General features: G+C 43.5%; 2 protein-coding genes across 2 annotated transcripts; one reads left to right on the top strand and one right to left on the bottom strand.

Moving 5' to 3' along the window:
* The first annotated feature begins 101,740 nt into the window (after positions 1-101,740).
* On the top strand, positions 101,741-222,195 carry fam13c (family with sequence similarity 13 member C). Its single transcript, XM_072557877.1, has 14 exons — positions 101,741-101,759; positions 129,935-130,044; positions 147,420-147,486; positions 181,335-181,482; positions 181,761-181,814; positions 187,916-188,126; positions 199,513-199,651; positions 204,006-204,087; positions 206,715-206,923; positions 207,045-207,128; positions 210,874-210,969; positions 212,313-212,518; positions 217,186-217,287; positions 218,505-222,195. Exons 2-14 carry the CDS (start codon positions 129,935-129,937, stop codon positions 218,635-218,637), a joined length of 1,641 nt encoding a protein of 546 aa, XP_072413978.1. The 5' UTR covers positions 101,741-101,759; the 3' UTR covers positions 218,638-222,195.
* On the bottom strand, positions 221,917-286,038 carry phyhiplb (phytanoyl-CoA 2-hydroxylase interacting protein-like b). The gene is made up of 6 exons (XM_072557878.1): positions 285,955-286,038; positions 285,377-285,618; positions 241,724-241,920; positions 230,544-230,718; positions 225,762-225,879; positions 221,917-223,056 (listed from the first exon to the last, which is right to left on the bottom strand). The coding sequence occupies exons 2-6, from the start codon at positions 285,480-285,482 to the stop codon at positions 222,522-222,524; spliced, it is 1,131 nt and encodes a 376-aa protein (XP_072413979.1). The 5' UTR covers positions 285,483-285,618; positions 285,955-286,038; the 3' UTR covers positions 221,917-222,521.
* Between the last annotated feature and the right edge of the window lie 2,320 nt (positions 286,039-288,358).

Raw genomic sequence — 288,358 nt, 5'->3', positions numbered from 1 at the left:
TGGGTGCTGACAATACTCCATGGATAGAGGTTTAAAATGTATGAACTCATGACCATCAGATTGCAAGCACTAATTTGCAACTTGTCAAGTCAGATGAGTAACTGATGAAAGCAAGCTTCTTCAGAGCCGAATCTATTCCTGAATCCTATTTCACAAACACATTACATAACTCAGATGAGAGGACAGTACTCACAGTCACAGACCTCAGAGGTCCTTATAGGGACAACACATTGACCTCCTTGGGAAGCCTCCATCCACATTGTGTGAGAGCATACCAAGAGGCTTCATTGTAATGGAAATGAGGGCTCAGTTCCTTCAGTAAAAATTGTATTATCTCTCATATTCCAGGTAGATTATACTCTCATCAATCTCACATTGTGGCCTTGGTGTAACTCCAAATGCAACGTAGGAAGTGATAGGGATTACAAACTTATGAGCAAGTCCAGCAAGAACAGTAAGAGTCAGCAGCTGCTGCACCTTCTCCAGAGGGAGAAACAAGGTGGGGAGATCCAGCAAGGAAGGGGAGAAGGGATCTACAGGTCCCACTATCATTCATTTCAACTCTGAGGGACAGTGCCAGGACTGATTGAACATATCCTGGCCCGTCAACTCTGAACTGCATAATCTTCTGGAGTAGGATTTGTACTGAGAAGGCTGGGTGAGAGTCTTATCCTGGTGATGGTCAAAGTCCTCGTTGCCCTGACTGTTTATGTCAACAGCTGGAGAAACCGGTAACCTGCTGGGACGGACAAGTGCATCCAGTGTGCAACTGGTGCCATTTTCCTCGGAAAATATTGTGTTTCCATCCTTTCTCCACGACAAGGAGGGTCAGGCAGACTGGGCAATGTGTTTCTTCACCATTTCTTACCCCAAGTGCTATAGACTGCCCTCATGGAGCTTTGAGAGCACCTTTATCACCAAATCCACAGAAACAACTTCAACACCATCAATGTCCAATTTATATGTGAGGAGCCAAGGAAAAGTCATTGGACTCGAAGGGTTAACTCTGTTTCTCCACAGATGCTAAGGGGAGAAAGTGAGGACTGCAGATGCTGGAGATCAGAGCTGAAAATGTGTTGCTGGAAAAGCACAGCAGGTCAGGCAACATCCAAGGAGCAGGAGAATCGACGTTTCAGGCATGAGCCCTTCTTCCTGAAGAAGGGCTCATGCCCGAAACGTCGATTCTCCTGCTCCTTGGATGCTGCCTGACCTGCTGTGCTTTTCCAGCAACACATTTTCAGTTCTCCACAGATGCTGCCAGACTTCCTGAATCTCACCCAACGGGCTTTCCACATTTATATCAGATCTCCAACATCTGCGGTACTGTTCTTTAATTTTCATTCCTGGGGGTTGTGAAGTGAAGTCTTTCACGCTAGCCAGAAGAGGGGAATCTTGAGGCATTTTATATTGACACTTCTATAATCAACAATCCTTGAACGTTTCAGAGTGCAGGTCAAATTGCCCAGAAATGCTTGAGCATCCATCGGACAGTGTTGAATCAGTGAGAGGCTGCTCCTAGTGCAGGGGTCTGCTGAGAAAAGCTGTATGGTGAAGGAGCGCGGACACACAAATTGTCTTTAGCACTTATCCCAGATTTGAATAGCAACCCACTCTGATGGAAAACAGATATCTAAAATAAACCGTTCTCAGCAGAGGTGTGTGAGACCAACACTAATTCCATACTCTGACTCACAAGGTGAGTGTATGTGTACAATGATGTGGCAAGCCAGGCTTTAGCAAAATCTCAACACATTTTGTTCAGGCTCAGTCTTATCCACTTGAAGGTTCGATGCCCGGGGCTGTGGTCCTCAATGTCATGGTTAATGGAGAGCTGACTGGGCTAAGATCATTCCTCAATGGGAGACTGACTCCAGCAGTAGGAATTTCTGAGGGATCTTCAGCAAGGGATATATGTACAGAGAGAACACGTTTCCTGATAATGTATCGAGGTGGATCAGAACGGAGCTGAATGCTGAGATGCTGAGCGCTTCATAGATCCCAGTGAGGTGGTCACATCTAAGGTGCAGGCAAAGAGTAGCTGGATAGCCATCTGGAAAGGCAAAGGGAGTAGGCAGAGAGGGCAGGAATCTCCTGTGACCATTCCCCTCGAAAACAAGTATACCATTTTGGAAACTGTTGAGGGGTGGGGGGTGGGGGGTGGAGGGGGGGGGGTGTTGACCATTCAGGGGAAAGCAGCAGTAGCCAGGTTGGTGGTGCTACGACTAGCACTGGGGCACAGTGGGAAAAGGGTAAAGGTAAACAGGACCTGAGTGATAGGAGACTCAATAGTTAGAGGGACAGATAGGATATTCTGTGGCCGCAAATGAGAATCTAGAATGATGTTTGCCTCCCAGGTGTCAGGATCCAAGCTGTCTCAGAGCGGCTGCAGAATGTTCTCAAGGGAGAGGGTGAGCAGCAGAAGTCATTGTGCACGTTGGCGCAAATGACATCGATAGTAATACGGTCCTGCAGAGTGATTATACACAGCTAGGAAAAAAGTTAAAAACCAGGACCTTGTTGGTGATAATCTCTCGATTCCTTCCAGTGCCATGTGCTAGTGAGGGTAAGAACAGGAAGATATAGTAGATAATGCGTGGCTAAAGAATTGCTGTGGGGGGTAGGGATTCAGACTTTTAGATCATTGGGATCTTTTCTGGTGCAGAGGTGACCTGTACAAGAGGGATGGGTTGCACCTGAACTGGAGGGGGTCCAAAATCTTGGCAGCCAGGTTTGCTAGTGCTGCAAGGGAGGGTTTAAACTAGATTGGCAGGGGCGGCGGTGGGGTGACTCAACAGCAGGGAATCAAGTGTGAGGCTCGAAGGAGATATAGTAATCAGAAATAGTAGGTTGAAGAGACAGGTCAGGCGGGAACATGACAGGGAGCAAGAATGCCTGTTGGATTAAATTGCACTTATTTCAATGCAGACGGCTGACAGGTAAGGTTGATAAACTCAGGGCAAGGATAGGTACATGGGACTGGGATATTATAGCCATTACAGAAACACGGCTAAGGGAGGGTCAGGACTGGCAGTTTAATGTGCAAGGGTACAGGTGCTTTAGGTGGGACGGAGGTGGTGGAAGGAGAGGAGAGGGAGTTGCATTTTTGATAAAGGCGAGTATCACAGCAGTCATCAGAAAAAAATAACTGAAGGATCATCCAGTGAGGCATTGTGGGTAGAGGTAAGAAATAAGAAGGGGATGGTGACGTTATTAGGGTTGTCCTATTGGCCCCCAAATAGTTAGCAGGAAGTAGAGGAACAAATATGCATGGAGATTGGAGAGACTTGCAAGAGCAATAGGGTTGTCATAGTAGCGGATTTTAATTTTCGTAACATAGACTGGGACTGCCAGAGTGTTAAAGCATGGATGGAGTGGAATTTGTTAAGTGCGCTCAGGCAAGCTTCCTCAAACAGCATATGGGAAGGGGCAAAACTCGATCTGCTCTTGGGCAATAGGGCAGATGACAGAGGAGCACTTTGGGACCAGTGACCATAATATATTAATTTTAAAATAGTTATAGAGAGGGAAAAACTGCTCCACAGGTTCAGGTTCTAAATTGGAGCAAGGTGAATTTTGATGGAATTAGACAGGAGCTTACAGGGGTTGATTGGAGTAGTTTGTTTGCAGCAAAGAGACCTCTGGCAAGTGGGAGGCCTTTAAAAGTGAGATAGTGAGAGTTCAAATTCTATATATTCCTGTGAGGGTGAAGGGCAAGGTTGGCACAAATATGGAAACCTGGGTGATGAGAGATATTGAGGCTTTGACCAGAAAAACGGAGATGTGGCTGAGGTACAGGCAGCTGGGATCAAGGGAATCCCTGGAGATATACCAGGAAAACAGGAGTTAACTGAAGAAGGAAATTAGGAAGGTCGAAAAGGGGACATGAGATAGCCTTGGCTGAGAAGGTTAGGGTGAATCCAAACAAGCACTTTAAGTATATTAAAGGAAAAAAAATAACTAGAGAGAGAATACAACCCCTCAAGGACCAAAGTGGACATGTATATGCAGAACTGCAGGAGATGGGTGAGGTTTTCAATGAATATTTCTCCTCTGCACTTACCATGGAGAAAGACAGGAAGACTTGGGAACTTGGACAAGTTAGTGGTGATATCTTGGGGACAGTCCATATCACATTAGAAGAGGTATTGGATGTATTAGCATGTATGAAGGTGGATAAATCTCCTGGTCCTGACCTGATATATCCAAGAACACTGCAAGAGGCTCGAGAAGAAATTGCGGGGGCCCTGGCTAATATTTTAGCATCATCATTAGCCACAGGTGAGTTCCGGAAGACCGGAGAGTAGCCAATGTTGTGCGTTATTCAAGAAGGGTTACAAAGAAAAACCTGGGAACAATAGACCATTAATCTTAACATCTGTGGTGGGTGAGTTACTTGAGAAGATTCTGAGAGATAAGTAGGCTAGACTATTTTCCTTGGAGCACTGGAGGCTGAGGGGTGACCTTATAGAGTTTATAAAATTATGAGGGGCATGGATAGGTTAAGTAGACAAAGTCTTTTCCCTGGGGTGAGGGAGTCCAGAACTAAAGGGCATAGGCTTAGGGTGAGAGGGGAAAGATATAAAAGAAACCTAAGGGGCAACCTCTTCACTCAGAGGGTGGTAGAGCTGCCAGAGGAAGTGGTGGAGGCTGGTACAATTTCAACATTTAAAAGGCATCTGGACGGGTATATGAATAGAAAGGGTTTAGAGGGATATGAGCCAGGTGCTGGCAGGTGGGACTAGACTGGGTTGGGATATCTGGTCAGCATGGAAGAATTGGACTGAAGAGTCTGTCTCCATGCTGTACATCTCTATGACTCTATGATTCTATTTGGAAAGGCATGGTTTGATTAGGAGTAGTCAGCATGGCTTTGTGAGTGGGAGAACATATCTCACAAATTTGTTCAAGCTCTTTGATGAAGTGACCAGGAAGATTGATGAGGGCAAGGTGGTAGATGTAGTCTATATGGATTTCAGTAAGGCCTTTGATAAGGCTCCACATGGTCGGCTGCTCTGGAAGGTTACATTGCATGGAATCCGGGATGAGTTGGCAAATGAGATACACAATTGGCTTGATGGTAGGAAGCAGAGGGTAATAGTGGAAGGTGCTCATCAGACTGGAGGCCTGTGACTAGTGGAGTGCCTCAGGCGTCAGTGCTGGGTCCATTACAGTTTGTTATCTACATCAATGATTTGAATGAAAATGTACAAGGCATGATTAGTAAGTTTGCAGATGACACTAAAATCGGCTCACATTTCATATGCCCAGTTCTCTGAAAGTGGAGTCATAGGTAGACAGGGCAATGAAGAAGGCTTTGGCACACTGGCCTTTATCAGTTAGGCCACTGAGTATAAACGTTGGGAAGTTATGTTGCAGTTATACAGGATGTTGGTGAGGTCACACATGGAGTATTGTGTTCATAGAACATAGAACATAGAATAATATAGCGCAGTACAGGCCCTTTGGCCCTTGATGTTGCGCCGATCTAAGCCCACCTAACCTACACTAGCCCACTATCCTCCATATGCCTATCCAATGCCCATTTAAATGCCCATAAAGAGGGAGAGCCCTCCACTGCTACTGGCAGGGCATTCCATGAACTCACGACTCACTGAGTAAAGAATCTACCCCTAACATCTGTCCTATACCTACCACCCCTTAATTTAAAGCTATGCCCCCTCGTAATAGCTGACTCCATACGTGGAAAAAGGTTCTCATGGTCAACCCTATCTAAACCCCCTAATCATCTTGTACACCTCTATCAAGTCACCCCTAAACCTTCTTTTCTCCAATGAAAACAGCCCCAAGTGCCTCAGCCTTTCCTCATACGATCTTCCTACCATACCAGGCAACATCCTGGTAAACCTCCTCTGCACCCATTCCAGTGCCTCCACAGTCCAAATATGTGCAGGTCAGATGAATTGGTCATCCTAAATTGTCCGCAGTGTTAGGTAAGGGGTAAATGTAGGGGTATGGGTGGGTTGCGCTTCGGCGGGGCAGTGTGGACTTGTTGGGCCGAAGGGCCTGTTTCCACACTGTAAGTAATCTAATCTAATCTAATCCTTCCTATAGTATGGTGACCAAAACTGCACACAATACTCCAGATAAGGCCGCACCAGAGTCTTATACAACTGCAACATGACCTCAGGACTCCGGAACTCAATTCCTCGACCAATAAAAGCCAGTACACCATATGCCTTCTTCACCGCACTATTTACCTGGGTGGCAACTTTCAGAGATCTGTGTACATGGACACCAAGATCCCTCTGCTCATCCACACTACCAAGTAGCCTACCATTAGCCCAGTACCCCATCTTTTTGTTACTCATACCAAAGTGAATCACCTCACACTTACCCGCATTGAACTCCATTTGCCACCTTTCTGCCCAGCTCTGCAGCTTATCTATATCCCACTGTAACCTGACACATCCTTCCTCACTGTCAACAACTCCACCGACTTTCGTATCATCCACAAACTTGCTCACCTAACCTTCTAGCCCCTCCTCCAGGTCATTTATAAAAATGACAAACAGCAATGGTCCCAAAACAGATCCTTGCGGAACACCGCTAGTAACTGCACTCCAAGATGAACCTTTACCATCAACTACTACCCTCTGTCTTCTTCCAGCCAGCCAATTCTTAATCCAAACCTCCAACTCACCCTCAATGCCATACCTCCGTATTTTTTGCAGTAGCCTACCATGGGGAACCTTATCAAACGCCTTACTAAAATCCATATACACCACATCTACCGCTTTACCCTCATCCACCTCCTTAGTCACCTTCTCAAATAATTCAATAAGGTTTGTGAGGCACGATCTGCCCTTCACGAAACCATGCTGACTATCCTTGATCACATTATTCCTATCTAGATGTTCATAAATCCTATCCCTTACAATTCTCTCTAAGACTTTGCCCACAACAGAAGTGAGCCTCACCGGCCTATAGTTACTAGGGTTATCCCTACTCCCCTTCTTGAACAAGGGAAACACATTTGCTATCCTCCTGTCTTCTGGCACTATTCCTGTAGACAACGAGGACATAAAAATCAAGGCCAATGGCTCTGCTATCTCCTCCCTTGCTTCCCAGAGAATCCTAGGATAAATGCCATCAGGCCCAGGGGACTTATCTATTTTCACCCTTTCCAGAATTTCCAACACCTCTTCCCTACATACCTCAAAGCCATCCATTCTAATTAATTGTGACTCACATCGGCAACAATGTCCTGTTCCTGAGTGAATACTGACAAAAAGTATTCATTCAGTGTCTCCCCAATCTCTTCAGCCTCCACACGCAACTTCCCATTACTATCCTTGACTGGACCTATTCCTACCCTAGTCATTCTTTTATTCCTGACATACCTATAGAAAGCCTTTGGGTTTTCCCTAATCCTCCCAACTAAGGACTTTTCATGTCCCCTCCTTGCTGCTCTTATCTCTCTCTTCAGATCCTTCCGGGCTACCTTATAACACTCAATCGCCCCAATTGAACCTTCATGCCTCATCTTTACATAGGCCGCCCTCTTCCCTTTAACAAGGGATTCCAATTCCTTATTAAACCACGGCTCCCTCACATGACCCTTTCCTCCCTGCCTGACAGGTACATACTTATCAAGGACACTCAATAGTTGCTCCTTGAACAAGCTCCACATATCAATTGCACCCTTGCCTTGAAGCCTACTTTTCCAAGCCACGCATCCTAAGTCGTGCCTCACCGCATCATAATTTCCCTGCCCCCAGCGATAACTGTTGCCCTGCAGTGCACACTTACCCCTCTCCATCACGAGAGTAAAAGTCACCGAATTGTGGTCACTGTCCCCAAAGTGCTCACCTACCTCCAATTCTAACACCTGGCCTGGTTCGTTACCCAGAACCAAATCCAGTATGGCCTCACCTCTTGTTGGCCTGTCTACATATTGTGTCAGGAAACCCTCCTGCACACATTGGACAAACACTGACCCATCTAATGAACTCGAGCTATAGCTTTCCCAGTCAATATCAGGAAAGTTAAAGTCCCCCATAACAACCACCCTATTAATTTCACTCTTCTCCTGAATCATCCTCGCAATCCTTTCTTCTACGTCTCTCGGACTATTAGGAGGCCTGTAGAAAACTCCTAACAGGGTGACCTCACCTTTCCTATTCCTAACCTCAGCCCAAACTACCTCAGACAGCGAGTCTTCATCCATTCTCCTTTCCACCACTGTAATACACTCTTTGACAAGCAATGCCACATCTCCCCCTCTTTTACCCCCACCTCTGATCCTACTAAAACATTTAAACCCTGGAACCTGCAACAGCCAATCCTCTCCCTGTTCTACCCATGTCTCCGTAATAGCCACAACATCAAAATCCCAGGTACCAACCCACGCTGCAAGTCCACCTACCTTATTTCGTATACTTCTTGCATTGAAGTATACACACTTCAAGCCACTTTCCTGTTTACACGCAGCCCCCTTTGAGATTGATGCCAAGTTCCTAACCTCCCTACACTCCAGGTCCTGCACCCTAAAGCTACAGTCTAGGTTCCCATGCCCCTGCAGAGTTAGTTTAAACCACCCCCCAAGAGCACTAGCAAACCTCCCCCCAAGGATACTGGTGCCCCTCAGGTTCAGGTGTAGACCATCAGTTTTGGTCACCTTGTTAAAGGAAGGATGTTATTAAATTAGAAAGCGTGCAGAAGAAATTTACAAGGATGTTGCCAGGACTCAGTAGACTGACTTATAGAGAGAGGTTGGACAAGCTAGGACATTTTTCTTTAGAGCGTAGGAGAGTGAGGGGGGATCTTATCGAAATGTATAAGATCACGAGAGGAGACTGTCGGGGAGACCTTACAGAGATGTATAAGATCATGAGAAGCATGGATAGTGTGAATGCACTCAGTCTTTATCCCAGGGTTGAGGAATAGAGGGCATCAGTTTAATGTCAGAAGGGAAAGAATAAAAGGGAACCTGAGAGGCAGGTTTTTAACCAAAGGGTGGTCCACATGGAATGAGCTGCCAGCGGAAGTGGTTGAGGTGGGTACATTAACAACATTTTAAAAGGCATTTGGACAAATACATGGATAGGAAAAGTTTAGAAGGATATGGGCCAAGTGTAGGGAAATGGGGTTAACATGGATGGATATTTTGGTCGGCATGGATCACTTTGGGCCAAAAGGCCTGTTGGACTCTACGACTCTATTAGGATAGTCATGATAATTCTTCTTTGAATATTGTCAAGGAGAATCTGACCAGTGGAAGTTTGGAGTATTTTATCTCAAAAAAGGTCAATGTTTCATTATGTTTGAAATCTAAGAGTTAAACCAATGAAGATACTTAGAGACACTGGTGTAGAGCACTGATGCTTGCTGATGATGCTGTCTGTTTTCTGGAGGAATTAATGATTGAGGAAATATTACATAGAGGATACAAACCTGTCTCATTATGTAGAATTTGGCTTTCAATGGTAAGTTGTAGTGGGAGTGTGAAACAAATTGTGGTGGAGGAATTAATTATTATTAGGGTAATGTCCTGGCACGTTCAAGAATATTGGCATCACTAAGGGTGATAGAAGAACCAATGGGGGTCGGGGGGAATAAAACAAATTGAAATTTTATGGAAGAGCATCCTGGAATAATTCATGACTGTGGTGTGACTAGATCTCAGGGCCATAGAATGACAGGGCAAGAAGAAGAAGAGACAGCTTGGCAGAGTGGATGTTGAGACAATGTTTCCACTAGCGCAGCAAACTTAATTAGAGGACGTAGCTACAGAGTAATGGAACATTCATTTTAAACTGAGATGTCTCTTGTCTCTTATTGAGTCATGAAAGCCTGGAGTTCTGGGGCTAGATCACCGAAAGCATTTAAAGACAGGGTCAATATATTTTTGACATATAGAAAAGTTGAAGTTTTATTTTTTTAAATTGTTCACTCATGGGATGTGGGTTTCACTGGCTGGGCCAGCATTTATTGCCCATGAGAAGGTGATGTTGAGCTGTGTTCTTGAACTGCTGCAGTCCATTTGGTGCAACTGTGTACACAATGTCATGAAGAAGGGAGTTCCATTTTTTAACCCAGAGGCAGTGAAGGAATAGTGATATATTTCCAAGCCAGGATGGTGAGTAGATGGGTGGTACTTCCTTGCATATACCACCCTTGTCCTTCCAGATGGTAGTGGTTGTGTGTTTGGAAGGTGCTGTCTAAAGATCTTTAATAAATTGCTACAGAACATCTTGTAGATAGTGCTGCTATTGAGTGTTGGTGTTATGCCAATGTGGTACCAATCAAGCGAGCTGCTTTGTCCTGGATGGTGTCAAGTTTCTTGAGTGTTGTTGGAGATGCACCCATCCAGGTCAGGTCATTAAATGATGGACTGATTTTATTTATTGTCATGTCTACCCAAGTACAGTTGAAAGCTTTGTTCACAAGCATTACAGACAGATCATAGTGTTGATATAGATTTTGTTCCACAAATCCGGACGACACAAGTTTCTGTACAATGGTAGATGCTTTATTATCGGACAGCCGGCGAGAGATTCCAAAATGTCCCCAAAGTAGCCGTGTGTCTACGTGTGGTGACACTTCTCCATGAATCTCTGCCCTACACACAGAGACAGTATCTTTTATAGAAATTAAACAAAACGTTTATCAGTCACATGGGCGATTGTCACTGCATAATTTAAATGATGAATTTACGAAGCCCGATGAATGCCGATGTCCTGTGATAACGTGTGAATGGATTACAGAGACTGATTATCGTATTCTTCATGATGATGTGTTGATGGGAAGAGATTAAGGCAGGAGGTTCTGCCTTCAGTAAATGGGGGGGGGGGGAGGGGGGTTCACATATCTATGCGAATATGGAGGGGAGGTAAGACAATAGGAGTGGGAGGCAGTTTAACAGGGTTGTGGCCAAAGCTATCGGTTTTGTCTGGAAAGGGCAAATACCTCTGTCTGGGGTTCCAGGGGATTCCACATGTGTGGTTCCAGTAGGTTCCAGTTCTAAGATACAGTCAGCCTCCCCCCCCCCCTCCTGAGATGTTCTGTCTGTATTGTAAGAGTATAGGCCTTTAGTTGAAACTGCAGTAAGTCCTTTGGTAGTGGAATGTTTAACCCTTGAGTCCCCAATGTGTCCAGAAAGAAAACCAAAACATGGAACTGATCTCACTGTAGGTTTTTAAACTTCCTCAATAGGAAGCAAGGACATACAGATCATAGGGTGAAAACAAATTTGGACAAAGTAAGGCATACAGGTTAACACCGCACAGGATGTGCTTGAGGCAAGAACAACATTAACAAGATCAACATTATTTGAAGTTAGTGAGTCCACTGTTCAGTCTAATAAAGACAGGGAAGAAACTGTTCTTGAACCTGCTGGTGCATTTGTTCAAGCTTCTGTATCTTCTGCCTAATGGAAGAGGTTGGAGGAGATTATACAATGAATGGATTCTAGAGCGAATTATACAATACGCAATATACAATGAAAGGAAGGGCCTTGGGAAAAGTTGATGGGCAGAGAGATCTGAGAGTGCAGGTCCATTGTACCCTGAAGGTTGCTGCACAGTTGGATAGAGTGGTTAAGAAGGCATATGGTAGCTTGCTTTCATTGGACGGGGTATTGAGTATAAGAGCTGGTAAGTCATGTTAAAATTGTACAAGACATTGGTTCGGCCACATTTTGAATACCGTGTACAGTTCTGGTCACCACATTACCAAAAGGGTGTGGATGCTTTGAGAGGGTGCAGAGAAGGTTTACAAGGATGTTGCCTGGTATGGAAGGTGCTCGCTATGAAGAGAGGTTGAGTAGGTTAGGTTTATTTTCATTAGAAAAAAGGAGATTGAGGGGCGACCTGATTGAGGTTTACAAAATCACGAGGAGTACAGACAGGGTGGATAGATACAAGCTTTTTCCCAGGGTGAAGGATTCAATAATGAGAGGTCAAGCTTTCAAGGTAAGAGGTGGAAAGTTTAAGGGGGATACACGCGGCAAATACTTCGCACAGAGGGTGGTGGGTGTCTGGAACGCATTGCCAGCAGAGGTGTTAGAAGCAGGCATGATAGATTCATTTAAGATGCGTCTGGACAGATGCATGAGTCGGTGGGGAGCAGAGAGATACAGATGCTTAGGAATTGGACAGCAGGTTTAGACAGTAGATTTGGATCAGCTCAGGCTTGGAGGGTAGAAGGGCCTGTACCTGGGCTGTAAATTTTCTTTGTTCTTTATTATTACCGGGGTGTGATGGGTCTTTATGATGTTGGCAGCATTTCCCCGGCTGTGAGCAGTGTAAATGGAGTCCATGGATGGGAGGTTGGCTCCGTGATGGTCTGGGCTGTGCACACCACCTTCTGTAGTTTCATATGGTCCTTGACAGAGCAGTAGCTGTACCAGGCCGATATGCACCCGAACAATATGCTTTCAATGGTGCATCTGTAAAGATTGTTGAGGGTCCTTATGGACATGTTGAATTTCTAAGCCTCCTGTTGTGCCTTCTTGACCGTTGCATCTACCAGAACATATTGTCGGTTGATTCCCAGGGAGACCGATTTGTCGCCTGCAGCGGTGACGGAGGGAACAGGTACATCCGGGGCTGTCGGGGCAGGTGACACCATGCCGCTGGCATTCTGCTCGAACCGAACACAGAAAACATTGATCGCATCAGAGAGGGATGTGTCTTTGTCCGCTATCTTGCTCTGCTTCATTTTGTATGCCATTATGTTGTTTAGGCCTTCTCCCAGGCAGCGGTGTCCATATGGTTGGTTTGGCCCTCTAACTTGGTCCAGTACTGCCTCTTAGCATCTCTGATGGATTTGTGAAGATCACATCTGGATTTTCTGTGTAGGTCTGGATCGTCCAACTTGAATGGTGCCTGCTTGGTCTTCAGTTGGGAGTGGTTTTCCCGGTTCATCTAAGGTCTCTGCTTGGCCAGCACTCAGATTGACTTCTCCAGCATGCAGTGGGGATTGTTCTTTCACCTGAATGTGAAGAAGGACTCTATGTTGCAAATGTTTGAGCTAATGGGAGTGTAATAGGGCAGTAATGCAAAATGGGTGTCAATGAATCGGGCTAATTAGTGGCACAACGGTCCTGTCAGTGAGCTAGTGACTCAAACATCGAGGCTGATGTTCTGAGGGACCTGGGTTCAAAGCCAACTATGGCAGTGTGTGTAGTTTGAACTCAATTAATAAATCTGGAATTATAAAACCAGTCTCAGCCATGGCAACCATGGAACCATTGTCAGTCATCTGTCTGATTCACTAATGTGCTAAAACATGCGTTTCTTCAACACAAATTGGCTTAAACGTGATTGTAGAATTTAGATTTATTTGTAGAATATGAACCTTCCTTATCTGTATTGGCTTAAACACAATTCTGACTCCATTAGTTTAAATGGGGTGACTTTTGTGTGATTTTCTTATAATGCGAGATCGCACGAGAATGGAACGATCGCGTTACAGTAGTCCCCTTCGTACCCGTGGGAGATACGTTGGCAGACCTACCATGGAAGCCCAAATCCGCGGATAGGAGAGAACCCTTTCATTTAATGGGAAATTTACCTCACCGGCAGCCCGCTGGTCCCTGGTTCCAGAAGGTTCCCGATAATATGTTCAGGTCGTGGTAAACCGAGGGTAACTGAAACCGCGGAAAACGATTCCGCGGATACGGGGGTCGCCCTGTAGATCAGAACAGACTATATTCTTCAGAGTAGGAAATCTGTGAACCTTACCTGGGCTGGCCTACAATAGACTCCAGATTCGACAGCAATCTGATTGACTCTTAACTGCCCTCTGTGAAGCCTGGAAAGCCATTCAGTTCATGGATGATAAGGGAGGGGTAGAGAGGGCAGACCTTGCCAGCACTTTTCCCCCCCACAGCCTATGAAGAATTAAAGAAACTACCCTCCCCTAGAATTGACCTTTCAACAGAAAAGGAAATATCGTGTGTTCAGAATGAGCTTCTGCGCCAGGTGTATTGATGTTTGAGACCAATCTCATCACTGTGGTCCCGTGACTTTTCGCCAACATGAGACAAAAAAACTCGCTCTATCATATGATCACCTTCTCGAGTTCCTCTAGACATTTGCTTTCACATTCTGCAAGCTCTCTGTCACGTAAAATGTGCCTGCTTGGTTGGTGTTTTTTTTAATCAGATTAAACCCTCACTCAACAGATAAAATGCTTCACAGGGATGTAATGAGATGAATTTTAAAACCACGAGTCTCAGACTTGGGGGGTTCAACTCCCTGAAAATCTTGGAGATAATAATTTGCATTTTTACAAATTAAAGTTTTAAAGCCCTTAGTAATAAAATATAAACAAGTGGATCTTGAGCTTTCAGAGAGGGATCATGCCTCTTTTCACCCTTCCTGTAATTTACAGATCAACGAATTCTTAAATGGAAGTTTGTTTGACCACACAGTGGCGAAAGGACGAGTGTATTCCTGAGGTATCTCATGTTAAAAAATATACAGAAAGACTCAAAATCAGTGGAGAATTGAAGGCCTTCTTTTAATCTCTCCCCCTCCACTCAGTGGGAATGGGGGAGGGTTTATAATGATGGGTGGGGGCTCTGGTTCTGAAGTGCCTCAATCCACCCCATCTTACCTTGTTGGAACTCAGACGTGGCAAGCTCACCTGCTCCCCCTGCCTTCATCCTCTGAGAGCTGCAGTGTCGCAACCCAGTTGGAAGCAGGTGGCTTATTTGCTGGTTAACTGTTACTCCTGGCTCCACAAGAATGCCTTGCAACTCCTCTCTAGTGATTGTCAACTTTTCCCCCAACCCCCAACCCACCCCCTACATATTCTTGACCTGCCTTGCTAGGAGGAGGTGAATCATAGAATCCCGACAGTGTGAAAACAGGTCATTTGTTCCAAGTCCACACTGACACTCTGAACAGTAACCCACCCAGACCCATTCTCCTACGTTAATACTCTACATTTACCCCTGACTGATGGACCTAACCTACACATCCCTGAACACTATGGGTAATTTAGCACTGCCAGTTCATCTAACCTGCACATCTTTGGACTGTGGGAGGAAGCCCATACAGACACGGGGAGAATGTGCAAGCTCCACGCAGACAGTTGCCTGAGGCTGGAATCAAACCTGGATCCCTGGTGCTGTGAGGCAGCAGTGCTAACCGCTGAGCCACCATGCCGCAAATTGAAAGGGTGTCTTGTTTTCCCCGACTCTCAAAATCAGACTTAAATTTACCAGCCAAACTGCAGAGGAATTAAAATCCTCCATTCTTCACAATTTTACTCAATGGAACACTGCCTACTTCACCATCTCCCCTCAGCTCAAACATCAATCTTGAGTTTGTTTCATTTGGATATCCAAGTGACATGGAGTCAACAATCCTGTACTCCTCTTTATTTATCTCATGATCTTTTATTTTTGCTTTCCTATGATTTGAGTTCATCTTTTCTTGCCAGAGATTATAAAGATATTGCCTTGGATAAATATGACCACTATTAGTACACAAACTTCATGCTAATGATGTGAACTATGCAGAAATGCAGTTCTCACAGTGAAGATTCAGCTGTGGGAAAGTGACACATTGCAAGTATCAACAAGTGGCCATCATGATCGGTATTGATCACTTTGACAGAACAGTCTCCTCACTGTGAACCAGAATGCTATAAAAGTGTTTGTGTCTTTCACGTTTTTTCTCTCTTCACTTTGCTAAAGTTGTTTCCCACAAGCTGGCATTAACTGTTCCCTCAATAATGTATGACTGATTTACGGGGGACTGCTTCAGTCTGTTCAATTTGTCATTAATGTGACTTAAGCAGCTCCAATTGACTGATTCATAGAACAGCTCAACATGGAGAAGGCCATTTGGCCCATTGTACAGAGGTTAGCTCTATCCAAGGACAATCCAGTCAGTCCCACTCCTCTGTTCTCCCTCCAAAGACCTACATTTTGATCTTTCCTTGATCCCTTCTGAATGCTAATATTAAAATTGTAGGCCTTATCAAAGGGTACATAGCAAATCCTAACACCTTGTGTCCAAATGAAAACATTTCCTCATGTTGTTCCTGAATCTATATCTCCCTGCTATTAAATATTCAGTCATTAGAAAGAATTTCTTTCCATGTACTTTATCAAAACCCTTTATGATTTTAAACACTTCTCCCAAATTTCCTCTACATTTTCCCTGATCTCAAGGAGCACAGTCTTAATTTCCTGTAATTATGATTCCTCATTCCTGAAATCATTTGAGGAAATCTCTTCAAACTCTTCTTGTCTGTCTGAAAGTGAGGTGCCCAATACTGCACACAGTACTGAAGATGTCAAAGCAACGATAAGAACTAGGCCAGAGCTGGTGGCTGACTCTCCCTTCCAAGTCTTAAGTAAAACAAACTGATTACAAATATAGAATCAGAAAATATAAGAGGTTAATCTCACATTTTCTGAAGGTTTAGTGCAATGATTATTTATTTATAAATCTTTTTAGAGAGCCCAGGCTCCAGAATAGATAAAAAGCTGCCCTGTTAACTTGTCATCCTAAATTGACTTGCTGGTTGATGGGAACTCTTTCAGGCAATGTAAATGGAGGAGTTCAGGTAGATAACTAAAGAATTGTTTTTTTAAAAAATCACTCAGAAAATGTTATTGTCGTTAGTAAGGATATCATTGATTCCTTGTCTCCATGTAACAGAATGGCCTGCTTGGCTGAATCAGGGAGGGTTAAGAGTCATTACTGTGAATAGACAACATAGATTGTCTTTCCCTGAAGGGCATTAGTGATCCAGATGAGTTTCAGTAATTTCATAGTCACCATCACTGATAGCAACTGCTGCTTTTTAAATTTCTAGATTGATTTAATCAAATGAATTTAGATTCCCTAACTGCGGGCGTGAGATTTGAGCATGTTTCTTTTGATGATTGACAGAGGGATCTGCATTAGTCATCCAGTAACATAATCATACAGCTGCTGCAAGGAAAGAGCAAGAATCTGGCTGAATGTCCTCTCTCCTGTACTCTGACATTTTCTGATGCTGTATTTATAATCCGCTTGTTTCATTTAAGACGTGGAAGCAAGAGTCAGCCCGTAGCTCTGGCCTAGCTCTTATCATCTCCTTTTTGATATCTTCAAGTTGAATGAACTCTATGAAGACTGTTATCCTGTCACCAAGTCACCCTTTGTGTACACATGCACAGTACATGACACTGGCCCAGCTAGCTCAGAGCCAGCTCCTAGAGTGAGCAGAACACCTGATGCTACTGTTTATATCTGTCAGCCAGGGCTCCCTGAGTGGACCAGATTAAAAGCCCCAACTGGGGAACTCATATTCTATGTCACAATCACGACACAAGTAAAGCTGAATCCATGGTCAGGCAGCAAGCTAATGTTTCGAGTTGAGATGACTCTTAATCAGAGCTCTGATGAAACATTAGCTTCCCCTCTCTCCATGAATGCTGCCTGACCCATTGCGATTACCAGCATTTTTTGATTTTTATACAGATTCCAGCATCTGTAGTGATTTGCTCCTGCAAGTAAAGCTACATTTGTTCCTGTTTTGACCAAATCAGGCGATCCCTGGCTTTCTACAATTGCCAGTGCAGACTTTTAGCACAAGATTTGCCTTTGAGACTGGAGGCCTGTGACCAGCAGTATGCCACAAGGATCGGTGCTGGTCCACTACCTTTCATCATTTCTATAAATAATTTGGATGTGAACATAAGAGGTATATAGTTAGTAAATTTGCAGATGATACCAGAATTGGAGGTGTGGTGGACAGCGAAGAAGGTTACCTCAGATTACAGCAGGATCTTAATCAAATCGGCCAATGGGCTGAATTGTGGCAGATGGAGTTTAATTTAGATAAATGTGTTGTGTTGCAATTTGAAAAGGCAAATCAGGGCAGGACTTATACACTTAATGGCAAGGTCCTGGGGATGTTACTGAGCAAAGAGACCTTGGAGTGCAGGTTCAGAGTTCCTTGAAAGTGGAGTTGCAGGTAGATAGGATAGTGAAGAAGGCGTTTGTTATGCTTTCCTTTATTGGTCAGAGTATTGAGTACAGGAGTTGGGAGGTCATGTTGTGGCTGTACAGGGCATTGGTTAGGCCACTTTTGCAATATTGTGTGCAGTTCTGGTCTCCTTCCTATCGGATGTTGTGAAACTTGAAAGGGTTCAGAAAAGATTTACAAGGATGTTGCCAGGTTTGGAGAGTTTGAGCTACAGGGAGAGGCTGAACAGGCTGGGGCTGTTTTCCTTGGAGCGTTGGAGGCTGAGGGGTGATCTTATGGAGGTTTATAAAATCATGAGGGGCATGGATAGGGTAAATAGACAAGGTATTTTCCCATAGTGTGGGGGAGTCCAGACAACCAGGCATAGGTTTAGGGTGAGAGGGGAAAAATATAAAAGAGACCTCAGGGGCAACTTTTTCATGCATGTACGGAATGAGTGTGAATGGAATGAGCTGCAAGAGGAAGTGGTGGAGACTGGTACAATTACAACATTTAAAACACCTGGATGTGTACATGAATAGGAAGGGTTTAGAGGGATATGGGCCAAGTGCTGACAAATGGGACTAGATTAATTTAGGATATCTGGTTGGCATGGGCGAGTTGTACTGAAGGATCTGTTTCCGTTCTGTACATCTTTATGACTCTCTGACTCTATGAGCTGTTGAAGCAAATGGTGCCTCTGTGATGTTGATCGTGGCAGGGAGTGTTTTTGGGAATAGGGTTCTGGGTTCAAACAACTTAAGAGGCCCCCCAGAAAGTAGCATTTGTAGAGAGATGGCACAAAATTTGGTGATAGCAGCAAACAATTTGGAAAAGTATATCATGAGGGTTTGGGGACAGAGGGCCTGGTACAATGGTCATGATGAGTCCAGAAGGTTGTGAAGACTGGGGCCTGAATATTTTGTGGAGAGTGCAGGGTTGTTGAATGATGAGTCCTTGGGCTAAAAGCATAGGGTGCTTTGGGAGAAGAGTTGAAGTAAGTGAATAGACAGTGAATCTCATGGAAGTCATTAATATTTGGGGCCTGGAGGAAGTGAATATCTTGCTAGTAGCATTGGGAGATTGTATATCAAAGAATAGTGAGTCCTATAGTGTTATTACAGCATGACATTTTCACCAATATACTGGATTAGATATACAGGTAGTGCATCCACAATCAATTAAAACATCTATATAGCAATTATCAATGAGAACTCAAAAGTCTTGGCCCAGTTTTGCTCGTGTTTCAGAAGGTCAGGCTTCACATCCCCACTTCAAGACCATAATGTTACTTCAGTCCAGTACTGACAGAGTGCTGTACTGTTGGCTGGGCAGTCTTTCAGGTAGAGACTGGGACCTTATTGGGTGAATGTGGGTGATACATATTGAATGAGGTAAGGGTCTTCTGTTCAACGCAGCAAGCTCTGAATCAGAGAGTGAGGCACCACAAACCATTCAGTCTGTTGTGTCAGAGCTATTTCTTTCTGAGAGCAACTCAGTCATTCCTTTTGGACCTGCCCTTTCCCATAACCTCACAGATCTTCCCCTTCACCCCAAGTCCCTATTGAAAGCTATTCTTGGAATCTACTTCCATCATCCTTTCAGGTAATGTATCATCATAATTCACTACATTACAAAAAAAAAATTCTCCACTCACTTTTGATTTCATAGAGTCATGGACTCATACAGAATGGAAACAGACCCTTTCATTCAATCAGTCCATGCTGAACATAATCCCAAACTAAACTAGTCCCACCTGCCTGCACGAGGCCCATATTCCTCCAAACCTTTCTTGTTCATGGACTTGTCTAAATGTCTTTTCAATAATGTAACTGAACCCACATCCACCACTTCCTCTGGAAGTTCATTTCACACATGAACCACTGTCTGCTTGAAAAGAATGGCCCCTGCTGTCTTTTTAAAATGTTTATCCTCTCACCTTAAAAAATATGCCTCCTAGTCTTGAAATCCCCTATCCTTGGAAAAAGATACCTGCCACTCACCTTATCCCATGATTTTATAAACCTCAATAAGGTCACCCCTCAACCTCTTCCGGTCCAGTGAAAAATGTCATGGCCTATCCAGTCTCTGCTTATAACTCAAAATCTCCATTCCCAGCAACATCCTGGCAAATCTCTTCTGAACCTTCTCCAGCTTAATAATATCCTTCCAAAGCCAGAGACCATAGTACTCCAGAGGAGGCCTCAATAATGACCTGTACAACTTCAACATATTGTCATTCCTTTCCAAATGAGATTGATGCAATGTGAACTACATGCTATCAATTTTTAGGGGGGGCTGACATTTATTCAACTTGGAAGTCAGATTGACTTAAGATACTTTGTGTGGGGCGATGGTTGGATCATGGAAATGTCACTGGATTAGTAATCCAGAGTCCCAAATTCATGTTCTTGGTGCTCTTGTGGTACAGTGATCGTGTACCTACCTCTGGGATAGGGGGTTATGGGTTCAAATCCCACCTACTCCCAAAATGTCTACAATGCTTTGTGTCAAAATACGTTCTGGCCTGATAACCTGTTCCAGCTCAATTGTATTTAGTAATATCATAAACGACCAATCATTTTTGTGTTTGTAGAAAGTGTTCGATTTATTGGATTAATAAACAATGATATTTTGAGTCCAACTAATCATGAGACAAAAAGTGTTTTTGCCAACAGTACAAAGAGTAACTTAGTAACTATAAATTAGCAGGCCAGTAACCGAGAAAGTCCAGGAATAGGTTGATTTACGAAGCTAGAATAAATCTCCAATCTCAATTCCGTCTTCACTATTCTTCCACTTCTGGTCAGGCTGACTCATAGTTCAATATGTAAATTTTAAACAAGAGTTTAATAAGAAATATTCATGTGCAATGTGCACACGGTATAACATTGGGAGAAAGTGAGGCCTGCAGATGCTGGAGAGTCAGAATCAAAACATGTAGTGCTGGAAAAGCACAGCAGGTCAGGCAGCATCCGAGGAGCAGGAGAGTCAACGTTTCAGGTGACATTCCCAATGAAGGGCTTACGCCTGAAGCATCAATTCTCCTGCTCCTCAGATGCTGCCTGACCTGTTATGTTTTTCCAGCACCACAGTTTTTGACATGGTATAACACTGCCATTTTGTATGTTTTCCAAAACAGAGGAGGGATTTTAAAACATGACACTGATGTTAAGGTGCAGCTTTCTTTTTCAAGATTATTTGTGTGAAAAGGCAACGCTATGTGCAATTTATTTAAAAAATCCGACATTGGTGCAGGAGTGCCCAACTCACTAAAACTTCTGATTTAAAACAGTTAATCGGTCGTATATGTTAGTGCTAATGACTGTAGCATGGTCAGTCATAGAATCCCTACAGTGCGGAAACAGGCCATTTGGCCCATTAAGTCCACACTAACCCTCTCAAGGGCATCCCACACAGACCCAGCCCTCTACCTTGTCTATGTAAAACCCTGCACTTCCCATGGCTAATTCAACTAGCCTACACACCACTGGACACATTGGGCAATTTAACATGGCCAATTTCACCTGACCTACACATCTTTGGACTGTGAGAGGAAACCAGAGCACCCAGAGCAAACCCACGCAGACACGGGGAGAATGTTTAACCTCCACACAGACAATTGCCTGAGGCTGGAATTGAACCTGGATCCCTGTCGCTGTGAGGCAGCTGTGTTAACGACTGCCCAAATCCCCATTCCCCACATATTGCAAAGTTAAGAATTGGGAAATGCCACCTTCTCATGTTTTGACAAGAGCAATACAAGTCACTGGACAAAGCTTTAAAACAGTGAAGGATAATATTGTTCTGTGGTCCATCGGCCCTCGGTTCAAACAGCAATTTAGGTAAAAACAATGACTGCAGATGCTGGAAACCAGATTCTGGATTAGTGGTGCTGGAAGAGCACAGCAGTTCAGGCAGCATCCAAGGAGCTTCAAAATCGACGTTTCGGGCAAAAGCCCTTCATCAGGAATAAAGGCAGTGAGCCTGAAACATGGAGAGATAAGCTAGAGGAGGGTGGGGGTGGGGAGAGAGTAGCATAGAGGACAATGGGTGAGTGGGGGAGGGGATGAAGGTGATAGGTCAGGGTGGAGAGGGTGGAGTGGATAGGTGGAAAAGGAGATAGGCAGGTTGGACAAGTCCGGACAAGTTATGGGGACAGTTACTGAGCTGGAAGTTTAGAACTAGGGTGAGGTGGGGGAAGGGGAAATGGGGAAACTGTTGAAGTCCACATTGATGCCCTGGGGTTGAAGTGTTCCGAGGCGGAAGATGAGGCGTTCTTCCTCCAGGTGTCTGGTGGTGAGGGAGCGGCGGTGAAGGAGGCCCAGGACCTCCATGTCCTCGGCAGAGTGGGAGGGGGAATTGAAATGTTGGGCCACGGGGCGGTGTGGTTGATTGGTGCGGGTGTCCCGGAGATGTTCCCTAAAGCGCTCTGCTAGGAGATGTCCAGTCTCCCCAATGTAGAGGAGACCGCATCGGGAGCAACGGATACAATAATTGATATTAGTGGATGGGCAAGTAAAACTTTGATGGATGTGGAAGGCTCCTTTAGGGCCTTGGATAGAGGTGAGGGAGGAGGTGTGGGCGCAGGTTTTACAGTTCCTGCGGTGGCAGGGGAAAGTGCCAGAATGGGAGGGTGGGTTGTTTGGGGGCGTGGACCTGATCAGGTAGTCGCGGAGGGAACGGTCTTTGAGGAAGGCAGAAAGGGGTGGGGAGGGAAATATATCCCTGGTGGTGGGGTCTGTTTGGAGGTGGCAGAAATGTCGGCGGATGATTTGGTTTATGTGAAGGTTGGTAGGGTGGAAGGTGAGCACCAGGGGCGTTCTGTCCTTGTTACGGTTGGAGGGGTGGGGTCTGGGGGCAGAGGTGCGGGATGTAGACGAGATGCATTGGAGGGCATCTTTAACCACGTGGGAAGGGAAATTGCGGTCTCTAAAGAAGGAGGCCATCTGGTGTGTTCTGTGGTGGAACTGGTCCTCCTGGGAGCAGATCCGGCGGAGGCGGAGGAATTGGGAATACGGGATGGCATTTTTGCAAGAGGTAGGGTGGGAAGAGATGTAATCCAGGTAGCTGTGGGAGTCGGTGGGTTTGTAAAAAATGTCAGTGTCAAGTCGGTCGTCACTAATGGAGATGGAGAGGTCCAGGAAGGGGAGCGAGGTGTCAGAGATGGTCCAGGTAAATTTAAGGTCAGGGTGGAATGTGTTGGTGAAGTTGATGAATTGCTCAACCTCCTCGCGGGAGCAGGAGGTGGCGCCAATGCAGTCATTAATGTAGCGGAGGAAGAGGTGGGGAGTGGTGCCGGTGTAATTACGGAAGATCAACTGCTCTACGTAGCCAACAAAGAGACAGGCTTGGCTGGGGCCCATACATGTGCCCATGGCTACCCCTTTGGTCTGGAGGAATTGGGAGGATTCAAAGGAGACATTGTTAAGGGTGAGGACCAGTTCGGCCAAACAAATGAGAGTGCCGGTGGAAGGATACTGTTGGAGACGTCTGGAGAGGAAAAAACGGAGGGCTTGGAGCCCCTGGTCATGGCGGATGGAGGTGTAGAGGGATTGGATATCCATGGTGAAGATGAGGCGTTGGGGCCAGGGAAACGGAAGTCTTGGAGGAGGTGGAGGGCGTGGGTGGTGTCTCGAACGTATGTGGGGAGTTCCTGGACTAGGGGGGATAGGACAGTGTCGAGGTAGGTAGAGATGAGTTCAGTGGGGCAGGAGCATGCTGAGACAATGGGTCGGCCAGGATGATCAGGCTTGTGGTTCTTGGGAAGGAGGTAGAACCGGGCAGTGCGGGGTTCCCGGACTATGAGGTTGGAAGCTGTCGGTGGGAGATCTCCTGAGGTGATGAGGTTCTGTATGATCTGGGAGACAATGGTTTGGTGATGGGGGGTGGGGTCATGGTCGAGGGGGCAGTAGGAAGAGGTGTCCTCGAGTTGGCGTTTGGCTTCAGCAGTGTAGAGGTCAGTGCGCCAGACTACCACTGCGCCCCCTTTATCCACTGGCTTGATGGTGAGGTTGGGATTGGAGCAGAGGTATTGGAGGGCTGCGCGTTGTGAGGGTGAGAGGTTGGAGTGGGGGAGGGAGGTTGACAGGTTGAGGCGGTTAATGTCCCGGCGGCAGTTGGAAATGAGGAGGTCGAGGGCAGGTAATAGGCCAGCGCGGGGTGTCCAGGTGGATGCAGTGTGTTGGAGGTGGGCGAAGGGGTCCTCGGAAGGTGGGCGGAAGTCCTGATTGTGAAAGTAAGCTCGGAGGCGGAGGCGATGGAAGAAATGTTCGACATCACGGCGTGTATTAAATTCATTGATGCGTGGACGGAGGGGGATGAAGGTGAGTCCCTTGCTGAGGACTGATCGTTCGTCCTCAGTGAAGGAGAGGTCTGGGGGGGTGGTGAAAACTGTGGATGCTGCCTGAACTGCTGTGCTCTTCCAGCACCACTAATCCAGAAACAATCAGCAATTTGTCCTGCTGGGGACAATCATTATCTGAAACCCACTTAGTGAGCCCCTTTGTCATATGTATGCCTATTTGCTGCAAGTACATAGAAACGTGCAGTTCGCTCCAATGATAGCCTGGACCCCTTCCCATCCCAACCTCTACATGCTTGAGTTCAAGTAACTGGTAATATGATACAAGGAGATGGAAATCATCAGGTTTTTTCTTAGATTACATTACATTACAGTGTAGAAACAGGCCCTTCGGCCCAACAAGTCCACACCGACCCGCCGAAGCGCACCCACCCATACCCATTCCCCTACATTTACCCCTGCTTCTAACACTACGCAATTTAGCGTGGCCAATTCACCTGACCTGCACATTTTTGGACTGTGGGAGGAAACCGGAGCACCCAGAGGAAACCCACGCAGACAATGTGCAAACTCCACACAGTCAGTCGCCTGAGGCGGGTATTGAACCCGGGTCTCTAGCACTGTGAGGCAGCAGTGCTAACCACTGTGCCACCATGCCGCCCACTGGTGTTTCAGTTCCAGGAACACTTTACCACTGGCCCAAAATACAGTGGACACTCTTGGGCATTCCCAAATGGATCAGTATGTTCATTGAATGAGAAAATATCAATCTTATTCCTGAGCTCCCAGGTTTGGTTTAGCAGGATTTGAGTTATGGTGACAAGGGGGACAATACTAGGCAAGACTTCCTGTTGATGGTTACTATCTCCAGACACCAGTATTTATGAATGGGTGGTGAGCAAGACTAGACTTGCTCGTTCTCACTGGTTAAATGGTTTAATCCTTACTCTCAAGGTTCGTTTGCAGAATGACCATTTGGGTTTGAAAATGGGTCTGTTGAAAATAGCACCACTGCCTTTCAGAGTCAGGACCTGGGTTCGATTCCAGCCTTGCTGTCTGTGTGAGTTTCTTCCCATAGTGTGAAGGTTTGGAGATGCTGGTATTGGACTGGGGTGTACAAAGTTATAGACCACGCACCATCAGGTTATAGTCCAATAGGTTTAATTTGGAGCACTGCTCCTTCATCCCCTTCCAAAAGCTAGTGCTTCTAACTAAACCTGGTGTTGTGTGATTTTTAACTTAGTCCGAAGATGTGCAGGTTCGGTGGATTGGCCATGCTATTGCCTTTGGTGAATCTTTGGAGGATTGGTGCAGACTTGCTGGGCCAAATTGCCTCTTTCCTCACTGTAGGGATTCTATTATTTCACAGCAAGGAGTCACTGTGTTTCGAGAAGGAGAAAACATTGATAACAAAACTGAAACTAAGGGTTTGAATATCCCAGTGCAAGGGGGGAACATGACTTTCCAATTATGGCTATCAAATTAGTTTCTGTTCCTGCTGAGTGAAAGCATTGATAAAAAGAAACTTGAAGCATTTTGCATCTAAAAATTTTATGTGAATTAATCTTTAAAAATAAAACGCAGAGTAATTTTTTTTCTTCAGGTTAAGGATAAAGATTCTTCAAGGTGATCTATTGACATTCATTGCAGTATGAATGTGACAGGCCTTTTCTGGAACCTTCCGTTGGAAATGATTGATGTTGATTTAGCTGCTTCAGGGGCCACAGCATTTTAACACTTGAGGCATTTGTGTCATTTACCAGACAATTTGAGAGCAAGAAAGACATTCTTTCCGGCCTTCAGCCTTCTCCTGGGTAATTATATTGTTACAAAGTTGCATTTTTAACACAGGAAAACATCCCTATTGAACAAAAATAAACTGGAGATATTGTATGAATGCTGGCAGATCCTGCAGCATTAGTCAACCACCTTCACTGTCCAACTAATGGCTCAATCTGAATTTTGAAGTATTGCCTGTGGGAGACTGTGTGTAGGTGATGGACAAGGAGGGATAAATTACTAAACTGCTAAATTGATGCCAATCTTTTTCTCAGGAGTGGAAAGTGGGAGACACGGTGGCTCAGTTGTTAGCATGGCTGCTCCCCCCCCCCCCCCCCCCCCCCTCACTTCAGTTCCAGGGACTTGGGTTCAATTCCACTCACAGGTGACTGTCTGTGTAGAGTTTGCACATTCTCTGCATAGGTTTCCTCCAGGTGCTCTGGATGTGCAGTCCAAGGATGTGCAGGCTAGGTGGATTTACCATGCTAAATTGCTCATAATGCGCAGGCTCAGTAGATTAGTCATGGGAAATGCAGGGTTATTGAATTGGATGCTCTTCAGAGCGCTGGTGTGGACCTGATGGGCCAAAGGGCCTCCTTTCATGCTGTAGGATTAGCTGTAGCAACACATGTACCTGAGGGGGCCTGACCAGATGAATGCTGAGAAAAATGTTTCCCTTATCGAAACCTGAGGACACGGGCTAACAATGAGAAGTCATGTTTTTGAGGCAATGTTGAGAATTTTTAAACATTTCTCATTACACTGTGGGACTCTCTTCTTGAGCAAACAGCAGAGACTGGTTCCTTGAATTTCTTCAAGGCTCAGTTAGAGAGAGTTTTAACAGACGCAAGAGTTGAGGGTTATGGGAGTGCAGATGGAGACATACAGCTGAGATCTCAATGAGATCAGCGATGGTCTTAATGTATGATCGAGAAGGCTTGAAGGGCTGAATGGCCACCACTTCCAAGTCTTATGCTCCAATGCACCTTGTAAAAGAGGATCCTATGGGATTTGAATGTTCAGGGAAATAAAATGTCCTTTAGACCAACAGAGCATGAGATTGGATGGTTTATGTAGCACAAGCTGTCAAAAGAAAATTAGTCTGTAAAAAGTTGCAAATGTTTATAGGGTATGTTGCTCAGAAGCATTAAACAGACATAGGTAGCAGATAGTAGAACAGTTATAGACCCTTACAAATTCTCTTTTGGTCAAAATTGACGAAATAGGGACTCAGTGGATGGGTTGGAAGGTGTGTGTGCTGTCCCTCAACAAGGACCTAATCTTCAGTTATTAGGCTGAGCTGGAAATGTGCCTGAGATGGTGATGGAAACAGAGTGAGCAGAGGAAAGCTTGGAGTGAAAGTCATTCAGGCAATCCATTACACATGCTTGACTTCACTAAGAAAATACCTCACATTTAAATAGAAGGAAAAATCCTGGGATCAGCAAGTTGCAAAACATGTTGCTCAGCTTGTTGGATGTTTATCTTGAGATAGAATGTACTGGTTAAACAGACATCAGCAACAATGTGACTATCATGCTTTCTAAGGGCAGAGTGCGTTGGGGAAGAAAAATTGTGTGTCATTTTCTGCCTAAGCCCCTTTCTGCTTGTAGCTGTTGTTCTGCAACAGAAACAGAACTAGCCTAGCCATGGCTCAGACAATGCAACCGAGGCACTTAACCTTGAGAATGGCAGAACAGAAGCAAACGCTTCCAGTAACGGCCTTTTTTGCAGAGCTGTGGTCATGCGTTGTGTAGAAAGATACTTGTGAGACGAGAGTTCAGTGTAGCGAGTTGAAGAATGCAGGATTCAGCAGCCTTGAGAACTTGGTAGATAAGAGTTGGAGCCCCTACATTCACAGCGTTGTGTCAAAACCAATCATGTAACATCTGAGCCAGGATCGGGTGAGTGTGGCAGACAAAGAACGTGGATGTGTTTCGAGACTGTTGTAAAGGCCAGCGTTAGGAAATGTTGCTTTAGGAATGACATGGATTGACAATCCTCCTGATCCCTCATGGGTTCCCTGCTGGTGAGTGTATCAATGTATTGCTTGCTTGTGTGCCAGGGAAGTTCTGATGGGGCTGCTGGGCCTGCCACATTCGTCCAGAGTGTAATCAAGCACAAGTATTCTTACTGACTCCCTAACGCCTCAGACAACTGCTGCTGATGAGGCAAGAAGGTCTCACTTGCTTTACTGAGGTAGGTTAAGAGCCTGTGGAAGTTGAGCCAATGCTGGCTTAATCCAGGTCTCTTGTTTGGGGTGTTTTGGGTTACGCACTCCTCCTGCTGTCTGAGAGTTATCCCAATAAAGCAGCAAAATAGAACATCACGTTTTCAACGATTTGTTCACATGCTGTGGGGTTGCTGGCCAGAGCAGCCTTGAATTGGAGACGCTGGCTATGAGCTGCTGCCTCGCAGTCCCTGTGCTGTAGGGACAGCCCCAGTGATGTTAGGGAGAGATTTCCCAGAGTTTGATGCAGTCACAGTGAAGAAACGGCAATATATTTCCAAGTCAGGTTTGCAGGAGAACATGCAGTATTTCAGTGTGTACTCTGCCTTTGTCCTTCTAGAGGGTAATGGTTGTGGGTTTGGAAGGTGCTATCTATGGTACAGTTATATGTTTATGGAAGAGTAGGAATTATTAGTTTGTTTTGACAAGTGGTGGTTGAAAACACAGAAACTAGTGCGAGCTCATATTGTCAGATGGGGTTAGTCAGGTACTGTGGTACATGCCTCCACAGAGACGACCACACAGTCAGAGTGATATAAGAAAGAGGCCATTTGGCCCATTGCATCCATGTTAGAGAGAATTCTGTGACACTGACTAGAGTGGGAGGTGCTATCTGTATAACTGCTGTTACACAAATATAATGATGCAGATTGTTAAAAACCACACTGAGCCCACACCCCCTCAACCGTTTGCAACATCATTCTTGTTGTGTTGGCAGGGAGTCTGGCTCCCAGAGTCATGAATCAGAAATTCAACCTTGAGCTGTGTTCACATTCCCAGCCCATTACAGCAGGAACTATGCTTCAAACATTGGTTCGAAAGTACATGGGGCATGTCCTGAGGTCACAAGAGGATCATGGTGCTAATGTCACTCGACCCACAATCCACTGGCCTGAGCTAACTCTCTGAGGTCATGGGTTCTGACCATGGCAACTAGTGAAATTTCAATTCAATTAATAACATCTCAAACAATAGGCTGTTGACATGATATTTATAATCAATTGGCTTAAACTCACATTTTTTGACTAATTCCCTTCAGAATCATAGACTCCTTACAGCCATCCACCCCTGAGTCCACAGTGACCTTTTGAAGAGCATCCCAGACCAGACTCACCCCATCCCTGTGACCCTATATTTCCTATGGCTAACCCATCTAGCCTGCATATTCCTAGACACTATGGGGCAATTTAGCTTGGCCATTCCACCTGACCCGCACATCTTTGCACTGTGTGAGGAAACCAGAGCAAACCCACGCAGACATGGGGAGAATGTGCAAACTCCGCACAGACAGTCGCCTGAGGGTGGAATCGAACCTGGGTCCCTGGTGCTGTGAGGCAGCAGTGCTAACCACTGAGCCACCGTGTAACGGAAATCTTACCTGATCTGGCCTACAGACCTACAGTCATGTGGTTGACTCTTAACGGCCCTATGAAATAGTCCAGCAAACCTGACAGAGGGCAATTAGGGATAGGCAGCAAGAGTGGGCCTTGCCTGTGCTACCTATGTCCCATGAACTAATGAAAACAGCTGCAAGTCTTTGAAACAATGGTTGCCCTGTTTGTCTTTCAGGTACCGAGTGAGATTCCACCATGAACTGCAAAGATCCTTCCAGCTGCATCCCAGAATGAATGTGATGTGGTTTCAGTGTTTCCATGAGTTTGGGAGTGCTGCAAGAACAGTCTGTATAATGTCTCTCTCCTGGATTTCTATAGCTGTCACGGTGTAAATGTGTGCTCAATGTGAGACGTGACTATCCTAAGTGCCTCCAGGCAACACAGCAGGCCTGATTCATTGTGCTGAAGGACATAAAAAGATTACGTGACAGTGGACAGGTATTATTCATAGTTGCCAATCTGAAACTCAGACCCAAAGTGAATGGAGGAGGTGCAGTGAAATAAGACAAAAGGGCACAAAAAAAACCAGGTTCCAGTCAATGCACCAGGTTAAAGAATAGGATCAGGAAAATAATGAAACAAAAAGAAACCAAAGGGAAAACAAAAAGCTAATTTTTTTGCCATGTACAGTAATTTCTAATGATGCCAAACGTTTACACTTTAAGAATGTTTGGTTGCAGAGCACTAATCAGGGGCTTACTGCAGAACTATGTGGGCCCAGTAGAATTAACTGCATGTGAATCGCAATATACGCTAGTGGGCTGAGCTCTTGTGGCAAAGTGGTTGTGTCCTTATCTCTGAATGAGGAGGCCTGGATTCAAGTCCCAGATTTGTGTTCTAACATTTCTGAACAGAGTGATTTGAGAGTATCTATGTTAGTGAGGTTGAGGTTCTTGCCAGGAATAAAGTTAGCCGATCTATCCTTCACTGTGATGAGGAACCAATGCAGCATCTAATACAGTCACCACACTTAACTCCATTCAAAATTTTCCAGCTATTAAGGACGTTGCGGAATTACAGAATCGCCCATACCTTTTAAATGATGCGGTTTCCTCTGATGAAGCCTGTGGAAGTTGCCCTGTGATTTATTGAATTCCAGCTAACCACACATTGCCACCTCAGAGGGGAGATAAGTAATCTCTTGGTAATGTCACTGGTCTAATAATCTACATGCACACTTCCACTGCACTGGGGGCATGGATTCAAAACCCAGAACAAGTGCTGGTGAAATTTAATCTATATTTACCTCGTGAATAAAATTCTGGAATTACAGGTTTGTCCCTGTAATGGTGAACACAAAACTTTCCTGGTTTTTCTTTTATTCACTTGTGGGAGGTGGCCGTTGCTGCCTGGCCATAGCAGTTATTGCCCGTCCCTAGTTGCCCCTTGAGAAGGTTGGGGGTGAGCTGCCTTCTTGAACCGCTGTAGTCGATTTGCTGTAGGGTGACCCACAATGCCCTTCGGGAGGGAATTCCAGGACTTTGACTCCGCGGAAATGAAGGAACGGCAATTTATTTTAAAATCAGAATGACGGGCAGTTTGGAACTTGCAGGTGGCAATGTTCCCATGTATATGCTACTCTTGTCCTTTGAGACGACTGTGGTTGTGGGTTTAGAAGGTGGAGTCTAAGGAATTTGGTGAATTTGTGCAGTGCATCTTGCAGATAGTACACACTGCTGCTACTGAGTGTTGGTGGTAGAGAGAGTTGATGTTTGTGGATGTGGTACCAATCAAGCGGGTGCTGCTTTGTCCTGGATGGTGTCCAGCGTCTCGAGTGTTGTTGGAGCTGCACCCATCCAGGCAAGTGGGGAGTATTTTATCATATCTCTGACTTGTACATTGGTGGTCAGGCTTTGGAGAGTCAGGAAGTGAGTTACTTGCAGTGATGTTCCTGGCCTCTGACCTGCTCTTGACTATTGTCTCTTATTGGAGATGCTCATTTCCTGGTATTTGTGTAGCACAAATGCTATTTGCCACTTGTGAGCCATGCTGGATATCGTTGCATTTGAACACGGATTGCTTCGGTATCGGAGTTGTGAGTGGTGCTGAACACTGTGCAATCAATGGTGAACAACTTCACTTCTGACTTTATGATGGAGGGCAAGTCAGTGATGAAGCAGCTGAAATGGTTGGGGCTAGTATACCTCCTTGAGGAGCTTCTTGCAGAGATGTCCTGGAGCTGAGATGACTGACCTCCACCATGACCATCTTGCAATGTGCCAAGATGTGACTAACCAGCGGAGAGTGTGCCCTCATGATGCCCATTGATTCCAGTTTTACTAGGGTTCCTTGCTGCCACACTTGGTCAAATGTGACCTTAATGTCACTCTCACCTCATCTCGATTGTTGTAATAACATGTCTGCTTAGGTAATATTTTGTAAGGTTGCAAATCTGTTGTTCTTAGCCAGTCTATTATGTATGTGACTCCAGACCCACAGCAAAGTGGCTGATTCTTATCCTTAGCAATTGATGAAATGGCTGAAGTTGGAGATGGGCTTGAAGCACCCCTGCAGTCATGTCCTGGGGCCGATTTGATTCATCTCCAGCGACCATAACCATCTTCCTTGATGCTAGGTTTGTCTCCAACTGTTGGAAAGTTTACCCTCTGATTTTCGCTGACTTGGTGTAGAGGGCAATCACTCTCACTTCCCCTCTGCGATTCAGCTCTTTTGTCTATGCTTGGACTAAGCTCGTATCAGGCTGGAGTTCATAGGTTCCAGTGTAAGCCAAACTGAGTATGGCTGAGCATGTGTAAGTCACATTTGATAGCACTTTTGACCATTGATCTGCTGATGATTGAGAGTAGATGGTGGACAGCAGTTGACCAGATTAGATGTAACTGGACGATTGTCAGGTAGATGACAGTGTTGGAGCTGTACTGAAGCTGTACTGTCTTCAATTTGACAGCCTGGACTTGTCAGTGTCTACACAATATTTTTAGCATCAATACTACATGGAGTGAAGAGTGTCACCTGTGATGCTGCAGAGCTCAGGAGGAGGCCAAGATACACCATCCACTCAGTACATATGGCTGAAGACCGTAGCAAATGATTCAACCTTGTTTAAAGTGCTTGTCCCTTCACCCATCACTGATGATGTTTGTAAAGTCTTCCCATTTTATTGCTTAACTGCCATTCATGACAGGATTTGAAAAGTCGGCGAGCTTTGATCCTATCTAGTGTATCCCTAAGCTGTCTATCGAATCTGCCTTTGGTCTTTAGCATGAATGTGCTGTAGCTACACTATGTTAGAAGTTCTTGTACCTCTCATTCCTGCTACTACTCCTGACATACTTCCTGCACCTCTCATTAACAAGGACTGGCTCTCGGTTTTGTTGGTGATGGTAGAGTGAGGGATACACAGGGTAAGGGATTACAGTTTAGCAGCTGATACTCGGTTTTGTTGGTGATGGTAGAGTGAGGGATACACAGGGTAAGGGATTACAGTTTAGCAGCTGATAATTCACCATGCCCTATGGATATCCAGTTTTAGTGTTGCTAGATCTGTTCTGAATCTAGGAGAAAGTGGGGACTGCAGATGCTGGAGATCAGAGTCAAAACGTGTGGTGCTGGAAAAGCACAGCAGGTCAGGCAGCATCTGAGGAGCAGGAAAGTCAACATTTCAGGAATGGTGAAGGGCTTATGCCGGAAACATTGACTGTCCTGCTCTTCGGATGCTGCCTGAACTGCTGGGCTTTTCCAGCACCACACTTTTTGACTCTGCTGAATCTAACCCATTTAGGTCAGGGGTCACACATCACCAGGTTATAGATCACCTCTGATATCCATCTCAAACCTACAGACTCCCAGAACTACCTCGACCACACCCCCTCTCACTCACCTTCCTGCAAAAGTACTATCCCATATTCCCATTCCTCTGCCTCCGCTGCATCTTCTCCTGGGATGAGGCGTACCACTCCAAGACATCGCAGATATCCTCTTACTTTAGGAATCATAATTTATCTTCCTCAGTGATGAAGGATGTCCTCAACCATATCTCCTCCATCCCCCACACTTCTGCCCTCAAACCCTCTCCCAACAACAATAAGCATAGAGTCCTCTTAATCCTCATGTACCACCTCACCAACCTCCAAATCCAACATACCATCCTCCGACATTTCCGCCACCTACAATCAGACCCCACCACCAAACAAGTATTTCCTTCCCCAGCCCGTCCGCTTTCCAAAGGGACCACTCACTCTGTGACTCCCTCGTCAACTCCACGTTCCCCAGTAACTTCTCCACCACAGCTTGTACCTTTCCCTGTAACCAAAAGGGATGCAACACCTGGTCCCACAAACCGCCCCCCCACCCCCGCCCATCTCCATCCAGGGCCCAAAACAATCCTTTCAGGTGTGACGGGGATTCACCTGCACGTCATCCAATCTCATCTACTGCATCCATTGCTCCCGATGTGGTCTCCTCTGTATCGGGATGACCAAATGCAGACTTGGGGACCATCTGCGCTCTAAACACACTAACCAACCTGACCTTCCGGTTCCCATCCACTTTAATTCCCCTTCCCACTCCCCCAGGGACATGTCCATCCTTGGCCTCCTCCACTGTTAGAGTGAGGCCAAATGGAACATATTTTGCCTGGGAAGCCTCCAGTCCAATGGCCTCAACATCGACTTCACCAGCTTCAAAGTCCCTTCTCCCCCATCCTTACCCCATGTCAAGCACTCCCCCTCCTCCTTGCCTCTCTGACCTATTCTAACCTTCCTACTCCCCAATTCACTCCACCCTTCACACTGACCAATCACAATAACCCTACCTACATTCACCTATCACCATCCCATCTGCCTTCCCCCCAGCCCCAACCCCCTCCCTAGATTTACTTCTGGGGTCCCTCCTCCTCCTCAGTCCTGACAAAGGGTTTCGGCCCAAAATGTTGGCTTTCCTGCTCCTTGGATGCTGACTGACCTGCTGTGCTCCTCCAGCTTCACATCTATCGAGTCTGACTTGCAGCATCTGCAGTCCTTACTGTCTCCCACCAGGTTATAGTCCAACAGGTTTCTTTGAAATGACAAGCATTTGGAGCGCTGCTCCTTTGTCAGGTGAAGCGGTAGCATCGTGTTTGCCTTGGTGCTTTTTATTACAGTCTATCTATAAGGCAAAAAGGTCTGGGTTCAAATCCCCTTTTAGGGCCTGAGTTGACACTCCACATAGTGCTGAGGAAGTGTTGCACTGTCAGAGCAGCCGTCCTTTGGATGAAATGTTAGATTGATACCCATTTTGTTGTTCAGGTAGATGTACTGTAGTGAACACTACAACAATTAGTCATTTAATAATAATTAACTTGAGTGTTGCTGGAAAAGGGCAACCTTTGTCAAGTCTTTTCATCTTGCAGTCATCAGGATTATTTGCAAGAATACCAATTCATGGGGAAGCCAACATTATGCTATATGGAAGGAGGGCTTCAACAAAATGTATCTTTTTCAGCAACATGATGTTAATTATTAAATCTGGATCTGAAATGTATTAGATAAGGTTGAAGTGTAGAAGCTTGAGAAGCGATGTTATAGAAGTTTATAAAATAGTGAGGGGTATAGATAGAGTTAATGGTTGTTGTCTATTCCCTAGGAGGCACATCTTTAAGGTGAGAGCAGAGAGATTTAAAAAAGACTTGAGGGCAACGCTTTTACATGGAGGGTGGTTCGCGTGTGGAATGAACTTCCTGAGGAAATGGTGGATGCCGGTACATTTATGTTTAAAAGATATTTGGCCATGTGCATGACTAGGAAAAGTTTGGAGGCATATGGTCCAGGAGCAGGCAGGTGGGATTAGTTTAGTTTGGGATTATAGTTGGCATGCACTGGTTGGACTGAAGGTCTGTGCTGTATGTCTCAATAACTCTATAACTGATTGATTAAAATGTTCCAGCATGGGAACCATATTAGCAGTGACATCACCTGTGTCTGTTGAAGTTGTGGTTAGGCTGATGGCGTTTAATGTGGAAAAGTGTGTGTCAGTTACTTTGAAAAGAGAATGAGTGCTGTTTTGTACCAATTGAAATATTGAGCCATCTCAAAAACTATTGCTTTCCTTGTGTGTGGTGGCTTTAGGTGGAATGGAAGATTAGTCATTATTGAAGATATTTATAAATGATTGTAATCCTGTTTGTGTTTGAATTCTCTCTACATATTTTAACAGAAATACAGACGATATTGTTACAACATGACCACACCCCTAATAATTAAGATAGTGAAAATAAGGAAGTAACTTCCCAAGTCAAAAAGTAAATCTCAAGCAGACCTGACAAAACAAAATTATTTTGCACCATCGTTGTTAGTGTGTGCCGCTGTGCCCCCAGCTGTGGTGGGTAGGTCCTGCTGGTGTGTGTGTAAATGCCCAGTGTGATAACCTGTGCATTTACTAACAAACCAGGGTTCCAATAACTGCCCTTCCCATCCTATGACTCCCTTCCCAGCCCTGTCCCCTCCCTTCTGCCTCTTCCTACCACCAACCGAATTCATCCCTCCCATTGACCAACCAGGTCGTACCCTCTACCTGTCTTCACCTATTCCCACTTCACACCCGGCCCCCGCCTCCCCCTTTATCTGCAGCTCCCCCTACACCCACCCCCTGGTCTTGAAGAAAGGTTATACCCGAAACGTTGACTTCTCCCCCTCCTGGTGCTGCCTGGCTTGCTGTGTTCTCCCAGCCTCCTGCCTGTCTACTCTGGATTCCAGCATCTGCTGTTTTTTTGTCCCCAGCATGATAGCAGTGCCCGGGACGTTCCTGTAAAGTGTGGTTGTGTGAGAATCAGGCTGTTGCTTGACTAGTCTGTGGGTCAGCTCTCCCAATTCTGGCACCCAACCCCATGCTCATGAGGAGGTCGTTTCAGAGTGAATCGATCATCGTTTCATTGTTATTTCCAATGTCTTGGTCATCAAGTGGTCCACCCTTTTCATCATTTCTTTAGGAATATATCCAACTTCCTAATCCTTTTTGGTTAAAATTGTCATTAGATGGAGCCATTAGAAAGAGATGGAGCCTCACTCATATCATTGTTACCTGTAGATTCAACTATTTCCACGCAGTCCTGGTCAGTCTTCTATCCCCTGGAAACCAGATGTTATCCAAAGCCCTACTGCTTAGAACTTAACTCACAGACAGATCCACCTCTCACCGAGTTCCATTTCCATATCACCTCTGTGCTTGTCGATCTTAAAAGGATGGACCACTTGACACTTCAAGAGGCTGGTCATGATCTACACCAACTCCAGTTTCCCAGCCTGCCTCGATCCCCTACAATTTGCCTACCCATGTAGCAGGTCCATGGTGGATGCCATATCCCCAGCTCTGCACTCATTCCTGGAATATCTGGACAATGAGGACAGACTCTGCTCACCTTCAACACCATAATGCCCTCTCGGCTTATCTCAAAACTCCAAGACCTAGGTCTCAGTTCCACCCTCTGCAACTGTATCCTCAGCTTCCTGACTCACAAACTGCAATCAGTGAAGATAGCTAATTGCACCTTCTCCATGATAATACTTAACACTGGAGCTCCCCTAGGAGCATTCTAAGTTCTCTACTGTACTCCCTGTGCACCCACAACTGTGTTGCCAAATTGTGAACGAATACCATCTATAAGTTTGCTGACGACACCACCATGTAGGATGCATATGTGACAATGACGAGTCAAACTTCAGAAGGGATATAGAAGGCTTGGTGATGTGGTGCAATGGTAACAACCTCTCTATCGATGTTGGCAAAACTAAAGAACCGATCATTGACTTCAGAAAGAAAGGAGGAGAACACACCTCCATCTACATCAACAGAGCTGAAGTCGAGAGGGTTGAGAGCGTCAAGTTCCTAGCAGTGACAATAACTGACAACCTGTCTATAGATGTGACAGTCAAGGAGGCACAAGAATGCCATAAGGACCTTCACCAACCTCTACAGGTGCACAATTGAAAGTATGCTGTCTGGGTGTATAACGGTCTAGGATGGCAATTGCTCTGCCCAGGACCGTAGAAAATTACAGAGGATGGTAAGCACAGCCCTGGCCATCACAGAAGCCAACCTTCCATCCATGGACTCCATTTACACGGAAAGGCTGCCAACTTCATCAATGGCCCATCGTGCCCAGTAATGATCTTCTCCTACAACCTCTTCCGTCAGGCAGCAGATACAGAAGCCTCAACACACACACCAGCAGGTTCAGGAACAGCTTCTTCCTGACTATTATTAGACTGATGAATGGATTCTCTAGCCTCAAATACTGCTTATCTTGCTAACGCTAATCTTGCCTAGAGCATGCCCTGTGCAATGTAACCTGTATGCCTCTGTCTAAATCTTTTCAATCTGTACATCCTTGCTTACTATGATTTTCTTGTATTGTTCATAAACAAAGCTTAACATTGTATTATAGTATACATGACAATAAATCAAGAAATCAATAATTGGATCCTGGTCAAGCAGCTGTTCAAATATTCCTCCATGTCTTTGCAGCCATTCCTTGGGTCTGCCTCTTGCTATAAATCTCTCCAGCTGCACTACACTCTGACACAGCTGCGTTCCCAAATCTGGCTTCTTCCCTGCCCCTCCACCGTTGGTGGCCTTGGCTTCAGATGCTTGAACTCTAAGTTTCTGAATGCCTTTCCTACATCTCTCTGCCGCTCTGTCTTATTTCATTCTTTTATTTACAGCTTTAGGAATTTCATGGAGCCCCTTTCTCTCTCAAAGCCCATCTGCATGGCAACATGAATCCCATGGACATTGCCACCAGGTAGAAATAATGATTAGCGCCCTTGAGATCTGAGCTCTCTCTTATCTTGCAAGTAAATGTCCAGATCAAAGGTAACCATTCGCAATCTGATATCTCTCCACCACCATCTTGGGACTTCAGAGACTAGTTGTCGAAATACTGTGAACACAGATGTTATTGCTATTGAATTCAACTGTGAACATGTTACTTTTTCCAGGGAAAAGAAACAACTTGGACCTCCCTTTAATGCCTCCATCACCCAGGCATGTTGTAATGCAACCTTCAGAGCAGGTCATATGACCCTCTTCATTTCATCCTAAATTAAAGAGACTATCCCAAAACACAATGATCATATAAAAACCTCATACGCATGACATTAAACAATTTTCTTGTGAGGTTCCTAGGGATATTTTGTTATATTAAAGTGAGGGTTATAGTACTGATGGAGGTCACAGAAAGAGCAAAGAAAAAGCCAAAACTGGGAGCTCAACATTAAGTCTACCATCTTAAATTTGAGGTCTAATGCAGGTTATGGAGGACAGGAATAATGACGTGAAAACTTGATTGTAGGATTCAAACAGGACGTTGCATTGCACACGGACAAGAAAGGTGAGAAGATGTGCAAAGAACATTGGAAAAGAAGTTTTAGGATAGTCTTTCATTCCTACTTTTCTCAATCACATGTACTTCAATACTTGATTAACACTAATGGTCCAAGTGGATACAAAATTGACTGAGTGATAGGAAACATGGTCAAAGGATAATTATTGGGTTGGAGAAAGATTTGTAGTGGAGTTCCCTGAGGGGTAGGTATGGGGACCTATGCTTTTCCTGATATATATTCATGATCTAGGTCTTGATGGGCAGGGAGCAACTTCAACATTTGAAGTTGACATTAAACCTGAAAGAATTGTAAATTACGAGCAGGGTAATGTAGTACTCCAAAAGGATATTGACATGTTGGTGGAGTGTGGCAGATGATGTTCAATGCAGAGAAGTGTGAGGTGATGCGCTTTGGTCAGAAAAAACATTGAAAGATGGCATGAGCTAGTGGTTGTGAGCAGAGGGAGCTGGGTATATGCGTGTACAGATCACTGAAGGTGTCAGGGCAGGTGGAGACCTGAGCAGTAAATAAAGCAGTATTGTCAGCTTTATTAATAAGAGCATAGAGTAAAAATACAAGGAGGCAACTTGTACAAGACACTTGTTTGACTTCAGCTGGAATATTGTGTGCAGTTCTCAGCACCACAGTATCGGAAAGAGCACAGTGGTGATTTACATGAATTTGAGAAAAGATATTTTCACGCAGTGAGTAGATAGGTTCCTGACTACTCTGTTTGGAAATGTGATGGAGGCAGGTTCAGTTGAGGCATTCAAGGTGGTTATTTGGATAGAAATGGTTTGCGAGGATATAGAGAAAAGGCAGGAGACTGGCTTTAGGTTAAAGAGCTAGTGTAGGCTTGATGGGCCAAATAGCCTCTTTCTACACCATTTCTGTGATTATAGACTTTAGAGAAATTTATAAAATAAAGAGGGGTATAGACAGAGTTAATGACAGTTATCTTTTCCATAGGATGGGGGATCTCAAGACGAGGGGGCACATGTTTAAGGTGAGAGGAGAGAGATTTAAAAAAGACATGAGGGGTAAATGTTTACAGAGAGGGTGGTTCGCGTGGGGGATGAACTTCCTGAGCAAGTGATGGATACAGGCACAATTACAATGATGAAAAGACATTTGGATAAGTACATGAATAGGAAGGGTTTGGAGCGATATGTGCCAGGAGCAGGCAGGTGGGACTAGTTTAGTTTGGCATAATGGCTGGCATGGACTGGTTGGACCGAAGGGTCTGTTTCTGTGCTGTCTGACTCTATGACTCTAAGTTACAATGTCTACCTCAGTATTGAAAAAATTGCCTAAAGCTCTCATGTTTAATCATTGATTTATGTCGGCTTACTCATGTTTTATACATTAGAATATATCACTATTGCCTCAACGTCTCGGTTCGATAAGTTCTGCTGAGTTTTTCTGGCAATTTCTGTTTTTGTCTTCTTTTTCTGGTGTCCTCCATATTGATCGATGCTTTCCATGTCTTATGAATCTGAACTCCAAATCCCTCATGTCATTGCCCATCACCCAGTATTTTCCTTTAAAATTATAGTAATTATTATTTTTACATGATTGTGCAAGACTCAGTTACTGACATTGAATTCCATCTCCCACTTATTAATGGCTCTTCCTTCTAGCTATCTCTCGCACTCTAATGATCCCCTGCTTGTTAGCCTATTTCCTTTGTAGTTTTTTAAATATTCTGACTTTATTTTTTGACCTACCACCCATATTTGAACAATGTTATGCTTGTTCTGTTGGCTTTCATATCATTTTTAACTTTCTGAATTTGCCACAGTCCTCGCCTGAGAATTTTCCTTTCTCACTCTGTGTATTCTTAAGTAGCCCCCTTCAATGTCTGTGTCAACATCACTGCATCTGTACTGACCTCCCCCATTTTGCGCTTTTGCATCGGATAGCTGCCCTGGGATCTACATCTCTTTGATCTCCAGCCTCTGGTCTTCTCTTGATGCTCCTGCAGTTTCTGTACTGTATAACAAGGCTGATCTCACAACTGTTCCTCACCTGAACAAAATCAGAAATTGCTGGAGAAACTCAGCAAGTCTGGCAGCGTCTGTGCCGAGAAAGCAGAGTTAACGTTCCGAGTACAGTGACCCTTCCTCAGGACTGAAGAATTTTTTCCAGCAATTTCTGATTTCCAGCATCTGCAGTTCTCTGTTGTTTTTGTTTCTCTCTCCCTATTCTGGTAAACGTGTTAAATTGAATATTTGATCCCCCTCATTAATGTTACTAAATCCTTCCTTTCAGCCCATGTCTGAAGTCATCGAGAAACAGCATTTGCAATACAAATATGAATGATAGAATCCTTATGGTGCAGAAAGATCCATTCGGCTCATTGAATCTGCACTGACACTCTAAAGGGCACCTATCGAGACCTCTACCTTAGCCCCATAACTCTGATTTCCCATGGCCAATCCACCTAACCTGCACATGTTTGGATTGTGGGAGGAAACTGGAGCACTAGGCAGACACAGGGCGAATGTGCAAACTCCACACAGTTGCCTGAGGGTTGAATTGAACCCAGATCCCTGGTGCTGTGAGGTAGCAGTGCTAACCACTGAGCCACATATGAGGGCACATATTTTCTGCATTTTGCAGCTTGCAGATTCCTTCCCAATACAACAGCTGAAAGGGGTGGATGTTTGAATCACAGAAGCTAAAAATCCCCAATTTTTTTTTTGATTTGAATCAGGGGAATATGGTATTTGTTCCTGGCCTAACACCATCAGTTGGCTGATGGACTGGGAATGCTCCCTGCATTACCTCAGTTCCAAGCAAAGAGGGCACCCTTCCATGTTGCATTAGGCGAAAAACCTGCAGATGCTAGAATCCAAAGTAGGCAACAGGCAGGAGGCTGGAAGAACACAGCAAGCCAGGCAGCATCAGGAGGTGGAGAAGTCAGTGTTTCAGGTGTCACCCTTCTTCAAGACAGGGGGTGAGGGGTAAAGGAAGCTGCAGATAAAGGAGGGGGTCAGGTAGGGTTTTGGACAGGAAGAGGTGGGGGGGGTTGAGGTAGGGATAGGTGAACACAGGTAGAGGGTATGACCTGGTTGGTCGATGGGAGGAATGAATCTGCTTGGTAGCTGGAAGGAAGGGTCGATCGGAGGAATGGAAGGGAGGAGGAGGGGCTGGAAAGGGAGTCAGGGGATGGGAAGGGAGGTTATTTGAAATTGGAGAACTCAATGTTGTGTCCTCTGTGCTGTAGGTTTCCCAGGCAGAAGATGAGTGTTGTCTCAGCTCCATCCAGAGCCCCAAACAGTTCTTTCAGGTGTGCCTCTCCTCCAACCTAGATTACTGTAATCGGTGTCTCCGGTATGTGGTCTTCTCTATATTAGGGAGACCGAAGGTAAATTAAGAAAACAGTTCACCAAACAAATCAGCCGGGCCTGTAGGGGCTGACGGGACCTCCCAGTCACCACCCATTTTAATTCCCTTTCCTACTCCCTCTCCAACATGACCACCCTTGGCCTCCTCCATTGCCTCAACGAACCAAACCGCATATTGGAGGAACAATACCTCATCTTCCACCTGGGCAGCCTACAGGCCAGAGGACACAACATTGAGTTGTCCAATTTTAAATAACCTTCCTTCCCATTCCCCGACTCCCTTTCCAGCCCCTTCTCCTCCCTCCATTTCTCTGATCAACCCTGATGAAGGGCCTATGCCCGAAATGTCGACTCTCCTGGTCCTCGGATGCTGCCTGACCTGCTGTGCTTTCCCAGAACCACACTCTTGACCCCCTTCCTTCCAGCTACCAATCAGATTCATCCTTCCCATTGACCAACCAGGCTGTACCCTCTATCTGTGTTCACTTATCATGACCTCTCCACACTGCCCCTCTCCCCACCCAAAACCCACCCTCATTCTCCCCTTTACCTGTAGCTCCCCTTACCCCAACCCCCTAGTCCTGAAGAAAGGTTACACCCGAACTCCGCCTCTTATACTGCCTGGCCTGCTGTGTTCTTCCAGCCTCCTGCTTCTCCACCTTCCATATCTAGCAAGTCATGCCATTCAGCAGAAACTGAGAGTTGACTCACATACAAGGCTGATGTTGAGAGTGCCCCTGGAGGCCCTGGTTAACGTTAAGTTAACACAGGTTCAAATCCCACCAGCACTGCTGTTTATTCGAAATGAAAAAGAAATTTAATAAAACCTGGAAATGCCCTCTGAAGTGGCCACTGTCATACCAACAGTTCAAGAAGGTGATTCACCAGCATCTTCACAAGGGTAGTTAGGGCTGAACGACAAATGTAGATCTCATCACTGATGCCAACATCCCATGAAAAGATAAAGAAAAGAATAACAACTCTACATAACAATCTTTGCCTGATACCTGAAAATGACGGTTCAAATGACTGCCTATCCTGCTCCTTCACAATCGGCACTTGTTGTCCAGATATCCTTCACTTACCATCATTTGAGGCACACATAATCGAAAACAAAAACAAATCTATGTGCAAATGCAAGAAACCATGAGAAAAACAACAACATTTTACAGTCCACCAAGTGCAGCATGCTGGTATTGAATTTGTCAACAAGAAACAGAATTGGCTATTTCTAACTTTGTACACTGCAGAGGTGTTACCTGCAATTTGTCACATCTCTTATGAGAGCAAGTGAGTGGGCAATGTTTATTATCAGACAACAACAAATAGTTCCTGTGGAGCTCTGAGGTCAAGAGCAAAATAACCTTCTAATAGCAAAGAAAACATTTAACTCCTCAACAGCCAAAATATAAACTGTAGCTCTATCTCCCTGTTACCCCCAAAAGAATTAATTAGGATGGCACAGTGAAAAAGATGCTGAAAATAACTTGGAGAAATTTGATCTGTTGGAACACTATGTAATAATTGTCCTAAAACCAAGCAATGCTGGGAGCATTCGTTGGTCTTTGTGGAGAGAGAAAGAGTTAATGTTTCCCATAGTGTGCTGAAGCATTAACCCTGCTTTTCTCCCCGGGACTGCTGCCTGATCTGCTCGACATTTCCAAGGTTTTTGCTCTAAGTATTTTGCTTTGGCTGCAGCGTGTATAGTTTTCTGCCTGTGTGTAATTTTACAAGTGAAAGACAAATCTTTGGTGGGTTAAAATGTGATACTCTGCTTGCTGCCTTCTCTGAGTATCGTCCAGGAGATCAAGCAGTTCTTCACTGTGTGATCTTGGAGTTGACGGTTGTTGGACAATCTTGCGAAATTTTATCCCACTCTCAACCCATCTAAGACAGCAAGGTTCAAATCAGAACCTTCAATCTGGAGGGGCTTTGCTTTTGGGAACTGTATTTTTGTTTTGTGTACAACGTGATAGAAAATAGTCCAGCAGGTTAATAAACAGAATTAGTTAGAAGGCATACTAAAGAAACAAATTACAAATTGATTGACATGACCTTTGTTGAATAGTAATCAAAATGCAAACTGAAGATCCACACTCCATGGTTAACTTAAGGAGTTAAAAGTAATAGCAAACCTAAACAAAAAACATATAATTGTACAACGATGGGTAGCAGGTCAGAAGATCGTGACAACGTTATGAGTTGGAGAGTGCCATATCTTTCTCCTAGTCCAATCACCCCGCCTCTCATAGAACCATAGAAGATAGAGGCAGGAGTAGGCCATTTCAGCCATCAAGCCCGTGCTGCCATTCAATACGATCATGGCTGGTGGTTGAGTTCAATAGCCCTAATCACACCCGACCCTCATATTCTTTAATCACTTTCTTTACCTCCTTGTTGAAAACACTTAATGTTTTGGTGTCAACCACTTTTTGTGGGAACAAATGTCATTGGCTCACTGCTGTTTGAGTGAAGAAAATTCTCCTGATCTCTGTCCTAAAAGATTTGTCCTTTATCCTTAAACTTTGACCCCTGATTCTGGACTCTCCCACCATTGGATACATCCTTCCTGCATCGAACCTGTTAGAATTTTCTAGATTTCTCTGAGATTTCCCCCCTCATGCTTCTAAACTCCAGTGGGTACTATCCTAACTAACTCAATTTGTCCTCATACAACAGTCCCACCATCCCAGGAATCAATTTGGGAAGCCTTTGCTGCACTCCCGCAATAGCTAGATCACCCTTGTCACTCCAATTTAAATGCTTTACCCAGTTACTGATATGGCCAGTTATACACTTTATCTATGGTAAGTTTCAGAATGAAAAGATCCATCAACCAGGTTTCAATAATATGTAATAAAAGGAATGATTTAATAAAACAACCAGACTTGTTCAATAAAGATGCAATGCAGATTAATGCCCTGTTTGAAATATGGAAATATAAGTATTTACCCTTTTAAAGAACACCATATGCATAAAAGTTAAAGAAACTCTACAAAAGTTAACTTTGGAAAATGAATGTTGGCCAAAATAGCTTATCCTTGGTAGGTAAGAGTTAAAATATGAAATGTTCTGGAATGCTTTCAGTTAAGGTTTGCTGGTACAAATGTAGAAAGGTCACGAGAGACAGATAAATGTTACTAGACACATCAATCTCTTCAAATGTAATCTGTTCAGAATTTCAAAATGAAACTTCGTAAAAACCTTTCAGGAAGAATAGTCGTTTCATTTTTTGTTTCACACACAAGCTGTGGTAACTTTTCAACTCTGACACAGATCCTTAAAAGAGTCTCTGAGAAAGACAGCAGAGGCTGAACTGGAGATTGTGTTTCTTCACAGGTAATACCCCAACGTAGCTCCAAACAATCTCAAATAGATGCTCTCCTGACTGCAGAAACACATATATGATTACAGTAAATATCCCACCAAGGAACTTTAAATAAAAGGATCAGATACCTCCTATGTACTCTAAATGTACCAATTTTCAACAGCCTTTAAACATGAGCAGTCACAAAAACACCTCTGAAAGAAAACCAAAACAACTGTGAAAGCTGTAGATCAGAAACAAAAGCAGAACTTGGTCGGGCATCTGTGGAGAGAAATCAGAGTTAACGTTTTGGGTCGAGTGACCTTTTCTCAGATCATATAAAAGAAGCCTCTTCAAAACAACAGAATATTTTTAAACATCACTGTAAGATTAGAGTATGAGAGAAAGCTAGCTAGAAATATAAAGACAGATGGTAAGAAATGCAATATGTATTTAGAAAATCAGAGAGTTAACAAAGTGGGTCATTTGTCCTAAAGAAATTAAATAGAGAATTAAGAAGGGAAAATAAGGAGCTGGCAGGTGAATTGAGCAGGTATTCTTCATTGGTTGTCATTACCGATGATGCAAGTAACAATGTAGAAATAACTATAAATCAGGAAATGGAAGGAGGAAGGAAATCAAGGAAGTGGTACTCAGTATGTTGTAGGTGAGGTCCATCATGAACAAGTCCCAGTTCATGATGGACCTCATCATCAGGTCTTCAAAGAAATGGCTAGTGAAATATTGATACAGAGCTTTTATTTTTCCAAAATTGACTATAGTCAGGATGGGTCCATTTAATTGGAGAATAGCAATTCAAACTCCTTTATTCAAATAGAAAGGGGAAGAAAAAGCAAGAAACTACAGGGTAATTAGCTTCACATCTGTCAAAAGAAAATTGTTAGAAGGTATGGTTCGAGATGGTATAGCAGGGCAGTTGAAGAGGTTAAAGGTGATCATGCAGGATTGACATGGTTTTCTGAAAGGGAAATCATACTTAACCAGTTTATTAGAGTGCTTTGAAGAAATCACAAAGATAAAGCAGTGGATGGTCTGTACTTAGATTTCTAGAAGATTTCTGTCTCAACACAGATGATCGCAAAAAATGAAGCTAATGATGTCGGGTGCACCATAACAGCATGGATAGAAGATTGGCCATGCCAACTGGAAATAGAATAAACAGAACATTTTCAGTAGGGCAAAATGTAACAGATGATTGGCCACAGGATGCAGTGCTGAGACCTCAACTGTATAAGACTAATATAAGTGACTTGGATGAAGAGACAGAAGGTATGTTTGTTAAATTTGCTGGTGATATAAAGATGGATAGGAAAGTAAGCTGTGAAAATATTTAAGGTGGGTACAAGGGGATATAGATAGATTAAATGAGTAAGCAAAGATCTGAATTTAATGTCAGCAAATGTGAAATTGTCCATTCTGGCAGGAAGAATGAAAAAAAGAAGCATTTCAACGCTGAGATATTGCAGATCTCTGATATGCAGAATGATTATCGGTATCCTAGTGTATTCATCACAAAATGTTAGCATACAGGCATAGCAGGAAAGGTAATAGAACGCTATCGTTTATTGTGAGAAGAATTGAATATAAAAGTAGTTATACTTCAAACATAACTGAAGGTTTGATTACATAAGGAAGAATGCACTGTAATGGCAACAGTACAGAGAAGGTTTATTAGATTGATACCTGGAATGAGTAGTCTTTTTTAATGAGAAATGTTTGAACAGGTTAGGCTTGTATTTTCTGGAGTTTAGAAGTCTAAAAGGGAGCTTGATTGAAACATATAAGATCCTAACGAATCTTGACAGGGCAGGTATGGAAATGATGTTTGAATTTAGGATTAGGGTTCATTGTTTAAAAAGAAAGGACTGCCCATTTAAAATAAGGGTTATCCATTTTTTGATAGAGATAAGGAGGGTCTTGAGTGTTTGGAATTCTTTCCCTCAAAAGGTAGTGGAAGCAGGGTGCTTGAATATTTTTAAAGCAGAGAGATGGACTTTTGATACGCAAATGTTTTGAGAGGCAAGTGCCAATGTAAAAGAAGCAGTTCAATCATGATCAGACTGAACAGTGCAGCAGGCTCTTAAAGCTGAGTGGCTTATAGTTTGTACCTTTATAGGGCATGTGGCAGATTAACACCAGACCTTTCAGTTCTGTCTGTTCCTAGAGAATGAGGTGAGATGGTGTTGTCATCTCAATGAGCCAAACCTTGGTGATTCCTCCTTAAAGATTGGTTGACCTTTTGGATAGCCTGGGAAACTAGGCCAAGTGCAAGTCATACCTTCACTGTCTGTTTTATATTAAAAACATAGATAGCCCATCTCAGAATATTATGGGTGCTCGTTGGATGCTGCTTGAACTGCTATGCTCTTCCAGCACCACTAATTCAGAATATTATGGTCCTGTCACAAAGCAGACATGGTACAACCCTGTAATGGTTGGATGTGAAGTTGTGGTACTGTGCTAACCTGAGGTCAATGTGTATTTTCAGAATCAGGCTGTCCAATGGATGGAGTTTGCATTGAAATCGAACCAAGTTTGGATTGGGTCACTAATTAGTTCAGATTTGCCCTGATGCCAATTCCTGCCAGACCTGTGGTTTACATAAAACTAAAGAAGATTGAAATACTTCTGTACTAATTTATTAAGTTGCGAACGCCGTTTATGAAAAACTGACTTTGAACTGTCTCCGTTGGCTTGCCAATCAAGCCAACTCATGCGAAGTCTTCACATCACTTCATCTCCTGCATTGCATCAGGAATTGAGGAGTTAAGCCCAGTTGAAACAGACTTGTTGAACCACTAACAACAGCCACAGGCGATGTCCCTTTTGAGCTTGAAGGTAACTATGATCAAACAGATAAGCAGAACTACCTGTCGCAGATGGAATGTGTTGTGTTAGCTAGATACTGGTATTGGTTGTTTTCAGATTGTCAGTGGTTTGAGAGATTCTGGCAGCTGTAAGGTAAGATCTTTTGAGCTATCTTTCCCCTGAACAGCGTTATCGCTTTAAGTGAGGCGTGGTGACTGATTCTATTACAATAATTAATTATTAATACATCGGATGTGACTTGTCATTTTATTGATATTTTCAGAGTCATAAAATTACAAGTTCAACTGATTATAAATTGTTTGTACATGTACCTTTTGCTTTTCCTGATGATAAGTACTGAAGATTATTTACAAATGCTTATGTCTCAGTTACTCTGCACCAAGTTTTGAAAATAGAATGCAAAGTATTTCCATTTATGAAGTGCCTTTTCAGTCAACAAAGTACCTTTGAAATATTATTGTGATGAAGTAAGCACAGCAATAGGTTGTACAGAGCAAGATCCCACAAACAGCAGCCACATGACTTGTTTGATTGATGTAAGTCGAAGGAGAAATATGAGTCAGTCCACATGGGAGGATTGTTCTGCTCCTTGGATGTTGCAATGGGAACATTTATGTTCAATGCATAGGGTGGTTGCAGCTTCAGTTTAATGTCTCATCTGACAGACTGTAATTCCAGTTGTGCAGCACACCCCCTCTACACAGCATGGGTCAACCGAGCGCTTGAGTCTCTGGAGTGAGACTTAAACCCCTGCTGTCCAGACTCAGGTGAGAGTGTTACCCATCTGAGTATTGTTGTCAGCAGCGGTCTGAGCAGTCAGCTGTAGCCATACTGCTCACTTGTACAACATTGAATGGAGGAGATGGAGAGCGAGAAGCACTCATCCTCCATCGTATGTGCACAAATCCCCCCTGCACCTTCAGTGCTTAGTAATATGCCTGGTTGTAGAGTCATAGAGTCATCCAGATGGAAACAGATCCTTCAGTCCAACTAATCCATGTAGACCATGTTCCCAAACTAAACTAGCCCCACCTGTCTGCTCCTGGCCCGTATCCCTCCAAACCCTTCCTATTCATGTGCTTATCCAAATGTCTTTCAAATGTTGCACACATCCACCACTTCCTCTGGTAGTTCATTCCACAAATGAATCGCTTTCTGTGTAAAAAGGTTGCTCCTCATGTCCTTTGCAAAACTTTCTCCTCTTACCTTAATAACATAGCCCCTCATTTTGAACTCCCCCACCCACCCTAAGGAAAAGACCCTTGCTATTCACCTTATCTATGCCCCCTCATGATTTTGTAAAGCTCTATAAGATCACCCCTCAACATTTACGCTCCAGTGCAAAGAAGTTCCAGTCTATCCAGCCAATTTTTATAACTCAAGCGCACTATTCCCACCAACATCCTAATAAATCTTTACTTGAGCCCACTGCAATTTAATAATATTCTTACAATAGCAGGGCAGCCGGAACTGAACACAGGACACCAGAGAAGGCCTATTTTGGGGGTTGGTGGGGTGGTGATGATTATTGCAGAAAAAGTGACAACTTTGGGAGTGTACAAGGTACATCAAGGAACTGATTGCTCTGTGGAGTGGTGACCAGTTTTCAATGACAAAGGCCTTCAGCCAATAGCTATGTGATTGGCTCCCAGGTAGCTCAACAGCTTATGGGTGTAAATGATTCTAGCCAGAAGCCAACGGATCTCAGGAAAGTGAGGTGGAGTCCTCTTCTCTGGACTAAAAGCTAAGGTCTGAAGAAAGCCGGTTTATTTTCCCTCACTACTTGCTGCAAGCAGTTGCTTTTAACCAGTAAATGAGAGACTTTAGAATTTGTGAACCAGTCATTATATGATTGAGGAGCACTAACTACACACAGATCTGCGATTTCAAGGCTGCACATTGACTATCTGGATTACACCTCTTCCCACCCTACCTCCTGCAAAAATGCCATCTCATATTCCCAATTCCTCCACCTCACTGTATCTGCTCCCAGGAGAAGCAGTACCACCACAGAACACACCAGATGGCCTCCTTCTTTAGAGACCGCAATTTCTCTTCCCACATGGTTGAAGATGCCCTCCAACGCATCTCGTCCACATCCTGCACCTCCGCCCTCAGACCCCACCCCTCCAACCGTAACAAGGACAGAACGCCCCTGGTGCTCACCTTCCACCCTACCAACCTTTGCATTAACTGCAACATCCACCGACATTTCCGCCACCTACAAACAGACCCCACCACCACGGATATATTTCCCTCCCCACCCCTTTCCACCTTCCGCAAAGACCGTTCCCTCCGTGACTACCTGGTCAGGTCCACGCCCCCGTACAACCCACCCTCCCGTCCTGGCACCTTCCCCTGCCACCACAGAGATTGCAAAGTCTGTGCCCACACCTCCTCCCTCACCTCAATCCAAGGCCCCAAAGGAGCGTTCCACATCCATCAAAGTTTCACCTGCACATCCACCAATGTCATTTATTGTATCCGTTGCTCCCAATGCGGTCTCCTCTACATTGGGGAGATTGGACGCCTCCTAGCAGAGCGCTTTAGGGAACATCTCCGGGACACCCGCACCAATCAACCACACTGCCTCGTGGCCCAACATTTCAACTCCCCCTCCCACTCTGCCGAGGGCATGGAGGTCCTGGGCTGCTCAACTGCCACTCCCTCACCACCCGATGCCCGGAGGAAGAACGCCTCATCTTCTGCCTCGGAACACTTCAACCCCAGGTCATCAATGTGGACTTCACCAGTTTCCTCATTTCCCCTTCCCCCATCTCACCCCAGTTCCAACCTTCCAGCTCAGCACCACCCTCATGACCTGTCCTACCGGCCTATCTTCCTTTCCACCTATCTGCTCCACCCTCCCCTCTGACCTATCACATGCATCCCCACCCCTATTCACCCATTGTACTCTTTACTACCTTCCCCCAACTTCCCTTCTGACCTATCACCTCCATCCCCACCCCCATTCACCTATTGTACTCTTTGCTACCTTCCCCCACTCTCCTCTCTGACCTATCACCTCCATCCCCACCCCCATTCACCTATTGTACTCTTTGCTACCTTCCCCCACCCTCCTCCCTGACCTATCACCTCCATCCCCACCCCCATTCGCCTATTGTACTCTTTGCTACCTTCCCCCACCCGCCTCTCTGACCTATCACCTCCGTCCCGACTCCCATTCACCTATTGTACTCTTTGCTACCTTCCCCCACCCTCCCCTCTGACCTATCACCTCCATCCCCACCCCCATTCACCTATTGTACTCTTTGCTACCTTCCCCCACCCTCCTCCCTGACCTATCACCTCCATCCCCACCCCCATTCACCTATTGTACTCTTTGCTTCCCTGCCCCACCCTCCCCTCTGACCTATCACCTCCATCCCCACCCCCATTCACCTATTGTACTCTTTGCTACCTTCCTCCACCCTTCCCTCTGACCTATCATCTCCATCCCCACCCCCATTCACCTATTGTACTCTTTGCTACCTTCCTCCACCCTTCCCTCTGACCTATCATCTCCATCCCCACCCCCATTCACCTATTGTACTCTTTGCTACCTTCTCCCACCCTCCCCTCTGACCTATCACCTCCATCCCCACCCCCATTCACCTATTGTACTCTTTGCTACCTTCTCCCACCCTCCCCTCTGACCTATCACCTCCATCCCCACCCCCATTCACCTATTGTACTCTTTGCTACCTTCCCCCACCCTCCCCTCTGACCTATCACCTCCATCCCCACCCCCATTCACCTATTGTACTCTTTGCTACCTTCCTCCACCCTCCCCTCTGACCTATCACCTCCATCCCCACCCCCATTCACCTATTGTACTCTTTGCTACCTTCCCCCACCCTCCCCTCTGACCTATCACCTCCATCCCCACCCCCATTCACCTATTGTACTCTTTGCTACCTTCCCCCACCCTCCCCTCTGACCTATCACCTCCATCCCCACCCCCATTCACCTATTGTACTCTTTGCTACCTTCCCCCACCCTCCCCTGTGACCTATCACCTCCATCCCCACCCCCATTCACCTTTTGTACTCTTTGCTACCTTCCCCCACCCTCCCCTCTGACCTATCATCTCCATCCCCACCCCCATTCACCTATTGTACTCTTTGCTACCTTCTCCCACTCTCCTCTCTGACCTATCACCTCCGCCCCACCCCCATTCACCTATTGTACTCTTTGCTACCTTCCCCCACCCTCCCCTCTGACCTATCACCTCCATTCCCATCCCCATTCAGCTATTGTACTCTTTGCTAACCTCTCCCCAGCACCCCCCCACCCCCTCCCATTTATCTCTCCACCCTGGAGGCTCCCTGCCTCCATTCCTGATGAAGGTCCTTTGCCCGAAACGTCGGTTTTCTGCTCCTCGGATGCCAGCCTGACCTGCTGTGCTTTTCTAGCATCACTCTAACCTAGACATTGACTGCCACAGTTTTTGTAAAATGGACAGGCAGGAGGCTGGAGGAATACAGCAAGCCAGGCACCACTTTCAGGACTGAGGAAGGGTTACGCCTGAAACATCGACTTCTCCACCTCCTGAAGCTGCCTGGCTTGCTGTGTTCTTCCAGCCTCCTGCTTGTCTACTTTGGATTCCAGTAACTGCAGTTTTTTTGTCTCTAACAGTTCTTGTAAATGCAACAATATCTGCAGGTATGTAAATGAAGGCCTTATAATTTCTGACTGTTTTTTTCTAATTTATTCTTGCATGGAATGTCGGTGACCTAGCACTTGTTTACCTTTCCCCAGATGACCATGAGCTGAAGAGCTTGGTATGGCCACTTCTGAGCAACTAAGAGTCTAACCACCTTGCTGTGGGTCTGGAGTCACATGTAGACTAGGCCAGGGACGGTCAGTAGATTTCCTACCATAAAGAGTGTTAGTGAACCAGATGGGTTTAAATACAATCAGTCATAGTTGCCAGAGTCCTCATCAATGAGAGCACCTTGAAATTCCAAATTTATTAACTGAGAGCACAACAGTGTTCTTACTCCATCAGGCATGTCCACAGGGGCTCTTATCAATTTTTATAGATGCACCATAGAAAGCATCCTACCCACACACATCACAGCTTGGTATGGTACCTGGTTTTCCCAAGACCGCAAGAAACTACGGAGAGAGGTGAGCACAGCCCAGTCCATTACCCAAACCAACTTTCCATTCATTGACTCCACCAATTCTTCCCACTGCCTCAGGAAAGCAAGCAAGATATTCAAAGACCCCTCCCATCCCAGTCATACCCTCTCCCACAATCTTCCATCTGGCAGAAGATATAAAAGTTTGAATACATATACGAATAGGTTCAAGAACAGCTTCTTCCCCACTGTTATCAGACTTTTGAAAGGATCTATCAAATGTTGATTCTGATATCTCTCTCTCTCTCTCTCTCTGCACCTTCTCTGTGGCTGTAACACTGTATTCTGCACTCTGTTCTGCTACCCTCATGCACTTTGTATGGTTTGATCTGCCTGTATAGCACATAAAACAACACTTTTCACTGTATCTCAATACGCCAATAAATCAATCAATGAACTACAATTTCACCAATGGCATTAACCCAAGTCTTTGGATTGCTATCAATGTGCCACATCCCTTACTTTGGTTTCAAGGTGAAAATGAGGTTTCAACCTGGTAAAGATACAAGCCACAATTGCGTGCTGAGCAGTGGAAGCAGTGTGCAGCCCACAAAAGGAGATAATGTCACAAGCAGCAGATCAGATTGAAGCTCAGATTGAATATTTGTGGAGAGTTAAGCAACTCACTGAATGTGGAGTCTCCATAAATATCCCCATCCTCAATATTGGGGGAATCCGAACACATCAGTGCAAAAGATAAAACTGAAACATTTGCATCCATCTTCAATTCTGCCTCCTGCTGAAGCCTCCCCCCACTTCCTCGATGCTAGTCTCTCACCAGTATTACTCACTCCAAATGGTATCAGGAAACCACTGACAACGTTGGATTCTGTGAAGGCTATGGGTCCTGACAATGTTCTGGGCTCCAGTACTTGCCTCTCCCCTCGCCAAGCTTTTCCAGTACAATTTCAACTCTATCATTTACCTGACAATGGGGGAAAGTTGCCCAGCTATGTCCAGTACACAAACAGCAGGAGAAGTTCAAATCAGCCAATTACAGCCTTTATCAATTCACATTTGATCATTTGCAAAGTGATGGAGGTGATTGGTGACAGTGTCGTCAAGCAGCATTTGCAAATAAATAACCAGCTCACTGATGCTCAGTTTGAGTTCTTCATGGTCACTAGGCTCCTGAGCTCATTACTGCAGCCTTGAATCAAATTTGGATAAAAGAGGTGAGGTGAGAGTGACTGCCCTTTACACCAAGATCACATTTGACCAAGTGTGGTGTCAAGGGCCTTAGCAAAGCTAGAGTCAATGGTAATCAGGGGGCAAACTCTCCACTGGTTGGAGTCCAGGTATAACATATGACGATGGTTGTGGTTGTTGGAGGTCAGTCATCTCAGCTCCAAAACATCTCTGCAGGGGTTCCTCATGGGAGTGTCCTAGGTCCAACCATTTTCATCAAGCTGCTTCATCAATGATATTCCTTGCGTTAGATGGTCAGAAATGGGGACGTTTGCTGACTTTGTTGGCATTTGCTGCTGTCTTTCTAGCCACCTTCACGATGTGGAAAGGAGCTGGGTGATAAGCCGTAGCAACATTGAGTGAACACGGCAGTGGGATATCTCGGGTAAGTGATTGGGTGGTGAGTATTTCTTTTTTCTACATTTTCTACTATTCATTACTGTTTTATAATATTCTGTTGTGATCCATGGTTCTTATATGATTTTAAACTACTGTTTTCATCAAGAGTTTTAGCTTTTTGCATTCAGGCTCAGAGGATAAGAGTTTAGCTCTTTCTTCCCAGTAGTCTTAAATATAGGGTTCTTTAAGATGAACTGAACATGGCAGGGGAAGCCCAGGCCAGCATTGTGTGGGAATTCCTTGTTGTTTCTGGCCATCTGGATGACCACACCCCCAGGATGTGCTGCCTGTTTAAACAGATTGTGCGCTGAGTCTTGGAACATGAGTGTCAACTCAAGACATGGACAGTACGTCTCTGAGGTGGTCACCCTCCAGACTATGAAGCTGAGGAAATGGATGAGGGAGGCAGGCAGGAAAGCCCCAGAGGGCATCTTGCTTGATGACTGTTCTTCTGTGTTGGAGAATGATGACAATGACGGTTCCTCTGGGCCTCACCGTACTATGCATTCTCCAACTAGGTAGGTAACTCCATCGTGAGGGGTGCAGACAGGTATATCAGCAGCTGAAGACGTGACTCCAGGATGGTCTGTTGTCTCCCTTGGGCCAGGGTCATAGATGTCACTGAATGGCTACAGGGCACCCAAAAGGGGAAGGTGATAAGTCAGAGGTTGTGGTTGACATTGGTACCATTGGTATACGTGGGATGAGGGATGAGGTCTTGCATTGAGAATTTAGGGTGATGAAAATCTGAAATACTCTGTCTGGGAGGATAGTTCATAGATTTCCTACAGTGTGGAAACAGGCCCTTTGGCCCAACAAGTCCACACCAACCATCCAAAGAGTAACCCACCCAGACCCATTTCCCTACCATTCTACATTTATCCCAGACTAATGCGCCTAACCTGCACATCCCTGAACATTATGGGCAATTTAGCCAGGCCGATTCACCCTAACCTGCACATCTTTGGACTGTGGGAGGAAACCGGAGCACTTGGAAAAATCCACGCAGACACGGGGAGAATGTGCAAACTCCACACAGACAGTCATCCAAGGCGGGAATTGAACCCAGCTTCCTGGCGTTGTGAGGCAACAGTGCTAACCATGAGCTAGTTGAGGTAGGAAACCTCACAAAGTTTAACAAGTATGTGGATGGCCACTTGAAGAAAACATTCAAGAGCTGGGAAGTGTGGTTAGGGCAGATAGGTAAGTGCAGACTCAGTAGGCTGAAGAGCTTGTTCTATGCTTTGTGACTCTATGACTCTGTTACTGTACAATGCTGGGCATCATTTGTGATTCCTCAGAATCCATGTTCCAATGCAGCAAGACCTAGACAATATCCATGTTTGGGCTGATAAGTAACTTCTGTGCCACCCAAGTGCCAGGCAATGACCATATCCAAAAAGAGAAAATCTAACCATTGCCCCTTGATGTTCAATGGCATTACCATCATTGAATCCCACACCATGAACATGCTGGGGATTACCATTAGCCAGAAATTGAACTCGACCAGCCCATATGTATTGTGACTACAGCAGCAAGTCTTGTAGCTTAGAGTGGTGTTGGAAAAGCACAGCAGGTCGGGCAGCATCCGAGGAGCAGGAAAATTAATGTTTCAGGCAAAAGCCCTTCATTAGGAATGAAGACAGGGAGCCTTCGGAGTGGAGAGATAAATGGGAGGGGGGGTGGGACAAAGGTGATAGGACAAAGGGGAGGGTGGAGCAGATAGGTGGGAAGGGAGATTGGCAGGTAGGACAGGTCATGAGGACGGTGCTGAGCTGGCAGGTTGGAAATGGGGTAAGGTGGGGGGAAGGGAAATGAGGAAACTGGTGAAGTCCACATTGATGCCCTGGGGTTGAAGTGTTCTGAGGCAGAAGATGAGGCGTTCTTCCTCTAGGTGTCGGGTGGTGAGGGAGCGGCGGTGAAGAAGGCCCAGGACCGGCATGTCCTTGGCAGAGTGGGAGGGAGAGTTGAACTGTTCACCCATGGGGCAGTGGGGTTGGTGCGGGTGTCCCAGAGATGTTCCCTAAAGCGCTCTACTAGGAAGCATCCAGTCTCCCCAATATAGAGGAGATCGCATCAGGAACAATGGATATAATAAATGACATTGGTGGATGTGCAGGTGAAACTTTGATGGATGTGGAAGGCTCCTTTGGGGCCTTGGATGGAGGTGAGGGAGGAGGTGTGGGCACAGGTTTTGCAATCCCTGCGGTGGCAGGGGAAGGTGCCAGGAAGGGAGGGTGGGTTGTTGGGGGCGTGGACCTGACCAGGTAGTCATGGAGGGAACAATCTTTGTGGGAAGCGGAAAGTGGTGGGGAGGGAAATATATCCCTGGGTGGTGGGGTCCGTTTGTAGGTGGTGGAAATGTCAGCGGATGATACAGTTTATGCGAAGGTTGGTAGGGTGGAAGTTGAGGACCCGGGGGGTACTGTCCTTGTTTCGGTTGGAGGGGTGGGGTTTGAGGGCGGAGGTGTGGGATATGGATGAGGTGTGTTGGAGGGCATCTTCAACCACGTGGGAAGGGAAATTGCTGTCTTTAAAGAAGGAGGCCATCTGGTGTGTTCTGTGGTAGACCTGGTCCTCCTGGGAGCAGATACGGCAGAGGCAGAGGAATTGGGAATACGGGATAACATTTTTGCAGGAGGTAGGGTGGAAGAGGTCAAGTCGGTCATCATTGATGGAGATCGAGAGGTCCAGGAAGGGGAGGCAGGTGTCAGAGATGGTCCAGGTAAATTTAAGGTCAGGGTGAAATGTGTTGGTGAAGTTGATGAACTGCTCAACCTCCTCGCGGGAGCACGAGGTGGCACCAATGCAGTCATCAATGTAGTGGAGGAAGAGGTGGGGAGTAACTATGGAAGATGGACTGTTCTACGTAGCCGACAAAGAGACAGACATAGCTGGGACCCATACGGGTGCCCATGGCCACCCCTTTGGTCTGGAGGAAGTGTGAGGATTCGAAGGAGAAATTGTTAAGGGTGAGGACCAGTTCAGCCAAACCAATGAGAGTGTCAGTGGAATGGTACTGTTAGGGATGTCAGGAGAGGAAGAAATGAAGGGCTTAGAGGCCCTGGTCATGACGAATGGAGGTGTAGAGTGATTGGATGTCCAAGTCTTGTAGTCAGGCTTGGAAACCATTAGTAAGCAACTCAACAAACAATACCCCAGAGCCTGTCCACCACCTCCAGGTTACACATCAGGTGTGTAATGGAATACTCCCCACATGTCTGGATGACTGTAGCTCCTGTAATACTCAAGAAGCTTGATACCATCTAGAACAAAGCAGCCCACTTGCTTGGCACCACATCTACCAATCTCTTTTATCCACGTGTGGATGGCATGGTGGCTCAATGATGAGCACTGCTGCCTCACAGCACCAGGGTCCCAGGTTCAAGTCCCACCTTGGCCAACTGTCTGTGTGGAGTTTGCACATTCTCCCCGTGTCTGTGTGGGTTTCCTCCAGGTGCTCCGGTTTCCTCCCACAGTCCAAAGATGTGCAGGTTAGGTGAATTGGCCATGCTAAAATTGCTCATTGTGTGTATATAATAGGTGGCTTAGTCAGGGGAAATGTAGAGCAATAGGGTAGGGGAATGGGTCTGGGTGGGTTACTCTTCAGAGGGTTGGTGTGAACTTAATGGGCCGAAGGGCCTGTTTCCACACTGTATGGGTTCTATGTTGGGCCAAATGGCCTGTTTCCACACTGTAGGGATTCTATGATTTACTTTGTTCACCACTGGTGTACTGCGGCAGAAAGGTAAAAACAATGACTGTAGATGCTGGAAACCAGATTTTGGATTCGTGGTGCTGGAAGAGCACAGCAGTTCAGGCAGCGTCCAAGAAGCAGTAAAATCGACGTTTTGGGCAAAAGCCCTTCATCAGGAATTATTCAGGAAATATGTACTGAGTATACAAAATGCCCTGAAGTAACTCAGCAGTCTGTTCCAGCAAACCCTTGACCTATCCCATTCAGAAAGATAATGACAGCAGATACATGGGAATACCCCTGCCTACAAGTTCCCCTCCAAGCCACTCACCATCCTGACTTGGAAACATATCACACTTCCTTCAAGGGTTGCAGGGTCAAAATCCTGGAATTCCCTCTCAGGGCATTGTGGGTATCCCCATCCGGGAAGGATTGCACTGGTTGAAGAAAGCAACTCACTGCCACTTTCACCATGGCAATCGGAGTCACTAATAAATGCTGGCCCAGCCAACGACACCCACATCCCATAAATGAATAGTTTCTTAAAATGGTTACTTAGTACTGCTGGGACAATCTGGAGGGTGGGCAGAGCTTAACATGATTTTATCTCTCACAACCCCATCTGCAGTTTCGGTAAAACCCAGTCAGGGGGTACTTTAGTTCACTGTTCAGTCTGCAGCCTTCTACGCTGTTGCCTCACAACACTTTTCATAAGGTTTCCACCTGGTGACACCTCTGCTCAAGGTCAGTATCTAACTCCACAGCAATTCTTTCACGTTTAGAGAGGACCTCCAACTTCTCAAGGTAAGGGAGGGGAATCATAGAATCCCTACAGTGTGGAAACAGGCCCTTCAGCCCAACAAGTCCACACCGACCGTCTGAAGGGTATCCCACCAGATCCATTCCCCTACCCTATATTTACCCCTGACTAACACACCGAACCTACACATCCCTGAACAGCGTGGCCAATCCATCCTAACCTGCACATCTTTGGACTGTGCGAGGGAACCGGAGCACCTGGAGGAAACCCACGCAAACATAGGGAGAATGTGCACACTCTATACAAACAGTGTAGAACTCAGATCCTTGGCACCGTGAGGCAGCATTGCTAACCACTGAGCCATCGTGCAGCCCCAAAGGGGAGGTGCTGCTGCAATATTTTCTTGTGAAAGTTCCTGCTTGTAGGGAAGGAGGATGGGCTCCCACACATCTGGAGGAATTCTTCCTGGAAAACCTGTTCATGGACTCAGTGCAATCCATCACCGAGGTGATTTGGCAGGAGTGTTTTCATATCCTTCTGTACACCCTAAAGGCTTCAGATGTTCTGATTTAAGAGGGTACCAATTAGTTTCTGCTAATTAAGAGAGAGCTGAAGACCTTTACTTATCGATAAAAGCTAGAGCATAGAAAATGTTAAGGTAGAGAGAGAGAGAAGTGGAGACACTATTTGGCCTTCATTGAAAGCAGATTGAGTCAGACCAGGGAGGAGGCCTGATGCCCCTCATATTAGAGATGAGTTCCAACAAAGAGTCACTGAACTCAAAACATTGACTCTGCTCTTTATTATCCTCATGGATGCTGCCTGACCTGCTGTGTTTTGCCAGCAATTTTTGTTTTTGTTTTAGATAGAGATAAAGAGTCATAGAGTACAGCACGGAAGCAGACTCTTCAGTCCAAATACGTCCATGCCAACCAGATATCCTAACCTAATCTAGTCCCACCTGCCAGCACTCGGCCCATATCCTTCCAAATCCTTCCTATTCATATACCCATCCAGATGCCTTTTAAATGTTGCAATTGTATCAGCCTCCACCACTTCTTCTGGCAGCTCATTCCATACACGTACCACCCTCTGGATGAAGAAGTTGCCCCTTAGGTTTGTCACCCTAAACCTATGCCCTCTAGTTTTGGACTTCCCCTCCCCAAGGAAAAGACTTTGTCTATTTATCCTGTTCATGCTCTTCATGGTTTTATAAACCTCTATAAGGTCACCTCCCAGCCTCCGACGCTCCAGGGAAAACAGCCCCAGCCTATTCAGCCTCTCCCTATAGCTCAAATCCTCCAACCCTGGCAACATCCTTGTAAATTTTTTCTGAACCCTTTCAAGATTCACAACATCCCACAACATGACCTCCCAACTCCTGTACTCAATACTCTGACCAATAAAGGAAAGCATACCAAACGCCTTCTTCACTATCCTATCTACCTGCAACTCCACTTTCAAGGAGCTATGACCTGTACTCCAAAGTCTCTTTGTTCAACAACACTCCCCAGGACTTCACCATTAAGTGTATAAGTCCTGTTAAGATTTGCTTTCCCAAAATGCAGCACCTCTCATTTATCTGAATTAAACTCCATCTGCCCCTCCTCAGCCCATTGACCCGTCTGGTCCAGATCCTGTTGTAATCTGAGGTAACCTTCTTCACTGTCCACTGCACCTTCAATTTTGGTGTCATCTGTAAACTTACTAACTATACCATTTAAGTGCACATCCAAATCATTTATATAAATGATGAAAAGCAGTGGACCCAGGACTGATCCTTGTGACACTCCACTGGTCACAGGCCTCCAGTCTGAAAAACAACCCTCCACAACCACCCTCTGTCTTCTACCTTTGAGCCAGTTCTGTATCCAAATGGCTAGTTCTCCCTGTATTCCATGAGATCTAACTTTCCTAACCAATCTCCCATGGGGAACCTTGTCGAACAGCTTATTGAAGTTCATATACATCATATCCACTACTCTGCCTTCATCAATCCTCTTTGTTACTTCTTCAAAAGACTCAATCAAGTTCGTGAGACATGATTTCCCACGCACAATTCCATGTTGATTATGCCTATTCAGTCCTTGCCTTTCCAAATACATGTACATCCTGTCCCTCAGGATTCCCTCCAACAACTTGCCCACCATCAACGTCAGGCTCACCGGTCTATAGTCCCCTGGCTTGTCCTTACCACCCTTCTTAAACAGTGGCACCACGTTAGGCAACCTCCAGTCTTCCGGCACCTCACCTATGACTATCGATGATACAAATATCTCAGTAAGAGGCCCAGCAATCACTTCTCTAGCTTCCCACAGAGTTCTAGGATGCACCTAATCAGGCCCTGGGGATTTATCCACTTTTATATGTTTCAAGACATCCAGCACTTCCTCCTCTGTTATATGGGCATTTTTCAAGATGTCACCATCTATTTCCCTACATTCGACATCTTCCATATCCTTTTCCACAGTAAACACTGATGCAAAATACTCGTTTACTATCTCCCCCAACTCCTGTGGCTCCACACAAAGGCTGCCTTGCTGATCTATGAGGGGCCCTATTCTCTCCTGAGTTACCCTTTTGTCCTTAATGTATTTATAAAATCCTTTTGGATCCTTCTTAATTCTATTTGCCGAAGCTATCTCATGTCCCCTTTTTGCCCTCCTGATTTCCCTCTTAAGTATACTCCTACCTCCTTTATACTTTTCTAAGGATTCACTCAATCTATCCTGTCTATAGGTAGAAAGTGAGGACTGCAGATGCTGGGGATCAGAGTTGAGAGTGTGACAGCGGGTCAGGCAACATCCGAGAGCAGGAGAATTGACATTTCGGGCATTAGCCTTTCATCAAGAATGAGGCTTGTGGGTCTGGGGGCTGAGAGATAAATGGGAGGGAGGTGGTGCTGGGAGGAAGGTAGCGGGGAATGCAATAGGCAGGTAAAGGTAAGGGAGAAGGTGATAGGTCGGAGAGGAAGGTGGAGTGGATCAATGGGAAAGGTGATGGACAAGTCAGGAGGACGGTGCCAATTTGATGGCTTAGGACTGGGATAATGTGGGGGGAGGGGAAATGAGGAAACTGTTGAAATCCACATTTATTCCATGTGGTTGCAGGGTCCCAAAGCAGAATATGAGACGTTCCTCCTCCAGGTGTCGGGTGGTAGGGGTTTGGCGATGGAGGAGACCCAGGACCTGCATGTTCTTGACAGAGTGGGACCGGGAGTTGAAGTATTCAGCGACGGGGTGATGGGATTGGTTAGTGCGGGTATCCCGAAGATATTCTGTGAAACAATCCCCAAGTAGGTGTCCTGTCTCCTGATGTAAAGAAGACCACATCAGGTACAATGGATACACTAGATGACATTGGTGGAGGTACAGGGAAATTTCTGTCGGACATGGAAGGATTCTTTGGAGACTTGGACGGAGGTGAGGGGAGTGGTGTGGGTGCAGGTTTTACAGTTCCTGCGTGGCAGGGAAGGTGCCGGGAGTCGGGTGTGGGCTGCTGAAGGTCGTGGACCTGACAAGGGAGTTGCGGAGGGAATGGTCTCTCTGAAATGCTGGTAGGGATGGGAAGGGAAATATATCTCTGGTGATGGGGTCTGTTTGTAGGTGGCAGAGGATGATGCGATATATGCAGAGGGTCCTCATGTTCCATCCCACCAACCTCTGCTATCCTTTATCAAAAATGCCACTCCCCCTCCCCTCTTGCCTCCCTTTCTATCCTTCCTGTAGCATTTGTATCCTGAACATTAAGCTGCCAGTCCTGTCCATCCCTGAGCCACATTTCTGTAATTGCTATGATATCCCAGTCCCATGTTCCTAACCATGCCCTAAGCCTTCCCTGTTAGGCCACTTGCATTGAAATAAATGCAGTTTAATTTATCAGTCCTATCTCGTTCTCTGCTTTGCCCCTGTCTGCCCAGACTGATTCGTTCCTTTTACTGGATTAGTGGTGCTGGAAGGGCACAGCAGTTCAGGCAGCATCCAACGAGATTTCGCTGCTCGTTGGATGCTGCCTGAACTGCTGTACTCTTCCAGCACCACTAATCCAGTATTTGATTTTCAGCATCTGCAGTCATTGTTTTTACCTTGATTCATTCCTTTTCCCTACTGTACCAGTTGAGATCTCCAGCCTTCATAGTTCATTGTTTTATTTTGGGTTCTCCAGAGTGGCCTAGGTGAAGACAGATGAGCCGGACAGCTGGCAGGTACCAATGAGTAAGGCAAAGATTGGGGAGAAGCATATGAGGCTAAAATCAGAGAGTTTTCAAGGATGGGTTAGCTTTCTGCAGAAGAGCTTTAACTGGATCAAGCAACCCGAGAGTCTTGGAACCTATGGGGAGAGAATTTTAAAATATGAGATTTTAGAGGAACTATGATACAACTAATCATACATTGAGAAAATATCTTACTTGTTACGTATGGATAGCAAAACTATGCTATTGTAAATTACTAATGCACACAGTTACAGCAAGCCACCCAGGAAAGAGGGAGGCCATGGCTCAGAAGTATTAGTGCTGGACTGTAGATCCCGATAACATTCTGGGGACTGGGTTTGAATCCCACCACAGCAGATGGTGGGATTTCAATTCAATAAATATCTGGAATTAAGAATGTAATGATGACTATGAATCCATTGCCAATTGTCGGAAAACCCCATCTAGTTCACTCATGCCCTTTAGTGAAGGGAACTTCCATCCTTACCTGGTCTGGCCTACATGTGACTCCAGACCCACAGCAATGTGCTTGGCTCTTAACTACTCTCTGAAATGGCCGAGCAAGCCACCTGTTCAAAAGCAATTAGGAATGGGCAATAAATGCCGGTCTAGCCAGTGACACCCATGCCCCACGATTGAATAATTTTTAAAAATGTTGATGTGAGATACTGGACTGACTTATATCTTTTGACATCTAAAACTTTATACTGCATGTTACTTTTTAAACGTTTAAACAAATGGTCAGAAAATCATAAGTTTCCAATAAATTGCTGCCTACTGAGGATTGCTCAGTTAAGGCAAAGTCCAATTCACCCAGAAGTTATAAATTAATTGATGTGAAGCCAGTTTCCAATGCACTGATTCTGTTAATGACTTGATAGCACTCATTCACCTCAGATATTTCTATTGTAATATGAGTGTCATTGGGCCATCTACAGGAAGGGACAGAATCTTCAATGAAGATGGGTGCAGTTTGAATGGGAATCTTGCTGCAAATTTCTAACTCGACTCAATTGGAGCAATTTAACTTCTTCGTCAGAATGTCATAGGTTTGAAATTCATTCTGGGGCATGCAAAATCTCTGAAACAAATTGAAATAAGAAAATGATAAATACCCTTAAAAGTGAAAAGAAAAATGAAAAAAAGAAATATGGGGGTGAAAATCAAGAAAACTGAAAAAGGGTCTCTGGTCCCAAAACGTTAACTCTGCTTTCTCTCCATAGATGCTGCCAGACCTGTGGAATCTTTCCAGCAGTTTCTGATTTTGTTTCTGATTTCCAGCATCTACAGCTTTTTGGGGTTTTGCTTAAGATTTAAAAACTGTTAATTAAAGCAGAAGTTTTTTGATTGTTAGTTTTGATTTTTTGCAAAAACATATGTGCATGCACATTTTACAATCTTCAAGGTGAGCATGCCTAGTTGGAATTTATCATTGGATTATTAGTGTCAACAGGCACTCTCTTTTGGTTAAAAAAGACAATTACCATAATTCTGTTTATGTGGGTTAAACACAAATGCTATTATGCAGTATTTCACACAAAGTAACTCCTGCCCCCTTAGTCCATACTATCCTTCTGATTGTTCTACGTGACAGAAGAATAACTTCAATTTGACTTCCTTCCTCAATCTCTTCTGGAGGTCAAAACGTAGCTAGTAAACGGCTGTCAGTTGTCGGCTCAGTTGGTTTGTTTAGATTAGATTTGGTTTGATTTATTGTAGTCCTGTATGCCTAAGAACAGTGAAAGCTTTGTTTGCAAGCAGTACAGGCAGATCATGTTAGGCAAGGACATACAGCCATCGAGTGCTTAGACAGAGTGAGGTTTACAGGTTGCATTGTACAGGATGTGTGTGAAGCAAGATCAATATTGGCAAGATCAATATTATTTGAAGTTGGAGAGTCCATTCATCAGTCTAATAATGGTAGGGAAGAAGCTGTTCTTGAACCTGTTGGTGCGTGTGTTCAAGCTTCTTTCCTTGATTCTCAGGAAGACCGATCTGATATCTGCAGCAGTGATGGAAGGAACAGGTATGTCCAGGGCTATTGGGGTAATTGACACCCACCATATTATGGTCACTCTTCCCCAGAGGAGCTTGCATTACAATGTAGTTAATTAATCCTCTCTCATTACACAGTACCCATTCTAAGATGGCTTGCTCTCCAGTTAGTTTCTCGACATATTAGTCAAGGAAACCATACCTCATACATTTTAGGAAACCCTCCTCCATCACATTGCTGTCAGTTTGGTTAGTCCAGTCAATATGTAGATGGAAATCACCCATAATAACTGGCGAACCTTTCCAGTACATATCTCTCATTTCCTGTTTGATACAATCCCCAACATCACAACCACTGTTTAGTGGTCTGTACACAACTCCCACTAGCACCTTTTTTCCCTTTGGTGTTCCGCAGTTCCAAACATACTGATTCCACAATGTCCAGTTAAATGTCCTCCCTTACTATTGCACTAATACACTCCTTAACTAGTAATGCTACCCCACCTCCCCTTCCTTTCTATCTGTCTTTCCTGAAAATTAAATAACCCTGAACTTCGGGTTCCCATCATTGGTCACCCTGGAGCTAGGTCTCTGTGATCCCAATCACATCATATCAATTAATATCTCTGTTCTCGCAGTTAATTCATCCACCTGCTTACAAAAGCTCTTCACATTGAGGCACAGAGTCTTCAGACTCATCTTTTTGATATTTATTGCCCTTTTAGAATCATGGTGTAATGTGGCCCTTTTTGATTTTTGTCTTTGGTTTCTCTGCCTTCCACTTTCATGTTTTCCCCGCCCTGTCCTTTGTTTCTGTCCCCACATTACTCCCCTCTGACTTCCTGCATTGGTTCCCATCCCCCTGCCATATTAGTTTAAACCCTCCTCAGCAATACGAGCAAACACTCCCCTCTAGGACATTGGTTCCAGGTACAGAGTGTCCGATCCCACCTCCTGCAGAACTGGTTCCAGTATCCTAGGAATTTGAATCCCTCTCTCTTGCACCATCCTTCAAGCCATGTATTTATCCTAGCTACCCTGCCATTCCTACTCTGACCAGCATGTGGCTCTGGTAGCAATCCCAAGCTTACTACCTTTGAAGTCCTACTTTTTAGTTCAACTCCTAACTCCCTACTTTCAGCTTGTAGGACTTGATCTCATTTTCTTATCTTTATCGTAGGCACCATGTCAGCTGGCTGTTCACCTCCCCCCTCCAGAATGTCCTGCAGCCGCTCAGGGACATCCTTGATCCTTGCACCAGGGAGGCAACATACCATGTCATTTGCGGCCACAGAAACGCCTATCTATTCCCCTTATGATTGAATCCCCTATCACCCCCATAACTCTGCCACTCTTTTTCCTGCCCTCCTGTACAGCAGAGCCAGCCATAGTACCATGAACCTTGCAGCTGCCTTCCCCTGGTGAGTCATCTCCCCCAACAGTATCCAAAACGGTATATCGGTTTTGGAGGGAGATGACCGCAGGGGACACCAGCTCTGCCTGCCTACTCTTCCCCTGTCTGTTGGTCACCCATTCCCGATCTTCCTCAGTAATCTTTATCTGCGGTGAAACCGACTTACTGAAAGTACTATCCCCGATTCCCTCAACCTAATGGATGCTCCAAAGTGAATCCAGCCGCAGCTCGAGAGCAGTGAAGTGGTCAAACAGGAGCTGGGTATACTTCCTGCACATCAGAAATGTCCCTGAATTCCCACTTCACACAGGAGGAGCGTGGCACAGGTCTGGAACCTCCCACCATGGCTTAACCCTTAATTTAACAACAGTAGCAAAACAAAGACAAAACACAGTGGCTCAGTGGTTAGCACTGCTGCCTCACAGCACCAGGGACCTGGGTTCGATTCCACCCTTGGTCGACTGTCCGTGTGGAATTTGCACATTCTCCTCATGTCTTTGTGGGTTTCCTCTGGATGCTCAGGTTTCCTCCTACAGTCCTAAGATGTACTGGTTCAGGTGGATTGGCCATGCTAAATTACCTGTAGTGCCCAGGGATGTGTAGGTTAGGTGAATTAGCCATGGGAAACATAAGGTTACAGAGATAGTAGAGAGGTGAGTCTGGGTGGGGGTTGAAGAGTGTGGTGCTAGAAAAGCACAGCCAGTCAGGCAGCATCTGAGGAGCAGTAGAATCGATGTTTCAGATAAAGCCCTTCATCAGGAATGAGATGCTCTTTGGAGAGTTGGTATGGACTTGTGGAGCTGAATAGCCTGTTTCCACATTATAGGGATTCTATGAAAGTAAGAGAGAAGGAAAAACTACTCACCAGTCACTCACTTAGCTGCTGCCTGTGACTTCCCCTTTACCCTCGTGTCTTTAGCAGCTGTTGTAGTTTGCTCCTTCTCTGACTGCATTACCTCATTGCTACTTAGCCTCCTCACCAAAAGCCAGTATTCACTTAAACCAACACTTAAACCTTCAGTAGCACTTCAATCACAAAGCTGCCCTTCTCAAAATGGCTGCTTTGCTGTAGTTTACCTTCCTTTTATTCACTCCTGGGCAGTGACTGAAACAACTCCTCCCAGAATCCTTCTCAGCAGGGTAAACAAAATTCGAAAGATGAGAAGTCTAGAACAGAGAGTGTGATGTTATTTTTCTCACAGTCCTTTAGGTTTTTGCAATGCTGATATACTCCTGTCTGTAGGATGATGGCTGTTCTTTGATTTGTCACAAAGCAAGTCCTTTTTTTTCTAAAAACTGTTCCTTTGCTCAAGGATACTCTTTCCTTGATTCTTCTTTCAGAAATGTAATAAACCAGGCTGGGTTCCGATCAGTCTGGTTTGGTATAGAGATGAAAGGGATTTTGAGAGGCCTTTTGTTTATATGTAAACAGATGAGACTTCAGGCCAAAGTGGTCATGTTTCAGAAGTGACCTATATAAAGAAAGGGGAGTGGTCACCTCTCTAGCTGAGCTGAGCAGTTTAGTTCAGTCTGAACTGGTGAGGAGTTCAACAAGTGAGTTGTGTGGAAACTCTCCCTCTCTCTTTCTGCCCTTTAACTTCAACCTGTAAGCATGTGTTCCATTTCTACTGGGTTTTAAAGGGAGTTTGCTTATTGGGACTGATGTGTATATTTGGGAACAGTCTAGTTTGGATAGGGTGAATTCTGTAGGGGTTCTTTATTCTGTTCTTTGTGTTTCATTGTGTAATTTTCTGAACAAATTGCAAAGTTATTGTTTGGGAGTACCTGCTTAAGAATGTTTTGAGTGGTCCAGCCTAGTCCATAACAGATTCGATGGTTGATCAGGTTAATTTGGTCTTTTCATGTAGAAGTTCTTTCTTTTAAAATTTCTTGGTTTTCTAACTTTTTCTTTCACAGAGAGAGATATAGATGCAATCTTTTGGTATGCATGTACTAGATGTTGTTTTCAACTCTCCGGTTCTTGTGACCACGTAACACACTTTAGCTCAATAATCAGAGGGCTGTTGCCAAGCAGAATTTCCGTAACTCGAAAGACCCACTGTGGTGTTCAGTCTCATACTCCCTGTCTTACTGTGACAAAAAGCAACATGGTATTGTACAGCTCAATAATATACACAGCACTTGATTTTCAAATTGAATATAGAATTTCAGTTTATAATCCACAAAAGTGATCCTGTACTGTGCAAATAAAAGTTATGCATCTAACATTTGGTTTTATTTTAATGTGTAAAAGGGGAATGTGACAATACCGATTGCATATTCTCATTGTTCTACCCTTTTTCACAGGAGATTTACTGTGATGAAGGTGGAAGGACTACACGTTGTGGTAAGTGAAATGGTTCCCATGATGGAATACAAAGCACAGCTATTATATAATTTGACGTGAAATGTATACAATTAATCATCATTATGATATGGTGGGCTAGGTTAAAATATGCTGTTTGATATGAATTTCTGGTTCACAGTCTTGCAATCATCAAGGAGATGTACACATTGGTAAAATTGCATAAATTGAATAGAAATATGTGAAATTTTGGGGCAGGCTATTGGAGTGGCACAGTGGGTCAGTGGTGAGCACTGCTACCTCACAGTGCCAGGGACCCCAGTTCAATTTTGGAGTTTGCACATTCTCCCTCTGTCGACATGGGTTTCCTCCCACAGTCCAAAGATGCGCAGGTTAGGTGGATTGGCCATGCTGAATTGCCCATTGTGTTTATCGATGTGCAGGCTAAGTGGATGAGCCATGGGAAATGAGGGGGGCAAGTCTGGGTGAGATGTTCTTCGGACAGGTTGCTGTGCCTTGAAGGGCCAAATGGCCTGCTTCCACATTGTAGGGATTGTCTGAGTCCAGTGTAAATACTTGGCAATCTATATGTATGTTTTAGTCACCTTGCTATAGGAAGGATGTTATTAAACTGTAAAGGGTGCAGAGGAAATTTACAGGAATGTTGCCAGGACTCAAGGGGCTGAGCTGTAGGGAGAGGCTGAACAAGCTATGACTTTAGAATGTAGGAGACTGAGGGGGGATTCTAACAGAAGTGTGTAAGACCATGAGAGGCATGGATAGGGTTAATGCAATCAGTCCTTTTCCTAGGGTTGGGGATTTGAGATCTGGAGCGCATCAGGTTAAGGTTAAGGGGGAATGAATAAAAGGGAACCTGAGGGGCAACTTTTTTACACAGAGTGGTACGCATATAGAATGAGCTGCTAGCGAAAGTTTTTGAGGTGGGTACATTAACAACATTTAAAACGCACTTGGACAAATACATGGATAGGAAAGGTTTAGAAGGCTATGGGCCAGGTGCTGGGACATGGGGTTAGTGTGGATGGATACTTTGATTGGCAAGGACCAGTTTGGATCAAAGGGTCTGTCTCCGTGCTGTAGAACTCTATGATTCTATGACTCTATATCAGTTAATCCAGATGTTTCATTCTCACTGTGATGCCTATTAGTTTATTTATGTCGTTTCAAAAGTAGTTCATTCAGTTCTTTGTGACCCGCCCCCAATTTTTGCCAATCTTGATGACCTTGTGGTTGCAATGCCCTGCTCACTCAGAAGGTCTAATGCTGACAAATGATTCATTACAGGATATGTAATGAGAATGAATATGTTAATAATGATGCTATACATAATTTAACTCTCTCAAATACAGACTCTGAGAGGAGAGGAATGGAAGAGTTGCACTAGAGAACTGTATTACATATTCTGCGCCTTAGTATGTGAATTGAAGGGTTTATTGGAACTCCTTGGGGTCAGACTGTCATCACTCTTAGATAAGGCAGGGACTGTGATACAGCAGACTCAAAGAAGCTTAGCTAAGGAGAACTGCCCTGAAGAGTGCAGTGCACACCATCAATGTAGGGACCTCGGGGTCAGCAGAATGCGTGGGGGTGGAGTGCCGTAGGATTTAAGCCATGAAAACTGCAATGTTTTAAAGGAAGTCGGTATGCTTGTGTGCAAACAAATGGTAACTGCTCTTCCATGAGCTAATTCATTTGTGCCTTACACACCGTGGGCTTAGTTTACTTCTGTAAACAGTAGCCATGTTGTACTGGACCCTCTAAAGTGAGACTAAATTCTCAGCTGTCCTGTGCAGGTTCCAGTCATAAACTTCTGCTGACATTGGGGTTGCAATGTAAATAAAAGCATTACCTCTCCCTCAATAAAGGAGCAGTATCATGCTTTGGAGATGCCGATGTTGGACTGGGGTGTACAAAGTTAAAAAATCACACAACACCAGGTTATAGTCCAACAGGTTTAATTGGAAGCACACTAGCTTTCGGAGCGACGCTCCTTCATCAGGTGATAGTGGAGGGCTCAACCCTAACACAGAATTTATAGCAAAAATTTACAGTGTGATGTAACTGAAATTATACATTGAAAAATTGATTGTCTGTTAAGCCTTTCATCTGTTAGAATACAGTGATAGTTTCACTTCTTTCATGTGTAAATCACAAAACCTTTTTTTTAAAAGTTACATTCTCGGGTTAGCTGTTAACGATGATGATAGCTAGACAATGTGTTGAAGGTGTTAACCCCCTGTGTTCTCTGTCTATGACCTGATGTTTAGATTGATTCTAATCTAAAAAGTGAGATAACGGAGTTTTACATAAATTCATGCAGTTTTTGAGCTCAGAGTTCTACATGAATGCATGCAGTTTTTGAGCAAAGTGCAATGTAACTCTGCAAGTACAAATTCACCACACAAAATATATGTGTGCATGTGGGTCTTTGTCTGTGTGTGTCTGTCTGGGTTGGGGGTTGTCAGTGTGAGAAAGTGCATGTGTGTGTGTGTGTAATGAGTACAGAGTGTCTTAAGTCTGTGAGGGGGTGCGTATGTGGGAGTGTGTTTGTCTATAAGGGTGTCTGTGTGCAGTATCACACGGTTGCTTTAATTCCATTTTAATGTCTTAATTCTTGAGCAGTCAGAGTAGTTTTTTTTGGTTAGACTCTTAATCAGTTCTAGAATATAAAATGAATAACTGGAACGTGGTGATTGCATTGGATTGTAAAACTGTTGTATTGCAACCCAGTTAATGTTTTTACCTTCCATCCACCAAGCTGTTTTCCTGGGTTGTCTGTCAGGCAGATCTTTCACTGGGTTTGCCTGAGGTTTCCAATGCAACATGATGTGACACTGGATACCTTTCTTGTCCAGCAGGGAACTATTGCATTGGAAATGTTTAATATTGTAAGTGTGGATCACTATTGTCTGACGTTTGGACATTGGTTATACTGTATCCAACACTAACCTTCTCCTAACACCTTTCGATTCTCTGCTGATTTTGTCTGCAACAGCACTGGGCATGTGCGTCGTCCTCACATGGGGAACCTTCTATTCGTTTACCTCATTTTTGCATCATTGCCAAAATCCCAAACTCAACGCCAGTACCTCAATGTCTAAAAAATATGCTACATTGACAAACATTTCCATTTTTCAATGAGTTCTAGAGCTGACTTCTCCAAATGACCTCAAAAGCTCTCACAGCATTCAAAACCAACTACAGATTAAAGGTCTTATGAATCTTGTTCCAAACGTACATCCCACTGCCCGTAATGTGGGAAAACAATAAAACCCCCAGTTTTCTTAAAAAGCATGGAAATTAGAATGTCCTGTCTCTCAAATATGGGAGACAGGGATATATCAAAACCTCAAATACCCCTGAGCTGGAATATTCTGGGACCTTGCACAGTCCTAATTTAGAAGATTAAAATGATGTTAATGTCGAATTTACTCAAATCCTCAGTGTTCCCCTCAAACCTGCCCCTGACATTAGATTGTTGAAGCCAGCTGTTCTCGTGAGTTGGTATCACTTAACACCTGGAGTTTAATATCAGGAAAAGCTGAACACACAAAGATTGCTGGGAGAGTCCAATGCAATGGCATTGCAGGATTGTGGAGCCTGGAATTGATTGATTCCTGTCCAATAGTTGCAGGGGCTCTGTGGGGAACGGTGGACCACATAAAGATTTAAATTCCCTGTCAGGATTTTGTCTGTTTGGAATCTGTTCTATTATGTCTGGAGCTAATCCTTCTTCCTCTCTTCTTCTGACTTCACCCACCACGCTGAGCCAAATCCTTGCTGCAGGACTTTGAACATAGAAGGCTTTGTCGAGAGTGTGGAGCAAGAGATCAGTGTCGAGAGTGTGGTGCAGGAAAAGTACATCAGGTCAGGCAGCATCTGAGGAACAGGAGGATCAATGTTTCAGGAATAAGCCCTTCATCAGGAATCTTGTGCCCAAAATGTCAATTCTCTTGATCCTCGGATGCTGCCTAACCTGTTGTGCTTTTCCAGCACCACACTCTCGAATCTGATCACCGGCATCTGCAGTCCTCACTTTCTCCACATAGAGGTCTTAGTCAGTGACTGAGTAGCCATGGCAACTTTTGTCAACTCAATGGTAGTTAAAGCATGTGTGTGGTAAACTAATAGCTGGGCTGAAGCAATTACATCCTGAATAATACAATTTCTGCTGCTGGGAAACACCTAACCAGTTTTAGCTATTTTTAACAATATAAAAATTGATATGAGAGCAACATCTGACATCCACTTTGAAAAATGTCTGTTCAGCAGGACAAACAGAGGCCACTATGTAACAAAAACAGAGCATGCCGAAGAAACTCAATAGATCTGGCAGCATCTGTGACGAGCGAAACATTTCGGGTTAACATTTTGAGTCCAGTATAGCTGTTCTTTAGAACTGACCTGCTCCTTTTCTTGACCACAATATACAGCTTATTGCTGAAGAAAAGTCAGACTGGATTTGAAGTGTTAATTCTCTTTCCCTCGCCACAGATGCTGCCAGGACTGGTGCTTTTCTCCAGCAGTCTCTGTTTCAGATTTCTGGCATCCGCAATACTTGGGGGCAACTGTGTGTTATCCAACAGTGTGGGTCTCAGCAGCTGTCAGTTCTTCAGGTCGTTATCTGGTTTGCTGTTCACAACACCCCTAATTACTAATATCGTGATAAAGTCAAGCCCTGAGTGTTGATTTTCAAGTTGTAAAACTTGTGCAATTTCCAGTCCATTGATCTGATGAATTTGGGAATGGTATGTTTTATGGGAGGGAGCAGTCTGGATATTTATATTAGTCTTTTACGTGTCACTGGCCAGCTTTTGGGGCCCAACACAAACTGACGTTGGCTGGTTGGACATTTCAGAAGCATTTAAAAGACTTTATTCTGGGTCTGGAGTTACTAGTAGACCAGACTGAGTAAGGATATTTCCGATGAAGAGTCACTGCACCCAAAATGTTAACTCTGTTTTCTCCTCTCAGATGCTGCCACACCTACTGAGTTTCTCCAGCCAGTTCTGTTTCTGTTCTGGTAAGGATGGCAGATTTCCATAAGAACATAAAACAGAGGAGCAGATATCGGCCACTTAGCCCATCAAGTCTGCTCTGCCATTCAGTGAAATCACGGCTTATCTGACAACCTTTAATTTCCCTTTCCTGCCTTTTCCCCATTCCCTTACTGATTAAAAATCTGCTCTCTCAGCTTTGATTATATTTAATAGCCCAACCTCAACAGCCTTCTGCAGTAAATCATTCCACAGATTCACTCCCCTCAGAGTGAAGATTTCCTTCCCTAAATGTATTAATGAACCAAATGGATTATTTCAGCAATCGCATCATGTTTAGTAAGATTTGTTTGCAATTCTGTAGGTTTTAATTGAATTTAAATTCCACCAAGCTGCAAAGGGATTTAAATTCAGATCCCTAGAGCATTAGCCTGGCCTTTTGAATTAAAAGTTCACGTTTTCTTTGTGCTTTCCCATTTGCTTTTGTGGCTTGGTCCAGAGTGATGCCACTAAGATGGCATTACTGTGCCAATGTTTGGTGACCTTGGAGTAACAAGCCCTACATATTGCACTGTGCTGAAACAAAGGAGCATCTCTGTTGCTCTGTGACAGGGCTGCTAATGATGCCACTCTAAATTGGTCCATTATATTAACTATTAGTGTAGGTTGGCATCCATCACAAATCTAGAAACAGCTCACTGGCTGGCATAGGAACAGGAGTTGAGACATTGACCGAGATTGAAACGGTGGCTCAGAGGAGGTGAACAATGGCAAGTGGTTGTACTGTGCAGCTGGGAGCTTGACTTTGGTTTAAGAAGACTAAAGAAGACACTAATGAACCAAATGGGTTCATTCGGGAGAAGAGAGGAGAAGGGAAGTCCACTATTGGCAGTAGCAGATTAAAGAAAACAGTCAACCTGAGAGAAGACAAGGAAAACTGGCAAAGCAAAGTTTAAAAAAGAGAAGTTGATTAAAACAAAGAGTTGTCAAAGCAAAGGAAAAAAATGCAAACAAGAGTGGGAATATCTACACATCTAAAAGATTACCATTGTAACTTCAATGCAGTAAAATGAGTTTCCAATGGCCTTCCAGTCGATTTGAAATTTCCAGCATGATTTTGTTCTTTCCCAGCTTCAGCATACGTTCAGAGCAGCAGGAAGTCAAGTTTCTTTTAAAGATAGAAGTCCACTGTCTTACTTTGTGCAACGGTGGAGCTCAGGTATGTTAGGAGATGCTTAAAGTAATGGCCAATTGCTGGAAAACTGCAAAACAGCTGCTTAACTGGATAAATAGTTATTGAGACCTGTATTGCAGGCCAATCCAATGGCAAGTAACCAGGCCAGAGAATTGTAAAATCCATGCCCTTTTTTGAAAAAGGATAAGCCCAATGACCACAGGCCAATAATTTTAACTGTGGTGATGAGTAAAATTTTAGAAACGATAATCTGGAACACAATTAACAGTTACTTGGGCACGAGGATTACTTAAGGAAAGTCAGATGAATTTACGTCTAAGAGCATGTCCAATTTGATTGGGTTTTTTGATGAGGTGGTTAATGAGGGTAATGTGGTTGATGTGTATATGGACTTTTAATGAGGTTTCATTAAGTTCCACAGAGCAGCCTTGTCAGCACATGAACGAATAAGAGCAGTGGCAGCATGGATAAGATGTTAACTGAGGAACAGGAAATGGAGAGCAGTGGGGAACAGTTGGCTTGTGGACTAAAGGAGATGTAGAGTGGGGCTCCTCCTGGATCTGAACCAGAGCCACTGCATATCTTTGTCCAGATAAGTAGCTTTGAGTTGGGTGTAGAGATTTCAAAGTTTGAAGATGATACAAAGCATGGAAGGTTGGTGGTTGGTTGGGTCGTCATGGCTGAAATGTCATGTGGAGAACTGTGTAGTGACACAGACTGCTGGGAGCAATGAAGGCAGGAAATATGAAATAATGGATGTGGGAGCAGAAGGGCCTGAGGATTTTGACGGTGGCAGGACAGATTGAGAAAGTGATTAAAGCAGCATAAGGGCTTTATAAACTGGAGCATTAGATACTAAAGTGCGGACGTTATGATGAATCTTTATAAAATGTTAGTTCAACCTCACTTGGAGCATTGCGTCCAATTATGGGTACTGACCTTTTGTTAAAGAAGGAAAAATCATCATCTGGTTAGAGAAAAATCATTGAGAATGGGAGGAGGGACTTCAGTTATGTGGACGTTTTGGAGAGGCAGTGAATTCCGGAGAGGAGACTTGCTCAAGACATGAGCAATCTGGACAGAGTAGATAGGGGGAAATTGTTCCTGCTGTTGAAAGGATCAAAAACCACAGATTTAGGGAGATTGGCTAAACATGCAATGACAGGATGAGGAAAAACCTTCTCACACGGTGGGTGGCTGGACCTGAGGCTGTGTTGATGGAGGCAGATTAAATTGAGGCATTGAATTGAACTTTTATCTGAAAAGAAGGCACGTGTGAGGTTGTGGGAAGAGGTGGGGAGTGGCACTCTTGCAGTAGACCCAACACAATCATGACTAGCTGCATGTCTTCCTTTTGTGCTGAAACATATCTGCCTTGAAGACATGAAAATCCCAACTCCTTGCTTTTGACTGACTTTGGGAGAGGCAGCTAAAGCCCGGAATTAGCATGTCCACATTTAACCCAGGAGCCCCTATCACGATACTGATGCCTTTGCTGCTCCTTGAGACGAGCGACACCATGATTTGTTTGGACCCCCTTTGAGAGTGTGCAATCACTTCTGACAGCTCAGCAGACTCCCCCGTCCTATCCATCATTGTCCCCTGTGGCTGTCACCTTTCCCTCAGCAACTGAACACAATCCCGGTCAATCCCCTGACCTGAGGTAACTGCAGCTTTGGTGACACCATGTACTGTTTGTTTGATGCCACACTACAGGTGTGGGTTTGAGACAGACTAGTTGAGTACAAGGTAAAGTCAAAAACTGTCTTCAGGTTTAGATGGGTAGGCGATGGCCAAGTGGCATTATCGCCAGACTATTAAACCAGTGGCGAAAAGTGTGGTGCTGGGAAAAGCACAGCAGGTCAGGCAACATTTGAGGAGCAGGAGAGCTGACGTTTTGGGCATAAGCCCTTCACATTCCTGATGACAGGCTTATGCTTGAAATATCGACTCTCCTGCCCCTCGGATACTGCCTGACCTGCTGTGCTTTTCCAGCGCCACACTTTTTAACTCTGACTCTCCAGCATCTACAGTCCTTGCTTTTTATTAACCCAGGGAACCGGGTAATTTTCTAGAGACATGGGCTTGAGTCCTGCCACAGCAGATGGTGGAATTTGAATTCAATACTAACCTGGAAATAAGACTCGAATAATGATGACAAAACCATTGTTGATTGTTGGAAAAACCCATCTGGGTCACTAATGTCGTTTAGTGAAGGAATCTTCTATCCTTACCTGGTCTGGCCTACATGTGACTCCAGATCGACATCAATGTGGGTGACTCTTAAACTGCCCTCTGGGCAATTAGGGGTGGGCAATAAATACTAGCTACTGGATTAGTGGTGCTGGAAGAGCACAGCAGTTCAGGCAGCATCCAACGAGCAGCGAAATCGACGTTTCGGGCAAAAGCCCTTCATCAGGAATAAAGGCAGTGAGCCTGAAGCATGGAGAGATAAGCTAGAGGAGGGTGGGGGTGGGGAGAGAGTAGCATAGAGTACAATGGGTGAGTGGGGGAGGAGATGAAGGTGATAGGTCAAGGAGGAGAGGGTGGAGTGGATAGGTGGAAAAGAAGATAGGCAGGTCGGACAAGTCAAGGAGACAGTAACTGAGCTAGCAGTTTGAAACGAGGATGAGGTGGGGGAAGGGGAAATGAGGAAGCTGTTGAAGTCCACATTGATGCCCTGGGGTTGAAGTGTTCTGAGGCGGAAGATGAGGCGTTCTTCCTCCAGGCGTCTGGTGGTGAGGGAGCGGCGGTGAAGGAGGCCCAGGACCTCCATGTCCTCGGCAGAGTGGGAGGGGGAGTTGAAATGTTGGGCCACGGGGCGGTTTGGTTGATTGGTGCGGGTGTCTCGGAGATGTTTCCTAAAGCGCTCTGCTAGGAGGCGCCCAGTCTCCCCAATGTAGAGGAGACCACATCGGGAGCAATGGATACAATAAATGATATTGGTGGATGTGCAGGTGAAACTTTGATGGATGTGGAAGGCTCCTTTAGAGCCTTGGATAGAGGTGAGGGAGGAGGTGTGGGCGCAGGTTTTACAGTTCCTGTGGTGGCAGGGGAAAGTGCCAGAATGGGAGGGTGGGTCGTAGGGGGGTGTGGACCTGACCAGGTAGTCACGGAGGGAACGGTCTTTGCGGAAGGCGGAAAGGGGTGGGGAGGGAAATATATCCCTGGTGGTGGGGTCTTTTTAGAGGTGGCGGAAATGTCGGTGAATGATTTGGTTGATGCGAAGGTTTGTAGGGTGGAAGGTGAGCACCAGGGGCGTTCTGTCCTTGTTACGGTTGGAGGGGTGGGGTCTGAGGGCGGAGGTGTGGGATGTGGACGAGATGCATTGGAGGGCATCTTTAACCACGAAATACTAGCTGGCTAGTGACATGCATGAATAAACAAAAATTCAAAATAATACTTCATTATACACCAATACAGCAGTAAGTGCTAATCCCAGACTCATCTTCTATTTACAGTTGGTAAAGACTAATCTACCTTTGTTTTGTATTCATCTTCATGTGTTTTTAAGACTCTCGCATGGGTTTATTATACTTTGCGAAGTAGAGGGCCACGACATCATCACTAGGTTGCTCCAGGGTCCTAAAACCCTTGGATTATGTATGACCATCACCCACTGACTGACTACTGCCCATTGCCCACATTGATTTTGCAAAAAAAAAACCCAAATAGCCAAGCAGCAAGGCTCAGGCTTATTTTGTTTGACTGCCAGAACTGACCATGGCCTAACCCCTGAACATGCATTGGACCTAATTCTTGAGTAACTGTAGCCAACGAGAAATGGCTCAGCCTCTGGACTGGTTTCCATTACCCCCCCAATGGCACTAGCATGCACCCTTGCCCCATGAAGTGTGCCTCCTCTTCCCCTTTCACCCATTACCTTGATGTTCAAGCATAATGCAGTGTGTTTGCTGCAAAAGTGGCTGGTACATGCACTAGCTCTGACATTGATGCAGCATTCTGCCACTCAACAACTTGTAATCCCTCCTTTCACATCTCCCTCTTTGCTGGTTCATAAAGCTGCCCGCCTTTCCTTCTGTACTGTAATGTCATGTATGGAGGGAAAAGCTGCCAGCAAACCTTACCTGCCACCGTTGCCCATTGCCAAGCAATGATGGAGCCAGGAGGCATCATGCCCTAGTCAACAAGGAGGCAGCTCCTGTACTTGGAACACTCCCTGCCACAACAATGGCAAGGAGAACTGCAAGAGTCTCAGGCAAGGCACTGTACTCACCCAGGCTGGAGACCTAGGGGCAGAGCACCCAACTTGTCAAGGTCCCAACCAAAACAGAAACTGTTGGAGAAATCTTCAGAAGGCCCACTGGACCCAAAACATTGACACTGCTTTCGGTCCATAGCTGCTGTCAGATCTGTTGAGTTTCTCCAGCACTTCCTGGTTTTGTTTCAGATTTCCAGTATCCACAGTTCCTTGTCTTTGGGTGATGCATTTGGAATTCTGAAGTGTGCGTTATCTCAATTGATCAGAGATGAATTGAGAAAGGGATGTTAATTCTGACTTGTCAGATAATCAACTGGACCCAATGCATGTGTGTCAACTCCTCACCACCTGAGAAAGTGAACTCACTGTCTAAAGGAGGAGAACATCATCAAAGACCCCTCCCACCCCGGTTATAATCTCTTCCAACCTCTTTTGTTGGATGGAAGATATAAGCCTAAACACACATGTGCCAACAGATTCAAGAACAGCTTCTTCCCTGCTGTTATTAGACTTCTGAATGGACTTCCCAAATTTTAAATTTAATGTTGATTTCACTCTTTGTGTGCCTTCTCTGGAGCAGTAACATTTATCTCAAGAATCTAATTCTTGGACCTTACCTGATTAACTTATCATATTCATCCTTATTCTCAGCACCTCAGGGAGTGGAAAATTGTGCAATATGTAACGCATCCTCACAATACTTATTAATACTACAGCTACTGCTGTGAGACAGCATATTGTCCAACTCAAACCAACACCTCAAAGAAGCCGTCCATTTGCAAATTCAAAACTACAAGTGCTTACTTTTGAAATAAGAGTTTAATAATATCGCTTTAAACTAAGAGTGTTCCTTTTGCTATTGAAAGTGAATAATTGATATAAATATAAGGGTTTGTCTATGCTACCGGCTTAATGCCTCCTGCCTTAATAGCAACAGCGGAGGTCACAATGCACAGTATCTGATGTGTTTCTCCAAACAAGTATTAAACTTGAGTGCCTGGTTCTTTTGTTTGGATGTTTTTGTTTTGAAGTCGAAATTCCCAGTGCATAAAATGAGGCTGGCTCCCTTATGTGTGTACGTGCTACCAGCACAACCATGGACTGTGCACCAGCCAAGCAACTGAACACACCCAAGCTCTGGGTCACCTTGTCTAGTTTAACTGCTTTTGGCTTCGACGTGAATGTGGATTGTGCGTGCTCCTACCACATGCTGTTATCTCCCGGTCAGCAGACATTGAAGTGTGACTCCGTGGAAATTCCCAGGTCCGAAGGGTTTACCAACCTTTTCACGTTTCGCTGGGCTTTCCTCATGGGCTTGGGCCTTCCAGAATCTACACAACTGTCGCATCAAAACACCATTGTTCAAGATTATTTCACGACCCGCGTCTTTCAAAGGATTTGGTGCCAAGCAAAACAATTCTTTGAATGTTTTCCCTGCAATGAATGGTGGGTTTTCTCAATAGGTTAGCCCTGATTAACATGAACTTGGTGGATTTGATTGGATAAATCTCTGGAGATTAGATGTACACTCATTAATCCCCATGCAGAATCTGTACTTTTGTGACAAGTGCCTGTTTGCAACACTTGTAGTCATAGCTAATCATGTTTTGTGTCGCCATTCACATGACTTTCCCATGTTTACATAGGGTCTTTTATCAACTGTTCAAACAGCTTGGCCACCCAGTCGGGCAGGTGTGTGCTGTTTCTGGGAACAAAGCTGGATTCGAATTGGATACTTAGTATCTGGTGACTGCAAGAACAGAATGACCCTTGGCTACATTCTAGTAATTGGGTTATCAATCCCACAATTCTTTTTTCTCATTTTGATTTATTACTGTCACGTATACAGTGAGAAGTTTTATTCTGCATGCAGTACAGGCAGATCATACCATACAAAGTGCATAAGGGTAAGAGAACAGAGCGAGGAGTACAATGTTACTGCTCCAGAGAAGGCACACAAAGAGTGAAATCAACATTAAATTTAAAATTTGGGAGGTCCATTCAGAAGTCTAATAACAGCAGGGAAGAAGCTGTTCTTGAATCTTTTGGCACATGTGTGTTTAGGCTTATATCTTCCATCCAACGAAAGAGGTTGGAAGAGATTATAACCTGGGTGGGAGGGGTCTTTGATGATGTTGGCTACCTTCCTGAGGCAACAGCAAGTATAGATGAAGTCAGTGGTTGGAAGGTTGGCTTGCGTGATGGACTGGGCTGTGTTCACAGCTCTCTGTAGTTTCTTATGGTTTCTTGGACAAGGACATTATCATTGTAGCAAAGCTCGAAGCTTGGTCAAACTAGAAGATACACATTTCCAGGAAGCAACAAAACAGAAACATGAGAAAAATGTAAAATGTAAAAATGTAACAGAATCGTCAAGGCCAATGCGAGAGATTAGTCAGTGCCTGAGCCGTCAATGCCGCTTCCTGCAGCATCCATTCCATTTCCACTAGGCTCCTGGTCTCCTGCTGCTGACGCTCCTGCTGCATGTACTGTACTTTATTTAACAGCTCTGGCATGTGGTGTATTGCTACTACTGTCACAGTGACAGCCAGAGCAGATTGGAGAGAGATAGCACAGTTCAAACATCAGAACTGTCGACATGGCATGTGGGCATCCACCTAATTGTGCACTTCTTTCAAATATGCACCCCGCATGCTTCTCAGCAGTGCGGTGGGGATGTAGGCCTGGCTACTCAAGATGGTGGCACTGGGCACAGTAGGCCTGTCTACACCAGGCCGGCCACTTGCTTCTTCTCTCTCTTTCCCATCTTTTTTCTATTTCTTCTTCTTTTCTTCATCTTCCTGATGTCACACGGAGGCATTGGCGGTGACTGGAGTGCGGGCTCCTGGCTTCATAGGCCCGATGCATGGACTCCTGGAATTAGTAGTGAGGTATCGGCTGCAGCAATGGTGGAGCAGAGAGTCCTGGCTGCGGTAGGCCCGGGGCAGGGGCCAAGCAGGAGTCCTGGAGCAGTATTTGGTACCCCAGATGATGAAGATGAACTCTATTTAAGTATTTTATTTTTATTGGTTTGTACCTCAAAATGGCGCCAGATAATTTTTGCTGTATTGCCCAAGATATATGTGACAATGATCATTCATTCAGTCATGAACCATTCATTCATAAATCATTCATTCATTCATTCATTCATTTCTGGGGGAAGAAGAGTGTTTCCAGTCAGATTTGGAACTGGTAACAACAACCCACCCTTTGAGGAATCAACCATCCAACATGTCCTCAGCCTGGAAAAAATGGGGGAGGCATGGCGATGGGTTTTCAGGTGTGTCAGTTACCCAGTTGACTGAGATGAAGACGATATTTCTGTTAGGGCACAAATATCACTTCCAAGAAAGCAAGGATTTGTTTGCGAACATAATTGTTTAGCAATGGCTAAAAATCATTTGGTGAGGCATATTTGTTGACTGTATGGTATAAGAGCAGATTTAGGCCATCCAGCCCATCGAGTCTGCTCCGTCATGAATGCTATCTCAAAGCTTGGGGATACTTTTATCTTTGAATAACTTATCAGCTTCCTTGGCTACATGTTAACATTGATTCTAGTGTATTCACCCCCAAATTTGGCATCTCATGCACAATGGATTTGTTGATAAAAGGACTCTCTGACTGCTCACGTGACAATATCTGGAGGATCACTCAGCCCTTCTTTTTCTCCAGTTCCACTCTTTCTCTTTGAGCGTACTCGACTAAATTAAAACTCCCGCAGGGCCCAGAGTAGGAGTCACTGGATCACTCATAACAATGTCTCATGTTCTGTTCCTTGCAAGATAACTGCCAACACTCCCACCACTCCATATGGCTTTGAAGAACAGCAGAAGGTTCTCCATGTCCTGACCAATGTTGATTATTTGCTGAATCAACTGTTGTTTGTGGGAGTTTGCTGGTTGCAAATTTGCTCACCAGTAATAACAGTAACTGTATTTATGAGAGATAAGTTTCCATATAAATGTAACCTATTGTGTGCATGTTTCTGTGTGACTATGCCCTCTGTACACAGTTAATTATGGACTGGAAGATAAGCCTGTACTTAACAGAACCTTGGTTAACATTTAAGCAGTATTTAGATATTCACTTGCATTGCTGAGCCTCCACAGCTGTTGACCAAAAGCTGGGAGATGGGATTAGTTCAGTCAGATCTTTGTTGGCTGGCATGGACAGGACAGATTGGTGTTGTCAACCTCTGAGTCAATAATGAATCTTAAACAAGCCAAAAACATCAGCATGACCTTTGTGTAAATTTGCTTTAAATTGGTTTTGACCTCAGAAGAAATGTTAGCATGAGGCAAAATTTGCTCCCTGTTAAATTACTACAAACTCACCAAATTATTATTTTTTAACACAAATTATCACATACCTCATGCTCCCACAGGTCATTGATTTTATCTGTTTAAATGGATATTAATGTCACACTTAATTACAAGGTGCTAATTGGCAACACACACTATCAGGGAGTTTCGCTTGTTGGTTCAACACTTTGAAGCATCTTCCTCATTTTAAGCTTGAAGTTGGTTAATTGTATATTTGTTACTTAGATCTATCTTTACTTACCATTCAACCTTTTTTAGCTACATGAATCAGTTCTGGCCAAACATTGATAACTCCATTTCTTATTAAAGTAGTCTTTGTCTTTGCCTCAATCCATAATGGAGCAATGAATTGAGATATACTCCCTTGCAATAGACAAAGTGCCTATGCTCATCCTCCACTGCTTTTCAGGAACTTAAATAAGGTGAATACAACGGTGTGAGTATAAGGGCTTGGATCTACAGAACAACATTGTATGTAAACATGGCAAGGTGATTCTGAATGGTGTAAGAAAGAAAGAAATGTGACGATAAAGTAGGATCCGTCAGGCATAATTGCAAACACGTTCAAAAGATCAATTTACATTTGTGTAGTCCCTTTAATGTCCCATGCTCCATAGGAGCATTCTCAGATTTTAATTCACAATGTGAGTATCATTGGCTGGACCAGCATTTATTGTCCATCGCAGTCAATCACATAGCTGTGGGTCTAGAGTCACATGTTGACCAAACCAGATAAGGACAACAGTTTGCTTCCCTGAAGGACACAGGCCAACCAGATGGGCTTGTCCCCTGACAGTAAGCAATGGTTTCACAGTCCTCATCAGAGTCTTATTTCCAGGTTTTTAATTGAATTCAAATTCCAGTGTGTGCCATGGGCAGGATTCAAATCCAGATCCCCAGACCTGGTCTCTGGATTACTAGTGACAGTACAGCTAGGCCATTGCTCACTATTAAATGGTGACATTTGACCCTGAGCCTGTGTAAGAAGTAGCAGGACAGGTGAAAAGAGCAAAGATGTAAAGGAGGATGAAGAGAATTTTGGAGGCCATTCCAGAGTTAAGAACCTTATTTTCTGAAGACCGTGAAGGCGAAGTCGTGAAAATGGGAGATGTGTGAGAAGCTTGAATTTAAAGAGGATGTTTAAACAAGGGATGTGGAGGGGGCAGTGGAGATTCAGAATACTGGTCCTCAGATATTGCCTTCTGCAATTCATCATCTTCTTCGAACCAAATCAATGCCATAAGAATGCCCTTTGTCAGATGGTGTGAGTCCTCACTGTGAGAGAATTGGTTCTTATAAACCTGAATGGACAGCAAGAATACACCACTGGCCTTGGTGCCTCACAAACTCCTCACAATCACAGCCTAAGTGGTGACACAGCGGCTCAGTGGTTAGCACTATTGCCTCACAGCGCCAGGGAAATGGGTTTGATTCCAGCCTCGGGTGACTGTCTATGTGGAATCTGCATTTCTCCCCGTTTCCGCATGGGTTTCCTCCGAGTGCTCCGGTTTCCTCCTATCGTCCGGGCGACTGTCTGTGTCCAGTTTGCCCATTCTCCCCATCGGCTTCCTCTGGGTGCTCCGGTTTCCTCCCACAGTCCAAAGATGTGCAGGTCAGGTGGATTAAGCCAGGCTAAATTGCCCATAGTGTTCAGAGTGTGCAGGCTGGGTTGATTGGCCATGGGGAATGCAGGGTTGAGGGGATGGGGCTCTGTGGGATGCTCTTCCGAGGTTTGGTGTTGACTTGTCAGTTTGAATGACCTGCTTCCACACCATAGGGATTCTGTGTAAGTGGTGTTTTGATCTTGAAGCTGCTCCTTAAATGACAAGATCAAAAATCAAACAACACTAGGCTATAGGCCAACAGGTTTATTTCGAAGGACTAGCTTTCGGAGCATTGCTCCTTCCTCTAGTATGATAGGCAGGTAGAAGACACAGTATTTATCAGCAAAACGTTGACAACATTGAAACCAGCTGCCCTTGTTGAAATCCTTAATTAACAAGAACATTGCTTGGTCTTTATTGGCTAGTGCCCAGTTCTTGTTCCATTTAGTTGAGTGAGGTTAGCTGTAATGGGTAAGAGGTGTAACTGTGAGACTCATATCATGGCATGATCAACTACAATTTTACCAACTCCATGTTCTAATCAAGTTATGAACGTATCCATAATTTTATCCATGAGGTCAGAGAACAGGAGCCATGAGGCCTGAGTACAGGGGCCGTGAGGCCTGAGTACAGGGGCCGTGAGGCCTGAGTACGGGAGCCATGAGGCCTGAGTACGGGAGCCATGAGGCCTGAGTACGGGAGCCATGAGGCCTGAGTACGAGAGCCATGAGGCCTGAGTACGAGAGCCATGAGGCCTGAGTACGAGAGCCATGAGGCCTGAGTACAGGAGCCATGAGGCCTGAGTATGAGAGCCATGAGGCCTGAGTACAGGAGCCATGAGGCCTGAGTATGAGAGCCATGAGGCCTGAGTACAGGAGTCATGAGGCCTGAGTACAGGGACTGTGAGGCCTGAGTACAGGAGCCATGAGGCCTGAGTACAGGGACCGTGAGGCCTGAGTACAGGGGCCATGAGGCCTGAGTACAGGGGCCATGAGGCCTGAGTACAGGGACCGTGAGGCCTGAGTACAGGGGGCATGAGGCCTGAGTACAGGGGCCGTGAGGCCTGAGTACAGGGACTGTGAGGCCTGAGTACAGGAGCCATGAGGCCTGAGTACAGGGGCCGTGAGGCCTGAGTACAGGGGCCGTGAGGCCTGAGTACAGGGACTGTGAGGCCTGAGTACAGGAGCCATGAGGCCTGAGTACGAGAGCCATGAGGCCTGAGTACAGGGACTGTGAGGCCTGAGTACAGGAGCCATGAGGCCTGAGTACAGGGGCCGTGAGGCCTGAGTACAGGGGCCGTGAGGCCTGAGTACGAGAGCCATGAGGCCTGAGTACAGGGACCGTGAGGCCTGAGTACAGGAGCCGTGAGGCCTGAGTACAGGAGCCGTGAGGCCTGAGTACAGGAGCCATGAGGCCTGTGTACAGGAGCCGTGAGGCCTGAGTACAGGAGCCATGAGGCCTGAGTACAGGGGCCGTGAGGCCTGAGTACGAGAGCCATGAGGCCTGAGTACAGGGACCGTGAGGCCTGAGTACAGGAGCCGTGAGGCCTGAGTACAGGGGCCGTGAGGCCTGAGTACGAGAGCCATGAGGCCTGAGTACAGGGGCCGTGAGGCCTGAGTACAGGAGCCATGAGGCCTGAGTACAGGGGCCGTGAGGCCTGAGTACAGGAGCCGTGAGGCCTGAGTACAGGGGCCGTGAGGCTTGAGTACGAGAGCCATGAGGCCTGAGTACAGGGACCGTGAGGCCTGAGTACAGGAGCTGTGAGGCCTGAGTACAGGAGCCGTGAGGCCTGAGTACAGGGACTGTGAGGCCTGAGTACAGGAGCCATGAGGCCTGAGTACGAGAGCCATGAGGCCTGAGTACAGGGACCGTGAGGCCTGAGTACAGGGGCCGTGAGGCCTGAGTACAGGAGCCATGAGGCCTGGGTACAGGGGCCGTGAGGCCTGAGTACAGGAGCCATGAGGCCTGAGTACAGGGGCCGTGAGGCCTGAGTACAGGAGCCGTGAGGCCTGAGTACAGGAGCCGTGAGGCCTGAGTACAGGAGCCATGAGGCCTGAGTACAGGGACCGTGAGGCCTGAGTACAGGAGCCGTGAGGCCTGAGTACAGGGACTGTGAGGCCTGAGTACAGGAGCCATGAGGCCTGAGTACGAGAGCCATGAGGCCTGAGTACAGGGACCGTGAGGCCTGAGTACAGGAGCCATGAGGCCTGAGTACAGGGACCGTGAGGCCTGAGTACAGGGGCCGTGAGGCCTGAGTACAGGGGGCATGAGGCCTGAGTACAGGGGCCGTGAGGCCTGAGTACAGGAGCCGTGAGGCCTGAGTACAGGAGCCGTGAGGCCTGAGTACAGGGACTGTAAGGCCTGAGTACAGGAGTCATGAGGCCTGAGTACAGGGACTGTGAGGCCTGAGTACAGGAGCCGTGAGGCCTGAGTACAGGAGCCATGAGGCCTGAGTACAGGAGCCGTGAGGCCTGAGTACAGGAGCCATGAGGCCTGAGTACAGGGGCCGTGAGGCCTGAGTACGAGAGCCATGAGGCCTGAGTACAGGGACCGTGAGGCCTGAGTACAGGAGCCGTGAGGCCTGAGTACAGGAGCCGTGAGGCCTGAGTACAGGAGCCATGAGGCCTGAGTACGGGAGCCATGAGGCCTGAGTACGAGAGCCATGAGGCCTGAGTACAGGAGCCATGAGGCCTGAGTATGAGAGCCATGAGGCCTGAGTACAGGAGTCATGAGGCCTGAGTACAGGGACTGTGAGGCCTGAGTACAGGAGCCATGAGGCCTGAGTACAGGGACCGTGAGGCCTGAGTACAGGGGCCATGAGGCCTGAGTACAGGGGCCATGAGGCCTGAGTACAGGGACCGTGAGGCCTGAGTACAGGGGGCATGAGGCCTGAGTACAGGGGCCGTGAGGCCTGAGTACAGGGACTGTGAGGCCTGAGTACAGGAGCCATGAGGCCTGAGTACAGGGGCCGTGAGGCCTGAGTACAGGGGCCGTGAGGCCTGAGTACAGGGACTGTGAGGCCTGAGTACAGGAGCCATGAGGCCTGAGTACGAGAGCCATGAGGCCTGAGTACAGGGACTGTGAGGCCTGAGTACAGGAGCCATGAGGCCTGAGTACAGGGGCCGTGAGGCCTGAGTACAGGGACCGTGAGGCCTGAGTACAGGGGCCGTGAGGCCTGAGTACGAGAGCCATGAGGCCTGAGTACAGGGACCGTGAGGCCTGAGTACATGAGCCGTGAGGCCTGAGTACAGGGGCCGTGAGGCCTGAGTACAGGAGCCATGAGGCCTGAGTACAGGAGCCGTGAGGCCTGAGTACAGGAGCCATGAGGCCTGAGTACAGGAGCCGTGAGGCCTGAGTACAGGGACTGTGAGGCCTGAGTACAGGAGCCATGAGGCCTGAGTACGAGAGCCATGAGGCCTGAGTACAGGGACCGTGAGGCCTGAGTACAGGGGCCGTGAGGCCTGAGTACAGGAGCCATGAGGCCTGAGTACAGGAGCCGTGAGGCCTGAGTACAGGGACTGTGAGGCCTGAGTACAGGAGCCATGAGGCCTGAGTACGAGAGCCATGAGGCCTGAGTACGAGAGCCATGAGGCCTGAGTACAGGGACCGTGAGGCCTGAGTACAGGGGCCGTGAGGCCTGAGTACAGGAGCCATTAGGCCTGAGTACAGGGGCCGTGAGGCCTGAGTACGAGAGCCATGAGGCCTGAGTACAGGGGCCGTGAGGCCTGAGTACAGGAGCCATGAGGCCTGAGTACAGGGGCCGTGAGGCCTGAGTACAGGAGCCGTGAGGCCTGAGTACAGGGGCCGTGAGGCCTGAGTACGAGAGCCATGAGGCCTGAGTACAGGGACCGTGAGGCCTGAGTACAGGAGCTGTGAGGCCTGAGTACAGGAGCCGTGAGGCCTGAGTACAGGGACTGTGAGGCCTGAGTACAGGAGCCATGAGGCCTGAGTACGAGAGCCATGAGGCCTGAGTACAGGGACCGTGAGGCCTGAGTACAGGGGCCGTGAGGCCTGAGTACAGGAGCCATGAGGCCTGGGTACAGGGGCCGTGAGGCCTGAGTACAGGAGCCATGAGGCCTGAGTACAGGGGCCGTGAGGCCTGAGTACAGGAGCCGTGAGGCCTGAGTACAGGAGCCGTGAGGCCTGAGTACAGGAGCCATGAGGCCTGAGTACAGGAGCCATGAGGCCTGAGTACGAGAGCCATGAGGCCTGAGTACAGGGACCGTGAGGCCTGAGTACAGGGGCCGTGAGGCCTGAGTACAGGAGCCATGAGGCCTGAGTACAGGGGCCGTGAGGCCTGAGTACGAGAGCCATGAGGCCTGAGTACAGGGACCGTGAGGCCTGAGTACAGGGGCCATGAGGCCTGAGTACAGGGACCGTGAGGCCTGAGTACAGGGGCCATGAGGCCTGAGTACAGGGGCCGTGAGGCCTGAGTACAGGGGCCGTGAGGCCTGAGTACAGGGACTGTGAGGCCTGAGTACAGGAGCCATGAGGCCTGAGTACAGGGGCCGTGAGGTCTGAGTACAGGGGCCGTGAGGCCTGAGTACAGGGACTGTGAGGCCTGAGTACAGGGGCCGTGAGGCCTGAGTACAGGGGCCGTGAGGCCTGAGTACGAGAGCCATGAGGCCTGAGTACAGGGACCGTGAGGCCTGAGTACAGGGGCCGTGAGGCCTGAGTACAGGAGCCATGAGGCCTGAGTACAGGAGCCATGAGGCCTGAGTACAGGAGCCATGAGGCCTGAGTACAGGAGCCGTGAGGCCTGAGTACAGGGGACGTGAGGCCTGAGTACAGGAGCCATGAGGCCTGAGTACAGGAGCCATGAGGCCTGAGTACAGGAGCCATGAGGCCTGAGTACAGGAGCCATGAGGCCTGAGTACAGGGGCCGTGAGGCCTGAGTACAGGAGCCATGAGGCCTGAGTACAGGGGCCGTGAGGCCTGAGTACAGGAGCCGTGAGGCCTGAGTACAGGGACCGTGAGGCCTGAGTACAGGGACCGTGAGGCCTGAGTACAGGGGCCGTGAGGCCTGAGTACAGGGACCGTGAGGCCTGAGTACAGGGGCCGTGAGGCCTGAGTACAGGGGCCGTGAGGCCTGAGTACAGGGACCGTGAGGCCTGAGTACAGGGGCCGTGAGGCCTGAGTACAGGGGCCATGAGGCCTGAGTACAGGGGCCGTGAGGCCTGAGTACAGGGGCCATGAGGCCTGAGTACGGGAGCCATGAGGCCTGAGTAGGAGAGCCATGAGGCCTTAGTAAGGGAGCCATGATGGTCTCCTTGCATGGCCTGAAAAGAGGTGCTGCTAACAGGAGCCCGGTTGAGACTAGGCCTGGCAAAGTGAGTTGATCTTTGACCTCATACGCCTTCCTCCCCTTTCTGAGGTCCAGCTGAGTGCAGGGGACAATTTTCACTGGTTCCTGAGCAGCATCCTCCTGTTGTCTGAAGTCCTGTTCCTGTTTCAGGCCGGACACTGAGTCCATCTGGGAATCCCATCCTGAATATGGAAATGAGGTTAGAGATGGGTGGTTGGGGGTATAGTTGGAGGGAGGGGATGTAGGAATGTTGCTTGGTGGGAGGGTGTTAGTTGACTAGTCGATGGGGGTGAGTGCGGGGTAGGGGTGGGGTATGGTGCAGTCTAGCGAGGAACCAGTCAGATCTGCTTGCCGTGGGAGGAGGGTGCACAGTTGCATTCTGCTGGTTGACCACTGAGCTGGTTCTGGTACTAAACTGTGTAACGTTTCCATGGTAAGTGTGGGGTTATGTCCCACCTCAATGGCTGAAGTTTCTAGCCTGAGCATGGTATCAGAGACATTCCCAGGGTGTGCGGTGGAGGCTCAGGAAGCAGATATCAGTCCACCCAAAGTTTAAACCTAACCAGAGATTTCCACATCCGTTTGTACATTAGGACTTTTACTTCTGGACTGAGCAGATTACCATCTGTGACGAGGTTAACCAGACTAGGCCTGTACCCTCTGGAGTTTAGAAGAATCAGAGATGACTTAAATGGAACAGATAAGATCCTGAGGAGATTTGACCAAGTGGATGTGGAAAGGATGTTCCCTCCTGCAGGAGAATCCATGACTAGGAGTCATTGTTTAAAAATAAGGAGTTGTTCATACAAGATAAAGGAGAGGAAACACTTTTTTCCTCTTAGAGGGTTGTGAATCTTTGGAATTCCCTTCCTCAAAAGGCAATGGATGCGGAATGTTTAAATATTTTTAAGGCAGAGTTAGATAGATTCTGGATTCGCAAAGGGATGCAAGATTATCGGGCAGATGCAGGAATGTAGAGTCGAGGTAAAATCAGATCAGCCATGACTTTAATGAATGGCTAAGCAGGCCGAGAGGCCTAATCTCGTTCCCGGCCGTACGTTCATGTGTTGGTCTGGATATGCATCTTTCAGCTTGTTTCCCAACTCTGATGATGTGGTAACTGAACGATCTGGGCCAGTGTTTCTTTTCAAAAGGTGTAGTTCAACGGGTTGTTCTTCCGTTGGTTTCACCCCAGCCTGGGAAGGCCACTGTTATCCATATTGAGATATTCTCAGCCAGCAACCTCTCAAGGCAGGGGCCTGAGGAAACCTGATTGCAGATCAAAGCATCTTCTTTTCTCTTTAGCTCAAGCATCTCTCTCAGAAAACCGCATTGTTGATGCTTTCAGAAAGCTGCTTCTGACACTTTATTTGCTTAATTCTCAATTCAGTTTGTTAGAACATTCCAGTTAATCCCAAGTAACAAGATAAAATCCTTTGAAGGTATTCAGCTCTTGTTCCTCAATTGTTTATTTGAGCTTTGAGCTGTTCTCACACACACTGAATTGAAAAGACTATTTGCTGTCCAGTTTATGCCATGCTGTAGTGAAGTATGTGATGATAGCAAAGCTAAACTTTTGCCTTTCAACAAGAAAAATTTTCACGGGTACAGTCTTTCAGCATAAATCATTCCTCCTAACCCCTCTCCACTGTACATCCACAATCCTGGTGCCAGGGGTGAACAATTCCTCGATTTTATGATCTTTGGATTCCCCACTTGCCTGCAGTTCTAACAACACGCAAGAAGCGTGACACCATTTTAGGACAAAGCGGAATGGTACTCCATCAATAATCGCTCCTGGCAGCATTGGTGCCCCACAATGCATTGCAATGACTCACCAACACTCCTCTGGCTTTACTTTTCAAACACATGACCGCCACAATCTGGAAGGACAAGAGGCGGCAGCTGATTGGGAAGACCACCCCCTGCTAGTTCTCATTCAAGGCCCTCGTCATCCTGCCTTGAAATATATATTGTCACTGGATCAAAATCCAGGAGCTCTCTCCCTAGAGGCTATCCTTAGATCACAAAGACCACAGTGGCTATATGAAGGCAGCTCACCACCACCACACTGTCATAGCCACTAATACCCACATCCCACAAACAAACTAAAGCAAAACACAAAGTTGACAAGGCTCAAAACAGATACAACGATATTACAAATGAAAGAAAGCCAATGATTAAGAAATGTAAAGATCTAATGAAGAAGTTCATAGTGTAGAATTATTAACATGACTCATGGTAGGAACTAACTTAGCCAACAGGCAGTTAATGAAAGAAATTATGAGGTAAGGATAAGAAAGAAATAAAATAATACTTTTCAAATGGCAATGGTCCATGAGTTAATGGTAACCTACCATGCATTAAGAAAACAAGACAAACTATGCCAAGATAATAGCAATATATCAGAGGATGGCATACAAGTGACAAATAAGAAACTTAAAACACTTGCCTCAACTCTCACTCTGCCAAATGTGGGTGAAGAAATTTAAATTACAGAATCACAAAGGTGCCATGGTACAGAAGACGGCCATTCAGCCTATCTTGCTTGTACTTGCTCATTCAATGAGAAGCCAGTGCACTCTAACTGTTAAACAAATTGACACAGGGAATCAAACTCTTGTTCCAAGGGTTCTCACTGTCAAGAGCTGGCACTTTGTCTCAGAGTAAAGCACTAACTGTGCACTTGTTAAAAGTAGATCAGGGTGTGAGTTAGCCATTTTGGAAAGGTAGGTAGGCAGGCACAGGCCCTGGTGATTTAGCACCTGTTCTGGGCTCTACCCTCACCAGAGCTCTTTTGACCTTCTCTCTCATGGCTTATTCATGCATTGATCCTGTCCATTCTATGTTCATCTCATTGGCTTCTCCCCTCCCTAGCTCCACACCCTACTCACAGAATCAGGAATAGGCATCAAAATCAATGATGGAATGTGTTGTGATTCTGTCCAAGAACCACTACCACCTCAAAGAACAAGACAGCAGATACACAGAAATACCACCACATGCAAGTTCTCCTTCAAACCATTCACCATTTCTTCATTTCTGCTGCCTCAAAATCTTGCATCACTGCCCCCTAGCTGCTCTGTGGGGGTCCCTACACCATACGGACTGCAGTGGTTTGACAAGCCAGCTCGCCATCACTTTCTCAAGGGCAATTAGGGATGGGCAATAAATGTTGATCTAGCCAATGACACTCACATTCCATGAATTTAAAATAAATTCAAAGTTAACATTGAATTCATCCATTCATCCTCCTCTGCCAACATTTTACTCGGCCAGCTGAAACTTTTTTTATCTCTGCCTCAGGACTGGTCTAATTCATTTTCACATGATCCACCTCCTCTGTGCTTGAACTCCTGCCAGCCCAGCTTCTGAACATCAACAAAATCTGTTCACACCAAGTACTGGATTAGTGGTGCTGGAAGAGCACAGCAGTTCAGGCAGCATCCAACGAGCAGCAAAATCAACGTTTCGGGCAAAAGCCCCTCATCAGGAATAAAGGCAGTGAGCCAAGGGCTTTTGCCCGAAACGTTGATTTCGCTGCTCGTTGGATGCTGCCTGAACTGCTGTGCTCTTCCAGCACCACTAATCCAGTATTTGGTTTGCAGCATCTGCAGTCATTGTTTTTACCCTGTTCACACCAAGGCCAGGTTGAAGAAACTCATCTCAGCTAAGGACAGAGAGATCATTGATCAAGTTGATGATTTTTTTTCATTCTAGAGGGCATACATTTTCATTGTAAATAATCCATAAGCATTGGGACCTCTCCTCAAATCTACTGCCATCTTCCTTCTTCTGAAAATCGTTTGGGTTCCTGGTGGTGCCTATGTCCACTGCAGATTCATGGAACCGGTGGCGGAGGCAAGTTTGGGACCAGTACGAGATTGGGCAGCATCGGTGAGGTGTGCCCAAGGTGGACTCTTGGCGGCAGCAGAGTTGGGTTTGGGCCAGTGTGGTACCCAATGGCATCAGTGGTGCCTGCATTGGTGAGGTCCGGTGAGGACTCGGAGTGGCGAGGGCATTGGTGGAGATGAGATGGCACCAAAGAGCGGTGACTCGTATTCTGGCACTGAGGTTGCGGTGAAGGGGACCCATGCCTGGCCACCAGGTCAATGGGCCAGGACAGAGCACCGAACAAGAAGGATTGTAAAGTTGATCACTTTTTTTTATTTTTCTGCCCTCTTCTGCACCGTTAGCACCTTTGTGATTCTATGATTTAAATTTCTTCACCCACATGTGACAGGGCAAAATTTGGGGCAAGTTCTATGTTTTGATTTACTTTTCTGTGCTTTAAAATGGCGCCACAGAGTGGCTACACTGTAGAACACTTCTCACTGCGTTTTGTAACAAAAGACACAAGACAATAAATGGATAAATAAGTATAAACCCTCCTCCAACCTATTTGTCCTCTTCAATGACCCACAATCTTGACCTTCTCTCTCATGGGTTATTCATGCATTGATCCTGTCCATTCTATGTTCATCTCATTGGCTTCTCCCCTTCCTAGCTCCACACCCTACCCACAGAATCAGGATTAGGCATCAAAATCAATGATGGAATGTGTTGTGATTCTGACCAAACATTCACATTTCTAACATCAAAGCCACCCTTATAATTCCACTCATTAACTCTAAAGTAGACCTTTTCTCCCTTCTCTTCCCCTGACCATTCAGCTAGGTTGAACCCAACGATATATTTAATTTCTGCTATATAATGTCAGTCACCTTTACCCTATGTCACCAGTTTGGGTGCTGAATATTTATCCCCCGTCAGGTTCAACTTTGGCAAATCTGTATTTGCTGTCGCCTATCCTCATCTTCAATTAATTTCAATTTGCCAAAAACTAAATCCAGTTCAGTACTAAGTTCTCATTCACCTCTGAACCCCACTATCTATTCCAGAGGAAGTGGTGGGTGTGGGTACAATTTGAATAAGAGAGGTTTGGAGGGATTTAGACCAAGCGCTGGGAGGTGGGACTAGTATGTCTTGGGATTATGGTCGGCATGGATTAGTTGGACTGAAGGATCTGTTTCCATGCTGTATAACTCTATGGCTGTATGGTGTTTTGGGTGCACTTTGAGGTAAAATAATTACTTCTATTAATAAATTGTCTCAGTGGCATTTCATGCTGTCTGTGTTTCCTCCTCTTGCTCTTGTTACAATTGGTTCCTGGGCGAGTTTGCTGTAGCAAATAGATTGTGGTATTTGGAAGGGAGCAATATGCAAAGTATGGAGAAACTGCAGGGAGTTGGCACTGGGTGATGATGTTCGTTTGAAGTGCTATTACAGGCACCTTTTATGTGGTAACCAATCTGTGATTCTGTGATCATTACAGCAGTTACCATAAGTGAGGCTGGTCATGCTGACATTGACAGTTGGAGATTCTGCAATAAGCTTAAGAGGAGTTTATCCACTTTCCTCCAACAATGGCTTTGCTGACTTGATTTGTTTTCAGCAATCAGTGAGTGAAACTTTATTTCTTTTCTGTTTCTACAATGTCAAGAGGAAGTTCTCAGCTGTGAGACTTAAGAACAGTGTAACCTGAACCTTAGCACAGTCACACGGCACTCTATTGGGTGGCACGGTGGTTAGCACTGCTGCCTCACAGCGCCAGGGACCCGGGTTCAATTCCCGCCTCAGGCGACTGACTGTGTGGAGTTTGCACGTTCTCCCCGTGTCTGCGTGGGTTTCCTCCGGGTGCTCCGGTTTCCTCCCACAGTCCAAAGATGTGCAGGTCAGGTGAATTGGCCATGCTAAATTGCCCGTAGTGTTAGGTAAGGGGTAGATGTAGACGTAGGGGTATGGGTGGGTTACGCTTCGGCGGGGCGGTGTGGACTTGTTGGGCCGAAGGGCCTGTTTCCACACTGTAAGTAATCTAATCTAAAAGCCAGGGTTTGTAGCTGGCATTTAACTCTCTTTTGTATTCTTAGAAGAGCATTCCTTCAATTGCTATCATGTCTGCATTCAGGGGACACAGCCCATAGGAGATGGTTTTCCACTGAGAGGTGAAAATCTGTCATTCAACTGTGAGACTGGAACCAACTGAGTCATACTTGATCCAATGGAGAATATGTTCTCTTTTATGTTCCATCAGGTAAAATTTCAGAAAGGATTTATGCTGTGCAGTATATTAAACTCCACCAAAACTAATGATGCTATACAGTCTTGGATGGAGATGTCAGGAGGACAGTTCTGGATTTTGAAGGGCTCACGTTTGTTAATATGTCTCCCAATGGTCCTGGTAAATCTTTAACAAGCTAATGTAAATTGTACCTATTTGTTACCATGCAATATCGTTAGATCCTGTTCAGATTCTCTTCTTGATAAGACTCACTAGTGGTTGTTCTTCTCCCCCTGTAAGCTAAATTGGCCCTTAGACCACAGTCAAGGGAAGAGGACTGGTGGCAGTATCCTTCCATTTATAAACACCACACCTTCAATCCCGTTCAAATGCACAGATTAAGTTGTTGGCAAAATCGCTTGCTCAATGGAAGCGCTAAATGCTCAATGTGTTTATGAATTTCCCGTACTCTGTACTTTCTTTGCAAGCTGCTGTTCCAAAATCTGATGTAACACTTGTAAGTTTCACACCTTTAATGGAATCGTTCAAATGAACAGGCAATGTTGGTGATAGCTATGTGCTGCAGTGATACAATCATGAAAAATCAGAGCAATTCCTTTCAATCCTCAGCTTCTTCTCAGAACACAAATACATCGGTTGTTCCTTTCTTATAAAACATTCGTGTGGAGGATGTTATAGAAGCCTAGTGATGGTGAAGCTGGAACAGAATTGGATGTAATCTGGCAAAACCCATCTTCATTGATTTGTTGCAGCTTTTATGCCATTGCCAAGTGCTGAGGTGAGTTTCTCACTGGGCAGCGGTGAGCTACCAATTACAGGGAATTATTCCTTGTTGATAACTGGTCTAACAGGACATTCCGCCTATTGACAATCAACTTCCTGTCTTACCAAACAAACTAAGTGTTAAGAATTCTTGGCATGGATGTCACAGCAAGTACCAGTGACATCAGCTCACCATGGGCTCCAAATGTCCTTCATGTTGGACTAGGCCATGGCATCTCAGGGCATGCTCCATTGGCACCAATCACTCACTACATTCATGGATATTGGCATCTAACATATGCCAGCCTCTATGAACCCTCCTGGCACATCTCCAATCCACTTACAGGATGTATCTGCCCTGTAATGCTGTACCTCTGACTGGACCAGTAACTCTCACTGTAATGCTGCAGCAAGGACATTGTGTGTCCAGGGACATATTCACTCTGAGGCCTACCTGGATACCCACAGCATCCTTACCTTGCCTTTTGGCATTTCCCATCCCTCCTCCCAGCCAGAGATATCAGGTTCACAGTACATCCATATTTCCATTCCATTTAGAGAAGGTACAAGTCCAGGAAACTTGTGATGCTTTTCGGCAAGTCTGGATACAATCAAGTCAGCCTTCACTCAACGGCCCCACCGCTGCAAGTCAAGGGCAGCCTCCAATACCAGACCAAGGGTTTGGACATGGTCAGTGAGCCACTTGGGGCAGTCAAAGTCAGGGTCCTCTCCATTTATCAGTGAGGGGTGAGTCAAACCTCGGCACTTTCCATCCTATTGTGGGCTGTCTTCTTCCTGGAATGAGAGAGGGGTGGGTATTGAGGGAGAAGTTCCTGTCCTGAGTGAGTGAGCGGGCGGCAGGCTGGGTTAGTGGTGTCGGAGGTTGGGGTGGGTGACAGCGAGAGAGGGAAGAGGTTGCAGACAATAATGAGAGTGGGGAGGCAGGTGCAGCAGCAGAAAGAGAGTAAGTATGAGGTATCCGACTGAAGATTGAGCACTTGCATCAGTGGAATGGATAACATCATTGGCTTTCTTCCTGCAGGATGGTGAAGTCCTTCAAGATGGCTGTGACTGCTTCAACCTGGGTGACAAACCTGGACCAGGTTGGCATGCTCTGGGGTCATGCCTCTGCTGTTGATTCTGGGGCAAAAGGGCATTTCCCCTCTGCATTGCCCTGTCCAAGTCTCTGCCCACAAGGCAGGTGCCAAATCTCTCCCATCTGCCCCATCCCAGGCAAATGTCAGCATCTGTGTGGGGGCAGCTCTGGGTTGAATGGGGGGGTGCACAACAGGCTTTTAAAGATGGCAACAGACGAGGGATGCCGGTCTATCCCAGCAATGGCGAGTTATTTTTGGGGAGGGTGCTCAGTAACATGAGGCTAGACTTGGATGAGAGGGATGCCCAGGGATGGGTTAGATATTTGTTCAGGTGAGATACAGCGAGAGAACCTGCTAGGCCACCGAGCGAAAATATCGCCAAAAAACTCAACTTAACTTACACTTTACCAAGAAGAAGATTTAGCCCTGTGACATTGTGTTAAATAGGTCAGTACAGAAAGCAGTGTTAACAGGTAATGGCATGATAAAGACATATATAGAATACCATTCCAGAATGGTTACATTGCGGATGGAGGGTATTTAGCTAGTTCTATTTCCCACCTTTACCTCTGCAGCCACAACAATCTTTTCCATTTCTGGGGCTTAATCAGTTTCCCTTTGACAGCCACCAACGAATGTTCCTCCACTACCATTTCAAGGAGTGAATGTCAGACTACAATCACCCACTGTGCAAAAAAGCTTTATCCTTCCACTGCCAAGACTTGAGATCTGTACTTAGTGGTTAGAATTCCTACAGTACGGAAGAAGGCCATTCAGCATCCCACCCAGAAAATCCTCCATTTCCCAGGGCCAATCCAGCTAACCTACACATCTTTGGACTGTGGGAGGAAGCCAGAGCAAACCTACACAGGCACAGAAAGAGCGTGCAAACTCCACACAGACACCCAAGGGTGGAATTGAACCTGGGCCCATCGTACTATGAGGCAGTAGTGCAACCATTGGGCCACCCTGGTTCTCAGCTCCACTTACCTCTACTTAGACACTATTGTGAGTGTTCTGTTGTGTGGGAGTGTCAATATGAATGACTGAGACTCATGTTCGCCTTTTCTATTTGAAATCACACACAATATGTTGACTATTGATTAAGCTGAACAGGAAAAGACAAAGACATCCCTACATTTCTGAAAATTAATAAACGAGAAAGTCTTGGATCTTTTAAGCAGAATTGTTTTATATTTTTAAAGATCATTCAAGAATGATAACTGCACTCTGTAATTGTTATGGATGGGAAGGGGATGTAAATCTAAGCACAAAGTCCTAAGGCTGCTTTTACACAATAGACAGAGTTCTGACTCCAGGTTTTGGGCATTAATGTGAAGCAAATCTGATTTACACAACCCTGTAATGTAGAGGCAAACTTAATAACAGAGAAAATTGGTGAGCACAATGGCAAATTTAGAATTGTGCTGGAGGGTTTATCCATAACAAATATTTATATGCTAAAGTAGGATGTGTTTGGTTTTCAGTTTAAATACAGGGAACTGATGTGAAGTTTACATGAAGCAGGCTCTGTTGTAGTCAGTGGGGATACTATACCATGGGAATATTTTTGATGTTTTCAGGGAATTCAGTATCCAATCGTGCCCAGTGCATGTGACTGCCTGCTCACGTGAAAGATTATTCCAGTGCCCTCATGGAAAAATAGAAACTGGCACATAGAGAAAACAGGAAATGAGCCAACCCGGATTTTATTGTTTCAGAAGGGAGCTGAAGCCAACAGTGAGGTTTGATCTTCTCAAAGGTTACTGCAGTGTGTGGTAAGCACAGTTGCTTGGGTAAGTGCTGTGTTTGAGAGGACTGTGTCAAAGATAAAAAATGGTGCATTAAAGGTGCAGTACCAGTCAACACAAAAGGTGTTTTCAAGTTTCATGCCTATGTTCTATAAAGTTCAGATGATTAACATTGAGAAATAGCGTGGCAGATATTCTATGTTGGAAGCTTGCTTGATTTTGTTGTTGACATCACAGTGCAGTCAGGAATTTATTTGCATGTAAAACTGCCTATAATTTGTGAACAATAGAGTATGTAGAGTTTGATATTTTGCTGGATTTTGTTATAGCTGTGTACATGAGTCCTTGAAGCAACACTGTAGTCATATAAAATGAAAAGCGGTGCAACAGGTTTTGCATGTAATGCAGTATTTCAGCCAGAGGTGGTAGCTATTTCAAGTCCCTTGTAGATCAGCACGAAACGGTACGATTTCTGAGCACCTTGCCTTCATGTGGCTGCAACTTTCAGTACTTAAAGCTTGGACGGTTTTCTCTCATTAAGGCTTACGTCACTGTCTGATGTTGCTCTTTTTAGCCCCCACATTCTTCCCATGTCATAATTGTGGCAGTGCAAGCCATCCTGAAGTGTGGATGTTGTGTTGTCCTCTGAGAGTGCAAGACGAAGATTCTGCAATTGCACTGAGGCAATAGACAATAATGTGTATTTGTTTGCGTGTGTGGGTTCCTTAGACCAGTGCTCTGATTAACTAACAGTAGCCTTCTCACTCCTATGTTTTGGATGCTGCGTTCAATAGCACAACACCGGCGGAGTAAGTAATCTTTTCTGCTGCGTTTGCTTTTTGAGAAACTTTAAGTGACAATGTTTGTGGAAAAGAGTTACTAATCACTTTTGAGGAATGCATAAAGAAAAATTAGATTTACAACCGGGCATAAGGCTTTCAAAATTAAATTATACTTCCAGAATTTGTTAATATTAGGATTGTACTTAATTTAAATCTGAGATTAGCATGTGTTGAGTATGAAATGGCTGTGGCTTTTGTACATGGAATTATTGTTGTGCTACTCTGTGTAGAAATGCTAATAAATATCTTATTATTGTGGCCTAAGCCCATTGAATGTAATTGCTGGAATCTGCTGAATGACTAGTCTCGAGGTCAAGTAAAGTGATAAGATACTATTATAATTTTAAAACATGATTAGAAGTATTTTCACTTCAGACCCCTGAGTGTTAGTTAACCAGACAGAAGTGACATATCTCACTTATTGATAAAGCATTTACTCTGGTATTCAGTAATTAAGGTACAAGTTGTAATTGTAGATGTATTTTGTACTTAATTTGGAAAGCAGTTTTAAAATAATTTTCAGATCACATCGATTTAAGTTGAGCCCAATGACACCAACTTCAGTGAGTCTTATAATATCTTGTACTGTAGTAGCTACTGAACTTAAAGGGACAGAAGTAGGCCGTTCAGTTCATTGTATAGCAATCGGGTCTTCTATCAAATGTTCTCATTTTCCAAGGGGTAGCCACGATTCTTGTTAGTTACCTTTCTTTATCTCCTCCTGTCATTCACCCATCCCTCTTCCAATCAGATTGTACTTAAGCATCCTGGCTTCCCATCTGGTTTCAAGCCTTCCTCTTCTCCTTCATAGCAGTACGACCCCCCCCTGCACCCCCCATCACTTATCTCACCACATTTCCTCTCTCCCCAATAACAATGACCAGACCATTTCAACCTCTACACAGCTACTTTCTTTGATGCTCCTCAATGTCACTGACCTCCTGAGATGGTCATTCCTGACCTTTTCCTTTCTCATTATTCTCCACATCTATCTCAGCATCCAAATCTCAGTAATATCCAATTGTTCCTCTCTTATAGAGTCATAGGCATAGAAATAGACATTTCGGTCCAATTCCTCTCGATGTTTCTGAATTACATAACAACTTCTGTCTCACAACCGCTTTGGATACTTTCCTGTCAAAATAATACTCCATTGAACTTCTTCCAATTACTCCATCCAGCACAAATCCATTTGATAAGGCATCGCATAAAAATTATTGTGGCTAATAAAAGTGCATGGTATAAATAGTAATATATTGGCATGGATAGAAGATTGGTTAGCTGGCAAGAAATGGGATAGAGGTATAAGTGGGTCATTTTCTGGTTGGTGTTATGTAACGAATGGTGCACCACAGGGATCAGTGTGGGTACCTGGCCTTTTTATCATTTTTATAAATGACTCATGATGTGGGGGTGCCAGTAGTGGACTGGGGTGGACAAGGTCAGATGTCAGCTGAAAATGTGTTGCTGGAAAAGCGCAGCAGGTCAGGCAGCATCCAAGGAGCAGGAGAATCAACGTTTCGGGCATGAGCCCTTCTTCAGGAAAGGGCCCATGCCCGAAATGTTGATTCTCCTGTTCCTTGGATGCTGCCTGACCTGCTGTGCTTTCCCAGCAACACATTTTCAGCTCTGATCTCCAGCATCTGCAGTCCTCACTTTCTCCTCGAAGGTCAGATGTCATACAACACCAGGTTATAGTCCATCAGGTTTATTTGAAATCACAAGCTTTCAGAGCACTGCCGCTTTGTCACCTGGTCTGAAAGCTTGTGATTTCAAATAAACCTGATGGACTATAACCTGGTATCATCTGACTTCTGGCCTGGTAAATGACTCAGGTGAATGGGTCAAACTCATGGTTGCTAGATGATACAAAGTTAGGAAGGAAAGTGAGTACGGAAAGAGACATAATGTGGCTCCAAAAGGGTTAAGTGAGTGGGCAAAGATTTAGCAAATGGAGTATTTTGCGAGAAAATGTAAAGTTGTCCATTTTGACATGATACAAAAGTAGACAAGTTGAAAGAGGGATGCAAACAGTTTACAGAGAGATTTTGCTGGGTTAAGTGGACAAGAAGTTAGCAAATGGAGGATAAATTTTGGAAAATGTGAAGTTGTTCATTTTGGATGGGAGAACAAAAGATCAGAGTATTATTTATACAGAGAGAAACTGCAGAAAGCTGCAACACAAAGGGACTTGGGGGTGACTTGTGCACAAAGCACAGAAAGCTAACACCCAGGTACAGCCGGGAATCGGGAAGGGTAATGGAATGTTGGGCGTTATTTTAAGGGGGTTGGAGTATAATAGGGAAGTCTTACTGCAACTGTACAAGGGGCTGGTGAGACCACATCAGGAGGACTGTGAGTAGTGTTGGCCCCCTTATTTAAGGAAAGATATTGTTTCATTGGAGGCAGTTCAGAGGAGGTTCACTTGGATGATCCCTAATGTGGACGGATTGTCTTAATCAGCAAAGGGGTAACAGCTTGGAGGTCTACTCACTGAAGTTTAGAAGAATGAGAGGTGATCCCATTGAAACATACCGGATTCCTTAGGAACTTGACAGGGTAATGCTGAGAGGACATTTCTCCTCATGGGAGAGTCTAGGATCAGAGGGTATAGTCTCAGAATAAAGGGATGCCAATTTAAAACTGAGATGAGGAGGAATTTCTTCTTTCAGTGGATTGTGTATCTTTGGAACTCCTTGTTAGAGAGAGTTGTGGGGGCACAGTCCTTGTATATATTTAAGACTGAGAGAGATAGATTCTTGATCTATCAGGGAATCAAGGGTTATAGAGAAAGGGCAGGAAAGTGGATATGAGAATGCCAAATCACCATGATCCAATTGAATGGCAGAGCAGGCTGGAGGGGTTGACTGGCCGATGCCTGTTCCAATTTCATACGATTTTATGTTCTAAGAATAAAAGGAAGCATATGATCTAAATGATGAATTCTGAGATGCAGAGGAACCTGGGTGCCCCAATGCATGAGTTGCAGACAGTTAGCATGCAGATAGAGCTAGTAATTTAGAAGGCTAGTAAAATATTATTAGAAGTTATCACGACAGGAATTGAATAAAATGGTAGAGATGTTATGCTTCAAGTATAAAAGGCATTGGTGAGGTCACATCTGGTATATTGTATACAGTGTTGGTCTACTTATTTAAGGAAGAATATAAATACATGGGAAGCATCTCAGAGAAGGTCTGCTCGATTAATGTCTGGAATATGTGGGTTGTCTCTTAAAGAAAGGTTGGAAAGTCCAGGTTTGTATCCACTGGAGTGGAGGAGTAAGAGATGAGAGTAAGATTGAAACCATAGAAGATTCCAAAAGGTCTTGAGATGGTGGATGTGGCGAGGATGTTTCCTCTTGTGAGAGAAGCAAGGTGTAAGACAGAGTGAAGTGAATGTTGTTTCTTACAGAAGCCCATTGTCTTTGGAACTTACTTTCTGAAAAGACAGTGGAAGCAACGTCATTGAATATTGTAAAGGTAGCTGGATTGTTGATTAGCAAAGAAAATGTACAGTTATCAGGGGTAGGTAGAAATGTGATATAATCAGATCGGCCATGATCTTACTGCATGGGAGCAGTCCAATCCTGCTCCTAATTTGTATGTTCATATTTCTTCATTCCTATTTCCATAATTTGATCTTCTTGCTGCCCCCACCCAGGTACATTAGGTAACTAACCCTCTCCAAAACTTCTCCCAGAATCTTTACATTGTATCTCGGATCCTGACTTTCCTGCACCAATAGCTAGGTTAGTCATTCAATTGGATCCATCTACTGTAATCCAACTTTCATACCCTGCCCTTGTAGCTCATTACCTACATTTCCAAATACTCATCCAATATATTATGGTGGATCCACTATCTGAATGCAGACAGTAAAGCAGTCCCAACTTCTAATAATCCTGCGTGTATAAAAACAAACTTCTGATTATAATCATGAATCTATAGTCCATATTCTAATTTATTAACCAGTAATAATCCTGTAGCTTTTACTCTTTCTAAAGCTGTTGTATTTTTTAAATTGTCTCCCTTTTCTCAGTTTGGGTGCGTAAGCTCAATTTTTGAAACTTCCTTCTTAATTATTTCTCGTTATTGGTAATACTCTGAAGACTTTGCATTGTATCTTATCCAATGCTCTAATGACCTCCTTATAGAATTGAGGTTCTGCTCTAATGTTACTTCTGTTTATTTTTAAAACCCCAATTTGACTTTTGCTGCCTGCACTGACTATTTTTCCTGATGCAGATGTTTTCCTGAAGAGGGTCAGATTTATAAATAAAATAATTGACTTACTGTGAACTTGGTTTCTGGTAAAGGATTCTTGTGGCTCTTATGTTGGTTTGTTAAACACTGATAATGCTTCATTGTTTACTCAATCTAAATTTTTCATTATGCTGAAATTTTGTAGAGGATTTCCCTTCACCTTTATTCCCTTCACAAAAATCTTTAGTTTTTGGTGTCCTCTGTAACAGTGCTTCAAATCCACAGCTTGAATAACCTTCCTGCAAAATTACACACCATAATTGAACAGTGGTCTAGTTAATGTCTGCACAAATTCCGCACTCTTTTCTTGCTTTAGTATCGAAATATTTTATATATAACATTCCCAAAAGTATATTCGGCTTTTTATGACATTTTCTGTTCGCACTACTGTGTTTAAGTATTTAAGGACGTGTACCCCTGGATCTCCCTGTTATGCTACTTAATGCAAAACTGATCATAGGAAGTAACCTTTAAAGACAGAGTATTGAGCAGGGAGCCTGTAATAATGATCCTGAAGGGAATTAAATGTTGCACTTGATAGAACTGGGTTTATTATTGGGGGTATTGATTTGCAGTGGATTGGATTTGTTGACGTGACCTTTACTGGCGTCGAGCGCTTGTTAATATGAAGAGAATGGAAAACCCCAGCTGTGGATTTAGTTGCTTTGTCGTATGATCTGCAATTTTCTCTGTTGTCTGAGCTGGCCTGAATTAAATGAATTCTGGAGTTCAGCCAGTTGAAATATTTCTTGGTTACTTCAGTTGGAATTTTGGGTGAGGTACAGCGGCAAGTTCTAGTTTCTTAATACAGATGTTACAATTCAGAAGGCAAGCAGCATCTCTGATGAAAGGTTTGCAGTTGAGAGGGATCCAAGGTCAGAATTTGGATTTGGATTCACCTAAAGACATTTGGTCTTTCGACAGAGTAGGTTAAAGCCTGGAGGGGGTACAGAGGAGGTTCACTAGGGTGATTCCAAAATTAAGAGGGTTTGTTTATGAGGAGAGATTGAGTAGACTGGGATTATACTCATGGGAATTTAGAAGAATGAGGGGGGTTCTTATGAAAATATATAAAATTATGAAGGGAATAGACAAGAAAGAAGCAGGGAGGTTTTTTTCCACTGATGGGTGGAGCTAGAACAAAAGGGGCATAGCCTCAAACTAAGGGGGAGCAGATTTAGGACTGAGTTGAGGAGGAACTTCTTCCCCAAAAGGGTTGGGAATCTGTGGAATTCCTGCGGTTCAAGCTCCCTTGTTGAATGTTTTTAAGGCAAAGATAGATTTTTGAACAGTAAAAGAACTAAGGGTTATGGTGAGAGGGCAGGTAAGAAGAGCTGAGTCCACAAAAAAGATCCGCCATGATCTTATTGAATGGTGGAACCGGCTCGACAGGCCAGTTGGCCCACTCCTGCTCCTCTAATGTTCTTATGTAGTGAAACAGAGGGCTGTGGATTCAAGTGACATTCCAGACACTTCAGCACAAAATTGAGGCTGATATTCTAATGTGATACTAAAAGTATGCTGCACGGTTGAAGGTATGCCATCTTTCAAATAGACTCTAGGTCATGTCTGGCCTCTCAGATGGGTGAGAGAAGTTCCTTTGCACCAAATGAAGGAGAGCAAGGGAACTCTCCACAGAGCCATGGTCAACACTTACCTCTCAAACTACGTCCCAAGAACACATTATCTGATCTGCCATCTAAGGTAATGGTCCCAAAGAAGTTACATTTATGTTACTCTGACCTCCATCCAGTTTGACCAAGTCACTGGTTCGCGATTATGCAAAGGGAGCAGGTGAATTCTGTACAAGACCTGAGAGTTGTAATTCTGCCCAACAGGTTACCATAAACAGGACATATTGCTATCGTGTGATAAACTGCTTGTCATCTAAGACAAGTGTCTCTTTGGTTTGGACTCACCAGTGGTGTGTCCTCCTGATAATTAGACAGGCTCTTAGACACAGTACAGATTTAGGATGAGAAGAATCCCTACAGTATGGAAACAGGCCCTTTGGCTCAACAAGTCCACACTGACCCGCTGAAGAGTATCCTACCCAAACCCATTCCCCATTATTCTACATTTACTCCTGAGTAATGCAACTAACCAACACGTCCCTTAACAGTATGGGCAATTTAGCACGGCCAATTCACCTAACCTGCACATCTTTTGAATTGTGGGAGGAAACCCGCACAGACACGGGGAAAAGGTGCAAACTCCACCCAGCAGTTTCCTAAGGCTAGAATCGAACCTGGGACCCTGGTGCTGTGAGGCAGCAGTGCTAACCACTGAGCCACAGTGCCACCCTAGAAGGGATCATTGGTGGCAGTGACTGAACCAAACCAGAATACCGCATGGTGGTATCTAAAAATATGGCAATGATCGCATAGTTTGTGGAGACTTACTGTGTACACATTGTCTGCACTTTTCCAACATAACAGTGACAACTTGCTCTGCAATAGTGCAGGAACACATTCAAAACATGGGTAGACAAAATTACACACTAAACAACATAGAGAGATATTAGGACAGGCAACCAGAAACTTAGTCAAAGACATGGTTTGCAAAGAGTCTCTTAAAGGGGCAAAGTGAAGTTTAGGAAGATGAAAGAAAGCAAGAATTAGAGGAATGCTATTTTCATGAAGCTGTGTGGATGTCATCATGCTCTGTTTTTTCTCTGCAAACTGACTATACTCCTGTCTTTCTAAATCCTGGTCGTAGTTATATGACTGACCTGGTAATTTCAGAAGTAAAAATTCATAGTGAGAGTTCAATTCCCACCTCACTGTCAGTGTTTAAAAAACTGTCAGTTTAATAAAGCTAGTACAATTAAAAATGACCAGGAAGCAGATGGAATATATTGTATGAACCCAACTAGTTCACTCATCCTTTAGGGAAATAAACACATCTCGTTTACATAGTTTGATCAGTGACTCTAATCCCACAAAAACATGATTGATTCTTAGCTGCCTTCTGACGTAAGCTGGCAATCTGTTGTGTCAAACTGCTAAAAGAAGGTCCAGTTAATACCCTTACAGGAAACTAGTGATGGGCAATCAATGCTGGCATTACCAGCGATACTGTACTCCCAGGGTAGCTTATGCCCCTTTTACTGGAGGATCATTCTATGAGCATTCATCAAGCTTAATATCACAAACTCCCCCCTCCTAATACCATTGCCACTTTTAGTTAGCGAGGTGACTGAACATTGCCAAGAAGGTGCTGTGCAATCTCAAGGGAAGAAAGATAGGTTGGCACAGAATGTTTCCTGGGATCGGATGTTTCAAGGAGGCAGGCCATTGCAGAAAGCAGCCTTCCATGGCATTGGGCACAAGTACAATCAACACGTCTTGTTGGTATGTGGGAGATGGCTGTCATGCCCGATAAATCACATGGACACCTTTCCTTTATATCATGCATGCTCAACTTGTAAGCCTTCAAACAGAGCTTTGGATGGGGGGGGGGGGGGAGTGCTATGAGTCCATCAGCTCGTCAAAGAAAGCTCTGTTTCCTGCCCCCATAGTTGGTTCCTTTGACTATTACCTCTCCACCGGGGCAGAATTTGGTTGTTATGGATGTGTTCAAGTCACCTGGGAAAGCCCATTGCTGATGAACAAGCTATCTTTGTCCATGGTGTTCACAGTTTACTTGTATCTACATGTCTCATGATACAGGAAGGGTTGACAATTACAGGGACATATTATTGACTCGTAGCATCCTAACTCCAGGCATGATGAATTGTCTGACCCCACCATGGTGAGAGTTTTTTTGAAAAAAACTTGCATGTTATTTTCTTGCATTAAGTTGGCAATGTGAATCAATCAAATAATGATATGGAATACGATAGCATCCCTACAGTGCAGAAACAGGCCATTCAGCCCATCAAGTCTCCACTGACTCTCTGAAGAGCATCCAAACCCTTACCCTATTCACACCTTTCCCATGGCTAATCCACCGAGCCTCCATATCTCTGGACTCTATGGGTAATTTAGCACAGCCAATCCACCTAACCTGCACATCTTTGGGCTGTGGAAGGAAACCGGAGCACCTGGAGGAAACTCACATAGACATGTGGAGACCCACGCAAACTCTATACATACAGTTGTCTTGAATTGAAGCCAAGTCCTGGTGCTGTGAGACAGCAGTGGTAACACAAAATCTCTCTCTGCTATTTAGGTGTCAGTGTATTGATATAAATGGATGAAGATGAATTTGAGACAAACTAGTGAGGTAATTGCATATTGTACTCCAGGGTGTAATTTCATGACCTTAATTTCGCTACAACATTTGAAGTATTCTGGAGGAAGATGAACAGATAATACAATCTGTCCAGCAGCTAGAATCCTTACTTAAGAAGTGATGTAATGGCACTGGAGAGGGTGCAGAGGAGGGTCACTATGTTTATTCTGGTGTTGAAATGGTTGGCTTCTGAGGAGCTTGAGTAGACTATAATCATTGGAATTTAGAAGAGTGAAGAGGAATCTTATAGAAACATAGAACACTATGATGGGAATAGATAAAATAGAAGCAGGAAGGTGATGGGTGAAACTAGAAAGAGGGGGCATAGTCTCAAACAAAGAGGGAGCAGATTTTAAGACTGAGTTGAGAAGGAACGTCTTTACCCAAAGTTGTGAATCTGTGGAATTTCCTGCCCAGTGAAGTAGCTAAAGCTCCCTCCTTGAATGTTTTAAAGGCAAAAATAGTTAGGTCTTTGAATGATGAAAGATTTAAAGGTTACAGTGAGCGGACGGGTAAGTGGAACTGAGTCCACAAAAAAGATCAGCATCACAATTTGGCACCAACCACCACGGGTGGAGGATTTTTGGTAAACCAGTTATCTGTCTAACTGCATACTACGGCTCATTCACTGGTGGCATGGCTTCCAAAGTGCAGGAATGCATGGTCCCTGCCACAAGAAGTGTTAATTTTTAAAGGTCGGAAGGTGGCAGAAGGGAGGGTTGAATTATCAAATTAATCTCCTGAGATTGAAGAGGGTCACCTTCCACTGTTTGTGATATCAAAGCAAACCTGGGGCTTGCTGCAGTCTGACAGGCCAAGCCCAGTCAGTTCACCATTCAGCATATTCACACTGCCTCAGATTTGACAACTGATCCTCTCAAACTGAGGTAGCTCTATCAAACAGTGGTTAGCACTGCTGCCTCACAGTGCCAGGCACCCAGCTTCAATTCCAGCCTCAGGTGACTGTCTGTGTGGAGTTTACGCATTCTCCCTGTGTCTGCATGGGTTTTCTCCGGGTGCTCTGGTTTCCCTCTACAATTCAAGATGTGCAGGTTTGGTGAATTGACCATGCTGAATTGCCTGCAGTATTCAGGGATATGTAGGTTTGGTGAATTGGCCATGCTGAATTGCCTATAGTTTTCATGTGTGTGTAGGTTGGGTGCATTAGTCAGGGGTTAAATGTAGGGGAATGGATCTGAGTGGGTTACTGTTCAGAGGGTCGGTGTGGACTTGTTGGGCCGAAGGGCCTGTTTCCACACTATAAGGATTCTACGATTCTAATATACCTCTGGCTTGTGACTCATCTCCTTTACAACACTCTGCTACCATCAAGGTTAAACACCTTGTGCTTTAGCTGGTTTTAAGCAGGATTAGATGTGTCTAACTCAGCAGGGCTGAAGGCTAATGTTGAGGCGAACATTCTCCCTTGACCTTAAACAATGAAACACTAATCAAACTTATTGCTTATAGCACCTTTGGGGGAGTTGCAGTAAGTATGTATCTTTGCATGCTGGATTTAGACTCAATATAAAGTTTTCCCCAAAACATATCCATGTAAATGCAAAGAAGCTATTTCATATTCTACAATGTTGAAGTCTATTGTATTCTGGTCACTCCAATATTCTTATTTTGAATGCCATATGCCTTGCCATATTTTCAGTTATATTAGTATCACAGTGAAGAGACCATAGTCCCGCTCTCTTATGACAAAGCTGGTGGTTTACTCTGAGAGTCACCTTGTCGAATGCAAGGGGAGAGATTGAGAAGGAGACTACTTCATGGTAACCGCAGCCAGGGCAGGAGTTGAACCCATACTGGTACTACCATCCAGCTAACTGAGCTAACCAACCCCTGTATTGTTACAATGATTGCCAATCTGAAATTAGTTTAAACAATGATCGGTGAAGCCAATGATGCAGGCATTTTTCTGTATTGCTACTTGTTTATTAGGTTATACAGGAAGAGCAGGAAGCTGGGATTATTTTGATGGACTGCTAATGCTGTGCACAGAGAACTTAATCTATTTTCTACATTTAGAGTCATAGAGTCATAGAGATGTACAGCATGGAAACAGACCCTTAGGTCCAACCCGTCCATACCGACCAGATATCCCAACCCAATCTAGTCCCACCTGCCAGCACCCAGCCCATATCCCTCCAAACCCTTCCTATTCATATACCCATCCAGCTGCCTTTTAAATGTTGCAATTGTACCAGCCTCCACCATTTCCTCTGGCAGCTCATTCCATACACATACCACCCTCTGCATGAAAAGGTTGCCCCTTAGGTCTCTTTTATATCTTTCCCCTCTCACCCTAAACCTATGCCCTCTAGTTCTGGACTCCCCACCCCCAGGGAAAACACTTTGTCTATTTATCCTATCCATGCCCTTCATAATTTTGTAAACCTTCTATAAGGTCACCCCTCAGCCTCCGATGCTCCAGGAAAAACAGCCTCAGCCTATTCAGCCTCTTCCCTGTCGCTCAAATCCTCCAAACCTGGCAACATCCTTGTAAATCTTTTCTGAACCCTTTCAAGTTTCACAACATCTTTCTAATAGGAAGGAGACCAGAATTGCACACAATACTCCAACAGTGGCCTAACCAATGTCCTGTACAGCTGCAACATGACCTCCCAACTCTTGTACTCAATACTCTGACCAATAAAGGAAAGCATACCAAGCACCTTCTTCACTATCCACCTGCGTCTCCACTTTCAAGGAGCTATGAACCTGCACTCCAAGGGGTCTCTTTGTTCAGCAACACTCCCTAGGACCTTACCATTAAGTGTATAAGTCCTGCTAAGATTTGTTTTCCCAACATGCAGCACCTCACATTTATCTGGATTTGATTCAATATGAGAAAAATTGTTGGAGGGAAGGAAGGCAAGTTTATTTTCAGGAATCATACAACAGGTTTTTAGAGCTTAGTGATTTCAAATAAACCTGTTGGACCAATACCTGGAGCCTTGTGACTTCTGACCTTGCCCAGTCACCTCCACATCAAATTTATTTTCAGTCCAGCTTCAATTATCACAAATACAAATGAGGTGCACCATCAAAGTAATCATAGCTAAAGGATTCTTGTAATCAGTTCTGTAATTTTCTAATAAAGGATGGAGCTTTTGTTAATTCAGTAATACCATTAATGGTGTAATTCCCTTTACAGCCAATGGGTCAGTCCAATGTGACATAGCCCAATCTATGGCTTGTCTTGGCCAATAGGCTTACTGTATGCAAATGACCTGTGACAGTGATGTGGAGTTGTGTCTAGAGTTTGTGTGTCAGGTCACTCCTTTCATTTTGGTCTGGTATAGGGACAGTATAGGTTTAGCAGGGTTAGTCCCTCCACTTCCAGTTACAAATTCCTCTTCTCGATCTCTGACAATCTCTTTCTGTAAGGTACATTGCCTATATGTAACAACCAGGATTTTAGAGTGACGTTAATGACATTCCTTTTTGCTGAAGGTTTGAGGGCTAGTTTTTCTGTGTTCCTGAAGAACCTTTTGCATCTCTCTTAAACAGTGGGCCACTGGTGAATATCCAGGTTTGGGACCAAGTCTTTCTCTTACAATCTCTGTCAATGAGTGAATGGTGTCAACTGCAGCACTGACAGGACAATGATCATAGCCTTGAAGACATGTAAGATTCAGTAATGAAATTTCAGCTTGCGAGTTATTCTGTCAGATTCTCTGCTCCTAGCTTCTCCTGCAAGTGGACCCTGCAACTATTATGGTAAAGGACTTGATTTCCTGCCTAAATCCAATCAAGTGACCCAACCTCTTGCTGTATGCACTGGGACCTGACATTCCGAACCAACTCCTTGTGCTTTTCTCCTGCCTCCCAAGAAGGCATCTACTCGAGTAAGACACAGGCAATTGAAAACCACCAGACTAGTAGTTTTAGAGAAAGAAAGAATTTTAATTTTTATAGCATCTTTCACAAGTTACCAAAACAATTCACAACTAACATGGAACTTCCTAACCAAAAAGAGAAAATGCTGGTGAAACTCTGAAGGCCTCTGTTCTGAGGAAGAGTCATATCAGACTCAATATATCAACTCAGTTTCTCTTTCTGCAGATGCTGAGTTTCTTCAGCACTTTTTCCCTTTATATTTCAGATCTCCAGAATCTGCTGTATATTGATTTTATTTGAGGGACTTTTGAAATGTACTAACCGCTGTGAGGTAGGACGCTCAGTAGCCAATCTGTGCACAGCATACTCTCACAAGCAGTGATATAATGATCTGAAAATGTGCCACAAGTTGCAGTTTGTGGGATAAACAGTTTGTGTGTACAATATATAAGTGTGTGGGAAATAAATGAATGAAACACAGACCCTGTAATCTCTAGATGTCCTGGTGAAAACCTGTTACAGCATTAGGAATCCACTGGGTTTGGTTGGGAGCTGAATACACCTTGCTGCTGTCTTTGGAGACCTGCTTGAAGAGAGAATGCATTCTTAGCTCTTAAAACACTATTGACACATGTGGCAGGGACTGTGGAAGAATACTGTAAGCCACTTGGAAGTATAATGCTGTTCCTTCACTATCACTAAAGCAAAATCCTGGAATTCCCTCTCTAACAGCCTGCAGCAGTTTAAGAAGGCAGCTCACCACCACTTTGGTGGCTAGTAATGGATGATAAATGATGGCCCAGCCAGCATTGCACACAAGAGAAGGAAACGCCCCAGTCTCCTCCAAGGCTGAACCTTGGTACTGCAATGATGAACTCCAGAGCCGCTTTGCAAAATGCACCTGAGCCCTGGATAAACAAAAACTTCTGTTTCACTCACCCCAGAATATTCTTCAATTTGTGCATCAAAGGTATAATAGACAAAAGAGAATTTCCTACAATGTGGCAACTGCTCAGACCGTTGCCATCCATCAGTGTGAGGTGGGTTATAAGATGCTGGTAGAGCAGAGAATCATGATGGAGATACTCGAGGCGCAGCTCAGGATCATGAGTGATCCCATATCAGGATGGGAGTGGTTCTGAATAAAACCTTGGCTTTAGTTGAGGACGATTTAGAAACCACACATCATGCCAACGAATTCTTGCCCTTGGGATATAAATGAATGAAACACAGATCCTGTAATCTCGAGGTGTCCTGGTGAAAACCTGTTACAGCATTAGGAATCCACTGGGGATGGTTTGGCCACTTGCCTAGTTTTTACATGAGTTTTGACTGCTCTGCTGTCTCTGGGGAGGTGGTGTCACCAGTATTGAATATTCTTGGTGGTATGACTGTGGTCCTTCCTGTCCCTATAATCCCAAGCCACAAGAACTTTCTTTACTTGATTAGTGTTAACATGCTTTATAAGGGACTGATGACCCTGTCTTTTCAATGACCTGAGGATAAAGGCCGGATAAAAAAGAAATATTATTTAAATGGAGAGAAACTGCAGACCGCTGCAGAACAGAGGGATCGAGATAACCTCATATGTGGATCTAGGCAACCTTGTGCATGAATCACAAAATAGTCAGTGTTCAGGTGCAGCAAGTAACTAGGAAGGCAAAAGGAATGTTGGATTTTATCATGAGGATGCAGGCTAACTGTACAAGGCATTAGGTGGAAGTGGGTACTGCAGATGCTGGAGATCAGAGTCAAGATTAGAGTAGTGCTGGAAAAGCACAGCAGGTCAGGCAGCATCCGAGGAGCAGGAGAATTGACGTTTCAGGCAAAAACCCTTCATCAGGAGTCATTTCTGATAATGGGAAAAGGGGTCAGGAAAGTGCAGCTGAGGCCAAAATCAAATCAGCCATGATCTGATTAAATAGTAGAACAGGGTTCAGTGGGCAAATGGCCAGCTGCTGTTCCTGTTTCTAATACAAGCATATAGGTCCATGCTGAATGCTGGCCAACATTGTTGGCTGCCTTTCTGACGAATATGCTGAACTCTTTATTTTCTGTCACTGAAGATCTAAAGTACCAGAATTTCCTGACTGCTTCCAGTGGTATTGAGTCTGATCGCACTGCACCGTGTCCTGGTTTTCTTCACAGTAATACTGAGCGAGTCCATGACACAGGGTTGGGACAATCTGTCCATGAGATTTTGGAGATGGTGGAGAATTGGTGCAACATCGTGGGTATACAGCAATTCCTGATCCCACGCTGCACTCTGCCTTCAGTTTTGACGGCTTGAGAAATGTCAAGGGATTCACTCCTTCTGTGTTGCCAGGGAAACCCAGGTCAGGAGGACAGAGAAACAGCTAGAAAACAGAACAAGAGCTAAGACGCTACCCTATTTTTAATGCATTGTTGATCTCAAAACTGTCAGAATTGGGGCTATCAAAATGAAGTGTGCATGCAGGTCAGACTGCAAGGTTTGGGAGGACATGTTATTTTCTCTAGCTTCTGCTGGAGGCCCATCCTGTTCATGGGGTTAAATATTGTGAGATCCACCGAAGCAAGTGAAACAATGTTTATCATGCTCGGCACTTCTCCTGAAATTCTTGTGGGGAGATGATCCTGATCCTCACCCTCACCCTCATTCTCTCCCCCACCCTCATACTCTCCCTCACCTTCACTCTCAATCTCATACTCATCCTTACTCTCCCTCACCCTCATTCTCTCCCTCACCCTCATTCTCTCCCCCACCCTCATACTCTCCCTCACCTTCACTCTCAATCTCATACTCATCCTTACTCTCCCTCACCCTCATTCTCTCCCTCATTCTCTCTCACCCTCCTCACCCTCATCTCATCCTGACCCTCATTTTAATCCTCATCCTTATTCTCACTCACCTTCACTCTCATCCTCAGCCTCACCTTCACCCTCGTTCTCACCCTCACTCTCTTCCTCACCCTCACTCTCATACTCACCCTCACCCTCACCTTAACTCTCATTCTCACTCCCATCTTCACCCTCACTCTCACTGTCATGATCACCCTCAACCTAACCTTTACCCTCACCTTCACCATCCCCCTCATCCTCACTCAAACCCACACCCTCAGCTGAACGGTCACCCTCATTCTCACCCTAACTGTAACGCTCACCCTTACCCTAACCATAACTGTAATGTCACCCTCACCCTTACCTTAACCCTCCTCCTCATTCTCACCCAAACCCAAATCCTACCTGCAACCCTCACCCAAACCCACACTCTCACCCTAATCCTAATCCTAACCATAACACTCACCCTTGCCTTAACCCTAACTGTAACTCTCAATGTCACCCTCATCCTAATCCTCAATCCCATCCTCACCCTCACACTTACCATAATCCTCACCCTCACCCTCATTGCCCATTGGATCCACCTGTTCTGATGCCCGTTAGCACCTCCAGATACACTGCTGGCTGGGCGATAAAGCCTTGTTAGAATGGCCTTGCCAATAGCCTTGAGAATGCTGAGGAATGAGATGCTGCAATCCTCTTTGCTCCTTTGTGAAGGCTGTGGTGCCGTGCACCTCCTCGAGGACAGAGCCTCCTCTCCAGCAGAGGAGGGTGAGGTTGTGGAGATATGACAGTGGGGCCGGGCTTTCTATACTTGAGCAGCTCAGCTGGTATTCCAGCTCCTAGATTGCAGGCAGCTGCAGAAGATCATTCAGCACAGGCTGAGAAACAACCAGTTCACATGGTTATAGCCTGGACTCCCCATCTCTGCACTGGGCCATTGCTTGTTCCTGTCAGTCAGTACAGAGTCATAGAGTTGTAGAGCATGGAAACAGAACCTTTGGGTCAACTCATCCATGCCAACTATTTGTCTGCATTTGGCCCATATCCCTCTAAACCTTTCCTCTTTATGTACCTGTCCAACTGTCTTTTAAATGTTGTAACTATACCTGCATCTACCACTCTTTGGTAGTTCATTCCATATATGGATCACCCTCGGAAAGAAAAAGTTGCTCCTCAGGTCCCTTTTAAAACTTTCTCCTCTCACCTTAAAATTATTCCCTCCAGTTTTGAACTGCCCAACCCTACGGAAGCGATTCACCTTATCCGTGCCCCTCATGATTTTATAAACTTCTATAAAGTCACACCTCCTCTGCTGCAGTGAGAAGATTCCCAACTTATCCAGCCTCTCCATATAACTCAAACCCACCAGTCCTGGTAACATCCTTGTAAATCATTTCTGCACCTGCTCCAATTTAGTAATAAATGACTGACCAGAACTATACACAGTACTCCAAAGGTGGCCTCACCGATGTCCTGTACAACCCTACCTGTGGATTTCAAAGTTGCAAGTTTGAATTGCAGGTGTGCTTTTTGCCGGGTGAGACTTGAGCCAATAGCTTCATCCCTTTCTCTTCCTTTACTGACTGATGATTGATCATGGGGGCTTCCACGCTTCATCGGCATTAGCTAGTGAACCCTCGGGAGGAAGAGACTGTTTGAGAGTTTCTGAGAGTTTCTGACATTTATCATCTTCTGTTGTGTGTGGAATGTTAATGCTCAGAACACTGTGTTTGGACCTGTGTATTTTCTATGAGTTGCACCTTCATTCTGCTACTTTGAATTATTTTCCTTTTCAATATTCAAAGTGACACAATCTGAGCAGAGCTACTTGGTCCACATCAGTTGGTTCTTATTATAGAGTATAAGGCCTACCACGTTCTCTCTGGGGTTGGATTAACTCAAGGGTTTAAATTTTTGAGCAAACGCAATACAAACGATGAATCTGGATTCCTCCCTGTCACAAACATTTCATTGGGAACGCTGCTGGTTTTCTGAACTATATTGAGAAATCCAAGTCTGACAATCTGTACCACCCTAAATGTCAATTAAAACAAACATTGTCAAGTCAACAAAATCCCAATAGGCTCAATTCACTTGGTTCAGATGCCGAGTGAAAATTTCAGGCTAAATCCATAGCTGGCCTTTCCCACCTTCCTCATATTAACAAGCACTCAACTCCAGTGAAGGTCAAGGCAACAAATTAAATCCTCTGCAAATCAATACTCTCTACCATGAACCTATTTCTATTGAGTGTGACATTTAATTCTCTTGAGGTTCATTATTTCAAAGTTTTGGCTCCAGGTGCTACATCCCATGACCAATTTTGTATTCAGTGGAGAAACCAGGGGATCTCGGGCTGCACACCCCCCACATTTGTCAACACAGTAATGCAGATGGAGAATGTCATAAGAAGCCAGGTGGAATTCTGAATGTTGTACATTGAAGCTTTGAATGTATAAGCAAAAGAAAGAGATGTTGAGTTTGTACAAGCATTACCTAGACGTCTATTGGATTATTGTTATGATGTGGAGGAGCTGGTGTTGGATTGGGGTGGACAAAGTTAAAACTCACATAACACCAGGTTATAGTCTAACAGTTTTAATTTGAGGCACTAGCTTTGGGAGGGCTGCTCTTTCATCAGGTGGTTGTCAACGGAGCAGTGCTCCGAAAGCTAGTGCTTCCAAATAAACCTGTTGGATTATAACCTGGAGTTGTGTGATTTTTAACTTTGTTGGATTATTGTGTGCATGGTTACTAGAAAGGTCCCAGGAAGGCAGCTTGTGTGTCAGTGGTATCCCAGTTGATAGCACACTAACCTCTGAATCATAGAGTTCCAGGTTCAAGTCTGAGACTTGAAGGCTGACACTCTCTCTGCACTGAGGGAGCACTGCACTGTCAGGGAGTTGTCTTTCTAGTGAGGCATTAAGCTTAGACCCCATCTGCCGATGAGGTGGCATAAAGTAATCGATGACACTATGTTGAAGAAGAGTTATTCCTAGTGTCCGAGCCAATATTTATCTTTCAGTCAAAACAGATTATTTGGTCATTGCCACATTGCTGTTTCTAGGATCTTTCTCTGCACATTTTGGCTGTGTTTGTGGGTCCTAAATTATAGCAGTGACTATTATATGTCAGACAGTCAGACGGTAAAGTAGGAAATCAATCTTTTACTTTATCAGGGATTTATTTGCACTGCGCACACCCAATGCTAAGAACTTTCTTTATATCCATCGAAGGTGCCCTTAACCTGTTTGTCCTTAATCATAATATTACAATTAGCGTGCCATTAACAATGACTCAGTATGTTGTAGACTCTCAAATACTTTGAAATATCTGGTGGTCATGAAAAATGCTATATTAATACAAGACTTTTTCCAGTTGTGAAGCTTTTACTTTTTATCAGCAACGTTCCTTTGGAAAATTATGAATTTCAAGGGTAAGCAGTGAAGGAGTAATATTGATTAACAAATCTACAGCTTGGGCACCTGATTATCCACCAGAGTGAAAAGGCAAGTTAGTTTTCAGGCAGACAGTTTCTAGAACATGACATTGCCTTACCGCACATATTGAGACAGAGTCCATTACCCCATTTGGATTAGAGTTAAGTATCTATTTGAGAAAGTATGCACAGGCAGTCTCTGGGTTTCATTTGTCAGTACATTTGCAAGTCAATTTGTTTGCACAGTACAGGACAATATAAAATAGTTGTTCGTAAGTATGAGGAAACATTCACTTGTTGGATCTTTAAAATTAATGTTAATATACCTCAGAATGGGATTTCATTAGAAAGTACAAGCATTTGTAAGGCAGATGTTCATAAATCCGGGACCACCTGTGAAAGAATTATCGTGGTTAGACTTAATTGAAGATATACCACGGATGGGCTGAGACATTTTCACTGGAGAATAGGAGGTTGAGAGGTGACCTTACTGAGGTTTATAAAATAATGAGGGGGAGAGATAGTTGTCTTTTCTCTCGGATGGAGGATCTCAAGACCTGGGGGCACGTGTTTTAAGGTGAGATGAGAGAGATTTTAAAAAGACATGAGGGGCAAATCTTTTACACAGAGAGAGATAGATGCTTTTGTAGAATGAACTGCCTGAGATTGACGATGTGGGCACAATTACAACACTCAAAAGACATTTGGATAAGTACGTGAATAAGAAAGGCTTGGAGGGATGTGGGCCAAGAGAAGGCAGGTGGGACTAGTTTGGTTTGGAATATGTTTCGCATGGACTGTGATGTGGAGGTGCTGGTGTTGGATTGGCGTGGACAAAGTTAAAAAATAAAATGACACCATGTTATAGTCCAACAAGTTTATTTGGAAGTACAAGCTTTCAGAGTGCTGCTCCCTTGTCAGCTAGCTGGTAGTTGGACTGAAGGGTCTATTTCCATGCTGTATGACTCTGTGACTCTATGATAGAGAAACAATGGGTTCAATGTCCTCTGTGTTCTTAATGATTCTACTGGACAGACCATACATTTTAAGGCTCTCTTTAAGGTGAAGGACTGTGCTTATTGTGTTAACTGTAGTCTGTTTCAGCTGAAGTAACATTGATGAGCAACTTTAAACTGAGGTCAGACTTCCATTTGAGGTGTTAAACCAGTGTCTGATATTTGTACAGGTTATTTGGTTCACAATGCCAAAATCCTTGGTGAGGTCAAGCCCTGCTTCCATTCAAGGAAGCTTTCTTCAGTTTTAACATGCTGCTGGGATTATGTCAATTGTTCCTCAAGTTGCACAGAAGCCATGCTGTGAAGCCACATGCACAGACAACGACTGAGTGACAATACATTAACCCTCTGCAAGGACTGTTTCTCTATTGAAGGCAGTGATATCCACAATGGTTGTCACAGATGGTCTTGTATCAACCTCAGAGGATCTTAGATCAGCTCCAAGAGCTCACAGTCATTATCAGCAATGCTCCCCTGTGTTTCATCCAGATGTTTTGGTACCTTGGAAGTACCCTCCCCAATAACACTAAACTGAATTATTAAATCAACCACAGTCTGGCAAAAGCAAGCTCAGCAGCTGGCAAACTTTGGAGACAGCGTGGAGTTTGCTTCTGAACAATGATCAAACGTTCTTTTTCTTTTGTTAAACACTCATTTGTGGTGGCCAAAAGAGATTCCACTACCTTTTATCACAACATATTCCTTCTCAATGGACGTCAAAGATTCCCTTGCACTATTTGTAAGAAGAGCAGCCAGCATTTATCCATTACCCTGCGTCAACAGACCACTCTAGTTGCTCAATTATCTCATTGCTGTTTCTGGGAACTTGCTCTGCACACACCGGCTGTGCCCTGTGCCCACATTATAGCGATGCCAACCCTTTAGAAGTATATCACAGGTTGTGAAATGCCTTTGTAACATCCAGCAGTCGTGAAAGGTGCCAGTTATTTTGGGCTGAATTGGCTTCTTGGTTTACAATAAATTTCTTTTCACAAATCCTTTGACTGGCAGACTAAATCTGAGATCAGAACCTGTTGTTAAACTATTTGTTGAAAGTTTACTTGGCTAGTTGAGGACCGTTGTTTCATCTTTATTCAATGATAAGATCCATTCTAACCTTCTTATCACCTTGTTTGCCCTCCAAGCTGGTCATGTGGGCATTTCTTGCAAACACAATACTTGAACATAGCCAGAAGAAAAGGACATTCATTAACAGCTCTACCATATAACATTCAAATACATTACATAAAAAGTCACATTCAGCTTGTGTACATATCCTCCAGGATTTTTATTGATGTTTATTTGTTTTTTTCAAATTAACTATTTCTTCCAAGTTTTATGCTTGATGACTGGTTCTCCTTCCATTGTTTGTGGGGATGAGAAGCTTCAGTTATGAGGAAAGATCAGAGAAACTGGGACAACTTCTCTTTGGGGAAGACAAAGCAAAGAGGAGATCTGATCTGAGGTTTTGAATTCATACGGGGTCTGGAAGAAGTAGATAGGGAGAAACAGTTCCCACTCTGAAACCAATCAAGGACCAGAAGCCACAAATTTAAAGTGTTTTGCAAAAGAAACAACTGTGGGATGAGAAGAAACTTTCCTTTTTTCACAGCGAGCAGTTTGAGTCTGAAGTGCGGTGCCTGGAGGATTGGTGGGAGTAAGTTCAACTGGGCCACTTGAGAGGCCATTGGATTATTATTTAAATAGAAACAACATACAAGCTGAAAGGCAAACCAGACTTGGGCACCAAGCCAAAATGCTCAGACAGCTAATGTAGACACAATGGACTAATGGCCTCTTTCAGCATCAGAATTCTGTGATTTATTTTATATATACACAACCTCAGATATATTGATAGGGTGACACAGTTGCTCAGCACTGCTGCCTCACAGTGCCAGGGACTTGGGTTCGATTCCACCCTTGGACAACTGTCTGTGTAGAGTTTGCACATTCTCCCTGTGTCTACGTGGGTTTCCTCTTGGTGCTCTGGTTTCCTCCCACAGTCCAAAGATGTACAAGTTAAGTGTCTTAGCCATGTTGAATTGCCCATAGTGTCCGGGGATATGCAGGCTAGATGGGCTAGTCATAGAAAATACAGAGGGATGGGTCTGGGTGGGACACTCTTCAGAGAATCAGTGTGGACTCAATGAGCTGAATGGCCTCCTTCAGTACTGTGGGGATTCAGAAACTCCTTTCATCGCATTATATACTGGTTCTTATTGAACACTCCTGTCAGAGCACCACATAAAGACATTCTTCGAATAACACCTTCTGTGACCACTCAAAGAGCTTCACAGCCAATGAGGTACTTTTCAAACTCAGTCACTGAATCTGTTCAAGACTGAGATTGATGGAACTAGATATAAATTACATCAAAGGGTATGAGGATAGCATTGGAAAATGGGAAATCAATCATGATCTAGAATGATGTAGCAGGGTTGAGGGCTGAATGGTCTATGCCTGATCCTGTGTTTCCCTGATTCGTGGTTTTGCCCGATGCAAACAAAATCTGGACACATCCTGATGGCGTCTGTTTTAAAGAGCAGTGGCTGCTCTCTGATTCTGTACATCCATTTCATCAGGTTGTGTTTTTGATGCTGTGGGAAATTGGGTTACGCTGTATACAGTTTACAGATATAAAGCAAAGGCTTAAGGATGCAATACAGCAGGAGTCACACAGACAGTGTTCATGACTATGAGGAGTATGATTGTATGTAATTTTATAGGGTACTGAGATGAGGATTATAGATAGCTGGGTCCTCTTAAATATTGGGCACATGGAACAGGAGTCGCCCATTAAACCTCAAAGTCTTTATTCGTGGCTGATAAACCTGAGCTCTATTCGGCCTCCCTGTTACTTTATTGGCAAAAAGTCTGTCAACCTGTGACAGTTAGCATTGGCGGTAAGCTGGAGACTCTGTCATGGCCCATCTGCTTCTCCCTCTCCAGCCTGTGTAAGGTGCTGGAGTGGGGCCACCGTTTTCCTCAATGGCCCTCCTTTGCAGTAAGGTGGAGCAGTGTAGTTGCTTGTTGAAATCCTCTGTCTCTGATCTAAGAGGTGGAAGCTCAGGCTGGGAGATCACCTGAAGGCTTGTCCCCTTCCCTAAAGGGTTTATTTTCTCTTTCTGGTGGCCACCTATATTTCCAAACTCACCCTCTGTGCTCCCTAGCCAAGGTTAGCAGCAACTCAGTTTTTGACAAAATCTCATCCTTGTTTTCAGGTCTCTCTGTTACCTCTTTCCTCCCTCGCTCGAGAACCTCCTACAGCCCTCCAAGATCATGGCGCTTCTCCAATTCTAGCCTCTTATGCATCCTCTTCATCCCATCAATATTTTTCGTATCTTCAGCTGCGTCAGCCTTGAATTCTGGTATTGTCTCCTGAAAACTCGTCATCTTTCTACCCCTTTCTCCTCCTCAAAGACGGTCCTTATGTCCTTCCTTCTGACTAACCTCCGTTCCTGATATCCCTTTGGGCAGTTTATTGTAAATTTTGATTGTTAATCATCCTTTGTGAAGTGTCTTCTGTTGTTTGACCAAAGGTGCTGCATAGATGCAAGTTGTTGTAGCTGCAGCTCACAGTTCAAAATGTTCCTCGAACTTAAAGAGTCCACAGAACTCTCTAAGGAAAACACACAAAGGGAATGCTTTTCAGAGACTATCATTTATATAAAACATAAATGCAAGTTTGGTGCAAAGTTCAGCTAAAAAAAGTAGCAAGACAGAGCAGTTCCCAGATTTGCTGAACAGCCCCAGTCATGGAATGGATTGATCAAAAAACACTGTGTTTGCTTTTTGTAGAGTTCACTAGAGAATTGCCCTGGTTAAGACTTTGGCTGTGTTGAGCAAGGCTGCTAAACCTGGGAGTGTGTGAACTTGTCTTGTCAACAGAGCTTTCCTTTTTTGGTGGCATTGGAAGCTAGTTCTTGGAAATGCACATGGGAAAAATAATTTGTTTACTTGCAAAGGCTTTCCATACCCTCAAACTGATACTCCTTCATGATTCCTTCTGTCTCTGGCTTGAGGTGTCGGATCAGTCTAGGATTTCCACACAAGAGATCACATATTCTCAATATTGTAGTGTGTCTCTATGCCAAACTTCACTTAATGCCAGATGACTACTGGCACTAATAAAGTGAGTTCCAATCACACACTCAGTGTAAACACGAAGCTCTAGTTTTGACAACACCCACTTGCCAAGGATTGAGTGAAGAAGGGGTTAAAATTGAGACAATCCAGTCGCTACACAGTTCCTGTCTTTAACAGAAAGTCCAACTCCATTCCAAAATATACCAGTTAGAATCCAGAGCAATCCCCCTGAATTGATTGAAATGTGACATCCATGTTTGGTACTTGGATACTGATGTCATTTTGATTGTGCTGGATTTCCCAGTGGTCTCCCTGTCCAGTCACACCTCCTGGGACAGTAAGTGCTGTCTAAAGTTGGCCTTCCCCAGTCTCCAAGGTCTCCATGCCAATAGAGATAGAACAGTGGCAAGCCTCCTGCCTCGTAGGCCAAAGGTTTATTTTGCAGGGCCTGTCAAAGATGTTCTGCCCTGAAGCTTTTCTTGCTTTCAGCAGCAGGGACAGTCTGCAGTGCACAACTTGAAAGCAGCCTTTCTAAACCCAATTAACCAAAACCAGTCAGCCCATTACCTTTCCAATGGAAACCAATGAAATCTGCTGGCTTCTTTCTTGCTCAGTATATCATTGCACTAGAAGGGGCTCTCTCTCAGGGTGTGGAAGGATGAACCAGGAGCTGTCCTCACTAGGTAGGATTATCATTCCACCCCTGTCACACTCCGTGTGATCACTATCCAAGGATTCTGCCAGTCACCACATTGCTTCCCTTTCTGATGGCTCAACCATCCTTTCATTACTGCACTTCTGCAGGAATGACGTGGAGTTGTCGGTGTTGGACTGGGGTGGACAAAGTTAAAAATTGTACAACAAGGTTATAATCCAACAGGCTTATTTGGATGTACAAACTTCTGCAGGAAGGTTGCCTTGGGATAATTAGAATTAGAATTAGGTTTATTGCCATATATACTCAAGTACAGGGATACATGAGCACAGCAGAAAGTGTACAAAGTCGCCATTTCCAGTGCCATCTTAGGTACAAAGATATCTAGGTACAAAATCTTAGGTATAAATTTGAAAAAATGTAACAGGGAGGCCGAATAGAGTTCAGGTATTTCAGCCAGGAATAAAGTTAAAAGATCAGCATTACAGTCCGTATAAAGCTAGGTAAAGTTAGAAAAGCAAAGAAATAAAGGTAAAAGTTTCTTATTCTCTGGCCCAAAAGTATTGTTACTCTATTCTTCCCAACATGACAATGTCATCAGGATTGGATTTGGAGGAGACAGGGAGACTGCTGCAGTTTGGCACAGTGAGCTTTCTGGCACTGCATTCACTGAGCTAGAATGAACAAACAAGGGAACAAGGAGGCCTTTTGACATTCTGGAACCTCGCCAGTGACTCATATCAGGGAAAAACAACTTCCTAGACCTTTGATGTGCAAGGGGTAAGAAGGGAAAGTAATCTCGTTCAGAACAATGCACTCCTGCTTTCGGTCAGCTTCTGACTGACTGAGCCACTGAGATGTGCCATCTACAAGAGAGCAGTTTCTAGTCAAGTCAATTCAGTGGAAGTCCACCCAAACTCTTAATGGGCCTGGCTGACTGGTTCACATCTGATACACAATATTGCAAATTCAGAGCCCGGAGTATACAATCTATCAGTGTTTGCTGACAATAAACTACTGCATTTCCTGCATCACAATAGAGACTGCACTTCAAAAACAATTAATTGGCTGTAAAATGTTTTTGGGCCATCCCATTGTTGCGAAAAGTGCCCACTAAATGCTGAAGCATGGAACGGAAGCTATGAGTTGCCCACCCAAAACTGGACTTGAGAAGAAATGGGGCCCGAGTTTTATTTCATGGCAAGAATTATCGATTTGTTTATCTCCCAGCAGCACATTGACACTTTTATATGATTGAAATAAAGGATATTGAATTGCTGTCGATATGCTGTCGATATTTGACTGCAGCTGAATCGATTTTAATCTGAAGTTTGCGACAGAGCAGTTTAAGCTCTTTATTTGGAGTCAAGTAAACCTTGCAATAGTACTTCATGTAACAACCAATTTATATTTACCAAGTTACTGCTCAAAATAAATACAGCAAACGTTTTACTAAGCAGCACCAATGGGACCAGGAGCTGGTTGATTAAATATTCTGGTTGATTAAGAAGTCCACATTAATCAATGTAAAAACACACTCCATTATGGGGGCGCTGTGTAGTGCCTACCCCTGAACCATGAGTCCCAGGTTCAAGTCCCACCTGCTCCAGAGGTGTGTAATAATATCTCTGATCAGGTTGGTTAGAAAAATAGGTATACTCACCACTGTTATACTTTATTCACAGCTTAAATCACTTCAATATAATGCAACTTTGCCTTAAGTAACACTCACCAGCAGAGAGCCTGCTCACTTGTATCCTCAGCTGACTGTGTGGAGATTGTGATAATACAGTGAACTTCTGGTGTTGAGGTTATATAATTTTTGCCAGTTTATCAGCTCAGAAGGTGTTATTTAAAATAAAGTTTTCAGCACATGAAGTAAATGTTAAAATCCATAATCAGGTGCTCCATTATCAAAGTTATATTTGCAGCTTCCAGCCATTGAGCACATTGGGGCAGGGAGTCCCGTAAGGCAGTGGGACCCAGAAAGCAGGATTTTCCTCCTTTTCCTTCTCTTGTTTCTGCTCTGCCTTAAAATTACGGTGTTTGGAATGGAGCCACAAGGTTGCAGTTTGATGGGCATGTTGTTGGCATTTTGGGTGATTGGTCGTGAGCTCCTTCTGGTCGTTCATGCCAATTCTACTGCATTGTCAGGAAAAACATTTTTTTTGTCCTTCCCTGGAACACTTGGCCAATTGAGAGTGGAGGAAATTAGATCTTTACAACACCCATGGTTTTGTCCATCTTGGCTGGTTTTGGGGGTTTTTTTGCTGAATGCTTGGAGACCTGACTTCAAGAAGGACAAATTGAGAAGATACTTCACCTGATGAAGGAGCAGCACTCGAAAACTTGTGATTTCAAATAAACCCTTTGGACTATTACCTGGTGTCACGTGACTTTTGACTTTGTCCACCCCAGTCCAACACCAGCACCTCCATATCAAGAAAGACATTCACGTGTGTACACTGATCCTCCCACTGAGTCTGGAGAATGCACGAGAGGAATTACTGGCAGAATTTATCTCAAGGGATCATTCTAATGCTTAAGCCTTTTCACTACAAGGTGCTGATCCATACACAGTCCCTTTATATTGCATCTATGAAATACTGGTTACAACAATATGTTTCCCTACTAGGATGCCCCTCTCAGATCTGCCTTTCTAAAGAAGCAAGAGTGGTGTGCATGATAGTTAGGTGATCTTTTATCTTGAACCGTTAAGAAATTACAGAGAGTTGTAATCACAGCCCAGTTCATCACACAAACCAACTGTCCAGCCATTGACTCTGTCTATACTTCCCTCTGCCTTGGGAAAGCAGCCAACACAATCAAAGACCCCTCACAATCTGGTTATACACTCTTCCAATCTCTCCCATCGGTTAAAAGATACAAACATTTGCAAACACGTACTAACAGATTTACGAACAGCTTCTTCCCTGCTGTTGTCCGACTGATGAACAAAGCTCTCACATATTGGAGTTGATCTTTCTCTGCACCTTCTCTGTAGCTGTAACACTATATTCAGCATTTTGATATATTACCCTGATGTACTCGTGTCAGGTATGATTTGCCTGGATGCCATGCACTGCAATACTTTTCACTGTATATCGGTACATGTGACAACAAAAAACGAAATCAATTGTTGCAAACCTTAAGTGTGTTTGGGGCTGAGATAATTCCAATAATTTCAGCTGTCAGGACTGTGAGATGGGGAGATTTGCATTGAATTGTAGAATTTGAGGGATGTGTTGGAAAGGAGTCTGCTGTCCTGCTGCTTAGTAATTAGAATTGCAGAACTGTGGACAGTTGATGACTAATTCAGCAACTCCCCCATTGTCTATGGCAGTGCAGACAGCTGCATGACACTGCAGAAAGGCGCTTAATCAATCAATCAGCTAGACAAAGCTATAGTTTTAGTGTATCTTTGCACAGTGCTCTCATCAAAAGCGCAAAACGATCTGAGCTGAAGTAAGTCATTAATTTAAATGTTACATTAAGGTGTTTTTAGTGTCCTGAAGAATTTGAGGTTGAAACAAATGTGGCAGATAGGTTAGTTTAGTCTCTGTTTATTCTGAATGGGGTTGGGGACAGTTTAGCTCAGTTTTAGTTGCTATTCCACGTTAGAAATGTGAAACAAGAAGACCACCATCATTTTTGCAACTGCGCATTTGTGTGCTTGGAAACAGCAATAGGGGGGGTTGCACTGTGCATGAGATGAACCTGTGGAGTTTGGTATGGAAGGTGTTAAAGTTTTGCCCCTTTTCTTTCCGTAGATGATGGAGAGAGGGTCGTCGTCAGGGGCAGACAGTAGACGGAGCACAGAAGCAGCCGCTACCAAACTCACTGAAGGGTCTGCGCTGAAGCGAGGAGAAAGTTACATCAGGTGCGTTCACAGTCCTTGAGGCGAATGAAGATGCCTGTCACGTTTCTTATTAAAAAAAAACTCTTGCTCTTGTTAACATTATGGTATGTGTAGTATGGTGTGTGTAAACACAATATATACTATGTATGTGAGTGTGTTTACCCTCCTGAAATTATGGGCTGTGCAATATATTAAGAGAGAAATGTCAGACTTTGCTTATGTTTTCCATCTGAAGCTAACCAATATTTACATCCACTCTGGATTTTAAATTGATATTTGAAGTTAAGAGCAGATTTTTCTTCGATATAATCCAAACAAATGCTTTGTTTACTAACGTCAAGCAAACATACAGTGGATTCAATGTCTGGACAGTATATAGTAAGGAAAATTCTCTTTTCTGAGGCTGTTTCTTGAAGCTGCTATATTTTCAAACAAATGTGTGCATTTGCACAAATCATAGATTTAATCTTCAAAGGTATATCCAGCAAACGAATTGTCCTAATTAGATTATTCCTTGCATCATTCATACTGGAATCTGCCTTTGTACCATAGCTGACTGGACACACAAGTTGGCCACAGCTTGGTGAGGGCAACCTGACATTTAGAATGCAAGTGAACGAAGGATTGGATAGTCTACATCAATGGATTAAAGGTTAAGAAACAAACAGAGGAAGGGTTGAGAAATGGAATGCATTAGTTTCACTCAGGTAGAGAAAGAGGAAAAGAGAGGGAAAGACAAAAAAAGAAGAAACGTTAGATTAAAGTGCAAAATGTGACCCTTTCAAATTTTCTAACAATAATTCAGCTTCATAACAATTTCCATGTTTGTAATTATTCATTTTTTGAACACTGAGATGGAGTTATTACCATTACCAATTAGTTATTAAAAGGATATTTGTGTCATTAATTCTATGACTTGATTTTTCATGATGAGTTTAATGAGCAAATAATGTGCTTATATGATGTGACTCATGGGGGTGGGCCTACACTGAGACATTCTTTTCAGGAGTTCTGCAAATTGTCCATGAACTCGTGTTGATTTGTGTTTCACTCCCACCACAAACCAGTAAAATGTTTCCTGCCCATGCAAACATTCCCTCTTAACGAGAAAGACAAAACATGGGAAACTAGAATCAAAACCATCGGCACAGGGATAGATATTCCAGGGTTGTATTCGGGAGTGTGTGTTCTGAACAAGATCCTGGAGCTTGCACTCTGTTCAATGGAGTCTACAAAGAAAGTCTCTCCTGTACTTGCTCAAGGGATGGTATTGGGCTTTGAAGATTTGCAGCAAATGGTGCCTTCAAATGGTTCTAGCGTTTCAGAATGCATGATCCCTCCCTGTGTAAAAATTCCCAGGACCTAACCAAGTCTGTCATCTTTGTGGGAGTGTTTACTGTCCCAGGAGCCCGCGACTGGTGCTAGAGGGACTGAAAGAGCAACCGATTGATTAGATTAGATTAGGTGCCCTACAGTGTGGAAACTGGCCCTTCACCCCAACAAATCCACCCTCCGAAGAGCAACCCACCCCCCTCTGACTAATGCACCTAACACTATGGGCAATTCACCTAACCTGCACATCTTTGGACCGTGGGTGGAAACCAGAGCACCCAGAGAATGTGCAAACTCCACACAGACAGTCACCCAAGGCTGGAATTGAACCTGGTGCTGTGAGGCAGCAGTGCTAACCACTGAGCCACCGTGCCGCCCCACAGGATTGGCAGTGCTCCAGGCAGATTTCTCTCCCACTGAGACAGGGAACTCTTTGTGTTTGGTGAGGCCAGTTAGTGTAATAACGCCACGGGGCAGCTTTTTAAAAAGATAGCCAGTTAACAGCTGACTTCTGTGATGGGTTTGAGGGAATCTGATATTCCCAATGGATACTCACTGGACGAGGGACAAAAAATGGTTGGACTTTGATGGAAGCACACTGATGTGGCTCTAATCAGACAGCACTTCTAAAGAATAACCAAGGAAGGGTCACCCGACCTGAAAGGTTAACTCTGATTTCTCTCCACGGATGCTGCCTGACCTGCTGAGCTTTTCCAGCAACTTCTATCTTAGCTCTTCTAAAGAGCTAGCATAGGCCTGGTGACTTGAACGTTCTCCAGTGCTATTGATTCTTGGTGACCTGCCAAGATTCAGATGTTGGCCACACTATTACATAGTATTTTTTAAAAATAAAATGTTAAGTAAAATATTCAAATGCCAGTCATAGTCACGTATTTTCCCATTCAGTTGTTTCCTGTGTGTATTGATTTTCCCATTTATGTGTCACAGACCCTCACTTATAGGCTAGGATCATGACAAACTGTTCAAATGTTCTCTTATGAAGCATTAATTGAGACTTCTGGGAACAATCTGATTCCCAGTGCCCACAGATAAATAAATTATGTACATTAGAGTGTTGAACAAAATTGGCAATATATTTTGCAAGTCTAAGCTTGTATGATGCATCACTGAGTGCAGCTGGCTCACATTTCTTGCCACTATAATTACCCTGTGCCACTACAAAGGAACACTGTCTCTTACAACCCAATGTCTGCCATTAAATCATTCGTCATGACACAAACCAGGATTCGAGAGTTTATTTACAGTAATGGTTCATAACAATTGATCTTTCAGTGTCTGTGTGACCTGATCAATGACAAAAACAGAATCTCACTGTTATGCATTGGGTATGTGTTTGGATTGGGTGAGTGAATGACATATGAATATCAAATAACCCGGCCTACTTTTGGGGCAGAATAAGTGACTGGGGATGACAGTGGGGAGCACTTTGGAACCAGTTCTATTAATTTTAAAATTGTTAAGGTCTAGAAGTTCAAGTTCTAAATTGGGGCGAGGCAAATTTTGTTGGAATTAGACAGGGGCCTGCAAGGGTTGATTGGAGTAATTTGTTTGTAGGCAAAGGGATCTCTGACTCTGGTAAGTGGGAGGTCTTTAAAAGTGAGATAGCTAGAGTTAAAGATCTGAATGTTCATGTGAGGGCTTTGGGCAAGGTTGGCAGGAATAGGGAACTTGAACTTCTAGACCTTAACAATTTTAAAATTAATAGAACTGGTTCCAAAGTGCTCCCCACTGTCATCCCTAGTCACTTATTCTGCTCCAAAAGTAGGTCGGGTTATTTCCCAGGAATAGGGAAGTGAAGATGGCAAGAGATATTGAGGCTTTAGCCAGAAGGAAGAAAGTATGCCTCAGGTACAGGCAGCTGGGATCAAAGGTAACAGAGGATATAGAAGTTTACTGAAGAAGGCAATCAGGAGGGCAAAAAGGGGGCACAAGATAGGTTTGACTGAAAGGAGTAGGGTGAATCCAAAGAGGTTGTGTAAGTACACTAAAGGAAAAAGAATAAATAGGTAGTGAATAGATCCCCTCAGAGACCAAAGTGGACATGTAAGAGTGGAACCAGAGGAGATGGGTGAGGTCCACAATGAATATTTCTCCTCTGTATTTACCATGGAGAAAGACACAAAGACTTGGGAACTTGGGGAAGTTAGTGGTGATATCTCGGGAACAGTCCTTATCACACTATAGGAGGTGTTGGATGTATCAGAATGTATGAAGGTGGATAAATCTCCTGGTCTTGACCATATATATCCAAGAACACTGCAAGAGGCTAGAGAAGAGATTGTGGAGGTCCTGGCTGATATTTTAGCATCACCGTTAGCCACGGGTGAGGTTCCAGAAGACTGGAGGGTAGCGAATATTATGCAGTTATTCAAGAAGGGCTGCAAAGGAAAGCCTGGGAACTATAGACCAGTCAACTTAACATCTGTGGTAGGTGAGTTACTCGAGAAGATTCTAAAATACGATATACATACATTTAGAAAGACAGGGTTTGATTAGGGGTAGTCAGCATGGCTTTGTGTGTGGGATATCATGCTTCACAAATTTGTTAGAGTTCTTTGAATTGACCAGGAAGGTTGAGGAGGGCAGGGTGGTAGATGTAGTCTATATGGATTTCAGTAAAGCCTTTGATAAGTTTCCACATGATAAGCTGCTTGGAGAGGTTATATCACATGGAAACCAGGGGAAGCTGGAAAATTGGATACACAATTGGCTTGATGGTAGGAGGGTAATAGTGGAAGGATGCTTGTCAGACTGGAGGCCTGTGACTAGTGAACTGCCTCAGGGGTCAGTGCTGGGCCCATTACTGTTTGTTATCTACATCAATGATTTGGATGAGAATGTACAAGGTATGATTAATAAGTTTACAGATGACACTAAAATAAGCGGTATCATGGACAGTGAGGAAGGATCTCAGAAATTGCAGCAGGACCTTGATCAGTTTGGGGAAGTGGGCCGAGAAATAGTAAATAGAGTTTAATATAGATAAGTGCATAAGTCTTGCATTTTGGAAAGTCAAATCAAGGTAAGAGTTTTATAGTGAATGGTAGGGCCTTAAGGTGTGTAGTGGAACAGAGAGACCTTGGAGCTGAGGTGCCCACTTCTCTGAAAATGGAGTCACAGGTAGACAGGGCAGTGAAGAAGGCACACTGACCTTCATCAGTCAGGGCAGTGAGTATAGAAGTCGGGAAGTTATGCTGTGATTGTACAAGATGCTGGTGAGGCCACACTTGGAGTATTGTGTTCAGTTTTGATCACCTTGCTATAGAAAGGATATTATTAAACTGAAAAGAGTGCAGAAGAAATTTACAAGGATGTGGCTAGGATTCAAGGGCCTGAGTTAAAGGGAGAGGCTGGACAAGCTAGGACTTTTCTCTTTAGAGTGTAGGAGATTGAAAGTGGGCTCTTATAGAAGTGCATAAGGTCATGAGAGGCATGGATAGAGTGAATGCACTGCCTCTTTTTCCCAGGGTAGGGGAGAGGTTAGTGGGGAAAGAATAAAAGGGAACCTGAGGGGCAACTTTTTTAATGGAGGGTGGTACACATATGGAATGAGCTGCCAGTGGAAGTGGTTGAGGTGGGTACATTAGCAAAATGTAAAAGGCATTTGGGAAAATACATAGATAGGAAAGGTTTCAAAGGATATGGACCAAATGCAGGGAAATGAGGTTAGCGTGGATGGACATTTTGGTCAGCATGGACCAGTTTGGGCTGAAGGGCCGGTCTCCGTGCTGACTCTATAATTGTCAAGAGAGGCATACAGTTATACAACACGTCATGACCTTGGGACACAGCAAATCACTTTACAGTTGAGTAAACATTGTTATAGATGTAGGAAACATGGCAATGATGTGCAACAGTTTAAGTATCAATGAAATGAGTGATGAGATAATCTGCTTGTGATTTTTCTTTATTTATTCATGGGACGGGAATGTTGCTGGCCAACCGTCATTTATTACCCTCCCCAATTGCCCTCAAGAGAAGTTGATGGTGAGTTTTCTGTTTGAACACTGGTGGGTAGACCCACAATGCTGTTCGAAGGAAATTCCTGACGCTGAAAGAATGGCAATATATTTCCCAGTCAGGATAATGAATGATTTGGAAGGGAACTTGCAGGTGGTAGTATTCCTTGTCTCTTGACGTTCTGGTTAGAAGAGGTCATAGGGTTAGAAGGTGCTGTCTAAGGAGCTTTGATGAATTTCTGCAGTCCATCTTGTAGATGGCACACACTGCTTCTGCTGAGCATCAATGGTGGAGGGAGTAAATGTTGCCGGATGTGGTGCCAATCATGTGGGCAGTTTTCTCCTGGATGGTGTCAAGCTATTCAAGATACACTTGTCCAGGACAGTGGGAATTATTCCTGCACAGTTCCAACTTGTGTCACATAGATGGTAGACAGGCCTTTCGAAGTCAAGGGGTGAATTACTCATTGCAGAATTCTTAGTCTATGAGCTACTCTTGTTGTGACAGTATTTATCTGATTAGTCCAGTTCAGTTTCTGGTCAGTGAAAACCCCCATTGTCAGGAATTCAGTAATTCAGACACGAATAAATATCAAAGGGATTGCTAGATATTATCTAAATCTTGCTGCATTTGGACGTCGACTGTTTCAGAATCTGGTGCTGAACCAATCATCAGCAAACATTTCTGACCTTATGATGGAGGGAAGGTCATTGATGAAGCTGTTGAAGATGGTTGGGCCTATGACACTACCCTGAGGAGCTCCTGCAGAGATATCCTGGAGCTGAGACGACTGACCGCCAACAACCACAACCATCTTCCAAAGTGCAAGATATGACTCCAACCAACAGAGATTTTGTTCCTAATACCCTTTGATTTCAGTTTTGCTAGGCCCCCTTGATGCCACACTTGGTCAAATACAGCCTTGATATCAAGGGCTGTCACTCTCACCACATCTCTGGAATTCAGCTCTTTTGTCCATATTTGAACCAAGGCTGGAATCAGGCCAGGAGCTCAGTGGCCCTGGTGGAACCCAACTGGGCATTACCGAGCAGGTTACTGCTGAGTGGGTGCTGCTTGACAGCACTGTTGATGACACTTCTCATCACCTTACAGATGATGAAGAGTAGACTGATGGGGCAGTAATTGTCTGGGTTGGAGTTGTCCTGCTTTTTGTTTATAGTTCGCAGCTTGGCAATTTTCCAAATTGTTTGTTAAAAAAAGAAGCATATTATCTTGTAATTTGCCTCATTGAACCTTGACCATTCCATTATCTACCATGTTTCCTCCATCTACAATAATAGCTATGCTTCAAAAGTACTAAGGGCGGTATGGTGACTCAGTGGTTAGCACTGCAGCCCCACAGCACCAGGGACCCAGGTTCAATTACTGTCTGTGTGGAGTTTCGTATTCTCCCCATGTCTGCATGGGTTTCCTCCAGATGGTCTGGATTCCTCCCTTAGTCCAAGATGTGCAGGTTAGGTGGATTGGCCGTGGGAAATTGCCCATAGTGTCCAGGGATTAGATTAGATTAGATTCCCTACAGTGTGGCCCAACAAGTCCACACCGACCCTCCGAAGAGCAACCCACCCAGACCCAATCCCCTACATTCACACCTAACTAATGCACCTAACACTACGGGCAATTTAGCATGGCCATTTCACCTGACCTGCACATCTTTGGACTGTGAGAGGAAACCGGAACACCCAGAGGAAACCCACACAGACACCGGGAAAATGTGCAAACTCCACACAGACAGTTGCCCAAGGCGGGAATTGAACCCAGGTCCCTGGCGCTGTGAAGCAACAGTGCTAACCACTGAGCCACCATGCCGGGATGTGCAGGCCAGGTTGGTTAGCCATGGGATATATCAGGTTATGGGACTGGCCTGGGTCTGGGTGGGATGATCTTTGGAGGGTCAGTGCAGACATTGTGGGCCATTTGACCTCCATCTCTACTGGAAGGATTTTGTGATTCTAATTAATAGCAACAGACTGGATAATCTCTGCTTGCAATGTTGGTTGGGGAATAACTATTGCCCAGGTCACAGAGGGGGAACTGCTCTGCTGTTCTTCAACATGGTTTCCTGAGTTATTGACACCCACCTCAAAATGATAATGGGGTCCTTTCTGAAAGGCAGCAGCTCTAACACTGCAGTTTTTGCTCAGTACTGCACTGGAGCATTGACCTAGATAATGTGGTCAAATGTCTGGTGGAGGATTGAATGAACTGAGAGGTAAGTGTGCTGTCACTGAACAGGGCACACACCTTTCTGTAAATGTTATCAAACAATTCAACCAGCCTGCCACCAATCAAACCAAGCTACCTAGCCTGATAACTGCCAATCCAGTGAACATGCTCAGAGCTTTTTTGCCAGTTGACCAGTCTAACATCAAACCTTCCTAACTTTATCTCTTTTGTCTTCCCTTAGCCAATGCATTAACCCACACTGCATTTCAAACATTTGTCACACATCTGATAGGCATCCAATGACTGTTTACTTCTGTACTTTTACTTTCCCCTTAATTATGTTTATACCTTCGATGCCTTGTTTAACTGATGTTAAAGGAATTTGATTTAAACTTGCCTATACATCATTTAATCTTCCTGATACACCACTGATGCTACTTTTTAACCACTTCTCCTAGATTGTAGACATCAAACTTCTCTCATCCTCCCACAGTCCATTCCCTTTACATCTGCTGCAATGCATGCAAATCTCTTTAGCACACACCAATCAAATTAGCTTGTAATAAAAGCAAAATACTGTAAAGTTCTGAAGAGGAATCCTATCAAATTTGATACATTGACACTGCATCTCTGTCCACAGATGTTGCTGAATTTCTCCAGCATTTTCTGTTTTTATAGAGTCATAGAGATGTACAGCATTGAAACAGACCCTTCGGTCCGACCAGTCCATGCCGACCAGTTATCCCAACCCAATCTAGTCCCACCTGCCAGCACCCTGCCCATATCTCTCCAAATCCTTCCTATTCATATACCCATCCAAATGCCTTTTAAATGTTGCAATTGTACTAGACTCCACCACTTCCTCTGGCAGCTCATTCAATACATCTACTACCATCTTATATCAAATAAACTTGACCTGCTCATTACTGATAATTTTTTTATTTGTGAAGGTGACCAAACAGGTAGATGAGAGTAAACCGGTTGATGTATTGTATATGGATGTCAGCAAGGCGTTCGATGAGGTTCCCACAGTAGGCTATTGTAAAAAATGTGGAGGAATGGGATTGTGGGAGATGTAGCAGTTTGGATCAGTAATTGGCTTGCTGAAAGAAAACAGAGGGTGGTGGTTGATGGGAAATGTTCATCCTGGAACCCCGTTACTAGTGGTGTACCGCAAGGGTCGGTATTGGGTCCACTGCTGTCCGTCATTTTTATAAACGACCTGGATGAGGGTGTAGAAGCGTGGGTTAGTAAATCTGCAGACGACAGTAAGGTTGGTGGAGTTGTGGATAGTGACGAAGGATGTTGCAGGTTACAGAGAGACATAGATAAGCTGCAGAGCTAGGCTGAGAGGTGGCAAATGGAGTTTAATGCAGACAAGTGTGACGTGATTCACTTTGGTCGGAGTAACCAGAATGCAAAGTACTGGGCTAATGGTAAGATTCTTGGTAGTATCGATGAGCAGCGAGATCTCGGTGTCCAGGTACACAGATCCTTGAAAGTTGCCACCCAGGTTGACAGGGTTGTTAAGAAGGCATACAGTGTTTTAGCTTTTATTAATAGAGGGATCGGGTTCCGGAACCATGAGTTTATGCTGCAGCTGTACAAAACTCTGGTGCGGCCGCACTTGGAGTATTGTGTACTGCTCTGGTCACCGCATTATAAGAAGGATGTGGAAGCTTTGGAAAGGGTGCAGAGGAGACTTACTAGGATGTTGCCTGGTGTGGAGGAAAGGTTTCACGAGGAAAGGCTGAGGGACTTGAGGCTGCTTTCGTTGGAGAGAAGAAGGTTGAGAAGTAACTTAATAGAGACATAAGATAATCAGAGGGTTAGATAGGGTGGACAGGGAGAGCCTTTTTCCAAGTATGGTGACAGTGAGCACAAGGGGGCATAGCTTTAAATTGAGGGGTAATAGATTTGGGACAGATGTCAGAGGTAGTTTCTTTACTCAGAGAGTAGTAAGGGTATGGAATGCTTTGACTGCAATGGTCGTAGATTCACCAACTTTAAGTACCTTTAAGTCATCATTGGACAAGCACATGGACGTACATGGAATAGTGTAGGTTAGATGGGCTCCAGATTGGTATGACAGGTCGGCGCAACATCAAGGGCCGAAGGGCCTGTACTGCGCTGTAATGTTCTATGTTCTATTTCAAAATTCAACAGCTAATTTCCCTGTGGTAAAGCAGAGCTTTGAAAATAACTAGCGTCTGGAAGGTTGATGGCTTTTGCAGCTAATTGGAAGACATGTATAACTTGTGTGGCCTCCTCCATATGACTGCTGAGGTTCTGTCCTGTGGATTTATAGGTATAAAGCAGTCCATCTTCAGATTATTGTGGAAGCTTGCTAGGCAGGATGGGTTAACATTATCAGAAGAAAAAAAAACCCAGAGAAAACAACTGACATTCAATCTCAGATTTGACATTTTTGCTACTTGGAGTGATCAATTCTGGAATGTAACTGGCAAGTGCACATATTAAGTTTTGCCTTCAGACTGTCATATAATGGTAGGTTTTAACAACAAATAATGAATTATTTATATCAACACAGGCAGGTACACTTTGGAATTTGATTTTAAAATTGGAATTTTCCAAACTATTTTGACAAGAAGTTTTATGAACATTTTATTAACCTACAACAGCAATTTATATTTGCCATATGTACAGTATAAAGGTTGAATGTTTTTGGACAAAAAGTTATGGGTTAATGTTTACACAGATAATATTTGTGAGAGACCGAATTTTCAAAGAAAACACATCTGTTCAGCAAATCTGCAGTGACTCTCAAAATAATCTACAAAGCAGTAGGAGAAGTGATGCCCGTATTGTCAGTTGTTGTTCCTTTCTCTCTCTAGGACTATTTACTATTACTACACAATGTGGGTGAGAGGCATTGACTGGGCCTGCAGCTTCATGCCTGCCCAGGGCGGAGGGGAGGAAAGGCAAAGAAACTGTGGGAAACACAATTAGAAAATATATGCTGGTGGCTCCTTAATCTAGGCCTCGATGGAATAAGATTGCACTGAGTCAGTATGCACAAGGACCCAATTTGTAACCGTCAGTCACCCGTCCCCAGAGAGAATGGGGACCATATTTGGTGATGCAAGGCCCCAGGCATTCATTTATTTTAATGCTGGCTCTGGGAGCTGACCTGTGCATCCTGTAGTGTTTATTTCTGTTCTCCCATCTGCTACTTTCTGCCCCCAAAACACAAAATTGATACACATTGTTCCTGCCTTAGTTGACAAGCGGAAATGACAGGGACCAATATATCTCATTCTCACTCTGGGGAAAGGTACATCAGGTTAATGTTCGGCCACTCAGTTTGAGATTTACAGAGCTTGACTTTGTAACGTGGTAGAGGAACGTCACCAGGTAGTCTAATGAGAAGAGGCCTTGTCTTAAACCAGATATAGTTTATTAAACGATAACAACTAGGTACAAGTTACAGTGGGTATGATAGCTATTGTCACTACAAGAGAGGTCTAGATAATTGGTCTGTCTCCATTAAGACCCAGAGCTGTATATCCACACAAGTCTATGTGACATCATCATTTTATGTGATGCTTACTGCACTTCTTTAGATTAATCCTTTCAGATCCTTATAAAAAAGGGACATGAAAAAATATGTTAAGTGTAACTTTTTATCATGAAATCAGAATTTTGAGTGATTGGACAGATTATATTTGGTTCTGAATTTCTTTGAGCTTAACTTAGTCCCTGAAAAGGTGGGAATGACTTTTAAAAGAAACATTAGAATTTTTCGGCCAAAGGTTGTCAGTGGTTAGCACTGTTGCCTCACAGCCCCAGGGACCCAGGTTCAATTCCCACCTCGGGCGACTGTCTGTGTGGAGTTTGCACATTCTCCCTATGTTTGTGTGGGTTTCCTCCCACAGTCCAAAGAGGTGCATGTTAGGAGGATTTGCATGCTAAATTGCCCCATTGTATTCAGGGATGTGTAGGCTAGGTGAGTTAGTCTTGGGAAATGCAGGGTAACAGGATAGTGGCGTGGGTCTGGTGGGGACTCAATGAGCCAAATGGCCTACTTCCACACTGTTGAGATTTTCTGATTTTATATGAGTATTTACAGTATTTGTACAGCACTTTTGACTGAACAAAATCAGCCCGAGGCATTTACCAGGAATGGAATGAAGCAATTACATTGACGCAAATAAAGGGTAGGTTTGAAGGAGCACTGTAAAAACTAAAGGAAGGATAGAGACAGAGAAGTTTAGGGAAGGAATTTAACAGCTCAGCATCTAGGCAGCTGAAAGCAGAGCTGACAGTAATGGAGTGAATAAAATCAGAATGCTTCAGGCTAGAATTACATGAATGCAGATATGACAGAGAGTTGTGGAGATGGGGGAGGTTAAAGACATAGGGAGGGTTGAAGGGATTGGGAAACCAGGAGGAGAATATTACAATTGAGACCTGGCTTACCTAGAAGTTGGGGAAGACAGCAGTGATGGGTAAACAATACTTGATGGGCATTTGCCTGAAATGTTGATTCTCCTGCTCCTCGGATGCCCCTGACCTGCTGTGCCTTTCCAGCACCACACTCTCGACTCTGATCTCCAGTGTCTGCAGTCCTCACTTTCGCCCGATACTTGATGTGGATTAGGGCTCAGGCAGCGGTATTTGAATAAAGTTGAGCCTTGTGTGAGTAGGATGTAAGAGGCCAGGCAGATTTGTGAAGGACTAGTTGAGACACATGGTAATGAATGCTAAATGAAGCTTTCAGCATTAGATAAACTGAGATGGTTGCTGACTCCAAGTTAGTGGTTCCAAACTTGTCAAACAGAGTGGCAATCCTGCTGAAAAGAACGATTATAATGATTTGGACAAATAGTTTCTCCCCTCTGTCAGTTCTCAGGTTGAATCAAATATTAAATGTTTGCTTGCAACTATATGATCATGGAATTGTATATATATTGGAATGATGGATCCTCACCACAGCTCATAGTTGGATAATTTCTACCTGGTAGGTTTGCTCCGACCGTTCTGGATTAGTGGTGCTGGAAGAGCACAGCAGTTCAGGCAGCATCCGAGGAGCAGGAAAATCGACGTTTCGGGCAAAAGCCCTTCATCAGGAATAAAGGCAGAGAGCCTGAAGCATGGAGAGATAAACTAGAGGAGGGTGGGGGTGGGGAAAAAGTAGCATAGAGTACAATAGGTGAGTGGGGGAAGGGATGAAGGTGATAGGTCAGGGAGGAGGGTGGAGTGGATAGGTGGAAAAGAAGATAGGCAGGTAGGACAAGTCCAGACAAGTCATGGGGACAGTGCTGAGCTGGAAGTTTGAAACTAGGGTGAGGTGGGGGAAGGGGAAATGAGGAAACTGTTGAAGTCCACATTGTCTCTCCTGGCTGGGACCTACAGGATCTGCTTTATGTAGTAGTGGAGTAGTAAAGGCTTTCATCTCAAATACATTATTTATTGAATGACAGCAACCAGTTGCAAGTTAGTTCAGTTTGATAGACATTGTTACTGTGACTGTGAGGCAATCCTTGACACTAGGTCATACTCCTTTGAGATCTTTCAAACTGCTCCCTCCATCCAGGTAACACCATCATATTGGACTGTGTTTAATGCACTCCTCACCTTTAACCCTCTTAGACCCACACACCCTCATACATGGATGTCACAAATCATTTGCTAAGCTTCCACTGTAAAATATAAACAAGCCAGACAGTGAATATAAATAAAGGTTTTGCATCTCTTAAAACCCATGCAGATCTGATTATTTCAGTAATGCAGTTCCTGCAATACATAGAATCTCAATGTGGAAACAGGCCTTTTGGCCCAACAAGTCCACACCAACCCTCTGAAGAATATCCCACCCAGAGCCATTCCCCTACTCTATCACTCTACATCTCCCCTGACTAATGCGCCTAACCTACACATCCCTGGACACTATGGGCAATGTAGCATGCCAATCCATCCAACGTGCACATCTTTGGACTGTGGGAGGAAACTGGTGCACCCGGAGGAAACCCACGCAGACACGGGAAGAACGTGCAGACTCCACACAGACAGTCACCTGATGATGGAACCGAATCCGGGTCCCTAGTGCTGTGAGACATCAGTGCTAACCACTGAGCCACTGTAAGGTAGTAAAATCAAGATTAAATGACCAATAGAATGATTCATTAAGCAGGGGCAGAATAACAGCAGGCAGTGGAGAAACATCCATCAACTGGGATTGTGTAGAAAACAATGTGAAGGCCCCAGGGAGAGTTAGCAAGCCCCCCCACCCCCACCCAGTCCCTCCAGGCTGTGTACAGATTGAGGATCTCTACCTTGAATAGCAATCTCTGTTTCCATTCCCTGTGGCTGTGGAGTAGCCATCCTCGATTAGCATCCTCGGTTAAAAATGAGGAGTGCATTAAACACAGTCCATACATAAAGGCTACTGTCCCAGAGAACAAGGAGGCTCAGAAAATTGACCAACATTCCGTCCAAATGAAATTTCCCATGAGGGAGGAACTTGCCTCACTTCGGATCTTGGAATTTGGAGCCATAACCGTTTCAGAGAAATAATACTCTCACTGTTTAAGTCTTTCATTTCAGAGCCTCATTTTAAGTGACCAGTTGATGACACCCAATGTTGACTCCATGATGTAAGATGCTGAGTACAAAACAACTGAAACTTGTCAGGTCTCCCTTCCTTCAAGTCTAGAAACTAGAACTGCTTGATGTGCAGAACTTGGGAGTGCCTTATAGTTTGCTTATCCATGTTCCCAGCTGGCAGCTCCCAAAGTGGAATTACATGTCCAGCAACAAAGCCCTTGACTTCTGCAACATCTGATAGTTTTATGTGATGCTGCTCCTGTATTTGGGGCAGCTGGTGAGAGAGCACATTTTAAGGACTTTCTGGGTTGATCCATTTCTAAAGCTTCGTTAATGTTTGCCTTTAGCTTTGATCTTAACTTCAACCTTAACTTGTACTTTCCTTTGCAGCATTAGTCAATGGTAAACAAGCTGACTGTGAGTCACAGTCGCACTGTTAGTTAATTAGTTAAAGCTAGTAATTACTGCCAGCAGTCTTGACTTTGATCTTTGGAATTATTGCTCGTGTGAATACAGAGGGCATGTACTGAATTCGGGACTTGGTGAGTGAGGGAATTTGGTGCAATGAGAGAATTGAGACTGGACTGGCATTTACAGAAAAAAAAACAAGGGGCTTAGTTTTATCTCGGGGGTGTGGGAGGGGGTGAGGGTCTTGTCTTTATGCTGGACAGGCAAAAGGAGAGTCCCACGGTGATAGAAGTGACACTCAGGCACTCCACTGGCCTGTCCTGGGATTTCGTATCCTGGGTGCAAATTCAGTCCTTGGGACCTGCTGGCTAGTTGGGAGTCTGGAAGCTCTCCATCGACCGTCTGCACCACCAGGAGGCCCAGAGGCTGAGAACTTCAAGGGGCTCAGTGATGAGTGAGGGGAGTCAGTGGCAGCAGAGGAACAAGAGATGGAGGGGATCGAAGGCAAGGGTGATTGGGAGCTATCGAGAGGGGGTCCCAAACATTCACCACACACACACACACACCTTAGGAGGTTCTACCCTCAGGGTTCCATTTGTAAAGCGGGTTGAAGGTGGGACATGTCATCTCCTCACCCATCCATTTCAAACCCAAATCATCTCTGGCATTATTTCATGTTGACCCACCTTTCTGTTGTTCTGCGTACTGAGGTATAGACCATGCTGATTTGTATATCAAAACTTTAAGGATCTAAATGTTATTTTGAACAGTTGATTAGGTCTGCACTGCACAGTATTCTGTCATATACAACAATCTGCAAATGATGGAATTGGAACAGCCAGGAGGCTGGTAGCAGATGGCATTATCAGCTGTTTTGGCGAAGTCATGGCTGGTTTGTTTTGACTGGCAGATAGACCCTCCTGCTCTCTGGCTGCTGAGGCTTCACACTAAATGTTCCAAAAGCTGAGCTGGTTGGGTCTGAGGTTGGACAGGGGCAGATCCCACAGCATTGTTTGTTGAAGAGTGGTGATGGTCCTCAGTAAGCATTGGTGAAGTCACTGTGTGTAAGGTGGTTGCTGTGTTTTCCCACTTTACCGCAGTGACTACACTTTGAAAGTATTTGGCTGTGTGAGGTCATCCAAGGCACTAACAGTTTTGGTTTTGACGAGGGGCTTCCGATGGACATCCAGTTGACCTGTTGTTGGTTTTTTTTTTAAAAAAGTTCTTTGTGTGTAGGCTTTTGCTATGGAGTCCAGTATTTATTAGGAAATCTGTCTTTGCCTGTGAAAAAGTAAGAATAAGCCTCCTTTAACCACCATTGCATGTCTGGTGCACTGTGCTACTGGGTGACATTTTGACTCTGCCACAATGAAGAACTGGTAAATATGTCCACACGATGGAGGCAACAGTGCTACTGCACTTGTCCTTCCAGGCCATGGGTGTTATATATTTGGGAAGTGCCCTCCAAAGATGTGTTGATTAGAATATTGTGGTGGCTGGAGCAGACCGGGAAGGTGCTGTAGGGGCAAGACGTGGAGGTTACATAGAGCATAAAACATTAGAGCACATTACAGGTCCTTCAGCCCTTGATGTTGTGCCAACCTGTGAAACCAATCTGAAGCCCATCTAATCTAACTATTCCATTATCATCCATATGTTTATCCAATGACCATTTAAATACCCTTAAAGTGGCAGGGCATTTCATGCCCTTACTACTCTCTGAGTAAAGAAACTACCTCTGACATCTGACCTATAACTATCACCCCTCAATTTAAAGCTATGTCTGCTCAAGTGAGCTATCACCATTTGAGGAGCAAGGCTCTCACTGTTCACCCTATCTAATCGTTTGATTATCTTTTATGTCTCTATTAAGTCAAGTCTTAATCTTCTTCTCTCTAACAAAAACAGCCTCATGTCCCTCAGCCTTTCCTCATAAGACCTTCTCTCCATACCAGGCAACATCCCAGTAAATCTCCCCTGACCCTTTCCAAAGCTTCCACATCCTTCCTGTAATGCAGTGACCAGAACTGTGTGCAATACTCCAAGTGCGGCCACACCAGAGTTTTGTACAGCTGCAACATGACCTCATGGCTCTGAAACTCAATCCCTCTACCAATAAAAGCTAACATGCCATCTGCCTTCTTAACAAACTTATCAACCTGGGTGGTAACTTTCAGGGATCTATGTACATGGACACCAAGATCTCTCTGCTCATCTACACTACCAAGAGTCTTAGCCCTGTTGCTCCTTCCAAAGTGAATCACCTCACACTTTTCTGCATGAAACTCCATTTGCCACCTCTCAGCCCAGTTCTGCAGCTTATCTATGTTGCTCTGTAGCCTGCAACATCCTTCCACATTATCCAGAACTCCACTGATCTTAGTGTCATCCGCAAATTTACTAACCCATCCTTCTACGCCCTCATCCAGGTCATTTATGGAAAGGACAAACAGCAGTGGTCCCAAAACAGATCCTTACAGTACCCCACTAGTAACTGAACACCAGGATGAACATTTCCCATCAACCACCACCCTCTGTCTTCTTTCAGTTTCCCTAGTAGAGGTGCAGACATTAGCTTTGAGAAGACTGAGCTTTGCCTGTACCTTTACATTCAATGCTTTATCCGTGGTTGCAGCCTTCGCTCCCTGTCCCTTGCCCTTGGCTGTTAAAATCACTGTGAACCTCAATATTTATATTGGAGTCATTCCAGGCTGTAGCACATGACCCTGGCAGTACGTAGGCCTTGAGTATGTAAATAATGCACTTTTCATCAGTGCCGACATCTCCATCTCTGCGCCTGTTAATGTCACACAGCAGGGAACGCAGCACGTTTGAAATGGTGCACTTGCAAGTTCTCTGGCATGTGTGTCTACTTCTCCAATAATGTCCTGTGTAAATATTGCCTTCACTTCACTTTTCAGGGAGAACAGCATGGCCCCTGTAGAGACAGAGCAAGAAACTCCAGACAGAGCACAGGATTCCAGTGAGGTAGGTGGTAAACATGAAATCATTCAATCATCGCCACTTAGGATGATCTTAAGTTCATCTGAGATTCTGGTATCTGGGTCCTAACTCTCACTAATTCCTTTCATCTATCCCGCTCCGGGCTTGCTAATCTACAATGGTGAGAGAACGTCAGGACTGCAGATGCTGGAGAGTCAGAGTCGAAATGTGTGATGCTGGAGAAGCACAGCAGTCAGGCAGCATCCGAGGACCAGGAGAATCGATGTTTCACCAATGGGTTGTAAACTCTCATTTTTATGTTTGATCCCTTCATGGTCCCACCTCTCTCTCTCTCTCTCTCTCTCATATATCTCAACTCTATCCCTACAACCTTCTGAGAACTCTACATTCCTCCAACTCTCTTGCACAACCCCCTCCTCAGTTACCTTCACCCCGTGGCTGATGAGTATATGTAGGCCTTGAGCTCTGGAGTGCCTCTCCAAACAGCCTCACCTCACAACCTCTTTCTCCATTTGGCAGCCATTAAGGCTTAACGCTGTTGGTCACCAGCCATTATCCTTGTGTCAATATCAAATCATTGCGTGAAAATGCTCTTGTGAATTGCCTTGGGTGTTTGATGGTGTGAAAGGGGCTATATAAATGCACATTGTTACTGCCTGCTAACTGTAGACCTCATTTCTGTGAGCTGTTCTTAAATGATGCAAACTTTAATCTGACGCAGTCTTTATAATTTTTCAAATGCAGTCAGGGAACAAAACCTAATGTGCTTCTCAGATTTCAAGTGTTTTCTTCATGAGAGCTCAATCAAAGATCGTCAAGTGAAATGTTGCACATTCCAAAAGTCCATAATTAATGAAACACTTCCCTGGTGAAAACAGATTTAGGAAATTTGCATGAATTGTTTTAGCTTTTTAGATTTAGATTTATTGTCACGCATGTAAAAATACAGTGAAGAGTGTTTTATCGTGTGTTATATGCAAAGTGTTGCCACGCTCCAGCACCATCTTGAAACAGTGAATATGAAGCAAGATTTTACTGCAATTGAATCCATCTTTCTCTCTTCTTCTTCCTCTTCCGTTGTTCCTCTAGTCGCTGCTTGACGTCAGCCAGAGTCTCTGGATCTCTGTAACCAGCTCTGGGGTCTCAGTTATGGCCCTCTGCCATTCCCGTGACTGCTGTGTCCAAGCTCGAACTGTGGGCCTGGGAATGTGGGGATTCCATACCTCCTGTCTGCTATCCAATGCTCCTCTAGATGCTGCTGCCGGTCCACCATCTGTCCCTTGCACCTATGCTTCCGTTCCTTCAGGCACCTGGGTCTAGCGATGGTCCAGAGCCTTGGCTCAACCTGTGAGTCCAGGCCACAAAACATTTGTAGAGAAAGAATAAACTGAAGATTTTTATACTTGGATTTTTTTTGATATGGAATAGGGAAAAATATTTGGAAAAGGATGCTGCTTTGTTGATGCTACTAAAAATACTCTTGCACTAATTCTCAATATTGCTATGGCAACCGACATCAGATGATGGTTTTGGAAATGTGCTCATTGTGTTTCTTGCTGTTTTTGTTGATTGTGGTGATATTGTCTGGTCTGCTTGAAGCAGTTCCCAAGGGCAGTCTTTATCTTTCAGTGGAGCTGAATGCATTGCTCAGGAGCAGCCACAGGACACTCTGTGCAATGCATCTGGGTTATTCAGAGATTGCAGCATTTCTTTGGCTATGAATAATAAAATGAATCTTTATTGTAGCTAGTGAGGGAAGAAAGGAAAATAACTTTGCCCTTACAGGGCTGGATTTAATGGAGGTAACGAAGGTCTTGCTTGGCGTGCCACTCAGGCACTTGCCAGACAACTCCTCAAGGCCGAGGACCCGCCATAAGAGTGGAAACTCATTGAGTGCAGCCGGCCAATCAGAGGCCAGCAGATCAATTGAGCAGCAGCGCCTCTAGGCAGGCAGTGGTTGTTGCCGGTATTACACCCAGCTGAAACCTAGGTTCCTCACTAGATTTCTGCCACAGGTAAGTGACAGCTAAGTGGGTGTGGTGTCAATAGAAAGGCAGGGAAGTGGCTCTTAGTAGGACGGGGCATCCCCCACCCCACTGCCCTTCTCCATATGCCAGGAATCTTGATTGCACAATGTCCCCCACTCCCACAAAAACACACAAACAGCAGCATATAGGTTTTGCTTGTCATTCTCCCAATCATTGTTGTCTGTCCTCACCCTCTGTTGGCTGAACAATACCAGTGACAGGATGAGGCCCTTCATGAGACAATAATTACCCAATGAGGACCTCAATTGTCAACAAAGTGGAAAGGCCATCTACTGGCTTCCCCTTAATCAGGAAAGGCAACAGAGTTTCCATCTACCATCCTGCTGCCTGATCACCACATCTCATACCACTGCCACCAAACCTGGGTTACGCCATTCAATTCTGACCAGTGTTTCCCATCCAGTAAGTGCCCAATCATGTATATATTGTTTGGGTGATGATGCAGAATGGAGGACTTATGTCTTATGTGGTTTGAAAATGCAAACAACTAACCAAACATTACATTGCTGTGGAGAACAAAGAAGGGAATAAGACTAATTGGATAGGTTTTTCAGTGATAGGTGCAATGGCACAAATGGCCTCCTCTTGTGCTGTATACAAATAGGAAGAAAAATATGAAGGCAAAGACTATGCCTGACTTTTATAAATGACTATTTGGCTTCAGCTAAGGAATTGTGGGTATTCTAGTTATCACAACAGTTTGTACAGAGCTGGAAAAGCTAGAACTCTTGGCTTAATCTTTCTTGATTCAAGAGGTGATTGAATAGACATTCAAAGATTCTGATACAACAAATCGAGAAAAAAACTTTCACTTGCGGGTCAATATGCAGAGGTCTTTTGATTTGATTAATTATTGCCATTTGTACCTGGGTACAGTGCAAAGTTTTGTTCTGTGTACAGTACAGACAGATCATACCATACAAAGCGCATCAGGGTAATAGAACAGAGCTAGGAATGCAATGTTGCAGCTGCAGAGAGAAAGTGCATAAAGAGTGAGATTAATATTAAATTTAAAATTTGAGAGGTCCATTCAGAATTCTAATAACAGTGGGGAAAAAGCTGCTCTTTAATCTGTTGGTATGTATGTGTTTAAGCTTTTGTATCTACTGCCCCATCAGAGTGGGGGGAGTCTTTGATGGTTTTGCCTGCCTTTCTGAGACAGAGGCAAGTATAGATAGAGTCAATGGATGGAAGGTTGGCGAGTGTGATGGACTGGGCTGTGTTCCGAACTTTCTGTAGTTTCTCACAGTCCTGGGCAGAGCAGTCTCTGTACCAAGCTGTGTTACATCCGTATAAAATGCTTTCTACGTCGCATCTATAAAAATTGGTAAGAGTCTTTACAGACATGCCAAATTTCCTTAACGTCCAGATGAGTTAAGGGTGTTGTGCTTTCTTGACCGTTGCATCAATGTGGGTGGACCAGGACAGATTGTAGGTGATCATCACTCCTAGGAACCTGACGCTGTTGACCATCTCCACCTCAGCTCCATCGATGTAGACAGGGGCGTGCCCTCCAGCTTGGTTCCTGAAGTCTATGGCCAGCTGCTGCACTTTGCTGACATTGAGGGAGAGATTGTTATTGTTACACTATGGCGTCGAGCACTCTATCTCTTTCCTGTATTCTGTCTCATCACTGTTTGAGATCTGACCTGCAATGGCGGTGTCATTAGTGAACTTGTAGATGGAGATAGGGCAAAATTTGGCCGCACAGACATGACTGTGTAGGGGGTACAGTAAGGGGCTGACTACACAGCCTTCGCGAGAAGCCAGTGTTGAGGATTGTTGTGCCGTTGCCTATTCTCATGGATTGCAGTCTGTGGGTCAGGAAGTCAAAGATCCAGTTACAGAGGACGGAGCAGAGACCTAGATCTAGGAGTTTGGAGATTAGTTTGGTTGAAATTATAGTAATGAAGGTGGAGCTTTAATCAATAGGCTGACATAAATCTCCTTGTTGTCCAGATGTTCCAGTGATGAGTATAGGGCCTCAGGGAGATGGCATCTGCCGTGGACCTGTTGTGTCAGTAGGCAAAGGATCAAGGTAGTTGAGAGTGTGTGGTGCTGGAAAAGCCCAGCAGGGCATGCAGCATCTGAGGAGCAGGAGAATTGACAATTTGGATGGGAGCCTTTCATCAGCTGTTACAATGTGAATGGTTGTGAGCTAACAGATACAGCTCTCTGTGTGTGAAGGTTCAGGCTGTGGACGATAGTCTGATTCAGATGGCCGCAATCCCCTTTTAGACTGTTCCTCATCTTCCACTTGTGGTCGCAAATCTACCCTGACCCACCCTCAAGATTTGTCCATGTTTTGCCTCGAAGGTAGAAACAAAGACTTCACTACTCAGATCAGTAACCAGCTTGTGATGGGTGATGTTCTCAGTCAATCAGAAATGGGTCACCGAGAGGTGAGGTTGTCACTGGGTTTGCGAGTCTGGAGTGTGTTCAAGCACGGATCATCTATCATTGATGGTCACTGTGTATAAAGAGAACATTTGAAAAGAATGAATCGTATTTCTGGTCTTCCACACCATTTTCAAAACCCTCACTTTTTTTCACAATTGGGAATTATCTTTAATGTAAAAGAAAATTTGAGAACAGCATTCACCATTGCTTGGATTTTAGTGCTTGCTCATTTCCCTGAAGTGGCCTTAGGCCGTGAATCATTATTACCTGTTCAGTACATTTATACAGCTGGGATGTGACTCAGTACGCCAGTACATTAAATTCATCAAGTCAGATTATTTTCTCATGAAGCCAGCAGTGAAATTAGGAAATGAGTTTTCCTCATGAAAGGTTGTAGAAATCTGGGTTTTTCTTTCCTCAAATAGTCAAACACAATTGGAGCTTTCACTGCTTGAGATTGATTGTATTTCATTGGGAAAGGGTGTGGAATCTATAGGTCAAAGACAGGAAGGTGGAGGTAATGCAAAGATCCACCACGATCTAACTAAAGGCGCATAGTGACTCAAGGAGCCTATCTTCCTACATTCATTGGGAGGAAAGCAACATCCAATCAGTCACCCTTGGTTATAAGTAAAAATAATCCTTTTTAATTTGAACGAAATGCAAATTTGGAGGCAAATCTCAAAATGCTACGTGGTGCTTGGAAAAGTAAATTCCACAACAATGTTTCTAGACTGTCTACTTTTAATGCCCTGGTATGTAATTATAGCTTATAGAATTCAAAGGTTTAGAACTGTGCTTTTGGCCAAATGTCCTTTTGTGGATGGTCTCAAATTATGCAAGATGCTACATATTGTCTCATAACCTCATCTGGTTTAAAAAAGGATTGTACTTTGTGGTGATGAAATGCAGTGAATGTTTTGATAATTTTGAAGCTTTAATAAGGGCAATAGTAGATGGCATCATTTTTCTGAACCGTATTGTTATGTTAAGTATCTGTTTTCAGTTGTGTGGTTATGCCATACCACAATATGCTGTAAACATGATCAAAAGAAGGCTTCTTTTTAACAGAAGGGGTAGCTGAAAATCTTTAAGCGTTTTTATTAATAACATTGAAATTGATGTGTTTTGCAATTTTGTAAAGTGTGGCTCTGTTCAAAAGGTTTGCTCCAGTACGCAAACTGCATGTGGGATACCCAGGCTGCTTTGAGTTCTTATTCTCAAATAGCATCCCATGCCATGCTGAGGAACACTGATGGCAATAACATTGTAAACTGCTTATTTGAGCTTTGAGGCAGAACTCTAGATTCTCAAGCCAGCTACTTGCAACCTCCAAAACGCAACCTGGTCCTCTGAAGCTGATTAGACTGGAATATAATAGAGAGCCTTGTGCTGTTCCTTTAGATTGGAATATTGTGAAGCTCACTTTAATATTTAAGAAAAGCAAAAGGGAGAAGCCAGGGGATTAAAGAAGTCAGGAAATTACCAGAGCTGAACAGATAGAACCAATACACATTTACAAAGAGTCTATTCCATAGCATAGAATGGATCACCAATTCCTTATATTGGCAGAATCACACTGCAGCAACAATATGCAAGATCATCGTGTCTTCCTCACCGATACCAAATGGTGCAACAGTGACAGGACTGACAGTTTATACAGTTCTCAGTACAGTCACCATGAGATTCAAATTGTACCCACTGTGTTGGAACGGTCCACACATAATGCACCAAATCAGTTAATAATTCCAAAGATCTGGCTTTGATGTAAGATATAAGTCAGTTACCAGGGTGATTACATCTGAGCTGATTACCTGACCCACACAGAGACCAAGATTTTATTGGAGCAATTTTGTATTAGCCCTGGAGCGAGCCCAGAGGAGGGTCACGGGAATGATCCCAGGAATGAAAGACTTCACATATCAGAAGCGTTTGAGGACTTTGGAACTATACACAATGGAAAGCTGAGGGGGGATTTAACTGAAACTTAGAGAATACTGAATGGCCTGGACAGAGTGGATGTTGGGAAGATGTTTCCATTGGCAGGAGATATGAGGACCCAAAGGCGCACAGCCTTAGAGTAAAGGGAAGGCCCTTTTTAAAATGGAGATAAGGAGCAACTCCTTCAGTCAGAGAGTCATGAATCTATGGAATTCATTGCCACAGAAGGCTGTGGGAGGCCAGGTCATGGAGTATATTTAAAATAGAGATAGATAGGTTCTTGATTGCCAAGGGGTTCAAAGGTTATGGGGCGAAAGTGGGAAAATAGGATTGAAAATCCATCAGCCATGATTGAATGGCAGAGCAGACTTGAAGGCCTAATTTCTGCTCCTATCTCTTATGGTCTTATTTTCCTCTTGATGTACTTATTGCTTATTGTTTATGAAGCTGAAGATGTTCTCAAGATTGATCAGTTACATTTTGCCCAGAGCCAGTGTGAACAGCTGCAATTGGCAACTGCCAAAACTGAGCAAAAAAAAATCACCATTCAATGGTGGACAGTCTGAGGGAAGTGATTGAGAGGATTTGTTCATCTTGGTCACATGGAGATGGAATCAGAATAATGGGACAGGTCATTTCGAAGAGCAAAACAAGCCCGAATACCAACAGCATAACACAAAAGATCACATCCATCTTACACCAGTATCATGGACAAATGGGGAATAGGGATGAGTTGAAATTATGATTGCTTTCCCCTCTTAAACCCAAGCTTGCAAGGTGTTGTTTGATTTACTCCTGTCCGTCACTGAGGTCAGCTGAAGGGTGTTCCACAGATCCTGATTTTCATACCCAATTTTTGAAATGGACTCCACAGCAAGAATCTTTAAAATGCAACCACAGATCGTTGCTGCATTACTTCTACCCCACCCAGAGGTCTGTGAACAAAATATTCGGAATGTGGGGAAATTGCTTTGCTACTTAGTTCCCATATACCAGCAGACAAGGTAAAAAGAAAGAGAATGGGATTGAAAGAATCTGTGTCTTATCAATATCTTTAAAGAATCAAAAGTGTTGGCATTAATTTACATGACTCAAGAGTCCTGTGCATCAATGTCCTATTGGGAATCTGTCAGTTTGCCAATCTTGTAGCAGGTCTTTTCCTGCGAGTTGAAATGTAGCTGGATGGCCGTTATAGATGCAGCAGTATTTCTTGAACTTGGAGAATGAGTCCAGCTTTGCAGGCAAAGTCTGAGATTCATTCTGGAGATGAGATCTTAGAGAGAGAGAGAGAGAGAGAGACAGACAGAGAAAGGGAAAGTTGGAGAGCAAGCCTTCTAGCTGCGAAGGCCTTGGGCTACTCTGCTCATGATGTGAGGACAGCAACTGACTTAGAATTCCCCAGAATTGCACATTGAAGCTCAGATTTTAGACTTGTGATAAATATTGGTTGACATTCTCCCACATTCACATCATGGACTATTAGTGGGGCACACCTCAGTGGATTCCTTCAGATTTCTTGAACAGGGTGGTCGAATCCTCCTCCTGCTTTTTGGTCATGGCTGTTCATTGGGCCTTTGTGATAAGATTCTGGTGCAGAGCAAAGAGGTAATGGCCCAGTGGTATTATCAGTGGACTGTTAATCCAGGCACCCAGGTAATCTGGGGTCCAGAGTTCGAATCCTGCCAAGGCAGATGGCAGGATCTGGAATTAAGAGTCTAATGATGACCACAAACTAGTTGTTGATTGTTGGAAAACCCCATTTGGTTCATCAATGTTCTTTAAGAAAGGAAACTGTCATCCTTACCTGATCTGGCCTACATGTGACTCCAGACCCACAGCAATGTGGTTGTCTCTGCAATAAATGCTGGTCTCGTCAGTGGTGCCCTAATCCTATGGATGAATTAAAAAAAATACATGAATATGCAACAAGATTAGGCCATTCAGCCCTTCAAGCCTGCCCTGCCAATCGCTAAAATCACGGCTAATCGGATTTTAACCTCAATTCTGCGTATCCTCAATAATCCTTCATTCGCCTAGTAATCAAGGATCCGCCTCCCCTTCCCTTAAAAATATCGGAAGATTCTATATATGCTGCCATTTGAGGTTCGGAATTCCAAAGATTCACAACCCACTGATAGAGGGAATGTTTCTTCACTTCTGTTCTAAATAGATGACTCCATATTTTTAAACCATGATCCCTAGTTACAGATTGTCCCACAAGAGGAAATGTCCTTTGAACATCTACGGTCAAGTGTCCTCAGGTGTGTATACACTTCAATTAAGTCATCTTTGACACTTCTAAACTCCAGATCATAAAGGCCTAGCCTGTCCAGCCTTTCCTCATAAGGCAACCCACCCATTCCAGAAATTAGTCTAGTAAACCTTCTCTAAACCGCTTCCAATGCAATTAAATCCCTCTATGTACAGTGACCAGCACTGGACATTGTACTGCAGATGCGGTCTCACCAAATGTCCTGTATAATTGAAGGATAGCCTCAAAATCCTCATATTCAATTCCCCTCACAATAAATCATTACATTCCATTTGCTTTCCTGATTACCTGCTGTACCTGCACACTAACTCTGTGATTCATTCTTGGACACCCAGCTCCCTCTGCATTTCAAAGCTCTGCAATCTCTCACCAGTAAGATAATATGCTTCTCTTTTACTTTTTTTGTCAAACTGTACAATTTACACCTTTCCACATTGTACTCTATTTGCCAGATCTTTGCCCCTCACTTAAGCAATCTATATCTCTTTGTCGGTTCCTTATGTCCTCTCCATCTTCCTCTTGATCTTTGTGTCATCAGTAAATTTAGCTATCGTATCTTCAATCTCTTCATGTAAATCATTTATATAAATGGTAAAGTGTTGAGTCCCCAGCACCAGCCCTTGCGGTACACCATTCATGATATCATGTCAGCCTGAAAGAGACCCATTTACTCCTACTCTGTCCGCTTCCCATTAGTTAGCCAATCTTCTATGCAGGCCAAGATGTCACTCCCAGTCCATCCTCAAATTTAGGCACCAACTGAGCCTCAAAAATATGTTTCTCAAGAAGGGAGACTCGCCACAGATGGAAGGGTATCTCTAGACTTTCTATCTGTTTAATTCCTTTCTTGTAATTCCAGGGCCAATTCTCAGAAGTTGTGTTTCTCTCTCTCTCTCTCTCTATCATTCCAGAGTTACATTAAAAAACAGTTTGCTGTGACTTTGATTTACAAGGTATTTTATTTCCAGGTATTTCACTTTTCTGGACCTCACTTTGATCAATTAAATTTCAGGGTCATTTTAAAATTTCAGCCTTCGCTTTTGATGAACTTTCATTTTTCTCGTTTGGATCAAATAAATAGATCAGTATCTGACATGAGCTGTTAATTGTTTCACGGGTAAAAGAAGGAGGGTGATTTTAAATTATGATCGATTTTCTCCTCTTCAGCCCAAGCCAGCATTCCTTACTGAGGTGGGTAGAAGGGTCCTCCCAACTTCTTGTTTTTCAGATTCTAATTTTGATATTAAATCTTCTAAAATAATAATTTTTATGAACAAAGCATTCAAAATGTGGGTGAATTGCCTTGCTACTTTATTCATTATGCATACAAGACAGAAAAAAGGAGAAACGGAAGGAAATAATTTGCAACTTAATAATTTCTGAAAAAAATGAAAGATGTTGGTATTGGTTTGCAAAACTTCGAGTCCAGTGAGTCGGTGTCCAATGGAGATTCTGTCAGTTTGCCGATCTTGTAGCAATTCTTTTCCTGGGAGTTGGTATGGAGCTGGATGGGAGTTGCAGATGCAGCAATATTTCTTGGAGTTGAAGAATGAGCCTGGTTTTGCAGGCAAAGTCTGTGATTCTTTCTGAAGATGAAAACGTTGAGAAAGAGAGAGTTGGAGAGCAGACCTTCCAGCAGCTGAGGCCTTGGACTCATCACATGATATTAAATCAGCAACTGACTTAGAATTCTAGAAATGCAGGTTAAGGAATTTTACAAGCTCAGATATCAGCCTTATGACAACAACAGACATTTTGTGTACTGAGGGCTCAATCTCAGTAGCAATTTCGAAGGTCATTAAGCCAACGGTGTGGCTTCACCTCTGTCATTGGAAGTTATTTTGTAAGGTGATGAGGTAACTGTGAAAACATTAGTGTTCATTCCAGCATAAGGAGTCTTGAGATTTTTCTTTGTCTAGAGAGAGCTAGAAGCAATTGGCTCGTCTCCAGGTCATTTGCATGAGAAATAGTTGCATGGTGTTTATGCAATGCAGGGGATTCAGATGCTTCTGGAAATATGATCATGTGATCACTCAGCCATTTTGAACCTAGTGAGTTTCTCCATTTTTCACAGATACAGAATTTAGGCATGAAAGTAGAGAAGAGAATGCAGGTTTTGTTCGCAATTTCTGCTCATGCTCTCTGGCCATGACCCTAGGGATAGATGGATACTGAAATACACAAGATGGTTAGCATATGTATTAGCCAGAGATGAATCAGGGTATTCAATGACTCATGCATGCATGATCAAATCAATGATCTTTCAGTGCCGAACAACAAAACAAGATTTCCCCATTGCATTACCAATGGAGGCGGGATTACCATCCTGAGCAAAACGTATGCTACGACGGCAAATGGAGACACAGGGCATTCTTCTTCAAAGACAGAGGAGAGTGAAAGCAGTGAGCAGGTAGACAACTAACAAGACTGTGCACCAGACAGAGAGAGTGTCAGAAATTCAAACACTACCAGCAAAAGATATACAGTCAGTGCATATCAGAAAGAGAATTTGCTGGTCGTGGGACAACATTGTGAAGGAACAGAAGACAGATCAGACAAACATATGTGAACAGGTAGTGAGGAAGAACATTCAGACGATACCTCTGTGCACTGATGTTGAGTGACAGGAACTAGCAACAAGACAACCCAGTTGTGAAACCAGTGAAACAGAGAGCAAACATATACCTCCGCAGATAGGTACATGATTACCAAGTCAGGGTGGCTTGCCAGTCCTCTGAAGTATTACATTTTACAAGCTCTGATTCACCAGTCTGTAGCCATTGAATTTGATAGCATTTGCCCCTATATAAAAAAACTATGGACATCTGTTTTGGATCATTCATTATCATTGTAAAAGGAGTATTATGTCTCATGGTCAGAATACCTTTGCTCATGAGATCATCACTGTATAGAAAGCATGTTGCACTTTATAATCAAGTTATAGCGTAATACTAGCTGAGACAACTATGAACGTGATAGCTACGTATAATAGCCAGCTGTCATAAACATCTGTTGGATCTTTCAGTTTGTCTATGCCTAGTTTTCTGATACAAGATATAATGTAAGCATTGCTGTACCTTGTGAAAAAAATGTGAATGTAAAACCAGCATCAAAAAAAAATCAAACGGGTAATGATTATCAGGACGAATAACTCCAACTGGGAATGTAAATCCAGTAGGGGATTCATAAGAAATAACATGATCCAGAGAGTGATTGATTGAAATCTAGAATTTGTTACTGACATGGAGTAATTGGGCTGAATTAGATCGATGCATTTAAGTGGAAGCTGGATAGAAAGGTAGGTTAGAAATAAACAGAAGAACATGCCTTCACAGTTAGAAGAGCAGAGCTATAGACTTGGAGAATGTTGTGGTGAAGTAATTAGTTTCTTTGTTCTTTTTTTCAAAAAAACAATTTTGCAAAGAAACCTGGTGGACAGACATGATATTTTTGGCCAATTCTAAATCACAACGACAGGCTGAATCTTCCAGGAGTAAGATAAACTGGTTGAGGCACAAGCTGTGAAATTGATCTTGGCAAGCTAGCAATGGATTTCTCATTTGTTTCCGTGTTTATACAGAGTCAGAAGAGACCATTCAACCCCTAGAGCATGTCCATTACATCTGCTCTTCAAATCCTGTTATAGAGTCATAGAGCCACACAGCTCAGAAACAGTTGCCTTTGTTGTGCATCCCTTGATACCCTGAAAAATCAACCTCGAAAGCTCCAAATGGTCCCAGATTCCCTAATGTTCAAAGAGAGGGAATTCTAGGCTTCCATTGCGCACCACACTTATCTGTTGCATATTCTTGAAAGACCTATCCGTTATTAATGATTCTGTCCACGTTTTCTGGATTCCCTCTCAGGGGAAATAACTCCCCTGTGTCTGCCCTGTCATACATTTCTAATTTATTGAGCCCTATGATCAGATCATCCCTCGATCTACTTACTGTTTCGGTGAATCTATGTGAATCAGTCTTGATGCCATGTGCTGTCAAACGCGACCTGGATGGAAGGGCAACCACTCTCAACTCACTTCCTGAATTCAGCTCTTTTGTCCATGCCTGAACCAAAGCTGCAATGAGATCAGGAGCTGAACGTTGGCAGAACTAAACTGAGCAGCTCTGAGCAGCTTATTGTTGATCAAGTGCCTCTTGATAACACTGTTAACCTCAGCATCCATCAGTTGGGGTATTGACTGATGGAGCAGTGATTGGCTGTTGCTGAATTGCACACCACCAATCACGATTGGATGTGATGCAGCTGCAGAGATTAGATTTGATATATTCATTGTTGGGTTGCTCCGCCCTGTCTGTCACATGCTATTTGGCATCCATGGTCCTCTTGTGGGTTCCCAGGGCAACTGTATACTACTGTGCCATCTCTGCTCGGCTTGTCCTTTTTTGGGACAAGCCATACCTAAGGGTGATGATGGTGGTAATGTTAGCAACATAGAATTCCGTGAGTATGATAATGTCAGGCTGCTGTTTGACTAAACTGTGGGGTAGCTCTCCCAGTTTTGGCACAAGGCCCCAGCTGTGAGGAAGGAGGACTTGGCAGGATCTCTGGGCATGTGTCTGCATTGTTGTTTCTGGTGTCTAGATCAATGCCAGGTGAGCTGTTTGATTTCAGTCTTTCTACTAGCCTATGTAGCATTTTGATCCAACCTAGTGGCTTGTTAGGCAATTTCAAAGGGCAGTTAAGGACATAAGAACATAGGAACTAGGAGCAGGAGTAGACCATCTGGCCCATCGAGCCTGCTCCACCATTCAATAGGATCATGGCTGATCTTTTTGTGGACTCACCTCCACTTACCCGCCCGCTCACCGTAACCCATAATTCCTTGACTGTTCAAAACTTCATCTATCTTTACCTTTAAAAGCATTCAATGAGGGATCCTCAACTGCTTCACTGGGCAGGGAATTTCACAGAATCACAACCCTTTGGGAGAAGAAGTTCCTCCTCAACCCAGGCCTAAATCTGCTCCCCCTTATTTTGAGGCTGTGCCCCCTCATTCTGGTTTTACCTGGCATAGAACCAGCCGTATTGCCGTGGGTCTGGAGTCACATGTAGGCCAAACCAAGTATAGCTAGCAGATTTCCTTCCCTAAAGCGTATTAATGAACCAGATGGATTGTTGTTTGTCAGTGGGTTCATGATAACCATTAGGCTTGCCTTCAGCTCCAGATTGTACTGATTGAATGCCACCATAGTGGGATTCACACCCATGGCCTGACAGCAATGTCTCTGGATTCCTATTCCAGTGATATTACCACTACACCATTTCCTCCCCGTGAGGCTATTAATATGTTCAATATGGATTGTATATGAGGCATGCTGCTATGCTTCGCTGCTATGACAGAACTCTAGTTAACCTGGCCTTTCTCTTAATAACCAGAAGGTCCTATTGCTGCACATTAACACAGCAAAGATAACTCAGAGTTCAGCTGTTGTTCACTTATACATTCTGTAAATTTGGATTGTAGCAAAGGACCATCTGCATTATAAGGCAGTTTTGCATCTGTAACAGTGTAATGTTCTGTCTGTGTACTTCTGTGCACAACAGAAAGCTGTGGCATTGTTCTGTGGTGAATCAGAGCACATATGTTTAATTTTCTCCAATAAACTATCAAGGCTACTCCTCTGTATTGATTGAATAGGTCAAATTGTACTTACATAATGTGGGAGCGTTATTAATATCTACATGCTGGATAGTTCAAGTATGCACATAAATTTGCAGGAAAGCTCTAATATAGTCGCATTTATTCTGATTCCGGCTGATGGGCAAGTCAGATTCCAGAATGAAATCTCTTCTAATGGATTATTTATTACTTTTTTTTAAAGCTAACATGATTCACTGAATCAAAGGACAGACAATGGCAGTGTTTCTTTAACAACAGAAGTTTATCTCACAAAAATCAAAATGAAGCAAGTTAAATTATCAAGATAAAGAACATAGGAGAAAATACATTGAAACTTTGGATTTTTGTGTTTTAATCTATTTCCCACCACTATCACTGCACAGTGATTCAAATCAAGACAAATTATTTCTCTATGTCAAGTCTTTGATACATAGAACATAGAATATAACAGTACAGTACAGGCCCTTTTGCTCTCGATATTGCGCCGACTTGTGAAACCAATCCGATGCCCATCTAACCTACACTATTCCATTTTCGTCCATCCGTCTATCCAATGACCATTTAAATGCCGTAAAGTTGGGAAGTCTACAAATGTTGCAGGTAGTGCATTCCCTACTACTCGGAATAAAGTATTCAGAGCATTCCACACCCCTACTACTCTCTCTGAGTAAAGAAACTACCTCTGCCATCTGTCCTATGTCTATCACCCCTCAATTTAAAGCTATGTCCCCTTGTCCTAGCCATCACCATCTGAGGAAAAAGGCTCTCACTGTCTGCTCTATCTAATCCTCCCATTATCTTATATGTCTCAATTAAGTCACCTCTCAATCTTCTTCTCTCGAACGGAAACAGCCTCCAGTCCCTCAGCCTTTCCTTTATGTCCTTCCTTCCATACCAGGCAACATCCTAGTAAATCTCCTCCGAACTCTTTCCAAAGTTTCCACATCCTTCCTATAATGTGGTGACCAGAACTGTACGCAATACTCCAAGTGCGGCCATCCCAGAGTTTTGTACAGCTGCAGCATGACCTCATGTTTACGAAACTCAATCCCTCTACCAATAAAAGCTAAAACACTGTATGCCTTCTTAACAACCCTATCAACCTGGGTGGCAACTTTCAGGGATCTATGTACATGGACACCGAGATCTCTCTTCTCATCTATTCCTGTTACTTCTTCCAAAGTGAATCACCCCATATTTTTCCACATGAAACTTTATATGCCACCTCTCAGCCCAGCTCTGAAGCTTATCTATGTCCCTCTGTAACCTACAACATCCTTCAGCTCTATCCACAACTCTACCGACCTTAGTATCATCCACAAATTTACCATACCCTCATCTAGGTCACTTATAAAAATGACAAACAGCAGTGGACCCAAAACAGATCCTTGCAGTATACCACTAGTAACTGAACTCCAGGATGAACACTTCCCATCAACCACCACCCTCTGTCTTCTTTCAGCTAGCCAATTTCTGATTCAAACCACTAAATTACCCTCAATCCCATGCCTGCATATTTTGTGCAATAGGGTTTCCAGCATCTGCAGTCATTGTTTTTACCTATTTTGTGCAATAACCTACTGTGGGGAAACCTTGTCAAACTCCTTACCTAAATCCATATGCACCACATAAATTGCTTTCCTCTCATCCATCTGTTTGGTCACCTTCTCAAAGAACTCAATAAGGTTTATGAGACATGACCTACTCTTCACAAAACTGTGTTGACTATCCCTAATCAACTTATTCGTTTCTAGGTGTTTATAAATCCTATTTCTTCTAACCTTTTCCAACATTGTACCCCACAGCCGAAGTAAGGCTCACAGGTCTATAATTACCAGGGTTGTCTCTACTCCCCTTCTTGAACAAAAATAGCTGATTCACCCAGTTCTTTCCTGTATACTTACTGGAATGCTCATCTTACTTAATGCTCATAAACTGTAGACATTCTCAGCCTTTAAGCTAACTTCAGATTTTGAACCAAACGGAACTAGTCTGGAGTTGCACAATCTCAACTTTTCTACTGAGGTACGTGTGCTTTTCCTGAATTGCTCTATACTCCTTTATTTTAGGAGACATATTGTATTTGCTTCTCAACTCAGTCAAGTCTTCTCTGAGCTGCCCAAAATCTTTCGCACTTTGCATTTCCCAACTATAGTTAATCCTTGATTGTCTGGGTCCTCAATGTTTACCCGAGCTGTTGTGTACCATTACAGTAAAAGCAATCTCCCATTAACACTCCAAGGGACCCCTGCGCTCTGTCACATACACAGAAAGGTCATCATTCAGGAGAGACGGTCTGACCTAGTTATTTAAAAATGTTCAGAAAAGTAATCAACCACTTAAGCCACTATTTTGAAATCCCATCTCAAAAACTTATATTAACGTACATATAAAATAGACATCTTTCATTACACCTTCCCTACCATTAATTGTTGATCTCATTGTGTAGTTAGTTTTATTCTATCTTCTGTTTCAAGCCTGGGACATGAATTGAAACAAATGTGTTCCAGATTCTATCTTTAAGGAATAGTAGCATTGGAGGAGAAAACAGCAGTACAGGTTGTACCTCACAAAGCTGAAAACCTCAGGACCATGAAATTTGTTGGATTATAGGAGGTTACTTGTCAGAGTCACAACCATAATACAGCTACCTCACTTCAGTCTCATGGCCAGTGGCTGAGGTCCTGATGAAACTTCTTAATCCACCAATAAAGATCAAGGGCTGGATTTTGTTTTTGTTTAGCTAATTACAAGTAGCATTGAGTTAATCTTTGGAGGATGTTTCCCCTTGAAGCCGAGTAAGCACTCTGGTAGTATCTTACCAATCCTGCCTCATTAATTACCCAGCCTGTCCCTGTGGTGTCCCTCACACATCTTGCCATGTACTGCTTCTGGAACAATTCACCTCTACTAGGCTCTCCTGTTGCCATGACATGACATGACAGATGAAGGGAAAAACTGCCCTGCTTTGCCAGGTGGTGTGGATCACAGAATGGAAGCAGGCCATTAGGCCTATCGAGTCCATACCAACCCTCCGAAGAGTATCCCACCTAGACACACCTCCCTACCACTAAAACCTGCATTTTCCATGGCTAACCCACCTAGCCTGCACATCACTGGACACTACGGGCAATTTAGCATAACCGATCCACCTAACCTCCACATCTTTGGGCTTTGGGAGGTAACCGGAGCACCCAGAGGAAAATCACGCAGATACAGGCAGAATGTACATAAGACCATCAGACATAGGAGCAGAAATTAGGACATTCGACCCATTGAGTCCGCTCCACTATTTAATTAGGTGTTCAATCCCATTTTCCCATTTTCTCCCTGTAACCTTTGATCCTCTTGGCAATCAAGAATTTATCCATCTCTATTTTAAATGTACTCAATGACCTGGCTTCCACGGCCTTCTGTGGCAATGAATTCAACAGATTCACCACTCTGGCTAAAGAGAGTGCAAACTGCCACACTCTCTCAGCCAAGTCCCTGGTGCTGTGAGATAGCAGTGCTAACTGCTGAGCCACTGTGCCACCCAGAGCTATGAAGGTGGGAGTTCCTCTTCTCCAAGGATCAGCAGTGGAGGAACCAGCCTGTTCCAAGCCTGCTACCTAGGTCTCCGCTACCTGGAGAAATGTTAATGCTGTAAAAAGGCCAATGTCTTCCTCCACTCTGCTATCTTCTCTCCAAAAGTTTGCAATCTCTCTACCGTGCCCACCTCCCACTCTCATGTTCTCCCTCTCTCACTATTGTGCGCAACATCTTTCCCACTCGGTCTCACCCACTCCAATCTCTGACGCCGCTAACCCTACATGTACTCTGTGCTGCCCACTCACTCATTGGTACAGTACCCTGCCTGAATCAACAGTAACAGTGTGCCACCCACTTTCACCTCCCTCAGTACCCGTCCCTCTCTCATTCCAGGAGGACACTAGCCTACAGCAGGGCAGAGAGGTTCCTGACGAGTGGACGAATAACTGCTTGATATTCAGCTCCACATCTTTTGCGTGAAGATTGTTCTGAGCCAGACTGTCCCGAGCAGCTGACTGAGTGTGAACAAGCCCGTGGACTGGTGTTGGAGGCTGCCCTTAACTTATAGCACTTGGACCAATTTGGATGCCTCAAATCCTGCTTTTGGTGTCCCTTGCAAAATCATCCGACCATCAGTTACAAGTTAAGGAGATGTACCCCCCCCCCCCCCACTCAAGCCCCTGAGTGAAGGACTGCAGACAAACGTGACAGCTTCCTGGCTTTGTGTCTGTGCTAAACAGGACAAGAGTACTGTAGGTCAATGAGGCTGGGGTTTCTGGCTGAGGAAGGGGAGAAGTGCAAAATGACAATGTGAGGGAAGGTGTGAGAATCCAGCTCGGCTCAGAATGAGAGAGCACTGAGTTTGAAGCGAAGAGTGTGGAGGTAGAGCCTGGTGCAGTCATGAGCTGGGGGTGTGATCCTGAGCAGATAGTGTTCTTACTGTAGCGTTACAGTGAGACTTCCAATGGACTTGGAGGTAGAGCATTGAAGTGAAGAAGTGTTCTGTGAGAAGAGTGGAGATGTATATCAGATATTGATGTCCATGGATTGTGTGTTTGTGTACCAATACATCATACACTGGGTTTGCGTTATAGTTGCTTAGTAGCTAACGTGGAGCTCCTGCAAAGCAGGCAGGCACTCACTCAGACTTCCAAGTCAAACATTTGTGGCATCTAACTTGTTCACCTTTGCTAATATGGAAAGTGAAATATTTAAGAGGTGAGTTATGCTTAAAGATGTTTAACAAGCTATAATCCTCCAAATCACCAAATCTGCTGCTTAGCTAAAAGCTAGCCTTGCCACTGAGCAGATGCAGAAAAGGTGCAGCAAGTTGCTCGCAACATCAGCCTCAGTCTTGCTGGACTTTTCACATGATTCTGCCATTAATCTCACAGCAGCCCAAGTTGTTCAGGCCCCTGTAAGATTTTGCCCCAAGTATATTCAATGAACCATCAATTGTGGAATAAAGACATCTCCTTGACTTGTAACGGATGGTCGGATGATTTTGCAATGGAAACCAAAAGCAGGATTTGAGGCATCCAAACTGGTCCGAGTGTAACAAAACAGTGAGATGAGGAAAGATCAATTCAGATCCACTGGATGTCATGACAGTGCCTGAACAGAAATTGCCAGATGAGGGAGACACAACCTTCAATTCGTTGGTTGAGTTTGTGGTGATTGCTAGTGGTTCACAGTTTTCCCTACACATTCCAGGGCATATACCTTTGATTGTTTTACTTGATTAGTCAGTGGAATTCTCAAACGTGTCAGCTCAGCTCATTTTAATCAATTTCTGTTGGCATTTTCTTGCCTTCTGGCTGCCTAGCATAACCACTGGGCTGTAATGTGGCTGAGCGGTTATGTTATGGGAATGGTCATTTTGGAGATCTGGAGATGTGAGATCAAATTCAGCACACTAGTTAAATTATTTCACAACACAGAAGGGGAATTAAAATCAGCTCTTAGGAGTAAATGGGGAACTTAGCTGTGCTCTCACACATGAAAGCAGATTGACAGCTAGATTGTTGGTTGGAAGTATGCAGTATGTAATGGGTGTCAATGTAAATGAGTGCTTTTCACTGTATAAATGGAGGTTTTGTTGTGTAGTAGTAGGCTCCCTATCTCTGGACCAGGAGCTCTGGGTTCAAATTCAGTTGCTCCAGAGGTATGTCGTAACACCTTTGAACAGGTTAAAATATCTACCACTGCATAAAATGTCTCTATCCTTCTACCTGGGTCATTACATTGTAACCATAGAATCTAAATTCAGTTAATTAAATCCAGCATTAACAGAAACCAGTCTCAGTAATTGTGGTTGCAATCTCTCTGATTGTTGGAAAGGCCATCTGGTTCATTAACATTAACTTGAAGGAACTCTTGCATCCTTATCATAAAACAAAGAACAGCAGATGCTGAAAATCTTAAGCAAAAACAGAAATTGCTGGAGAAACTCAGCAGGTCTGGCAGCATCTGTGGGAAGAAATCAGAGTTAACATTTCAATTCCAGTGATTCATAAGCTCTGATGGAAAGTCACCGAACTCAATATGTTGACTCTGCTTTCTTCCCATAGATGCTGCCAGACCTGTTGAGTTTCTCCAGTAATTTCTGTTTCTGCCTAACATCCTTATGTTCTGTCCTACATGCAACTGCAGACAATAGGAGCTACTGTCTTAGATGTTTGGTGGCCACTGAGTTCAAAGAGCCAAAAGAGATGTGTAGCATGGAAACAGGCCATTCGATCCAACTTGTCCATGCTAACCTGACATCCTAACCTAATCTAGTCCCATTTGCCAGCACTTGGTCTCTATCCCTTTAAACCCTTCCTATTCATTTACCCATCCAGATGCCTTTTAAATGTTGTAACTGTACCAGCAACTCATTCCATACACACACTACCCTCTGTGTGAAAAAGTTGCCACTGAGGTCCCTTTTAAACCTTTCCCCTCTCACTCTAAACCTATGTCCTCTAGTTCTGGAAAAGACCTTGTCTATTTAGCCTATTCACGCCGTCATGATGTTATAAACCTCTATGAGGTCACCCCTCAGCCTCCGACGCTCCAGGGAAAACAGCCCCAGCCTGTTCAGCCTCTCCCCATAGCTCAAATCCTCCAACCCTGGCAACACCCTTGTAAATCTTTTCTGAACCCTTTCAAGTTTCACAACATCTTTCCGATAGGAAAGAGACCAGAATTATACACAATATTCCAACAGTGGCCTAACCAATGTCCTGTACAGCTGCAACATGACCTCCCAATTCCTGTACTCAATGCTCTGACCAATCAAAGAAAGCCTACTAAACACCTTCACTATCCTATCGACCTGCGACTCCACTTTTAAGCAGCTATGAACCTGCACTCCAAGGTCACTTTGTTCAAATACTGGGGATAGACTGGAAAACAGGTGGGACTGTTTTCTTTGGAGAAGCAAAGGCTAAGAGAGGAGAATTGATAGAAGTTTTTAAAATCATAAGATAGGCAGAAAAAGTTTTCTCTCCTAAAGGGATTGAGGCATGCAGAAAAGGCAATTTCAAATGCAGTGTGAGAGAGATTTTTTTCTCATGAGTGGTTAGGCGAGTGGAATGCACTTTCTCAGAGTATAGGAGACAAGTTCATTTGAGTCATTCAACAGGGCGCTTGACAATTATTTAATTTCAAATTTAAATTGTTAAAATAACCATGTCCAGCAAGAGACAATCTAACCACTACCCATTGACATTCAATGGCACGACCATCGCTGAATCCCCCATTGTTAATATTCTGGAGGTTACCAATGATCAGAAACTGAACTGGATCCACCATACGTATACATAGTGGATATGGGCGCAGGTCAGAGACTGTACGAAGTAACTCACATCCTGACTCCCCAGAATCTATTCACCATAAGGATAGTATTATGGTTGCAGAAAGGACATTTGAGGACTCATCTACTGAGATAGTATGGGCTGAGGTTAGAAACAGGAAAGGAGAGGTCACCCTGTTGGGAGTTTTCTATAGACCTCCAAATTGTTCTGGAGATGTAGAGGAAAGGATAGCAAAGATGATTCTCAATAGGAGCAAGAGTGCAAGGGTAGTTGTTGGGTCTTTAACTTTCCAAATATTGATTGGAAAGGCTATAGTTCAGGTACTTTAGATGGGTCCATTTTTGTCCAATGTGTGCAGGAGGGTTTCCTGACACAGTATGAGACAGGCCAGCAAGGGGCGAGGCCACGTTAGATTTGGTACTGAGTAATGAACCTGGCCAAGTGTTAGATTTGGAGGTAGGTGAGCACTTTGGTGATAGTGACGACAATTTACTTTAGTGATGGAAAAGGATACATATATACCGCAAGGCAAGAGTTATAGCTGGGGAAAAGGCAATTATGATGTGATTAGGCAAGATTAGGATGCATAGGCTGGGGAAGGAAACTGCAGGGGATGGGCACAATTGAAATGTGGAGCTTATTCAAGGAACAGATACCACGGGTCCTTGATAAGTATGTACCGGTCAGGCAGGGAGGAAGTTGTCGAACGCGGGAGCCGTGGTTTATGGAGGAAGTTGAATCTCTTGTCAAAAGGAAGAAGCAGGCTTATGTTAGGATGAGATGTGAAGGCTCAGTTAGGGTGCTTGAGAGTTACAAGCTAGCCAGGAAAGGCCTAAATAGAGAGCTAAGAAGAACCAGGAGGTGACATGAGAAGTCGTTGGCGGATAGGATCAAAGAAAACCCTAAGGCTTTCTATTGGTATATCAGGGATAAAAGAATGACTGGAGAAAGATTAGGACCAATCAAGGATAGTAGTGTGAAGTTGTGCGTGGAGTCTGAGGAGATAGGGGAAGTGCTAAATGAATATTTTTCATCCATATTCACACCAGAAAAAGATAATGTTGTTGAAGAGAATACTGAGATACAGGCTACCAGACTAGATGGGATTGAGGTTCACAAGGAGGAGGCATTAGCAATTCTGGAAAGTGTGAAATAGATAAGTCACCTGGGCCAGATGGGAGTTATCCTAGGATTCTCTTAGAAGCCAGGGAGGAGATTGCAGAGCCTTTAACTTTGATCTTTATGTCATCATTGTCTACAGGGATAGTGCCACAAGACTGGAGGACAGCAAGTATTGTCCCCTTGCTCAAGAAGGGGAGTAGAGACAACCCTGGAAATTATAGACCAGTGAACCTTACTTTGGTTGTAGGTAAAGTGTTGGAAAAGGTTATAAGAAATAGGATTTATATTCATCTAGAAAGGAATAAGTTGATTAAGGATAGCCAACACGGTTTTGTGTAGGTCGTGCCTCACAAATCTTATTGAGTTCTTTGAGAAGATGACCAAACAGGTGGATGAGGTTAAAGCAGTTGATGTGATATACGTGGATTTCAGTAAAGTGTTTGATAAGGTCCCCATGGTGGGTTACTGCATGAAATATGGAGGCATGGGATTGAGGGTAATTTAGCGGTTTGAGTCAGAAATTGGCTAGCTGAAAGAATTCAGAGAGTGGTGGTTCATGAGAAATGTTCATCCTGGAGTTAAGTTACTAGTGGTGTACCGCAAGGATCTGTTTTGGGTCCACTGCTGTTTGTTATTTTTTATAAACGAGCTGGATGAGAGTGTAAAAGGATGGGTTAGTAAATTTGTGGATGATACTGAGGTTGGTAGAGTTGTAGGTTACGGAGGGACATAGATAAGCTTCAGAGCTGGGCTGAGAGGTGGCAAATGGAGTTTAATGCGGAAAAGTGTGAGGTGATTCACTTTGGAAGGAGTAACAGGAATGCAGAATACTGGACTAATGGTAAGATTCTTGGTAGTGAAGATGAGAAGAGAGATCTTGTTGTCCATGTACATAGAAATGTTGCCACACAGGTTGATAGGGTTGTTAAGAAGGCATCTGGTGTGTTAACTTTTACTAGTAGATGGAATCTGCTGCAACTGTACAAAACTCTGGTGCAGCCACACTTGGCGTGTTGTGTACAGTTCTGGTCACCACATTATAGGAAGGATGTGGAAGCTTTGGAATGGGTCAGAGGAGGTTTACTAGGATGTTGCCTGGTATGGAGGGAAGGTCTTCCGAGGAAAGGCTGAGGGACTTGAGGCTGTTTTCATTAGAGAGAAGAAGGTTGAGAGATGACTTAATTGAGTCATATAAGATAATCAGAGGGGTGGATAGGGTGGACAGTGAGAGCCTTTTTCCTCAGTTGGTGAAGTTAACACAAGAGGACATAGCTTTAAATTGAAGGCTGATAAATATAGGACAGATGTCAGAGATAGCTTCTTTACTCAGTGGTAGGGGCGTGGAACGCACTGCCTGCAACAGTAGTAGACTTGCCAACTTTAAGGGCATTTAAATGGTCATTGAATAGACATATGGATGAAAATGGAATAATGTAGGTTGGATGGGCTTCAGATTGATTTCAGAGCGGTGCATCATCGAGGGATGAAGGGTCTGTACTCTGCTGTAATGTTCTAATGTTCCAGTCTACAAGGCACAACTCAGGAATGTAATGGAATACTCCCCACCTGCCTGGATGAGTACAGCTCCAACATAAGATATACACAGTTGGAGGGAAGCATCTTACCTGCATCTATATAGGTCTATCCTTTCAAGTACAATAATATCCCAGATCCCAGGCATCTAGAATTCTCATGCAACTGGCATCCAGAATTCTGTCCTATCATACCCATGTCCAGTCTTATATTAGAGGAGCTAAAATAAGCAGTGCCTCGTCAGGTACAAATACTCTGCACCTAAGACAGATTATGAGGGCAGATCATAGAAACTCTATTTCGAACAGCTTTTCAGACAGCATTGTCTGACTGTCGTGCACTCCTTTTTGGATTGTATGAATTTGCCAGTGTTTGCCCTCAGTTGCCAGTAAAATTTTGACTATAGCTGTCGTATAGTTCATTTCTTTCTTTGACAAGAATAAGAGCGGCATGAGGAACTTTAACAAGAGTGGCATGATGGTTCAGTGGTTAACACTGGTGCCTCACAATGCCCAGGACCCAGGTTCAATCCCCTTCTTGGACGACTGTCTGTGTGGAGTTTGCACGTTCCCTCTGGCTACATGGGTTTTCTCTGGGTGCTGTGGTTTCATCCCACAGTCTAAAGATGTGCAAGTTGGGAGGAACGACCATGCTAAATTGTCCAGGAACATGCAGACGAGGTGGATTAGCCGTGGGAAATGCAGGGATAGGGAAAGGGGCTGTGTCTGGGTGGGATACTCTTCAGAGAATCAGTGGAGACTCGATGGGCTGAATGGCCTGCTTCCACACTGTAGGGATGTGAAGGACAAATGTTAAGCTTTTGTTTGAGGCACTGCTGCACTTGAGTGTATCTGCCATTACCTGTGCCTTGCCTGAAACCTAAACTACAGTCAGTTCTACAAGAATGCGTGTTTTTTCAGCGTGAATGGGCTTTAACGCAATTGAAGAATTTAGACCATTATTTGTTGAATGCGAACATTCCTTGCCTGCATTGGCTAGAATGTGATTCTAGCCCCATTAGTTTAAATGGCTTGGCTACTGTGCGATTTTCTTATCGCACAAGATTGCATGAGAACAGAAATATCGCGGTATATCAGAACCGCCAGTGTCCTTATTGTCTTATCTTGTCAGTCTCAGCCTGAATCTTTGAATGCCTCGATGCATTTTGGAGATTTCTTTTGAACCCACTCATGTCCGATTGTGGTCCACCATGACCTGGAATTTCAATCCCAGTCTGTGAAACTTTCAGATTCCCACATAACTGCTGACGCCTCCCTCTCTGTGGTGATTTAGTGTGCTGAAACTCCGTCGAAGTTCTCAATGCAAAATTGATCGGTTTTCATGCTCTGTCAGTTTGCATTTGAATAAGGGACTGTTCCTAGTCCTGTGGGCAATGGCAGCTGTGGTTACAATAGTGAATAAAGCTGGAATATAATGTGCCAGAACAGCAGTAGAAAGTAACTCCTCTTTAATCTTTTAAAAAGCTACAGTCTATTCCTGACTTCAATAATATTGGCCTTTCTTCAAAAGCTCCCTGTTGAATTGAGTAGGACTGGCTGAGTAGATGATAAAGTTCGCTGGACCCAAGGTATGTTCTGTATCATTTATGCATTTCAGTGCCAGAAATTTACTAATTGTTCTTTCCTTCCTTGGATCTATCATGATGGATTCTTCTTGGATTGTGCTTCAGAGAACTTTCAAGAACTCATTTTATGTTCTGTAGTGCCTTTAACATGCTCCTCTCACTGGTCATGATCCTGCTTTGCTTTACCATACACTTGGATATCATCCATTGAGCAAATGTTTCCTTACCTTCCAAGGAATCTAGACGTTGTCTTTTGGAAAATCTCAAGTGCAGAGGAGATCCCAAATGGAAGTTGGTTGAGGCGATACTGCCTGAATGCTGCAACAAGTTAGCCAACAGCCCTGATTGTTGGCCTGAAGGTATCTGACAGATCCAATGTTGACATCCAGTTTTGTGAGAAAGTTCTGTAGTTATATAGATAAAGGGGAACAGGTGGATGTTAGATTTTCAGCAGGTTATTGATTTACACAAGACGTTGGGAAATAAAAGTAAAGCAAGGAGGATTAGAGGAAATAGACCGGTGTGGATTGAGAACTGGTTAATGGGCAGTAAACAGAGATTAGGAACAAATGGGCCATTTTCCAGTTGACAAGCTGTAACTAGTAGAATACCATAACGATCACTACCTGCCCCCCAGCTATTAACAATCCATTTCATTGATTTGGATGTGGGATTAAATGTAATATTTCCAAGATTGTAGATGGCACAAATCCAGTTCAGCGGTCTGCCTCAAGACCTGGTCGCCTGCTGTTATTTTGTGCCACCTTAAATATCCACTCGAATCTTGCTTCTCTCTTGAACTGGACTGAGTTGCACTTGAGTCTTCCAGTGGATTCAAATAGGTGTTGTATTTTTGTCCCAGCTCTCTGGCTTAACCACATCTTGGATGAGGATTATGTGTGTGCATTTCGTACAATTACTGTGCTGTGAGCGGGAGTTGTGAAGAGGATGCAAAAATGCTTTGAGGCGATCTGAGAAGGCAATGAGAGTGGGCCGATATAATTCAATGTGGAGGAATGTCAGGTTTGGTCATATAAACAACTGCAGGGTATTTTCTTACTGGTGAGAGGCGAGGGAGTGTTGAATTTCATAGAGTATTAGGTGATTTTTTTTGTTCACTAGTCATCGAAAGTTGAGATGCTGGTGCAGCAATAAAGAAGGCAAATTGTATGTTGGTCTTGTTTACAGGATGATTGGAGTGCAGGAGCAAAGATAGCTTTCCGTAGCTATATAGTGCCTTTGTGAGATTACGCCTGGACTATTGTGTGCAGTTTTGGTTTCCTTATCTAAAGAATGATTTACTCACCATAGAGGGAATGCATGAGAGATTCACCAAACTAATTCCTGAAATGAAGGACTTTCCTCCGATAAACCGGTCTAATATTCCCTGGTGTTTAGAAGGGTAACATTTCAAGCAGGATATTCCCCCTGGCTGGTGACATAATTAGATTAGATTAGATTACTTACAGTGGGGAAACAGGCCCTTCGGCCCAACAAGTCCACACCGCCCCGCCGAAGCGTAACCCACCCATACCCCTACATCTACATTTACCCCTTACCTAACACTATGGGCAATTTAGCATGGCCAATTCACCTGGCCTGCACATCTTTGGACTGTGGGAGGAAACCGGAGCACCCGGAGGAAACCCACGCAGACACGGGGAGAACGTGCAAACTCCACACAGTCAGTCGCCTGAGGCGGGAAATGAACCCGGGTCTCAGGCGCTGTGAGGCAGCAGTGCTAACCACTGTGCCACCGTGCCGCCCACAATCTCGGAATACGGGTCATTTTAAAAAATTCATTCATGGAACATGAGTGTGTTTGGCCAGGCCAGCATTTATTGCCGGTCCCTAATTGCCCAAAGAGCAGTTAAGAGTCAAGCACATTGCTCTGGGTCTGGCGTCACGTGTGGGCCAGACCAGGTAAGGACAGTGGTTTCCTTCCCTGAAGGACGTCAAAGAACCAGATGGGTTTTTCCCCTGGCAATTGGCAATAGTTTCATGGTCATCATTAGACTCTCTTCCAGGGTTTTATTGAATTCAAATTCCACCAACTGCCATGATTTGAACTTGTATTCCCAGAACATTAGCTGCATCTCTGGACTAATAGTCTAGTGATAATAGTCTAGTGATAATAGTCTAGTGATAATAGTCTAGTGATAATGCCATCAGGTCTAATTTAGGTCCGACATGAGGAGGAACTTCTTCACTCAAACATTGGTGAGTCTTTAGCATTCTCTGCTCCAATTATTGAGCATGTTCAAGACTGAAGTCGATTGATTGAAAAATATCAGGGGGTATGATATGGTGCTAGAAGGTGGTGTTGAGGTACGTGAGGTGAGGTGAGGTAGAACGGTCAGGTGAACTAGAATGGTTGAATGGCTTATTCCTGATTCTGTTTCTTACGCTCCTTTTGTATTTTAAGCCTTATTAGAGATGAACAGTCAATGGTGACCATGTCAGTGACACACACATCTCAGGAGTCAATACAAAATGGCACTATGCATTTGAGGGAGAGAATTGTAATCATGTTGATGAACCTGCAGGAAGATAACAATTAGCTTACTCACTAATTTTAAGTAATGCAAACCAACACAAATTCAGCGAGTGAATTGGTTTTCACATTTTAATTTTTGCAGACAACTTCATGCAAATGTGCCAAGCCATATTGATACTCCATATGCAAATCAGCTTGTTTATGAATCACTTGCTGTGACTGCGGTGATATTTAGGAGTGAAGTTGGAGAATTAAATGTACACATAACCTTTATAGGTACTTATCTGTAGTTTCAAGAATCAATGTAAATAGTAATTTGAACTCATGGACAGATGATCTACTGCAATATGGAAAGTGTCATAACAAGACTGAATTTAATTTTAAAAGACACTGACCTTCCGACAAGACACTTCATAATTGCCTGTGATCAGCGAAGAGTGTTGATATTTGAACTTGATGTTTTATTCATTGTTAAATGTGTGAGGATTTGCTTTTTAATTTAACATTGGAGTCAATCTTGGCTGTAGCTATCACGTGAGCTGGTTGTGATTCAGCCAACCATTTTATATCCCATTCTTTCTTTCATTCAAGTTAGTGGAAAAAATATTTGGAGGGGTGGTTATGTGACCGCGAGCCATTCCACAACTCTTAACAGTGACAGTTAAGGAATTCGCCACTTGGTGGACTATAAGGGAAATCAATCAACTTAATGAAACATGAGGAAGACTGTAATATTGTAAGTCTAACAGTCTCTCTCCCTGTAAACACCCACCCCCCAAATCCCACAACCTGCCAAATCATAGGAATGAATGTTAATGATTGAACAATGTACCTGTTGGTAGTCCCCTGACACCAACAGTGACATGTTATCAAGACTTTAATGAGAGAGGAATAGAAAAGTAGTACTACAGAGTTGTTACCAATGTTCTGCATGTTAGAACATATATAGAGTATTCAGGAACTTATCAGTAACCACTATGAGATAAGATAGAGGATAGCGATGGAGCAAACTCTGAGAAGGGCCAGTCTAGCGAGGTGGTTCCAAGAATGGTTGCAGGACTGAAGAATGTTGGTGATGAGGATGGATTAAAGAAGTTGGGATTGTCCTCCTTGGAGAGAAGAAGGCTGAGAGTCCATCTGATAGAGGTTTTCAAAATCATGAGTGGACAGGGGGAAGCTGTTTCCACCTGTAAGGGGAATAAAAATGATCTGCAAAGGTGACGTGAGAAAGAACGTTTTCACTCAGAGTAGTTTGGGTCTGGAGTGCATTGCCTGGAGGTTTGGTGGAGGCTGGTTCAGTTGAAGCAGCCAAGAGGGAACTGGATGATTATTGGGATAGAAATGGTGTTCAAGGGTAAGAGGAAAGAGCAGGAGATTAGCACAAGGGAATGTTTGAAGGGCTAGTACAGGCAGGATGGCATCCTAGACCTTCACAATTCTGAGGAATAGCTGCTAGAGTGCAGCGTAGATATGCAATTCCCTGACCTCATTGTAGTCAGAATTCATGAGGGTGGAATAGTGCAGGCTTGAACCCACAAGAACAGCTCAGCCCATAGAGACAGGAGCCAGAATACAAATCCTGATGGTGTTTGCACAAACACAATCTTCTGCTTTTTGACCTTGGATCCCAGCATCTGCAGTTTCTTTTTTGTCTCCAAACACAATCCTGTCAGAATTCTGTGCTCTTCCCAATTCTTGCCTCTTTCATATCTTTGATTTGTTTTGCATGGATTCAGTCATCCATGCTATGAATTCTCACCTCGTCTTAACTGGATAGGGTTCAGAAAGGATTTTGCAAGGGTGTTACTGGGGCTGGAAGGTCTGAGTTATAACGAGAGGCTGTCTAGGCTGGGACTTCTAGGCTTGGAGCAGAGGAGGATAGGGGTGACCATATAGAAGTTTACAAAATCGTGAGGGCGTAGATAAGGTGATTAGCCAATGTCATTTCCCCAGAGTCGGGGAGTCCAAAACTAAAGGTTTATGGTGAGAGGGGAAATATTTAAAAGGGACCTGAGGCCAACTTTTTCACACAGAGGGTGGTGCATATATTGAACATCTATGCTAGAGGAAGTGGCAGAGGCGAGTACAATTACAACATTTAAAAGACATTTGGACAGGTATATGGATAGGAAGGGTGGAGAGAGATATGGGCCAAAAGCAGGCAAGTAGATTTAGGAAACCTGTTTATTTACCAACATACCATACAGAGATGCGATTGACGTTTGCACTATATCAATGTACCATGGCAATCGAGATATTCACCAATGGCATGAAATTAACAACACATTATTGAGTTCAGTTTTAATGACACTACATACTTCCAAATAAAAAGTTAAAAAAATCACACAACACCAGGCTTATTTGGAAGCACTGCTCCTTCATCAGGTGATTTCAAATAGATGACATCACCAGAGGACACCTCTATGATTTAGATTCCCTACAGTGTGGAAACAGGCCCTTCAGCCCAACAAGTCCACACTGACCCTCCGAAGAGTAGCTCACCCAGACCCATCCCCTGCCCTATATTCACCCCAGACTAATGCACCTAACATTATGGGCAGCTTAGTATGGTCAATTCACCCTAACCTGCACATCTTTGGACTGTGGGAGGAAACCCATGCAGACACTGGGAGAATGTGCAAACTCCACATAGTCACGCAAGGCAGGAATCAAACCTGGGTCCCTGGTGCTAACCAGTAAGCCACTGTGCCGCCCTAGATCCAGCCTGAGCTTGCATTGAGTACCGTGACAAACATACCTTTGATGGAAAGAGCACTAATCTCCTACTCCCTTGCATATTTCTGATAGGCAAATGACACATTTGCAATATGTGAATCCGTCGCTGCATCAAAGAATTTCTTTATACGGCATAATAGACTCCACTGTGTATTCAAATTTACCACTGAAATGGAGCACTTTAATGAGCTCCTTTCCCTCGATATATTTATTGAGAAGTCTGACAATGGGTTCTAAAGCACCACTTATCAAGACCTACACTCACTGATCAATATAGATATTGCAATTCTTAATATCCTATATGTTACAAGATCAATCTTATTGACGATTGTGTGAATAGAACCGAGACATCTGATCATTATGTAAGCTTAATAATAAGGTTGAGCATATCTAAATTATGATGATAATTGATGCATGATAACAGATACTCTGATCAAATCATCACTTGTTGTCCATCACAAAACTCATGAAAGGACCTACGTTCTCCACTTTTGTTTCAGAGTGCGGCCCAGTCTCCCTCAGGTTACTCTGGAAGGGGAAGGCTTCCCAGCGATTTGAATAACAGGTGGAGGTAGCTGTCCAACATTGCTATTATGCAGAAAATCTATGATATGAGTTTCAGTGCTAGTATGGTGCTAGGTGTGTAGGCTACGTGTCCGATAATTATATGCTCCAATGGGCAGCACAGTGGTTCAGTGGTTAGCACTGCCCAGGGGACCTAAATTTGATTCCAGCCTCTAGCAACTGTGTGTGGAGTTTGCACATTCTCCCTGTGTCTGCATGGGTTTCCTCCGGGTGCTCTGGTTTCATCTCACAGTCCAAAGATGTGCAGGTTAGGTGAATTGATCATACTAAATTGCCCATAGTGTTAGGTGCATTAGTCAGGGGTAAGTGTAGGGAAATGGGTCTGGGTGGGTTACTCTTCAGAGGGTCAGTCCCTTCAGAGTGACTTGTTGGGCCAAATGGCCTGTTTCCACACTGTAAGGAACCTAATCTAATCAAACTGGTGGGTCATATCAAACAGCACATTGACTATTCGCAGCGTGCAGTATGCCAAATGTGTTTAACCAGCCTGTGCTTGCAACACTCTCAGAAAAGCATATCCAACATCAGAAGTGACATTACTACTGGAAATAACTTTAACTATTAATTTATTAAATAATCTAGATTAAGTGGAAACAAAATTAGAGTCTCAGAGATATACAGCATGGAAACAGACCCTTCAGTCCAATTTGTCCATGCCATCCAAATATCCTAAATAAATCTAGTCCCATTTGACTCATATCACTCTAAACCCTTCCTGTTCATATACCTACCCAGATGCCTTTAAAACGTTGTAATTGTAAGATCATCAGTCTGACTGGTAGTGTGATGCATTCATGAGTCCCAAAAGCTACATATATTAATATACAGGACCTTGTTTGAGGTAGGAAAAAGGAATTTGACCATACATTGCACCTTTTTCAAAACCGGGCTCATGGTAACAAGTGATGTATCCCTATTTGCAACACCCCAACCAATCAGAATCTACCTGACTGGCCTGAGGATAAGATTGACAGTTAACTCTTCTTGATTATTTCCAAGCCAACCAATCAGCGCCCTCTTCTCATTCTTTGTATTAAACTATGCCTCTTAGGTCATGTCTGTTTCTTGTCTTCTAATCCTCGTGAAGGCTAGATCAAAAACTTTGTTTGCCCTTCTCCATCCCGTTTTACCTGAACTGTTGGAATTTGGAAGTCATGATATTGCACAAAGGCAAGTTGTTGAAAAATTGTGGTAACTGCATTAAGAATGAGTGACAGAAACTTTAAATAGACTTTCTCATCCTTGAATTTAATGTTCTTACTGCCGAATATGCTTGCAAATTATTTTTTGGAGAACATTTTTTTTTAAATAGTGCAGGTCAGGTATTGAGTAAGCTGTAAATTGAGCCTTCATACAGATTATTAGTGGCCGGTTTGCTGGGTGTCAGAAGACGTGCAGGATTACACATTTTCCATGCGTGTGACTGTGTAGGTCCCACCTCCATCCGAGGGAGGATAATGGATACAAGCGAGATGCTGGGAAACAGCTCCTTCATTGCAGTCCTCTGCCGAGCTGGGCTCATTGAACGTATTCTTCATTTTTAAAATCACTACAGAGTTCTGCACAAGAATGAGAGAGAAGGCTTCACCCCTGGGCTCTGTCTGAATGGGTTAAAAATAAATTCTGATGAGTCTTATCTTGCAGCTGATTTAAGTCCAAGGTGGTGGAATGCAGAAGCAAAATCAATATTTCTTACGGGAAGAAGACGGCTGATGCAAATGTGTTGCCTGATTCATTCTTTGCAGAGACCCCTCTCTCTCTCTCTCTCTCTGGTCCAGGCTTTTATGAATGGGCTGCACTGGGAGGGGCAGATCATCACCAGAGATGATGTCAGCAGACTGGATGAAACTATTGCACAAAGGCAGGGCATTGACACTATAATCTTCACTGGGTTGTCAGATTGGCTGACAAACCTCCACTGCTGACGGAATGAGTGCTGCCTGCTGCTGCCTTGAGTCACGATTTGAGCTGGTTTAAAGGCGCTGGAGCTGCTGCGGAGCGCCAGGAGCATGTTGGTGCTCCCGAGTTAGATGGCTTCCTGCTGGAGGAGTCCCTTCAGCCCAGCGCTCCAGGGTCGAACCGCAGCCCCTTCTCACCAAAGGCCCGCTGACACAGCCGCGGGCAGGCCTGGCGTCCGTGCGAGCAGCGTTTCATGGCATCATGTTCTGCTTTTGTTTGCAGAACTCCTTGATGAAGCTGCAGAGCTTTGACATTGACCTGTGCTCATCGTTTCTGCCGAGCCCCGAGGAAGGTCCAGGAACACCACGGAGCAAGGAGCAAACTCCTCCGATCAATCGGAGTGGTACTGCTGATGAGGGAAGCACTGGGGGTAAGATATTTCATGTGGACTGTTAAATCTTTAACATCTTATTTTGATGCAGAAAGTGCCCTGTGCTTTGTCCATCTGAACACCTTTAGAAGTCATTTCACTTGCAGAGCTGCTGTCTTACAAATCAATGGCGTCAGTCATCTTTTGTTTTTTTTTAATACAGTGTCTTACTTGTTTTTTTAATCATTAAAGTGGCTATTGAATTTCCTTTTATAATAATAAATGTCTGTCTTTCATTCTGGTTTTGTTTTATTTGATACACTGTTTTGTCTTGTCAGAGCACACTGCCCCAATTATTGATTTCAAATTAATGCATCGACAGGATAGTGATGGTAAGTACCTTCAATCGTTACACACGTTGTTTTGAAACTCTGAAAGCTGCCCTTTAATCTGGTCACATCCCAGGTTTCCCAGTTAATGACTGCAGCATGTGAGGGAATGCTGTGTTTTGTATCTCTCTGCTTTCTCCTGCACCCTACCACCGTCCACCGAGAGGTTGTAGGTTTGTTCAGTGATACTTAATCGTAAGCAGGAGCCTGTCACCATTGTTTCTTTCACCTGCAAGTCTAGATTTTCATTTTCAGTCAAAATTGTCTTTTTTTAACTTTTTAAGTGTGCACCTTTGATTGAAGGGAATGACTCCACTGTCTTTGTTCAGCTTTTGAGTGTTCAAGCCAGACATGTCAATCGTTCCTGTCCACTCCATAGCAACAGAGTAGTTCAATTGCATGAATGACACTTGACCCATTTAGAAACATGCTTGAAGCACTGTTGAATTATTTAGGAGCCTCCACTCGTGGAGTTAGTGGTGGTATTGGTTCTTACAAATTTTAACCACAGAGTTTTTATTTTGGAGGTCTCACGTTCTTTCAAGAGATTAGTTTGGACGATGCAGGCTGTCGTTGATGGTGCAGGTAGATTGGCTCAGAGCAGTACAAAAATAACTGACTTCACTATAAATTCATGAGGACCTGGTTTAGTGCTTAACTGTGACGCATGAGCTTAACTGGGAGCTAGTCTGAAGGGCAATGGATCTATTCAAAAGCTGGACTTTTGAGGGGTATTTATCTTAGTGCAGACTTGCACTTTGGATGTTTATAGATCAGACCCTTAATACACACTGATAATTGTGTTGTCCTGCTTACATGGGAATATAGCTATTAAATGCTTTTGGTAGTGGGCATCTGGTGTGGATGGTAATAATCACCCTTTTTTTATCAAAGAGCATCTTGAGTTTATTCTAAACCTAGAAGCAGCATTTTTGAAACTGAAGCAATTACCTTTTTGGTTAGGGACCTCTGTACGGTACCAGAGGGTTTCAGATGTGCTCAGTTGTAGTGAAAGTGAAATCCACGCCCCCCCCCCCCCCCCCCATTAAAAAACTGAAACGCAGAACAATTGCAAGACAGCAGTGGAATGTATTACTCAACACCCAGACAGGTTACTGAAAGGTTGGAGTAGAGCCAAGCTAAGCAAATAAAAGAAGGGCAATACAATGGGTATGATATTGTAAATGGTCTAGAACGGCCAGGTCGCAAGAGCACATTCCAAAGTGAATTGTATGAAAGCAAGTGTCAGGTGGATGTGAGTTGGCCCAGTGTGAATAGCATTGTGTCAACATGCAGGCAATGGGAAGCTACAGAACAATGATATAGTAGGGGACCTGGAATCTGTGACCTCGGGATGGGGGCACAGTGGAGATTCTCTATACAGTCATGGAGATGTACAGCATGGACACAGACCCTTTGGTCCAACCAGTCCATGCCGACCAGATATCCCAACCCAATCTAGTCCCACCTACCAGCACCTGGCCCATATCCCTCCAAACCCTTCCTATTCATATACCCTCAGAAAAGTTGTGAACAGCTTTAAACAGAGATGTGACTCAGTTGATGTCCCACCACAGGATTTGAACCTTTTTGATTGCAAATATGCACGTAGGATTATAAAACTAAACGAGACCTTTTGAAATGGAATTATCTTAGATTTTTGTACCCAGCATGGCTTAACCAACCTTTCTAACACCTCCGTTGTTTACTGGGAAGATAATTGTGAGGAGTGGGAGGGATCGTCAACAGAGATTGGACCAACAAGATGTGAAGGTGTATGGTGTGGGATTGAACTATCGTTGAGTTGTTTTTGGGAGTAAAAGCAGCTGCAGTAAAAGGAAAAGTGTGACTCCCCTCCAGCAGTCTCTTTCAGTTGCAAGTTAAATCGCGCCATGGCTGCTATCGACTTGAGGGCTGTTGGCTTCAAAATGTAGTTGGGATGTACTGTACATCTTAAGGTGCTAATTAGCATACTCAAGTGGATATTCAAGCCGAAAACGGGTTGCTGTGGGCAATGCGGGAGGACGGATGGGAAGGAACAGTTAGTGAGATTTCTGGGAGGTTTATAGCGTCCAGCTCACCGAGTGGATGAGGGAAGGGACATTGTGTCCAAGATAGTACTTTAATGTCAATAGTTGTCCAAGATACCGGAAAGTGATCAACCAGCAACATGTTCATCCAATTCTATTTAAAGTTGCCGTGAAATGGTGACCAAAACGGACAAATGTCTCTCTCTGATTTTATTGCATCAAAATGTATGTGTTACTGGGGAAGTGAGTGGTCCTTTGGGTTAAGGCCCTGAACCTTCTCAGCCTGGTTTTGAATCTCATGCAGGTTGCTGAGCTGATGGGTTTTCTTTGAACTGTCATGAACAACTTGCCAGATGTATGCCTTGCCAAAGTGCAGAATTTGGCACAAATTGGTATTAAACTGAAGGAGGTGGACTGGATTGAAGCATTTGATAAGGTTCCTCATGGTGGGCTGCTCCAGGGTGTTAAATTGCATGGGATCCATAGTAAGTTTGCAAATTGAATACAAAATGGGCTTGGTCATAGGAGACAGAGGATAGTTGTGGGCAGGTGCTTTTCTGACTTGAGGTCTATGATCCTAATGTTCCACAAGGATCAGTGCCGGAGCGTATTTTTTTTTTTTTTGTTAGTGTTGTGTTATCAAAAGGATACAGCAGAATATAAATCAGCTGGAAAATTGAGGAGAAATGGCAGATGGAGTTTAATTTTGTGAAATGTGAAGTGATGCATTTTGGGAGGTCAGATGCAAGAGGAGGGTATACAGTAGATGACAGGACATTTAGGAGCATTAATATGCAGAGGGATCTTGGGATCCAAGTCTATACCTCCCTGAAAGTGACAATAGAAATGAATAAGGTATTAAAGAATGCATATGGCATTTTTCTATTCATCAGTCAACCCATTCTGCCACCCTGTCTGTGCCAGTTCTTTGAAGTACTTCATTAATTAATTCACTCTCTTGCACCGTCCCCAAATTCTCTGCAATTTTTCACTTTTGGAGTATATGTTCAATATGGTTTTAAAAGTTATTGGTGACGCATGGCACCATCCTGGTAAATCCTTTCTGAACCCTTTCAAGTTTCACAACATCCTTCTGATAGGAAGGAGACCAGAATTGCACGCTATGTTCCAAAACTTTTCCGTGACGTTTAGGCAGGGAACAGAGGGACGCAGGCCATAGTGTCATAGATGTACAGCATGGAAACAGACCCTACGGTCCAACTCGTCCATGCTGACCAGATATCCCAACCCAATCTAGTCCCACCTGCCAGCACCCAGCCCATAGCCCTCCAAACCCTTCCTGCAGGCAAATGGGAGTAGTTTAGAATGGTGTTGTGGTCAGCACAGACCTGATGGGTGGAAGGGCCTGTGCTGTTCTGTTCAATGTTCTGTGAAGTGGCTGTTGTTGTGAGGTTCTACATGTTTTTGGAGGTGGTTTATTTTCCCTCTCTGCCTGTCCAACAGAAAAATATTCCATGTACAGCAAGATTTAAGCCTGTTGAGATGTCCTTTCTTATCAACTTTTGATCTGATGTTTTGCATCACAACCTGTGCCTATACCCATGGTGTAAAGTTAATATCATTAATGGCTGGTGGTGGGCTTTCTTTAAAAACTGCATTTTTCCAACATCTTAATGCAAGGATATCTGGGATTCTAAGTCTGTAACCCATTACTGTTTGATTCTTTGAAGAGATGTGGGTGTCACTAGCGAAGCCTATATTTGTTGTTCTTTCCGAATTTCCAATGAACGGAGTGTCTTGTTCAATCGTTCCAGAAGGCAGTTAAAGTCAAGTACATTGCTGTGGGTCTTGAGTCATGTACGTTAGACCGGGTACAGATGGTGGATTGCTCTGCCTAAAGGGAGGAAACATTATCTGTTGACATCCATCGATATTAAAGATATTATACACTAAAGGGTATTAGTGAATCAGATGGTTTTCTAACAATCGATGATGCCTCCATGGTCACCATTATTGGTACTAATTTCATATAGTTCCATCAGCTGCCATACTGGGATTAGAATCTGTGCTCCCAAAGGATTATCCTCAGGACACCAGTCCAATGATGTTACCACAGTGTTGGCATAGGCATGGCAGGCAGAAGGGCCTGTTTCTGTATGACTTGCCACCATCTCCCTTACTTCTCAGTGCACCTTTTAAATAGGCAATAGAGAAATGGAAATCTGATTAGGTGTTTTTTGCTTCAATTCATTTAAACTGGATGTTTATCCTCTCTCAAACCTGGAGATGTGCATAATGAATTATCCTCGTTACCTCCCCTCCTGAAAACCCAGGCAAATCTGTCTTTCTCTGCCTTAAGTGCAGGATGTCAGTGTTTCCGGGGGGAGTTGGGGTAGGAACTGTCCCCTATTTATTGATCCACACAAGGAATATTTACTCAGGAGCTGGATTTGTTATTGATGAACTGGCAGTGCTCAGGAGTGGATGGAAGAAATGAAAAGCTTATTGTTCCCCCACATTTGTTGAGGACAAGGGTTTTTCTTATGTTGGTGTAACAGTGATTTCACACAGACACCATAGATATTATGAACCTTATGTGGTGCAATAGAGTTTTCTGAACGTTAGTGAATCATTGTCATGAGAAAGGAATAAGTGACTAAAGCTTAGAATCAATGAACCACATGGGATAATCAGGCCATTCTGCCACCCTGTCTGTGCCAGTTCTTTGAAGTATTTCATTAATTAATTCGTTCTCTTGCACCGTCCCCAAATTCTCTGCAATTTTTCACTTTTGGAGTATATGTTCAATATTGTTTTAAAAGTTATTGGTGAATATGTTTCCAGGATTCTTCCTCGTGCACTTCAGGTCATTGTAACTTGCTGATTTAAAAATAATTTTCATCTGCCTGTTTTTTTTTTCTTTCTGACATATTATTTTAAAGCTATATCCTTTGGTGGCTGAATCCTCTACCAGTCAAAATAGCTTCTCCTTTTAACTCTGTCAAAACCCCCTCAATCTCTCCTTACCAGTCTCTGCTCATGATTGATTGCAGGCTTCTCCAGTCTCTCTGTGTAACGAAGATGGGTTTGTCCCTGGTACCCAGGACAGGGACAGAAACCCCAGGCCCTGGTGCTACTCGTGGCACAAGCACAGCAACCTATACCTCACCTAGGCAATGGCCTAGTCATATTATCGCTAGACTGTTAACTCCAGAAACCCAGGTAATGTTCTGGGGACCCGGTTTTAAATCCTGCCACGGCCAAGGATGGGATTTGAGTTCTATTTTTTAAAAAAATTAATCTATTATCACATGTACTGAGGCACAGTGAAAAGATTTGCTTTGTGATTACCATGATGCTGGTTGTTGTAAAAACCTGTCTGGTTTGGGAATGTCCTTTAGGGAACCTGGTCTGGCCTACATGTGACTCCAGACCCACAGCAATGTGGTTGACCCTTAACTGCCCTCTGGTCTATCAGAGTTGGGCAATAAATGCTGGCCTAGCCAATGATGCCCTCATCCTGTGAATGAAAAACAATTTGGGGCCTGGTTTAAGCTTTTGCCCCAACCCTGTCTCAGGCCTGGCCTGTTACCAGCTTGGTTGATCTTGGTCTCCAAGGCCTTTACTTCCTTGGATGCTCACATAAGCTTGAAGTGCTGCACCCATTTTACCTTCATTCTCCAGCGCTGTGAGATGGTGGCGTGGCATTTTGGAGAGGTTAGTCTGGCACAAGACAATTTGCTGGCTGACTTTTCAAACATTTTTCTAAAATAAATAAATAGCTGAAAAGAATTCTGGAAAAATAGGTAGCAGAGTGTTCTACAGGTAACTTTTCACTTTCATTCAGTAAGTAAAATGTCAGTCATTGGAAATGGTACAAGACATGTCCAAAGGGTGGGCAACAAATGTTGGCCAGTCAGCGATGCCACATTCCATAAACTAATAGTAAACGTTTGATTCCTTGTTTTGATTGTCCAAGTGTAGTCGAACTATTCCTGCTTTTACTATTGCATTGCCCTGTTGTGTAAGACAGCTATCGAATGATTGTTTTTGTCCTAACCGTAGCCTTGAGGGAGAGAGCAAACTCCTAACTTTGTTTGGTTGATGTTACAGAGCCGATTCCAGCCTTTGAAGGCTGGCAGAGTGAGCTGGAGAACGGAGTCGAAGCCCATCGATCCATGGGGGCTGGCAGATTACTGCACCACATCACCGAGGGCGATAACCCACTCGTGTCACCACGTTGCTCCAGTTTTAGCAAGAGTCAAAGATTTGTATTGGATACGGAAGCTGCCCCTTCTCCACCGAGTGCTCAGCTCTTCATCATGTAAGGAAAGCATTGTATTGCGCCTTGTACTTTCACATGCAAAGCATGCACTTGCAACTTGATGATCATTTAAGCAAAGTGTCTCTTCCTTTTGTATATCCATTGTATTGTGTTAAATTAGAGGATAGAGATGGTATAGAAGTAAGATGTCACTCTGTTGGTAGAGATTTGAGCACATTGTGTACTGATGAAGTGTCACATTGTCAGAGGCGCTGTCCTTTGGCTGAGACCTTAATCTGAAATTCTAACAGCACTCTTGGAGGGGGGGAGGGGGCGTGGAAATTCCATGATGTTATTCCAAAGGCGAGCAGGAGCAATTTCTAAACCACTGTTTATCCCACAATAAATATGACTGAAATGTGATCTTATTAAGTCATTGCTGGTTGAACAGTCTAGTATACTGTGCACCGTCTAGCTACTGCGTTTCCTACAATACAGCAGTGATTCCCCACTACAGACTGCTGACCTGACCTTGGTCCAGGCTGCCAGTGAAGGACATGATGTGCACTAGGAGAGCTTCCTGAAGAGCTTGTGCCCAATTGTTCAGGAAGTGAGAAAGAAACCAAGTTTACACTAGAGTAGCTGAGTGAGCGAGCATTCAAAATGGAAGACTGTTGGCTGCCACCTCTGTTTCTGCATTTGCTCCCTCTGCCACAATCTGCTGGTCCTGCAGGATATAGCAGCCTGCTACTTGGCTCTGAAGGCCCAGAGCTGCAGGTATTGCAGTGACCAATACAGACGTATCCCACAATGCTTCCAGTCCTCATGATTTGTCTATTGGAGAAGGACGTCCTAAGGACACTTGTGTGCACAAACAAGCAAAACAATTGGGCTTAAGGGACGACAAAATACTGATTCTCAATTGTTCTGGATAAATATTATGGGTAAGTGGAATCTAATCATTAGACTGAAGTTTTGTTTAGTTGGTTTTTTTAAATTTGTTCACAGTTCATGAGGAGTATTACTGGATAGGTCAGCGTGTGTTGCCCATCTGAGTGGCCCTTGACTGGTAGTGAACTTGTGTGTGATTACCATCCATTGGCTGATCTGATAGTCCTGTAGCATACAATCGACCCAATCCTCAACTCCACTATTCTGCCTTTTCCCATACCCATGAATCTCCTCTTGACTAAACATGTCTATTTCAGCCTCAGACAGTTAACAGCCTCCTAACAGATTCACAACCCGCAGAAGAAATTCATCCTCATTTCTGTCTTCAGTGTAAGGTTCCTGATTCTGAGATTATACTTTCTAGTCCTAAACTCTCCCACTAGGGAAAATGTCTTTCCACATTTACCATGTCAAATCCCCAAAGAACCCTATACACGTTTGAATCAGGTCATCTCTTGCATTTTTAAATTCTTTTGAGTACAGACTTGACCTACTCAACCTCTCCTCATAAGAAAATCCCTCCATACCCAGAAATAATCTCACTAACCCTCTCCCAGTGGCCTCCATTGCTTCTCCCTTAAATAAGGAAACCAAAATTGTTCATCGTGTTCTAGCCCATGGTCTAACCACTGTCTTGTATAGTTTTAGCAAGATCTCCATGCAAGGTTCCCTTTGAAATAAAGGCCAGCACTCCTTTTTCCTTCCCAATTACCCACTGAACTTAAATGCTAGCTTTATATGGTTTTCCGCACAAAGACTCCACACCCCTCTGTGCTGCAGCCTTCAGTCTATCTCCATTTAATATTCAGCCCCTCTACTCTTCCTGTCAAAGTGAATCACCTCATTTCCTGACCATCTACCAAGTTTTCTTTTTGTTTTTTGCTGACTCTCCTATACTCTGCTGGAGACTGTTATCCTCATTGAGGTAAAAACAATGACTGCAGATGCTGGAAACCAGATTCTGGATTAGTGGTGCTGGAAGAGCACAGCAGTTCAGGCAGCATCCAAGGAGCAGCGAAATCGATGTTTCGGGCAAAAGCCCTTCGTCAGGAGTAAAGGCAGTGAGCCTGAAGCGTGGAGAGATAAGCTAGAGGAGGGTGGGGGTGGGGAGAAAGTAGCATAGAGTACAGTGGGGGAGGGGATGAAGGTGTTAGGTCGGGGAGGAGAGGGTGGAGTGGATAGGTGGAAAAGGAGATAGGCAGGTAGGACAGGTCCGGACAAGTCATGGGGACAGTGCTGAGCTGGAAGTTTGGAACTAGGGTGAGGTGGGGGAAGGGGAAATGAGGAAACTGTTGAAGTCCACATTGATGCCCTGGGGTTGAAGTGTTCTGAGGCGGAAGATGAGGCGTTCTTCCTCCAGGCGTCTGGTGGTGAGGGAGCGGTGGTGAAGGAGGCTCAGGACCTCCCTCCTTTAGAGACCGCAATTTCCCTTCCCACGTGGTTAAAGATGCCCTCCAATGCATCTTGTCCACATCCCGCACCTCTGCCCTCAGACCCCACCCCTCCAACCATAACAAGGCCGGAAGCCCCTGGTGCTCACCTTCCACCCTACCAACCTTCGCATAAACCAAATCATCCGCTGACATTACTGCCACCTCCAAAAAGACCCCACCACAGGGATATATTTCCCTCCCCACCCCTTTCCGCAAAGACTGTTCCCTCTGTGACTACCTGCTCAGGTCCACGCCCCCCTCCCATCCTGGCACCCTCCCCTGCCACCGCAGGAACTGTAAAACCTGTGCCCACACCTCCTCCCTCACCTCTATCCAAGGCCCTAAAGGAGCCTTCCACATCCACCAAAGTTTTACCTGCACATCCACTAATATCATTTATTGTATCTGTTGCTCCCGATGCGGTCTCCTCTACATTGGGGAGACTGGGCGCCTCCTAGCAGAGAACTTTAGGGAACATCTCTTGGACACCTGCACCAATCAACCAAACCGCCCCGTGGCCCAACATTTCAACTCCCCCTCCCACTCTGCCGAGGACATGGAGGTCCTGGGCCTCCTTCGCCGCTCCCTCACCACCAGACGCCTGGAGGAAGAACACCTCATCTTCTGCCTCGGAACACTTCGACCCCAGGGCATCAATGTGGACTTCAACAGTTTCCTCATTTCCCCTTCCCCCACCTCATCCTAGTTTCAAACTTCCAGCTCAGCACTGTCCCCATGACTTGTCCGGATTTGTCCAACCTGCCTATCTCCTTTTCCACCTATCCACTCCACCCTCTCCTCCCTGACCTATCACCTTCATCCCCTCCCCTACTCACCCATTGTACTCTATGCTACTTTCTCCCCACCCCCACCCTCCTCTAGCTTATCTCTCTACGCTTCAGGCTCACTGCCTTTATTCCTGATGAAGGGCTTTTGCCCGAAGCGTCGATTTCGCTGTTCCTTGGATGCTGCCTGAACTGCTGTGCTCTTCCAGCACCACTAATCCAGAACCTATTATTCTCACCGCTTGTCTATTTTGTGTCACTGCCAAACTTGGTGTTAGTTCATTCACTTTCCAAGTCATAAATGTAAGTTAAATGTGGCCTCAACACTGATCAATGCCGCAGTCCATTAGTTACAGTTTGCTATCCTGAAAATGCACCTTCACCTCCCCTTTTCCCCCCCCCCCCCAACTCCATCCCAACTTCCTGTCTTCTATTAGTTAACTTGTCCTCTACTTGTTGCTAATAATCTATCCCAACACATTGGGCTATTAAGTAGCCTAATGTATGATATGTTATTGAATTCCTGTCTTTTGGATGTCCAAACACATTGCATCTGCTGCTTTCCCCTTCTAGAAGGCCTTTGACAAGTGCCGTACAGGAGGCTGTTAATTATGCTAAAAGCCCATGGTGTTAGGGATAAGATACTCCTATATGGTTAGAGGATTAACTGACTGGCACAAGGCAGAGCGTGAGGGTGAAAGAATCTTTCACTAGTTGGAGTTCCAAGGGAGTCTGTGTTGGGGCTATAACTATTCATGTTACACATTAATGATTTGGACAAAGGAACTGAGGGCAGATGGCACAAAGAGAGCTGGAGGGACAGGTAGTGTTGAGGAAGCAGCAGGGCTGCAGAAGTACTTGGACAGGCTAGGAGGGTGAACAAAGAAGTGGCAGTAACATGCAGATTCAGTTGGCAGTTAAGAAGGCAGCTACAATGTTTGCATTCATTTAGAGAGAGCAAGAATACAAGAGCAGAGATGTACTACTGAGGCTGTATAAGGCTCTGGGCAGACCGCACTTAGAATATTGAGTATAGGTTTGGGCCCTGTAGCTGGGGAAGGATGTGTTGGTATTCGAGGGGATCTAGAGGAGGTTTACAAGAATGATCTCCAGAATGAAGAACTTGTCACATGAGGAACAGTTGACGACTCTGGGTCTGTACTCAATGGAGTTTAGAAGGATTTGGGGGAGCGGTGATCTGATTGAAACTTAGAATACTGAGAGGCCTGGATAGAGTGGACATGGAGAAGATGTTTCCACCTGTAGGAATGACAAGGACCTGAGGGCACAGCCTCTGCCATTTCCTGGTTCCCATTATTATTTCCCATCCCTATTTTCTAAAGGGCCCTGTATTTGTTGTTGCTTCTCTCTCTCTCCCTTTCATTTATTTAAAGAAGCTCTTACTATCCATCTTGATATTACTATCTAGTTTCTCTCTAAAGTTTATTTCCCAAATTTGTTTGTTACCACGTTGTATGTTTTCCTATCATTTTTAATTCCCTAAGTAACTCTGGTTGATTTATCTCCTGCCTGGAATCCTGGGTTCCTCACTGGGCTATATCTTTGAGAGTTGCAGCTTGTTGCAGAGAAGTGAGGGTGCTCAGTCATTTGGAAGCCACGGGCAGTGTCCTGTGAATGTCTCTTCAGTGAAGACCCTGCCTCATTACCCTCCCCTGATGCTCATGTTGAAAGGATCCCTGAAGGCTGATTGTTTCTGAGGTCTTCTAGTTTTTCGGAGAGGTCTTCTGTCTTTTTGTTCTCCAGACCCAAGAACTGCAGCAAAACTGTCCAGACAAAATAAACTAGCGAAACATTATTAGAAGTCACACATCAGTTGTGGAAGAGAGAAGTGATGCTTTTCCACACACCTCCCTCCCCAAATGTAAAGCTCCTTGGTTAATTAGCACCTTAAATGAAGAGGAAAACAACACTGAGACTTAATCTAACAGACAACTCAATACAGTACGGCAGGGTACCTGATCTTCATAACTGAATTTATTCAGTCAGGCACAGGGACTGCTTCCAAAACACGTTAGACCAAAGTATAGGATGCGTGCTTATGTGATAAGTACATTTTTATAGTTGTTCCTGCAGATTGAATGTGTCATTTTGGTCACTTAGGTATTCATTTTAATAACAGTAAAACAGACATGGAGCAATCTGATTTCTAGCCCACATATTGTAATTTAACTGCTGCAAATGGGAACCGTTGACCTTTTCCAGATCCAATGAGTTTCCGTTGCTTTCAGGTAATCTGAAAGGCACCTTGTGTTTGGAGCATTAGAGTGCTTTGAGATTTGACAGCTGAGTGACAATTGCAGTTTTCCATGTCAGCAGTAAAAGCTGCGTTAAAGGCAAATCAATGTGATCGCCCTCAGCTTAACCAGTTTGCTATATGATGCCCTTGCCTTGAGGGGAAGATCATATCCCTCCAAATCTGATGGATCTTCCCTAGCTTCCTTGCCAGGTCTGAGTTTTTCTAGCATTTGGTGTTTTATTTCAGTTACACTGGTGTGTTGAAGATTGTGACGGAGATTATGGGAAGAACCTGGAAGGTGTTGCTGCAAGAAAGTCATTTTAAATTTAGTTGGGCAGCACTGTGGCTCAGTGGTTAGCACTGCTGCCTCACAGCACCAGGGACCTGGGTACAGTTTCAGCCTCTGGCGACTGTCTGTGTGGAGTTTGCACGTTCTCCCCATTTCTGTGTGGGAGGATCCAGAGGAAACCCACAATCCAAAGATGTGCAGGTTCAGGTGAATTGGCCACATCAAATTGCCCATCGTGTTCAGGGGTGTGTAGGTTAGGTGCATTGGTCAGGGGTGAAAATAGGGTCTGGGTGGGTTACTCTTCAGAGGGTCAGTGTGGACTTGTTGGGCCGAAGGGCTTGTTTCCACACTGTAGGGATTCTAATCTAAATTCACACTGAGGACCTGCCTGAGACTTCATAAACTAAAAACCATGCATTGATGAATATGACTTTGGTGTTTAAAATGGGTAGTAGTCAATTACAATACTGAGACTGAAATGTACATCTAATACTCCCATTAAGAGTTTTACATTTTTACTGTTCTGGTTTCCCATTAATTAGCATAAAGTGAGTTTCCAATCTCAACAGAGTTCAGTACACCTCTTTCTTTCTCTCTCCTTCTCTGTATTCTCTGAAGTCCATATATCATGTGTGATGCAAAAAGCTCTCCTCAGCATTAAGCATTTCACATCCTCCTATCTTTATACAACAAACCCTCCCTCAGCTACTCCCAGTGGCAAAGTATTCATTGCCCATCAATTTCTCCCTCTATTGGTTTTCTCTGAACCCTCCCCTGGCCTTTGATTATAATCTTTTAAACTGAAGGGTTCTCACTTGCCAACTGGGGAAGGGTTTCTAACCTTTCTCACCCTCCTCAAACCCTTCATCTGCCACACAATATTTTTGTCATAACAATCTCCAACCTCTTGAGAAATGTGTAGTGGGCGGCACGGTGGTTAGCACTGCTGCCTCACAGCGCCAGGGACCCGGGTTCAATTCCCGCCTCAGGCGACTGACTGTGTGGAGTTTGCACATTCTCCCCGTGTCTTCGTGGGTTTCCTCCGGGTGCTCCGGTTTCCTCCCACAGTCCAAAGATGTGCAGGTTAGGTGAATTGGCCATGCTAAATTGTCCGTAGTGTTAGGTAAGGGGTGGATGTAGGGGTATGGGTGGGTTGCGCTTCGGCGGGTCGGTGTGGACTTGTTGGGCCGAAGGGCCTGTTTCCACACTAAGTAATCTAATCTAATCTTAAAAAAAATCAAGCTGGAGCATTATTCTGATCTGTCTGGGCCAGGGTGCATTGAGATTTGCGAGTTAACTGTCAGAGCTGGGGCCATGTGAAATAATTGATTGTGGGTGAAAACAGAAGGGGTTTGTGCTGTGCCTCTCTCAACTAAGGAATATCCCAGCAGTTTAAAACAAAAAAAATGGAAGCAGGAATTAGCTCGAACCTACTCCAAATTACAACGGGGGAAAGTGCTTCTGAAGTGTAATGCTACTACGGTACAGGATCAAATTTATGAACAATATGTTCATTTATGTTCTCTAATATCGATGATGACTAGATGATCTGTTCTCTTTATCTCATCAGCAGCTGGTTTAAACAAATGTCAGGTTTCAGGACCCTAGGGATATAAACAAAATGATAGATGGTGTTGCATCATAAAACTTTACTGCACTATAATACGAAAAAGGCAGCAATGGTCATAGTCTTTGTTACCTTTTTGTGAGCCCTGTCAATTCCATGCTCCCTCTTTGCCCTTATTTCAAAGTTATCTTTGCTTCCTCTGGCCCTGAAAGCTGCTCCTGGGAGAGATGCATCTGCTTGCATGTTGCTTGCTGTTAATACAGCCTGATTCACCAAGGTAACGGGTGTGGAAGAAGAGGTGGGGGCACGTTAACTTGGTAATAACAGACAGCCACAGTAAAAGGCAATGTAGTACAACAGGATCGCACTTGATGCTGAGGGAAGTGAGGATGGTAGGCACTGGCCGTGTTTGACACTCAGCTGGTGCTAGAAGGTGACTGGAAACCGTGGTGGCTCATTGGTTAGCACTACTGCCTCACAGCATCAGGGACCCAAGTTCAATTTCAGCCTCGGGTGACTGTGTAAAGTTGGCACGTTCTCCCCATGTCTGCTTGGGTTTCCTCCCACAGTCCAAGGATGTAATTGAGTGCGGCTACACAAGGATAAAGTGGAATGGATGCTCTTCAGAGGGGCAATGGGCCAAATGGCCTCTTTCCACACTGTAGGGATTCTATGATAACCCTATTTTGAATACTCCCAATACTGTTGGCTGTTGTTCCCCAGCAATTCCTAATTTTTGTGATAAATTTTTTTTCCTGGGATATGAATGAGAGCCTACCCCTTATTGCCCCTCGGAAGTAGAAGCAGAGTTGCCCTTTGGGACCACTGCAGGCCCATTATTCCCCCCAGTCCTGCCAGTTTAGAAGCTGTAGGTTTTTGACTCAGATGATGAAAGAATGGTAATAAATATCCAGGTCAGAATGCTGTATGACTGCAAGGGATTCTGAGGGGACAGTGTTTCCAAGCACTTGACCCTTTTAGGTGTTGGAAGTCATGTCTTCTGGGAGACTAACTATGTGGATGAGGAGAACGGGTGTACAGCAGAAAATGTAAGTAATTCTGCAGCAATATCAGCACCTACACTCAGGGCCTACACAATTAAATTCTAAACCAGGACTGACTCTGCTCAGCGTCTGAAATTAAGTGAGACAAGGGCATTTTCAGTGTTCATTATGATGTTTTACTTTGTGCAGAATGAATCGTTATTATAAATACCTTGAAGGACTTTATCATTATTTTCAATGTATCATCCTTCTCGCACCTCAGTACATTGAATCCAGACAAGTCACAAGGCCTCTTTTGTTCCCCATTTGAGTCGGGGTTTTTAGATGACTTTTGCAATTCTTGCTGTTTTTCTTCATTAGGTAACCCAATGTTTTAACTTGGCTGCCAGGGGTGGTGGAGGAGACCGATGCGATAGGGGTGTTTAATGGACTTTTAGATAAGTACACGAATATTCAAGGAATGGAGGGATATGGGCCAAGGAGCAGGCAGAATGAGATTAGTTTCATTTGGCGTCATGTTCAGCTCAACATCTTGGGCCAGTGGGCCCCCTTCTGTTCTGTACAATTCTATGTTCCAGGCATTGTTCACTCAGTGCCTCACCTGCTTTTGAGTGCTGTTTAGTGAATTGAAATTTTGTCATAGACCATTCACAGTAACATCAAAGAACCTGAGCCGCCTCAAACTGCATTCATTGCCCTTTCCCCATGTGTAAAACCTGATGAAATATTGCGTGAGGAGTGACTGTAGATCAGTAGATTCCTCTAGAATTAGATTGGAGTGATCACAGATGATATTTTAAAGAGTTTTACCAACATAATGAACAATGCAAATTAATTTCTTCCTTCTCCTTCCTCTTCAGATACAACAAAGGGATAATTAAATAGAATGCAGACAGAGGCAATTCCTTTTTTTAAATAGATATCCTTATTGAAAATTTCACAAACAACAAAGAAAACAAAACCCCACTAATCTAACCTATAACTAACCAGAGCATGTAATAAAATATCTTCCATTACTCAAGAGAAAAAAAAGGACAACATCGTAATTAAATAGTAAAGTACATGCTCTGAGCGAATTAACAGGAAATTCCATTTTAATTTCACTGAAAAACCTGAATAGATTTGTCGAACGAGGAAAATATAATAATTACTTCATTATTGCTTTGTGACTTGTTAAAATTAACCCAAGATATAGATGTCAGGCTCTCATTATAAAAGGAGGAAGTGAGGACTGCAGATGCTGGAGGTTAGAGTCTAGAATTCTTGATGAAGGGCTTATGCCCGAAATATCGACTCTGCTGCTCCTCGGATGCTGCCTGACTTGTGCTTTTCCAGCACCCCACTCTCCACTCTCATTATAGAAGAAAAGGGTGTATTTATGTATACCAATTTGTCAACCTCAGCGTATTCCAGAGTACGTTATAGCCAAAGCAATGTTTGAAGTATACTCACTGATCTAATTATGTAACCCCTACCTGCCAGATGTACCAATTCTCTTAATTGTGCTGAACACAATTCACAGCCTTTCTTCAGATAGGGCAGATCCAAGATTGCACAGTTAGGTGTTAGGGATGGTTGGTTAGACTTACAGATAGTCAACATCATGTTGTAAAGTTGTTCCGCCGTCCATTTTGCAATCTGCTTGAATTCTTCTTTTGCTTGTTGTCACATTGTACAACTGGAAAGTTCTAGCCTTTAAATAGAGTTTAGGGTAAGTTTTCCAACTCCTAGGACATTGCTTACAATTGATTGGATACCTCACGTTACTTGCTTCACTGAGGCAGTAGCTGTGGTGGAAGTTAGCACAGATCTTGACTTCTGCAGAATGTTGAAGTCAGAGTCTGCACAGGAGTGTTTCCTTTGAGGACTGACTTGACAGTGGGCAAAGAAGTGGCAGGTGGAATACAGTGTGGAAATGTATGAGATTCTGCACCTTTAGTAGGAAGAATAGAGGTGTAGACTTTTCTAAAGAGGCACAAGCTGTGGAAATCTGAAGCACAAGAGTCCTAGTTCGGGATTCTCAAGGTTAACATGCAGGTTGAGTTGACAATATTACCATTCATTTTGAGATGGCTAGAATACAAGAGCAGGAATGTACAACTGAGGTTGTACTAGGCTCTGGCCAGATCATATTTGGAATATTGGAGCAGTTTTGTGCCCTGTGTTTAAGGAAGGATGTGGTTGGAATGGTGCAGAGGAGTTTACAAGAATGATCCCAGGAATGAAGGGCTTGTCATATGAGGTTGATGACTCTGGGTCTGTATTTGATGGAATTTAAAAGGATGAAGGAGTGAGCTGATTGAAACACAGAATCCTGAGAGGCTTGGATGTAGTAGATGTGTAGAAGATGTTTCCACCATTAGGAGAGACTAGGACCGGAGAGCATGTCTTCAGAGTGAAGGGATGACCCTTTAGAACTGAGATGAGCAGTTTCTTCAGGGTGATGACTCTGTGGAGCTCATTGCCACAAAAGGCTGTGGAGGCCAAGTAATTAAGAGAATTTAAGAACAAGATAGATAAGTCCTTGATTGGTAAGGACATCTACAGGGAGAAGGCGGGAGAACTGGGTTGAGGAACATCCACGATGGAATGGCAGAGCAGGTTTGATAGGCCAACTGGCCTAAATCTAGACATCAAATGCCAATTTCTACCATTGCTCAATCTCAAATATGTATCGTTGTGCATATATGCTCCTGGTTTGTCCCAGTTCACTTCCAATTTCATGCATGCTGGCAATGAAGGCAGCAAGGTAAATCTGGTCCATGTCATGTGAATGACTCAAAGATTAAACAGAAACAATAAAATGATACTGCAGAACAATAGATTGAAACTAAATGAATTTTTTCATGGAATCCATGTAAAAGGCTCTCGTTTTCTGGAGATGATTGGAAAAGATGCCTCAATGTGGGAAGAATGAGTAATATACTCCTGATAGGTATGGGTCTGAGTCCTTGTAATTCATTTTGTTCAGAACCCAGGTTTACTCCTGTAGGAAGGTTTAACCACTTTGCATAGCAATTAAAATTCTTGAAGACCGCACTTTTGACAGCAGTCATTGCTCAGAGAAACATTTGCGTTTCTGAGAACAGTGTTCCATTGATGGTGTGACTGCTGAGCTGCTGCGTTTTGAGTTGAGTCCCTACTATGCTCTCTTTTCAAGGCCAAGAAACTCTTCACTAGTCAATTCAGAAGCTGAGAACAGTCCAATGCTGATGATGCAGCTGACTAAACAGATCCAGAATTTGAGGAAGAAAATACGCAAGTATGAAGAAAAATTTGAGCAAGAGAAAAAATATCGGGTAGGTGATACGAATGTTAGACTTAAAAACATTGATTAAAACACTTTTGCTTTGTGGTATTCTAGATTAATTTCTGTATGTTTTAAAATCTTCACCTTATTGCTGCATGGCACAAAGAAACTAATGTTGCCTTAATAGTGGAAAACTTGCAGCGTACAATGTATTTGAAGATAAGAAACTGTTAAAGGTCAACTGACCAAGGTAACGTGTATAACCTGGAATGTCTCCGCACTAATCTTCCCACTTATTAAATCTCCTGAGGCAAAATGAAACCCTTTGTGGGGGGGAAAAAGATCTTTCAGTAGCTCATTTGTCTACTTTTTTTTTCTGTCTTCCTCTCCATCTTCACATCTCTCCTGTTCAATTTGGAATGATTGATCTGTGTAACTGCTAAATCCATTCTGAGCCAGATAGTTCACTAGCTTTTTAATGCAGTATTAAGTACCACTGGGAATATTCTCCAGATGCTCAGTAATCCTCTGGAGGGGAGCAGTTCTTTTGACCTCTACTCTTGCTTGATGCTCATTAACTCCTGGTGCAATGAAATTCTTTTTTTCGTCTTTATTGAATAATTCTGTTTGTCTCTCACTTATGCATTACGATACTGAGATAATTAGTTGGTTACTCAGAACTTAAGCAATGCTAAAAGGAGACAGGGCATTAATATTTTCCATCTTGCAACCTTCGGACTGAGATGCAAGAAACCCAACTTTATAAAGGAAAGAATGATTTATGCAGCACGGAAAGTGATTGCTGCTTGATTGAATTCTAGTAGGCTTGAATAAATTGCTGTGGTTTTGTTTCATGACTCCTGATCAATATCTCTCTTTTTAGCAACACTGAAATAAATAAAATTACAGCAACAATGAAGATGCAGTATGAATGATAAACCATCAGATTAAACAACAAAGCATAACATGCCTTTACAGAAAATGGCAATTGAATCCTTGTACTTCACAGCTGAACCATGTCCTTTCAAGTTATCTCCTTCTCTGATTCTTTCTGCTCATTTGTGTTCATGCTAGCTCCAATTTCACTGCTGCCATCTGTTTTGGAGGTGGGAACTACCTCCACTATTTACAAAGCACAAAGGAAGACCAGAGATGTCCAGAGGTCACTGTGTCAGAAAGATAGATTAGATTCGAATCCCTACAGTGTGAAAACAGACCCAACAAGTCCACACCGACCCTCAAAAAAGCAACCCACCCAGACCTATTTCCTTACATTTCCCTCTTACTAATGCACCTAATGCTAGCACCTAGTGTGGCCAATTCACCTGACCTGCACATCTTTGGACTGTGGGAGGAAACTGGAGCACCCGGAGGAAACCCCCACAGACACAGGGAGAATGAGCAAACTCCACACAGACAGTTGCCCAAGGCAGCAACCGAACCTGGGTCCATGGTGCTGTGAGGCAGCAGTGCTAACTCCTGAGCCATGTGCCACCCCAAATAATGATAAGTTTCATTTAACAAGTGAAAATCTGGAACTGAAGGGTCTAGGTTAATTTAGGATATCTGGTCAGCATGAGCAACTTGGGCCGGGTGAACTGTTTCCATGCTGTAAGCTTTATGACTCTGAACAATGCAGTGCAACCCTGAATTTCCACAGATGTTGGAAAGATGGTTTTTGAGTATGAAGATCTCTTTCTGTGTGTGTGTGTGTGTGTATGTATTTCTTCCTAGGGTCACTGATAACATTGTCTGTACAGGCATTTCTCTTCAATTCTTGATCTGTTTTGAAAATCATCATTTGAAAGGCCTGTCCTTCAGTCAGTACTTTCCACATCAATATGTCTTATTGCATAAGTGGCACTTTAAGTCTGTGTTCTCTGTTTACTGACCTTTCTGCCACTGGGCGCAGTTTCTCCTCACCTTATTCTTATCAAAACTTCTTATGGCTTTGAGAACGCCTATTATCTCACCCCTCCTTAGCTGTCTGTGCTTGAAAAAAAGCCATCTCTCTCTCCTCCTCCTCTCTGCAAGCAGTGCTGGGGAAACTCAGCAGGTCTAGCAGTATCTGTGGGAAGAGAAAAGCAGAGTTAACCTTCTGAGTCTGGTCCAACTCCAGTTCCAAAGAATAGTCATGCTGAAATTTAAACGTTAACACTGTTTTAGTCTTCACAGATGTTGCCAGAATTGCTGTGTTTCTACCGCACTTACTAACTTTCTGTCAGATCTCCTCAGACCTTTTGAGTGAAGGAGTTGGGGCATGTTGCAGTTGTCCAGGACATTGAGGCCTTTTCTAGAGTACTGTATCCATTTTTGGGCGCCCTGTTATAGTAAGGATATTAAGCTGGAGACGGTTCAGAAGAGATTTACCAGGATGTTGCTGAGTATGGAAGGATTCAATTATAAAGAAAGGCTTGGGGCTGTTTTTGCTGGAGCGTAGGAGGTTGAGGGGCGACCTTTAGAGGTTTATAAAATAAAGAAGGGTATAGATATGGTTAATGGTAACCATATTTTCCCTAGGGTGGGGGATTTCAAAACTGGGAGGCACATTTTTAAGGTGAGAGGAGGGAGATTAAAAAAGACACACAGAATTTTTTCTACTGAGGGTGGTTCGTGTGTGAAATGAACTTCCTGAGGAAGTGGTGGATGTGGGCACAGTTACAATGTTTAGAAGACCTTTGTATAAATACATGAGTAGGAAAGGTTTGGAGCGATATGGGCCAGGAGCAGGCAGGTGATACTGGTTTAGCTTTGGATTACAGTCAGTATGGACTGGTTGGACAAAAGGATCGGTTTCCGTGCCATCTGACTCTGACTCCAGCATCTGCAATGCTTTGTTTTCGTCTCTCATCTCTGCCCTAGTATCCCTCATCCTTGTTAAGATTATAACATTTTTCCTAATGTGTGTTGCGCAGAATAGGAGACCATATTCCAGGGGACTAAACCAATGTTGGATAGATATTTGGCATCACTTGTTCCTTTCCTGTGTTCTGTGCCTCTATATATAAAGACAAGGATTTTTAACAGCAACCTTTTTAAGATTTCTGAGCGATGATGCTTGTGTTTCTCTATGCTATATTCACTTTAACTTTGTAGTATTTAGTTTATAATGTGTCTCCTCATTCTTCGTAGTAAACTAAATTACTTCACACTTCACTGCATTAAACTTCCCCAATCTTAAGTCTTTTTCACGCCTGTTGCTATCAGTCTCGCTGTTTACTACATTTTTGAAATTTGGTTTCTTCAGTGATTTAGAAATTATATCCCTTTTTAAATTCAAGTCCACATTCCTTGTTAATATCAAAGTAAGTCAGTCCTTTTGGGGCAGCACGGTGGCTCAGTGGTTAGCACCGCTGTCTCCCAGCGCCAGGGACCCGGGTTCAGTTCTTGCCTCGGACAACTGTCTGTGTGGAGTTTACACGTTCTCTGTGTCTGTGTGGGTTTCCTCCGGGTGCTCCAGTTTCCTCAGTCCAACAATGTGCAGGTCAGCTGAATTGGCCATGCTAAATTGCCCATAGTGTTAGGTGCATTAGTCAGGGGTAAATATAGTGTAGGAGAATAGGTCTGGGTGGGTTACTCGGAGAGTCGGTGTGGACCTGTAGGGCCGAAGGGCCTGTTTCCGTGCTGTAGGAGTGTAATCTAATCCTAATACAGATCTCGTGGAAACACTAATCTGTACAGTTGTCCAGTCTGAAAATTAGTTCTCCATTATTTCTTGCTTTCTGTTTCTTAGCCAATTTTTTATTTGTGCAGCTATTTGAGTATTAACTTTCATATTAAATGTGTAAGGTCTATCAGTGCATAGTGATAGACATGTATTCTGATGTTGCTGTTGTCTTGTTTCTAGACCTGGTATAGGCTAGGCAATGAGTTTACACAGCACTTTCCTGAACAGAGAGATTTCCATCTCAGTGAAGATTCCTTATGGTAGAAATAAATTAGTAAATGAAATGTGCAAGCCTACATAAAGGAAATGAATGGGAAAAATAGCACTAAAGGGTTACATCAGTGTATAATTAATTGGACGAGAGAGATTCTCCAGCTGAACACCATCATTTTTACTCATGAATGAAAATCACATCGTCTTCCATTACAATATCGAAAGAAGTCATCTGCGTTTTGAGGATTCGCATTATGATATAAAGAGACTTTTTTATAAGAAGTAAAATTGCACTGGGCCAGTTTGGTCTGTGCAGGGTCTTTGAATGAGTTGCCTAATTAGTTCCACACGTTTTATTTTCCCTCCATAACCCAGCTAATCTTCCTTTCCCAGCGAGCTTCCATTTGACCTCAGGCAGTGTTGTGGTTTTCTGAAGTTTGAAGAAAAACAAATTGTGGTGTTGTATAATGTAAAAAGTGCAGGACTAACCAGGAAGGATAACTGTAATCTCTTGTGGTTATAGCCATCCCACAGTGATAAAGTTGGCAATCCAGAAGTCTTGAAGTGGATGAATGATCTGACAAGGGCCCGTAAGCAGTTAAAAGGTACAGAACAACCTTAATGTGGTTGCATGCAATTTGTGGTGTAATAGGAGCCATAATTTTCAGCGGCAAACTCGTAACAATTAGACTAGCAGCAGGAGATGGGAATTTCAAAGCAGCAGCTGGAATGGTGCCAGATGTCCAGGCAGTGACGCCTGCCCCTCAGTGATTTAAAAAGATACAATAGGTTCCTTGAATATTTCCTTTTGAAAAATCGTCTCAGAAAGCAGATGGCACACCCAATTGTCTGCGCAGTGACTTATGCCTGTCACTTGCATTAATTACAAACCAAAACCAAAACCAAAACCAAGCTAACTCATTTCTTGTACTGGTTTAAATTCTTAAAATTTGCATACAGTGTGATCCTTTAAATGAGGTCTCTCTCTTTATCGAATGTCTCAGTCCATAATGAGACCATTCTGCCCTTTTTATGTTTGTGCTTGCTCTTTGAAAGAGCCATCTTAGTTAGCCCCACAATCCTGCTCCTCCCCAAATAGCCTGCCTATTCAGTCTAGTTACAGCACCTCTTTCAGATTCTACATGATAACTGGCTGCATGAAAACTATTGTCCTCTGCCATGTTAAAACTGGCTGCATAAAGACAACCGCGGCAATGTTATAACTGGCAGCATTAAGACTATTCTTAGGATTTGGAGATGCTGGTGTTGGATTGGGGTGGATAAAGTTTAAAAATCGCACAGCACCAGGTTATAGTCCAACAGGTTTAGAGTCATAGAGATGTACAACATGGAAACAAACCCTTTGGTCCAACCCAATCTAGTCCCACCTGCCAGCACCCAGCCCATATCCCTCCAAACCCTTCCTATTCATATGTTGCAATTGTACCAGCCTCCACCACTTCCTCCGGCAGCTCATTCCATACACGTACCACCCTCTGAAAAAAATTGCCCCATACGTCTCTTTTATATCTTTCCCCTCTCACCCTAAACCTATGCCCTTTAGTTCTGGACTCGTGATGCCAGGGAAAAGACTTTGCCTATTTACACTATCCATGCCCCTCATAATTTTGTAAACCTCTATAAGGTCACCCCTCAGCCTCTGACGCTCTAGGGAAAATAGCCCCAGTCTATTCAGCCTCCCACTGTAGCTCAAATCCTCCAACCCTGGCAACATCCTTGTAAATCTTTTCCGAACCCTTTCAAGCTTCACAACATCTTTCCGATAGGAAGAAGACCAGAATTGCACGCAATATTCCAACAGTGGCCTAACCAATGTGTTGTACAACCGCAACATGACCTCCCAACTCCTGTACTCAATACTTTGACCAATAAAGGAAAGCATACCAAACGCCACCTTCACTGTCCTATCTACCTGTGATTCTACTTTCAAGGAGCTATGAACCTGCACTCCAAGGCCTCTTTGTTCAGCAACACTCCCTCGGACCTTACCATTAAGTGGCAAGTCCTGCTAAGATTTGCTTTCCCAAAATGCAGCACCTCACATTTATCTGAATTAAATTCCATCTGCCACCTCTCAGCCCATGTGGAAGTACTAGCTTTCAAGTGCTGCTCCTTCATCAGGTGGTTGGCAACAGAGCAGTGCTCGGAAAGCTAGTGCCTCCACATAAACGTGTTGGACTATAACCTGGTGTTGTGATTTTTAACTGTGTATTCTCCACAGCTATGTTAAAACTGGCTGCATAAAGAGTATTCTCTTCAGCTCCTCTTTCAAAGGTCCTTATTCCTCAATGAATCAGGAATGTGATGTTTAACCCAATTACACTCCTCTGGCTGTTTTTTTTCTCAGCTCATGCGAGAAACAGTCAACACCCTTGTTGTCCCTGAAGCCACGTGCCTTTGTACTAATTTCAAGATGCCATTGTGATCTGTTCCTCTGCTCCATGTATGCAGGACATGTATTAAATTGGTTCCTCAATGTAGAGCAAGCAACAGACAATATAGAACTGTGACTCACCAGGAAGGGAAAGGGGGAATAAAAGCTGTGATTTGTATTTAAAATTTGTTTCATGACATTGTTATCCTCCACGATTGAAAAACCTGACCCAGTCCAGTGTTATTCTTTGAACCACGGTCATTATTGTGTCATTTTGCACACCACATGATCCTGTAAATAACCCAAGAACTGAGAGGCTGGTTAAAAGATCCCTGATGCTGGCTGTAGTGGGAGGGATGTTGGACTGTATAGACAGGGAAATTGTCCAAACAAAACTGGGGGTGGGGGGAGGGCAGGAGGGCTTCAACCCCTTTTGATGTGCCTCTTGTGTGCTGTAAGACTCTATGACATGAGAAACTGGAGAATCACCAAGCAGCTTCTGTTAGCACCCAGACAGTTCACACACAGCTCAGTCCTGTGTGCATAAATCTATCCCACAAGAACAAGTCACAAGCACATGACCAAGAAATTAAGTTTCCCAATCCCATTGTATTTAAAGGGACTTGGAGGTAATCATCTCATGGCGCTCAGGAATGTTTTGTTTCAGCTCCTAAAACACGAAACATTATTTGTTTTGAAATTTCCAAGAATTCAATGGTTTTAAACTGAAGTATTTGCTGGCTTGAGGTGGTGTTTCAAACATGGTAGGTGCCATGTAAATGAAAGCTGTCGCTGTTCTTACTGTTATTTTGGTTTCGTTGTGACTGGCTTCACCAGAGTTGAAACTCAAGATCTCCGAGGAGGAGAACAGGCGGCATAGACATCGAAGCAGCGTGCTGCCCGGAAACTCCAGGCAGGACAAAGAGAACAAGCACCAGGGATCCGGAGAATCCCAGCAAAAACCGAGTGTTGAGGAAACTGTACAGATTGTGATGAAAAAGTTGAAAGAAAAGCAGGAAATACTTGGCCTTCCGGAGGACGTTAAGGTACCTCACAGTAAATAATGATGAACTTGCAATTATTAAGGCATTTTGAAATAAAATGATTTGAAGAAATGTTGTTATTTTAAATGGTCTGACCAAAACAATTCAACAATATTTTGCACAGGAAATGACACAAAAGCAACTGAGGTTAGATAAGGTCAACATGCAAAATTGCCTATTGCATTTTGAAAGCCTTTATGGACGACCGGTATGTATGCAGATAAATAGGTTGTGAATTAGATCTGGATTAATGGTCTGATGGTAATCTCATCAATGGTTTCTTGATTCCTGAAAGCAGCTTACAATCAGAACCCAGAGATTAGATTCCAATCATTCCATCATAACTACTATTTTTATTTATTTATTCATTATTGCGACCTACATCGGATGTTGCTTTGATTCTTTCTGATTTTTACCAGCTCCCTTTTCATTGCCCAAATGTGAATAGTCTGTCCTTCCTCTGTGTAGAGTGCCTACAGATCTGCAGTTAGAATGTGTGAGCGAGCTGTCATCATCATTATTATTAGTTAATTACAAGGAAATAAGAGATCCCATATTGGAGAATGACTTTTAAGATTGGAGGAGGATTGATTCTCAGGGGCCTAAAGTATGGATTGAAATCGATGGAGCTGCTTTGGAATAAATCGATTCCGCATCAACGGAATATTTTGAGAAGGCACTAATGAAAATATTGGTGTCTCAGGCAGTGAGATTAAGAATATTAAACTGGTGAATAAACACATTTTAAAGGAGTGTGTTTTGAGAGAAAGTGTTCCCAGCTTCTCAACTAAAATTGAGATACTAGATAAAATTGCATGTTATATCCTGTAAACTTCAGTTGGGTTAGCTCCATAACTGATTACAGTTCACCATTTGGGAGTTGGATAGCTCAGTTGGTTGAATGGCTGGTTTGGGATGCAGAGCGAAGCCACCAGTATGGGTTCAGTGCTCTCACTGGCTGAGGTTACCGTGAAGGACTCCATGACTCAACCTCTCCCCTCATATTAAACCACTTCCACTTATCTCTACACCTTTTTTGGTCTGGTTGGGCCATAGTGACTTTACCTCTACTTTTACTATTTACTGGCACTTGACACTGGCAAATACCCACTTACTAGATCCCTTTTGTATCCAGGGCCCTTGTGTCTAGAATAAACAAAGCACAGCGAAATGTTGGAGATCTGAGACAAAAGCAGAATTTGCTGGAGAAACCGAGCAGGTCTAGCAGCATCAGTGGGAAGAAAGCAGAGTTAACATTTCGAGTTCCGTGAGTCATCAGTTCCAATAAAGAGTAACTGGACTCAATGTGAGTGTTAACACAGCTTTATCGACACAGATGATGTCAGACTTGCTGAGTTTCTTCAGCAATTTCTGTTTTTGTTCCCTGTGTCTAGCAAGTTTCATTTTGGGGTTTCCACTAATTATGTAAGACCATTCGAAGGAGCTAACCGTGACCCATGAGAATGGTAACCCAGTGAGCAGCCAGCTGTGTCTAGGAAGCAATCCTAAGACCGACTCTGCATTGTCAGACATGTATTTGGGTGCTGCTGCAACTCCAGCTTCTAGCTTGGCAGCATACAGCACTGTGAAGCTTTTCCTGGTTACCAATTCCTCTGGGGATGACCTGGAACTGAAGTGGAAAATCTGGTGTGCACAGAATACCAGAGTCTAGGGTCTGATCGTTAACATTTTCTCTGGGCCTATATAGTTCAATTTACCACGTTGTCTGCTCCAACCCATACAGTGTGGAAACAGCCCATTTAGTCCACACCAAAATTCCAAAGAGCATACCATCCCGACACAGCCCCCTACCCTATACCTGTAGCCCTATTCCCCATGGCTAATCCACCTCGCCTGCCCATTCCACTTTGGTTTGTGGGAGTAAACCAGTGCAGACAATGGACTGGGAGAATGTGCAAACTACACACAGTCACCTGAGGGTGGAATCAAACCTTAGTCCCTGGCGCTGTGAAGCAGCTGTGCTAACCACTGCGTCGTCATGCCACCCAACCTTCCTGGTCCCTCCATACGAAGAATAACCAGCATAGTGCCATCAAGCCATTGATTCAGCTAGGAAGTTGGCCAATAGAAGCCGCAGGAAGCTCCATGTAAACCGTAAGAATGAGCAAAGTCCACTGCCCCCAGTGAAAGCTGCATTCCCCTGTTACCGGAATGCAACCGAATCCGTATTACTTTGTTTCTTTGCAGGTGTCACATCTCTGAGATTCTTCTCTGAACAAAAGACTTAACCCTGTTCACTAAACAAAAACAATCTAAAGAACAGCAGATGCTGGAAATCGAAACACTAACCGGGATTGCTGGAAAATCTCAGCAGGTCTGCCAGCATCTGTGGAGAGAAAGTGGAGTTAACGTTTCTGGTCCAGTTCTGACCTTGTTTGCAGGACCATGACCGAGAGACCACACTCTGCCTGGGCCTTGTTTGCTGTAGACCGGTCTAAGGTGGTTCCGTTCTAAGTCCTCATGTAACTTGTCCTCACAAAAGTTGTCAATGTGGTAACGTGCTTCAGAAGAACACAAGATAAGTGGGTGTAATGGGTAGATGCATAGGAGATTAGAGTGCAATACAGATAAGCGTGAAGTGATAAAACCTAAATGGTATTGGATTGAAATGGTGCAAGTGGAGAAATCTCTTCAGAAGGTTAAGGTGTTGAACATATGATATGAAGGGTTGATGGAAACAGAATTCCACAGGGATTTTATTTTTTTAAAAAAATGAACATTACTACCACTAGGGAGAAAAATAGGTGGAGTTTTGGTTTAAATTGAACAACTGTTTGAAAGAGCTGCTATAGGAGTAACAAGCTAAACATCAGCTCTCCTGTATGGGGCACTCGGTAAAGCAATATAATTGCTGTGACAATAGCTCCCTCTTCAGGCTGCTCAGTAAGATTCCAGCAGACGCTGCAGCTTCCTTGGAGATTATGTTCCTTTCTTTTTGTCGCAAATTGTGCCCTCAGCTTTGCCCTGGCTATTGGCGCCAGCAAGTACTGTCAATCAGAACTGCATTAGACGTTAGTATGGCCCTGACTTTGAGCCAAAACTGAGCTTTCATAAGAGATTTCTTGTGCTAATAACTGCAGGTAGGGGCTAATTGATACTGAATAATCCGGACTTTTTCTTTTGTTACTTTAAGAGCCATGGGGCTAATTTTACAGAACTTCTCAAAAGTTATGAGAAAAATATATCACTAGAGTTATTTGGCCATATTGATGTGGCAAATTATCAGTTGTTCTGATTGACTGTGCATGAATCAAGATGTCAGGGAGCACCCATCTTGCTTGAGGTACACACAGACACACACACGAACCCCACACCCCCATTCTGATACAGACACTACTATCCTGACCTTACTGAGGCCATTGTCATCGTGTGTGGTGCTGGAAAAGCACAGTAGGTCAGGCAGCATCCGAGGAGCAGGAGAATCAACGCTTTGGGCCAGAGCTCTTTCATCAGGAGTTCCTAATGATGGGCTCTGGTCTGAAACGTGGATTTTTCCTGCTCCTTGGCTGCTGCCTGAACTGCTGTGCTTTTCCAGCACTCCACACTCGATTCTGATCTCCAGCAGCTGCAGTCCTCGCTTTCTCCTCAATGAGGCCATCCCCTAGTCACCTCCATGTTCCCGACTCAAACTGGTTCTCACCCCCCACCACTTCCAACAAAACAACCTGTGCCCGCTTCTCCTCCCCCCCCCCCCCCCCGCAAGACTCTGTGTGCGTCTCTCTGGTGATCTGGTTTTGCTTACAGATGGGGGTCTGTTGTGCGCTCTTTGTCTTGCTCTCTCTATCAGCTACTGTTCACATGTTTGCTTGTTTCCACTTGAAAGGTGTTGCAGTCTAATTGTGATCTCCCTTTTACTGTGAGTCTGAAACTTATTGAAGCAGTGAGCACTCTTCTGTACGAGCCCCACTGATAACTGATCTTTGTTTGACTAGGTGAACAAACAGGAAAGACTGCTAATGAAGCCGCTCTATGACCGATATCGAAGTATTAGGCAGCTTCTCTCTCCTGCAGCAGCCATCCCCACTATTGTAAGTATTGCATGAAGGGGGATCCTTTAATGGTGGTCATCAGTATGAGGAAGCTCGGGAATGCAGAGCTGATTACATTTCCAAACAATGCTCCTGACACAAGTGACTTATTACCCTGCCATTGTATGGAGAGTTAGTCAGGCCCCAGCTGGAGTATTGTGTGCAGTTCTAGTCACCTCACTAAAGGAAGGATGTGATAGACTGGAGCGAGGGACAGAGGAGATTCACCTGGATGTGGCCTGCGATGGAGAGATCAGCTTGGATTGTTTACTTTAGAGCTGAGAAGACTGAGGGGGGGGGATGTGATTGAGGCTTATAAGATTTAAGAGGGGGATAGAACGGTGAATAGAGAGCAGCTGTTCCCCTGGTTGAGGGGCAATCATGAGAGGGCATAGTTTTAGAGTAAGGGGCAGGAGGTTCCGAGGGGATTTCAGAAAAAAAACATTTTTACTCAGTGGGTGGTGGGAATTTGGAATGCATTGCTTGGGAACGTAGTGGAGGCCGGAATCCTTTCACCCAGTTATTTAAAAAAAAAATCGGATGAGCACTTCAAATATAATAACATTCAAGGAAATGGGACAAGTACAGGAAATTGGGATTAACTATCACTAAAAGTACATTATGTAGGTACAGACATGATGGGCCAAAGGGCCTTTTCTGCATGGCATGACTCTACGCGAAATGTTCCTTATTTGCAAGCAACCTCTTCCTCCAAACCGCTTACAGATTACATTTGTGTAGCACCTTTTTAACATAGCTCAATGTTAAGTTACACAGGAACGCGTTCCTGACTGAGACTTCCAAACATAGATGACCAGATGTTTGGTGCAAGGGTTTAGGATGTGGGCGGCAAGGTCCTGGTTGAGCTCAAGTTTCTAGAGGCCAAGAGATGGGAGGCTGGGAGCGATGAGAGCACTGTACTACTGTTGGAACAAACACAAAGGAGACCTGCAGCAGTGGATGAGTTAAGGAAGGGGCAGGCTCGGGAAATATTCTGAAGGTGGAAGGGTACTGCACCAGCTTGAATGTTTCGTTTCACATACCATCGACCCTTTGTGAGATCTGGGATCTCAAACCTGTTTGCTGTGCCCTCTGTTCTCGTTTAAAACTCTGCCTAAATTCATTTCACTTGATCCTATCATTCACTCTATCTGAATTGAGCTGGAAGGCCAGAGTCCAACCCGAATAGGCCCTTGTTAAAGTAACGTTATCACTATTTATTAAGCACATGACACTTTGTTCCAAAAAGCATTCCCGTGAAGCATATATTGCTATTTATCTCATCATATATCTATAATATTTGGTTGAGAAGGGTTGTAAAGTTGTCACTTTGACTTGTGCAGGAAGAAGAAGGTTCAGATGAAGAAACTATTCTGAAGAGTTGTGAAATATCAACCAGACCGATAGAGGAGTTTCCTTTTCAAGAATTTGTAGGCAACGTAGACCATAGAGACGAAGATCATGAGCCTGGATTTCTCCCACCTCTGGATGAGAAGAAAGATATCAGGCATTCAACTACTTCACTGGCCAATCTACATGAAGCTTCTATGTAAGAATGTTTTTAGAATTAGTTTTTATTGTCATGTGTACAAGAATGCAGTGAAAAGTGTACATGTCACCTCACGCAGTGCCATCTTAGATACCTAGTTACAAATCTTGGGTACTAAATTTCAGGTGCAGCCGCACTTGGAGAATTGTATACAGTTCTGGTCACCGCATTATAGGAAGGATGTGGAAGCTTTGGAAAGGATGCAGAGGCAATTTACAAGGATGATGCCTGGTATGGAAGGCTGAGGGACGCGAGCCTGTTTTTGTCAGAAGAAGGCTGAGAGGTGACTTAATTGAGATTGTAAAATAATCAGAAGGGTGGACAGTGAGAGCCTTTTTCCTCTGATAGTGATGGCTAGCACGAGGGGACGTAGCTTTAAATTGAGGGGTGATAGATATAGGGCAGATGTTCGAGGTAATTTCTTTACTCAGTAGTAGGGGCATGGAATGCCCTGCCTGCAACTGTAGTAGACTTGCTAAGTTTAAGTGCATTTGAATGGTCATTGGATAAACATACAGATGATAATGGAATAGTGTAGGATAGATGAGCTTCAGATTGGCTTCACAGGTCGGTGCAACATCAAGGGCCGATGGGCCTGTACTGCGCTGGAACATTCTAAAATAGATTAGGTACAAAAAGCGAAAAACAGGAAAAAGCTAAAAGTTCTACATTATAGTTCATCACAGTATAAATTAGGAAAATAAAGTTAAACAATGGATGTTAGAGTCCTTCTGTGGTCGTTCCACACTGGGCGCTCTCCACACAATTTTTTTTAAAAAAGCAATCTATATAAAAGAAAATTGCCTACAGTCTGGAGTGGGGCCCTCATGGTAATGTGACTGGGCTAGCAATCCAGTGCTTTTGCTGTCCCCAGCACTAGACCGACCCCAACTGGGCTCGTAAGCTGCTGACTGTCATCTGTAACAGGCTGACCGCACTGGGCCAGAGCCATGGTCCAGACCCGCCAACCACTAACTGTCTCACTCCACACTCCCAGACGTCAACCACTGGTTGGCTTGCTTCACTCTGGACTCCCAGTGCTGCAATGCTCTGATGCCGTCATTGCTGCCCTCTCTGCAGGGTAAGGCTTTTTAAAAAAAGTGCTAAAAAAGACCAAAGAAAAGGAAAAAGAAGAGAAGCAGACTGAAAGGGTGAGCCCCAGATGCTGCCAACTCCTATGCCACCGTAAGGCATGGACATCACTGGCTAGGACAGTATTTATTGCCCATCCCAAGTCTCCTAGGGTGCAGTTAAGTGAACTGCATTACTGGAGTCACATATAGGCCAGACCAGGTGAGGATGGCAGATTTCCTTCCCTGAAGGACATTAGTGAACCAGCTAGGTTTTTACAACGTGGTTACATGGCTGCCATTTTTAATTCCATATTTTTATTCCATTCAAATTTCTCCATCTGCTCCTGTGGGATTTGAACCATGTTTCCAGAACATTAGCCTGAGGTTCTGGATTACTACTCCAGTGACATTACCATGACGATACCACTCCTGACTGAAGGCAATTTTTAAATTTTGCTTTCTTACTTTTAATTCTCGATCAGATTAAATTGAATTGATTAATAGACAAATTAATACTTTATTGCGAATTTGGTACTTGGGTTTTGAACATCCACAGGTGAGCTTATAGGTAATCCACTGAATACTGTGTGTTCTCTAATTGTTGTTTTACCTGTGTATGGATTCATATATTTGTATAGGAAGTAAGTGTGACATCAAGAAATATGCCACAAAACAAGACCTCTCACTTAGATCCACACTGTAATAACTTCAGCCCAAAAAAACCGCTATATTGCAGAGGCAGGCCATTTGGCACAACGAGTCTGTACTGGCTCTCTGAAGAGCATCCCACCCTGGTCTATCCCTGTGACCCTGCACTCCCTGGACACTATAGGTAATTTAGCTTTGCCAACCCACCTAACCTGCACATCTTTGGACTGTGGGAGAAAACTGGAGCACACAGAGGAAACCCACACAGACATGGGGACAATATACAATCTCCACACAGACAGTCGACCGAGGACGAAGTCAAACCCGGGTCTCTGACACTGTGAGGCAGTGTGTCTGCCCTGATCCCAAAACATCTGAGCAATTCCAAGCAACTCCTATCATTTTAGAATAACACTTTGGACATGAAAACATGGAAGATATGGTATTTGTATAGGTAAAACTACCTTAATGCTTGATTTTCTAATGTTTTATCACTTAATACTTCAGGTGATTATTTTTATTGGTTCACATACTTGTAGTTAGGTATTCTATTGTCTAGAAAATTGCAAAATTCAGAAGTGACTTTGTCATAGTCATTCTAGTCTGAAGTGGTTATAGTGTGTGTAGTTCTGTTTCTCGCATTGCTAGGTATTACCTCAGTTATGTTTCTATTTAAGATGAAATATTTTCATTTTAGTCTTTTAAACCTGACCAGTATCTGTTGAACTCAATGAGTGTAGTAACAGGTAATTAATCTAGCAAGCACTACAGGGAAGGCCTCTGATATCATACAACTTTCTGCATCTTCAGGTTCAAGGTCTGCAAATGTGAATTGCTGTTGATCTGTTGAGAAAGATAATCTGTTAGACACTGTGTATCAATTTTACTGTGAACGATCAGCTCCCTCACCCTGAATCAATAATTTGACATTGGAAACCACGGTCCTGTTTGAAACTCTGCTCCCCAATGAATTTTTAATTTTTACCGCAATGAATAATTAACAGATCGCAAGATGACAAAATGCAAAATTTGCACACATTGGAATGAAATGAGGCATTGTTTCCACACAAGCCAGATTCCTAATGATAATGGATAACATATTGAGGATCCTTTCGTGGTGAATTTCCCAGTCCTTCCAGAAAGCCTGTTGGTCAGCTTGGAGAAATGGGAGTGTTGCAGTCCATTATGTCTGTACTGCCTCTGAGCACTTCCCCCTGCTGGGAACTTACCCCTCTCTCCCCACACATGCACACTCTTCTTCCCAAGGGAAAACCAGAGGGCAATTGATTTTTTTAACAGCAGCTGTCTTTCTATTACTCAGAAGGCCAGCATACATTGGTCTGTGCATAGGTTTTTATTGATGGTGGCAGATCTGACCCTTTTGTAAACCGCTGCAGTTCTGTTAGGTATGAGCTGCCAGGATTTTAGTGTGGTCACAAGGAAGAAACAGCAAAATATCTCCAAAGGAGCACTTTTGTGTGACTTGGAAGAGAACTTGTAATATTATCTTCCAAGCTTAGTGGCATCAGTAGAAGATTGGGACAATGTGACTTGGTGATCACTCACTCACTCACTCACTCTCACTCCAGGTCTAAACAGAGGAAACACAGCATGAGCTTGGGAAGTCTTGATTTTTTAAGTATTACAAAAATGTCACAGGCAAGTTGTAAGGGAAACATTATTGTCTGTATAAAAACAGAAATTGCTGCAAAAACACTGCAGGTCTGGCAGCATCTGTGGAGAGAAAAGTGTATTTTTGGTCCAGTGGTCAATTCTTGAGAACCTGGTGGTAAGCTGGCTTCTTTAACTGCTGCAGTCCACCTACTGTAGGTAGACCGAAAGTGCCCTTGGGGAGGGAATTCTAGGATTTTGACCCAGTGAATAAAGATTATATTTCCATGTCAAGATGGTTAGTGGTTTGGAGGAGAAATTATAGATGGTGGACAGGCTTTGAGGAGCCAGGAGGTGAGTTACTTGCTGCAGTATTCCTAATGTCTGATCTGCTCCTCTTGCCTCTGTGTATTTGCAACTGAGTCCAGTTGTGTTTCTGGTCAATGGTTACATCCAGGATGTTGTTAGTGGGGGATTCAGTGTTGGTAATGCCATTGATTGTCAAGGGTTCGTAGTTAGATTCCATCTTATTGGAGATGGTCATTGTTGGGCGTTAGTGTGGCACAAATGTTTTATCTCTCTAGCCTCTGTGTTTCAATTAGATCCACTTTCTTCTTAACTCATGAATATATGCCCAGCTGGACCAATTTCTCCTCCTATGACAATCCTGCCAGCTCCAGTTGTCAGCCTAATGTACCTCAGCAACCCACCTTTGGAAAGTATATCTTCACTCTTACAGGGATGCCAAAACTATCCACACCAAGACCCTGTGTGACATCCTTTAATTCTGAATTAAAATCCTCCTATATTGAAGACCAATAGACCATTTCCCTTCCTAAATACTTTCTGCACTGGTCTTTCTACTTTCATTGGCTGGTGCCCAAGGACACTCAAAACCCCTTTGTACGTCCACACTTTCCAATATATCTCCATTTGAATATCATGTCCCAAGTTGTGTTTTGACGATGAGATATTTAACTAATGTCCTGTCTGGAGCCTCAGGACCTATGACACTAGTCTAAGATTAGAGGAATACTGTTTGGCCAATATTTATTCTTCAATCTACCATACTACAAACTGATGATTTGAACATTGTCTCATGGTTTGTCAAATAAATATATATTGTTTTGCTTTTTGATTGCATTAAAAGCCAGATTTACTCATTGGCTATAAAACACTTTGGGATATCCTGAGCTGGTGAATCTCGCAGGACCAAAGCAAGTTCCACTTCAAATTTGTGACTAGTCATTTTTTCTCTCTAATTATAGGATGTTCATAAAATCATATTTGCACAAGGTAACAGTGCCAAATAATATGTATGTTTGCTTTGTACAGGCCCGAGTTGTTGGAACATCTTCACGAAACTAGAGTGGAGAAGAAGAAACTCCGCAAAGCGCTCCGAGAGTTTGAAGAGCAATTTCTCAAACAAACTGGAAGGTAAGTCACGCTTTTAAAGTTTGTCAGAAAACCAGACTTCATTCACAAAGAAATAAAGTGTGATGAAAAGCTTGGGACATATTTTCATTTGTGGTGGGGGGGAAAAAAGGTTAAAGTTACAAACAAGAGGTGAGTACTAATCTTCCCAGCCCAGTCACCGTTTAAAGAATACAAACCAAAGGTTGTAAATTGCTAAAGTTTATTTAAATATTTGCTCCATTTTGCCGTTAGATCATAACCAGCATGCATTATGAATAGGGCCCATTGTGTTCAATTTGGAGGAACCTTTTGTTTAAGAAATGTTAGTTTCATCGTACTACCCAAGGTGATTTGCCAAGATTGAGACAAAGGGATTTATGCGAGATGGTTAAAATAAATTAATCATGAACACCTCTTTGGTCAAGATGAAGTCGCAAAAATGGCTACAGTTTTAAAAACCAAGCTGAAAGGAAATCTAGGAAATGTTGTTAAGAAAGTTTGAGAAAGTGAAGTGTGCTAAAGGCCACAAAATCAAATTGAGCTATTCAGAAGGGAGGCAGATAATTTGCTTTGCTTTGAAAATAAATGCATCTGAGGATATTGAAGAAGGGTAAAAAGATCAGATCAAAAAGATGGTGGCTCACTAGTTAGCGTGGTTAATACTGCTGCCTCGCAGCACCAGGGACCCGGACTCCATTCCAGCCTCCGGTAACTGTGTAAACTCTGCACATTCTCCCAGTGTCTGCACGGGTTTCCTCCGGGTGCTCCGGTTTCCTCCCACAGTCCAAAGATATTCAAGTTGGGGATTGGCTGTGGGAATTGCAGGGTTTTGAGGATAGGGTAGGTAGGGTGGGTCTGGCAGGGTCTTCAGAATGTCGATGCAGACTCAATGGGCTGAATGGCTTGCTCCCACACTGTAGGGATTCTGCAAGCTTGCACAATGTTGCAGTGAGCTCAAGCTGACAAGTGGCTAGATGAGTAACTTGTCTATGGGATGCTGAGGTTACTTAGTCTTTGCTTCTTTCTGTTGCCCTAGAATTAAAGGCAAAAGTATCCGTTCCCCCACTTCCCTGTGGAGATGCACCTTTTTTTTTTTGCCTTACTCTATTGATAGTAGAACTAAGAACAGCTCCTTTAGAAGTGATTTAATTTACATATAGGCCAACAACCCCTTGCAGCACAATTTTTATTAAACTGACCTTCTCTGGAAATGGTAGTAATTGCACTTTTTCTTGTAGGAATGTACAGAAAGAGGATCGCATTCCAATGGCTGAAGAATACATCCAGTACAAGCATACAAAAGCCAAACTTCGATTACTGGAAGTACTCATCGCTAAACTGGATGGTACAAAAACTGTTTTGAGTTCTTAAAGATGAACTTTACTCAGAAGACAATTTTTTTTGGTCTTTAAAACAACCAGAGGAAATTATTCAATCCTTTCTAAAATTCTGGATATTGGATCCTCGCATTTGTGCCATAGAAACACTTTTTGGCTGCACTTTATTAATTACTGAAGTCTGAAAATTCCAACAGTGACACGAGAATGAACATGAGGGTTGTTGAGCAACTAATCAAAGTCACTGTCACTAATGACGACAAACTTTACAAGATGCACTGACGATATTTTTGAGTAGGTAGCTTTGAGAATTTTATGAAATAAATCCTATTCTGGATTATGATAACACTCCAAATAGATAATTATTTCTTGGCAAGGCAAATGTTCAGGAGGGAAAAGTGTTTTGCTTGCCTCTATGTGAAACATCATAGCACTTTATTTATGTCATTGTGGGGTTAAAAAGTGTGTTATGTCTACCAAAAACTGCCTTTTTCACATTTTGATGGTTTCTTCATTTTTTTTTAATCACATTACAGGTTAAATATAATCAATTTCTTGAAGGGAGAAAAAAGGAAATTCAAAATGAATTTACAGTTGTTTGTACACCAATCCCTTTTTTAATGGCCATTTATTTGTATTCATTTTTGTATTCAAGATATGGGTTCGCATATCTTTAGACTGGCCACTAAAGGAATTGTCATTTATCATTTTGATAATTATTTGCTGAAAGATGTTTGCAATTTAGAACATTTGTATAGTGTGTAATTCTGAAATTACCATATTTTTGCATGCATACTGTCCCTGCAGCATCGTTAAACATCTGTGTGTTAAGGTTTGGCTGACTTAAACTAACCTGATCAATCTTCTCAGCAATCCATTGGTTTTTGAAAAACTGTTATTTAATTAGGTAGATTAAGAAAGTCATTTGAGCCTTTGAAGTTCATTATTGAAAAGAACCCAAAATTCCTTGAACCTAGTCTATATTTTTAAATTGAACTTTGCCTTCTCCACAATGATTTGACCACTTAACACCATGTCACTAATACAGATTAGGAGTCGTGGTTTCCAATACAAATTCTTTAAATACTCCACTTACCTAGGAGCTCTTGAGATACAGTGAGTGCTCCTATCTCTGAGCTGGAAGAAACCAAGTTCAAATCTCACCCGCTCCACAAGAATCTCATAACCTTGCTGAATAGGCTGATTAAAAATATCTTTACTCCATTTACCTGCTCTCACGAGTGAATTTGGGTGCTTTTCTTTCAGCCAATTTCTTGTCAATCATCAGGTTTTACCTCTAACTTTGATCAATTTCAAGAGGCAGAATCCAGCATAACGCTATCAGCTTTTTTTTTGGAAATTAGCACAATAAAATCTGGTTTTCTGCAGACTTTTCAGAAAGTCATTTCCTCGATTATAAGTAGGTTAATATTGTGCAAGTACATCTGGTAAGAGATGTAAAACCAGAAGCAAAATATGGCTGGTGCTGCAAGTCTGAAATAAAAAAAACAGAAAACACTTTCAATACTCAACAAGTCAGGCACCCTTTGCAGAAAGAAAAACCTTTTGTCAGAAGGACTTGTTCTGAACTAGTGTTATTTGCAGAGATATAAAACTTGGATTGATGCTTGTTTTCTTCGAAGTTTGTTTTCGCTGTTAGCAAGACATTCCCTCTGCATCTTTCAGATCTTATCCCTTTTGGTTTGAACCCATGTGTCTCAGGACTTTGTCAGTTTGATCATGTTAAGGCCATTTCATGATCTTTAATTAGAGAGGACATGTTACTGAATATTTTTCTGCTGTGATTAACCAGCAGGAATTATTTTCAGCCTGTTTCAGGCCCACGTTTTTCATCCTTTTCAAGTACCTTCTTTAACCTCCTCCTTACTGTGCTAGTACTGCTGGGCCATAATTTGCTAATATTGCTTGCCATTATTTGTGCACTAGATGATTTGTTATTTTTGGGTGGTGAGGAGCAAATACATGGTTAAACTCAAACTATCCAAATGTTGCTATCCCAGTTGTATCATTCCACCACCAGCTTCATAAGATGGCAGCTTGCTGTTTGGCTTACTTAAAATGCATCACCTATTGTGAAATTGCAATCGGTACAAACTAAAGTCATTAGTCAAGGTACATTTTGGTCTCCGTTCGATTTTTCATGATTTTGGTCAGTGTTATGTACTCCAACCTCACTAGTACTGAACTACATGCTGCTTGTCTTGTTCACCGAGGTTCTTGATGACCAATTTCCTTCACCACAATATTGTTAGCTCACATTTGTAGCAATATGCCATGCAAAAACAAAATGTAAAAACTCAAAGTGCAGCGGTAAGTCCAATTACTCTTGGATTCACTGCCAAGCAAATGATAGTTGATGTATTCCTGAAGATTTCAATGCACCCTCATTCTACAATATTGCACGATTTCCTGTACCTTAACTTTGGGTTGTTTGTGGATGCCCAGATACCTTTGAATTAGAATTAATGCATCCCTAATTGAGGAGGAGTACAACTACCTCCATCTACTGTTTCAATCAAATTCCTTAAGCTAATTCTTCAATGACTTGAAGCCTGCTTTGTTTGTTAACCTTTGGTTATTTCAAGTCTGCACATGTTTATTACAAAATTTAATAATTTTATGGGTGCTACTATCCAAAGCTGCCACTGTCTAGTTGAGACTTTTTTTAAAAGAAAAAGTTACATTTGACGACTTAAGTGTTTATAACGTGTGCAAAGCTCTCGAATGTATGCAGACAAAACTGGGTTTGCCAAAAATATTTCCAGCCAACCTGAACTTCTCCATAAAATGGGAAAGAACACAATCTTTGTTTGGTTCAGGCATGCTGTTAGCTACAGTAAGTTAAGCAGTAGAACGCAGATTTAACCTAGGTTGGAAGCAGTTGTTCAAAATCCCATTGACAGTGACAGAATTTAACTCAGGTTTTTAATTTGTACCACCTTTATAAAAAAATCCTGTTTCATATTCTCCCAACTTCAGATATCAAATCTGGAAGCAATGTTTTAAATGCTGTTAATTTCCCATTCTTAGTTGAAATGTGTGTTTTCGAAGTAACTTGAGATATTTCTTTTCCTAGTTGGGGACCATTCAAAAATATTGTTCGTTGTTCCAACCTGTCTATGCATGGGCAAAAAATGAATAAATTATAAGCTACTGTTTGGTTAAGCAAAGTAATGCTGGCACTGTGTATTTCTTTGTCGAAAGCAATGTAGCTATGTAAGAATTATAATGAACTTAAATGATATTAATGTTATGGTTGGTGTTGAAATGTAATAAATAGGATAGTAATATCTGCATTTTACAGCCATTTAATTTTTAGAAGCAGTCTAGTTTCATAACACGCAAATTACTACAAAATGCTCTGTAGTTGATCATCCACCCAACTGTAAATCTTTTGGAACAGTACAAATATTTTTCTATTGTTACATTTATTTTCTTCAAATACAGCAATTTTAAATGTTTCTTATTAACTAGTTATTACAGGTAATGTGAACACTATGAACAAGTTGGAAGTGTCAAATACTGTATTTCTATTTTGCAAGATAAAGTCATGCTGCCAGTGTAACCTTCATGCTTGCTCCAATCAATAGTTCTCCATTCGAGGTTAAATACTTGTTGTAGAATACAACGTATAAGCGATAATTTTTGTTTTGTGAGAGCACGTTAATATCAATTGTATTTTCTCTTAAAGCAGGAACTTTGCAGCAACTTTATGGAGTATCTCACAAAAAGAAACAGACATTTACATATTCCATAAAATGTTTCAGTAAATCAATCAACCAGTGGGTAAGCTTTTGGTGAAAAGCTGCATCATTTGCATGCTTTCACAAGGAAAGAATTGAAATAACACAAAATGAAAACTCTTATTGTCAGTAGTGTGAAAATTATAGTGTTCAATTAACGCCCAGCACTAATGTTACAAGTCTTGCAACTAGGATCTTTTTTTGCATTTGCTGTGGATAAACTCATTAGCTGATGGCCACTGATTTCAGCCACGCTACCAAGAGAGAGATCTACTGGGTCAGTGTAGATTATTTCTAAAATAGCATCCTGCGCATGATGATAAACAAGCCTATCATCCTCCTCCGTGCATGTCAGGAATTTGTTGTCTGCAATATTTAGCTGAGGGAGTCGCTGCTTGCAGAATTCATCTCCCTGTGATCCAATAGGTGCAATAACCAGAATAATGTAGTGGTATGCTGTATACATGCAATAAAAATCTCCAAAATAGAGGTTAGTATTCTGGTTGAAGAGTTTGCTGGCAGGAATCTGAAAGCGGTATCTCCCGTAAGGTGAATCGTGGGGAGGTTTGCCAGTGTTAAACTCAGTGTTGCAGCTAAAGAAGATGCCTTCTAGTTTGCCACTGATGGGAGAACCATGACTGCCACTGTTATCTTTTATGGAAGTTTGCATTATTTGTCCTTGATGTTCTCTGAAAAAGTAATCATCATGTTAGTAATGCAGGGGTATTAAACAATTTTTACAAGTTTAGATTACTCACTGTCCAAATTTACAACAATGCTGGAATACATTTCCTGCTTTCAAAAGATACTCCAAACAAAGAATTCTTAAATCAGATGACACTATTCAATCTTTCAATCCATACATTAATGCAAGAACTTCACATATTAAATATGTCTCCATAATAACAAGTAGTTCAAATAATATAAAAGTTTGAAGTCCTTGCTCCTATCCATCTCTAATTTAGGTTAGGACCAATGTCATTGAGTTGACATGTTAATGTTTTACGATATGCAGTTAATCTAAAGACTTTTTTTTTCAAGCAAGCTTTTTACAGAGCTGAGTCTGTATGTAACTCCTGTAAGTTTTAAATTTAAAAATGTTTTTTTTTGAACATGGTGATTAATACTAGAATTTCAATGAGAGGTGTGCCTACATTTCTGAGTAAGCCATAAATTTCATAACCGTGCAAACATGCTTATAAACATAAAGGAGAGATGTTAAGTAGGTGGAACCTACTGATCCGAGGGAGAACAGTGTTCTGAAATGAAGGACAGGGAGACTGGGTACAGGAAGCAAAGAGGAATAAGCCTGAGAAAAGGATTACAAGTCAAGATACTTGAGAGATGGGACATGATTTTCTATCCAGCCAGGAGCTGCAGCATTTCCATGAAGTAGGGGAGTAATCAGACAAGCAGAAGAATGAACCAACAGGGAAGGGAAGGGAGATTTTTAAACTTGACAATGAATTAAACCTCTGTGAGGGGAGAGGATACTTTCCTCCTCATTCATTTCCAATAAGCTAACCATCATGACCGTCTCCTATTAGTTCATGGTTGAAAATGTAATTGTGTTCTCCCCCCACCCCCTCCACTAAGGCTGCATTCTCAAAAGTAAATAGTTTGGAAGCAGTCCACATAATTTGCAAATCTTAAGATTTTGGTCATCTACCAGAACTCCCAACTCTTTCACTGAACACCAGGATCAAAGCTGGGCCTAGTGTTGGTTGGTAGTCGGGGTGCAATTTTGGGCCCTATTCCTCGGGAACGATGAATTGGCCCTGGATTGAGTCTAGAAGAGTTTCGTGAGAATGATTCCAAGAATGAAAGACTTAACATATGAGAAATGTTTGAGGACTCTGGGAAGGCCAGGTCAATGAATATATAGGTTCTTGATTGCCAAGAGGATGAAAAGTTATGGGGAGAAAATGGGAAAATTGGGTTGAGAAACCTATCGGCCATAATTGAATAGTAGAGCATCTTGATGGGCCAAATGGACTAATTTCTGCTCCTGTTTTACGGCCTTACAGGTGACTTTAGTCTCATTGTCCACTCTACATCTGATCTGTACACGAAGGCTACCGTTGCTACTGAAGGTAACTTTCCTGGGATCCATCGTGCATACTTGAAATAGATTTAATGTGCTTGTATGTCAGCCTAGTGATCCCTTCAGAAACTTCAGCAGGTGTCAGCAACCTATACTGTGGTCTTCAGTGGGACTAAGTGTTTCTGTTTAATTATAAATTATTTTGCTATGGAGCTGGAAGCAAAGGTACTAACAACAGTGCTGATTTAGAATGTGGGTACCAGCCCCAGTAAAACAGTAAAGTAAAAACCAAAAGAACTGTAGATGCTTTAAATCGGAAACACAAACAGAAGTTGCTGGAAAAGCTCAGCAGATCTGGCAGCATCTGTGAAGAGAAATCAGAGTTAACGTTTCCGTTCTGGTGTCCCTCAGAACTGAGTAAGCGTCACCAGACCCGAAACATTAACTTGGATTTCTCTTCAATGTTTCGGGTCTGGTGACGCTTACTCAGTTCTGAGGGACACCAGACCGGAAACGTTAACTCTGATTTCTCTTCACAGACGCTGCCAGACCTGCTGACCTTTTTCCAGCAATTTCTGTTTTTGTTCCCAGTAAAATACTGCTGGCTTTCCACTAAGTGCCATAGATGTGTAGAATATAAATGGGAAAACAGTTATGAAGTAACAAAGTTGCTTTACAAAACAGTATGGTCATTCCACACCAAACTAGTTATGTTAAGGATTTAATGGGGTCATATTGTATGGGAACACATGTAAATAAATTTAGTGCTCCCTAAAGAATATGGATTATAAGGCTTTCAGCAACTGAAATTGTGAAACAAGTAGTTAATAAATCTTTTTAAAATATTCTACAATAACCAGGTTATGTTAATATACTTCGATAATTTTCTGGTTACTTCTGCAAAGCTATTGATCCCCTGAAGATTGTTGGAAACTAATTATTTGCAATTAATCTTGGTTCCTTCTAATATTTTACTGAAGTTGTTTCATTTAGTTTAATATTGTTTTGTTAGTTCACCAATAAGTATTACAAAATAATTTAAATCTAAGTTGTTTATAAATTTTATTCAATTACCAATCGATAGCCAGCTGTAAGTTTGTTTATAAATTAAAATTATGATGTCTTAATTCACAAGACAGCACCAAATGTGTGCACGCACTTACCATCTACTTGTGCGCGCACACAACTTTCTTCTTCTAATTACCATGATCATTAAAAAGGTTGTGATTTACAGCTTTTATTTTTTTAAAAAGCATTCTTCCCCTCAGTAGTCACAGAGTTCAACACAAGTAGAAGTTACATTTAAGTTTTAACAATAGAAATTTAAAGCAGCTTGTGATTTTTTCTTACCGAACATAGTCAAAATATTCTTTGTGCTGGTTACGATAGAAAACTGAAAACCTCAACATGCGTTCTGAAATTGCTTCAGCTTTTTCCATTAATTGTGTTAGGTGAACCTTGGAATAGTCTGTAGCATAAACATGACATTTTATTATTAATACTGCACTAGGTTTCAATTTTATACCAAATTAAATTTCTGGAAACTTATTTAGCACTGTTTGAATTCTAGCGATATGCACATGAAAATGTTTACTTTGGGGAAAAAAAAGCATCAAAATTGACTTTATTTATGATTTGCTTTTGACTAAACATTTCTCATTAATAAAGATGGAATGCCAGACAGACACAAGTTGTTGAGTATGTGGAAACAGAAACTGAGATGGAGTGGCTTGCATCCCCTCTCTTTCCTCACCCCCACCCCCGCCAACTCAGTGGCAAAGCTGTGGCAGAATTTCAAAGCTTGGAATGTCAAGGAGGGACTGCATGATGTGATTAGAGGGTGATCTAGAATTCGCAGATTGAGGAGTGAGCCAGAGGTGCTGTTAGGAGAGTGTCCAGTAATGGTGTGAGCTGGGATTGAGTGAGAGTTGAGATGCATAAGAGTGGCTGGCAACAAAGGTGTGACTAAATTGTGAAGAGCTGTTTTAGAGCTGTCAGACAGTGTTACAGGAGGAAAGGTCCATCACAGTAAGTGGTCCAAGTTAAATGCTGATAGATCCCAGTGACACCATGGGTGGTAGTTCCTACGAAGCCATTTCTGGAACACCAAACTTCTCATTTGCCAATGTAAGCGAGCTCTCTAGTGGCAGACATCTCAGCATTGACTCAGATTTTCCAGTCCCAGTAGTAGCCAAAGTGTGGTACTGGAAATGCACAGCTGATGAAGGGCTTATGCAAGAAACAATAATTGTCCTCCTCGCATGTTGCCTGGTCTGCTGTGCTTTCTGTGGGGTCACCTTTTTTACTCTAACTCGCCTGGAAAATCTGAGTTGTAGCTTCAGGTTAATAACCTTTTCATTTAGAGCTAAGAATGTTATAAATGTAATAGGTTTCAGGCAGATAAAATAAGGATGGTTGTAAAAGAAAGGATCTCCTGAGAGAATGAACGGTAAGAGTGATGAAACAATAAATTATGTAAAAATGGGACAAGTAAAGAAATAAGAGATTCCTCTTGAAGAGGTTATGAACAACAGAATACAATCATACAATAGAATGACAGAAGGTTTATGGCACAGAAAGAGGCCACATAGCCCACTGTGTCTGCAGTGGCCAAAAGCTCAACATTTGATCTGCAGCCCTGAAGGTTACAATACTTGAAATGCCCATCAAGACACCTTTTTAAACCAAATTTCAATGAGTTGAGTACGCTGGGATCAACCCTTTCAGGTAATATTGAGCTCCAGACTCTGGGTGGAAAAATGTTTCCTTACCTTCCCTCTCTTCTTTCTCCCAATTATTAAATCAATGCCCTTAATATCACTGATCTTTATGCTAAGGCCCTTCCCATCAATGTTCTCTGTAATTTTCCCTGAGTAACAGAGGCTTATACAAGGGAAGGCTTTGTATCAGCACGCCAACTGGACCCTGTGAGGAGTTCTCAGCAGACGAGCAGCCATGCAGCTTTGAGAAAACATTGCTTCCCATTTAAAAAGCAAAAACAAAGCATTCAACTTGCAAAGTAAGGGAAACAAAATTGAGATATCAAATAATAGCCTGAAAATGTCAAATTTAGTGTTGAATCTTGAACGCTATGAAGTGTTTAATTGAAAGATAAAGTGCATTGAGTTTGGTGGAACATGAGTAGGTCAAGAACAGAGGTAAAGGAGGCTGAAAATAAGATGGAGTTTTAAAAGACAGGCCACCAAACGTTTGGAGGTCAAAACTCTTTTTCTCAGACTGCTTTTATAAAAGACCAAATGTGTCATTCCTCACAATATAGAGCAGACAGTGTAGTGAGCAGTATAAAAGTACACCATAAACGAACACTTGATCAGGAAAGCGAGTTTGAGGCCTTGTAGTGGTGAGGAAAGAGGAGGCCAAAGAGAGTAACTCTTTAAGAATGGTGTTGGAGATGATTTGAGAAGTGAACTCAGGTGTTCAGAGGGAACAATCCCTTCAGGATGCTTAAAAGGTGTCAGAGTTAAGCAGTTGCTTCATGCATCCCAAACAGGATAGAGTTGTATTGGTAAGGCAGTACTCATCTCTGAGAAGCATCCTGGATAGCAGCTAGAGTGATAGAGTTTTAAAATAATGAGGAGCGAGTAAGGGTTTAGGTAATGGTAAACCTATAGGCCTAAGGAGGAAAGAACTGGCTATAGAGCAGTGAAGTGACTTAGATAAAAAATAAGAAGTGGATCAAGAAGCAGCAAGTTTAAGGAAATGACTAGATTTAGTGACTAAAGTGATGAAAGTTAAAGCTAAGTACATTACATATAATTATGCAAAGCATTTACAACAAAGTACATGATAAATACTATGGACATAAATGGGTTTGATTTAAATTTTAACCTCAATATGTAGTTAGTGACCAAGCCTTTTTTCCCTGATCCAAGATGGCAGCGGAATTGGACTCCTGAGCCTGAGCTCATCTGCTCTGACAGCTTTTCTTTCTTCTTTTCTCTGTTTATTTTTAGGTTTTTTTTTGTCCTCTGCTTATCTTCTGGAGGCAGCCATGGCAGGGGACCCAGAGCGGTGACTTTGCTGATTTGGCAGGACCCTGAAAGTTGGCAGCATTGTGGAAGTGCTGGGGGTCTGGAATGGGACTTGTGGCAGATGGCAGTCAGTGACGGGATGGCAATGTAGGGATCAAGCCCAGCACAGGACAGAGAGGATTGCTGTCGGCGGCAAGATGGCAATACAGAGGTGCGGGGATCCAGAGAGCCAGCCCAGCATGAGGAGAGAGTAAGCTCTTGTGGGGAAAGCTGGAATAACTGCAGGCTCATGGCTAAAGAAGGACTATAACTTAAAACTTTTGACTTATTTTTCTACTTTCCATCTAAGATTTTGTACCTAAGCTGGTACCATGAATGGCAACATTTGTAAATTTTTCACTGTGCTCCTGTACTTGAGAACACGTAAGAATAAAACCCAAGTTTTAAAAGAAAAAGGTGGAAACTAAATATTTTATGATACAAGTAAAAGAGTAGAGTCATAGAGATGTACAGCGTGGAAACAGACCCTTCAGTCTAACCCATCACCTCTCTAGCTTCCCACAGAGTTTTAGGATACACATGATGAGGTCCTGGGGATTTATCCACCTTTTTATGTATTTCAACTCAACCAGCACTTTCTCCTCTGTAATCTGGACATCTTGCAAGGTGTCTACATTCTATATCCTCCATATCCTCTTCCACAGTAACTCCTAATGCAAAATACTCATTTAGTATCTTACCCCCATTTTCTGTGGGTCCACACAAAGGCCGCCTTGCTGATCTTTGAGGGGCCCTAGTTACCTTTTTGTCCTTAAATGTATTTGTAAAATCCCTTTGGATTCTCCTTAATTCTATTTGCCAAAGCTATCTCATGTCCCCTTTTTGCCCTCCTGATTTCCCTCTTAAGTATACTCCTACTGCTTTCATAAGCTAAGGATTGAGTCGATCTATCCTGATGGTTTTTTTTCTGAGAGTTAAGAATCCTTGGAACATTTTCCTCAAAAGGTGATGGAAGCAAAGTCTTTGAATATTTTTAATAGGAAGGTAAATAGATGTTTGAAGATTTCTCTGGTACTATTTCTTTACTCATATTGATTTCTTTAAATTCCTCCTTCTTGCTGGGTTTTCTCCATTTTTTTTTTGTTTGTTTGTGGTGTCATCTACTAGGAAGACAGGCATGTCTTAATTAGGCAACCCCTTTATTTTTACCCATCAATACCTAGTTCTGGTTTCTACCACAAAAGGAAAACATGATTTTCACACGCACACTCTCTCAGAATCTTATGTCTTAATCAAGTTGCCTCTTATTCTTCTAAACTCCAACAAATACAAGCTCAGGCTGTCCAATCTTCCCTCATAAAACACCCTACCCACACCAAGTAACAGTCTAGTAAACCTTCCGTAAGCTTCCAACATGCATACATTCTTCTTTAAATAAGATGATCAGTACTGTACACATTACAACAGACATGGTCTCACCAATACTCCATAGAAATAAGGGATAATAGCCCTACTTCAGTATTCAATTCCCCTTGCATTAAATAATAACATTCTATTAACTTTCCTATTTGCTTGCTACACCTGCAAACCGACCTACAATTAATACACCAGGATGCTCGGATTCCTCTACATTTCAGAGCTCCCCAGCTTTTAGGGAGTCTTTCTGCTTAATTTTTATTCTTTCAGCCAAAATTCACTCAGTTTTCTAGATCTTTGCCCACTCACTTAATCTACCTATCTATTTCCACTTGGAGCTTCCTTACATTCTCTTCACAATTCCAAACCTTTGATCCCTTCATCCAAGTCTTTGATGTAAATTGTAATAAGTTGAAGCCACAGCACCAACCCCGTGCCACACCATTTGTTACCATATACAACTTGACAAAGACAAAAAAAACTTTGTGTTACTGTCCACTGATATTTCCCACACAAATGACAAACTGAACCAGAGAAGTAGGGTTACACCCGAAATGTTGACTTCCCCACCTCCTGATGCTGCCTGGCTTGCTGTGTTCTTCCAGCCTCTTGCTTGTCTACCAAAGAAATATAAAGCCAGAGTGATAAATGGTAGGATTTTTGCAGAGCTTGAATGTTTTCCCGAATAGGTCTTTTTAAGAAATTCATTTAAATATAATTTTACCTGCAGTACAGAATTCCACAACTTCACTCCAGTCAGAGACTGTATAATCTCCATCACCTTGTTTTGATGCAGTCTGAACAGCCACAGTATACTCTGTTCTGGGACTCAAGAACCAGTGACCACGCACTGTCATCGGCAAGGGGACTGCTTTTGCCACTAATTTGGTTGGAACATCCTACAGAAGAAATGGAATTCTGATTTGTCAAATCGATCAAGCATGAATACTGCATATCATCAAAGCCAATGTTTTTCCTGAATCATTCAACTTACAAACACTTTAAGTTCAAAAGAAGCCAAATGCTGTTGGAGTTTTTCTTTGTTCACAAAAGTTGCATTATGAAACAGATTACAAACCTGAAGCCATTATTGAGTGAAACAGACATGGGTAAGTCAGAGTGTCTGTGAGAACTGAGATTTCACCCTTCAATTTATTATGATTCCAATTGACATTACTACACAAGGCAAAAGCCACAATGAGATCAGATTTTGCCTTGTTTAACATGGCGATCTTTCACTTGGGTTTAAGAAAAAGACAGTAAGACTTTTAAACAAAGCAAGTAAATAAAATAAATCATTTCAAGGCATTTTAATGACACAGACTAAAAGATTGCAAAACAAACAGCAAAACAAAATCCCATCTATTCCCTAACACCATCACTTTACAGTTAGTTAATAAAAGAGAAATTTCCTTTCTCCACCAAATCTGCTGGTTTAACTTAACCACTTTTTTCTCCGTTCTTTTACCATGAACTGAAACCTTTTCTTTCAATATTCTTATAACTGACAGCTTAGACTTTTTCAGTCTTTTAATAATCTGCATATTTCTAACCAAACTCCTGGTCCTTGAAGCATTACAAACTGAATTTGTTCCCTGAGGTAATTTATTCCCTTAACTGTTATGACCAATCTCCTCTCAAGGAGAATCTATTCTACCATCTGGCCCTGATCAGGTTTCCTTCAAACTGCACAAAAGCCTTTCTTTCTATCTCAAATTAATAAAATCAATCTTTGGTTTGCTTTTGTATTTAGAATAATCAATGTCTTTCAAATGCTTTCTCTCTCCTATTGTAAAATCAAGTAATATAAACAAACTTCCACTAAGACTCAAGGAAGCACACACTAATCATCACTCAGGAAAGAGTGACCCAATCGAATTGTAAACCTTTTCACAAAAATATACCAAAACCCACTTGTCAGTAGCTATTTACAAATCATCCACCTTTCCTCACATTTGCCCCCAAAGAAGAATGGAACTGTACCTTTAAAAAGCATTTTTGTTGAGAAATGTAACTCTTTTTCACATATTCCTATGGCACATTAACATTAATACCATATTGATATCAAATGCACAAAATGAGTTTCAAGGAACCATAATTTCCATAAGTTCATTTGCATCACAGCACACAGTTTCTTTCATATGTGCACTAAGCATGAACAATTTTAAAATTGTATGATTGGAAAATTAAAGCTCCACTGAAACAGCCGTTACTCTTGTCCTGAAATTTTTCCAAAAACAAAATTGAAGGATTGTGATCATATTAACAAGTTTCTTCCACATTATTGGTGACATATACTTCAAAATGATGTAGAGACAACAAAAGACTCAATCATCAATATTTCTCTTGACATGCAGTCAATATCTTTGAAAAATAACTTACAGGCTGTTCCATTACTATCTTGTCATTTGTAGTAAAACAGCACCCATATCAATGTCATTGCATCGACAGCCAGGTTTTTCACAATTCGGTGTTACTAAAACTGGTGCAGTTATCAACACAGCTTTCAAGCTCTCAAAAACATTATGATATACTTGTGTCCACTCAGATTTTCTGTCTTTCTTTAACAAATTCATTACAGGAACCACAGCAGTGCTGAAGGTTAGGAAAAATCTGATAAATCAACATCATCGTCGTCGGTCTCTCAGAGATGACTGTCTTCCATTCTCAAGGCGAGTCTGCAGGTGGCCAGCAGTCTCGTCGTTCTTAAGCTTACAGACGGCCTTCTCTACATTGTGCAGTGCATAATTACTGAGCTTGTGGATTACAAAGATTCTGTTTCGGTTAGCACAAAGTTAATGTGGTAACGAAAGTGGACTCATATCCTATTTCACGTTTCCCCAGCCCAGTGTTTTTATAAAACCCGACTAATTTTATAACACACCCTCCTCGCTCCCCCCTCCAACCTGATAAAACATGACAACGTAATGCAAAATTCAGCATTTTGTCCTTGGTATAGGAAAATCCAAATCAGCCCTTACTTTCCCATCTCTAGATGTTGCTTAGTCTTGTCCCACAGTATGACTCAAAAAGGTCACCTTCTCTTAGGCAAATTCGCTCTTAGCCAGATTTATACCCAATTGGCTTTTTGTAGGCGATTAAGTAGTTCAGTTCTTCCCATGTTTGCCTAAAGACAAATCATCAATGAAAACCACGCAGATACGCAGTCCTTCAATAACTTTACTGGTTAATCACTGGAACGTTGCCGGTACCTTTGCAGTTCAAACAGCGTGATTCTGCATTGAAGAGTCCAACCGGGGATGTTTTTAAATGATGTTCCTCTGGCTGCATCAAACAATCCCTTTAACAAGATGATTTTGATGACAAATCATACAATCTTTCAATGCAACCATCCAAAGGGTGTGTTATAAAATTATTGGGGGTTTATAAAAACACTGGGCTGGGGAAATGTGGAATAGGATATGAGTCCACTTTCTTAACCACATCAACTTTGTGCTCATCAAAACAAAGTCTTTGTAATCCATCCAGTTTCGGCATCATCATGATAGGCGAGCTCCAGCCATTATGATTCAATTCCGTAATGACATTGCCCATCATGAACTTAATCTCTTTCCTTATGTTAATTTCTTTGGATTACATTTAGGAGGATCTTGTTTTATACATAATGCATTTCCTACATTAACATCATGAACAGCCATAACAGTTTTTCTTGGCCTTTTCACAGACATTGACCCAGGATTTTGTAATAGCCTTTGAAAGCCACTTAGTCATTTTTAAAAGAAGATTTCATATTATCCTAACAGACATTTTAAGTACCCCGTACTATCCAATCTGATTTGTGCAAGATCAACTTTTGCATGTACAATTTTGGATTCACTCTCCAATTGTTCTGATATTGTAATTTTACTTCCTACTTCTTTTCACTATGATAAAAATACATTTCTCGGGACTATTATAGAATCATGAAGTCAAACAACACGGGAAAGAGACTCTGCAGTCATTGCCCTGTCATGGTATCTCTTCAACATGTTAAAATGACACATTTACTGATGCTTTGTTCAACATGGAATATTTACTAAATCATATAGAATCATAGAATCCCCACAGTGCACAAGGCGGCCATTTGGCCCATTGAGTATGCACCAACCCTGTGAAAAGCATTCCACCCACACCCATGCATTGGCAAGGGTTTCAGAAAATATTAACACAAACCGTTCCAGGGAAAAGAAACTTCAGTTGTGAGAATAAATTTGTAAAGCCAAGACTATTCTCATTAGGGAGGAACCAAACTAGAATTCTAGAAACTCTATTACTTTCAAAGTAATAGAGTCATAAACTTTGAAATCAAAAGGGTTTTGCTACAGCAGATAAAGAGAAACTGTTTCTATTGACAGAAAGGTTAAGACCCAGAGGGCATCAGTTGACATACAAAAGGAACCAGAGAGTCAGAGTCATACAGCACAGAAACAGACCCTTTGGTCCAACAAATCCATGCCAACCATAATCCCAAACTAAATCAGTCCCACCTGCCTGTGCTTGGCCCATACCCCTCCAAACAGTTTTTTATTCATGTACTTATCCAAATGTCTTTTAAATGTTGTAACTACACTGCATCCGCCACTTCCTCTGGAAGTTCATTCTCTGTGTAAGTAAGTTGCTGCTCATGTCTTTTTCAAATCTTTCTCCCTTTACCTTAAAGATATGCTCCCTAGTCTTGAAATCCCCCACCCGAGAGAAAGACACCTGCCTTTAACCTTATTCAGACCCCACATGCTTTAAAAACCTCTGTAATGAAGGAAAACTTTTTTATGCAGCAAGTTATAAAAATCTGGAATGTACTACGGTAGTGTGTGGTGAAGATAGGTTGAAGTATGGGATTTGCTTGGTAAATGCAGATACTTATCATTTCTCAAGTGTGCAATATTATCCGCTTCGACAAGCAATTTTCCTTTTTGATCCCAAAATGGTCTCTCTTCTCCAATTAATATACTTTTCTAAATGTGTTCCTCTTCCTTTTGTCAATTATATGTTGAGCTGGTTTCCCATTCATTATGGACTTGCTACCTGTGATATGCACCTCTTTTGGTGCATCTTGTTTTCCACCTCTTTCATCGTCCAGGGAGAAGATAAGTGGGTATGTGCGTGTGTGAGAAAAGGTACTATAATTTACCACAACTGTATCCTAACTATCTCACCCTTTAAGGCAATACCTTTATTTGATGAAAGCATTGTCTGTGAATCTTTGATTCTAATTTACGCTGAGCAGATCTATGCTTCATCCACCAAAACTGATCCTTAAATTAATTTTACTCGATATTAGTTTGTCTCCTTTTTCTTAACTAACATGATAAAAGTGATCACTGTTCCTTAACTGCTCGCCTGGCACTTGATTCACATTTTTTTCCAGAACAAGACTTGTAATACTTCCTTCCGCTTTTGGCCAGAAATGAACATTCAGCTGAAAGCACCTTGAGAAACTTTTGTCTTCTCCACTATTTCTATCCCAGTCTATATTAGGGTAATTGATGTCTTCCCTGCCATTGGTGTTACCCTGCCCACCAGAAATGGGTTGCACATGAAAAAAGAAGCAATTCCAGTAGAACAAAGCACTTTTAAATTTTCCATTGTCACTTGACTGATTTATTCCTGTACAGTGAATGGCTAGAAGCAGAAACTACAAGCTGAAATCCCAGATGGTCTGTTAATAGCTGTGCCAGAGCATTGACTCAAGTAATGTATTTATTATATTCATCAGTAACTGTAATTACATTCTAATACAGCAATCTCAGTCTGGACAGGCTTTCCAGATTGCATTGTTAAATAACGATTTGTGACTTTTTAAATCTTGCTTTAAAATATGGATGACGCAATTAAACAAAAATATTTCCATGAAACAGTAACCATTTAGTTGCCAGATCTGAAAAACATTTACAAATATTTGCATATTTTGACTTTTATCCTAATATTTATTGTCTATTTTACACAAAAATGTATTACAACATAGGCAGAGACTGGGATCTATGTTTAATAACATCAAACACATACAACATGGTTATAATGCTGCTGGACTATGTACATGGTTGTTGACTGAGTTTGGGGGAGGCACTGTCTCTCCCTCATCCTTCTACTCCTTGCACATGTAAATGGATGTCCCCAGACACACAATTGTCAGTGTGGAGTGATCGGAATTAGGCAGATCTCAATAGCAATGAGATCCTTGATTGGGGTTGTTAACCTGGGCCAATTAGGAAGCCCTGACGGATCAATATAAATAGATGATAGGTCCCGTACTTCCCGCGGGAGCCTGTGCCCCACAACCTGAGCCGCCTCCGGAATTTTAATTTTGTTGCTTTTAGGGACATAAAAAGGAGGGCCCTGTATCGACTGCTGCTGCACACCGTCCACCTCTTCTCCCTCATCCACCGTCCGGACACGCCTTGGCGTGCCCATTTGCCACCGGGCGGCGGAGATCCCCAGTGGAGGGCTCTCTACGCGGGAGTCCTCCCCCTTTCTCTCGGGGATCTGGGGTGGAGGGTGCTGCACGCAGCAGTCCCCTGCAACCGCAGGTTGCGGTGGTTCACGGACTCCCAGCCCAACTGCTTGTTCTGTGGCGCTGTGGAGTCCGTAGACCATGTATACATTGGGTGTGGGCGTTTGCACTCCCTTTTTGATTTTCTTAAGAACCTTCTCCTCTGTTTCTGGCTGCACTTCAGTCCCACGCTCCTGATCTTCGGGCACCCGGTACGGACGAGGGAGGGCAGGTCCGAAGACCTCCTCGTGGGTCTGCTCCTGGGCCTGGCCAAATTGGCCATCAACAGGTCCAGGCAGCGGGCCGTGGAGGGGGTCGTTAGGGCCGACTGCCTGCCCCTCTTCCGGGGTTACGTTAGAGCCCGGGTGTCCTTGGAGAAGGAGCACGCGGTGTCCACCGACACCCTGGAGTCGTTCAGGGAGAGGTGGGCGCCGCAGGGAGTGGAGTGCATCATTTCTCCCTCCAACTCTATTTTGATCTAGTCCCTACCCTCCCCTTCACTGTTTTGATCACACAGCATTGCCCTGTGGTTTGAAGGGCAGTGCTCGTCACTGGCCACCCGGGTGTTTTTCCTATCTTCCTGGTGGTGGAAATTGAATAAAGATTTGTGCACTTTGTGTCTTTCACTGTGTCTCACACCTGCACACACGCACTATGGGTGCAGGGGATAAAAATAAGCACTACCGCACTTAGGTGGTAGTGTGGGGGTTAAGGGGAGGAAAAAAAAAAAAATAAATAAATAGATGATAGGTCCCGTACTTCCCGCGGGAGCCTGTGCCCCACAACCTGAGCCGCCTCCGGAATTTTAATTTTGTTGCTTTCAGGGACATAAAAAGGAGGGCCCTGTATCGACTGCTGCTGCACACCGTCCACCTCTTCTCCCTCATCCACCGTCCGGACACGCCTTGGCGTGCCCATTTGCCACCGGGCGGCGGAGATCCCCAGTGGAGGGCTCTCTACGCGGGAGTCCTCCCCCTTTCTCTCGGGGATCTGGGGTGGAGGGTGCTGCACGCAGCAGTCCCCTGCAACCGCAGGTTGCGGTGGTTCACGGACTCCCAGCCCAACTGCTTGTTCTGTGGCGCTGTGGAGTCCGTGGACCATGTATATATTGGGTGTGGGCGTTTGCACTCCCTTTTTGATTTCCTCAAAAACCTTCTCCTCTGTTTCTGGCTGCACTTCAGTCCCACGCTCCTGATCTTCGGGCACCCGGTACGGAGGAGGGAGGGCAGGTCCGAGGACCTCCTCGTGGGTCTGCTCCTGGGCCTGGCCAAACTGGCCATCAACAGGTCCAGGCAGCGGGCCGTGGAGGGGGTCGTTAGGGCCGACTGCCTGCCCCTCTTCCGGGGTTACGTTAGAGCCCGGGTGTCCTTGGAGAAGGAGCACGCGGTGTCCACCGACACCCTGGAGTCGTTCAGGGAGAGGTGGGCGCCGCAGGGAGTGGAGTGCATCATTTCCCCCTCCAACTCTATTTTGATCTAGTCCCTACCCTCCCCTTCACTGTTTTGCTCACACAGCATTGCCCTGTGGTTTGAAGGGCAGTGCTTGTCACTGGCCACTCGGCTGTTTTTCCTATCTTCCTGGTGGTGGAAATTGAATAAAGATTCGTGCACTTTGTGTCTTTCACTGTGTTTTACACCTGCACACACACACCACGGGTGCTGGGGAATAAAAATAAGCACTACCGCACTTAGGCGGTAGTGTGGGGGTTAAATTAAAAAAAATAGATGATTTCAGAGGATCTCCTTGTGGGTCTGCTCCTGGGTCTGGCCATAAAAAGATCCAGGCAGTAGGCTGTGGAGAGGGTTGTTAGGGCCGACTGCCTGCCCGCCCCTCTTCCGCGGTTACGTTAGAGCCCGGGTGTCCTTGGAGAAGGAGTAGGCAGTCTCCTTTCTTCTTGGTGGTGGAAATTGAATAAAGATTCAGGCACCTTGTGTCTCTCACTGTGTCTCACACCTGTGCACACACAACATGGGTGCTGGGGAAAAAAATAAGCACTACCGCAGTTAGGCGGTAGTGGGAGTTAAAAGGAAAAAAAAGAAAAAAAAACTAAAAAAAATGATTTCAGAGGAACTCCTTATGGGTCTGCTCTAGGGCCTGGCCAAACTGGCCATAAACAGGTCCAGGCAGCGGGCCGTGGAGGGGGTCATTAGGGCCAACTGCCTGCCCCTCTTCCGCGGTTACGTTAGAGGCCGGGTGTCCTTGGAGAAGGAGCACGTGGTGTCCACCGACACCCTGGAGTTGTTCAGGGAGAGGTAGGCGCCACAGGGAGTGGAGTGCATTATTTCCCCCTCCAACTCTATTTTGATTCCCTACCCTCCCCTTCACTGTTTGATCACGCAGCATTGCCCTTTGATGTGAAGGGCACTGCTTGTCACTGGCCACTCGGGTGTTTCCTTTCTTCCTGGTGGTGGAAATATGAATAAAGATTCGTATACCTTGTAAAAAGAAAAAGAAAAAAAAAATAGATGATTTCAGAGGATCTCCTTGTGGGTCTGCTCCTGGGCCTGGACAAACTGGCCATAAAGAGTGGAAACTGAACAAAGATTTGTACAACTGTTGTCTTTCACTGTGTCTCACTCCTGCACACACACAACATGGGTGCTGGGAAAATATAAGCACTACTGCAATTAGGCGGTAGTATGGGGGTAAAGAAAGAAGAAAAAAAGGAAAAAAGGAGAAAAATATAAATAGGTGATTCAGAATTCTCATCAGTTCATGGACTGACTGTGAGCTGGCTGGTCACAGAGAGTGTACTGACTTGGTGACAGGATACTGGCCTCTGTGCAGTTATTTCACAGCAGCATTCTCAAAATCAGTTTGTTCAAGAGATGTCAACAGGAAGTCTTATGGACTTTCCAGGGAGAATAATTTGAAGTTTTTCAATTTTCACGTAACACTCAAAATGGTTTCTCAGAGAGGCTGCAAAAAGCTAGACGGGGGGCTTATCTCTTCACTGGCTACACCAACTGAACTCCAAACTATACCAAAAACGTCATTGCTTCTGACAGCTATCAACTCAGGCATGTGACACTCGTACATTCAAGCAGTTAGCTCAAATCCTGAAAATGACAGTAAATCCAGCAGTTTATTAGATTCCCCTACAGTATGGAAACAGGCCCTCTGACCCTCTGAAGAGTAACCTACCCAGACCCATTTCCCTCTGACTAGTGCACCTAACACCATGGGCAATTTAACATGGCCAATTTACCTGACCTGCACATCTTTGGAGTGTGGGAGGAAACCGGAGCACCCGGAGGAAACCCACGCTGACATGGGGAGAATGTGCAAACTCCACACAGAGAATCGCCTGAGGCTGGAATTGAACCTGGGTCCCTGGCACTATGAGGCAGCAGTGCTAACCACTGTGCCACCGTGCTGCCCACATGTTATGTGCCATTCCACAGATTATCTGCCATTCCACAGATTATAAACCTCGTCTGCTTATTTAACTTAAACCATGACTTCCAGAAAGAGGATTTGAAAAAGTGTTCCTCAACATCCTTTCAGTGACGTGTTAAAAGAAACCAATCCTCAGTTGTCCACCTGAACCAATTTTCACAATCACTTAGACTGGATTCCTAAAACAAAAATGTCAATAGTGGAAGCATATTTATAACAATGGGGAACAAAACGGTATGACCCACATTCAGGTGCAGGTCAGGTGAATTGACCATGCTAAATTGCTCATACTGTTAGGTGCATTTGTCACAGTGGGGTGGGTTACTCTTCGGAGGGTCGATGTGGACTTGTTGGGCCGAAGGGTCTGTTTCCACACTGTAGGGAATCTAATCTAATCTCTCTAATTTGTAATGTGTATGAGATGCCTTACATATAACATGCATTTCTAAATATAATTCTTTCTCTCTGCACACTCTATGAACCATATTTAAAAACTTATTTATTATATTTACCATCTGGTTGAGAACTACACAGCCTTACTGTTTAAAATGCTATTCTGTCTTTGAATCAACACCTCTTTAATTTGTGCAGGTAACTGATATTACCTGGCACTTTCGTAAAGCTCTTTCCAGTTTACCATTCCAATTTAGAAACAAGAGACAGGTTTACATCTGATGGCGGATGTAAAGTCATGATTTCATGCTAATTTTCAGGAAGGCAAGGGAGGTCAATCCAATTCTACAGCACACGTGACAACATTATTCATAGTTTGCGAATTCCAAGTGATAATCCCTCTGAACAATTCTGAATTTTTGTAGAAATGCAATAAAAAATAATGATTGATGAAATCCTGTAACCAGAGTTATATGGTTAAGATGAAAGCTTCCAAAACCATTATGGTCATTGAAATCATACCCAAGAGTACTCGAAACAGAACACCAGTGTAGAATTTGTTTGTGAACACACCCTAAATTCTTTCCAGAATAATGTGCCTGTCTTGAAGTTTTAATGCTTCACTGTTAAATATGTACAACATAATGCTTTTCATTTGATGTAGAAGCAGAAATTCATGCATAATTGCTGCTCATCAAGTTACCTTTCAATGACAATCAAACGATGACTGGCCTCCAGACAGCTTTTCTCACTTCTCGTACAAACATAATCCAAACTCATCTTACTTTGTTATAACCCACATAGAGAAACTGCAAATTTAACAAAATTTACCAAACAATTCCTAAATGAAGAAATTACCAACAAAGTTTCACTCCTTCAAATTTTGCTGCAGAATCAACAGAAAATAAGCATAGTTTAACTGGCAAATGATACTCAGTTAAAAAGGAAAATCTCACTTGAAGGAATTTAAGCAATTAATATGCATCTTATACGACCATGAGCATCCTTATCACTCCCCACACAACTGACTTCTGGTATGTAGGATTTTGCATTTTACCTCAATCAATTTAGCTCTCAATTCAAGTATATTCGCAGTCATATTCCATCCAAGGTCCCTGTTTATGGTTAGGAGTGACATGTTTCTTACTATCCAAGAAATTTACAATGATCCCTTTATAATTTATGCAAAATCCTAAAAGTTTTATCAAAGCTTATTAAAACAATTAAATATTTCCTCAGCATTTTAAATAAATTATGTTTTCTTACTGCGCTGCTTTTGGGTTAAAAATCATCACATACTCCAACAGGATATATTCTGCACAAAATATCATCTTTCAAGAGTTTTGAGTTACAAGCTTTAATACTGTACACAGTGACAAGGTACAATACACATACAGATATCTTTATTTATATTTGGGATTGCTTAGTAAGTCAACAACTACCTTTCTTCTTTAACAATGTCTGTCTCAGCAAGGGAAGCTTCAATTTTTACAGTAACAAGTCTCTAATGAGAATTATTTTGTTCAACTTGGGTCCATGAAGAATTAAACAAAGACTGTGGTTTTAAAGCTATAAAATAAAATATTGAGAATTAAGCAAACAATTACAATACAGTACTTTACCTTGTGCTTGAATTTATTGGAATTCTTTGTTTCTTTCTTATTAAGATCAATGAAGTAGTGTGTGATACGATCTTTGTATTTTGGATCCATGCTCCACGAGATCTTGAAAGAATCACATGTGATATTACTTATTTTTATGTTATGTGGAACAGCAAGTTCTTCCATCTCTGCAATGCCACTGTCTTGCGATTTGTTCCCTGTGTGAAAACAAAATCCAAGTATTTTTAAAAATATTGATGATATAATTACATAAAATAGATAATTATCAAGCAATTTAAACAGGAAGTTAGAAAAGATTTATAGTTTCAATTCAAGCATTGTTCAATCAGCTTGCAATATCTACTTGCCTAACCTAGGCTTGATGATTGATGCAGTGCAAAAATTCCAGTACTAAACTGGGATGGATGGTGGATCTTATCAATTTCACAGTACTTCAATGCTGTGTCTACTGGCTATGGCACAGTGTTCTCCAACTTACCTCACTGATTTGATTAGGACACAAATTCAGCAATTGAATACAGCCATTTTAAAAGTGCTCTTACAATGTTTAACATGATACAAATCTCACTACTTTGAAGTATTAATAGTCTTCTAATAAAATAACTAACAAAATAATCTGCTAAGCGTAGTGTCTAAATCAATTGTGATGTGCTTTTTTTCTCAAACACAGGTTGGTTTTAAAACTACATGAGCCAAAGATATTAAATAGTAATTTATACAATCTCAATTCATAAATCATCAGCAGTAAAGTTCTGCAACATACTCCAGCCCTCAAAGTAAGTTCTCCCCATTTGTAATCTTCACCTTTTAAACCAGACTTGGATTTTCAAAAATTTTTCAGCTACTTTAATTCATATTGTAGTATTAGCAGCCTTTACAGCACATCTTCAGCAATGTGTGGAGACTGCTTCGCAGAGCTGTTGTATGAGTAGATGTTTTTTTAAAAACTCGCTTTAAACAGGCATCATTGAGGTGACCAAAAGTTAGGTTAAATTTGTTTTAGGTGACTAATAACCAGCTTAACAACATCTGAAATGATACATGCCATTAATTATCTAGCAACATCATGCTTTTGAAAAAAGATTGCAAAAGAAAACTAAACGTAATAAAATTGTTATATAAGGGCTAGACGTACCAAGTTAGTTTACAATAGCTCTGAATAATTAAAGCAGGAATCCAAATTTCACTCCAACGATATGGTGGTGGAAAAATAAACAAACAGTTCATTTTTAAGTACTTTTAAGCATTCTGAAATTTCCCAAGGCACTTCATGGAGCATTAACAAACATAATTTGACATCAAACCACACAGACAAATTAAAAGACTGATGAAAGATCAATGCTGGGATGCTGTTTCTCTCTTGGCTGCGATTCATATGAGTACCATTTGTAGACAGAGCAAAAACCATTCATGAGCAAAAAGAAAGTCAACATACTGGTAAGCTACAGAAAGCAACAGCCAGTTTCAAAGACGGCACTGCAGTAAGAAGTTTAAAGAAGTGTTTAAAGAAGTTCTTCAGATATTCAATAAATAGTAAATCCACAGACAGACAAATAAAGAATTGCTCCCCCTGGTCCCAGATGTGTTTTGGACGAACTCATTGAAAGACACCAGCGGATGAGAAACAAGAGGGAGCCATGCACAGATTCTTCATGTATTTTGAAGCTAATAATGCTGGAATAAGCAGATGTCATTGCCAGTGATTTTCTGGCTCCAATTGTACAAATAATAATGGAATCAAGCAAAGGTGATTCCATCCAGTTCTACTGTAGAGAAAAGATGTTGGAAAAGATGGAGTAAACAATGTGAAAGGCAGCAGATATGCCATAATGCATAAGAATAGATAATTTACTATGATTACATGGGGCAGATGAAATTTAATGCAAAGAAGAACGAGTTGGTAGAGTTTGATAGAAAAAAATAGGAAATGCAACATAAAATAATGGGCTTAATTCTAAACAGGGCACAGGAATAGAGCAACTTGGGGGTATATTTGAAACCACAAATTGTTAAAGGTAGGTGATTGAGAATGTGGTTCATATGGCATTCTGGACTTTATCAATAGAAGTACAGAGTCCAAAAGCAAAGTTATTATGCTGAATTCATAGGTACAGCCTCATGCAAGTGGTCTACTGTGTCCAATTGTGGACATCACAATTTCAGGAAGCCCTCAAAGCTTTACAGCCAGTGCAGAAAGAAACCGAGAATTTTTCTTGGAATGATTATGAGAGTATCATAGAATCTTAGAATCCCTACCAATTTACCAAACCTGCACATCTTTGGGTTGTGGGAGGAAACCAGAGCACCCAGTGTGGGAAGAAAGCCACACAGACACAGGGAGAATTGCAAACTCCACACAGAAAATCGCCCAAGGCAGAAATCGAACCCGGGTCCCTGGCGCTGTGAGGCAGGAGTGCTAACCACTGCCGCCCCAGTAGAAGCTGCAATCTTTCTTGAAGGGGTTAAAATAATAATGGTTAAATCCTTAGCCATGTAGTCAGTAATAAGCAAACTAGTAAAAGACAATCTAACAAAAAAAAGGTCTACAAAGAATGCAGGGAAGAATAGGGATGTTGCAGAATGCGGGGCAATGGCGTCAGCAGGATCCATTACCCTGTGTATGTCTGGTTCCTCTTTCTTCCACATGCTGCAGTAAGCTCACAACACAGGTATCGATCCATGGTACACCTTATGAGGCCATGAAAGCATCCACCATTCTAGTACAGCTACATTCTGGGCTACACTGAGAATTAAACAACGGAACCCCACAAAGTCAAAACAGTGCCACTTACAGAAACTTATCAAATAAAGCACAATGCATTGTCACTTGTACCACCAAACTGTCCTCAATAAGCTTTCTCCCTCACCCACCCTACATCTTAGTGCAGTCCCTGATTCTTCAACTGGGATGCAAGAAGATACTCGACAGTGGAGCACGTTGGCCGTGGAGGTTTGGTCAGGCAATCCAAGGGGTATTTCTGGATGATCCAGAGATGCTGAATCTCTCCCTACCAGATCAAATTTACCCTGTTCAATATAATCTTCCAAGAGTCGGAGAGGGGCTGAGCGAATAAAGGTGGAGGGGCAGAACCACCCTCTGGAACGCCATGAATGGAGACTTCTGAGGAAAGTGCACCTGAAGTGCTTGTTAGGTTGCTGATCCCTCCTTCGCCATGCCTTCGAACCTGAAGAACAATGGCTAACGCTGGCAAAAGATGTGTAGTTCTCCAGCACACCATGAGAGTGCTGGCCCTGGCTCTTCACTGCAGTCACCAACCAGTCCATGAGGCAATGGAGGCAGCTAGTGGTGGTATGACTTGCTGCCCTGCTGTAACTTCAGGGCAATAAGGCTCAGTAGGTCTCACATACCTGTCTGCTGCTCATGTTCCTCTTTGATGAAGTCTGATTGCCAACCCTGTCTTGCCTGGAGCTGAGCAGAGGCCTGCTCTCCAGTAATCCTATGACAGCCATTGACCTGGATGTTTTTTTCTTTGATCAGCTGCAGCAGTGTCGCAGTGAAGTGCTCATCAGATTGCGCTCCTACATTTTTAAGGATAATGTTCTGAATAAAGAGTCAGCATCTGATTTTGTTGGAGGTGCAAGAGGTGGCCTGGCCAATGCTTCCTCTGAGGTCTTCATTGTCTTTTCCTCAGAAGTCGAGGTGGTGACTTCTGGGGGAGCTGGTCATTTCATCACGGTGCTGCTGGAGATGCTGGAAGTACTTGCAAGAAGAAAAAAGAGATATTAGGTGTTGTGACCTGTGGTTAGAAGTGGTGTGCAAGAATGAGACTGACAGCTAGGTTACTATGAATTGTAGTGGCATGAAGAGTTGTTAGCTGGTTAATGGGAAATGGATGACTCAGTATCCCCCAGGTATCCAGTCTTCTCCCAAGAGGATAAGAATTCTTTCACCAACAAGATTTTTCTGACTTTATTTTGGCTGTCTTCTCCTGGAATGATAGGGAGGGAAGGATCAAGTGAGGTTAAACTGAGTAGCTCAATTTTTAGCAATAGGGTAGGTAGTTGAAAAGTATTGAAGTGGTCTGCTTAGTTGTTAGGTATACTTCAGGCCAAGGCTGATTAATACTTTGGACTCTCTGGGAATCAAAGGGTGTGAAAAGCTGATATAAAAGTGAGTTGAGGTAAAAGATGAATCCCATAAGATTGTTGAATAGCACAGCAGGCTCATGGGGATGTATGGCCCACTGCTATGGATAAGGGATAAGTGATAGGATGGTTCCTACCTTTTCCAACTTCCAACTGATCAAAGACGGGTATGTTCTTATGCAATGCAAAACGAGTTTAAGTCATACAGCCCCACCCACCCAAGTGTTCCACCATTAAGGATAGACAAATGGCTTCTCCCAACTATTTTTCAAAAGTATAAACGTTTATCACTCAACATTCCAAAGTGTATCCAGTCATACACTCAGAGACACACGAGAAATGATTACAAACATTGGGATCTTATAAGTCCACTGTCTCATTTATTTCTCTAAATATGCCAAGTCTTGGAATGTTGCAGGTTTGTTCTTCGCTGGCCACCTGAAAGGAAGGGGTCTGGAAATTGATGGAGAAACTTTCAATGATTTCTTTGGCTTCACTCCATTTGAGATACTGTCAAAACCTTGTCACAAGCATTTGGTTTAGCTCTTCAAACTGAGCTATCTAATGTCGGACACCCTTCCACCTATTTTGGCCCTTTTGATTCTATTATTGCTTCCTTCTCCTGGAAGGTTAAATTGTTTTTAGCAAGTCCAAATTTTCTGTCTTCTGACTTCTGAAAAATCGTGGGATTTAGTCATCACAGGCATTTGTTACTCATCCCAAAATGCTCAAGAACGTTGATGTAAACTGTCAACTTGAACCATTGCAGGTTTTCTGGTTCAAGTTTTCTGACTGTAACCAAGCAGCTTGCGAGGCCATTAGAGTGCAGTTGAGAGTCAACCATACTGCTGTAGTCTGGAATCACGTGTAGTAAGGATTTTCTTCCCTGAATGAAATTAATAAATCACACGGGCTTTTACGACAATCATAGTTTCATGCTGAGACCTGCTTTCAATTCCAGATTGTCATCAAACCCCAGCAGAGACATATGTGAAAGGCTGAGGTGGAAGCAAGCAAAACATAATAATGGTTGAAATTGTTGTTAATCAAATAGTCAATATTACAATTTAGTATGATAAAATATTGTAAAGATGGCAACTTGTTTTAATGCAGTAAAATATGCTCGGTCATTTCATGGAGATGTAAGCAAGTTGAAATGTAAACCAGTAACAAAAGTCGATGTTATGCTAGATTGACAAAAAGCTAATGAAGACTCTTGATTGAAGAAAGAACAACAGAGAAGTTTAGGAAGCGAGTTCTTAGATAGGTGAAGACCCAGCGCTAATGATGCACCAAGGAATAGGGGATGGCTCAGAAGGCCAGAGCTATAAAAAAGCTGACTGCTTGAGGAGTTGTGGACTGCAGAAAATTACATTGATGTAAATCCTGATGCCAGGAATGACACCAAAAAGGAATTCAAATGTAATGGTAGGACCTTTAAATTGGAAATAAAGGTTCAAAGTAATTGGTGAGTAAGACTTGCTTTAGCCTAGGATAGAATCAAAGAATCCCTTTAGTGTGGAAGCAGGCCATTTGACAACGAGTCCACACCAATCCTCTGACCAGCATCCCACCCAGATCACAACCCTACTACTATGCCCAAAACCATCCATGCATTTCCCATAACTAATCCACCTAGCCTGCACATCTTTATGATTCTGAGAGGAAACTGGAGCACCCGGAGGAAACTCACGCAGACACAGAACATGCAGGCTCCACACAGACAGTTGTCTGAGGCTGGAATCGAACGCGGGCCCTCGGTGGTGCAAGGCAGTTGGGCTAACCATTGGACCACCACGTTGCCAAGGTGCAGCACAAATTGGCAAGTTATGGATTGTTCTGGATGACAGCTCATCCAGAATTGGAATAGTCAAGTCTAGAGGTCAAAAATGTATGGATAAACGTTTTAGCAGAAAACAAAATTGGACAAGATTACTGAGTGGAAGGGTAGGTCGTCTTTTTGATGTAAATAATTTGAGGTTAAAAGTTCAGCTAGTGGTCAGATAAGACTTCAAGATTACAAACAGTGGCTGAGGAGCAGGAGGAACTAGGTAAAACCAGGAATGGAGGGGTGGGCGCTGGGAAGTATGTGGTGGCAGCTAAAGACGATCGATTCATATTTCTTGTTTCACTGGTTGAACCTGCAAAAATCAATTTTACAGCACAAAATACAAGTGATCAAAAGAGGACCGATCCTCGGGGGTAAGGGCAGAGGTAATAGAGTGAAGGCAGATGAGAAACTATTGTTCGCTATGTCCTAGTTATGGATAAAAGTGGAGCCAAGAAAGGCTCAGTCCACTGTATTAAACAATGGCGAGGCAATGGCATTGTGGGATATAGGTAAATTAATGTTACTTCTGCAATTCTGCAATTCCATCTTACAAAGTAAAATGAACTCACACCAGTGTGTAACTGTTTTAGCCAAGAGCTGAGTCAACAAGAATGGAAACGATGAGGAGGAAATATATAATTGTTTTTGTATTAGCTAAAACTGTATGTCAGAAGGTAGACATTATGGGCAAGTAGATAAGATGTTGTGAGGGGATGAAGTTAAGCTAGATACGCCTGTACAAACAGTAGATATAAACATGTGCTTCCCACTTTTACAAAAACACAGGAACAAACCCCAATTAAAAGGGTCATAGGGATCAGAACGGCCTCGGGAAAGGCAGATGAAGGGGGTAGATAATGATGAAGAAAGAATATGCCTAACAATGACCTACAGCAGGATGAGGTCAAACAGCCTTGTGAGACCAGAAATAAGCATTTTGTCACAGACAAGGCCAGATAAGGCAAGAGATAAACAGGGGTAATGGGGGCCGGTCTTAGGGAAGTGGACGATGTAAACAGGGGAGGGAGCAGTGTAAAACAATAGACATCAAATCATATAAATGTTGTGGATGAATTGAATTTAGTGTGTGTATGTCCCTTGCCTTGTAGACAGTGGACATCACACCCACTTGCAAGTGGAAAATAAATGGCACTACTGATTCAGATCTTGTCTCGGACTGAAATTATTGAAGTGAGTGGGCTTTGTTTCTCACAGCATGATTAACCAAGACCAGATAAATAACAGGTGGGCTGTTCTACAGAGGTGCCAGGTTTCCTAATCGGAAAGATTCATACTTGGGGGTTTTGGGAAAGGCAACTACAAATTCAGGAGCAACAATACCATAAAGTGAGGAAAGGAAGGCAAGTATTTGTAAAGTTGTTTTTAAATGGGGACAGGGAGTTGTAAAGAGAGCACACTTCATTAAATCAGAGAGAATGGCAACCTGAAAAGCATGTGTGATGAGCACTTTTGAGAGTGGGGTCAACGAAGCAGAAGCTGAACCTCTGGAATAAGGAAGACATTAGGGCAGGCAATTGGAGCTTTTCAAGCACATTTGTAATTGACTTGAGGAAGTACTTAGGAGTGAATGTGAGAAGCAAGGGGGTGGAAAGGAACAAGCAAAACTGGTGACAAGGGATGCAAAGAAGTGGTTAAAGTTGACGTGCCTATAACTGAGTCCATGGGACAGAAAGGACATAAAAGACAGCAAAGTTAAAGGGGATCCATGAAATCAATAGGACAGCATTAACACAAAGACCAAAATCAGATAAATTAAGTAGACTAACAATTATACAAACTAAAGCAACAAAACAGAATCATGTGTTACATGGCCTTGGCAAAAACAATTCTAGACCAATCATAGTGAATATATGATTGGTACAAAAATATCTCGACAATGGCAGTATCTGCTGTGTATTTGTGTGGGTCATGTAAAGTTTCAATGTCACATTATTTAATTGATGAAAATCATGAATTCAAATGCATTTTTATGAACTTCAAATGCAAATTTCTGTATGCAGAGTGATGAAATGAAAATAGCCCTTGTCAAAGGAAAGTGTGCTTGGAATTTAAATGCTTCCCACTACAAGAACAACATTTCATCATCTCGTAGAACAGTAGATTACCATTGTGCCAATAAACAGAGGAGGCCTTCATTAAACTTTCTACAACACAAGCTGAATGCAGTTGCTCCAAGTTTGGTTAGATATACCACTTCAAACTAGCAATGCCATGTGTCAGAATATGCAAAGAATGAATAAAGAGAGTACAACAATTAGCAGCCAAGTGAATAGGATTAGAACTGTATATACTTTTAGTGATCATTTAATAAATACACTAAAGAAATAACTGTTTTTGTAGTAACCAGATATTTCATAGTTGAAACACTGTCTTCTTGAAAACCAATGTGGGATCACAAACCATGCGATAAAGTTATGGAAAATGTTCAACATATTCTAGTGTCTCTCCTTCACCATGTGAAAAGTGGAATGTTGGACTGACCAAGTGTGGGGTCAGCATGAATTTTGTTACTTTGACATTCAAGGAACAAGCCAAGTCCCTTATAGACAGAGTTGAAGACATTGAGAGAGGTTCTCAAGTCTAATGCAGAGTGAGAAATTACATTGCAGCAATCTGCATACCGGGAGTCACATATGTCTATTGTGTCTGTTTAGCTTTGGCACTGACCCTCCAAAACATAGTACCATTGACATTAATCAGCATCTTGCTGCTATTTAGCACACAAAAACAGAGGATAATTGATCTTTGATGAGGTCGATAATCAGTCAGGTATACTATAAAGAGTATGAGGGCTAACACATTGCAATGCTTAACACTGATCCAGATTCTGAAGGCATCTTTCAAATCTTCTATTCAACACTGTTTTCTGCTCGGAGGTATATGTCAGTATGCTTCTGGCAGGTACCATGAGGAAAGGCATCATCGCCCTCATCTACAAGCGGAAGGGGGAGAGGGAGGAACTCAAAAATTGGAGACCAATCTCACTATTGAATGCGGATTACAAAATTCTATCAAAGGTTATCGCCAACCGGGTCAGGTCTGCTCTGGGGTCGGTGATTCACCCTGACCAAACCTGTGCTGTACCGGGCAGGAAGATCGCTGAGAGTCTCGCACTCCTCAGGGATATGATCGCCTACATGCAGGACAGAGGGTCGGACACCTGCCTCATCAGCCTGGACCAGGAGAAAGCCTTTAACAGGATATCACACACGTATATGAGAGATGTTCTCTCCAAAATGGGCCATGGAGAGGGAATCTGCAATTGGATCAGACTGCTCTACACCAACATTGTCAGTGCAGTCTTAATCAATGGGTGGGAATCAGATAGCTTCCCAGTTAGATCTGGAGTCAGGCAGGACTGCCCTCTCTCTCCGGCCTTGTTTGTGTGCTGCATAGAGCCATTTGCCGAGTCCATCAGGAAGGATGCGAGCCTGAGAGGGGTGACTATTCCTGGCAGTGGGGGCCTGCAGATCCAGGCTTCACTGTACATGGATGATGTCACTGTTTTCTGCTCGGATCCGCTGTCTGTGCACAGACTCGTGCATACGTGACCAGTTCGAACGGGCCTCGGGGGCCAAAGTCAACCTAGGCAAGTGCGAGGCCATGCTCTTCGGAAACTGGGCCAACCAATCCTCGATCCCCTTCATCGTCAGGACCGACCACCTGAAAGTGCTGGGTATTTGGTTCGGGGGGGCTGGGGTGTGCGCCAAGTCTTGGGAGGAGCGTATCAGCAAAGTGAGGCAGAAACTCGGCAGATGGAAGCTACGGTCGCTCTCCATTGCGGGAAAAAACCTGGTCATCAGGTGTGAGGCACTATCATTACTGTTATACGTGGCACAGGTCTAGCCTATTCCAAGAACTTGTGCCGCTGCAGTCACCCAGGCCATCTTCCAATTTATATGGAGATCAAAGATGGACCGGGTCCGAAGGGACTTAATGTATAAAGATCAGGCAACGGAGGAAAAAATACACCCAATGCCACCCTCACCCTGATGGCCACCTTTGTGTGTGGCTGCATCAAGCTGTGCGTGGATCCCTGGTACGCAAACACCAAGTGTCACATACTGAGGTTCTACCTGTCCCCGGTGTTGTGAAGGATGGGCCTGGCCTCGCTGCCGCGGAACGCTCCGAGTGGTTGGACCTTTCCATATCACCTGTCCTTCAAGGAGAAATTTATGAAGAAAAACACCTTTGACCACAAGTCCATCAGGAAGTGGTCAGCACATAGTGTCCTTGAGACCCTTCAGGAAAAGAAGAATGTGGATCCTATTGAGCGGTTCCCTGAGCAGACTGTCAAAGTCATTTGGCAGAATGCCTCATCACCAGAACTTTCCAACAAGCACCAAGACATAAGAGATCCTTTATGCACGCCCGGACACTCAGCCGCACCGCACGCTGCCCTCGAAGCGGCTGCGGGGGGGTACGAGACTGTCACACACCTCCTTCTGGAATGTGCCTATGCAGAAGAAGTCTGGAGACGAATGCAGTGGTGTTTGTCGAGGTTCGTCCCGAGCAGCACCGTGACACTGCACTCCATGCTATACAGTCTGTTCCCCGGGACGCACACCGAGACGAACATCAACTGTGCCTGGAGGATGATCAACTCTGTGAAGGACGTTCTCTGGGTGGTCCAAATCCTGCTGATCTTCCAGCTGAAGGAGTTGACCCCGACTGAGTGTTGCAGACTGGCACATTCCAAGGTCCAGGACTACGTGTTGAGGGACGCGCTGAAGCTCGGGGCAGCTGCCGCCAAGGCGCGGTGGGGAAAGACCACCGTGTAACATCTGCCTGCCTAAAAAGAACAGGGACCCACACAGTCATTTGGGCTCTGCTGACACCTCAGCTAAATATATGGATATATGACTGATAAACGTACAGACCTGAATATACAAATGATAAATTCTGATTTCTGTATGCAAAGAAATGGAATGTTTACGTATGTATGGCATGACCAACTGTACAGACCATCAAAATATTTTATGAATAAAGTATATTTTTGAAATTAAAAAAAAGTTGCAAACTTACAATCGTGTATCAGCTACAGGATTGTGATGGAATTTCTGGAAATTCAAATCTCTGGAAACTATTCAGAGATCATAATTTATTCAATCAAAGGGTGTGGTCAGCTTGCAATGAAAGGTTTGTGTCATTGTCCTCAACATTTTTCTTGAATTTGCCTGGCAACAAAGAACATCTTAGAAGTTCATCTGGAAAGTCTAAAGCCACAATCTTTAGCAAGTCTTCCTCAGCTACAGGAAGTTGGCAATTCAGGGGAATTTTGTCAGGATCTTCCTTGCTATCGTCAACAGTGAAATATCTGCCACCATTGATGAGGAGATGCGCATTGGATCAACTGCACCAGCTCAGCCTTGTTCAAATGACGCCAGAGAGTGTTTTCCAACAAAGACCTGCAAGTCAACAAACATATGCTTAGGAAATTGTACTAAGTCAGAAGTTACAGATTATAGTCCAATAGGTTTAGCTGAAACCACAAGCTTTTGGAGCACTGCTCCTTTGTCAATTGAAGTGACTGTTGGACTATAATCATGTGACTTCTGACTTTGTCCACCCCAACCCAACACCGGCACCTCCCCACATTCTCTGGATTCAATGGGAGGAACTTTGAGCAGATGCTATTATCCTTCTCAAAGCCAGTTCTACCAGCATTCAAGCAAAACACCTGCAAGACCAACTGGAATAGACTGAAGAGTGCATCTGGATGACTAAAAATCATCTGCTCTGCTTTTTTCCTCAATTCTCAAGTTATCAGCTTTCCAGGGGAGGACAAAGAAAACACCACAACAGCACTCAAACCCTCCATGAAGCATGACATTAATCAACAAAAGCAGTTTGTTATAAATTGTTCAGGTAACAACCTGTCCAACCACGTATTATTCTTTAAACACGTTAGAGATGAGGCAGAACAGCTACAGAGAAGGGAAGAAAAGGAAGCAAATCCCGCACTCTTGGTTCCACAATCTTGTAGGATGTCCTCTCCCAATGTCTTGTGAGCCAAGAAGTAACTATTCAGCCACAAGAAGAAGCCCATCATAAACTTGCAACTCTGAGTAGACATCACCCTTGAACTGAAGGACACCTAATGACTTTCTTGTATTGCTTATGGCAACATCAGAATGCCTCAAAATTCTTCACATTCAATAAAGTACTTTAAAAATTCTTGTGTAAGCAAAACCAATGCCATTTACCCTTAACAGAAAATGAGATAACCATGGGTTCAATGACGTTTAATTCCAATGTTCAACTCCATATTGTATAATTTTACATCTATCTAATCTGACAAACAAGGTGATTAGATGGATGTAATATTACACAATTTCGAGTTGAACATTACTTCCTCTGCAAACGCCACTGAATCAATGGTTATCTAATTTTCTGTTTACGGCAACTTGCATTGGTCAAGAATGCTACCAACTCAGCAAAATTACAGTGATAACCAAACACACAAGATTAATGTCAAATTTGAAGCTATTCTGCTTTGTGATACGCAGTACAGGGATCTTGTAAAACTGTATTAAGCAAAAATTATATTACAAAACAGAACAGCTTCATTTTTTTTTGCTTTACATAAAAGCAGTATTAGACTCCAAGGTTTAAGCAGTTTCTTGCAATGCCATGGGCAGATGGTAGTTTATATTCCCAAAGTAATCAAACCACAGCTAGTTTGAAACATTGACTTACAGTTTTCATCAGTGTGGCATAATTTGCTAGGAAAATAACACAATATAAAGCTTTTGAAATCGAAGTACAATAAAACATATTCTAGTGAAGAATTATGATTTAGATATACTCAACTATTAATTAATTGCTGATTGTTGACTGCCAAAGTTGCTGAAGACCTGGTGCTATGTCTACTCTTTTTCTGGAAACAAAGTATTCATATACTTCAGGCTGAAAAGGGACTAAATGCTGGCTTCTACAATCACAAAATAGTTCAGCACATGGACTATCGTGATACAAAAAGGCAGTTCAATACCACCTTTTCAAGGGCAACTAATGATAAGCAATAAATGCTGGCCAGCCAGTGACATCTATGTCCCACAAGTGAGTTGAAAAATAACAGGGAAAAATATATATTGACCCTTTCAATCAGAAGCTTAAAAGTTAATGTTGATCCATGAGTCCATAACTTCCAAAAATTGACCAGATAATGATAAGGATGAAAAATGGTTTTCTTAATGAGATATGGATTGCAAATTAGAAGACAGTTTATAAATTAACACTAGGTAGCGAAATGTAGATTTCTGTTCATCAAATTTACTATTGGTTTAGGCATCAAAACTAGAAATGCCAGTTTTATAGAGCAACTGATTAAAATCCTAAATATACATAGTAAAACTGTGATTTAGGATCGGTGTGTGAGGGAATGCAAAAAACAATACATCTATTGAAGTGAAATACAGTAGTCACCAAAGTGCTGCACTCTTTAGAAAGAGATGAATAGTGGCGAGTTTAACTGGAGGATTACCATGCCTCTGGGAGCACCAGGGTCAAGCAGGCAGGGCCTTCATGGTGACATCAGCCAAGTGGAAATTGAACCTACGCAGGTGGTGTTACTCTGTATCACAAACCAACACTCAGCTTACTGAAGTAAACGATTTTAACAGTTTCAAAAAGTGAAAGGTTGAGTGAGGTAGATGAAGACTGATAAATTACACCCAAACAGCAAGAAGGATTTGAAGAGTTGAAATGAGCAATGTTGCAAATAATTTATTCTCCTTATTATCTTAAAAACTTTTCTTAAAATATCATTAACGTTTTCATCACAGTCAGGACTTCCTTCTTGTGGAAATTACTCTCTGCATCACAATGATCAGTATTTTACATCTAAATGTAATCAATAAATCTGGCAGAAAATCTAGACTCAACAAATAACTGCAAAATTATCAATGATGGTCATTAAAAAAAAACGTTGTTCAGTAATATCGTTCAGGGACAAAGGGATACTTCCTTTGGGAAGGATATCTAACATCATAACCTGGTCTGTCACAGAAACCGACCCTTCGGTCCAACTCATCCATGCCGACCAGATATCCCAACCTAATCTAGCCCCACTTGCCAGCACCCAGCCCATAGCCCTCCAAACCCTTTCTATTCATATACCCATCCAGATGCCTTTGAAATGTTGCAATTGTACCAGCCTCCACCACTTCCTCTGGCAGCTCATTTCATACATGCACCACCCTCTGTGTGAAAAAGTTGCCCCTTAGGTCTCTTTTATATCTTTCCCCTCTCACCCTAAACCTATATCCTCTAGTTCTAGACTCCCCTCACTCCAGGAAAAAGACTTTGTCTATTTGTCCTATCCATCCCCTTCATGATTTTACAAACCTCTATAAGATCGCCTCAGCCTCCGACGCTCCAGGGAAAACAGCCCCAGCCTATTCAGCCTCTCCCTATAGCTCAAATCCTCCAACCATGACAACATCCTTGTAAATCTTTTCTGAACTCTTTCAAGTTTCACAACATCCCTCTGATAGGAAGGAGACCAGACTTGCTCGCAATATTCCAAAAGTAGCCTAACCAATGCCATGTTTTGGCTGTACAGGATCTCCCAACTCAGATACTCAATACTCTGACCAATAAAGGAAAACATACCAAACGCCTTCTTCAATATCCTATCTTCCTGTGACTCCACTTTCAAGGAACTATGAAACTGCATTCCAAGGTCTCTTTGTTCAGCAACACTCCCTAGGACCTTACCATTAAGTTTATAAGTCCTACTAAAATTTGCTTTCCTAAAATGCAACACCTTGCATTTATCTAAATTAAACTCCATCTGACACTCCTCAGCCCATTGGCCCATCTGATCAAGATCCCGTTGTAATCTGAGGTAACCTTCTTCATTGTCCACTACACCTCCAATTTTGGTGTCATCTGCAAAATTACTAACTATACCTCCTGTGCTCACATCCAAATCATTTATATAAATGACAAAAAGTAGTGGACTCAGCACTGATCCTTGTGGCACTCCACTGGTCACAGGCCTCTCGTCTGAAAAACAACCCTTCACCACCACCCTCTGTCTTATACCTTCGAGCCAATCTGTATCCAAATGGCTAGTTCTCCCAGTATTCCATGCAATCTAACCTTGCTAACCAGTCTCCCATGGGGAACCTTGTTAAACAGCTTACTGAAGTTCATATAGATCACGTCCACCACTCTGCCCTTATCAATCATAGAACATTGAACAGTACAGCGCAGAACAGGCCCTTGGGCCCTCAATGTTCCGATGACCTGTGAACTAATCTAAGCCCATCCCCCTACACTATCCCATCATCATCATTATGCTTATCTATGGATTGTTTAAATCTCACTAATGTGGCTGAGTTAACTACATTGGCAGGCAGGGCATCCCACGCCCTTACCACTCTCTCTATAAAGAACCTGCCTCTGATATCTGTCTTAAATCTATGACCTCTCAATTTGTAGCTATGTCCCCTTGTACAAGCTGACGTCATCATCCTAGGAAAAGGACTTCCACTGTCTACCCTATCTAATCCTCTGATCATCTTGTATGTCTCTATCAAATCCCCCCTTGGCCTTCTTCTTGCCAATGAGAACAAACCCAAGTCTCAGCCTTTCCTCATAAGACCTTCCCTCCAGTCCAGGCAGCATCCTGGTAAATCTCCTCTGCACCTTTTCCAATGCTTCCACATCCTTCCTGTAATGGGGCGACCAGAACCGTACACAATATTCCAAGTGTGGCCACACTAGCGTTTTGTATAGTTGCAGCATGACATTACAGCTCTGGAACTCAAACCCTCTACCAATAAAACCTAACACACCTTATGCCTTCTTAAAAGCACTATCAGCCTGGGTGGCAACTTTCAGGGATCTATGTACATGGACTCCAAGATCCCTCTGCACATTCACAATACCAAGAATCTTTCCACTGATCCAGTATTCTGCCTTCCTGTTATTCTTCCCCAAGTGAATCACCTCATGTTTATCTGCACTGAACTCCATTTGTCACCTCTCAGCTCAATTCTGCAGTTTATCCAAGTTCCCCTGCACTCTGCAACATTGTTGCACTCTGTCCACTAATCCAGCAACTTTAATGTCAGCTGCAACCTTACTAACTCATCCACCGAGGCCTGCATCTAAATCATTAATAAAATCGACAAACAGCAGTGTCCCAAAACAGATTCCTGTGGCACATCACTAGTAACTGGACTGCAGGCTGAATATTTTCCATCAACCACCAGTCGCTGCCTTCTTGCAGAAAGCCAGTTTCTAATCCAAACTGCTAAATCACCCTCAATCCCATGCCTCTGCATTTTCTCCAACAGTCTACCATGTGGAACCTTATCAAAGGCTTTACTGAAGTCCATGTACACCACGTCAACTGCCCTAACTTCATCTTCATGCTTGGTCATCTTCTCAAAAAACTCAGTGAGGTTTGTGAGATATGGCCTGCCCTTGACGAAACCATGTTGACTATCTGCATCAAATTGTTGCTTGCTAGATAATTATAAGTCCTATCACTTATAATCCTTTCCAAAACTTTCCTACAACAGACATAAAGCTCACTGGTCTATAATTACCTGGGTCATCTCTACTGCCCTTCTTGAACAAGGTCATAACATTTGCAATCCTCCAGTCCTCTGGTACTAAACCTGTAGACAATGACGACTCAAAGAGCAAGCCAAAGGCTCCAACATCTCCTCCCTAGCTTCCCAGAGAATCCTAGGATAAATCCCATCTGGCCTAGGGGACTTGACTACTTTCACTCCTTCTAGAATTGCTAACACGTCTTCCTTACTAACCTCAATCTTTTCTAGTCTAATATCTTGTATCTCATTGTTCTCAACAATATTCTCCCTTTCCTGAGTGAAAACTGATGAGAAATGTTCATTTAGCACTTCTCCCATCTCCACAGGGTCCACATTCAACTTCCCACTTCTGTCTTTGACTGGCCCTATTCTTACCCTAGTCCTCCTTTTATTCCTCACATACCTATAGAAAGCTTTAGGGGCCTCCTTTATTCATCTGCTAAAGACTGCTCATGACCTCTCTTTGCTCTTCTCAACTCTCTTTAAATTCTTCTTAGCTAATCTGTAACTCTCCATTGCCTCATCTGAACCGTCTCGTCTCATTGTCACATAAGCCTCCTTCTTCAGCTTAACAAGAGATGCCCTTCCCCCATCCCCCATCAATAACTCTTGACCTGTGGCATGTACCTATCCCTTTCCATCACTAAACTAAACGTAACTGAATTATGGTTACTCTCTCCAAAGTGCTCACCTACCACTAAATCAAACACCTGGCCTGGTTCATTACCAAGCACCAGATTCAGTGTGGCCTCTCCTCTTGTCGGCCCTTCTTGTCAGGAAAACCTCCTGTACACATTGGACAAAAACTGATCCATCCAATATACTACAGTGATAGTATTTCCAGTCAAAATTGAGGAAGTTAAAGTCCGCCATAATAACCACCCTACTCCTTTCACTCCTACCCAGAATCATTTTGACGATCCTCTCCTCCCCATCCCTAGAACTATAAAAACTCCCAGCAGTGTGACCTCCCCTCTCCTGTTTCTAACGTCAGTCCATACTACCTCAGGAGACAAGTCCTCGTCAAAAAATTCTTTCAGCCACCGTTATACTGTTCCTGCCTAAAAAGCCACTCCTCCCCCTCTTTTACGACCTTCCCTGGTCTTAATGAAAGATCTAAACCCTGCAATCTGCAACATCCATTCCTGACCCTGCTCTATCCATATCTCCGAAATGGCCACAACATCAAAGTGTTGGCTTCGATGGCCACATCTTCTTTGTTACTTCTTCAAAAAACTCAATCAAGTTCGTGAGACATGATTTCCCACACACAAAGTCATGTTGACTATCCCTAATCAGTCCTTGCCTTTCCAAACACATGTAAATCCTGTCCCTCAGGACTCCCTCAAACAACCTGCACACCACCAACATCAGGCTCACCGGTCTATTGTTCCCTGGCTTGTCCTTACCACCTTTCTTAAATAGTGGCGCCACGTTAGCCAACCTCCAGTCTTCCGGCACCTCACCTGTGACCATCGATGATGCAAATATCTCAGCATGGGGCCCAGCAATCAGTTCCCTAGTTTCCCACAGAGTTCTAGGGTACACCTGATCAAGTCCCAGGGAATTATCCACTCTTATGTGTTTCAAGACATTCAATGCTTCGTCCTCTGCAATATGGACACTTATCATGATGTCACCATCTATTTCCCTACAATCTATATCTTCCATGTCTTTCTCCACAGTAAATGCTGATGCAAAATGCTCGTTTAGTATCTTCCCCATCTCTTGTGGTGCCACACAAAGGCTGCCTAGCTGACCTTGGAGGAGCCCTATTCACTCCCTAGTTACCCTTTTGTCCTTAATGTATTTGTAAAAACAGTTTGGATTCTCCTTAACACTATTTGCCAAAGCTATCTCATGTCCCCTTTTAGCCCTCCTGATTTCCCTCTTAAGTATACACTACTGCCTTGATACACTTCTAAGCATTCACTCGATCTATTTTGTCTATACCTGACATATGCTTCCTTCTTTTTCTTAAACAAAACCTCAATTTTTTTAGTCATCCAGAATTCCCAACACCTACCAGTCTTTCCTTTCACCCCAACAGGAATATACTGTCTCTGGACTCTCGTCTCATTTCTGAAGACTTTCTAGTTTCCAGCCATCCCTTTACCTGTGAACATCTGCCCTCAATCAGCTTTCGAACGTTCTTGCCTAATATCGTCAAAATTAGCCTTCTTCCAATTTAGAACTTCAAATTTTAAATCTGGTCTGTCCTTTTCCATCACTATTTTAAAACAAACAGAATTATGGCCACTGGCCCCAAAGTGCTCCACCACTGACACACACCTCAGTCACCTGCCCTGCCTTATTTCCCAAGAGTAGGTCAAGTTTTTCACCTTCTCTAGTAGGTACGTCCACATACTGAATCAGAAAGTTTTCTTGTACACACTTAACAAATTCCTCTCCATCTAAACCCATAACACTATGGTAGTCCCAGTCTATGTTTGGAAAATTAAAATCCTTTACCATAACCACCTTATTATTCTTACAGGTAACTGAAATCTCCTTCCAAATTTGTTTCTCAATTTTCTGCTATTAGGGGTCTATAACATAATCCCAATAAGGTGATCATCCCTTTCTTAATTCTCAGTTCCACCCAAATAACTCCCGTGGACGTATTCCCAGGAATATCCTCCCTCAGTACAGCAGTAATGCTATCCCTTATCAAAAACACCACTCCTCCTCCTCTCTTGCCTCCCTATCATTCCTATAGCATTTGTATCCTGGAACATTAAGCTGCCAGTCCTGCCCATCCTTGAGCCATGTTTCTGTAATTGCGATGATATCCCAATCCCATGTTCCTAATCATGCCCTGAATTCATCTGCCTTCTCTGTTAGGCCTACTGCATTGAAATAAATGCAGTTTAATGTATCAGTCTTACCTTGTTCTCTGCTTTGTCCTTTTGACTCACTTCTTTTCTCAACTGATTTTTCTCTCAAGTTGATCTCTTTTCTCACTATCTCCCCAGGTCCACCACCCCTCCCCAGCCCCACCGCACCAACCACCCAACCTTACTAGTTTAAATCCTCCCAAGCAGCTCCAGCAAATCTCTCTGCCAGTATATTAGTTCCCTTCTAATTCAGGTGCAATCCATCCTTCTTGTATAGGTCACTTCTACCCCAGAAGAGATTCCAATGATCCAAAAATGTGAATCCTTCTTCCATACACCAGGTCCTCAGCCATGGATTCATCTGCTCTATCTTTGTATTCCTACCCTCACTAGCTCGTAGCACTGGGAGTAATCCAGATATTATTACTTTTGAGGACCTCCTTTTTACACTCCTGCCTAACTCTCTATATTCTCCTTTCAGAATCTCATCCTTTTCGCTTCCTATGCCGTTGGTTCCAATGTGTACAATTACCTTCTGCTGGTCCCTCCCAACTTTGAGAACACTCTACACCCTCTCTGAGACATCCTTGATCCTGGCACCAGGGAGGCAACACACCATTCTGGCTTTTCACTGCTGGCCACAGAAACATCTGTCTGTACCTATGACTACAGATTTCACTAACACAATCATCGCTTGGAACCCAACATACCCCTCATTACATTAGAGCTTGTCTTGATACCAGAAACTTGGCTATTTGTGCAATATTCCCCTCAGAATCCATCACCCACTACTTTTTCCAAAACAGCATACTTGCTTGAAATGGGGATAGCCACAGAAGACTTCTGCACTACCTGCCTATCTCTCTTAACTTTCCTGGATTTAACCCATCTATGTGACTGTATCTGTGGCATTTCTCCCTTCCTTTAACTGCCATCCATCACACCCCCTTGCTCTTGTAAATTCCTCACTGCCTCTAACTGTTGCTCCAACTGATCCATTCAATCTGATAGGATTCGCAACCAAAGGCATTTATTGCAGATATAATCCTCAGTAACACGGAAACTCTCCCTAAACTCCCACATCCGACAAGAAGAGCATATCACTCTAGTAAAGGCCATTTTTGCTTCTTCCAATCTACAGATCCAGAAAATAGTACTGTCTTATTCCTCTACAAAACACTGCTCCAGGCTAACTTAATACTTATGATTTCAGAGACACATCTCAATAAAACATACAATCAATAAAGAACCCACTCTACTCACTGTTGTAGATTTACAGCAAGGCTATACTTAAAACTATTCACTAATCTGTTTCTACGCTATGACATCTCCCAAACAGGTTCCTCCACGATCAGTTGTAGATTTCGTGTTTGTTAAGTTTTCCTAGGTGCACTCAGATGTCCAGCGATGCATAAATTCAAACAGCAAAGCAGTAATCGCAGGTTCATTGCAGTGTCAGCAGTGTGGGTTTCTTTCTCTCCCTCTCTCCTGCACTGACCATGTACTGCCTTTGTTTGTCCTTCTCCCTTTCAAAACTGCTGTTGTTTTGACTTTTTTTTCTCCGAAGTTCCAAAACAATGCAACAGCATATAAAGCAGTAATTGCTGCTCTTGGAAATCGAGGAAATCACTTCCAGTGCAGTTGACTCTTAAGTACCCTCTGAAATGGCTTAATAAGCCACAGATCAAGAATAATTAGGATGGCCAACAAATTCTAGCATTACCAGTGATGCTCACATCCCATGAGGAAATGCACTTTTAAAAAATTACTTCTTTGTTGATTTAAAATCCAGTCGTGGCTTCCCAAGTCCTTGCACAAGGGTTCATGCTCAACTTTGCAACTAGTGAGCAGGATCATCACCTTCTTGTAAACCATAAGACATAGGAGCAGAAGTTAGGCCATTCTGCCCATCGGGTCTGCTCTGCCATTCAGTCACGGCTGATAAGTTTCTCAGCCCCATTCTCCAGCTTTCTCTCTGGAACCCTCCATGACCAGAAATAGCTGTTCCAAAGACATACAACACAATTAGAACACATTTACTCAGATTATGTTTTGTTCCACCACATTTTTTAATGACTAAATGCTTTACTTTAACATATCTGCTCCAATGATTCAGTTTTCCATTCCCAAACTAATAAAGTTCCTTTTCTTTACCTCAAGCCAGGTATTTGGTTATCTGTGTTTGCAAGTAGCATCTGACATGCCCTCATTTCTGTGCTTCTGCTCCCACTGGCAGAGTTATCCTGTACTCACCTTTGATTTTGATCTGCATCTGCAGATAATCTACTTACATAATCCTACTATCAAGGGCATCTATTTATTTTTTTCTTTCCAAAGACACTAGTTCCTCAAGAATATTTTTATACACTTTCCATTATCTCAACTTTGCACTGGCCTTTCCTACAACCTTCTTATGCAGCAATCGCCCATGTAACAATTGTTAATTTGTCTCTTTTCTATGAAGTAATGGTCCATAGCTCCAAAAACCACTTCTGTACAAGACAGAAATTTACATGCACTTTTTCCCTTGGATATTCATTATTCATTGCAAGGAAAATGAAATGGAGACTGAGCAACCACTTTACAGAATACCTCTATTCATTACAATTCCTCCTTCCAGTTGCTGACTTTGCATTGATGATGTCCTACACAGGATATAAACAAGTGCATGCAAGCTTCAGGAATTATATTACATTACTGGGATAAGCAGTGGAACCAGCTTGCAATAGCCATTAGCTTCAAAGTTTGCCAAAGATTGATCTCACATGATTAATGACATCTAATCACTTGCATGTGACTGATGAGCAGAAAGTGCCAGAAGTTTTTGTTTGCAGGAATGGAATACCATGTAGACAGCTGTAAAAAGTCTGCAATATTTCAGCTTGCCAATTTGAAACTGATCAAAGTCTGATCACAGGAAGAGGACAATTTCCCTCTGAACTACTGAAATAAATTTTCACAGGCATCGCTGTCTGAGCCAGCATTTATTTCTCAAGGTGGTGATGGTGATGATGAGCTTCTGCAACTGCAGCAGTCTATGTGGCGTAAGTGTATCCACAATCCAACAAAGGTTTTGGTGCTCTTATTCAACTGGAGTCCCTGTCCTTGTAGGCATTAAAGGTGCTGTCTAAAGAGCCTTGGTGAGTTGTTGAATTTCTCCTTTTCAATACGATGAAATTCAAGTCTGTCTGTAACAAATACAGCCAAGGGGTATAATGTATATTTTTCAATAGTCACAAGATTCAGGATGACCTCTTGAATATCAATGTGTAACGTTATTTCACTTTGGAACTGGTTGCAGGGAAGGTCCTCCAGCACAATGTACAGCAGGAGCAAAATTTAGGCCATTAGACAAATATGACAAGTTGATTCTTAAAGTCCGGGGCGCAGAGTTCTTAGGTGGGGTAAAGGGATGGAGATTGTAGAAACCTTCTCTAAACACAAGGCTAAATCATTCCGTGCTTATTACTCTACCTCTCTGCCACATACACACAGACACTGCATGACAGCAGTAGAACACAATCTAAAATCAGATGTGGTGTAAAATGGGCTGCTGATGTACTATAAGGCTAGTTTTCATCACTGACAGTTTCATACCACTCCAGAATATACTGTTACATTAGCTCCTTTTATACAAGTCCTGCAATTCTCTTCTGGTTACATGTTGAGGGCATGAAGGCTTTGACATTTATTTCCACTGTTTGATTTCACCTACTTTTAGCAACTTCATTTTGATTTCACCTACTTTTAGCAAACTTCATTCCTATCTTCTGGGAGATTCAAAAACAAGATACCTGTAGCCTCATGAATAGCTGTGTTTCTAACCATTCTAAGGCCATCAGGCAAGCCCTAAGATTTCTCAAAGCTATTAACTATCCAGAATAATTTACTTTTATTTTGTATAAGCTATGATCATTTTTTTCCCTGGTACTTAATCTATTATGTTCTTTCCACATATTTGTTGACTTCTTTAGGACATATCAACAAAGATTGCTTGGGATGATCCAGTGATAAGAAAGATCACAGTTTTTGACACTGTAATGAGCCACTTGTGCAGGTCTTAGATGTGATTTATGATGCCTTATATTCAGCTCAAACATGTAGCCTAACAATGCTGTTTTTTGAAGCAAGCAGAGTTTGCAAATACAGATATCCTCTCTCTCACACCATGTAGTTTTGACCTTGCTTCAATACTTGGCTTCTGATGAGAGTCTGATGCACAAATGGCTGGAGCTTTAGGCTTCCCTAAAGGTCATTTGTGAACACAAAGAGTTTATACAACAATCAACAATGGTTTCATCATTAGTCTGTTCATTCAAATTCATCAAATGCCATGGTGGGGTTTGAACCCAGGTCCCCACACTATTACCTGGGTCTCTGGATTACTACTCCAGCAATAATAGCACTACCACCATCTCCACATCAGACAACATGGTCACTTACTGACACCCCTTAGAATAATTAATGAAGTTTAAGAAGTTGCAGAGTACAATGATATTAAGAAGCTGGGTTAGCAGGAAGAGAGATGAAGTGCTGAATATACTGAATCTCTAACACAAATGTGAGCAGCAAATTGTTGGTTGCTGCAGTGCTAGACAGGACTTGAGTCACAGTCATCAGGTGAGAGTTGTAATGACCTTGCCAACCACTTGCAGTGCCGCCCTTATGCTGCAATATGGCAGCAAGTTCTCTTGTGGCAGATGGTAAGACTCTGTAATATCACCTTTGTTGGCCCCAAGCAAACTGAGGCACTTATTCTTCATACTAGGTATGCCAAGATCTACAGATATCATCTGGTATTTGCTGATCTCGAACTACTTCAATGTATCTTGTACCACTTCAATGATATAATACTATTATTGTGAACAAACCTTTCAGTTATAAAGGTCCCAAAATTCTCAATATTTTAAAATTATTGAAAGAAGGTATAATGAATGAAGACCATGTCAATTAAGTTCTGGAACTGAGAAGAGAAACATTTCCAAGTTTTTCTCTTTAAGAGCTTCATTATTCAGAGGTCTTCTTGCTCCTACTATTAAAATGCACAAATGCATTAAAACATCTTAACACATGACCATTATAAATGTGGATTAGAGGTGCTGGAAAAGCACAGCAGTTCAGGCAGCATCCGAGGAGCAGGAAAATCGACGTTTCGGGAAAAAGCCCTTCTTCAGGAATACAGGCAGAGTGCCTGAAGGGTGGAGAAATAAATGAGAGGAGGGTGGGGAGAAAGTAGCATAGAGTACTATAGGTGAGTGCGGGAGGGGATGAAGGTGATAGGTCGGGAGGGGAGGGTGGAGTGGATAGGTGGAAAGAAGATAAGCAGGTCGGACAAGTCATGGGGACAGTGCTGAGCTGGAAGTTTGGAACTGGGGTGAGTTGGGGGAAGGGGAAATGAGGAAACTGTTGAACTCCACATTGATGCCCTGGGGTTGAAGTGTTCTGAGGTGGAAGATGAGGCATTCTTCCTCCAGGCGCCGGATGGTGTGGGAGCGGTGGTGAAGGAGGCCCAGGATTGCCATGTCCTCGGCAGAGTGGGAGGGGGAGTTGAAATGTTCAGCCACAGGGCGGTGTGGTTGATTGGTGCGGGTGTCCCAAAGATGTTCCCTAAAGCGCTCTGCTAGAAGGCATCCAGTCTCCCCAATGTAGAGGAGACCGCAACGGATACAATAAATGATATTGGTGGATGTGCAAGTAAAACTTTGATGGATGTGGAAGGCTCCTTTAGGGCCTTGGATGGAGGTGAGGGAGGTGGTGTAGGTGCAGGTTTTGTAATTCCTGCGGTGGCAGGGGAAGGTGCCAGGACCGGAGGGTGGGTTGTAGGGGGGCGTGGACATGACCAGGTAGTCACGGAGGGAATGGTCTTTGCGGAAGGTGGAAAGGGGTGGGGAGGGAAATATATCCCTGGTGGTGGGGTCCGTTTGGAGCTGGCGGAAATGTCGGCGGATGATTTGGTTTATGTGAAGGTTGGTAGGGTGGAAGGTGAGCACCAAGGTCATTCTGTCCTTGTTACGGTTGGAGGGGTGGGGTCTGAGGGCGGAGTTGCAGGATGTGGACAAGATGCATTGAAGGGCATCTTTAACCACGTGGGGAGGGACATTGCAGTCTCTAAAGAAGGAGGCCATCTGGTGTGTTCTGTGGTGGAACTGGTCCTCCTGGGAGCAGATACGGCGGAGGCGGAGGAATTGGGAATCTTGCATTTTTGCAAGAGGTAGGGTGGGAAGAGGTGTAATCCAGGTAGCTGTGGGAGTCGGTGAGTTTGTAAAAAATGTCGATGTCAAGTCGGTCATCATTAATGGAGATGGTAAGGTCCAGGAAGGGCAGGGAGGTGTCAGAGATGGTCCAGGTGAATTTCAGGTCAGGGTGGAATGTGTTGGTGAAGTTGATGAATTGCTCAACCTCCTCGCAGGAGCACGAGATGGTGCCAATGCAGTCATCAATGTAGCGGAGGAAGAGGTGGGGAGTGGTGCCGGTGTAATTAGGGAAGATGGACTGTTCTACGTAGCCAACAAAGAGACAGGCATAGCTGGGGCCCATATGGGTGCCCATGGCTAACCCTTTGGTCTGGAGGAGGTGGGAGGATTCGAAGGAGAAATTGTTAAGGGTGGTTTAAGTTGTTTAAGTTAAGTTTAAATTGTTAAAGGTTAAGTTCGGCCAAACGAATGAGAGTGTCGGTGGAAGGGTACTGTTGGGGACATCGGGAGAGGAAGAAACGGAGGGCTTGGAGGCCCTGGTCATGGCAGATGTAGGTATAGAGGGACTGGATATCCATAGTGAAGATGAGGCGTTGGGGGCCAGGGAAATGGAAGTCTTGGAGGAGGTGGAGGGTGTGGGTGGTGTCTCGAACGTATGTGGGGAGTTCCTGGACTAAGGGGGATAGTACAGTGTCGAGGTAGGTAGAAATGAGTTCAGTGGGGCAGGAGCATGCTGAGACAATGGGTCGGCCAGGGTGGTCAGGCTTGTGGATCTTGGGAAGGAGGTAGAACCGGGCAGTGCGGGGTTCCCGGACTATGAGGTTGGAAGCTGTGGGTGGGAGATCTCCTGAGGTGATGAGGTTCTGTATGGTCTGGGAATTGATGGTTTGGTGATGGAGGGTGGAGTCATGGTCGAGGGGGGCGGTAGAAAAATGTGTCCTTGAGTTGGCGTCTGGCTTCAGTGGTGTAGAGGTCAGTGTGCCAGACTATCCCTGCGCCCCCTTTATCTGCTGGCTTGATGGTGAGGTCGGGATTGGAGCAGAGGGATTGGAGAGCTGCGCGTTGTGAGGGTGAGAGGTTGGATTGGGGGAGGGGGGTAGACAGGTTGACACGGTTAATGTCCCGGCGGCAGTTGGAAATGAAGAGGTCGAGGGCGGGTAATAGGCTAGCGCGGGGTGTCCAGGTGGATGCAGTGTGTTGGAGGTGGGCGAAGGGGTCCTCGGAAGGTGGGCGGGACTCCTGATTGTGAAAGTAAGCTCGGAGGCGGAGGAAGAAGTATTCGATGTCACAGCATGTATTAAATTCATTGATGTGTGGGCGGAGGGGGATGAAGGTGAGTCATTTGCTGAGGACTGATCGTTTGGCCTCAGTGAGGGAGAGGTCTGGAGGGATGGTGAAAACTCGGCAGGGTTGGGAGCTGGGATCTGGTGTGGGTGTGGAGCTGGGAGTAGGAGCGGAGCTGGTAACTGGAGTGGGTGTGGTGGTGGGGGAATGGGGATGGAGTCATGAGCAGAGGTGGTGTTCCCCTCAAGGTTCTGGGGGGCGGGGATGGTGACAGTGGGATCTGTGCGGGGCGTGTCGGCATAATGCAGGTGAGTGGCGTGGGTGGGGGGGGGATGTGGTGGCAAACACGGCAGTGGGGGGGGTGGAAGTCACTGAGTGTGTGACATCAGCGATGATGTGAGGGGCGGAAGTAATGTCACGTGTGGTGCATGAAGAATTGAGGGGCGGAAGTGGCTGTGGAAGCGGCCGTGATGGGGGCGGAAGTGACGTCATCAATCAGCGTGGGGATGGTGGCTGATGGTGACTGTATGGCTAATGGTGTCCGAGCAGTTCCAGAGGCCGGGGGAATCTACTGGAATGTTTGAGGAGCACTGGTTATGGAGGTAGGTAGATAAAAGTTTGTTGTACTTACAGTTTTTGATGTTTGAGATGGAGTTGAAATACTGTTTGTTGAGAGTATGAATTCTCATGAGGATGTAGTACAGAAAGGGTCCTTTGCAGTTCTGATAGAGTGTGGCCCTCAGCTGAGGGAGGGCTGACTATAGAGAGATTAGGTGCTGGCACATTGCTGCGAGCAAGGAGTGGAGGATCTTGAAGGAGAACCATTGCTGGTGTTTTTGAATCCGTAGTCTGTACTGTTTGTCCTGTTTGGTTCCGAACTCTACAGGTTTAAAGGTGGTCTGGAGTTCGTGTGGGATGACGTGGTTACGGAGGCAGGCACTGAGGAAGCAAATGTGGCTGTGGTAGCGAGTCTGTTTCAGGACATGGTTGAAGAGCTTCAGGGCAGAGGAAATGACCTGGGAGTTGCAGTGGGAGAGGGACTCCCTGAGATTCTTGTAGAGAGAGGAGGAAAACTTCTTCAAGGCAGGCATCCTTGCAAGAGGATTTGCAGTAGGGTTAAAATCAACTTGGTAAAAACAATGACTACAGATGCTGGAAACCAGATTCTGGATTAGAGGTGCTAGAAAAGTGCAGCAGTTCAGGCAGCATCCGAGGAGTAGTAAAATTGACGTTTCGGGCAAAAGCCCTTCATCAGGAATACAGGCAGAGTGCCTGAAGGGTGGAGAGATAAATGAGAGGAGGGTGGGGATGGGGAGAAAGTAGCATAGAGTACAATAGGTGAGTGGGGAAGGGGATGAAGGTGATAGGTTAGGGAGAAGGGTGGAGTGGATAGGTGGAAAAGAAGATAGGTAGGTAGGACAAGTCATGGGGACAGTGATGAGCTGGAAGTTCATTTAGAAACAATTAAAGGGAATAAAACTTGAACAATAACCATGGCCTAGTTGTGTTCACTTGGCAAATGGCTACAGGAAGAATCAAAAAAATTAAAGATTTTCTAACTGAAAATTAGAAAACCTCAATTGACCAAAAGATGCAGACTAGATCCAGATCAGATTAATTGATTGATTGAAAAAGTTGCAGATCAAACTGCAGACTAGCAAGGGATAACTGAAGAAACAGGAGTTCAAGACACATGGCAAAGGCAGGGTTTCAACAATGATTAGAATGATACTGAGATTTTGAGAAAAGTGCACATGCTAATCCCAAGGAGGCAATGCAAAAGAAATCTGACAAATTATAGCAACTGTAAGAGAATAAAAACAGAAACCAAAAGCCTAAAATGGATTGGACAATCAACATAAAGGGAAGTTAGAAATACATGGAACTACATAAAATTAGTAATAATTTAGTCAAACAGATAACCACAGTAATCAAAAAATAATACATATGGCAATCATAAATCAAAAATTGGTTAACCTATGGAAATTGTATTTAAAAAGCAAAAGAAAGTAAAGTGCGTGTTTATCTTCTGGAGAATGACAATGAGGAGATAATAGTAAATAATAAGGAAACAGCAGATGAAATTGACAAATAGTTTGCTACTGTCTTCACTCTAAAGGATATAAAAGAAATCCAGTAATACCTGTAAATCAGGATGTGGAAGGGAAACAGAGATTTAGTGAAATTACAATTATGAGAGAAATGGTACAAAGCAAATGGAAGGAACCAGCGGAGATGGCAAACACTGCTGCTGGGATGGCAGACATTAAGCACTTCACCTCAGCTGGACCTGGCTAGAGCACACGTGAGGATACAGTGACTCCCACCTCAGCAGATTTCCACCCTGTAGCCCAGAAGACCCAAGGGCCAATAGGCCAACAGGGCCAACTACAGAGCAGGCTTTCTCCAGTCCAGCTGTATAAGTCAGTAGGTTTAGCAGGATCTGTGGAGAGAAAGCAGAGTTAACATTTCATGTCCAGTGATCCTTCTTCAGATGTGATTGTAACCAGGAAAAGGTTGGTATATATCCTGTACACACCCAGTCTCAGTGTGCTGATACCACAAACAACATTGTCAGCTACTGATGATCCCCGTTAGCAGCTATTGATTCCCCAGGATGACTTTTACCCATTCCTTTGTCTGCCCAGCTGTTGTTCTCTCACTCTCACACTCTCTCTCTCTCTCTCTCTCTCTCTCTCTCTCAGCTCCATCACCACCTATCGTTTACTCCTCCTCCTTCCCTCACTCCATATTCAGCATAAATGCCAACCTTTTCCTCATTACAATTAATCATTCTTGAAGAAGAATCACCAAAATGTTAACTCCACTTTCTTTTGACAGATGCTACCAGAACTGCTGAGTTTTTCCCACAATTTCTGTTTTATTTCTGATTTCCAACATCGTCATTTCTTTGTTTTTTGATTGTGGAGGCCAGTATCGTACTTAGACACAGAAGGGAGAAGGAGAAAAGAACCCTAATGAGGACACATGGAAGGCACAGGTGACATTGCACTGCAAATAACCAATTGGATCAAGTCAAATCACGCCTGTTGGAGAGATCAGCTGCTGCTTCAGACATCCCAAGATCAAAAGAAGTTGCAATGACCAAGCATTACTCATCTCTTACATGCAACTGTCTCCATAACTACAGATGGCCTTAGATGTCACAGATCCTGGAACTATTACATTTTTGCCAACCACAAAGCCATTGCACTTTGGTGTTGTCAATATTGAAGCTAAAAGAATTTTGCGGAGACTGTGGGAAGGCCTGTCTACATAGATTATCCATGCTGTTGCTTTTTCCCAAATAGCAGATCTGAAATGGGCAGATACTTTAAGGTGGGATCAGTCAAAGATACCGTACATGCAAATTGTGAACCTATAAGTGAATACTTATTCATCAGAAAAGTTTAAGCAGTACAGAAATACCAGGTCCAACTGTACAGTGGACTGTTTGTCCAATAAGAAAATAACACAATAAAAAGAAGCCCAAATCAAACTTATTCATCTTGGAAGTTTCAATGAGGTTCTATCTGGCCTCACATGCTCAACTTGCAGATAATGACTAGATCATAGGTTCAGTGTCTGGATGATTTATTTTTCCTCCTTCAGTGATCTTCATCTACTACTTCTCCTTCATGAGCTGTGAGACAACCCCAAAAAGTTGCTGTTCCCAGTGACACTTCTCGCTCTCTTGGCTCCATCACCAATTATCATTTACTCTTACCCCCTCCAGCCGCCCCACCTTCAGCATTTTCCTCACTGCAATCAGTTCTGAAGAAGCATCACTAGACCTAAAATGTTAACTCTACTTTCGAATTGATATCTTCTCCAATGCCACTGTCCATGATTTCTAACAAGGCCACAAGCGATCCTCCAAGCACAGGCTCCAATTCTGAAGGGTGAGCCAATAATTTGTGGACAGTGTTGGGAACTAAACAGAATATCAGATACAGTATTCATGTCACATCACTTTGAAGTGACATATTATGTCCTGACACACTGTCAGGAAGCTTTACAAGGAGGCCAATATCATGAACATGAAGTTCTGAGCTATGTAACCAGCTGTATGCTGCAGATCAATTGAATAACACTATACTGGAGGAGTAATTTTAAGGAAATTATTCACCACACTAGCACTCCTTCCAAAAAAAAGTCATTCTTGAACATTACAGACCATGTCCTTGCATACTTAAAGTTCAGTGTACCAACATAACAGACTCCATATCAGGTATAAAAAGTGATACAGATATGGCAAACTTAGATACGATTTTTAATTTTGCATCTGCATTGCTTTGCATATTAGACATGATAAGGGGCCAACTGATAGAGTCATAGAGACATACAGCATGGAAACAAACCCTTCGGTCCAACCTGGTAAAAACAAGGACTGCAGATGCTGGAAACCAGATTCTAGATTAGAGTAGTGCTGGAAAAGCACAGCAGTTCAGGCAGCATCCGAGGAGCAGGAAAATCGATGTTTCGAGCAAAAGCCCTTCATCAGGAATAGAGGCAGAGTGCCTGCAGGGTGGAGAGATAGATGAAAGGAGGCTAACCCGTCCATGTCGACCAGATATCCCAAACCAACCTAGTCCCACCTGCCAGCACCCGACCCATAGACCTCCATACCCTTCCTATTCATACACCCATCCAAATGACTTTTAAATGTTTCAATTATACCAGCCTCCACCACTTCCTCTGGCAGCTCATTCCATACACGTACCATCCCTCTGCATGAAAACGTTGCTCCTTAGATCTCTTTTATATTTTTCCCCTCTCGCCCTACACCTCTGCCCTCTAGTTCTGGACTACCCCACCCCTGGGAAAGGACATTTCCTATTTATCCTATCCATGCCCGTCATAATTTTGTGAACCTCTATAATGACACCCATCCGCCTCCGATGCTCCAGGGAAAACAGCCCCAGCCTGTTCAGCCTCTCCCTGTAGCTCAAATCCTCCAACCTTGGCAACATTCTTGTAAATCTTTTCTGAACCTTTTCAAATTTCACAACATCTTTCCGATAGGAAGGAGACCAGAATTGCAAGCAATATTCCAACAGTGGCCTAACCAAAGTCCTGTACAGCTGCAACATGGCCTCCCAACTCCTGGACTCAATACTCTGACCAATGAAGGAAAGCATACCAAACACCTTCTTCACTATCCTATCTACCTGCAACTCCACTTTCAAAGAGCTATGAACCTGCACTCCAAGGTCTCTTTGTTCAGCAACACTCTCTAGGACCTTACCATTAAGTTTGTAAGTCCTACTAAGATTTCCTTTCCCAAAATGCAGCACCTTGCATTTATCTGAATTAAACTCCATCTGCCACTTCTCAGCCCATTGGCCCATCTGGTCAAGATCCTGTTGTAATCTGAGGTAACCCTCTTCACTGTCCACTACACCTCCAATTTTGGTGTCATCTGCAAACTTACTAACTGTATCTCTTATGCTCACATCCAAATTATTCATGAAAATGACAAAAAGTAGAGGACCAATCCTTGTAGCACTCCACTGGTCACAGGCCTCCAGTCTGAAAAACAACCCTCCACCACCATCCTCTGTCTTCTACCTTTGAGCCAGTTCTGTATCCAAATGGCTAGTTCTCCCTGTATTCCATGAGTTCTAACCTTGCTAATCAGTCTCCCATGGGGAACTTTGTCAAACGCCTTACTGAAGTCCACATAGATCACATCTACCGCTCAGCCCTCATCAATCCTGTTTGTTACTTCTTCAAAAAACTCAATCAAGTTTGTGAGACATGATTTCCCACGCACAAAGCCATGTTAACTATCCATAATCAGTCCTTGCCTTTCCAAATACGTGTACATCCTGTCCCTCAGGATTCCCTCCAACAACTTGCCCACCACCGAGGTCAGGCTCATTGGTCTATAGTTCCCTAGCTTATCCTTTCCACCCTTCTTAAACAGTGGCACCACATTTGCCAACCTCCAGTCTTCTGGCACCTCACCTGTGTCTATCAATGATACAAATATCTCAGCAAGAGGCCCAGCAATCGCTTCTCTAGCTTCCCACAGAGTTCTCGGGTACACCTGATCAGGTCCTGAGGATTTATCCACCTTTACCCGTTTCAAGACATCCAGCAACTCCTCCTCTGTAATCTGGACATTTTGCAAGATGTCACCATCTATTTCCCTACAGTCTATATCTTCCATACCTTTTTCCACAGTAAATACTGATGCAAAATACTCATTTAGTATCGCCCCGATTTTCTGTGGCTCCTCACAAAGGCCACCTAGCTGATCTTTGAGGGGTCCTATTCTCTCCCGAGTTACCCTTTTGTCCTTAATGTATCTGTAAAAACCCTTTGGATTCTCCTTAATTCTATCTGCCAAAGCTATCTCATGTCCCTTTTTGCCCTCCTGATTTCCCTCTTAAGTATATTCCTACTTACTTTGTACTCTTCTAAGGATTCACTCAATCTATCCTGTCTGTACCTGTCATGTGCTTCCTTTTTTTTTCTTAACCAAACCCTCAATTTCTTTAGTCATCCAGCATTCCCTATACCTACCATCCTTCCCTTTGACTCTGACAGGAATATACTTTCTCTAGATTCTCGTTATCTCATTTCTGAAAGCTTCCCATTTTCCAGCTGGCCCTTTACCTGCGAACATCTGCCCTCAATCAGCTTTCGAAAGTTCTTGCCTAATACCGTCAAAATTGGCCTTTCTCCAATTTAGAAGTTCAACTTTTAGATCTGGCTTACCCTTTTCCATCACTATTTTAAATATAATAGAATTATGGTCGCTGGCCCCAAAGTGCTCCCCCAGTGACACCTCGGTCACCTCCCTGCCTTATTTCCCAAGAGTAGGTTAGGTTTTGCACCTTCTCGAGTAGGTACATCCACATACTGAATCAGAAAATTGTCTTGTACGCACTTAACAAATTCCTCTCCCTCTAAACCTTTAACACTATTGCAGTCTCAGTCAATGTTTGCAAAGTTAAAATCCCCTACCATAACTACCCTATTATTCTTACAGATAGCTGAGATCTCCTTACAAGTTTGTTTCTCAATTTCCCTCTGACTATGAGGGGGTCTATAATACAATCCCAATAAGATGATCATCCCTTTCTTATTTCTCAGTTCCACCCAAATAACTTCCCTGGATGTATCCTCCCTCAGCACAGCTGTAATACTATCCCTTATCAAAAATGCCACTCCCCCTCCTCTCTTGCCTCCCTTTCTATCCTTCCCGTAGCATTTGTATCCTGGAACATTAAGCTGCCAGTCCTGCCCATTCCTGAGCTATGTTTCTGTAATTGCTATGATATCCCAGTCCCATATTCCTAGCCATGCCCTGAGTTCATTTGCCTTCCCTGTTAGGCCCCTTGCATTGAAATAAATGCAGTTTAATTTATTAGTCCTACCTTGTCCCCGTATGTCTTGACTGTTTGACTTGCTTCTGTTCTCAACTGTACCAGTCTCAGATTGATCTCTTTCCTCACTATCTCCCTTGGTCCCAACACCCCACCTTACTAGTTTAAATCCTCCCATGCAGCTCTAGCAAATTTCCCTGCCAGTATATTAGTCCCCTTCCAATTTACATGCAATCCATCCTTCTTGTACAGGTCACTTCTACCCCTAAAGAGATTCCAATGATCCAAAAATGTGAATCCTTCTTCCATACACCAGCTCCTTAGCCATGCATTCATCTGCTCTATCCTCCTATTCCTGCCCTCACTACTCATAACACTGGGAGTAATCCAGATGTTACTACTCTCGAGGACCTCCTTTTTAAATTTCTGCCTAACTCCCTGTAATCTCCTTTCAGAATCTCATCCTTTTCCCTTCCTATGTCATTTGTTCCAATGTGGACAATGACCTCTTGCTGGCCCCTCTCCCCTGTGAGAACATTCTGCACCCTCTCTGAGACATCCTTGATCCTGGCACCAGGGAAGCAACACACCATTCTGATTTTTCGCTGCTGGCCACAGAAACATCTGTCTGTACTTCGGACTAGAGAATCCCCTAACACAATTGATCCCTTGGAAGCCGATATACCCCTCATTGCATTAGAGCCAGTCTCAATACCAGAAACTTGGCTGTTCGTGCTACGTTCCCCTGAGAATCCATCACCCCCTACATTTTCCAAAATAGCATACCTGTTTGAAATGGGTATATCCTCAAAAGACTCCTGCACTAGCTGCCTACCTCTCTTCCCTTTCCTGGAGTTAACCCATCTATGTGACTGTATCTGCGACTTTCCCCCCTTCCTATAACTGCCATCCATCACATACTGTTGCTGTTGCAAATTCCTCATTACTTCTAACTGTCTCTCCAACCGATCCATTCGATCTGATAAGATTTGCATCCAACAGCATTTATGGCAGTAAACCTTAAACTCTCTTTAAACGCCCACATCTGACAAGAAGTACATATCACTCCATTAAAGGCCATTTTTGTTCCTTCACAATCTACAGACCCAGAAAATAACATTGTCTTATTCCTCGACAAAACACTGCCCCAGGTTAAATTAGTAGTTATGGCTTATATTTTAAGTTTAATCAAGAGACATATCTCCAAAAACATATTTTCAAAAAGAACCCACTCTACTCACTACAGCAGCCTTTCTGTTGGACACACTTAAATCAACGATTAACTTATCTGATTCTGTGCTGTGAACTTCGTCCAAGCAGGTTCCTCCAAGATTAGTTGTGAATTTCACTATTTGTTAATTTTTCCAGACGCACTCCGATGTCCAGCGATACATGAATTCAAAACAGCAAAGGCAGTAACTGTGCAGGTTCTCTCTCTCTCTCTCCTGCACTGTCCTCACCATGTGCTTCCTTTGTCTGTTCTTCTCCCTTTTAAAACTGCTGTTGTTTTGACTTTTTTTTTCCCTCTGCAAAGAGTATATTGCTTGTGATTGTTTGAGGCGTTAACTTTTAATATTAATTGTTGTAGAAAAAAAAGTAATAATTTAATGATATCCAATTTAAAGGCAAATGGGTGGCATTACAATAAGTAGAGGCATGATTCTTCACCTGACAAAGCAGCAGTGCTCCAATGGCCATTTTGGTTGAAGCATATTCATTGTCTTTGTCGTATATGCTGCAGGTGTGACACTGACATAGCACGGTGTGCCTCCTTGATTGTTCAGTGCTCTGAATGGTGACAAGCTGCCAGCCTTTCCCTCTGTACAGAAGATGATAACCTGTAAGTTAGGATTGCAATGAAAGCTAGAAAGCTTGGCAGCTGCCAAAGAGCACAAAGTGGAGAGCACTAAGAAAATAAGTTATGACCCATAGGATATTTGCTATGTAGATGCATATGTGTCCCCACACACAAAAGTAACGTGGAAGAAGCATGCAAGGCATAAGTGTCCCTGAACTCCAAAGTGAAGTCCTGAAAGGCTGAAGTGATCTGAAGAGTTGGTATCAAAGCAGCCATGATATTATAATGCTGGTGGTTTGGAAATAAAGAATTATGTGGAAGAAGCATGGAAAACAACAGAGTCCTTGAAACAAGAAGGGAAATGGTGCTGACGAACTCCAATGAAGCTGGTTGAAGGCACCAAAAAGCAATTGGTAAGCTGCTGCCAAGCTGACTTTCATGTTGAACACTGACTCTGCCTAATTTCTTGGGGAAGAAGGGGCAAATCAGCAGTTGCATAGAAAACAGGTGAGATTTCCGAAACATGAAATGCAAATGCCTAAAAATGTGATCACCATTCAGAACTTGCTACGAACTCAAGGTGAAAATCAGAAAAATGATCTAGACTTGGAAATCTGACTGTTTTTCTTCTCATTGTACTTTCTCTCCATTGCCCATGCCACTCAAGGTAGCAGAGCAATCTTCCCTCGGATGTATTCCAAATAATTAAAAGGGTTCAGAGCAGGAGTTAAGGAAGGATAGAATGTGAAAAGAAACTGACAGGTAAAATAAAGCAAGTAACAAGAGGAGGTTTAGGGCGAACTGGGGATGAAAATATTGGCGGGATGGGGGAGGGGGAGAAGACATGGCTGAGGTACTAAATGAGGAAATTACATCTCTCTTTATCAACGAAGAAGATGTTGCTAAAGTCATAGTGAAGGTGAAAGTGGTAAATGTGTTAAACATTGATAAAGACATATTGGAACAGCTGGATGTCTTTAAAAGTTGATAAGTCTTCAGTAGCTAAGGCTATATTGGATGATTAAAATTAGGTTTATAAAGCCAAATGACTCAAAACAGAAAACAAACATGATAAATCAATCTCACGCAGACACAACCAAAGCATAGAGGATCTTAACAGCTTTCCTAATCTCTCAGGTCTAACAGTAACAGAACCCATACAGCTGGAAAAGGGAAGAATTTTGGACTGATACTCATTTTATATGCCAGCCTATTTTATTCTCTATTAAAGTCAATGAGCTTAAAATTGGGTGCTGTATAACATAGGCATTATATTCAAATTCACTGGGCAGTTTTGTTTGAGAACTGGAATCTAGATTCAGCCTGGCCACCAAACAAATCAGAAAGGGAAAAAAAAGAGAAAACCTCAATCACATGCCATCTTATTGGTATAAGTATAGTCAACTCCCTGCCACTGCCCCCTTCCCCCACGCCCCCCAAACCTTAGATGTAACTTCATTTTAAAAATCACAAATAATTGTCTCGACTAGTCTGTTTAACCAACTATTCCAGGCATTCATCAACATTTTTATAGAAGTCTTTCTTTCCACAAGCATTTCTTTGTTACACTTCAAGCTTTTTCTCCACTAGCACCTGCTCTCATGTACACAGCTGTGCATAAACAAATTTAATCATTTGTAAAATGACTGTTTAGCATTCCCAGAGTCCAATGGATCCCTGTGTGTGGAAAACTGTTCACGGAAAATTACCGTGAAGTGAACATTTTCCCACCACAGTCGAAGCCAGAAGGTATTTTGTATAGGCTAGAAATGTACAATCACATTTTCTCACAAGAAGCAAAGATAATAATTTGGTTAAACATAATTAAACTCAGTTCACCAAACAGCTTTTTCTTTCTTGACATGTGAAATCACTTTTCTCTGGAAAAAACATGGTAAAAACACCATACATGAGGGATGACCTGGGTGGAATGCTCTTTGGAGGGTGGTGCAGACCCAATCAGCTCTTTCTCTGGACGTGCATGGATACTGCAAATTTAGCATTGGATCAGAGCAGTTTGTATTCAAACTGTGTTTAATCTGACTGTGTGGATTCCAAGTCAAAGCTTAGGAATGACTTTGAAGCACAGGACATTGTGTTTGCGTGACAACATTTGGAATGAAAAGCTACTGTTGTATGAAACTTAGCTTGCGATATCTAGCTGACAAGGATCTTGCCCATCAATCAAACACCTGCTAGGGAACCCCCATCTTTCCATGCAAAATTCCTGATAGGATCAAATGAGCTTCAAGCTCTCATGTAGCCATGTTGGGCTCTCACCATGAGATCCATGGCAGCAGAAGCCCTGCGCATCAAGAGATGCAGGCCTCATGCTTTAAGTGCTGCACCCACCTCAGATTCAGGATCATTTGGACCCCTCAAACAAATGACGACTGAAGGCAGGAAGGGGTGTTGGGTGGCCTTAGACTCAGGAAGGGCATGTGGACCTCATCTAATCCTTGAATCACCACTAAACATCAGCAGTTTTGGGAACAATGGATAGAAATTGGTTCATTAGAAAGGTAATTGTAATTCCCAGTAGAGACTGGGGTAGCATGGTGGCTCAGTGATTGGGTTAGCACTGCTATCTGACAGCATTGGGACTTGGGTTCAATTCCACCTTTGGCTGACTGACTGTGTGGAGTTTGCACATTCTCTGTGTCTACGTGGGTTTCCCCCAAGGTGCTCCAGTTTCCTCCCACAATCCAAAGATGTGCAGGCCATGCTAAATTACTTCATACTGTCCAGCGATGTGCTGGTTAAGTAGGTTAGCCATGGTAAAAACACTATATAGGAGGGATGACCTGGGTGGAATGCTCTTTTGGAGGGTTGGTGCAGACCCAATGGCCCGAAATGGCCTCTTTCTGCTCTGCAGGGATTCTATGATTTTATGAATCCTGTATCAGCTCTTTCATCCTTGAACTTAGTTGGGGAAGGCCTTTGTCACAGTCCAATGACTGACAAGGCACCTCTTCTGTGATGAATTGGGCCTGGTCATCACATTGACCACTGTGTAAAGCCACTTTAAAATCAATCCTATGTATCCTACACTTATTTTAATTGAAATATTTAGAGAGAATTCTATCAACCTTAATATTTCAGTAAAATACCTGCTGAAAGATAGCTCTCCACGTACAACTATTCAGACATCTACAAAGTTTGCTCCTGAACAAAAAAAAATGTAGTTTCCAGCCATGCAGGAGCCAAGCAATGCTAACAGAGTTCTAAGTGGCTGCAGTCCAAACTGCAGCAACTGATCTCCAACCAGAAGCTGAGGGTTGTGTCAAACTGTTATCAAGATCTGATGTAAAGTGAGCGAAACATTTCTCAAAAAAATCCCTTCTTATCCTAATAGATTTCATCAAAAAGGCTAAGTACAGAGTCAAAGATTACAAACCAGTATTAAAATTCTGTGTGTGTTCTTAGCAGTAAAAGGTGACATTTTGAAGGTACATGTATTTTTTACTGTAATGAATATTATTCATTAAAGAGTCATGACATTATTCTCCCAGTGATGTTTACAATAAACACCTGGAAAGTACAGCCTCATTCAATATGGTTTAATTAAATCAGCATTTAAAGTACCTATTATTATTCATTCATTCCAAAATAAATTAACTAACTTGGTGCCAGCAGCTACTGCAATTTTGTTCCAGACACACCATCTGCAGGACCCATTACTATTGTCACAAGGAAGTGCTTAGAGGGTATCACAATTTTAAAACAATTAGTGAAATTTACATGGCTCACAGAACAAAACAACTCATCACATCACATTTATATTCTCTGATGAAGCTTATTTTTCTGGCCATACATCATGAAAGGTGACTTCAATGAGGGTTTGAAGACAAAGATAATGAAATTTTAATGGTGAAATTCTCTTTTAGAAACATCAACAAAACCATAGAACATCAATAAACATACAGGAAAGAATGTTCACGTTGAGAAACAATCAAAAGCCTGAAGACTAGAGCGTGCTCTTCGAATCTGACGGACCAGAAAAGATTAGATGGTCAAATGATCTTAAAACCAGTTGTCAACTTGCAAATTATTCACTTTGTCTAGGATAGTTCCTACTCAGTCTACATATGGTAAACAGTAGATACCAAGAATGAAGAATCCATTTTTATGAAATATTTTACATGGAAAAGACATTTATACCAAATGACACTCCTGAAGTATTATTTCATTTAAATTCTGTGTCTCAAAAGGTGTTGATTACAACAGAAAAATATGTCAAATTTCAGGTACAGAACATTCATCTTCAGTTCCCCAAGTTACAAAAAAAAGTGTGAAAGTTTGCTTAATTTAATTCAGATTTGAGATTAACTCTAAATGAGTTATAAGAAAATTATACTTGTGACTGCTGATTTCTTTTTCCACCCCTTTAACCTTTACTTTAAGCCTCCAGTACAACTTGAACTACCAAGTATGTTTGATTTTCAATGTTATATCAATTTCATGCCTTCAGGTGTGAACCAAACTCAGCTCAAAATCTTGAAAGTTAATTATTTTTTATTCATTTATGGGATAAGGGTGTCATTGGCTGGCCAGCATTTATTGCCTGTCCCTAGTTGCCCTTGAGAAGGTGGTGAGCTGCCCTCTGGAACTGTTGCAGTCCACCTGCTGTGGGTTGGCGCGCAAAGCCATTACGGAGAGAGTTCCATAACTTTCACCTAGTGACATTGAAGGAATGGCAACATATTTTCAAGTCAGTATGGTGAGTGGCTTGGAGGGGAATTTGGAAGGGAGATGGCGTTCCCATGTATCTACTGCCCTTGTCCTTCTAGATAGAAGTGGTCATGGTGCTACTTGAGGATCTTTGGTGAATTCCTGCAGAGCATCTAGTAGTTAATACACACTGCGACCACTGAGCATCAGTGGTGGAGGGTGTGAATGCTTGTGAATGTAGTGCCAATCAAGTGGGCTGCTTTTGTCCTGGATGGTGGCAGGCCTCGAGTGTTGTTGGAGCTGCACCCATCCAGGCAAGTGTGAGTATTCCATCATACGCCTGACATGTGCCTTGTATATATCTTTGGAGAATTAGGTGAGTTACTCACCACATTATTCCTCTCCTCTGATCTATTCTTGTAGCCAATGTTCATATGACAAGTCCAGTTGAGTTGCTGGTCAATGATAATCCATAGGATATTGATAGTGGGGGATTCAGTGACAGTGACACCACTGAATGTAAAGAGGCAGTTAGGTTGTCTCTTATTGGTGATGGTCATAGCCTGGCATTTGTACGGTGCAAATGGATGCTGCTACGTGATGAATAGTCCTGTTTCTCATTTTCATCCAGTCCCTACCGCTAAGCCTTTGACAGTATTAACACTGTCAGCTATGGTTCCCTACAATTAGCTGACACTTGGTATTAGTGATCTGATCTTGCTACAGTATAGAAATATTAATTGCAATTTATATGTTTTAGTGTATTAAAATGTGAATATTATATATGCGTGATTTGTGTAATTAGTTAATTACATCGATGAAAAGATTTTAGGGTTCATTTTACATTTTGTATTTGATATCATTACACTTTATTTTTAATATATTGCTTCACTTTTCAGAATTTAATATGGATTTTCAATTTTGGAGAACACAACAGATTAACTCAATTTCACATATCTATACGAGCTCCCCTATTCTGGCTGACTCTTGTCCAGCTCTATTTCCAGATTGCACCAACTAACTATCCTTCTGGAAATTAGCACCTGCAACCAGTCCACTCTCTAGTTTCAATGTGACTTTCATCTTGATTTAACAGCTCCCTCACTGCTTTCTACTTTGCCAAAACACTCCCTCTCTGCTATTATAACACCTCCTCCTCACAGCATGTCTGCTACAACATACTAAAGAATTCTTACTAGCCTTAGCACTTCAACTTACTGCATGTTCTCTGAGTACACTGCTACCATCTTATACCTTTTTCAAGGTGTTTATCTATTTAAATATTCAGTGAATTCTTGGAAATTCAGATTTAAAACACAAATCTGAAAACTACAAGATATTAAAAGGCGATAGTTACATAAATTGTTGTGAAATCTAAAGCTAGTATTATATATAATAAACTTAGTAGTTATACATTGAAACTAGACACAATACTTTTTATTTGCTCATATTTCACCAAAATTACAACTTCTCTGATAAATAAAATCCATTAAGTATAAACTCTGCACATCTTACATGTGAAATATCTGAGAACATCATAGTGGGAGTCATTACTGGGAGCACATGGATCCGTACTATTCCACTAGGACAGTGCGTCTCACTTTCCATTTCTATTCATCTTCCATTGCTGTTCTACTTGTCAATTTTTATGAAGAATTTCATTAACTATATTGAAAAATGAGAAACTACACACTCTTGCAACTTGACTCACTATGACCCACACTGAATAGGATTTCTCAGAAAAGGTGAAAGTTTCATTGTGTTCAAAACAAAAGCACTTTTACTTCAAATAAACCGACACTTCAGTGTCTCTTACATAAGGTGCATGAAACATTGCAGTCTGAGAAAATAATACAAAGCCCTTGCGTTAACTATTCTAAATGGATCCAAGGTTCTCGTTTTGAACTGATAAGTAACAAAAATTTTATTGCTCTGCGGCAGAACATACTGCTCAGTTAAAATGGCCTATGGCTTTCAGTAAGGTGCTCCCTGGTGACTTATCCACATACTTTCTGATGCATTGTTTTGATTTAAAGTTACAATACTTTAGATTGAATTTTGTCAGCCTCCAAACTGGAATGTGGATTGTCAAACTATACCTAGACCAAATAAATGTTTTATTATTGTGTAATTTTTTATACATTTGGGCAATTGACAAGTTCTGTATTCAAAAAACCCAGCTGGCTAATTAGTGGCAATTAATAAAAACACTAAACATTGTTACTTGAATTAATAGATGCAAGGGAAATTTTTGCACCCTTAAGTGACCTTTAGATTTTTAAAAGATTGATTTGTACTGAAATGATAACTGATATTTTTTCATGATAACTAAAACACTTGCACATTCTATTAAATCACCATGGCTATGAGATGGAAAACTTGTGCATCAGACATTTGGGTTGTATTATTTTTTAAAAATTAAAAAGACTGCAACCAATTAAGCATTAATCGCAAGCAAATCCCTCCTGCATAAATGTGTGCTTTACTACAGGAACCAAGGTATTTCCACAAAAGGGAAGTTTAATTGTATGTCCAGTTTGAATCGACCATTGTACCCATAGCAGTCAAGTACTGTGCATCTATTTTGTTGGGTTGCCCACCGCAGTGAGTATAGCGCAGCGACCCTTTCCTATCTTGTCCATGGTGCTGAATGTCCAAAGACATTAAAATTTCCTTCACATTTCGAGAACTGTTTCACTCCACTGAACAAATCATTATAGATCTTCGCTGTTAAACATTACCTTACAAACACTGAAGCGCGGTGTGATTAATTGGACGTTGTAAAAAAGCCGTCAAACAAACGGAATACCTACAGGAAAAAAATGCTCATCAACTGCACTGAATAAGATTAAAAGCTCGCTGACATTTAACGACAGAACTGAGCATCAAACTGAACAACTGGTAAACGAGGCAGCGATTTTAACTGCCGTGTACTTGACAATGAGCATGAGCCACCCGTGGCTCGCTATCCATGCATTCGCATATTTCCTCCTGCTTACCTTCTCTGTCACACAACTGTATTGCCTCCAAACTACTAATATTTTTCAGCATGTCATTGCATGGACTGGTTGGGCTGCTGAGACTGTGAGCAAGATGTGATTCCATTTTGCGGTTTTTCGAAGATCTTGTATTTTTTTTTGTTCTCCGCCTTCACCTTGGGTGTCGGACTCGGTTTGCTCGGGCGCTTTCACTGGCGAGAAAGGGGAACAGCGTCAGCTTCAGACTCAACTATTTGTGCTCACTGTGAGGGGAGAGAGAGAGAGAGAGACAACAGAGATCAGCAATGCCTACAGCATTAAAAAAAAACACGCGCACAGTGTTGGGGATATTTCAGCCGACCCAATTTGAACCCATCATTATATATCTGACATTTCCAATTCGCTGCCCCACACAGACTCCGACAAGCCTGGCCGGCTCTGCTTTGCAAATGTCCGCAAGTGCCCTTTGCAGAGGGCACAGCTTCTCCAGCGCCGGATCATTTACCAGTCACATTCACCATGTGCTGGCAGGGTCCGATCACACTGGCATGAAGAGAAAGAAACATCTAGAAACTGGCTCTCCAGCAGAAACTAACTACCTTGGCAGACCGACCAACTCTCTCTGATTCGTACTCTGCCCTCTCTCCGAACTGACTCTCCCCTTTTTGATCTCAACTCCAGAGTGCGTCTCCCTCCCTCACTGACTCTCCGTCCACCAATGGCTCTCCCTCCCTCACTCAATGACTTTCCCTCCCTCTCCCTCAATGCCTCTCCCTCCCACTCTCCCTCCTTCACCCAATGATTTTCCCTCCCTCTCCCTCAATGACTCTCCCTCCCTCCCCAAAGACTCTCCCTCCCTCTCCCTCCATGACTCTCCCCCACCCTCCCTCCCCCAATGACTCCCCCTCTCTCCCAATGACTTTCTGCTCCCGTCCCCAGTGACTCCCCCTCCCCGAGTGACTCTCCCTCCTTCCCGTCCCCAGTGACTTCCCCCTCCCTCCTGACCCCAGTGACTTCACCCTCCCTCCCTTCCCCCATGACTCAGCTCTCCCTCCCTTCCCCAGTGACTCCCCCGCCCCGTCCCCCAGTGACGCTCTCCCTCCCTCATGACTCTCCCTCCCTCCCCCAGTGTAGATGTGATCTATATGGACTTCAGTAAGGCGTTCGACAAGGCTCCCCATGGGAGACTGATTAGCAAGGTTAGATCTCATGGAATACAGGGAGAACTAGCCATTTGGATACAGAACTGGCTCAAAGGTGGAAGACAGAGGGTGGAGGAGGGTTGTTTTTCAGACGGGAGGCCTGTGACCAGTGGAGTGCCACAAGGATCGGTGCTGGGCCCTCTACATTTTGTCATTTACAAAAATGATTTGGATGCGAGCATAACAGGTACAGTTAGCGAGTTTGCAGATGACACCAAAATTGGAGGTGTAGTAACCCTCTTCATTGGATTGGACAATGAAGAGGGTTACCTCAGATTACAACAGGATCTGGACCAGATGGGCCTTTGGACTGAGAAGTGGCAGATGGAGTTTAATTCAGATAAATGTGAGGTGCTGCATTTTGGGAAAGCAAACCTTAGCAGGACTTATAAGCTTCATGGTAAGGTCCTAGAGAGTGTTGCTGAACAAAGAGACCTTGGAGTGCAGGTTTGAAGGTGGAGTCGCAGAATGATAGGATAGTGAAGAAGGCATTTGGTATGCTTTCCTTCATTGGTCAGAGTACTGAGTACAGGAGTTGGGAGGTCATGTTGCAGCTGTACAGGACATTGGTTAGGCCACTGTTGGAATATTGCGTGCAATTCTGGTCTCCTTCCTATCGGAAAGATGTTGTGAAACTTGAAAGGGTTCAGAAAAGATTTACAACGATGCTGCCAGGGTTGGAGGATTTGAGCTATGGGGAGAGGCTGAACAGGCTGGGTCTTTTTTCCCTGGAGCATCGGAGGCTGAGGGGTGACCTTATAGAGGTTTAGAAAATTATGAGGGGCATGGATAGGATAAATAGGCAAAGTCTTTTCCCTGGGGTGGGGGAATCCAGAACTAGAGGACATACGTTTAGGGTGAGAGGGGAAAGATATAAAAGGGACCTAAGGGGCAACTTTTTCGTGCAGAGGATTGTACAGGTATGGAATGAGCTGCCAGACAAAGTGGTGGAGGCTGGTACAATTGCAACATTTCATAGGCATTTGGGTGGGTATATGAATAGGAGGGGTTTGGAGGGATATGGGCCAGGTGCTTGCAGGTGGGACTAGATTTGGTTGGGATATCTGGTCGGCATGGACGCATTGGACGGAAGGGTCTGTTTTCGTGCTGTACATCTCTATGACTCTCCCCCCCCCCCCCCCCTCCCTTCCCCAGTGTCGGCCCCCCCTCCCTTCCCCAGTGACTCTCCCTCCTTCCCCAGTGACTCTCCCTCCCTCCCCCCCCCCAAGTGACTCTCCCACCCTCCCCCAGTGACCCCTCCCTCCCCCCTCCATCCCCAGTGTCTCTCCCGCCCTCCTCCAGTGACCCCTCCCTCCCCCCTCCATCCCCCAGTGATTCTTCCCTCACTTCCCCAGTGATTCGGCCCCCTCCCTCCCCCAATGACTCTCCCTCCCCCCCCCTTCCCCAGTGACACCCCCTCCCCTTTACCCAGTGACTCCCCCTCCCACTTCCCCAGTGACTCTCCCTCCCCCCCCTTACCCAGTGACTCCCCCTCCCACTTCCCTAGTGACTCCCCCCGCCCCAGTGACTCTCCCTCCCCCCCCTTACCCAGTGACTCCCCCCTCCCTTCCCCAGTGACTCTCCCGCACCCCCCAGTGACTCCTCTTCCCCCTTCCGCAGTGACTCCCCCTCCCACTTCCCCAGTGACTCTCCCTCCCCCCCTTACCCAGTGACTCCCCCTCCCACTTCCCCAGTGACTCTCCCTCCCCCCCTTACCCAGTGACTCCCCCTCCCACTTCCCTAGTGACTCACCCCGCCCCAGTGACACTCCCCCCCTTCCCCAGTGACTCTCCCGCCCCCC

The sequence above is a fragment of the Chiloscyllium punctatum genome, chromosome 38, assembly GCF_047496795.1.
Source record: "Chiloscyllium punctatum isolate Juve2018m chromosome 38, sChiPun1.3, whole genome shotgun sequence".
NCBI classification, from domain to species: Eukaryota; Metazoa; Chordata; class Chondrichthyes; order Orectolobiformes; family Hemiscylliidae; genus Chiloscyllium; species Chiloscyllium punctatum.
The sequence above is the reverse complement of the archived record's forward strand: the minus strand, read 5'-3'. Positions and strand labels throughout refer to the sequence as shown.

Coding starts and splice junctions, on each gene's coding strand:
- phyhiplb (XM_072557878.1), bottom strand. CDS start 285,482: ATGGAATCACATCTTGCTCACAGTCTCAGCAGCCCAACCAGTCCATGC. Junction 225,880..230,543: donor TGTGGAATTCTGTACTGCAG/GTAAAATTATAT, acceptor TTTATGCTACAG/ACTATTCCAAGGTTCACCTA. Junction 223,057..225,761: donor GAATATTTTGACTATGTTCG/GTAAGAAAAAAT, acceptor TTACTTTTTCAG/AGAACATCAAGGACAAATAA.
- fam13c (XM_072557877.1), top strand. CDS start 129,935: ATGATGGAGAGAGGGTCGTCGTCAGGGGCAGACAGTAGACGGAGCACA. Junction 181,483..181,760: donor TGATGAGGGAAGCACTGGGG/GTAAGATATTTC, acceptor TTGTCTTGTCAG/AGCACACTGCCCCAATTATT. Junction 199,652..204,005: donor AGCAAGAGAAAAAATATCGG/GTAGGTGATACG, acceptor TTGTGGTTATAG/CCATCCCACAGTGATAAAGT.